At 37.4% G+C, this 275,066-nt stretch overlaps 39 protein-coding genes, 5 long non-coding RNA genes, 1 other non-coding gene and 1 pseudogene across 67 annotated transcripts in view; 22 read left to right on the top strand and 24 right to left on the bottom strand.

Annotated features, from left to right (window-relative positions):
- Window positions 1–3,245, bottom strand: part of LOC126603036 (sugar transporter ERD6-like 4) — a 4,344-nt gene extending 1,099 nt beyond the window's left edge. The window contains exons 1-15 of the mRNA XM_050269802.1: window positions 2,775–3,245; window positions 2,554–2,616; window positions 2,379–2,468; window positions 2,243–2,302; window positions 2,111–2,176; window positions 1,958–2,023; window positions 1,785–1,860; window positions 1,303–1,367; window positions 1,126–1,218; window positions 941–1,021; window positions 748–832; window positions 456–502; window positions 303–365; window positions 147–206; window positions 1–58 (exon numbers count right to left, since the gene is read on the bottom strand). The exon at window positions 1–58 is cut by the window's left edge and continues 8 nt beyond it. Of these exons, the coding sequence (XP_050125759.1) occupies window positions 1–58; window positions 147–206; window positions 303–365; window positions 456–502; window positions 748–832; window positions 941–1,021; window positions 1,126–1,218; window positions 1,303–1,367; window positions 1,785–1,860; window positions 1,958–2,023; window positions 2,111–2,176; window positions 2,243–2,302; window positions 2,379–2,468; window positions 2,554–2,616; window positions 2,775–2,969 (1,168 nt within the window). The 5' untranslated portion in view covers window positions 2,970–3,245. The remainder of the gene's footprint in view (window positions 59–146; window positions 207–302; window positions 366–455; window positions 503–747; window positions 833–940; window positions 1,022–1,125; window positions 1,219–1,302; window positions 1,368–1,784; window positions 1,861–1,957; window positions 2,024–2,110; window positions 2,177–2,242; window positions 2,303–2,378; window positions 2,469–2,553; window positions 2,617–2,774) is intronic.
- A 5,691-nt stretch (window positions 3,246–8,936) lies between these two features.
- LOC126604154 (alkylbase DNA glycosidase-like protein mag2) lies at window positions 8,937–12,284 on the top strand. 2 transcript variants are annotated; one of them, XM_050271294.1, is made up of 2 exons: window positions 8,937–10,402; window positions 12,067–12,284. In XM_050271294.1, exons 1-2 carry the CDS (start codon window positions 9,270–9,272, stop codon window positions 12,086–12,088), a joined length of 1,155 nt encoding a protein of 384 aa, XP_050127251.1. In that variant the 5' UTR covers window positions 8,937–9,269; the 3' UTR covers window positions 12,089–12,284. The 2 variants fall into 2 exon arrangements, with proteins under 2 accessions (XP_050127251.1, XP_050127250.1); XM_050271293.1 differs by having other exon boundaries at window positions 12,014–12,284.
- Window positions 12,285–14,392: 2,108 nt separating this feature from the next.
- Window positions 14,393–16,557, top strand: LOC126605891 (uncharacterized). Its single transcript, XM_050273340.1, has one exon. It carries the CDS (start codon window positions 14,536–14,538, stop codon window positions 16,555–16,557), a length of 2,022 nt encoding a protein of 673 aa, XP_050129297.1. The 5' UTR covers window positions 14,393–14,535.
- A 6,074-nt stretch (window positions 16,558–22,631) lies between these two features.
- On the top strand, window positions 22,632–24,659 carry LOC126605711 (zinc-finger homeodomain protein 2-like). Of its 5 annotated transcripts, none has more exons than XM_050273148.1 (3): window positions 22,632–22,977; window positions 23,252–23,300; window positions 23,381–24,659. In XM_050273148.1, the coding sequence occupies exon 3, from the start codon at window positions 23,396–23,398 to the stop codon at window positions 24,449–24,451; it is 1,056 nt and encodes a 351-aa protein (XP_050129105.1). In that variant the 5' UTR covers window positions 22,632–22,977; window positions 23,252–23,300; window positions 23,381–23,395; the 3' UTR covers window positions 24,452–24,659. The 5 variants fall into 5 exon arrangements, with proteins under 5 accessions (XP_050129105.1, XP_050129104.1, XP_050129103.1 ...); XM_050273147.1 differs by having other exon boundaries at window positions 22,632–22,983; window positions 23,257–23,300; XM_050273146.1 differs by having other exon boundaries at window positions 22,633–22,977; window positions 23,252–24,659.
- Window positions 24,660–29,013: 4,354 nt separating this feature from the next.
- LOC126605714 (uncharacterized) lies at window positions 29,014–29,592 on the top strand. Its single transcript, XR_007617031.1, has 2 exons — window positions 29,014–29,200; window positions 29,364–29,592. It is a non-coding gene; the product is annotated as an uncharacterized LOC126605714 (long non-coding RNA).
- A 1,122-nt stretch (window positions 29,593–30,714) lies between these two features.
- Window positions 30,715–30,787, top strand: TRNAA-AGC (transfer RNA alanine (anticodon AGC)). The gene has a single exon. It is a non-coding gene; the product is annotated as a tRNA-Ala (tRNA).
- Window positions 30,788–31,709: 922 nt separating this feature from the next.
- LOC126605713 (protein RADIALIS-like 6) lies at window positions 31,710–33,862 on the bottom strand. The gene is made up of 2 exons (XM_050273150.1): window positions 33,303–33,862; window positions 31,710–31,875 (listed from the first exon to the last, which is right to left on the bottom strand). The coding sequence occupies exons 1-2, from the start codon at window positions 33,587–33,589 to the stop codon at window positions 31,851–31,853; spliced, it is 312 nt and encodes a 103-aa protein (XP_050129107.1). The 5' UTR covers window positions 33,590–33,862; the 3' UTR covers window positions 31,710–31,850.
- Window positions 33,863–37,763: 3,901 nt separating this feature from the next.
- LOC126605878 (CBS domain-containing protein CBSX3, mitochondrial-like) lies at window positions 37,764–40,041 on the bottom strand (annotated as a pseudogene).
- Window positions 40,042–40,093: 52 nt separating this feature from the next.
- LOC126604734 (uncharacterized) lies at window positions 40,094–42,094 on the top strand. 2 transcript variants are annotated; one of them, XM_050272039.1, is made up of 3 exons: window positions 40,096–40,258; window positions 40,356–41,226; window positions 41,362–42,094. In XM_050272039.1, the coding sequence occupies exons 2-3, from the start codon at window positions 40,807–40,809 to the stop codon at window positions 41,815–41,817; spliced, it is 876 nt and encodes a 291-aa protein (XP_050127996.1). In that variant the 5' UTR covers window positions 40,096–40,258; window positions 40,356–40,806; the 3' UTR covers window positions 41,818–42,094. The 2 variants fall into 2 exon arrangements, with proteins under 2 accessions (XP_050127995.1, XP_050127996.1); XM_050272038.1 differs by having other exon boundaries at window positions 40,094–40,258; window positions 40,356–42,094.
- LOC126604733 (tubby-like F-box protein 5) lies at window positions 42,012–44,671 on the bottom strand. Of its 4 annotated transcripts, none has more exons than XM_050272034.1 (6): window positions 44,260–44,671; window positions 44,103–44,149; window positions 43,551–43,988; window positions 43,356–43,443; window positions 43,099–43,231; window positions 42,012–42,991 (listed from the first exon to the last, which is right to left on the bottom strand). In XM_050272034.1, exons 3-6 carry the CDS (start codon window positions 43,905–43,907, stop codon window positions 42,325–42,327), a joined length of 1,245 nt encoding a protein of 414 aa, XP_050127991.1. In that variant the 5' UTR covers window positions 43,908–43,988; window positions 44,103–44,149; window positions 44,260–44,671; the 3' UTR covers window positions 42,012–42,324. The 4 variants fall into 4 exon arrangements, with proteins under 4 accessions (XP_050127991.1, XP_050127994.1, XP_050127992.1 ...); XM_050272037.1 differs by having other exon boundaries at window positions 43,551–43,918; XM_050272035.1 differs by lacking the exon at window positions 44,103–44,149.
- A 5,964-nt stretch (window positions 44,672–50,635) lies between these two features.
- LOC126605872 (putative pectinesterase 11) lies at window positions 50,636–52,401 on the top strand. Its single transcript, XM_050273320.1, has 3 exons — window positions 50,636–51,232; window positions 51,308–51,546; window positions 51,663–52,401. The coding sequence occupies exons 1-3, from the start codon at window positions 50,636–50,638 to the stop codon at window positions 52,399–52,401; spliced, it is 1,575 nt and encodes a 524-aa protein (XP_050129277.1).
- Window positions 52,402–53,293: 892 nt separating this feature from the next.
- LOC126604970 (putative pectinesterase 11) lies at window positions 53,294–55,122 on the top strand. Its single transcript, XM_050272320.1, has 4 exons — window positions 53,294–53,771; window positions 53,883–54,071; window positions 54,370–54,608; window positions 54,798–55,122. The coding sequence occupies exons 1-4, from the start codon at window positions 53,373–53,375 to the stop codon at window positions 54,985–54,987; spliced, it is 1,017 nt and encodes a 338-aa protein (XP_050128277.1). The 5' UTR covers window positions 53,294–53,372; the 3' UTR covers window positions 54,988–55,122.
- Window positions 55,123–60,217: 5,095 nt separating this feature from the next.
- On the top strand, window positions 60,218–62,356 carry LOC126603775 (phenylcoumaran benzylic ether reductase Betv6). The gene is made up of 5 exons (XM_050270734.1): window positions 60,218–60,587; window positions 60,667–60,801; window positions 61,059–61,296; window positions 61,556–61,759; window positions 61,922–62,356. Exons 1-5 carry the CDS (start codon window positions 60,405–60,407, stop codon window positions 62,086–62,088), a joined length of 927 nt encoding a protein of 308 aa, XP_050126691.1. The 5' UTR covers window positions 60,218–60,404; the 3' UTR covers window positions 62,089–62,356.
- Window positions 62,357–63,070: 714 nt separating this feature from the next.
- LOC126603778 (uncharacterized) lies at window positions 63,071–64,159 on the bottom strand. The gene is made up of 2 exons (XM_050270736.1): window positions 63,718–64,159; window positions 63,071–63,624 (listed from the first exon to the last, which is right to left on the bottom strand). Exons 1-2 carry the CDS (start codon window positions 63,827–63,829, stop codon window positions 63,383–63,385), a joined length of 354 nt encoding a protein of 117 aa, XP_050126693.1. The 5' UTR covers window positions 63,830–64,159; the 3' UTR covers window positions 63,071–63,382.
- Window positions 64,160–64,307: 148 nt separating this feature from the next.
- On the bottom strand, window positions 64,308–66,264 carry LOC126603776 (protein RER1B-like). The gene is made up of 4 exons (XM_050270735.1): window positions 66,063–66,264; window positions 65,418–65,777; window positions 64,669–64,849; window positions 64,308–64,546 (listed from the first exon to the last, which is right to left on the bottom strand). Exons 2-4 carry the CDS (start codon window positions 65,765–65,767, stop codon window positions 64,505–64,507), a joined length of 573 nt encoding a protein of 190 aa, XP_050126692.1. The 5' UTR covers window positions 65,768–65,777; window positions 66,063–66,264; the 3' UTR covers window positions 64,308–64,504.
- A 453-nt stretch (window positions 66,265–66,717) lies between these two features.
- On the top strand, window positions 66,718–67,457 carry LOC126602620 (uncharacterized). The gene is made up of 2 exons (XR_007616172.1): window positions 66,718–67,131; window positions 67,229–67,457. It is a non-coding gene; the product is annotated as an uncharacterized LOC126602620 (long non-coding RNA).
- A 239-nt stretch (window positions 67,458–67,696) lies between these two features.
- Window positions 67,697–69,178, top strand: LOC126605850 (gamma carbonic anhydrase 2, mitochondrial-like). The gene is made up of 4 exons (XM_050273308.1): window positions 67,697–67,718; window positions 68,090–68,215; window positions 68,325–68,476; window positions 68,897–69,178. The coding sequence occupies exons 1-4, from the start codon at window positions 67,697–67,699 to the stop codon at window positions 69,176–69,178; spliced, it is 582 nt and encodes a 193-aa protein (XP_050129265.1).
- LOC126602618 (uncharacterized) lies at window positions 68,090–73,304 on the top strand. 2 transcript variants are annotated; one of them, XM_050269539.1, is made up of 11 exons: window positions 68,090–68,215; window positions 68,325–68,476; window positions 68,897–69,415; window positions 69,532–70,818; window positions 71,000–71,263; window positions 71,363–71,440; window positions 71,565–71,618; window positions 71,767–71,874; window positions 72,286–72,383; window positions 72,533–72,653; window positions 72,739–73,304. In XM_050269539.1, the coding sequence occupies exons 4-11, from the start codon at window positions 70,663–70,665 to the stop codon at window positions 72,985–72,987; spliced, it is 1,128 nt and encodes a 375-aa protein (XP_050125496.1). In that variant the 5' UTR covers window positions 68,090–68,215; window positions 68,325–68,476; window positions 68,897–69,415; window positions 69,532–70,662; the 3' UTR covers window positions 72,988–73,304. The 2 variants fall into 2 exon arrangements, with proteins under 2 accessions (XP_050125496.1, XP_050125497.1); XM_050269540.1 differs by having other exon boundaries at window positions 68,897–70,818; window positions 71,580–71,618.
- Window positions 73,305–73,612: 308 nt separating this feature from the next.
- On the bottom strand, window positions 73,613–76,527 carry LOC126602619 (proteasome subunit alpha type-1-A-like). The gene is made up of 2 exons (XM_050269541.1): window positions 76,011–76,527; window positions 73,613–74,369 (listed from the first exon to the last, which is right to left on the bottom strand). The coding sequence occupies exons 1-2, from the start codon at window positions 76,359–76,361 to the stop codon at window positions 73,872–73,874; spliced, it is 849 nt and encodes a 282-aa protein (XP_050125498.1). The 5' UTR covers window positions 76,362–76,527; the 3' UTR covers window positions 73,613–73,871.
- Window positions 76,528–80,912: 4,385 nt separating this feature from the next.
- LOC126603337 (auxilin-like protein 1) lies at window positions 80,913–87,948 on the top strand. The gene is made up of 8 exons (XM_050270146.1): window positions 80,913–81,416; window positions 81,829–86,464; window positions 86,559–86,604; window positions 86,751–86,848; window positions 86,971–87,036; window positions 87,116–87,205; window positions 87,384–87,560; window positions 87,713–87,948. The coding sequence occupies exons 1-8, from the start codon at window positions 81,076–81,078 to the stop codon at window positions 87,746–87,748; spliced, it is 5,490 nt and encodes a 1,829-aa protein (XP_050126103.1). The 5' UTR covers window positions 80,913–81,075; the 3' UTR covers window positions 87,749–87,948.
- A 1,623-nt stretch (window positions 87,949–89,571) lies between these two features.
- On the bottom strand, window positions 89,572–92,777 carry LOC126603338 (ornithine transcarbamylase, chloroplastic-like). Its single transcript, XM_050270147.1, has 5 exons — window positions 92,462–92,777; window positions 91,096–91,430; window positions 90,761–90,892; window positions 90,397–90,672; window positions 89,572–89,904 (listed from the first exon to the last, which is right to left on the bottom strand). Exons 1-5 carry the CDS (start codon window positions 92,679–92,681, stop codon window positions 89,722–89,724), a joined length of 1,146 nt encoding a protein of 381 aa, XP_050126104.1. The 5' UTR covers window positions 92,682–92,777; the 3' UTR covers window positions 89,572–89,721.
- Window positions 92,778–94,549: 1,772 nt separating this feature from the next.
- Window positions 94,550–97,167, bottom strand: LOC126604732 (bifunctional dihydroflavonol 4-reductase/flavanone 4-reductase). The gene is made up of 6 exons (XM_050272033.1): window positions 96,953–97,167; window positions 96,665–96,834; window positions 95,724–95,918; window positions 95,292–95,451; window positions 94,992–95,184; window positions 94,550–94,885 (listed from the first exon to the last, which is right to left on the bottom strand). The coding sequence occupies exons 1-6, from the start codon at window positions 97,068–97,070 to the stop codon at window positions 94,675–94,677; spliced, it is 1,047 nt and encodes a 348-aa protein (XP_050127990.1). The 5' UTR covers window positions 97,071–97,167; the 3' UTR covers window positions 94,550–94,674.
- Window positions 97,168–101,966: 4,799 nt separating this feature from the next.
- On the top strand, window positions 101,967–105,214 carry LOC126603413 (mannan endo-1,4-beta-mannosidase 7-like). Its single transcript, XM_050270244.1, has 5 exons — window positions 101,967–102,475; window positions 102,950–103,144; window positions 103,701–103,823; window positions 104,215–104,411; window positions 104,524–105,214. The coding sequence occupies exons 1-5, from the start codon at window positions 102,158–102,160 to the stop codon at window positions 104,978–104,980; spliced, it is 1,290 nt and encodes a 429-aa protein (XP_050126201.1). The 5' UTR covers window positions 101,967–102,157; the 3' UTR covers window positions 104,981–105,214.
- LOC126603412 (glucose-1-phosphate adenylyltransferase large subunit, chloroplastic/amyloplastic-like) lies at window positions 105,187–108,942 on the bottom strand. The gene is made up of 14 exons (XM_050270243.1): window positions 108,250–108,942; window positions 108,007–108,129; window positions 107,662–107,835; window positions 107,433–107,525; window positions 107,270–107,353; window positions 107,126–107,181; window positions 106,887–106,980; window positions 106,587–106,772; window positions 106,369–106,449; window positions 106,177–106,263; window positions 105,997–106,101; window positions 105,732–105,838; window positions 105,583–105,643; window positions 105,187–105,486 (listed from the first exon to the last, which is right to left on the bottom strand). Exons 1-14 carry the CDS (start codon window positions 108,433–108,435, stop codon window positions 105,385–105,387), a joined length of 1,539 nt encoding a protein of 512 aa, XP_050126200.1. The 5' UTR covers window positions 108,436–108,942; the 3' UTR covers window positions 105,187–105,384.
- Window positions 108,943–112,884: 3,942 nt separating this feature from the next.
- Window positions 112,885–113,589, top strand: LOC126605647 (50S ribosomal protein L31, chloroplastic-like). The gene is made up of 2 exons (XM_050273056.1): window positions 112,885–113,038; window positions 113,122–113,589. The coding sequence occupies exons 1-2, from the start codon at window positions 112,970–112,972 to the stop codon at window positions 113,470–113,472; spliced, it is 420 nt and encodes a 139-aa protein (XP_050129013.1). The 5' UTR covers window positions 112,885–112,969; the 3' UTR covers window positions 113,473–113,589.
- Window positions 113,590–146,842: 33,253 nt separating this feature from the next.
- Window positions 146,843–148,985, bottom strand: LOC126601894 (probable jasmonic acid carboxyl methyltransferase 2). Its single transcript, XM_050268657.1, has 3 exons — window positions 148,829–148,985; window positions 147,952–148,635; window positions 146,843–147,362 (listed from the first exon to the last, which is right to left on the bottom strand). The coding sequence occupies exons 1-3, from the start codon at window positions 148,901–148,903 to the stop codon at window positions 147,018–147,020; spliced, it is 1,104 nt and encodes a 367-aa protein (XP_050124614.1). The 5' UTR covers window positions 148,904–148,985; the 3' UTR covers window positions 146,843–147,017.
- A 5,514-nt stretch (window positions 148,986–154,499) lies between these two features.
- LOC126601895 (probable jasmonic acid carboxyl methyltransferase 2) lies at window positions 154,500–157,369 on the bottom strand. Its single transcript, XM_050268658.1, has 3 exons — window positions 157,174–157,369; window positions 155,586–156,269; window positions 154,500–155,017 (listed from the first exon to the last, which is right to left on the bottom strand). The coding sequence occupies exons 1-3, from the start codon at window positions 157,246–157,248 to the stop codon at window positions 154,673–154,675; spliced, it is 1,104 nt and encodes a 367-aa protein (XP_050124615.1). The 5' UTR covers window positions 157,249–157,369; the 3' UTR covers window positions 154,500–154,672.
- A 419-nt stretch (window positions 157,370–157,788) lies between these two features.
- Window positions 157,789–168,472, top strand: LOC126601893 (inositol-pentakisphosphate 2-kinase-like). Its single transcript, XM_050268656.1, has 9 exons — window positions 157,789–157,940; window positions 164,970–165,108; window positions 165,273–165,476; window positions 165,696–165,843; window positions 166,293–166,333; window positions 166,434–166,544; window positions 166,727–167,328; window positions 167,575–167,773; window positions 168,393–168,472. Exons 2-8 carry the CDS (start codon window positions 165,007–165,009, stop codon window positions 167,726–167,728), a joined length of 1,362 nt encoding a protein of 453 aa, XP_050124613.1. The 5' UTR covers window positions 157,789–157,940; window positions 164,970–165,006; the 3' UTR covers window positions 167,729–167,773; window positions 168,393–168,472.
- A 1,057-nt stretch (window positions 168,473–169,529) lies between these two features.
- Window positions 169,530–170,688, top strand: LOC126601897 (heavy metal-associated isoprenylated plant protein 2-like). The gene is made up of 2 exons (XM_050268661.1): window positions 169,530–170,039; window positions 170,248–170,688. The coding sequence occupies exons 1-2, from the start codon at window positions 170,031–170,033 to the stop codon at window positions 170,572–170,574; spliced, it is 336 nt and encodes a 111-aa protein (XP_050124618.1). The 5' UTR covers window positions 169,530–170,030; the 3' UTR covers window positions 170,575–170,688.
- A 1,074-nt stretch (window positions 170,689–171,762) lies between these two features.
- On the bottom strand, window positions 171,763–176,076 carry LOC126601892 (phosphatidylinositol/phosphatidylcholine transfer protein SFH8-like). The gene is made up of 14 exons (XM_050268655.1): window positions 175,804–176,076; window positions 175,293–175,608; window positions 175,082–175,181; window positions 174,691–174,957; window positions 174,504–174,581; window positions 174,286–174,390; window positions 174,150–174,199; window positions 173,956–174,055; window positions 173,756–173,854; window positions 173,551–173,664; window positions 173,231–173,363; window positions 172,662–173,065; window positions 172,394–172,468; window positions 171,763–172,271 (listed from the first exon to the last, which is right to left on the bottom strand). Exons 1-14 carry the CDS (start codon window positions 175,835–175,837, stop codon window positions 172,248–172,250), a joined length of 1,899 nt encoding a protein of 632 aa, XP_050124612.1. The 5' UTR covers window positions 175,838–176,076; the 3' UTR covers window positions 171,763–172,247.
- Window positions 176,077–176,900: 824 nt separating this feature from the next.
- Window positions 176,901–180,407, bottom strand: LOC126601896 (bifunctional nuclease 1-like). 2 transcript variants are annotated; one of them, XM_050268660.1, is made up of 11 exons: window positions 180,063–180,407; window positions 179,456–179,745; window positions 179,088–179,258; window positions 178,939–178,988; window positions 178,734–178,790; window positions 178,566–178,631; window positions 178,180–178,254; window positions 177,877–177,995; window positions 177,469–177,560; window positions 177,267–177,322; window positions 176,901–177,187 (listed from the first exon to the last, which is right to left on the bottom strand). In XM_050268660.1, the coding sequence occupies exons 2-10, from the start codon at window positions 179,739–179,741 to the stop codon at window positions 177,270–177,272; spliced, it is 969 nt and encodes a 322-aa protein (XP_050124617.1). In that variant the 5' UTR covers window positions 179,742–179,745; window positions 180,063–180,407; the 3' UTR covers window positions 176,901–177,187; window positions 177,267–177,269. The 2 variants fall into 2 exon arrangements, with proteins under 2 accessions (XP_050124617.1, XP_050124616.1); XM_050268659.1 differs by having other exon boundaries at window positions 176,901–177,176.
- Window positions 180,408–184,266: 3,859 nt separating this feature from the next.
- On the bottom strand, window positions 184,267–192,469 carry LOC126606017 (transcription factor bHLH110-like). Of its 4 annotated transcripts, none has more exons than XM_050273480.1 (8): window positions 191,757–192,467; window positions 190,532–191,267; window positions 189,820–189,948; window positions 189,653–189,718; window positions 189,487–189,552; window positions 187,856–187,918; window positions 184,724–184,917; window positions 184,267–184,627 (listed from the first exon to the last, which is right to left on the bottom strand). In XM_050273480.1, exons 1-7 carry the CDS (start codon window positions 191,891–191,893, stop codon window positions 184,747–184,749), a joined length of 1,368 nt encoding a protein of 455 aa, XP_050129437.1. In that variant the 5' UTR covers window positions 191,894–192,467; the 3' UTR covers window positions 184,267–184,627; window positions 184,724–184,746. The 4 variants fall into 4 exon arrangements, with proteins under 4 accessions (XP_050129437.1, XP_050129436.1, XP_050129435.1 ...); XM_050273479.1 differs by having other exon boundaries at window positions 184,739–184,917; XM_050273478.1 differs by lacking the exon at window positions 184,267–184,627 and having other exon boundaries at window positions 184,633–184,917.
- Window positions 185,414–185,789, top strand: LOC126606019 (uncharacterized). The gene is made up of 2 exons (XR_007617094.1): window positions 185,414–185,472; window positions 185,565–185,789. It is a non-coding gene; the product is annotated as an uncharacterized LOC126606019 (long non-coding RNA).
- Window positions 192,470–200,243: 7,774 nt separating the features above from the next.
- Window positions 200,244–208,298, bottom strand: LOC126602142 (uncharacterized). 2 transcript variants are annotated; one of them, XR_007615996.1, is made up of 3 exons: window positions 208,265–208,298; window positions 201,027–201,148; window positions 200,244–200,854 (listed from the first exon to the last, which is right to left on the bottom strand). It is a non-coding gene; the product is annotated as an uncharacterized LOC126602142 (long non-coding RNA). The 2 variants fall into 2 exon arrangements; XR_007615995.1 differs by lacking the exon at window positions 208,265–208,298 and having other exon boundaries at window positions 201,027–201,453.
- LOC126602141 (uncharacterized) lies at window positions 205,750–206,592 on the top strand. Its single transcript, XR_007615994.1, has 2 exons — window positions 205,750–206,170; window positions 206,259–206,592. It is a non-coding gene; the product is annotated as an uncharacterized LOC126602141 (long non-coding RNA).
- A 5,983-nt stretch (window positions 208,299–214,281) lies between the features above and the next one.
- Window positions 214,282–217,942, bottom strand: LOC126604523 (alcohol acyltransferase 9-like). The gene is made up of 2 exons (XM_050271804.1): window positions 217,281–217,942; window positions 214,282–215,368 (listed from the first exon to the last, which is right to left on the bottom strand). The coding sequence occupies exons 1-2, from the start codon at window positions 217,710–217,712 to the stop codon at window positions 214,439–214,441; spliced, it is 1,362 nt and encodes a 453-aa protein (XP_050127761.1). The 5' UTR covers window positions 217,713–217,942; the 3' UTR covers window positions 214,282–214,438.
- Window positions 217,943–220,871: 2,929 nt separating this feature from the next.
- On the bottom strand, window positions 220,872–224,712 carry LOC126604522 (AP-4 complex subunit mu-like). Of its 5 annotated transcripts, none has more exons than XM_050271800.1 (13): window positions 224,528–224,698; window positions 224,330–224,424; window positions 224,017–224,220; window positions 223,824–223,940; window positions 223,584–223,706; window positions 223,348–223,474; window positions 223,095–223,192; window positions 222,875–222,979; window positions 222,701–222,795; window positions 222,052–222,139; window positions 221,856–221,916; window positions 221,656–221,729; window positions 220,872–221,150 (listed from the first exon to the last, which is right to left on the bottom strand). In XM_050271800.1, exons 1-13 carry the CDS (start codon window positions 224,583–224,585, stop codon window positions 221,052–221,054), a joined length of 1,344 nt encoding a protein of 447 aa, XP_050127757.1. In that variant the 5' UTR covers window positions 224,586–224,698; the 3' UTR covers window positions 220,872–221,051. The 5 variants fall into 5 exon arrangements, 4 of the variants coding, with proteins under 4 accessions (XP_050127757.1, XP_050127760.1, XP_050127758.1 ...); XR_007616676.1 differs by having other exon boundaries at window positions 221,026–221,150; window positions 221,856–221,932; window positions 224,528–224,699; XM_050271803.1 differs by lacking the exon at window positions 224,017–224,220 and having other exon boundaries at window positions 224,528–224,712.
- A 1,133-nt stretch (window positions 224,713–225,845) lies between these two features.
- Window positions 225,846–228,207, top strand: LOC126604172 (mitogen-activated protein kinase homolog NTF3-like). The gene is made up of 3 exons (XM_050271316.1): window positions 225,846–226,181; window positions 226,268–226,692; window positions 227,270–228,207. The coding sequence occupies exons 2-3, from the start codon at window positions 226,273–226,275 to the stop codon at window positions 227,963–227,965; spliced, it is 1,116 nt and encodes a 371-aa protein (XP_050127273.1). The 5' UTR covers window positions 225,846–226,181; window positions 226,268–226,272; the 3' UTR covers window positions 227,966–228,207.
- Window positions 228,208–240,926: 12,719 nt separating this feature from the next.
- On the top strand, window positions 240,927–242,269 carry LOC126602556 (bZIP transcription factor 11-like). Its single transcript, XM_050269455.1, has 2 exons — window positions 240,927–241,315; window positions 241,450–242,269. The coding sequence occupies exons 1-2, from the start codon at window positions 241,209–241,211 to the stop codon at window positions 241,907–241,909; spliced, it is 567 nt and encodes a 188-aa protein (XP_050125412.1). The 5' UTR covers window positions 240,927–241,208; the 3' UTR covers window positions 241,910–242,269.
- A 6,344-nt stretch (window positions 242,270–248,613) lies between these two features.
- Window positions 248,614–250,210, bottom strand: LOC126602555 (protein TIC 20-I, chloroplastic-like). Its single transcript, XM_050269454.1, has 3 exons — window positions 250,043–250,210; window positions 249,652–249,791; window positions 248,614–249,477 (listed from the first exon to the last, which is right to left on the bottom strand). The coding sequence occupies exons 2-3, from the start codon at window positions 249,779–249,781 to the stop codon at window positions 248,840–248,842; spliced, it is 768 nt and encodes a 255-aa protein (XP_050125411.1). The 5' UTR covers window positions 249,782–249,791; window positions 250,043–250,210; the 3' UTR covers window positions 248,614–248,839.
- Window positions 250,211–250,626: 416 nt separating this feature from the next.
- Window positions 250,627–253,876, bottom strand: LOC126602554 (uncharacterized). 2 transcript variants are annotated; one of them, XR_007616152.1, is made up of 8 exons: window positions 253,392–253,876; window positions 253,123–253,265; window positions 252,077–252,348; window positions 251,824–251,978; window positions 251,413–251,675; window positions 251,269–251,331; window positions 250,795–251,110; window positions 250,627–250,756 (listed from the first exon to the last, which is right to left on the bottom strand). XR_007616152.1 is itself a non-coding variant. In XM_050269452.1 (7 exons), exons 1-7 carry the CDS (start codon window positions 253,672–253,674, stop codon window positions 250,853–250,855), a joined length of 1,437 nt encoding a protein of 478 aa, XP_050125409.1. In that variant the 5' UTR covers window positions 253,675–253,876; the 3' UTR covers window positions 250,627–250,852. The 2 variants fall into 2 exon arrangements, 1 of the variants encoding a protein (XP_050125409.1); XM_050269452.1 differs by having other exon boundaries at window positions 250,627–251,110.
- A 1,486-nt stretch (window positions 253,877–255,362) lies between these two features.
- On the bottom strand, window positions 255,363–257,423 carry LOC126602541 (peroxidase 9). The gene is made up of 4 exons (XM_050269443.1): window positions 256,984–257,423; window positions 256,708–256,899; window positions 256,408–256,573; window positions 255,363–255,937 (listed from the first exon to the last, which is right to left on the bottom strand). The coding sequence occupies exons 1-4, from the start codon at window positions 257,296–257,298 to the stop codon at window positions 255,525–255,527; spliced, it is 1,086 nt and encodes a 361-aa protein (XP_050125400.1). The 5' UTR covers window positions 257,299–257,423; the 3' UTR covers window positions 255,363–255,524.
- Window positions 257,424–258,181: 758 nt separating this feature from the next.
- On the bottom strand, window positions 258,182–262,785 carry LOC126602531 (uncharacterized). Its single transcript, XM_050269433.1, has 13 exons — window positions 262,303–262,785; window positions 261,927–262,069; window positions 261,678–261,794; window positions 260,920–261,034; window positions 260,615–260,752; window positions 260,352–260,447; window positions 260,141–260,254; window positions 259,665–259,733; window positions 259,431–259,501; window positions 259,256–259,349; window positions 258,793–258,921; window positions 258,615–258,704; window positions 258,182–258,523 (listed from the first exon to the last, which is right to left on the bottom strand). The coding sequence occupies exons 1-13, from the start codon at window positions 262,690–262,692 to the stop codon at window positions 258,431–258,433; spliced, it is 1,659 nt and encodes a 552-aa protein (XP_050125390.1). The 5' UTR covers window positions 262,693–262,785; the 3' UTR covers window positions 258,182–258,430.
- A 154-nt stretch (window positions 262,786–262,939) lies between these two features.
- LOC126602539 (uncharacterized) lies at window positions 262,940–265,983 on the top strand. Of its 2 annotated transcripts, none has more exons than XM_050269440.1 (10): window positions 262,940–263,544; window positions 263,668–263,826; window positions 263,940–264,023; window positions 264,372–264,467; window positions 264,658–264,750; window positions 264,832–264,975; window positions 265,114–265,221; window positions 265,300–265,393; window positions 265,492–265,557; window positions 265,630–265,983. In XM_050269440.1, the coding sequence occupies exons 1-9, from the start codon at window positions 263,188–263,190 to the stop codon at window positions 265,521–265,523; spliced, it is 1,167 nt and encodes a 388-aa protein (XP_050125397.1). In that variant the 5' UTR covers window positions 262,940–263,187; the 3' UTR covers window positions 265,524–265,557; window positions 265,630–265,983. The 2 variants fall into 2 exon arrangements, with proteins under 2 accessions (XP_050125397.1, XP_050125398.1); XM_050269441.1 differs by having other exon boundaries at window positions 262,943–263,544; window positions 265,342–265,393.
- LOC126602536 (BEL1-like homeodomain protein 11) lies at window positions 265,949–268,786 on the bottom strand. Its single transcript, XM_050269438.1, has 4 exons — window positions 267,098–268,786; window positions 266,539–266,918; window positions 266,398–266,458; window positions 265,949–266,308 (listed from the first exon to the last, which is right to left on the bottom strand). Exons 1-4 carry the CDS (start codon window positions 267,818–267,820, stop codon window positions 266,153–266,155), a joined length of 1,320 nt encoding a protein of 439 aa, XP_050125395.1. The 5' UTR covers window positions 267,821–268,786; the 3' UTR covers window positions 265,949–266,152.
- A 1,522-nt stretch (window positions 268,787–270,308) lies between these two features.
- Window positions 270,309–273,958, bottom strand: LOC126602530 (BEL1-like homeodomain protein 3). 2 transcript variants are annotated; one of them, XM_050269431.1, is made up of 5 exons: window positions 273,339–273,958; window positions 272,034–273,031; window positions 271,552–271,928; window positions 271,388–271,448; window positions 270,309–271,114 (listed from the first exon to the last, which is right to left on the bottom strand). In XM_050269431.1, the coding sequence occupies exons 2-5, from the start codon at window positions 272,886–272,888 to the stop codon at window positions 270,650–270,652; spliced, it is 1,758 nt and encodes a 585-aa protein (XP_050125388.1). In that variant the 5' UTR covers window positions 272,889–273,031; window positions 273,339–273,958; the 3' UTR covers window positions 270,309–270,649. The 2 variants fall into 2 exon arrangements, with proteins under 2 accessions (XP_050125388.1, XP_050125389.1); XM_050269432.1 differs by having other exon boundaries at window positions 272,034–273,024.
- Window positions 273,959–275,066: the final 1,108 nt, after the last annotated feature.

Here is a 275,066-nt window from a genome sequence, read left to right as displayed (position 1 = left end):
CAACCACTGATATGATGCCCAATATGCTATAAATATTTGAATCAACGTCCACAAGATCCTGTGATCAGGTGGAATTCCTTTTGAGAATATACACAAAAGAATAACATAGCCATAAGATATTTGTACAAACATGAGAGGTTTAATACCTTTATGTAGAATGATATCGCAACAATGAGGAGGAAAATCGTCATTCCAGCAGAAGAGATCTACAATGAAAAGTATAAATTTTCTCCATCTACTCCAAACAGATAATATACAAACGGCTCAATATTGACAAAAGAAAAAAAAGAAGTCAAACTCACAATAAGCAAAAGACGACGGCCTGCTTTGTCTGCCAACCATGTAGTCACCCCAGTCGCTATGACCTAAATGCATCAAGATTCTTGTTATGTTTGCAAATTGAGAATATTGAGTGCGAGAAGAAACAAATTCTGAAGTTGTCTTATTGCTTTTACCTGAACAACTCCGAGACCAACTGTGGCTACATTACCTGACGAAATCCCTGTTCAAACACTAAAACTAATAAGAGCCATTGCACATTAAATAAATCTGACTTCAGTCAGTTTTCCACTACGACATACATGTAATACAGGTATCTATGAGTGTACTATATACACAATAATAAGGTGGTACATGTACACACTTCATGTTGGGTCAAAGGAAACAAGTAGCAAATGATATCAAAGTATTCGTATGGTTCCGTAGAGCATCCCAACTATATTCTTTCATATGAGTGGGGAAACTTACCTGCAGATTCAAAAATGGTAGTGGAATAGAATAGAACACCGTTAATTCCACTTAGTTGTTGAAGAACAAGTAAACCAATTCCAATCTGCAAGGGAACAGTTTGTGAAAACAGTTAGTTTTTGACATATAGATCACATTTTGGATTAGAGGATACCAAACTAGAGAATCAACTCTTTTGGACTATAACTAATACCATTAGAGGAAGCCAATATCTTCTTTGTTTAAGCTGTGAAAACCGAATTGTTGTTCTTTTGGATGTTGATGCTACAGACCTCTGCCCATTACATATCAGGAAATTATTTACATAGGTGAATTTCCAAGAGTGATGTGGTCATAGCATAGTTCAAATGACATTATCAGGAAATTATGGCTTTGTACCTTGATTTCATTGACTTCAACCGAAATATCTGTATCAAATCCTCGGAGAACTTGCAGAGAAGCTTCAAAATCCTCTGTCATGCCCATTTTTGCCTGTTGAGGTCAAAACAAAAAAAAGACAACTGTGATATCATATTTAGCATTGTAACTGTGATCAAGAGGTTTCTGTGAACTTACCAGCCATCGAGGAGATTCTGGAATGAAAAAGAGCCCAGGTATCAATATCGTACAAGGCAATATTCCTGAAATTTTACCCGGGTATTAATCTTCTGTTAGTAGTGTACACTTGAATAATTAATTTCCTACCTTAAAGGAGGATAAGAAGTTGAAATTTCACTGAATGTAATTAAAGTCATTAAAGTTAGTAGCATGACTTGTCTTTGCTTATGGCTATAGAGAAGTTGTTATAGAAAACCAAATACCACTCCACGGATGCCAAAAGTTAATTGGCTTGGGAATGTAAGTGAGGCATTGGAGCCAAGTTTAAAGTGTTTGCTGAAATATCGTATAAGATGTCCTTTATGTACTCAAATTTCTAATTACCATTAGTAAGCAAATGAGTTCATAATTCTTTCAAGTAAATCAAGTTTAAGAAAATCCTACATCCATGACAGGTAAGAACAAGTGATGTGAACACAGTGACTTTTTAAGAAGATTACCCAGAACTGCAAGTATCCTCCATTGAACAAAAAGTCCAAGCAGATAAGCCAGCAGTATTCCAATCGTTACAGAGAGCTACAGAAGAAGGATTTTAAATAATCTGATTAGAGACAGATGTTAGTAACCACTAACAGCAACTCATGGTAAAAATACGCTACTAAACAAGGCCAACCTGATTGACTGAACCCAAAGCGCCTCTTAAGTTTTGAGGTGCTATCTCAGCTATATATACAGGCACCTAGTATGATCAAACCAAATCAGTACTCTCACAGTTCCAGACTACACATTTTCGACAACAGAAACGCTTGAAACAACTCGAATTTACCGTGTAGGAGATTATTCCCACGCCAAATCCTTCCAACAACCTTCCCATGTAGAGAAAAGAAGAATCCTGCAAAAAGAATGATATCAGACAGCATGTTCCCGGCTGCATTTTTCATAAGTTATGAAAACTCACTCTGGCAAATGATATGACAAGCCAACCGATAACATTAGGAATAGCCGCGATCATTAAAGACTGTAATTAACAAAACCCCGGATTAGAATTAATCAAGGCTGCTTAATAAGGAAAAGAACAAGTGACTGAATCCTACCCCTTTGCGTCCAATATACTCGGAAATCTGACCGCTGGCTATAGCTCCAACCATAGCTCCCACATTCGACAAAGAACCGAAAAGCGAATACTGACCCAGATGATAAAAAATAGTTAGAAACTCAAATTAAATAAGAAAAAACAAACCCAATACGCAAAAACACGGAGATTCAAACCTCTGATACTGTAAGCTTTAGATCCTTGATGATTGCTGCTTGGGTTGGAGAAGAATAGCCAGACTGCAAAACCCAAAAAAGTGATTCATAATTCAGCACAAATGAATACAAAAAAAAAAAAGCACAATTGAGGTCTCTGCAATCAGCTTTGCCTAAAACCCAATAGCCCAAGGTTATCTAATGGCGGAAAACGATTGAAGAAGAAGAAGAGCTGTGCTTACGGTGAAGCCGAATTGGATAGGACCCAGAGCGACAATCATGACACAAGCGACCACAGAGATGGAGCTATCTCGAATCACCTGCGACGAGCCCATCATGCTGGATTGCCTGGAACCCATGCGGTACCAACTCCCAGTGTGGAGGAAGGGCTTCCGCAGATCGCCCCTCCCCTCTTCACTGTCTTCCCGGAAACTCATTTTTTTCGCCTTCTCCGATCAGAGAAACAGAAAGTGACAGCGCTTTCTCGCCGCGCGCAGAAAGTGGTCGACGAAATCCACCAACGAAAAAAACACCGGAAAAATATAAAATAAAAAGATGGATAGCCTATGGGATGTGGGTATTCATTCTATATTCCATGATTATTGTGTCCAATCGTCTGTTTATCGCGTTGTGCGACTGCTGTGCTGTACTGTACGACTGCGGTCCTTGCCGTTACCTCCAGTCTCGTGGTATGACTGTACAACCGTGTTCTCCTTCTGCCACGTCTCCGCGTGTCAAACAAATCTCTTCCTGCATTCCTCATGGTCTCTGCATGGTTATAACAAAACTTGCAACTTTCCACTCTCGCAAGTGTGCCAATTTGCTTTTTATTTTATTTTATTTTTGTTGAATGAATTTAAATTTGGAATATGTAATTCAAAATTTTCAAAAGAAAAATGTTGCCAAAAAAAAAAAACGTGGGGATGCATCATTTTTTACTATTTTGCCCTTTTTTTTTAACAAACATATTATTTACACTAAGGAGGTGTGAGAGTAGACTAAACATCACAATAAACGAACCATAATAATATGGTTCAAAAAATAGAAAAGGGCATTTTTATTTTAAAAAGAGAAGGACATTTTTTGTATAAAAAAGGAGTCGAGAGTTACCAATTACTATCCTAATTTTTCGGTTTTAATTGATACGGCGTGTAATATAATATTTCTTACTTTTTCTAGTGAATAATAAGGTATAAGTGGGTTTGAATAAGATTAAACGAAATACATATATATCAGTTGGCGTGTCTAGTACTATGCCAAGTTAATTTCCATGCTGAGCATGTGTCTAATTGTTTATTTGGTGAAATTTGTTGAAATTGTAGCTTGATCAATTGGATGGTTGGATATAAGAGAATGTGTCATCTCTATTAGTACATTTTTTAGTTTCACGCATGTACCACTTACTACGTACATGATCTGATCGTTTGTAGGATTGATCTAAGCGAACACTTTTATAAAGGAATGTATCATCCGCCATTAGAGATTTTTCAAAATCAATCATGTACTTGCAACTTACTATGCACCAATCTCACTCCATGTAAGTCTAATCGGATCAATTGGCTGATCCAGGTTCTCAATTGAAATTTTTCTCTTCATTTAAATCATATTTTGTAAACTATATGACGTGGTTTTTAGTGATTGAATTATTATGTAAGTATTGATTAACGTATTTATTTTTTATTGACGACACGTCATATAATTTGTAAATATAATTTAAAAAAGTAATCATCTTGGCATTACTTTTTAAATTTTGTGGATAGGGATTATCTTTTCAAATGCTAATTAAATGAAAGCCATGTTAATTTGTTGATATTTGTAGTTGTAGGCCAGTGGTATCATCATTAGCCATTATCACATATCATTGTCCGTCCGTTCAATTTCTCATCAAGTTGCACGTATTTCTTTCACCTTCTGGATTCTTCTTCTCCTTCAATTATTATTTAACTATTTATTGTGTACCTACCAATTCAATCTAAAACAAACAAAAAACACGTGCTTTTCCACGCTTCTAAATTTATCTACTAATTTCGCCCTAATTCTTTTTGTTTAATCTTAAACGCACAACTTTTAACTTGTTAAAACACGTGATTATGGACCGTTTGGCCATATATTAACTGACATACGTAGGCTTTTACAATCTGTTCAGCAGTGGAAGTTCAGGGCCGGTCCAGAGATTTTTGAGATCCGAAGCAACGTAAAAAAAAAAGCCCTAAATTCATGTAAGAAAATTATTTATTTTCACACATAAGACATCGAAAAAATTATACTTAGAAACACACTTCAAACTCAATAATTTAAAAACACATAAAGACTAATTTATTTTGTATTGAAAGAGAGAAACAAAAAAACTTTGGGCTTACAAGTAGATAGATGATGAGTTTTGTTTTCCATCTGAAATTTGAATGTGTTTTTTAATAAATTGTGAGATGTTTTTTTCTTATTTACTAACTTTGTCAATATGGGACTAAAAAATAATGATGTTTTCGAGTCTTTAATTGATATGCATTATTAATGAATGGGCACTAAATTAAACATTTTGATGACACATCAAATAATTTGCAAATTTGGTCTACGTATTATTCTTTGTTAAAGATTAGACTTGAATTAAAACGAATATTTAAAAATAACAACTCACATAGCTACTAGATAGTAACTAAAAATAAATTAACAACCAAACAAAAATTTGTAAAAATTGAAAAAAATAAACATGCACATAGCATTTCGAACTTAGGACCTCTTGTTAATTTTAAACAACAAAAATCATTGTTTCTAATTAAATTTTTTGATCCTTTAACCAAATTTTATAAATTTATACTCTTATAAAAAGATATTTGTAAAAAATGGAAAGTAAATAAGCACACATGGTGTTTTGAACCCAAGACCTTCTCATTATTTTCAAATGACAAACCACCACTTCTCGTTAAATTTTTGTGTCTTTGAACCAAATTTTATAAATTTATACTCTCATAAAAATATATATATATATCACCCTAATAATTTTGGTGCCCTTAATTTTTTTGGGCCCTGGACGGTTGCCTTGCTTGCACTGGGCCTGGGCCAGCCCTGAGTGGAAGGCCAATTGTGTGCGACGTGATGCCAATGCAGTGGCTCACACGGTGTGGTCTCACTTTCGCACATCCAGTTTTTGGTTTGAAGAACCTCCCGATGTAATATCTGATCTTATTTTGAAGGATCACTTTAATTCTTAATTTAGTTGGTGCGAGACATTCTTTTTCCCTTCATTCGGGTTTATTCATCGGAAATGTTTTTATTGAGGCCTATTGTTAGCACTATTTCCCATTGATTGTACGTTGTTCCCTTATAAAATGAATATCGTACTTTATTTATAAAAAAAAACACCTGATTACAATATTGGGTTACTTACTGAATTGGATTTGTCAGTTCTAAACATATACCTAACAGTCCTTAGTTTTAGAGGCGCCCTTTCATAAGAGTCACAATCAATGTCTTGATCAAAACTTGAAGCTTACAAATGCCAACTTTCGTACGTTATCCGAGTAACGTGTTGTACATCGAAAATCGATGAGTCCTATGTAAAATAGATACTTTTTGTTGTCGTATTTTTCACGCCCTCAGTGTCTATTTCAACGTTTATTGTCTTTGTCTATTTATTTATATGATATTAGAACCGAAAAAATGAAGAGTACGAAAATCAATTGTTAATAAATTTACTTGCATGCATGGTGCACGTGGATACCAAACAAAACCATTCGTCGCTGTTTGTTGGTCCAATTCTACGACAAACGGAGTCATCATGTTTTGGTATATGCGGTATAGTTTTAGTGAGATTCTTTCAAACTTCATCTTATTCTTTTTTAGTACCAATATACATAGAGATCAACTTTATAATATGAAGGGTCGTTACTGTAACATTTTTGTGTCAATAATATGATTTTATATAAGAACAAATTATATATACATAACACGGCACTATCGTTATGCCAATCAAATATAATGAGTTTTTAACCCCCTTTTCTTTAGTTTTATACCAATGAGATGATATTTGAGATTAAAACTACCCTCTCTAATTACACCAGGTTACATGAGAATTACATGCGTAAAACTTTCTCCTTTGTGTGGAAATTTTCGTATGGCACTCACATCGCCACATAATATTATTAATCTTCACATGTTACAAAATGTGTATTTATTTGTTAATATTTACTTATGTCTATAATATATCAACTCTGTTATCCATTTATATTTTAATGCATCAATTAATTATACGAAGTTTTGAATGGAAATTGTTTTTGACGTGCATATTGATTTTCACGAATAAGATTTGATTAAATCTCAACCTTTTTTTATAGAAAAACTAATGAAAAAAACTTTAAAACTTAGAGTTTTAACGATAAGGACAAAATAAAGGGTAAAGTGAATAGTATCATGATTGATTTTTTAGTGTAAAAATATGATTTTTTGTTAAAGTAAATAGTACCGGAAGTTTTTTGTTAAAGTTTTTTTTTTTTTTTTTTTTTACCACCTTTTGTGTTGATATGCAGGAGAGGGGCCGGAAATTTAGTTCTGTTTATGACGAGATCTTTGGGTTTAAGCCTGTTAAATTGTGATGTTTAAGGCCCAATCTACAGTACATTTCCAAAGTTTTGTTTTGATAATGGGCCCTAATTGTCCAAAAGGCAGTCGAGTTCACTCTATAGTATTGTTGTACAACCGATCCATTAATATTTAATAGGCTTTACCGGATTAACAGTTCACATGGTAATAACGTAGTCGGAAGATAGTACTTATCGTAAAAAAAAAAACTTTATAAATAAAAATTTGACATCATTCATGTTAGGCCTAAAACATGACAAACTTAAACTCTTCGACGGAACATTCACTCTAAGCCTAAACCATGACGAACTTCGCCACAACAATTTAAGATCTAAACTTTTATCAATGAGGTATCTCAATCCCTATAGAGCGAAAGAGCTGCCTGGTGATCCCTAGGTTGCAGCACGTCCGGTCGTTAACTCCTCGCGCCGCTGCCGCCGTTTCTAGGACCGACCGACGCCTCACCTGCACAGGTACCTACGTAGTGTAGTGTCGATCGCACATTCAACATAGCGTTCGGACTCATGTGCCTTCCAGAACCAGGGGTCTTCAAGCCTGCTGCGTACGATTAGCCAGCCTTGCGGCGGCAAAAGGATTAGATGTCCCCCCTTGCTACAATTCACTATGGTCCGAACTCGGTGCCGCATTAGGTTAAGGTGCTGGGTGATAATAGCTCATCCGCATCCCAAAGTGCGCTACCCTCCTAGGTGCGCAACACTAAGGGCTCGTTTTGATGTACTTTTAAAATGTCTAAAAGCACTTTTGGTTAAATTGATTTTGAGTTCCAAAAATATTTTAAGTGTTTTTCCAAGATCCACTTGGATTTTTATAAGGATTGATATAAAAAACATTTTCACCAAAAACGCTTTCAATCATTTTAAAAACACATATATATGAGCCCTAAGTAATCCAAGCCAACCCACATTACTGACTAACGGTGGATAATCATATTTCTTAGAGGTACTAAATACAACTCCATGAATGAGCAAGGTCATTATTAATCAAATTAGGCATGTTTAATAAAATATAATAAAAAGAGCAATCAATTTGTACTGCAATTTTGCAAAGAACACAATGATTACTCACGTGCAACACGCGCTCAGAGGAGCGTCGCACACCAAAGCCCTAATTGGACTTCTTTGTTTATTAACTTTTCATTTGGTTAGATTGCAGAAATCCACCTTGTGGCATAGTTATATTTCACTTTTATCCCTGTAGATTATTTTATTTCATATTTGTCCTCATAGATTGGTTTCATTTCGACTATTGGTCCAATCCGTTAACTCCAACGTCTATTTTTATTCACGTATACTTTATGTACATCGAATTTTGGACCAAGATACCCACCAACCTCTATATGTGGCTGAATATGACTTGAATTTTAATTTGCACAAAACATAAGAAAAGACTTGGTAAATCAAATAAATATATACTATTAATTATTACATTCTACGACAAAAAAACCTATGTTCATGATACGACCATGCATTTTGGTTTAGAAGGCTTAGATCTTCAAAACACAGGTGAACCCTGAACATTTGAAATTGGGAGATTGTCTTACGCATGATCATAATAACTACGTCGGACGGGGAACACACCAATCATGCTCCACCATAACCAATATGTATAAAGAAGAAGACATAAGATGAAGTTAATGTGTTGGACTAATAGTGAAAATGGAACTAATCTACAAGGACAAAAGTAAAACAACATAATTATAAGGACGAAAGCAAAAACTGATTAAACTACAAGGTTCATTGCTGCAATTTATCCTTATTATTATAGGATGAACTTTTACTTGTCGGAGGAGAAAACGGACGCCACCTGTTGCTTTCTTAAAGGACTCTCGGATTCGCAGTGAGAGAGAGAGAGAGAGAGAGAGAGAGAGGAGAAATCAAAACATAAAAATACAAATCCGACTGAGTTAAGACTTCTGAGTTTGTCGCTTAAACTCGTTCGGAAACTCGTTACAGTCAATTCTTAAACTACATTCCCTTCTTTCTCTACACACAAACGCTCCCAATTTTTGATGTCTCCAATTCCATCCTCCAACTGAACCACCGCGCACTCCGCCACCTCCGCCGACACCGACACCGAAGCAGCCACCGCCGTACGTATTCTCAGTCAACCCATCCGTTGATTTTGAAACACACTCACCACATATGGGCGAGCAAACCCAGGTCCAAACCCAAGCCCAAGACCAGCCCCAGACTCCCACTCAGGCTCCGACTCCGGCTCAGCCGCCGCCGCAGCATGACTCCATCGACGACACCACAATCGCTCAAGTCGGCCCCACACCCACCGAACTGAGCAATGCTCCGTCCAAGACCTCTTCCCCCCCTTCCAAAATCCCGTTCCGCCCCCGAAAGATCCGGAAGCTCTCGCCCGACACCGCCGACCCCAATTCCTCCCATCAAATCGTCGCCGTATCCGAAACCCCCAAACCCGTCGCCGCCACCAAGGCCTCCAAGATCAAGACCGTCCCGCAGCGCGCCGTTGCGGCGCCCAAAATCGTAGCGCGGCCGCTTTCCTGCGAGGGAGAGATCGAGACGGCGATTCGCTATCTCCGAAACGCTGATCCGCTCCTAGCTCCGTTGATCGACCGCCACCCGCGGCCGACCTTCGACAACTTCCACACACCCTTCCTCGCCCTAACCCGCAGCATTCTCTACCAGCAACTCGCATACAAGGCCGGCACGTCGATCTACACGCGCTTCATCGCGCTGTGCGGCGGCGAGGCCTGCGTCGTACCCGAAACCGTGCTCGCCCAGACGCCACAGCAGCTCCGGCAAATCGGAATTTCGGGCCGGAAAGCGAGTTACCTCCACGACTTGGCTCGGAAGTACCAGAACGGCATTCTGTCGGACTCGGCGATTGTAAATATGGACGACAAGTCGTTGTTCACAATGCTGACGATGGTCAACGGGATCGGGTCTTGGTCTGTGCACATGTTCATGATTAACTCGCTGCACAGGCCCGACGTGCTTCCGATCAACGACCTCGGAATCCGAAAAGGCGTTCAGCTTCTGTACAATCTCGAGGAGTTGCCTCGGCCGTCGCAGATGGAGCAGCTGTGCGAAAAGTGGCGGCCATACCGGTCTGTAGCGACGATGTATATGTGGAGATTTTCCGAGTCAAATGGGGCTCCTTCCAGCGCAGCCGCCGTGGCAGCCGGTGCTTGTCTGCGACCACAGCAGCTTCAGCAGCAGCAGCCGCAACAGCAGCAGCAGCAGCACTCGCAGCATCCCCAGCAACAGCAGCTTATGGATTCCCTCAGCAGTCTTATTAACATTGGGTATAAATTTTAACCCCTTTCACTTTAATTAATCCCCAAATAAATCCATTTGCTTGATACTTGTGCATAGTGAGTGTATTTTAGGAGTGTTCACTCGAAATGCCGGGTCTTGTACTTATCGGAAGATTACTGAGTTTGCTTGAGAATATTACAATTTACAATTGTTGAAGTTGTGCTTCACTTTCTCTGAACTATGTCGTACTCTGTGGGAGTGTAACACTGCGTGTTCGTTGCTGAAGCATGTTTTTTTTATATCAACTTTTTATTCCTTGTAATTTTGTGTTCACTCGTAGAGTTTAGCTGTTGTTGAAGTTGTGCTTCCGTACTACTTTGTTATACGTTGCCTATTTTGTTATGTGCTTATAACATTGTCATAACGCAAAGTAAGTGGAACTTCTAAGATTCTATATACTTTGGACACTCATCTCTCATGTTCCCTCCATGGTTTTTGGACTGACAAACGACCTAGAGCTAAGGGCATTTAGTTAATGTTACAACGTGTGTCTCTTTATTGGCATAATGGAGAAGAGAAAGGAGATTTGGCCACTTTTACTTATGTTAAAAGAACTGTGTCAACAAGTTATGTGAAATTTACCTTCTTCCACTGAAACACAAGGTGAACATGTCCTAGTACATCATGCTAAATGTAAGAAGATAATAAGCACTCTTTCTTTTGGATTTAAATGGCAGACATAGGTTTTATAACATGTAGTGATGTAAACTGACTACATTGCTTTCTTCTTCTGTTACTGAACTCCCTATGCACCCTCTCTCCTCCATGGGTTCTTGCATCGTGTTTTACTAAGGAAATTAATGGGTACTCTTTCATCTGGACCACAACCAGCAACTTTTTCTTTCTACCTCTCCCATGGCAACGCTTGAATTTCACAACTTTAAGTATTTCCATTTCAACGCTTCGGCATTTATCCAAAATGCGAAAGTTATTTGGAATTTTTCTTCATTAGAACCCTTTAAAAGCGAGCGTAGGTTGTTTCCCAATTTATTCACGTCAGCTTAGTTGCTTGGTATTCTTCGAGGGCTATGAATTATGAAACATGCTTGTACTTTTCTCAGATGTAAATGTGTATAGTAGAACAAGGTAAGGCCATCACTTTTGTCAGCAGGTCTTTTCAATTCTTCTCTGTTGTTGATGGCTTTATGGTATTAGTTTTGTGGTTCTTCAGTTTTTGTTACTGTTGGCTTGTTGTGAAGAAATTTCTTAGAGACTGAGAGCCCTTAAGAGTTTTTTGGGTCGATATAATCTTTGAGGACCATGCACGATAGTAAGAACTATTGGTCTACCATTGCTTGTGGGTCTTGTTTTATTTATATTCTAGTCGTCTGCGAAAATCTCTTCTTATTGCCCCTGTATCTGGTTCAGCGGGTGGTAGTGGTAGATTTTCGTGAATGAATATTACATGATGCACCATGCATTTGCAGTTTTTCTTTGTTGCTTGTTATTTGATTGCGGTGACCATCGATTTCTGTAATTGTTATTTTGAGTATGAACTCTGGATTGGTTTAGATAGTTCAGTTTTCATCATATTTCGCTATTTGATGAAATAAATGTATATATGTAAGAGTTTTAATTGTTTTCACTTTCTATGGAAGGAATGGTGCATGCATTCATGGTGAACTATCCTTTTCCATGCCATGTGATGCAGGGCCTGTTCCTGGGCACCTTGAACGGGAATGGAATTGAGACGTTTGTCAGTCCATCCGCATCTTTTCTCAACTCAGCTTGGGCAGTGCAAGAATAGTTCGCGTGCGGAAATTTGGTGCTAAAAGCTATGTGACATTCAAGCCCTTCCAAGGATCAGAGTGTGTTGAACCCTATTCTGTACTTACGTTTTGGGATTGAATAAAAACTGTCTGTGCTCAAGTTTTATTGTCTTCAATTTAGAAAACATCGACTTTAAGTGGGCGACGAGACCTCTTGTAGGACTCGATAGAATGCTATGCTTCAACGTCTTTACCCCTGAAGGTTCAGTAGACGCAGAAAACACCCACCACCTGTGGATGTGGTCCGGCGCTCGGTGTGGGCGCGGTTTCAACATCTGAGACCATAACTTGGCTGATTTGGATTTTGCCCTGGTACTTAAAACAGCCCTGTGCATTTTTGTTCACAAGTAAATATCGAAGGACAAGACTTTAGCTTCCGTGAGGTGTATTTTCTGGATTCGGCTTCTCACTTAGCGGTTGATCGCTAGCGCTAAGGTACCCGTGCATTCACTATGTTTCAGTTTAATTCCTGCATTCAAAACTTTGAGGATGATGCTAACGATTTTCAGTGACTAGGAGGGATTGCTTTTCTTTCCCTTTTGAGTCTCTTCATGTTTTCCGCCCCCCCCCCCCCCCCCCCAAATGAGCCGGAAATTCAAGTAGTGATGATGATGCCCAAAGGGCCCCAAACCCATGGTTCATTTGGGCTAATATCCCATTAGTTAAAAATTGGGCAGGGCCGCAAGGCTTTTATAAACAAGGTTCTCATCTCTCACACTCCCTGAAATTCCTATGTCGCTTCCACGTAACCAGAATAGTACCGAATTTGGCGACCCCGACGCCGCCTTCTCGTTTTTTTTTTCCTTTCAACAAGCGTGATGCTCCTTGTGGTGTTTCGATCTGCACTGCAGTTAATGTGTTGGGGGAGAGAGAGAGGGAGAAGAGGCCGATCATGCTACTTATAACATAGGAAGGACATTGACACAAGTTAAAAATATATGCGGCTCGTGGATCAAATTAAAAGTTAAGAGGGCAAAGTAGAACACGGTCCGTAATAGCGGGGCCTTGAGCCCGCTGGTAGTGGCGACAGAGTCACCCCCGTGAGCGCAGCCCAGACCCTGATGGCTCGTTTTTCCACATGTCTCGGCCAACGGTAAAATAATGAAAATTTTTCTGTTGTGCCACGTGGTACAATCTGGCTCATCTAATTTTAAAAAATTTAGAAATCAACGGCTAGGACTAATCCAGCGATAAAAAATCCAAAAACATTTTTAAAAAATTTATAATTACCCAACCATCTTTTTCATTCCACGGAAGATCCATACACTCCAAGGGAAAACAGACTGAGCCACACTGATTTTATCCCCTAAGTTTAATTAATAATGCTTGTTGTAATGGTATGTTTTTGCCTTGTATTTGAAATCATTTATTGGAATCAGACAATCATTTTATTTTCCAAAAAAAAAAAACACCTACAAAATTCACATTTATTTCTAAAAAATTATTTTTGTGAATAGTAATCATTTTTGCCATATTCAAACGGATAGAACTGCACAAAGATAATTACTGCTCATAGTGAATAATAAGGACAATTCAAGTATTTTACCATTACCCTCACCCTCCCAAAATGGATGAACTTGCTCTAAGTGGACACATCATTCCTTCCACGTACAAAGTAACATAGGATCAAAATAAAACAAACCTCCTCATTGTAGTAATCGGCAGACCTTAAATAAACAAACATTATGTTTCACCATTCCCCATGCTTTTTAATCATGTCTCCCACACTCCAAATCTAATCCTTTGGTGATTTACCTGTCACGCAAGAAATAAAAAAGGTAGTTTCATACAAATATACGTATATTCTCTCCACGTACAATCAAAAAATTTAGGACGGCAAAATATACCGCGCACACACTTCACAGACAGCAGCTAGAAAACATGAAACTTCGACATCAACACAACAATGGTGATCTGCGACGCTTTCTTTTTCCAGTTGTTAGATTAGTGAGTGGGATATTCTCCTCGAATATCTCTTATTCTCTCCTTTCTTTTTCTGGTTTCATACACTATGGACAACGCCATATGTCTTTTTCTCTACATCTCTATGCCAATTTTGGAGGGAGAGTTCAGCTACTCGTTCGTGTATTTAATCCGAAGTTTCACTTTTGTTTATGTGGTTTTTTTTCTTACGTTTTCGTTGTGGTAGTTTTATTCTACTTTCACTTTGGTCCAATGTTCTTTATGTTTGTGTTTGTGTACATCATCTCACTCAAATGTAGGACACCTCTCACGCTATATCATGAGACTTCAGAATTGAAAATACAATAAAAATATTAATGGTTAAAAGTGAAAATCCATTTAAATTGTGAGGACTATTAATGCAATTTAGCCTATTTTGAAACTATAAAATGCACTCAAGTGATTGTATAAGCCACTTGAAAAAAAAAAACACAAAACAAACACACACCACCATGATGAACTATGAGAATTATGACCCTTCCTATCCTGACCAGCCTGTGGTGGATCTCTACCTTCCGGTATGGGCTAGCCTCCCTGCCTTCCGGTCCAAGCCGGCCTTCGTTTGGGTTGAAGATGGCTCAGCCAATGAGGCCACTTCAACCCTAACATATGGCCAGATGAATGACTCAGTGCAATGCATTGCTTCTCAACTGCTCATCCCACTCCAAAGAGGTGACGCCGTTGTCATCCTATGCTCGCCAGGCCTCGAGCTCGTTGAGACCATTTTCGGGTGCCAACGAGCCGGCCTTTTGAGCGTGCCTGTTTCCCCGCCCGACCCTTCTTTCACTAACCAGAACTTCCACCACCTTATAAGAGCCCTCTCCCAAACAAAGCCTAAAGCTACCCTAGCTCATTCTACTTACATCACAAGAATTCAGCATTACATATCTTTGCCATCCTCCGATAAAGATCTTGTCCAAAGATTGAAAAATCTTCGATGGATCGCCATAGACGACATCAAAACTAAAGATACAACGTTACAACATTCACCATACAATGGCTGCAGAGCAGAGGACTTGTATTTGGTTCAATACACTTCAGGTGCAACTGGGATCCCAAAGCCGGTGCTTGTCACGGCAGGATCAGCTGCACATAACGTTAGGACAGCGAGAAAGGCCTATGATCTTCACCCGAACAGCGTGATCGTGTCCTGGCTGCCGCAGTACCACGATTGCGGCCTAATGTTTCTGTTGCTAACAATTGTGTCCGGAGCCACATGTGTCTTGACATCGCCCGGCGCATTTGTTAACAGGCCACGGCTTTGGCTCGAGCTTATTTCGAACTTCAACGCCACTTGCACTCCAGTTCCGTCGTTCACATTGCCGCTCGTTGTCAAACGCGGAGGGGTTGACAAAGGAACTTCACCTATAAATCTATGGAGTATGAAAAATCTTATCATTATCAACGAGCCTATTTACCGCGACGCGGTCGAGCAATTTGTCGATGTGTTTAAGCCTTATGGATTAAACCCGTCATCAATTTCTCCATCATATGGCTTGGCAGAGAATTGCACGTTTGTTTCAACTGCGTGGCGATCAGACACGCCATTGCCATCCCACAACAAGCTCCTGCCGAGCGCAAGGCTCAACGAAAATGACGACCAGTTGGAGGACATGAACATTGTGGTAGTAAACGAAGAGACACACGAGGCAGTCGAGGATGGGATCGAAGGAGAGATTTGGGTTTCGTCTCCGAGCAATGCGTCTGGTTACTTAGCCCACCCAAATTTAACTCGTGAAGTTTATTACGGAAGACTTAAGAACAAGTTGAGTCGGCCATTTCTTCGAACTGGCGATAGGGGTGTCGTGAAAGGAGAAGATCGGTATCTTTTCGTGATGGGCCGATGCGTAGACGTGATCAGACTCCCAAACGACGACGTGGGGATGGAAATCCACCCTCATTACGTAGAGACGGCGGCGTATAACAGCAACCCGGGATTTCTGAGAGGTGGGTGTTTGGCGGCGTTTGACGTTTCGAACACCGTTGTGGTGGTTGCGGAGACGCAGAGGATGGAGAAAAACATTGGAGTTTTGAGGAAAATATGTGACGGAGTGAGAAACGGTGTGGTTATGGAAGAGGGAGTGGAAGTTGGGACGGTGGTTCTGGTGAGAAGTGGGTGTGTGCCTAAAACGACGTCGGGTAAAATACAGAGAAGGGCAGCTAAAGATAAGCTGGTTGGCGGGAAAATGGGAGTTTTGATGGAGGTGAGGTTTGGGGATTACGGTGGCTCTGTCTCAAGTTTGGGGGCTGGAGTTGGTGAGAGTGAGGGGAGAGGTGGCGAGAGAGGAGGAGGAGGAGGAGGAGGAGGGGAAGGGTGGGGAAAAGTAGTGGTGGGTGAAGAGAGAGAAGAGATCTTTCTTTCGTTCTCATCAAATGCTTCAATTCGTCCCCCGTTGCAATCTTTTCTGTGAGAGCATATCCTATAAATTAAACCAATAATTATATGTGATTGGAATAAGGTTGATGAGTTTTCTAATAATAATTACTTCATAGTTTTAATGAAATAGTCACACATATTATATTTTGGTCTCGACGTATTAGAATACAATAAATTTACTATACGGCATTGTTTAATAATAACGCAACACATACCTTTTTATTATAAAATTTCAACTAATCAAGATACAACTATTACCGTATTTATGAATAAATGATTCTATCATTTCTATATCATCAATTCAATATAGATCGCATAACATATATATTATAGTATAATATATATTTATTATACTTATATATGCCCCTATTTCTACCGTTCGACAAATACATTTTGGGATTCCTACCATAGCCATGTAAATAAATATATGACATTGAGTGTAATAAAGAAAACTCAAAATACAATTTTAGTGTTATGTGATGAAAGAAGTCCAAACTTCAAGTCCAATTTTTTTATATAATAAAATTTTAGGATACCGCTATATTTATTTTTTTGTTCAACGGGACAGAACTTCATTAAACAAAGTCCAAATGGACAAAGTACATTTTACATATTCCTAGAAAAGTATGACAAATAGAAAGAAAAAAAAAACTCCATCAAAGCATGAGTAATGGTTTTTATTTGCAGCATTTACAAAAATAATACATAAAGGAAACACATAAAAGGGCTTCAACCAAAAAATAAAAAGAAAAATTAATGAAAAATGTTTTAAAACTTTAAGTTTTAATGATAAAGACAAAATAAAAGATAAAGTAAATAATACCAGTATTGACTTTTTAATATAAAAATATGATTTTTCGTTAAAGTAAACAATATTAAAAACTTTTCGTTAAAATTTTCAAAATAAAAAACCTCAACAGTGATCCACCCAATAGAAGCTCAATAGTGGCTAGTAGAAAAAACCGTAGAAGTGTAGGCGATGGTGACAAGTCACAACTGCCTATAAACCAGAGGCGACCAACATCCCACACATCTAATTTCGCACCCTAAAATAACAATTGTTTACCCCTAGATTTAACCATATACAGACTTTAAAAGCCGCAAATAATAAAAAAAAGTTAAACCACAAACATACAATATTATAAAAAAAAGAAAAACTAATGAAAAATGTTTGAAAACTTTGAGTTTTAATGATAAGGACAAAATAAATGATAAAGTGAATAGTACCATGACTTTTTAGTGTAAAAATATGATTTTTCGTTAAAATAAACAGTACCGTGTTCTTTTCGTTAAAGTTCCTTATAAAAAAAACTACCATTCAATTGGAGCAGCCAACCCTCACAATTACATCCATCGCCCAGGGACCATCAAGAACACAGTCCTGACGCTGAAAAATAAGACATGAATTCATAACCAGAGAAAGAGGCGGGACAACGCTCTGTGGGGAAACCAAGGTCTTGGTTTCGCACACCTTCATACTAATAAGCGATGATCTGCTCTCGAGGTGGGTAGCAAACATAAGAGCTCGGTTCGGCTGTTCGGGCATTTTGACTGCAAAAAGAAAGTCTTGAGGACTAGATTTGTAGTATGGGTTAGGGATTTGTGGTTCAATTGGAGCTAAGGGAAATTTGGTGCACAATAACAAGAAATAGGGGTTGTGGCAAATTGAAACGTTACTCATACCTACATATACCGACAATCAGGGATTGTGGCAAACCACTATCTTTGGAGAGATGGGGCATGCCTTCATCTTTGGAGAGTTGGGGCAAGCTACCATCGTGGGAGAGATGGCGCGCAAAACAACACTTAAGGGGATGTGGGAAAGAGAGAGACGAAGAGAGAGGTAGAGGAGGAAACGGGAAAGACCGCCACCTACCAACCAGGCTCAAAGGGAAGAGGTGGCGGCTGGAGCTTTTCTTATTAGAGGGTGGAGAGTCGATGGGGATTGCGCTCACCGGAATGCATAGGCGTAGTGACGGAAAACGACATTTACTAGGATACAATTGAATTTAAAACCTTCTACCTACAAATGAAAGATAAATTATTAAAACTGTAGTGTTAAGTGATTACAAAATAGATAGGTTATTACCACAAATAAAATAGAGAATTTTAACAAAACATTCCGGTACTCTTCATTTTTAACGAAAAATTACATTTTTACCTTTAACTATCACTATTCATTATACATTTAAAAATGATTTTTCGTTAAAACAGAAATTTTTTAAACTTTTCGTTAGTTTTTCTGAGATCAATGGTTAATACTTTATGACCCAAATGCCCTTTTGGAAAAATACATCTCATTATCAATTGCATGGACCCCAAGAGGGACAATATCTGTAATTGGGCCTATCAATCTCCCAGGTTGATAGTGATTGGTGGCTATATCAACAATACAATATTATTAAAAATAGTGGGTCGTAGACCCAATAGAACCGTTGAAAAACTAGATGTTACAGCTTTCGTTTGACTGGACGAGTTGGGCTTTTGCGCTTTCCATATCTTTATGAATCTTTCTGGGCCCACAATTGTAGGACCTGTTGCCCCTTTTTTTGTAGGCACAAGACCCTCTTACCTATCGGTCAGTGATTCAGTGGAGAAACATGAAACGACGTCGTTGAACTCTCATGCACTTCCCTGTTTGATCAGTGATTCAGTGTCGAGAAACACGAAACGGCGTCGTTGATCTCTTATGTACTTCCCTGAGCTTGGATTATCATCACTTACCCTCACTTTCAGATGGTATTTCTACCTCTTTGTATGTAGAACAGTAGATGTTAGATTCGACTTCCATACCAAATAATCATGGCTAACTCTTTCTGTAATTTAAACTAAATCTCACTTCTCGAGTGCAAAGCATTAAGAGAAATTGACTGCAAAAATCACCCGTCAATTAATGAAGCTGACATCTACGAGAAGGTTTGGCACCTTGGTGTCGCCTCTTTGCCACCTGAGATTGTAGTAACTTCCAAATATTATGTTGTTCGCTTATTAGAACATTACGTGACATAGATTAAAAATGCCATGAGACGGTTTGGTCCATATTCGGTGTGGCCCGTCGCTCAACTTCTTTAAACTTCAAGCGAATGAAGAACTAAGTTTTAAAATGTCATATCTGGTTTTTCACAATCTGTTATTTATAACCTAAAATTCTGTATAATACCTTGCAGATAAATTGATGTGGAGTTATAATTTATGGAGTCACGCTTGCTTGCAGTATGCTTTCATTGGATCTTCTTTTGTCAGTTCGTATTTAAATAATCACACTCCTGACATGCCTAACATAATTGAGTAACGTCCCATTAAATTTGTGAGCCATGGAGGTTAGGTATCCTCAGGTAGTGAAGTAGATGTGTCATCCAAAATGCAGAATCCCAAAAATCTCCTAGTACAATAGTCATGATCAGACACGGTATTATATACATTTATATTATAACACGTGAATTTTAAATTTATTACATGTTAATTATGTCGAACACATGTATTAACATGTGAGTCGGTAATTTATTAAAAAAAAATTATCTCAAACCCGAAGGGTATTGTTTCCAAAAGGAAAAATAAATTACATTAAGACATGTAAGATTTCAATTAAACCGCACAATGAGTTAGTTATTATTTGATATCGAATTCGAGCTCAAGACTTTATACTTATAAAAACATAAGATTTGTGGAGGTACGTTCATAGTGGCTTAATTTACTGTATAATAGTAAAGTTACTGTTTTTACTGTTTAGTTTGATTAAGAAAGGAACATATCACTGAGCAGAAAAAGTAGAAGGAACAGATTCCGTGTACATTTTCTCCATTATTTCAGTTCCTTAAAACATATAAGTGCATTAAATTCAAGGTTGAAATTAATTTTTGAAAGGGAAAAAAAAACTTGAATATAATTGGTGGGAAGCTGGATTAAAAAAACAAAAAAAAAACTGATGATCAGTAAAAGCATGTATCTATTAAGTATTGATTAACGTACTTATTTTTCCATCGATAATACATTATTTAATTTAAAATTTTGGTCTCCCGCTTGTTTCTAATCAGTGGATTGCATCCGAGAAAGGAAAGGCAATGCTATTTGCCTTGGTTGGGGCAAGCGTGGTTGTATCAGATCAGAGCGTTGCAGAAGCCCGCACGTTAGCTCTTTTAATTCCTCAGCTCCTTGATGCTTATGAATATGAATCAGACTCACAGAGCTAGTGAGAGACAGTCTGAAATTAAGAGAGAGAGAGAGAGAGAGAGAGGGGAAAACGACAAGACCACTACTGTGGACCATTTTAACAGTACTTTTCACTTTCACCCACTCTCTGTTTAGTTATTCTTGCATGGAATCCTATAACACAATTAGTTAGACATGGAGCATGGTTGCAATTTAAATTAAAGTACTGGTTTGGTACTGAGATGTTTTTATAAAAAAAATAGGTATAAAAAAAAACTGAGCTCAAAAAAGTATTTGGGTATAAAAAAAAAGCTGAGCTTAAAAAAATGTTTGGGTATAAAAAAAACTGAGCTCAAAAACGTGTTTGGTAAACACTTAAAAAACAGCTTATTTTCATAGTTTTTTGTGAAAAAAAGCTGAAATCGTGAATCGACAAAAAAATGAGTTTATTCTCACAGCACAGCAGAAGTAGTTTTTTTTCAAAGCACATCAATACCAAACCAGTCCTAACTTATGTAATAATGATCTAATTTACAATTGAATGTGAAAATTTATTCGCGTTTGAACTGTCTTTTCGATCATTGTAATTATTTTAGGTAAGTTAATTGTCTGCTTTATAAATGAGCGTATGAAGATTTATTCGCTTCTAAGCTGCCCTTTTCAATTACCATGTTTGCTTGAGGTAACTAGTCAATTATACTGTTTGTATTGTAACAAGAGTATGAAGATTTATTCGCATTTGAGCTACCTTCTCTCGATCATTGTGATTGCTTTAGGTAAGTTATTTGTTTGTACAACATGCAAATAAAGATTTATACGTGTGTTAACTATCTTTTTCGATCACCGTAATTGCTTTAAGTAAGTCAGTTGTTTGTATTATAACAGGAGAACGAAGATTTATTCACATTTGAGCAATCTTTTCAATTACTGTGTTTGTTTTAATTAAATCAGATGTCTGTATTGAAACAGACATAGGAGGATTTATTGGCGTTTGCTTTGCCTTTTTTTATCACTGTGGTTTGTTGAGGTAAGTTAAATGTTCGTATTATAACATTTGTATGAAACTTAATTCACATTCGATATTTGCAATTGTTTCATGTAAGTTAATTGTCTGCACTATAATATATGTAGCTAATGTCTAATTTATCCTCACATTGTTACTTGCACGTTAATTATGTCCTGGAAAAAATGGTCAAGACTAAGTCTTTATCCTTAAATTCGAACGATTAGTAAACTACAAGCTTTAATTGTTTCAATTCAAGAAATAATGATTTAATTTCTTTACAATTTCAACAAATGTAGCACGTGAAGTGCACATCCCTGGTGTTTTCATCGTTTGAGTTATTTGTATGTTTTCAAACCTATTTTTTGTCTCATTGCTTAAATGTGAAGATCTATTCGTGTTTGAGCTGCTTTATCGATCACAGTAATTGTTTCAGATAAGTCATTTGTTTGTATTATAATCTATTCAATTGAAAAGAGATAACATTTAAACATCCCAAAATTCCAATTTACCCTCGCATTGTCAATCTTACGAAAACTACATAGACTACAAAGTATAACTTTGCTCAAACCATGCATTCAACAACTCAAAAGTCTCAAATTATGATTTGACTAATGAATAAGTAGTATCCTAATCCTTGTGGCCTACCAATGGTGTTGAACCTAATTAAGTAAAAGTTAATTAGTCTTCTTAGTATGTGTTTTATTAAGGAAACAATAAGCAAAAAGTGACGAATATCAAAGCCAAGTTTACGTCCCTTCAAGGGGTAGCTGGAAATGGGCAATTTTGGGTCATTTAAGAGGTGAAGTGTGTTGAGATAAGAAATGGAAAAAAAGGGGCAATAATGGAAGAGGGGGGAAGGGGTTGTGGTGTAAGGGTTAGGCCCCACTGTGGCAGGGCGTGGGGAGGTCTGAACATGACGTTGTCGGTTGTTTTGTAATCTGCAAACTTGCAAAGAGAGAGAGCCAGTGTGAGCAGTGTAGTACACTACGCACACCTCCTCCCTCTCACTCTCTCTCTCTCTCTCTCTCTCTCTCTCTCTATTTTTACTTGCTATACTAGTTGCTTTGGTTGTACTCTTATCCTTCCCGCTGGCCTCACCACAAGCAACCAACCTGTCTCTTGTTGGAAGCACAGAAGCACAAAAGCACCAACATCTCAACGGACCCAGCTCAAACCCAGCATATTCCCAGCTCTCTCTCTCTCTCTCTCTCTCTCTCTAAAACCATAGAGATGTTCAAGCAGTCATGCTGAAGATGCTGTTGCAGCTGTTTGTTTCTATCTCTCTTTTTCTTACAAACTGTGAGCGTTTCATCTCTCTCTCTCTCTCTCTCTCTCCATAAAAGCTGTGTTTTTGGCAAGAACTGTTGAAAATTACGACATGGCCAGGTTTTGGTGGGATTAGCACCCTAATATTTAGTCTAAGTTGGAGACGAGAAATATACATACTAGGAACACGATGGATATACATTTAGAGTTTCAGCTACATAGCTATATATATAGCTTCTAATTTTGTCATATATTTGAAACATTTTTCTTCCTTTTTGTGTTTTTGTTTTTGTTTATTTTCGAACAGCAGAGATTAACAGAAGGACTTGGAACCCCAAGAAAGTACACAAATACTGGTTTGAGATCAATGAGACGATGATGCTTTTGTGACAGCTTTTGGTATTAAATAATTGAAGATTGTGTGCTTTTGTGACAGAATATCAAACAATCCATGGATTTTAGAGCTCAAGATAACGAAATGAGGACGTCAGGCTCGCTAAGCTATGCTCATTTAAGTGCCAAAGAGTCATCGCCGTCGTCAGCGGCAGCAGCACCAGCAGCAGATCACCAGCAAAAGAGAAGACTTGGGATTCACAATGGCACTGGAAGTTACGGTTCTGCCACTGCTCCTCATCACCAGCACCAAACCCTAGACAACCACAACCCAGCTGCTCTCCCGTTGCAGCCGTTGATCCGCGACCCAGATCCGGATCGTGCCCTATCCGGGACCCCGGTGGCCCCACACGGAGCCAGACTCAGTGGCAGTGGTGGTGGTGGTGGTGGTGGGCCCAAGTCTTTGGGAAAAGTTGTTAGGTACAGAGAGTGCCTCAAGAACCACGCGGCGAACATTGGTGGTAATGTGTTCGACGGCTGCGGAGAATTCATGCCGAGCGGCGAAGAGGGGACGCTGGAGGCTTTGAAATGCGCCGCGTGCGACTGCCACCGCAACTTCCACCGCAAGGAGGTGGACGGGGAGACGGCGGCTTTCAGTCCCGGGTCGAGAAGGTCGAGCATAATGCTGACTCCACTTCAACTTCCGCCGCCGCTGCCTTCCCCTTCCTCGGCTTTGCACCATCATCATCACCACCACCAGAAGTACTCGATGCCTCCGATTGTTCAGCCGGTGAACATGGCGTTCGGTAGCGGCGGAGGAGGGACGGAGAGTTCGAGCGAGGATCTGAATGCTTTTGAGGGTGGAGCGGTGCCGCCGTTTGCTTTGTCGAAGAAGCGGTTTCGAACAAAGTTTACGGTGGAGCAGAAGGAGAGAATGATGGAGTTTGCGGAGAGGGTTGGTTGGAGAATTCAGAAGCAGGATGAGGAGGTGGAGAGGTTTTGTGCGGAGGTGGGAGTGAAGAGGCGGGTGCTTAGGGTTTGGATGCACAACAACAAAAACACCATTAAGAAGCAGGGTGACGTCACTGCTACTACTAATGCCATTGCTACAGGTCTGTCTTTTGACAATGTGGAGGGAGAAGGTGGGGAGGGAGCGGCAGCAGCTGAAGATTAAGTGGAGATTAAGAGTAGTGATTAAGATTATGAGAGTTAATTAAGTGAGATTTGTATAAACATGAGAGAGGCTTAGGCTCCTAGCTTTAGCTAGATCAGATATTTGCATGATTATGATTGTTTGTCAGTAGTGAAGGGAGGACTTTGTTATTGCTTTTATTATTCAGCTTTAATTTCTTATTTAGTAATATCTTGTATTAGTTTTGCCATGCCATGGAATTGTGATGGAGAAAAAGTTGGATAAAGGGTGCCAGGAACTCCTCTTAAAAAATGTGAAACATCTCCGTATTTTGATTCTACTTGACCTCACGCTGATTTCATTTCATGTGAGTTGATCTCACTTTGGTTTTGTATAATGCATGTGAAAGCTGCATTAATCGGTCAACTTTACCAAAAGTTTCTCTCCTTTAAATGAAGAAATTTTGTAGTTCTGGAATATCTTAAATTTTGGAGTTATCAACCGTAAAGACCGTATCTAAGAGTCAAAAACCTTAGAGCATAAGATACTCCATGACATAATAAAATTTGAGACTTTGAAGGAAGGAAAATGAAGTGTGTAAAACTTCATGTGAGTAAGCTACGAGTCTGTATACTTCGATTGGCCTCACACTAATTTTACATCTAATCTGACTTATTTCACGATAATTTCATCTAATGTGAAAATTGGCTTAACCAACCATTTTTACCAAAAGGTTTTCTCAACGTGATGAGGCTTTGAAGGGAAGGATATGAAGTGTGTAACTCGACATGAGTATTCTGACAAAAAAATGAAGAAATAAAAACATGACATGAGTATGTTCATGCCATGTTTTTGTTTTGTGGTCGAAGTCTCGAAGACATAAGTACGCTATGAGTCTACATTTTCTTGAAACTTTAGCATGTTGACCTTGACTTGGCTTAATTGGGCCTTCCATCGATTTCCATAAGTCCAAGTCCAATATGAGTTTAGAGATTGATGCCCAAAATGTGTAATCCTTCAAAATATTAACATTAAAATACATTCAAAATAGTTACATGTGAGAGAGATATTTTAGTGTGTGAGAAATATAGTCAGGTATACCAAGTATAATTGATTGGACGTAAAAAAAATTTCCGCATGTTCTTAGTCTTAGAACGAATACTATTACTATCACACACCAATCACAACATATGTCCAGGATCGACACATGGCGTCACCAAGTATCTGTATATCTAACATATCCCGTCTCCAGGATATGTACCAAATACACTCAAGCCTCGAATTGCGTATTGATTTTTCGTATACATTATGGCTACATCTAACCTCCTCGTTAGATTGCCTACGTACCCTTAATAGGGATCAAACTATTCGTAGTTCACCATTCATTACACTTCGACATTTATCACAGTACGTTCAAATCGAAAAACATAGTCTTCCTCAATCAATTATTAGAACTTAACAAGCATGAAATTACTAAGTTCAGGGCTACACAACAAACCCACATGACATTCAAGGTCTTCATTCCATCCATCATATAAATCACTATGTTTTCAACATGATACCTCCATCCACGATATGTAACACATCAAATAACCAATGAAGCACAATATTTTTCTCAAGCCACATTGATCAACTAAAATAATCATAATAATAACAATCATATCCAACGTCAATCCACAATCCCATCAATTAATCAATTCATGAATCAAAGATGCATGATTTTAGCATTTAACTACATTAATCAATCAATGCGATAACATATTATTTCACGAATTTAATTAAAAAAAACTCTATATAATTCCCTACTTGGATTATGAGTAACAACATGGTAAATCTAATTTATATTCACAAGGTCTATTGTGGATAATTCTCATTCCCTCGAATCTAGGGTTCTAGACTAACCTTTTGGAAATGTGCAAGAGTAAGGATTCCGGACCACTCAACGAAATCCAACCACATCGGGCTCCGGACTACTCAACAGAACCAAAATATCAAGCGGTTTCTCGTAATCTACCCATATCTGTCGCATGTAAAATCAGTGCCTACATCATGAGAAAGCTGCACTGGTCAAATCATAACTTGGTTAAGCTGTAAAACTCGGGTGAGTGACAATAATACAAGTATGTGATAATCAATAAAAAGAAAGATCATCAATCACAGTTTATAAACCTCAAATATAATTTTGTAATTATGAAAACATAATCAAGTCTCTAAAAACTCCAAAGGAGTCACCCAGACATCCAACGGCTTTTCCAATTCAAACCACAAAGATTCTCAAAAACTATCGTTCATAAATACACTAAAATCTAGGGCTAGAGGGATGCAATTCGGCCGAAGCCTACATAAGTAACCAAACAAGAAGTGGCCCCCCTATAGTGGATTAACCAAGCAAAGCCACCCCTAAGTAACCATGTAGGTAGTGACCCCTCATAGCATATTAACCAAGCAGAGTCACTCCTATGAATCTGTTAGGTAGTGATCACCCATCACGGATTAACCAAGCATGATCACCCCTAAGTATGTATGGCTATAAGGATCGCCCATCGCGAATTAACTAAGCACGATCCATAAATAATATGGTCCCCCATTGTGGATTAACCATGCAGAGTCACACCTACAAAACTGTTAGGCAGTAATCACCCATCGCGAATTAACCAAGCATGATCACTCCTAAGTATATATGGCCATAAGGATCGCTCATCGTGGATTAACCAAGCGCGATCCATAAATAGTATGGTCCCCTATCGCGGATTAACCAAGTAGGACAATCCATGTACCACTGCTACATGGTGCAGACTCGGTGTCACCTAACCTCGTGACACTAGGGTAACGGTCATCTACTAGCCCTCAGTTTAACAAGCATTTCAATATGCACTTCAAATCACTTTTTCACAAATGTTTCCAATCCATGAATCAAATCACATTTAATAAAAATAGATCGATGCCCAATTATAAAAATCATATTTTAACGGGAAACACATTTAAAAAACCAAGTCATATCCCCAAATGATACTAATATAAGAAAACAAGGTAATAACCATATCACATTTATTAAAGTCGCTCATTGAGATAAGTCAGCAAAGCCTTACTGAGTCTCTAGTAATACTAATTTTAGTAATTCAAATGATTCAAGACATATTGACCAAAAGTCAACTCTCAGTTAACGGTGGAGTCCACACCCTAGTAATTTAATTCGGAAGATCTGCACATCGTATTTCAGACCCGTAACTCCTTAGGGTGCACATTAAGCTCCTAGAACAACGTACTAAAATCTCATCACAATCAGACGGTCGAATCTCTGCCAATCACTAATTCAAGTGGCGGTTAACAATTAGTTTTACAAACTTAAAAATCCAATTCGGGAAGATCCGTACGTCGGATTCCCAATCCGTGAGTTCTTACCATCCTCAAATATTATGTAATATTACATATTTAAGTTTGGTGCTGATCAACGGTCGGGGTCAACCCGTAGCAGCCAACTAAGTAGTTAACTACGAAACTATATTAAAACATCAGAATTTCACTAGACAAATGTCAAATAAAGAATCAAGGTATCACAATTAGCCTAGGCTGGTCAGGTGGGGTCTCGGCCCACGCGCTGTCGCATGCGGCAGCCGATCGCTTCGATTCACTGGAAAATCCAACTAATTCCAAAAACTACCAAAATTCACAAAATTGTAGATCTCAATTATTAGAGCAAGTTTCATACATGTGATCAAGGCCAATTTGGCCGGGAAAAGCCCCAATTTCACTCAAACCGGCCGAAAACCCTTGAGTTTGGTTGTTCTTGATTCGACTCCAAAACAGCTCCGACGCCCCGACCAATGCGCGGGATTTGTTCATGAGGTTGATGTGAGTGTATTGGTGATGGTGGTTGTCGGAGTTAGCTTCTGGATTGACGGATCGCCACCATGGAACCATCGTACCCACCGGTGCGATTTTCACGAATTCAAGGCCAAATTGACCAATTTTTTGGGTGAAATTGGTAAAGGGAAGGTCGTAGAGTGTTTCCAAGGTGGTTTTTTGACGTGATTCACAGGAAAAATCTACGAAAAACCCTCGGAGAAGGCAAAGAAAATCGGGTCGGATTGCGGGTCGAATGGAGGGAACCGGGTCGGCCGGTTCTCCTTTCCCCTCATTTCCCTCATTTCCTCTCTTCCCATTGGATCGCCCTTTTCCCCTTTCATTCCTGATTGGTCCTGTCTCTCCTTTTGTCTCCCGCATCTCTTTTTTCTCCCATCTCTCTTGTTGCCATCTGGCAGCTTCTAATCTTTTTTTTTCTTTTTTTTTTCTTTTCTTTGTCTTTCTTTCTTTCTTTTATAATTGTTCCCCTTCCAAATTAATGGGAACCCCAACAATCTTAAATTCATATTTTATTTAAGAAACTTCTAACGTCCGTAACTTCTCCTTCCTCGTCTCGATTCACGAACGGCCTTCGCCTACGTGCTCGTAATGTCGGGCTAAATTAAAAAACATAAAGAGTGACCCTCGAAGGTCTACGGATTATAAATGATTATTTTTCAAAAGTTCAACTTTGTACTTAAGTAATTAAAATATAAAATTAATTTAAATCCTTGAAAAAATAGTATAAAATCTCAATAATACAAATACGTAGATTATAACAGTGAAATCTAAGAGCGGGATTTCACAATTACCTCAACTAATTGTCAATGTCATTGAAATTCCAAATCAAATTTTCAATGTAATGAGCCCCATAGCAAAAAAGTTTGTAACTAAATTGGTTAATAGTGGTACCCATATTATATTTGATTTTGCCAATTATTATTATCTGTTACATTAAAAACAAGGGAACTTTAACAAAAAACACCCGGTACTGTTCACTTTAACGAAAAACCACATTTTTACACTAAAAAGTCAATCCTGGTACTATTCACTTTACCCTTTATTTTGTCCTTATCATTAAAACTCAAAGTTTTCAAGCCTTTTTCATTAGTTTTCCTTAAAAACAAAGCTGGGTTCAAAAATTGTATAAATATGATTTAATTACAACATATTATTGAATCTCTTATTTTACAAAGAATATACAGAAATCTACCATTTCACTAGCAAAAGCCATCAGATATCCATGGGCCACATTTCTTATTTCTACGTATACAAACCATCGGATATTCCACCTCATCAATAAGATTAAACGAGGTAAATCTTGGTCCACAAAAAACAAAGTAATTACAACCGTAAAATTATGACAACCAGATTACCCTGATTCCGGTGTCTTTGAGCTGTGATCATGGTCGTCCGATCCCAAACCCACATCACTAGAAACTAAACATGAGTTAATACATAATCAATCTAATAAATTTGACAATGTAAATAAAAACAGTAAACCAAAAAAAAAAAAAAATGCGATGACTTACTGGAATTTGTCCTTAAACCAATCACCCCATGTTGATGTTGTCTCCTTTGCTTCCTTCAAGGCATCCGAAGCAGATTCAGACATGCTCTCGGCCGCACCCTTGGCAGTTTCCATGAAATTGTCATCACCCAACACCGCATGGACTGAAATAAGCAACACCAATGAGAGAATCAACACGAACGCGATCTTTGCCATTTTTTGTTTTGATGTTTTTTGTAGTTTCTCTAAGCAAATAGTTAAGAAAACACAATTTATTTATTTAGAACTTCAAATCAGGATTGAAATGGTGTTTTATTTATAGGCTAAGGGTGACGGATCCTGGGGCCTATATTTGGTCAATGCTTAGGGTGAAAATGATCAGGAATGCTATATATAGAGTCTAAAATTGAATTGCCGTTACTATATATAACAGAAAAGGTCCTTTATTAGGAGTAGCATGTAAGAAAACCGATAAGTTCGAGTGTGGTATGGTTAATTTGATTTGTGAACGAATTAAACGAGTGAAAGCGAACCGTATATTCATTGCAAGTAATTTATACGTGATGTTATTAATTCATTAAATTATAAATGTGCATTTACATTTAAATCATATTAAAACGGTTTAGCTAGGGAGACCGTTTGCTGAGAGAGATTTTTCATTGTGGTAGGAATACGATCTGCTACACCAAATATCATTATACAAGTCGTTGGATACTTGAAATAAAATTTCAACCCCTTATATTATGACATTTGTGTACTAGACCGTGTTCTCGATATACTAAAAAAATTATCTGTGTGGTGCTGATAGCCAGGTAAGATGATACGTGGGTCATACACAAAACATATATATCTTTGGGCCTAGCCCTCTCTGTCCCAACTAATGTGCTCAAATAAGTCCAACTACTTTTCACTTAGCTCCCAAAAATATTTAATTCGTCGCTATTAATCAACTGGGGATGTAGCTCAGATGGTAGAGCGCTCGCTTAGCATGCGAGAGGTACGGGGATCGATACCCCGCATCTCCATTTCCAATTTTTCAGCTTTTTAAACAAAGTATACGACAATAACAACGTTGTCGTTTCTTCGATATCATTTATTTAAAATTTTCAAGCCAAAGATACACGGCCTCGATCGCTTTATCTATTAACTAACAACCAAATCGACGGTGCATGTGCATATTTTCAGACTAGTCGTACGGATGGCGCCAATTGTTCTTATTTCCAAAACCAAAACGATAAATTTTCCCGCCTTCTTTGAACCGATCTGATCGTCTCTCTCTTAAAACGAAACAAGATCGAGTCGGTGATTTGGATCAAACTGCACTGTATATTGCATTTCGTCTTTGAAATTTCAAGATCGAGTTGGCGAGGTGGATCAAACAACTATGTGATCATGGTCGCCAGTCATCTGAGTCACTTCTTACATCATGCCGGAACAAATTCGATTTAATTTCTCGATCGCATGCGTTTCCGTCTCCAAAGTAGCAGAGGCCATTGGACAACACTTTGATATTGTTGCCGATCATGCATTTCATTAGTGATATGATTTACGTGATCTGTTATTTAGTCCATTTGTTAATTTGAGATTTTGAATCACCTACAATTTGATCGATGAATTGCTTCACCGGTAACATTGTTTGTGGATCTGTTAATTTTTGTTGTTTTAGTTGCCGATTATGCATTTCTTCATTGATATATTTCACTTTAATTTATATAATTTCTTAATTCACTTGTAATTTGCCTATAGTCTGATCGATGAATTGTTTGATCGATGCACTTTATGTTGAATTTATCTGTTAATTTTTCTTAGTCGTTTTGGTTTTTTTTTTTTTATCTTTTGTTTTTATAATTGTATTTCATATACAAGCAATGGTAGGGAGATAGATTCAAGACAAGATCTTGAGTGCTAAAATATGATTGCTACAAACTTGTTGATGTTAGATTGCGGTTTTAGTTCATGAAAACAGAAACACATAACATATATTTTCAAGCAGAAAATCATTACAAAAGATAGGAGAGGAAACACATAGGGTTATTTGTCACTGATAAAAGTAACACATTCACTCTTTAAGTCTTCTGGTCCCTCCCATCAGATCTTCAGATTTTTCATTAGCCTGAATAGATTAGAAGTAATTAGCGGTAGCATATAAGAATTCCATCTTCCAATTAAGCATAAAAAATCTTTGTAGATAATCTCAAACCTCGAAGTTGCATAATCAATTAATTAAGCATCTTTTGAGCCAAAAAATGTGATTATCCCAACACCCCAACTGGCATTATCTTACCAATCAGACACCCCCATACTTAATTAGCTTAACACACATAATTAGCATCTTTTTTCTGGGAGCTTCGTTTTGAAGTCAGATGTATCCTACTTTTAATACATATTCGCTGACGTAATGCATCGATTACTGCAGTGTGTATTTGTGTAGGTGTAGCTATATATTTATAAACATTTCATGAACTCGAAAAGCTGCCAAGAGGTTTAGCAAGATCCAACAGTGACTGTCACTAGCAAATCCTTGGGATTAATGAGAGAATCTGATAAGTAATTAAAAAGGGAAAGAGATCCTCTCCGGACCTTCTAAATTTCATTTAACAGCCTATTTGTTTTGAATCTTTAAAAACTGTGATAATTTTTTGTTGTTGAATAAAAGTTAGAAAGTTCGTATCATTTGATCCGGTGATCTTGGTGGAAGAGATCCGAAAAAGATCTCTTTCTATTAAAAAGAGTGTTTGGAGTCGCACAATGTTTCTCAATTACTTTAATCATAGGACCATGTGCGTATGCCATCTAAAACAAGTATGGATTAGATTTCATGTGGGATTTCTTTTCTTTCTTAGGAATTTTATTTGAATATAGTATGGGATATGGATGGATATACAAAAACAAAATTACACAAAACATATAAAATTTCTTTGGGAGGACTCAAGTTAGTGTCTTTGGTTTGAACTGTCCCTTCCAGAAGAGGAAAACATAGCGAATGACATTATGGAAAGGGATGCGTGAACAAGCTACAAACCCATACTACTCTTGAATCCCATGTCGAGAATGTGACTCTCATGTCGGAAAATTAAAACTGTATGTAATAGTTTAGATGATCTTTTTTTTCTTAGGCATTAACAATTAATTTTACTTTGAATGTTCAAATACTAAGATGGTATCGAAATCGGGATACGATTGACACTGTAGACACTAGAGAATCCTCTACAGCTCTAACACATTTTCTCTACTGGGATGTCTTAGTTTCCTACAGGAAAAACTTATTTTCATGCAATTTTACGTTGGTAGTGTGAATTGCACATTGAGGAATCAAAACCTAATCATTATCAATTTGTTTTGAGTTGGATGTTCAAATTATAATATGACATCAGAGACGAATTACGATTGACATTGTTACAGTACAAAATCTCTAACACCCTTTGTGCAGTAGGATGTCTGGCTACTTTCTAGAAGAAGAATATAGACGTGGATATTAGCTTTGAACGCTTAGAAACAACTAAGAGATTATATGAAAAATGAAAACATAGCTACTCTTACCTCTGCTCATCACCCAATCCTCTGTTGCTGCCGTTGCTGCTGCTGCTTCCGGTGGCCTTATAATTCGGTATAGGGACTTGGCCGGATTCTATGTGCATGAGATCATGCACCAGAATCTCATAGTGCCTCTTTACTTCCTCCACAGTTTTTCCCCCCACGGCCTTGGCCACATTGTGCCAGCGGTCCTGCGTGTCCTTGTCGTACACGGCCAGCGCCTTCTCGAACGACTTGTTCTGCTTCGGCGTCCACGAGGAGCTGTGATTCCTCGAGGAAGAAACCGATGCCATCAGTAATCTTAGGGGAATATATGAACACGAAAGTTGGAATGAATCGTACGGCGATTGTAGCGAGCTGGTAAGAGGAGTGATAGAGGAGAGTTAGGGTGCTAAAGAGTTAGGGTGCTAAAGTTAAAAGATGGTTTACAAAAGGGACTCAAAGAATGAAGAAGTCTAGGGAATGATGGTATGGGCAAGAGGTGGCCATGCTCCTTATAAGCAGGAGGAGGAGAGACTCGTGGGGCTGTGGCAAGTTGGGAGAACCTAAAATTATAGCATCACGTTGTTGGTTTGAGATACTGTTATAGTGATATATTTTCTGATAAATTAGAGAATATTTAAAATTTTAAGAACAAAGAAGATAGGATTCGCTTTGTTGAACAACGCTAATAAGGACAATAAGCAAAAAGGAGGTTATGTGATTTCATCAGGTCTATCTCTGTCTTCTCATTATATTATCTCATCAGCAAGTGGGATTTCTTGAGAATTTACAGCCTGGTGGGGATTAGATATTCCCAATTCGTGGTCTACCCTTATTGGACAACTTGTGACTCGTATTATAACGTCTAAGAAGGACTATTTGACTATTTTGTTAAGAGTATATCTCGTCGAAGAATGAGAGTCTATCATGCTTAAAAAGTTTTCTAATTTCTATTTTTATTGTGAATTGACTTTGATAGACACTCATAGTTTAACATGGTATCATAATCGGGTTATTCGTGTCATAGTTTAACAATTTCATGTATCCTCACGTTGCTCAATAAGAATTGATCATGTGTTAGGTTAAAAAGATGTTGCATGTAGAGGCTTGTTGTAAGCATGACACATAAGAACGTCTAGCGTTAGTACTTCAAAAATCTTAAAATTGTCCTCTTATTCTCAATTAATTTTATATATTTTTTATAAATAATTAATTTTTCGTTAGATGCTCACGTTTTAACATATATTTTTTCGTGATATTTATAGGTTAGTAATAATAAAGAGGGTAAGAGAGTATGCAGGCATGAGATCTAGAGAAGTGTGATAGTTAAGCTTCATCACAAGATAGAGACAACAAAAATGGTGATGATGGAGGAAACCAAATGAAAAATGATCAGATCATGCATGAAGGAAATTGACGATAATTTTTCCCTTAATTTGTGTGTGCGCGTGTGTGAATTGCTTGTCCCATTCATCCACCCTTCCACATCTTTTTAACATGTCAGAGTCGAAACACCAAGTTAAAAAAAAAAAAGCAGTACCTCACGACCTTGAGAAATTTTTGGTTATGATGGGAATATAAATGGTACATTACGTGTTTTCATGTAAGTGGTGAAAATTTTTATTTTTTAAGTTTTAACTTTTTAACTTTTTAACACACATATCCCACTATTTGTATAATAACACGTAAAATACTATCTCGTGTGTCGATCACACTGAAAAATCTTTCCACGACCTCACAGAGAGTGGGGCCTGCTATTAGATTAGGAGAGTGGGTTTTGTACGTAATTGATAGTGGAACTTGGAAATTTGAAAATGGTTGTTCAGCTACATTCGGAATGGACTTTTGCGGAATGGCCTTGCTGCTGGCTGAATCAGCAGGGGCAGTGAACAAAGTGGTGCTGTTCAGGTCCTGTGTCAGTTTTGGTATGCAGTTTACACATGCTGCAATAGTCGATGATCAGAATCCAATCTTTTGTATTTGCTTGAGAAGATTACTTTGCCCTTGCTAAAACACATGTAATTGTGGAAATCTTGGTCACAAGTAACAAACTTTTCCTTGCTAAATGATGCGTATTAGTCATAATGCAATACATATTCTCCATAATTCTAAATTTTTCAAATTTTTTTACATTTTCAGAATGGACGGAGAACTCAACAGTTAAGCGGTTTCAAATCGAGGATATGTGTTGTAGTATTATTGCTAGTGATTGAACCATATTGGCTAATTACATTGTATTGCAATTCAAATTTTAATCAGTTAAAATTAGTGATTCCTTTGACATTACTTGTTTTTATTTCTTCACCTCCTTTAACCTACCTTCGCCTAACTCCTTGGCCCTTACATAGAAACCAAATCTAGTATTTCAAATTTTTCTTAAGATTTTAGCATGACCTAAAGATTTTGTTGTTTTTCTACACTTCCTTTTGATTTTAGCATGACCTAAAGATTTTGTTTTGGTAAAAAAACATGACCTAAAGATTGTGTTTGTGGGAAGAGGTAGATCCACATACCACCGACATAAATTTGAGTAATCTTTGGTGTTTTTTTTTTCCTCAGCCGCACCAACACGGTGGACCCTGATGGCACGCACAGACACAGTCGTTCGATGCAAAGAGTCAAATCCAAGGACTTACATGTTTTTTCTGCTAACGTTGGTGGTCGCTTCTGTGTTTTGTGTTTGAATAATTTACATTGTGCAACATGTTTTTAATGAGCAGGAGATTGTCCGATGGGGTTTGTTCCGTTCAGACAAGTTGCTTGTTGGGATTCTCGCCTTTGGAGATGCTGCAGCAATGGAGGAGCAAGGAGATAACATAAATATTCAGGTAAATGTGCTTGAAATCTTTGTTTGAAAAATCCACTAAATGTCTTTGATTCTTTGAATTTTTAATATATTAAGTCCAGTTGTGGGAAAGTTGTGATAATGTTATAGATCCCTTTTAATTCTTGTGGAATCTCTGTTCTTAGTTATCCCACTAGAAGGTCTCTCCACCCCTCCAAATTGTTTGACTAGTCCTTAGCTTTTAGGTAGAACTTTTCTTCGATAAGAATGATATCTCAAATTAATACGGCAGTATTTTAGACTAATTACGTATTATCATAAGAAATCAGTTTCTCTTCCATTATCAATAGAGAGAAATTCTTAGATTTGAAAGATCGGACCACATTTTTATTTTACCTAAGAGACAAAACTCCGCACCTATTAATACTCCTCTTGAATTTCAGCCCCATCCAAAGCGGCTGATTAGACAACCACGTGGAGATGACGAATATGATGTTTCTTTCACAGTCCATGACTTTTGAGGACCCAAAACTTTTGACATATGTCCTTTAGATTAGAAATAGGCTAATTGGTCTGACCAAAAACCAATGACCAATGACTTTGGAGGAATCGGAGTCCAGCTTCCCCACCACAAAAGGTCCAATCCAATCATCTGCCACAGAAAAGCTTCAAGCTTTGGAGGAGGACCACTCTAAGAGGAGAACTTTTGCATAACATCTTGTGAGCTTCGAGAAATTTTTAGTTGTAACGAAAACATAAGTAATACATCACGTGTTTTAATAAGAATAGTAAGAAATTTTATTTTTTAAGTTATTAACTTTATAACACACATATCTCATCATTTGTATAATAACACGTGATGTACCATCTTGTGTACCGATCATACTGAAAAATCTCTCGTGAGCATCTGATTTTTGAATCTTACAAGGAGAGAGAACAATCCTGTGTCGATAGAATGTTCGAAAAGATAACAAGTTTCATTTGCCAGCCAATGGGAATTGTGCAATATTTGTGCTGAGATATATGCCTTGTAGTATGCGGAACTTACAAATTTAGAGGTCCTAAGAAATTGAAATTGAATCTGCAATTTCTAGATAGAGTATATATGTTGCGTTCGAAATTGGATGCAAATGGGATCGTGAATATTGTTCCTTGGCCCGACTTCTTGTCGAAAGACCATATTATCCCATTTTGTGTTTACAGAAAATGGTTGGTTGGTGTTCAAAAATGGATCAACGAGATCGACACTATGAAATCACTTACACGAGAGCATTAGGATTTTGGGTGTTCGGGTGATGTTTCATTATGGTAATGTAAAGCTACAGTTTACGTGATGGGTTCAGAGATTAGAGATAATATGAGAGTGAAAATAAACGGGTCCCTAAATGAAGAGAGTTGATCCTAAAATGACGGTGAGGGAACTTTTTTTTAAGAGATAACCCTCACCTATGCATAGGTGAGGCTAAGTGAAGCTCGAAACAGTCACTTGAACTACAAGTCTCTTGTCTTTTATTTTTATAAGAAGTACGAGGCACTAAAAGCTTATCACACAAGCACTTAATTTATGAGAACGCATGACATTTTTAGTAACCTCCCCGCTCTGAACTGTCTGAAAATATGAGTCTTAGCTTTCTGTTGGGAGGCATTTCTGAAATTTGATCTACAGTAATTTGATGGACATCAAACTGAGACGTGTTCTTCTAACAGTATTCTCCTTTAATGTACCCATTGAGTCGCTTCAGTTCCCCACTTTGCCGCTCACCTACTGCCCGGACTACATCTTTGATCGAAATCACGCCAACTAGCTTCCGGTCTATAACTTGAACATGCCTTATATGATACTCTGTTGACATAAAAAAATCATCACGTAATTGCTTCCACGAGTGTTTATAAACAACCAAAGATTGTTCACTCCAATATCTATGCTAGTTAAAGAATAGAAATCGCGGCCACGGCATACCTGTCATAAGTTGCATTGCTTGAAGAATGCTCATGTCGGATGTTACTGTTATTAATTTGTTAAATAGTTAAGTTCATAACAAAAATCGCGTGTTCAAAGTCAATTAGTATCTAAGAATGTGAACTTGAACTGACCTCATTAGTCATAATCTCTCCAACTCTTGTATAAATAGGCGATCTTTCCTGTGCAATTACTTGAGGTAGTCTGCTCGGTTTATGCCGCGGTCAATAGAATCAGAAAAACTTGTTGGGACTTTATTTTTTCATGCAGTTAGTTCTGTAAATAGTTTACCTCTTTCAGTGATGATTCCTGCAATATGTTGTTGCTCTCCTGGCTTAAGCAACACTAACCACCCCATATTGTTTTTCGCCATCTGCAATTTCATGCTCATATGAAACTTAAACATGAGTGTAGCATGAATATCATATTTACATATGCATGGTAAGATCGTACATTTTTATTACTGCACCAATGACAGCGTCGTTCGTGTTGCACCAGAGCCAGGGTCCGTTTTCTTCATTACCCTCTGTCGCCAGTACATCTGCCACAGTTGCAATTCTCTAGTCCGTTTTCCTGTGCAGGTGGCAGGGCTGGCCCAGGCCCAGTGCTGACAGGGCAATCATTCGGGGCTTAAAATAATTGGGGGTACCAAAATTATTAGGATAGTATATCTAAGTATGTTTTCATAAGAATATAAATTTATAAAATTTGATTCAATGACAAAGATATTTAACTAGAACTGATGGTTTTGTTGGTTTTGTTGTTTGAAATTAATGAGGATGTTTTGGGTTCAAAACACCATGTGTGCTTATATACCTTTCAATTTTTGCAAATTTCTTTTCATAAGAGTATAAATATATAAAATTTGGCTAAATGATCAAGACGGTTAATTAGAATCAATGGTTTTTATTGTTTAAAATTAATAAGAGGTCCTAAGTTTGAAATACTAAGTGCATGTTTCTTTTCAATTTTTACTAATTTTTGTTTGGTTGTTAATTTATTTTTAATTGTAGTTAGTAACTATGTGGGTTGTTATTTTTAAACATTTGTTCCAATTCAAGTCTAATCTTCAACAAAGAGTAATGCGTTGACCAAATTTACAAATCATATGACGTGTCATAAAAAAATTTGTCTCATCCATCCTCATTCCATAACCTCCCAAAACATTTCTTTTATTATGATAATTAGCCAATAAATATATTTATACCTAATTAATATATTAATTGCTAATTGAATCACCAAATAACACCCCAAAACACATTTAAAGGCCGGCCACACCCCATTCCCTATATATATAACCCTATTTCTTCTAAAAAGCTAAGTTCCATACTCTTGCAAAACTCCCAAAAACTCTCCAAATATTTTTCTCTCTAAATTCTAACTTTGGCATCAGAGGTTCTTCGGCCAAAGCCCCCCATTCATTGTGGGCGCGTGAATCTCTTGGCCTTGACCCGAATGTGTTAATTGTTTTGTAGGTGCAATTTTGTTCAAGAAGAAGAAGACGAAAATTTGCATCCACACAATTTATTACTTATACATATCAATTAAAGACTCAAAAACATCATTATTTTTTTAGTCCCATATTGACAAGATTAGTAAATAAGAAAAAATACCTCACGATTTATACAAAAACACTTTAAAAGTTCAGATGGAAAACAAAAATCTATCTACTTGTAAACACGAAGTTTTTTTGTTTCCTTCTCATGATACAAAATAAATTAGTTTTTCCGTATTTTTAAATTATTACGTTTGAAGTGTTTTTCTAAGTATGATTTTATCGATGTTTTACGTATGAAAACAAATAATTTTCTTATATAAAATGAGGACACATTTTTTTACGTCTTCCCGGGTGTCAAAAATCTCTAGACTGCCCCCGGCAGGTGGAGAGGTAAGGTAACCCATTATAAACGTGAAACTATCTTTTCTAACCCGGCAATTTCTCTCCTGCGCGAACGCTGTAAAATTGCGGACGTGAGTGTTTCCTGGCACGATCGCACAGCCCTCGAAATTCCTCGCATTTGTGTTCCTGTTTAAGGAAAAATCACGAAAGCTTCCGACAAGTTGTGGGTTGAACCAACTCAGAGAAAAGAAACAGATGAAACTATTGATACAGACCTTGGTGTGCAGATTCGAAACACTACCTCAGAACTCGATTGGAAGCTCCGTTAGGACGGAGAAGGTGTACGCTGCCTCATGTTTGGTAATTCGCTGTAGCAGCAGGAGCAAGATTCTGGTGTAAGTAATCTTTTACTTGACAATGTGCTTTCCTCTTATTCTTTTCTTACATGAAGGAAAGTTTACCTTGCTTCTACATTGTTTACTTTTTTGCCAGGTTACTTGCCCGGGTGGAAAATTAATTTGGAAAGCTAGCTCCGTTAGCGTTACCTAAATTCATCTCGACGAAACTTCAAAGCCACCGTGGAATCCCAGACGTTGGTAAGTTTCTCTCCCGAGAAGGCGTGATTGTGCTCTTAAGACGGCATCCGAGCAAAGTATATGTACTCAACATGCCTGTCGGGTCCTCCGAAAGACGAAATGAGAGATTCCAGAGCTGTTAGGGAAGGAAAACCTGCCTTCGGAAATTGCCGATTTCTCATGAATCATAAGTTTGTAAGAGAAGTGAGCATCCATGCCCAGAAAAGGTATAAAAAAATTGACAGAAATCCCGGAAAGTTTCCAAGGTATCTGATACAATTTCGATATATACACCAGACCTTTGATTAAGTGGTGTGCATCCTTCATCTTGTTCAACAAAGCCAATCCTTCTAGTTTCCAAACCATACATGGCAAACAAAAAGCACTTTCGGTTCCCTTGGCGTAGGCGTAGTTCTCAAGTAGAGCCCGACCCAAGTCCAGTGGCTAAAACCAAAAACCCTGCCCGGACTACCACCTCAGCCCCTGTTGAGCGACCACCATTTCGGCCTGCGGGGAAAGCCCCTGTGAAAGCCTCTCCTTCCCAAGCTCAGGCTCCATTGAAGATTGAACCTCCGCCACCATCACAGCCCCACACTCAAGAGGACTCTCAGCTTCCTTCCTTGTCTGCTGAATCTCCATCACCTGCCACTCAACCAGAACCAAGGGAGCCATATGCAGAAATCAGCACATCCGAAACTATTCCCAAAGCTCAGAATAATACTCCAACCGCAGAGCAAACTCATGCAGCTTCCACAGAAGCTGTAGAAACAGTTGCTTCACCCGAGAAGGCAGATCCTGATACCGTTGGCGGAGATCAAAAGCACCATGCCAAAACCCCAAAAGACAGAAGCACCTCAAGGGTGTCTAATCAGAAGATGGTTTCATTGACCGCGGAACAAGCTCCCCTGCATAAAGAAATCAAGGAAGATGCTTTGGAAATGAATAAGTTGGCCACTGAGGACCAAATGCTTGAAAAACCAGTTAGCGTCGTAACCCTATCTGGTGAAAACAGAGGAGCAACAATGCACAATAGCTCAGAACCAGAAAACGGAGAAGAATTCATGCCCATACACCGCAGTTATAAGACCAATCCAGATGACAGCCTGGAAGCTACTACTGATGGAGAGGAAAGCAGCGAGGGGGAAAATTTCGACCAGACGAGTAAAGATCATCAGAGGATAGCATATGTCAACAGCAATGTACAGGGTATCAATAATTCTGTCGTGTTCTATACTTCTGTCGCAGAAAGGAATCCAGGTGTTAAGTCGCTTTTTTCTCAAAAGCCAGCAGAATCCATCAAGCCAAACGGTAAATCAGAGCCCCTCGAAACACACAAGGCTGAAATAACCAAAACACCTGAGAAGCTTAGTCCACTGTGAGACGGAGGTGCCTTTGAGGGCTCTTCATGGAACCAAGTGACTCGGACTCAGGTAATCCTGATAAGCCTCGGCATCATGGCTGTCGCTATAGTTACGATATTGGGATTTTCTACTAAGATCTGCCAGCAGATATGTAAGAAAAATATACGGCGTGTATAACTGTAACCATACTTGTATAATACGAGAATCAGAAGTTAATACGAAATATGTACAAAATTGCATTTGAATATCAAGGTTCAATACAAGAGACCTTTACGAGAAAAGAGGGATTTTCGTACATCCTCCAGTTGCATACAACTGCGTTCACGTAAATAAATAAATTGGCAACTTACAGCATGCTTTATACGGGTTACTGCCATTACACAGACTACGGCAACTTCAGCAAAGGCACTTGCTGATGACCAAAAGCCATAGCTTAAAGTGCTCTGTTTCAAAAGTATATTTACAATTACAGTTCATTCTATGGGAAGACGAGCATGATGGTCATGTGATGCGAACGGACAGTAATCATTCGCAGGCTGGTTTCGTGTCAAAGCTGCTCAAGCAAATTGCGAAGGCTTGGAAAGCAGAGAGAGGGTAGCGATAGTCCATTGTGAAAATGTCTTTACCAATCTTCCCGAATTGCAGTATTACTTTCTCTTCTTCAGCCAATGGAACATTATGGCAAGGCTCTGCAGCGGCCACCAGCTGGAAATTCTTCACAGAGGCCACTGTAACGCGTCCCTTAAAATTCAGACACCAACACTGCAGCTGCTCGTGCCATCTAGGAGCTTTGTTTTTCAAAATGACCGGATCTTTTGTGCCTTGTTCCAAATCCGTTGTGGGGTCACTAGAGCAAAAGTTGGCAAGCTGCTTCGATCCCTTTGAAACTTGCAATGCACAGCATTTTGGAGGAAGGCAGGTCGCTAACTCTGTTGGAGTAGGAGCAACGCCCCCTTCTTGAACTGCTGACATGGGGATTGATTGCATGATGCATTGCATTCTCCTTGGTCCCCTTGTTCGGAGGATATTGAGCTCGTACGATACAGTAGCAACACTATAGCTACCAGCAGTCATCCTTGGAGATACCTTCTTTGGATTGATTTTTCGATGTGACTGATAATTTGTTTGGATTGCTGAGTCCTGTGGAGGCTGACTGTCATAAACGGTAAACTTGGATCCCAGAAAATTAGACCTGTTCATTTGCCAATGAATTGCACACAAAAAAGAATGAGTCGTGGTTGTAATGAGCACAAATTGAAAAAAATCGTGGCAACGATAAAGATACATAGTAAAGCTTGCCTCAATTGTCCAACATAAGTAATACTTGCTCGAGAGAATTCATCTGCGGCCAAGGACACAACAAAATGTGTGCTTGTTGCCCGTCTGACCTTCCTTGCTGCCAGCAATAACTTACTCACGTCCCCACACAGAGCTATAGATTTATAAGAAAGAATTAGTCACTGGCTTAAAAATCCACTCCAAAAGAATTTGAACACCGATATCTAACACGCACCCAAGTCATGATTCGTGAATAATAACGGGAGAAGCATGCTTACCAGGGCTAAGACCAAGATACAGTAGGAATGTTGAAGTTTCTCTTTCCCTCTTAATAAAGCACTGGATCGGATGATCTCTTGGTCCCGGCTAGTAAATATATGCAAGTAATGAGGAAAGTAAATATCTTCAGCAGGCAAGTGAAAGTCACATTCAGTAAGAATAACCTAAAGAAACCTCGTTTTATCGAAAATTACCTGCTTGAGTGAGACAGGGAAGGTAAGCCAGCCACATTGCTCTGGAGTCTTGACGATCCCTTTCGTAATCTCCCTCCACGACTTGCAAACCGAAGCGCAAGCAATCACATCCCTCCGAGCAGGCCAGGAAGTCTCACTCGCTTCAACGCGTTGGATTATGTCGAGAAGCAACTCCGGGGGCAAGTTTGCCCACTTGGTTTGCTCAACTGATGCAGGTGATGACAATGTATGTTCCGGGGCAATGTGAGATTTCGCACGGCGGCGCGTGTGCTTCCTCTCTTCCCCTCCTCTTCTTGATTTCTTCCCCTTGTCATCTCTCATCTCGAATACCTCGTGAAACACGTTTCTGAATTGCATCGCTCACTGGACTAGTATTTCCACAACAACTATGATCACAATTCAAATGTCGTAGATGATATTTTTCGTGATTTCGCAGATCTAATTGTACGAAAAGTTTCCATAAGAATCTATACGATCAAGTTCTAAGAACACAAACAATCAAATTAAATACTCAAAATTTACACTAAATATCAAAACTTTCACATTCCGAACCTGAAATCGCAAGAAAAATGTCACAAAAAATGCAAAAAGTTGAGATCCTATAAAAACACCGAAAATCTGGATCGCTTGAAGAAGCTCCAAAATGTACTCTACAGAAAGAGAGTGTGTGTGCGAGAGAGAGAGAGAGAGAGAGAGAGAGAGATTGTACCATATGCGTGAGGGGATTTCAGGAGGCTTCTAGGAAATCACCAATGTCGGGGACAAATACAAAAGCTTTAGAGAGAGAATGTGAGAGAGGAGAGAGAGAGAGAGGGTATATACTTATGCAATTGGCCAGATGGGCGAGGCAAAAAACGAACAACGCCAAAGAAGCTGATATTTCAATTTCTGAATAAAATATCCAAATGAAAATTGAAATTTAATTTAAGTTGAATTGCTGCGGAGATTTCGGTTGTTTACAGTTGGTTGCAGCAGCAGGCGCCGCGTCAGTGCCACCACAACCACCACCACCACTGCGCCGCCACTAACACCTGACCCTCTCGCTCTCTCCCTCAACCGAAAAGCTGTCTCTTTTGGAAGAGGAGGTTGGAATCCTCCTCCTCTATAAAGCACCACGGCACCTTTTTCCTAACCACCACCTATTTTTTGCCGGTTAAACTACTGGGGCCCCACTTCCACGTGTGCGCCCTCACGCTTGCTTCAGTGCGTCCTCCGTTGCGATGGGCCCCGCTTTGTTGGAAGATGTGTTTGTGGCCGCTCTTTTAACCGGGTACCCATCCTACGGTCGCATCGGTCTGATTTTCTCATGAGAACACAGTGTTGCATATGCATACGAGTCGGTTAGTGACCAATAGGATTCTTGAAAAATAGAAAAATACAGCAGTTTACAAGTATACATTGGTTGGCTAGTAGTTGCAAAAAAGGAGGAACATACAGCCCTATGACAAGATTTTCCACTATGGAAATCAGTCTTTTTCAGAAGATTAATTAAGGCAATATGTGGTAATTAAGTTTATTTATTGGCATTTCGTAGAATACTTGGTGGGCTTGTTGTTATCAGTCAAATCATGTTGTACACATGTCAACAGATATCGACATATGCCGAAACAATCTGATGAGGATATAGAGATAATTTGTCGAGTGTTGTCGATGCAACCTGTCGAGATATTCCTAGCAGACATTACATCAAACACTTAGTAGGCATAAAAAGGATTCGTACAAAACATTATGAGGGTTCTGAAAAGATCTTCACATATATGTTTTCTCGAACTCCGAGCGGTCCTTGGACCACCTTGGTCCTAATGTCCATCCGCCCTTGCAACCAAATTGAGACGTGAACTAGTCATACTATAATTGAAACAACTTTATTTTACGTATTTTCAATCCATGCGAAGCATGTGACAAGCAGCCGAAAGTACACCAATTCCTAGCAGACATTACATCAAACACTTAGTAGGCATAAAAAGGATTCGTACAAAACATTCGGAGGGTTCTGAAAAGATCTTCACATATATGTTTTCTCGAACTCCGAGCGGTCATTGGCCCACCTTGGTCCTAATGTCCATCCACCCTTGCAACCAAATAGAGACGTGAACTAGTCATAGTATAATTGAAACAACTTTATTTTACGTATTTCAATCCATGCGAAGCGTGTGACAAACAACCGAAAGTACACCAATTCTCAACACGTGCGAGTAGGAATCCTTCGCACTTAGTGAGGCATGGCCCATTGGGATGTCCTCATTAACTAATAATAGAATTATTATTGACACTTTAAAATTTTCATTGTGCACACTTCATAAATGTGTTTGCTTTATAAATACTAGCATATGGGCACACACAAAGTGGGTGAGAAAATTTTTTATTTTTGTTTTTGAAATAGAAGGAGAGAGGAAGAGAGTGATAGAGAATGTGGGAGTAGGAATTTTTTTTTTTTGTTTTAAATTAGAGATATGTTAGGATTACATGTAGGTGATGCTTTGAAAAAAAACAGCAAAATGTGGTTGTGTGAAATTACATTTCTGCCCCGTATTTCTTATTCATGTTCTATTTTAATTAGAGGGTTAAATTGGTAATTTCATAAGATTTTGGTTGACAATGAGTGTTTTATTAATTAGTAGAGATAAAAAATTTAGAGCACAAAATTAGATTTTTAGATTGCGAATAACAATTTCTTCTAAAAATATGAAGCTATAAATTAGATCTTAAATAATAAATTTTCATTGTGCACTCTTTCAAAGTATAGTTTATTTTTTATTTTTATATATATATAAAAAGTTTGAACTTATTTTTTAAGTCGTACCTCAAGGTTCTGAAAAGATCTTCACATATATGTTTTCTCGAACTCTGAGCAGTCCTTGGACCACCTTGGTCCTAATGTCCATCCGCCTCTGCAACCAAATAGAGACGTGAACTAGTCATACTATAATTGAAACAACTTTATTTTACGTATTTTCAATCCACGTGAAACGTGTGACAAGCAGCCGAAAGTACACCAATTCTCAATACATGCGAGTAGGAATCCTTCGCACTTGGTAAGGCATGGCCCATTGGGACTTCCTCGTTAATTAATAAGAAAATTATTATTGACACTTTAAAATTTTCATTGTGCACACTTCATAAATGTGTTTTCTTTATAAATACTAGCATATGGGCACACACAAAGTGTTTGAGAAATTTTTATTTTTTATTTTTTTTGAAATAGAAGGAGAGAGGAAGAGAGTGATAGAGAATGTGGGAGTAGGATTTTTTTATTTTTTTATTTATTTTTGTTTTAAATTAGAGATATGTTAGGATTACATATAGGTGATGCTTTGAAAAACAAAAACAAAAAAATTTGATTGTGTGAAATTACATTTCTGCCACATATTTCTTATTCATGTTCAATTTTATTTAGAGGGTTAAATTGGTAATTTCATAGGATTTTGGTTGACAATGAGTGTTTTATTAATTAGTAAAGGTAAAAAAATTAGAGCGCAAAATTAGATTTTTGGATTGCAAATAACAATTTCTTCTAAAAATATGAAGCTATAAATTAGATCTTAAATAATAAATTTTCATTGTGCACTCTTTCATAGTATAGTTTTTTTTTTTTTTTTTAATATAAAAAGTTTGAACTTATTTTTTAAGTCGTACCTAAAGGATCTACTTATTTGAAGCCTGACTTATTATATTATCTTGATATGTCGTCCCAGAAAAGATCCACAAGGTCCGAGACTCCGAAGCATGAAATGCATGCATGTGAAGTATAATTATATATTGATTCTTAGCTCGAACCCGCCAAAAGTTTTGCCTGGTGGTATCGGAGAAATATATAAATATGGGAATATTCTCGTAAATTAGTACGAGAGTGAGTTTTAGTGTTTGGAGTTGAAGCCCCGGGCGGGATACCCAGAAACTATTTGACGGACGAGTCGGTCTCAGCAAGGTCACCAGCAGCAGCCACACTTGCACGTGCTATTGCCTTTATCTACGTGCTTTTGTTCTTAATTATTCTAGGGTTTCGTTTTCATGCACCAGTTTTCTAAATACAGTGAATGGGCTGAAAGATGGATGCGTACGTGTTAGGCAAGTAATTTAATTGACCACTTAACATCAGGGCAATCATTGGATCGGATTGGTTTGGATTGGATTAGCTTTGTTGGGTGTTTTGGAGGAAATGGAAAGTAGAAACACAGGTCTTGTCTTTCAATCTCAGATGAGATTGTTCACCGGAAATATTAGAGCTACGTTTGGGACGAAGATTGTTATGAGACGGAATGTTATTGTATTTGTATCTCTAGTCAATCACGAATTGAAAAAAAATGAGTTAAAACGTGTCAAGCGCATGATTAACTTAAGATTATGCCACTTCAACATTCTAGTTGTAAACAAGTTTCTATCTTACAATACGAGCAAAAACAATTTCTCGGACTTAAGTGATTATCGACTAGATTTTTATTCATTAAGATGCATGTAAAACAGTTAACTCATATAAAAGATGTAAGTGAAAATCCCTCACTAATGTTAAGGATAATCGTGCATGTGTGCGTATTTCACTTGCAGATGAAATAATTATAGACAAATCCACGTGTGAGTGATTCTCGGTACCATTTAACAAATATTATTAAAGTATTGACAAAGATATTTATCCTCATAGTCATATATTCATAGAATGTTAATGAGATCTAACCTCTTGTTCTGTTGGTGGAAGACATGATTAGCCATGGTCCACTCAACCACCAATTTAATTATTTTAGTTCAAGTACTCAGATCATAACAAGCATAATTCATATATCATATTAAAAACAAACAAATAAGTCCTTCCAACTGGCAAGGTGAGAACAAGTGGGCGTGACCAAAACATTTAGCAAAAATTATTAAGCAGTGGCAGCCATGACTACTGCTGGACTTGGAGGTACTGCCAACGAGGATACACCAAAGCTTGTTTCCCACAAATTTAATTGATTGGTAACTTTCGCAAGAGAACCATTTTATTATTGAACATAGAAAATGTTTGGGTAGTGAAGAAAGTTGAGATTCCACAATCAAATCAATTGGCAATATAAAGAATAGTTCAATTACTAATAAGTATATGTAGGGTCCAACGTGGGATTGACACTCTCAACACGCCTCTTTATGTGTGGCGAATTTTCAAGCTTAGCACGTGGACAACACAAATTAAGTGACGTGAAGCACACTGGGGCGTTTACACGAAGGACAACCTGCTTTGATATCGTGAAGAAATTTGAGGTTCCACTATAAAATCAATTGACAATATGATTAGTAACATAATTACTTATAAGCACATGTGAGGTCTCATTTTTTCTCGATATGAAATTGATACTCCCAACAGGTAGCCATGCCCCCTCCTCCTTGTTTTTTTATAAATTACACTGCCACGGTTGAAATATCAGGAGAAATGCCAGCTGTTTCTGTGCAACATGGTATGTGGATTTTTCTGCTAATTGTATTATTTATTTATTAAGCTGGTGATTTCATGCAAGATCGGGGTTTTATGGACTAGGCCGGTTTTTCAAAGGAGTTGCCTCTTCTTTTTAGGTCTCGTATCGACATGTTTATTTTCGTGCGTGACATATGGACTGGACTAGAGGAATGGACAACAATGTGAGCCAGAAGATGGAATTAGAGCCCAAACGATAAAGGGATTTGGATCCTCTTTTGAGCCCAAGGAGAGGATCCTCCTAACCAAGAACTGTGAGCCGTTGGATGAAAATCTAACGGCTATAATTATTATAACTTTAAAGGAACTCCCTTGTTTGTAGCGCTTGGATAAAAATCCAACGGCCCAAAGTCCTTGGTCAGCAGGATCATCTCCTTGGGCTCAGGAGAGGATCCAAATCCGATATAAAGAACTACACGAAATCTTTGTCATTCAAAAAGGAAAAGTGATTTTGTACTACAATTTAGTGGTATTCTCTTTCACTCGTAAGTGAGAATTTTTTGATTCAATTATTGCCAAAGACGAATTTTAACCATATTATTACTAGCCAAGACTGTAGATACTATTGTTTGTTCAAAAAAAAAAAAAAAAGGAGAAGTGATTTTATTCAAACAAAAAAAAAGGGGGAAGTGATTTCCTGTTTCGATTTACTAGTTTATTAGTGTACGTACATGAGATCGATTAATTTGCATTAGAGATTTGTGATCAAAATATCATTTTTGTGTCTAAATAACGTTACTAATTAAATAATATGTCACAACGTGATGGTTACACACACTACTATATAGTTTTAAATTCACTTAAATAATAACACTAGTAATTATTAATAATCAAGAAATCACATGTCTATGACATATCAACCTTATCGTTCATCTATTATTTAAAACAAAATCAATAACGCTAGAAGACATATCAACTTTATCGTTCATCTGCTTGTCGGCTACAATAATACGTACCACTTAATTAGTGATACAAAACTAAACACATATCAACTTTATCGTTCATCTACTTGTCCGCTACAATAATACATACCACTCAATTAGCGATATAGGTTTTGTATAAAATTTAACTATTGCAAAAAGCTATTAAATTTTTATATACAAAATCTAACTGTTAATTTTATAGACTACTCAGTTGTACGTAAAAGAAGAAAACTTCTCTTGTTGACATGTTTATTTTCGTGAATGAAATGTGGACTGGACCGGAGGAATAGACTATTATGAGCCATGCATAAGATAGAAGTACAGTCCACAGGACAAAAAGAACTAGAAGAACCATTTGGCATTCAGAAAAGGATTGTAATTTCAGCACTTAAAAATCTTTCCCCAAAAATAAAGGAGTCCAAAGGCAAAGGCGGAATCCCAATTAAATCGGTAAAAACGTTTATTGTTATATATTAAAATCAAATTCAAATCGAGTAGAACTGAGTTGAAACGGGTAACTTCCTGAGCTTTTGCTGCCGATCGACTGCTTGAACCCCTACCTGAACATGGAGATATTACCATATACCAGTATTCCTACATCTACATAGCATGTATATGGGAGCAAACTACTATATATATTTACAAACATCTACATATCTCACAGAACATCTCTCTTTGTTTCTCTCTACGGATCCCAAGCCCCTGCATTTACGGGCATAATGGCTAAATTTCTGACCCGTATGATCAAGTGCTTCTTCTCCATGGCCTTATTACTTCCGACTTTTAGGCATGCGCTCTCCCAAGCAGCTCAAGTGAACATACCCCCGGCGCCCCCAACGGTTTTTATAACCGTCGACCAGTCTGGCAGCAACGATTACACTAAAATACAAGACGCCATCGATGCTGTACCGTCCAACAATGCCCTGCCTGTGTATATTTGGGTTAAACCTGGCATCTACTACGAAAAGATTAATGTACCTTCAGACAAACCGTTTATAACAATAAGTGGATCGACAAGTTATGCAAGCGACACCGTGATAACGTGGAAGGAATCCGGCGAGATAAATGAAACCGCAGTCTTCACTTTATGGGCATCTGATTTCGTAGGGCGCAACTTCACAGTTCAGAATACGTATGGGACCGGTGGCAAAGCAGTTGCACTGAGAGTCTCGGGAGACAGAGTAGCATTCTATGGTTGCAGCATTATGTCTCATCAAGATGCCTTATTTGCCGATATAGGCAAGCAATACTACAAAGACTGCTACATTGAAGGAGACACTGATTTTATATTTGGAAGCGCTTCTTCTTTATTTGAGGTATGTATGTGACAGCTATATATATTTACGATAAAATTATTTAGACATGCAAAACTAACATACCCACACTAGTAGAATTGTCACATGCATTCGCTTTCGGAACAAAACGGAGCTATAACAGCCCAAAAAAGGGCTTCACCATCACAAGATGCAGGGTTTTTGTTCTTGGGAGGCGAAATCACTGGCGTGGGAAGGGCAGTATTAGGAAGGCCATGGGGTCCCTATTCGACAGTCATCTTTGCCTATACTAAGATGTCAAATGCGATTCTCCCACAAGGTTGGGACAGTTGGGGCCGATCAACTGACTACTTAAGGTTTACATTTTCTCATGTTAATTTTTAATAATTAGGTTAATTATTTAATTTCATTACTCTATTTATTTATTTGTTTTAATCTCTTTCAATTTGGTTTCAACTTGATGGGTATGTAGTAAGGTTTACTATGGTGAGTACAAATGTATTGGAGCTGGAGCCGTGACAGCAGAAAGAGTTGCGTGGGAACACAACGTTACGCCAAAAGAATTTACATCCTTCATGAACAAGGTTAGGGGCTTTGGAATTGGAAGCTGGCAAGGTTCAGATGGAGGAGGTTGGAAATATGGAGCTCCCCCTCGTGTCGGAAGAGATGGAGAAGGAAACAATGGAGGACGGCAACAAGGACCTCCTACTCCTATTGGAGATGGAGGGAAACAAGGATATCCTACTCCTATTGGAGGTGGAGGGCAACATGGACCTCCTCCTCCCGCAACTAGAGAAGGAGGACAATATGGAGCTCCCGCTCCCTTTGCAGTAGGATGGCAACATGGACCTCCTCCTTCTGTTGCGGGAGGAGGACAATATGGAGCTCCCCCTCCATTTGCAGGAGGATGGCAACAAGGACCTCCTACTCCGGTTGGGGGAGGAGGGCAACATGGACCACCTCCTCCTGTAGGAGGAGAACGAGAAAGAAACAATGGAGGAGGATGGAAACATGCAGCACCCATTCCCAATGGTGGAGGAGGAGGAGTAAGAAACAATGCAGGAGTAGGGCAACATGGAGTTCCTAATGTAGGAGGAGCCTCCATCGAGGGGTGGGCTGATGTGCAATGGAGTGGTTGTGAAAAAGGTGCTGCCCATCCAGGCCTTTGGGGATTGTCTCTTGTTTTGCTTCCCTTAATCCACTTGTCATAATTTTATGAGGGGTAAAATTTTAGGGCAAAACTTGGATGGGGGCGAGTATAGTAGAAAACTTTGTAAATCTATTAGTTTACTTTCCTTTAGTAATCAAGTTGTAGACTCTTATAGTTGAGACTTCAATTTAGTGACAAATGTAACTTTTTAAATGCATGCATAGGACATGTATGAATCCAAACAATTACTCCTTACAGTGTTTATGTTTCCACATGTGCCACGAGAAAAACTGACAATAATCAATATTAGTTGCACGCAATGCACAAAATAAAGTGCGTAAAGGCCTTTTATTAGTAGCTAATAACTTCATTAGTTATTGATACGCCTTCCAAATTTTTGCTCATTTTATTTTATTTTATGTAGTGCAATGGCCTTAGACCTATGGCGATCGCCTTTTTTAATTCATTGTGAGAACAATTTGGACCAGTTCCAGGCTTCCAGATCTATTTTACACCGGTAGCAGCCAATGTCAAAACTCCAAATCCAAGCAACTGAGCTGCCTGCTCAAATAACGTAATGGGTGATAAACCCTAATATCACACAAATGACATACTAATTCTACTTCTTAAGCAACTTCAATACTTGTGTAACATCAATTATCCAATCAGGCCGCCATTACAACATTTCATATCAACATAATCTGATCTTAACCACCTCATATCACTCATTTTAATTTCAAACATTTGTTTCTTCAGTCTCAAGGTACAAATATCCTGCCGCCGGCTACCCTGGAAATTCCTTACAATTATCCTCCACACGTTTACGTAAAATAATTCTTCAAACTCTTTATTCTCAAGAAAACGGCCCCACCTCCCTTGGGATCCAGCTGTAACTACTATATAACAATCAACGTCCATCCATCTTCTTCAACATTCAAATTTCAATCCACGTTCTTCAATATTCATTTCAACTTACGCATATATTCATTGAATTTTTAAGAGTATTTGAGCCAAAAACTTCCAATTTCGACCATGGTGGCTGTTTGTGGTACTTCTATGAAGACCAAGTGCTTCTTTGTCATGGCTTCATTGTATGTTCTTCTGGCGCTTTCTCAAGCAGAAGCGGAAACAACTCAGGGGTCCACGGCAATTCTAATAACCGTGGATCAGTCTGGGAAAGGCGATTACGAGAAAATACAAGATGCCATCGACGCGGTGCCGTCGAATAACGTCGATCTTGTGTTCATTAGGGTTAAGCCTGGAGTCTACAAAGAAAAAATTACTGTCCCCGCGGACAAACCCTTTATTACAATAAGTGGCACAAAGGCAGTTGACACTATAATTACGTGGAACGACAGCGGAGATATATTTGAATCTGCAACTTTCTCTGTGTTGGCTTCGGATTTTATAGGGCGCTACCTCACAATTCAGGTACATATATTTATATGTGTGTGTGTGTGTGTACGTATAGTACGTTTCACATGCATGTCCATGCATATATACGCTTGAATCTAATAATTTTAATTGCTGAATTCATTGCAGAACACTTATGGAAGCGGTGGTAAAGCAGTGGCGCTGAGGGCCTCAGGGGATAGAGCAGCATTTTATGTGTGCAGAATTTTGTCTTACCAAGATACCCTACTTGACGATACCGGCAGGCACTACTACAACAACTGTTATATTGAAGGAGCCACTGATTTTATATGTGGAAATGGTGCTTCTTTTTTTGAGGTAACTTATAGAAGAAAACAATATTGTTAGCGTTTTGGTTTTTGAAAATTATTGATTTTATTGTTTCGGTCTAAACCATCACACTATCACGCATGTTGTTATCAATATGTTCATGTTGTTATCAATATGTTCATGATACACTTGATCTATCTATATATTATAATATGCGGATTAGTAGCTAGTAACATGCATGTGATGTTAGGACCATCAGCTCAATGATTTCTCGAGGATTAATTAGTATGGTGCTAATTCATATGTTTGGGCTTCAATTGATGAATAAATTAATTAAATTTTCCAGAAGTGCCATTTGCATTCGATTTCGAATGGAGGAGGAGCCATAACAGCCCAAAGGAGGATGTCACCTTCAGAGGACACTGGGTTCTTTTTCTTTGGGTGCAAGATCACTGGCGTCAAAACGGTAGTGTTAGGAAGACCATGGGGTGTCTATTCCAGAGTCATTTTTGCCTTCACTTACATGCCTAATATCATACTCCCTCAGGGTTGGAACGACTGGGGTAACTCAGCCGACCAATTAAGGTAACTCTAATGATAAATTTTATTAGTATTCCACAATTATGACCAGGTGCTCCTCCGTTTATATGATGACTATTTTCCATTGCTAATAATGGCTTCTTTTTTTGTCCTTAATTTTGTAATCTTTTTTATTTTATTTTTTTATTTACGTTGGCTCAATTTCTAATTTTGTTTAAATTGATGTATATGCAGTTCTGTTTACTATGGACAATACAAATGTTCTGGACCTGGAGCTGTGACATCAAAAAGAGTTGACTGGTCACGAGTCCTAACGAGTGAAGAAGCTGCACCTTTCATAACTAAGGACTCCATTGACGGCAAAGCTTGGATTAGGGCAGCGCCTACCAGTTTCAAGAAGAAAGCATTTCCCCCCAAGAATTGATTCTTTAATCTTCTTGTGTGGAAATATATGCATAGTTTTATAAATATTTGATTGCAAAGTTGTTGATCTCATGTATTAATTTAAACATTCTTTCATTGAGTGTACAAATATATATACATCAATTCAATTTCTTTCTCTTGATCTGGCCATGTTTCAAAGCAATCGATCACCACCTTTTATATAAATGTTTGTACAATATATTACAAATTGTTCGAGTTCGTTGCCCCAAATTAATCTCCAAAAACGTCTAGACTAATCAAGTAATAATCATGCCGTAAATTTCAAGAGTATCATGAACGGGTCCCCTTAAGATTTAAGATGGAAATAAATAAACTAAATGTTTTCAAATAATTTTTTGAGACAAATCAATAGGGATTTTATTCAAATAAATACAATTTATAGGGAGAGCTCTCTAGATTATATCTAAAGGCTCCTCAAATCAACTATAAAAGAAATTAAAATATAAAACCAACTTGGTCAATTTATGAGCCACAACATTGAACAATCGACGAAGATGACAAACTCGAGATGCGGAGAATCTTTGGAGCCCTGGTTTGATATCATCAGAAATCAGACCCAATGCATAAGAAAAGAAATAGCAATTAATGTAAAATACTTTAAAGAAAAAAAAAATTAAAATGAACGACAGCATGCATGATGCATGCACGTACTACGTTGAGACCTTCCAAAAGAAATGAAGCGCATTAATCTGGTTATGGCTTGCATCCTCCAGCTGATCAGCAGCTAGCTAATGAAGCTGATAACTCTGACAACTAATGGCTTTCTTGTACTAGGATTCTCTCCCCTCCTATTTTGTCTCTCCTTTTTTTTTTCTCTTTCTCTTTTTATATAAAGAAATGAGATAGGATCCTCGCCATATCCTTTTTGTGAGGATCTGGGGATCTTTTAATTCGGTCTATTTATCGTATATTGTGCGGTCAATTTTCGTTAAATATTGTTTGTGTTTAATTTTAAATAATATAATTTTAAATATTTTTTTACCGTATGATGTACGATGAAAAGACAAGATTAAAGGATCATCGGATCCTCACAAAGAAGATTTGGCGATGATCAAATCCATGTGATACATGTCCAAAATACTCGAGTATTGTATTGCTGGCTTATATCTAATTAGGGGTGGGCGCGGTGCGGTTTGGTGCGGTTTCGAGTGAAACCACAACCGAAATCGAAACTTTTTGCGGTGCGGTGCGGTGCGGTTTTGAAGCCAAAACCGAAATGAAACCAAACCGTTTAGTTCGGTTCGGTGCGGTTTCAAACGGTTTCAAACAATCATTTCATTAGTAAATGCGGACTTAACTATTGACATCCGGATATGAATCCCATATCTCATTTCATCAGCACTCTCTACATTACTTCGCATAGGATGCACCAACGTGCAAATTAAAGAAGTTCATCGTCTATTTGGCGACTACAAACCACACAACAATATGTACTTTAGTTGGTACATCAGTGTTTCAAAATCAATGACAAAATCACAATCCAACCGTCTCAGAACTCATGCCCCCATCTAAACCTTCACCACCCTCGATTAGAGGTATGTTCCTCACAATCTCTCTCTCCCCTCTGCTGCCGTCTCTCTCCCCTCTGCTGCCGTCTCTCTCATCCTTCTCTGTCATCTCTCAGTATTTCTCCCTTTCTTTCCTTTCTCCACTTGCGGATCAGATTTCAGTTTTTATTTGCAATCGATGCAGAATCATGGATCAAATCTCTATCTCTCTGTACAAAGTGACCTCAAGAAGAGGGAGAGACATATGAGGGATGTAGGTTGATTTGTGGGAAATCAACAATCAAATCCCACAAATCTCCATCTTCAGTGTTTGGTTGTTGAGAAATTGAGGGAAAACGAAGGAAAATTCTGAATTGGTGAGACTGTGAATCATTGTTCTTTTACTAAATTTCAGTCTATATATTTAACATTTTAATTTACTGATTATATTTTTTTATATTTTTCTAAACCTTGAGATGAAATCTCGGAGCCAAGAATTTTTATTTAAACAAAACAAATTTCAAATAAAAGGATTTGAAAACCAAATTCAAATCCAAATTTTAAATCCAAACAGACCATTAATGATAAAGAAATAATCAATCAACGAATTAGGGAGCTTCCCGTCAAAAGATACTCACCACACAGCAATGAGCAATCCTGCCAATTGCCTGGAGCCAACGCGCTCAAATGTCAAACCTTCATCCAATGTTTTTCCGATCATATCCAGCCACCACTGCCCAACAGAGCTGCCCTCAAGCCCTACCTACAGTCGCAGAAGCAGAAGCAGTCGCTCGCAGGCAGTCGCTCGCAGTCAGGTGACCAGGTCGCTCGCAAAGGCAGATGCGGAGATGCAAGGAGGCGCAAACCCAGAACCGCAAAACCAAATGTATAAGTATAACCTAGTTGAATGAACTAAATAAAAATAAAAAAGTGCGGTTTTGGTTTCGGTTTCGGTGCGGTTTTGAAAACCCAAAACCGAAACCAAACCGTTTTGTGTGCCGCGGTTCGGTTTTGAAACCGAAACCGTTTCAAAACCGCAAAACCAAACCGTTTGGTGCGGTTTGATTCGATTCGTGTTTCAGTTTCGGTTTTCGGTTCCAAGTGCCCACCCCTATATCTAATACTTGCGGGCTGCCGCCAGTATTACGTACAACATTCATCCGCAAAAGGTTAACTTAGTGAATAAATCAGTCTTATTAACGTAGCGTCTAGCTAGCTTGCAAGATATTACTTTTGCAATTTTTTTTTGGGGGGGGGGGGTAAGAACGAAGGAAAATATATGTAAGGCAACCATGTACCATGTATATATGTATGTATGTATGTATATATATATATATATATATATATATATATATATAAGATTAACTTGTCAATAAATTTACAGAAACTGAGGAACTGAACTGAAGATCGTATTTGTAGAGATATATGATCATCTATTCATTTGTGTTTAGTTAAAGCAATTTGAAGAGAAGTGGGTTCACTCATGGCAGTACGGGACTCACCTGTCCTAATAAAGTTCAAGCCACGTATTTAATCCTAATCCTAATCCTGTTGCTTGTATTAATGTGTAGCTTATTCTGGAATTATCCATGTGTTCGATTATATATTTCACTTAATTGTGGGTCGCAATAATCTTTAATTCTTCAGGAGATTACGTGTGCGCAAGAGGAATCAATCACTCATCAAGGAGGAGATTGAAGCTTACTGGAAAGCACACAAGAAGTCAAATTGCATCAGCCTGGCACTATATATATATATATATATATATATATGTGTGTGTGTGTGTATGTGTGTAATACTCTTTTTATGATGTTATTGTTGCGCGTATAAGCAACTTTTCTAGCACAACTCATATCGAGAAGAAAATTACAGAAATCCAGCTCTTTTCCGGTGACCAGAACAAAGGACGTCACAGGTACTGAAGTCTGAAACAAGCCCTAGGGCTCAGAATATCATAAACAGCAATGGCTGGTAACATGTTAATTAGCATAATAATTTTCTTCTCATTTTTTATTTGTAAAACATAAATAAATAATTAATAATATTATGGATGCATGTATGCAGGTGGACAGTGCGCAATTGGGCATTTCTGAATTAACCTCCAATATCAGAAGCCGAATCCAATACTACTATTGCGTCACAGTTTCATGTATCCACTAGCTCGGCCCCTAAATCAAACGGCCATGATCAAATCAGTCCCTGAGCTGTCCTTAAGGCCCAAGAATCCGGCCCATAAAAGTCGGTCCATATGCTTGACCCGTCAATCATGGGCTCCTATGCAAATTAATTTGATCCGTTACCTTTTCTTTTTTTTTTTTTATTTAATTTTTAAATTGTAAGGACCTTATGACTTGGGAGATCGAGTTTCTTGGCAGTCATAGTTGTGTTTCTATTTAAGGATCTTAAGACTTATGTAAGTAAGTCTTATTTAAGGAAGTTTCATTTTATTTCTAATGTCTTCCATTACGACAGTTAAGATGTTACATCACGATTTTAAATTAGAAGAAAAATTTTAAAAAATAACAGATCTATTCACTGGCTTTTAATAATCTTTCGAGCTGTTGCATAATTTGGTCGGCTAACCATTCAACATTACTTTTAAACAATCCACGTTCTTAGGATACTCTTTCACAATCGTAAGCCTTACAAACATTGCTTTAAGAGGCTTCAATAAAAAACGTAAAGAAAATAAAAAGAAAGAGATAAACACATTATTTTTATATTTTAGATGACTCGTGGAACTTGAGGATGGGTTGGGGCAGCTTCCTTGCATCTTCGTGTTTTTTTTTTTCTTTCCATGAAATGATTCCTTTTGTAAGTAGTTGAATGCAAACAAACATGGCGTGACCACGCTTTCTTAGCCTTCACTCAAAAATCATTGTGCCTTTTCTAAATTCTTGTAATTATTTTTGCTATTAATTATGATCTTTAATGAGTAAAATAGTTCTCTTAAATGGAATTAGGTCATGGGTCTTTTATACAAATGATATATTTATATTTAAGGGGTAGGAGAATAAATTGGTTGCAAAATTGTCATTCATGAAATTTGAATTTAAGACATCTCACCGATAAATAAAAAAGAATACTATTAGACCGTAGTACTAAGTAACAAACCATGATCTAATTTATATTGTCCTTTTTGAACGTATTTGTTGTATTTTCTTTTCAACTATACTTGTATTTATATTGTCCTTGAACTTTCTATATTTTTTTACTAATTCTTTAATTAGTGGTTACACAACGACAATAATGTCTTGATCACGTTAGGAGTAAAGTATGAATCTGGAATAACAAGTGCAATGGTCCGGTTTGCCCTTACCAACCCTTTTCTTGAACAGCTTTACGAGGGTAGTTATAACTTTTCACATAGTATTTTTTGCTTCTAAATTAAGCAAAATTATAAAGAAATTTTGATCCAATACCTTTGTAGCTGTTCCTGTCCCACGGTAGGTAAGCTCTCAACAATATTCTCATAAAGTCAAACAAACAAAGAAAAATGGAGGTGGATTGTTTGCCCTTCCATTTCCATACTCTTCTCATTCTCTCATGTTTTGTGTAATCACGATTAATCTACGTTAATATTTTATATTCCTATTACTTTTTGTTTTATTATTATTATAAAAAATAATATAAAATGTTGACGTGGCTTAACCGTGACCATATAAACAAAAAGAAATGGAAAGAGTATAGAAATTGGAGGGCAGATAATCCACCTCCAAGAAAAATAAGGTGAACAGTCAATCCCACCATTTTCTTTCCCATCTAGAAGCATGTGATATAATATTATATAATTTCGTCCATAAATTGTGCTCTTGCTACTTTTATTCACTTCACAACTTCAAAAGTACACGCACGAAAGAAAAAACAAGGGAAAAGAAGAAGAATTTGAGATTCTTTTTTCGAAATTCCAATGGCGGAAAAGAGTAAGATTTTGATCATCGGAGGCACTGGCTACATCGGAAAGTTTGTCGTCGAAGCGAGCGCAAAGGCCGGCCATCCAACCTTTGCTCTGGTTAGAGAGAGCACGGTCAAAGACCCTGCCAAGGCTAACCTCATTGAGAAGTTCAAGAACTTGGGTGTCACTTTGCTCTACGTACGCATATTCATATTAATCTCTCTTTGTGTTTAAGTTAATTATGTTATGGTAGTTAATTATGGTGATTAATATGCAGGGAGATCTTTATGACCATGAGAGTTTGGTGAAGGCGATCAAACAGGTGGATGTTGTGATATCGACGGTGGGTTTCATGCAAACTGCAGACCAAACCAAGATCATTGCTGCCATTAAAGAAGCTGGCAATATCAAGGTTGGTGTCTCTAATTAACCAGAGGATCTATCGGTCAGGTTGTCTGATCAAGTGACATATTCGACTATCTAATATTAATATGTCATAGTGTCAATATGCTTGTTAGTGATAATCCATGTGAAAATCATTTGACGACTTAAAATTATCAGACAGTCTGATCCAAGTTTTGTCGCCTTCTAATTTAGGGGTTTTTAGGTGAAAGATTTGCAAAACTATGGGGATTAATATAAATAGAACTTGTCCTGTATTTTATGCAGAGATTCTTCCCGTCGGAGTTCGGAAACGATGTGGATCGAGTGCATGCAGTTGAACCAGCCAAGTCTACGTTCGACCTCAAGGTCCAAATCCGGCGTGCTATTGAGGCCGAGGGCATCCCCTACACTTATGTCTCCAGCAACTGCTTTGCTGGCTACTTTCTGCCCTCATTGGCACAGCCAGGTGCCACTTCTCCACCCAGAGACAAAGTCACCATCTTAGGGGACGGAAACCCGAAAGGTAACAATGTCAACGAAAGTACTTCTGTTCGTAAGCGATTATATTCATAAGCAATTATGTTATAAGTACTTTTACTAAAGGCACTTGGGAGGTTGTTCATGAAGAAGTACTTGCTAGGTGCCTCTCTACAAAGTACACAAAAATAGTTTTACTACTCGGAAGCACTCTAATTTTTCTACCGAATAGTTCATAATCGCTTTTGTTTGTATGCAATTGATTTGATCTCAAATATGCTCTATATTTTTGGTTAATGTTGCAGCTGTGTTCAACAAGGAAGATGACATTGGAACCTATACGATCCGGGCCGTTGATGACCCAAGAACATTGAACAAGATCCTCTACCTGAAGCCTCCACAGAACATCTACTCCTTCAATGAGCTTGTTGCCCTGTGGGAGAAGAAGATTGGCAAAGTTCTTGAAAAAGTCTACGTCCCAGAGGACAAAATTCTCAAGGATATTGCAGGTCAGTAATTAATCATCCATTTTTTGACACAAACGACAGTGGAAGGGAAGGAATTCAAACTCGGATCTCGAGTGCATGAGCGATTGCTCTTAATCAACCGTGTTATAAGCCTCCTGCAGTAATTAATCATGGTTTAATTAATTAATGTTGTTGGTTTTGCAGAGGCCCCAATTCCAATCAATGTGATATTAGCAATCAACCACTCAGTGTTTGTGAAGGGAGATCATACCAACTTCGAAATCGAGCCGTCGTTCGGAGTTGAGGCTTATGAGCTCTACCCTGATGTGAAGTACACCACCGTGGATGAGTACCTTGATCAATTTGTTTGAAGAGATTAAGATCACAGGACTTCTGCTATTATGTGTGCTAAATATCTCAGAAAAAATAACGTTAAATGTCGTTAATGTTGTTTGAGCGGAAGAGTGTGTGCGACGAGAACAAAATTTACAGAGTTTTATTGTAATTTCCATGTTTTTCCTGCACATTTGTGGTTGGTTTTGATTTTTAGAGATGTCAAAACACTTTGAGAATTGCCTAGTGTATATCACGTCATGGTGATACGAAATATAAAAATAAGATGATATACTCTTGGCTGTATTTACAATTTATCTCTAGGTTAATCGTCATGAACTCACAAGTAACATAATCTTTTGAATATAGAACATACAACCCCCATATGTGCATTGTGTGTCTCATAGGTTACAAAATCTTCTCATATGACCCCCACATTGATCTCACTCAATAACCTAATCAAACAGACCTAGCGAAGCTTCTCTCATTTTTAATTTGCAACTATTATGAAATGCTTTGGAGCTAAACACACATCACTAAGTTACAAAATATTTTGAACATAGAATCCATGTATTAACACCGTTCATGGAGCATCTATCACAAGAACACGAGATCCTAAATATTTTATCTCATATGATCCCACACTAGTCTCACTCGGTGCGAGAACTGTCCTAATCAAGCAGCGTAGCGAATATCTTTGGTCCCCTTATACCTTTATAATCGTTACGAAAATGATGTTTGGTGGCCAAACGCACAACATAAGTTGAAGACGAACAGAAAACGCATGACTTTGACACACGAAAGGAAGCACTTGCACAGAGCAAGCAACCATCATCACAAGAACAGAACTAGTGGTGGTCATATTTCTATGATTGCACTATCGATCCTTACATTACAAGCCAATTTTACAATTGGTCCCTCAAATTGCAGCAAATTATGAAACCAACGCAATTAGTTGAACTTTGTCTTGCTTGCTTAGGAGATAACCCCCGTGTCACGAAGTCTCTTAACTTTATATGATGACAAGAAACCATCCATCATTCAATATCTTTGCTGACAGATAATGTTTCCTCAGCTTATGCGTTTCCTTTCTTTTTGGTACAACTAACATCAGTGAAAATCATGTATTAACATACATTTTTTCCGGAAAACGAAACAAACATACATTTTACAGGAAACCAGTGCAGTTCTCTTCCTTGTATTAACATGTCACACTTAAATTTTTCTTCCGAAGATGATCGGAGAGGCTCATACCGAAAAGCGAGAGCTTTGTCCCCGAAATGAAGAACGATCTAACCTAAATTGCTATAAGAATCCGACTCTGACTCCGACTTAATTTAACTTGAACTTAGTATTGTTGATCAGAAATCTCAATGACTCTAAAAAGACCTTTCCAAGACTGGTTTCTCCACGCTCCAAACCCGGTTTTAGTTCCGAAACTGGAGCTTGTGCTGGTGACGGTGATGGTGATGCTGCAGGGGCTTCTGTAGTCGGCAGAACTCTTGGTCGACGCTGTGCTTCATATCCTATGATTCCAATCAGTCTTCTACCTTTGGTTCCTTCAACTTTCTCACCTGCCAAACACGAAGCAAAATAGATTACAACAATTTCAAAGCACGAAGAAATCCGAGAGTACAATAAAATGTTCACAATCTCAGTTCTCTTACCATTCGAGTCCAAGTAGGGTTTGGTAGTCTCGGAAAGAAAAACAAGCGTCGGGGTGATGACAGTAAGAGCAGCCCAGAAGAAGAATATCACAACATAGATTCTCCCGCTCATTTGTTGCCCGTCGGGGGTGGAACAGAGAGAAAAGCCGGTCTAATTAGCGAGACAGAATATTATGCTTCGACTCCAGGGTTTTAAGAGAAGAAATGGAATACAAAAAGAGAGACAAGAGAGAAGAAATAAGAGAGAGGATGGAGAAGAGACCTTGAACACTATTAGCTGGCCGTTGCATAAATAATTATGTGATTATAAAAAACTAACTTAATTAGACATGAATTGTTTGTCAAATTATTAACAACTACACTTCGTGATTTTGCTGTTCAGTTGGTGGAGGGTTGTTATACCAATTAGGTGCATGATTTGGACATCTACCTGGCATCCCCAAATACACCTGCTAATCATAACCCCGCTTGCTTAATAACTCGATTTAATTAATACCACGACAATAATATATACCCGAAACTTGGCATTCAGTAATTCAGCAGCAAGTAAAGCGGAAGAAGAACGAAAGTACAGGTAAATATCGAACAGGTTAGTGACAAGTGAGAATTATCAATTTATGCAAGTTTTCACGGCTCATTAAGTACTAATAGTAAGCAAATTATCCTAATAGTGAGCAAAATTCAAACATATCTATGAACTTTGCAAGTATTAACATGATAAAGTGTTCAGAAAAACTAAAAACATTCGAACACTGCACTTCTTTCGTTCACTGATTCGACCAAAGCTTCAGTCTGAGTTCGCTGCAGCACGTCTCTGCCCTGTATACCTCTGTAATAATCAAAGGGAACAAATAAAAATGTTGACCTTAAGGAAACTCCCAACATAAACAATTGGTCCTGCTTTAGGGAAAAAAGGTAAATGGTGGCTGAACAACAATCTAGACCTCTCACCTGTTTTCCGATGCTGAACGGTACATATTTGTACTTAATCATGTGCATTATCTGGCGCTTCATTGTAAGAGCAAAAAGAACGATCCAATAACAGAGGAGAATGGGCCAGAAAACAGGGACGTCAAACGCGGAGAAGAAGGTCATCAGAAAGGCGATACAGAAAGCCTTTGTAATGGAATACCTAAAACCACACAAGCAAGAGCATAAATTACTGAGTCTCAGTTAGCAGTCATAAAAACCTACTGAACACATACAAGCACGCATTAATTGCAATTACGTATATGTTACGGTAAACAACATGTTGTCAATGACTATTTTCAAATCGAGAAAGAAGAATCTCGACTGCTGAAGTCATTCACACAATCCTAACTTCCATTCAGTGCGATCAAGAGCTGCTTCATAAGAACCCCACCATCCTCCATATATTTTTCACTCCTATTGTCGATGAGGTGCCATCAGCGGAACCATGTTAATGCTAAAAGATCCTGTTGAGTTATCAAGCTTCTTATTAAGTTCACACTTCTACCATCCATACAAGTGTACAAATTTTAAAGCATACATACAACTAGCCAGAACCCCGCCTTCCTAAGCCCGGGGTTTTTTGGTATGATCTAATGTAGCATTCATATAAGTGCTACTCAAACATTTAAATCAGCCACAACACCTACTTTAGAGCACACCCAAAAACCCATAGCAAGTACATATACGATGCAACTCTCACAATTCCACTAAGGAAGTTGTTCAATTACCAGAATTTGAACTCGGGAAGGCGGCGAATGAACGGCTTAAACTCATCGGAACCTCGGGTTGGCAGGGAAGCCCCGTCCGCTTCGAGCTCTGGATCAACCTTTGGTGACAGAAAACCAATCAACAGATTCAAGATATAGATTCCCAGGCCGTATGACACAATGTAGAACCCTTGAATATAGTAAACTCGGAGCACGTAAACCACCGCCACAGCAAGAGTCCCCAGCCACCTGTGAACCGGGTTCGGGGTCGACCGGTCCAAGTAGTACTGAAATGTCCTTGAAAATTCGTCTCTCCACTTCGCCAACGGCGCCACCGCCGACCCAGCATCGCCGCCCTCAACTCCTTCCATCAATATTTTCCTGAACATCCATCAAAAGCAATAGCCCAAATCAAAAGATTAGATTCTGTTTGGTTCCCGAGAAAATTAATCACCCGATTCACCTCTAGAGAACTATTAATTCGGTCCTAACAATTCACATTTCTGGGGAATCAAAACCTAATAGTTTCACAAACCCAGTTTGGAATCAAACATCTTTCTAAGGAAAATAAATTTAAAAAAAAAAAGGAATTTTTTTAATACTATATAATAAAAAAACCCAATAATTTAGTTCAGGAAAAATAGAAAAATAGGAAAAAATCTTTACCTTGAAAAAAATTGAAGTATGTTTTGGATCCGCTGAGAGAATCTAACTGTAATCCAAATTTCTAAGCGGATCTGTGTGAATTTCGTAAGCTTATTTACTAGTTAATGTCGGTGCGATTGTTCGTTTCTTATCTGTTTCCTTTTTCCAGGAAAATCGAAATGGGGAAGAACGTCGCACGCTAGACCTCAATTGCGTGCGCGCGATTAAAGGCATCGAAACGCACAGCTTCGTGTTTGGCAAATTAACCGCGTCCTTTAAATGGCCTTTCGGCTTAGCGGTTAATTAAAGCCTTTCAACATGATTATTATTATCTTATGTTCAATTATCATCAAACGCGAATTTAAATTACATTATTACTAATATTTTATGAGGTAGAATCTCTTTTTAATATAATTAATATCATCTATTAGAAAAAAAAATCATGGTTGATCCTTTTTATTATGAAGCATGAGGTATCCCACCACATTTCAAAGGGACTATTTCTTAGTGGGCCAATCCACGAGCCATCCATTCGCTTCATCTGCCCTTATGAATATGGATTTGAATTTCCCTCTAGTACATCTTTTCTACTGGGATATATGTCTTTCCGATCGGATTAATGAGACTCGAATGCTATTGACAATGAGTATACATAATTTTCATTACTAAAGAAATTTCTTTAGCCCACCTTAAATTAGGACACAAGTCAATCTAAACATTTGAATTATAGTTAATCAAGTTTGTTGGCTTCAATTAAATAGAAACAGGGGATGTTTTGGTAACTTCAGTCGCCGGGAAGGGAAAATTCTGTTATACCCTCGCATGGCTTTGGAATATGAGATATTCTACCCTACCCGGTCATTTGGGCCATTACCTTCGTTTTTCTCCGGCCTGCTTCAAATCACGTCAGAGAGTCGGAGAGGGTGGCAGTGAGCGGAGGAGCTGGTGGTAGCCGGCGGAGAAAGTGAGAAAAAGATGGGGACTTTAGGACGAGCAATATACACTGTCGGATTCTGGATTCGGGAGACGGGCCAGGCCATTGATCGCCTCGGCAGCAGCCTCTAGGGGAGCTACTACTTCAAAGAGCAGCGTAAGCCTAAGCCCTTTCTCTCGAACCCTAGATCCCATCTTTTTAGCTCAAGCTCTTAATTCGAATTTGACTTATTTTTTATGATTTGGTAATTTAGGGGCTGTTTGGTTCGCATTTCGTATTGATTTCGACATCGCAGCTGTTGAATTGGCATGAAGTCTAGGGCTTTGCTTTTCATTTGATTTGATGGGTAATTGTAGAATTAGATAGTGTGTTCTACTAGTAGATTATTATCAACCCAACATTAATTTGATAAATTTGTTATATGGGCGTTCCTGGAAATCGTTAATATTTATCATTTACGTGAAATGAAGATTTTTGGAGCATTTCTGAGTATTGGAAGCAATTGGATCTTCGTAAAGGTGGTAAATTGGTGGCCTTTCGGCGTGTTTGTAGTCGGTCGAGCCATAAGCTCAAAATTTTACGATTGAGGAGGGGGAGGAAATGAAGAAAACAAGAATGGAAAAATAAATATATGTCCACCCATTGGTAGTTTGGTTCACCTAATTTTGAAAAGCTAATACATTGCTCAGCAATCAGCATAGCACATTCTTAGTTTGCGTACATGGGCGATTCAGGATTTTTGGGTTTTGCTTTCTTTTTTCTGTGCATTAGGATATTAAATGCATGCGTTTCTCATAGCGTCAATCCATATTCGTTTTTATTGTTACTGATGCACTTTGCAAAAACATTGGATCTCTTTTAATATCAAATGATCTTCACACAAGTTGCGAGATAAAACTAGGAATAGTTATCACTTATCATATTTTCTCTTCCATTGTGTCCTGTTTCTCACTGTATATGGAGCTTAGCTTGATAAGAGTAGTGCCTGAGTACTTGTAGTAGATTAGTTATCTGTTGAAAATCCGGTTTATTGTCAATATAGGTGAATATGAGCTGTATTTGTTTATGGAATGGTGGATTTTGGTGATAATTTGTAAAACTGTATTTGTGCTAGGTGATGTGAACAACATCGTTGTTGGATCTGGAACTAACATACAGGACAACTCCCTTGTTCATGTGGCGAAGTCAAATTTAAGTGGGAAGGTGTTACCAACCATTATTGGAGATAATGTTACTGTAGGTGAGTAAATGTGATGTCAAAGATGTGTTTAATTGGAACTTGGAGTCAGTCTGATAGTAGTTCAGATTAATTTCCCACAAATTACGCAACAAAAATTTGCTTTGAGCAGGTCACAGTGCTGTTATACATGGCTGTACTGTTGAGGATGAGGCCTTTGTTGGCATGGGAGCCACACTTCTTGATGGCATCGTCGTTGAGAAACATGCCATGGTAGCTGCTGGATCCCTGGTGAGACAGAATACAAAAATCCCCAGTGGAGAGGTATGTCTAAAAGCCCACATGCTGACCCTCTTTATCCTTCTATTTGCAAAGGATATTGGAAGTCTTAACAAGCATGCAAAAAGTAGCCGAGAATTTGAATCTATTGATTCAGAATCCAGATCACTGACCTAAAACATATTCGACGTTGTATTCAACGAAATACATAATTGAAAAAAAAAACAGTTATTCCAAATATTTCTTATATCTCTATCTTCTTGATCTTTCTGGAAGTCAGAGAACTATATTAATGTGAATTCTATGGATTATGATTGTGCTTGGAATTGCATGTTATGGTTTCGGATTCAGCTTTATCTAGGCCAGCTAAGTGAATCTTTCATTTCTGCGGTCTGTGAACCATCAACTGTGGTTGAAAACTTTGTTTCATTTTAGAGTAAGCAGTAAAATACATTTGTGTTACAGGTATGGGCAGGAAACCCAGCAAAATTTCTGAGAAAGCTCACAGATGAAGAAATAGCCTTCATCTCCCAGTCAGCCACCAATTACACCAACCTTGCACAAGTCCATGCAGCTGAGAATGTGAAGTCGTTTGATGAGATTGAGTTTGAGAAGGCCCTCCGCAAGAAGTTTGCCCACAAGGATGAGGAGTATGACTCAATGCTAGGTGTCGTTCGTGAGATTCCCCCAGAACTTATTCTTCCCGATAATGTATTACCAGATAAAGCAGCAAAGGACCAAAAATGATTTCGTTAGTTGTTTAACTCAAATCTTGAGAGATTTGGGGCACCAAGAAATATTTTTTGTCAAGTACAAATACATGGAAAAGGTATCATTTCCTTTCCCAATAATAGCCGACTTTCTTTAAGGCAGAAGTATGAATCTTTTCTGGCCATCGGATCTCCTCTTTCTCGGCTTTTCAGAAACTACATTTTCTGCTTCGGCGGTTTGTATGTTTGATGAAGGGTTTTTTCGTATCCAAAGGTACCTAATTTCTCCATTTGTAGTTGATTTGTATATTCATCTGCCTATTCATACCAAGGTATAGCATGACACATCTCTCTTGTCTATTTTGTTTTGTCATTGCACTCAAATACAAGACGGGAAACATCGTATGCATCACGCTCTGTGGTCGATGGGGATGGTGATCGTCCATGTTTCCATGTGGGGTGGATTCAAGTTTGCACCTTAGATGATCTTCATCGTCAAGCACGAACCGTGCTGGGAAAATTCTACAGTCCGACCATCGGACCACGGATGCGGCCTGACATACACCGGCTGGGGATCCTGCATTGCTTTCTATCCGTCGCCCTGCTTATTGGGAGAGACGCCGTATGCGGCCGTATGTTAAAGACTTTTTCCATGTGCTGGGCAGCTGAAGCTCTAATCCCAGCCTACTGGCCTATGCATTAAATCAGGCATAGTAAAAGAAAGCTTTACGACAAAATACATGACATGGTTTTTTGCATGAATGGTGCACGGGCGAGATTTGAGCCGTTATATTTGCATAAACTTTGGTATCAACATGACACGGTGACAATGTAGAGAAATTTAAGGAAGTGATTTTTGCTCTTCTATCCCAATGTATTTTGATCTTTTTCTCTAGCATTTGGATGGAATAAGTCAAAGACCATCGAATGGGCATATTTTTTTAAATTCTTTTTTTGAACAAACGATATTATCTACATTAAAAAAGTGATTTACGCAAAGAGTCGTTTCTATTTTCTTTTTAGAAACTTGGAAACGTGAAATCCAACTGTTACAGTGCAGAAGGAGAAAATGAAATATAAAACCTAGCATCTTAAAATTTTTAGCATTTTATGAACACGATAGAATCTTTTCCAAAACAATTATTGGCCAATCGGAATCTTAGAAAGCTGAAATCTCCGTGATTTCAGCAGGAAAACATAGAAAAAGCAGTCCCACCAATCATTCAAAGAATCAAACCCTACCCTATAGACCTCTCCTCTACATGCCCTACCATTTATTTTCCTCCAATTAATTTTCGCCTTTAATCATCGAAAGTGCAGTTTGTTTCTTCATATTTTTTGTTTGTGATAAAGTTGATTATAACATAATTATTTGATGAGGATCTGCAACTTGCAAGTTGCAACTGCGCCTCCTGCTCTCTTTGCAGTGTATATAAATACACGACACACCACAAGCCGAAGCGTGCAGACGGTGAGAGGGAGCAGAGTCCCAATTCCCAAAGAGCCAGAGGCGCCAGGAAAATGGGTGCAGAAGCCTTGACCGCCACCGGCAACTCCACCGCGCGAGAGGCTCCTCTGGTACTGGGACTACAGGCTTCCGCCCTCGTCGACCATGTTGCCCGCGTCGACTGGTCCCTGCTCGATCAACTCCCCGGCGAGCGTGGTGGCTCCATTCCTGTAAACCCCTTTTGACTTCATAGCTTCTTCTTGCTTTTTCCTGTTTTTTGCTACTTGGGTTTCGTAAATTTTGGTGCTTTTGATTGATTTATGCAATTTGGAATCATGGGTTTTGTTATTGTTGCTCAATTCAATCAGAATGTTGAAGACTTCAGCTTTTGGGACATATTTTCTGGTGTAGGTTGCAATTGAAGAGCTTGAGCATATATTGAGTGAGGTGAAACCCCATGTAATTTCATATCCTGATGATTCCTTGCCAATGAAAACCATAGCCGGCGGCAGTGTGGCCAATACAATCAGAGGGCTGAGTTCCGGTTTCGGAGTCTCCTGTGGGATAATTGGTGCCTGTGGAGATGATGAGCAAGGCCAGTTATTTGTCAGTAACATGAGCTCTCATGCTGTGAACCTCTCTAGATTGAGGATGAAGAAGGGACCCACAGCTCAGGTGATTACTTAGCTTCATTTCCTTTTTTTGGGGGGGTTTTCAGATTGAGTTTGTAGATGCTGAGTGCTGAAGCTTTGTTGGTAATTTGGTGTGGTGCAGTGTGTTTGCTTGGTGGATGCGTTGGGCAACCGGACAATGCGTCCTTGTCTCTCAAGTGCTGTGAAACTTCAGTCTCAGGTGCATGCCTCTGTTTAGATGCCCATATGCATACGTATCTGCGTGTCTGTGTGCATGTGTGTGTGTTGTGTGCTTGAGCTGTCAGTGTTTTGCTAACTTCTTCGATTGAGCTTACAAAGAATAGAATTATGTTATCCAGGCCGATGACTTGACGAGAGCAGACTTTAAGGGCTCTAAGGTAAGTGTCTTCTATACTTTCTCCAACAAAGTGTAGTGTCATAATGCGCTTTAGGCGGTACCATGTGTGAAACTTAGACGCAGACGGTATGATTTAAATAGTTGAAAGGGTTTTGTAGATGTAAATGCTGATATCTCTTTTCTTTCAGTGGCTGTTGTTGAGGTATGGTATCATCAATTTGGAAGTGATTCAAGCAGCTATATCAATTGCGAAACAAGAGGGTCTTTTTGTGTCCTTAGACTTGGCCAGTTTTGAGGTACAAGAATTTTTCTTCAGAATCTTTCATTTGGAGGATGGGATTTGTCCAAATTTTCTGTCAAAGCAGGTTGATATCCTACTCATGACTTATTTATGGGGTGAGAGCGTTACGACACAAGATAATGCCGTCTCCAGAATGAGTGACAAAAATTTCATTAGAGTGTAGCAACCCCCATACAATTTTCAACTGAAAGGCTAATCCCTTTCCAACTCCCACTGCATTTCTCTGCATGTAACTAAAGAAAACTAATAAGGCTGCAAGTGCTTTGGTGTAGAATCTTGAGTTTTTATTTGCAAGCAAAGTGAAAATACATAGTTCTGTTTCTTATCTTTGTTTTCTTATTTCGGCTTTTGATATCAAGTTTCAGATCTCTATATATTATCTTATATAGTCTTAAACATTACTCAGATGGTTCGCAACTTTAGATCGCCTCTTCTACAGCTGCTGGAGTCAGGGGACATAGACCTCTGCTTCGCCAATGAGGATGAAGCAACAGAGTTGCTAAGGTGACTTTCATTTGGTTGGAATTGTAACATGTTAAAACTGTTAACCCCAATTTTGATGAAATAAAGTTGACTCTTCTTTTCTACCATTTCGGTAGATTTTTCCTTCTTTTTCTACCAGACTGGTAATGTGGTGTTAAATTCTCTTGTAGAGGTTCCGAGGGTGAACAGAAGGCTGATCCCGATGTTGCACTTGAGTTTCTGGCAAAACACTGCCTCTGGGCTGTGGTGACGTTAGGCTCCAACGGATGTATAGCAAAGCACGGAAAAGAGGTCGGAACCTTAGTAAGATTCAACCCCGTGTTACTTGATCTTGATCATCGATGTATCTTCTGAATTTTTTGTTTTGATATGTCAGATTGTGCGAGTTCCAGCCATAGGGAAAGCCAATGCAGTAGACGCCACAGGAGCAGGAGACTTGTTTGCGAGTGGGTTTTTGTATGGACTGGTGAAGGGATTATCTCTGGAGGAGTGCTGCAAAGTAGGATCTTGCAGTGGCGGATCTGTTATTCGATCTCTCGGGGGTGAAGTCACCCCCGAGAACTGGCAATGGATGTATAAGCAGATGCAGACTAGAGGCCTCACTCTTCCTCATATCCCCAAATGATTTTTTGTGTTACTATGTTATCAGAACAGCGATTGTTTCGAAGTCCATGGCTACTAGCCTACTATACATCTTTTCGAAAGCGAAGGGTAAGGGTATCTATGGTTGCACTTGAAGCTGACTTAACGACGGCATACGATTACGATGGAAGAACATCAGGAAGAGGAACCTGAACAGTTTTTTAGGCTTTTCTTGTAACTCTTGTTTTTGCTTTTGGTTTAAACCTGCAATCCTGAATAATTATGTGTTGATTTACTACATGTTTTTGCAAGATTTTACTTGTTATTATGGAAGTTGTAGTGTCGTTGTCATTCTTTCAATTCGATCAATGTCGTCCTCATTCTATTACGCTGCACATCAATGTTGTTTCCGATGCGTCTCGTTTTCCATTAAAATTGAACCAACTGTTTAAATAGGGATGGTAATTTTAACCGTTAAACAGATTAAGCAACCACATAACGACTAAACTCCCTCTACGATGTGACGCAAGTGGTAATAAAAAACAGAACTTCGCTCTAAAAGCTTGTGGATGCACAAAATATATGAAGTCCATCGTTTTCCACTTAAGTTGCATAACTTGCAAGATTTTATCCACTTTCTAACGTTAAAATATCACAAGCACAACACAGACAGTAAACGATTCAATAAAAATGGAGTTTTCCGACAGCAATTGGGTTCAATAACTGTATCGTAACGGTAAACATTGAATGTAAAGTCGATCTAACCAGAAGCCACTTTCAAAATGTTTATAAGAGAAGAAAAAGAAACGGCAAATGTTCACCAGAAGATTGTAATCTTCTCCAATACCATCCATACTCTTAAGAACCACATACTGCAAGAAAACCTCATTGAAGGGATGGAAAGACAACTGCTTCTATCTATCATCCTCAGATATCCATGGGAGCTACATCCGGTTCGGGAACTGCTGCCTGGTCAGCGCCAGCGCCAGAGCCCTCACCCTCTTCTGCAGCTGCAGCAGGCTCAGCACCAGCATCGGGTTCAGCAGCAGGAGCCTCATCCTGCACAATCTCAAATGCATCGATCAACTTCTGGACGGTGTCCTGATCCAATATATGGAATGGCTCCCCAACTCCAACCACAGCAATTGTGCATATGGAACTTCTCAGTTTTTCTCCCTGCAAGGTTTCCCTTGTTGCAATGAGGGCATCCTTGATCAGATCCTCCCTTGTAGAGCCTGTGAAATTCTCAAACCTGCGTTCCAAGTATGTCTTTGCAGCTTGTGAGCGAGACCCTATTGCAAAAGCCTGGTATTCGAAGTAGTTTCCACTTGGGCAGTTGTAATACAGGTGAGCTCCAGACTCATCCAACCCACCTACTAATAGTCCAACTCCATACGGTCGCTTCCATGAGCGTTGGGTACAGACCTGTCATCCACAGGGTAAATAATTAAAATAACAAAAAGGTCTCTCCAAATGGATGTTCAACAGACACTGGTAGTTGTATACACGGAGGAGGATAACTGATAAGAGAGACCAAATATAAATACTGAAGAGGCATCAGTAAGTTTGTTTGCTTTTTTGTGGCAGTTTTGCAAAGTTTAGCTTCTACGAAACGGTAGAATTCAGGAGACAGACAGATTCAACATCTAATAATACCAAAAGCCCATCCTTAATCTAGAGTCCATCACTCCAACTCACTTCTACAGTCACTGAAATCATATTGTGATGAACTACACATGATATGATTGGTAAGAATGAACTCCTTAATCACAACAAGAAACATCACCATTCTACTGAATCCATACACTAGTATTTCCACAAAATTGTGAAATGAAGGAATAAGAATATGCAGATATTCTCATCTTTTAGGGAAAGAGAAACCTCTGTATATCAAGTCGAAAACAAATTCAACTACGAGATTGAAAGATAAATGAATATGCACAGGTGAGTGTATGCACAAAGAGAGGGGGGAGGAGAAATTTCTTATCTCAGAATTCAGTCTGCAATGCAAATAAAATACATTTGTTATAAATTGTATTATACATAAATTCGTTCACGATACACAGAAGAATAAAACTCTGAATGTTTATGCAACTACCTACAGACAGTAGCTATTAGCGTAAAACAACAAGCCAACTACTAATTACACAAGCAATGGGTTCCAGAAACAAATACGAAAATATGAGACCCTGTTCAATCCAATCACTTTCATACTTTCCTTTCCTACGCAAGTCCTTTCTACATGGTGCCAACATTTTATTGAAGCGCATAATGTACATGTATACCAAATATATCTGAGGTCTCAATTGCAAATCCTGATTTTCTTTTTCAGTTCTCACTCATTAGTTTAGTCAGCTTGGTTATTTAGAGACGAAAACAGAAAAAGTGCATGCCAATTGTTTCAAGATGATTCTGAAATACCATGATTCAGCATGACATATATTCAAAGAATAGTTTCATTCTTCACAAGTCAAATTTTGCATTAATTTCCCAAACCAAACAACACACTTTCGAATAAAAGGTCAAAGTTCTTCATGGTCACAAGAATTCCTACACTACCGGTTATACAAAAGTCCAACCCAATCCAAACCCAAATAGCTTATCTTATCACGCTCGAAAACTTGACCATATGCTACTCAGATAAACTTAAAAAGCAAACGAAATAATAAAATGTGATCCTTGAGTTGTTTGATATGCATTGAGAACTTCGACAGAAGGGAACCCTAAGCAGCTAACTCTGGTTAAAACCCTAGTTGTTGAGTCTTAACAACCCAATTTCTTTCCCAGGGGATCTAATTTTGGTTTCCAGTAAGATAACAACAATCCTACCACTTGATTGAGTTGAAGGAAGTCTACAATTCTACTAGAACAGGTAAAACACCGAAATCGAACACCAATTTTGCATCTTTAACCGTCAATTTTCTCAGAAACCTCCAGAAAATTAAGAATTTCCAACTACCACCTCCAGCAAAACCCTAAATCCCCAATTCCCCGATCCAATACGCACAAGTCACAAAACCCACTCACAAAAAATAAAAAAAATAGGGGTACTGCTACGCGACGCACCTGAGCCTTATCGGCGAGCTGAACCACGAGTCGCCCGACGGGGAGCGGGGACTCATAGGTGTAATTGTAGTTAATGGCCTCCGATCGCATGTACCGGGAGAGGACACGGCCGTCGGCTGTAAGCCCAGCAATGGCGACGCCGATGTGGTCGTCTACCTTGAAGATCTTCTTCTGGTGGGAAGAGAGCTCGGAGTTGGCCTTGTTAACGCAGGCGAGGACAACGTGGGTTTTGGATCGGAGCCCAATGGCGGCGGAGCCTTGCTTGACGGCCTCCATCGCGTACTCCACCTGGAAGAGCCGCCCGGCGGGGCTCCACGTCGTCACGTCGGTGTCGTATTGGTTCCTGAACATCTTTACAGCGTCGTTTTTTGTTTCTCTCTCTAAGAAGAAATCACAGCCCTCTCTCTCGGTGAAGCTGTGAGGATTTTTGTTGGGGTTTTCTTTTTGTTCAAGCAAGTGAGACACTGACGCTCTCTCTCTCTCTGACGAACCGGGAGAGGGTTTTTTTTTGTGCTTTCCTTTTCTCCTTGCAAGTAATTGGTAAATTAATTGGTAAATAATGAAAAGAAAAGAAGATGATTTTTTTTAACAAGTTTTAACAAAATATTTTCGATATTATTTATTTTTATTGAAAAAAATATTTTTACTCTAAAAAATCACTTCTGACACTATTTACATGCAACATATTTTTGTCATTTTGATTAAAACTCAAAATTTTCAAATTATTTCTATTAATTTTCTTTTTTTTATCGAGAATTAAAATGTTTAGGTCTGAGTCCAGGTGGCTTATTGGGCCTATGACCCAATATTTGGTCTATGGATTGTTGCGTTGACTATAAATCTAAGAAAAAGTCTAGTCCATGGAATTGGACTTTGAGCCCAAAATGTAATTGAACATGGTCTACCAGTCCATTATATATGGTAAGTAGTGGTTGGAACATAGCACTAGTCGGCTGCATAGGCTCTAGGCGGTGGCTAACAACCGCAATTTTGTCATAGGCGAGAATCGAAAAAGGACTAGACGGGGTTAGGTGGGAATAGCTGGGGCTAGATTGGAGTAGGCGGAAATGGGCTGGCTTATGTGGAGAACTGAATTTGAAAAACTTTTAGTTGCAGAGCTAATGACAGACTAGCGAAGAAGATAATGATTTGCCTTGATATTATCTAAACCTAGACGGCGTCATTTCTCTCTCAGACTTATCGTTTTGTATCCTTTTTTCCTCTCTAGATGAACCCTACCATCTACCTCTTTGTCGACCTTTTGTTTTTTATACTTTTTCTTAATTATTTAACGTTTTATCTTCTTTTAGTTGAAAATCAGAGTACGCAATGAACTAACATAATATAAAACTTTATACAACAAAAGAACTACATAATTGTCAAGAATACTACACAAACCGAAAAGACTACTTCTTGATTGAATAGTTCTCAATTGATTAACAAGCATCCCATTTATATATAGGGAGCTTTAACGAAAAGCACCCGGTACTGTTCACTTTAACGAAAAACCACATTTTTACACTAAAAAGTCAATCCTGGTACTATTCACTTTACCCTTTATTTTGTCCTTATCATTAAAACTCAAAGTTTTCAAATCATTTTCATTAGTTTTCCTTTATATAAAACTCACTCTAATCTCTAAACGAAAAATCTAATTTTAGCGGGATGGGTCCAGGCCTAGGCCTCCCCGTCTAGACCTCTAGGCACTAGGCTCCTTCCCGCCATTCGACTACCGCCTAATGACTCTTAAAACATTGTGTTAATGTTTTATTTCATTTTTTTCGGAAATATGAGAAAAACTTTCATGCAACAAAAGAATTTTTTTATTAAGGCTGAGTGTGCCACCCTCACACGTCCGTTCAAGACCCTCACCACATGTTCTAACTTTGTCATATTAAGTTGCATACAAATTCCTCCATCGTAAGAGAATAACTTATATTTAATTAGTGTATATCCGAATATTTTTACATGATGCATGATAAACAAAGGTCGAAATATAGAGCCGATGCTAGCCAAGTTATTCTCCCAGTTAGGGCATTTGTGAAATTCCATCGACAGAATAAAGCATGTTCAACGACGCTGTTCGTAGACAGACACTAAGCTAAAGAGAAAAGCGAAAGAGGAGAAGGGGGGGGAATCTTTTTTTCTCTTTCTATATACCAATTTGCCTCGTGATCATCACATTATATATGATCTTTATGCTTATTTCATGTTATCGTTGAGCCTCTAAGATATTCCATAGATTCCCCCCAAAAGGCATGTCTCCTCAGTCACTCAGTTCAAGGCTGATTATGTTACTTTACTTGTCGTCCTCGCATAAATGTTACTTGTAACTTTTGCACATGGAACTGCATGTGTGAGCAATGGGCATATATAGATGAATGATGTGCCTTTGCTCCTCAGGTAATCCTCTTTCTATTTCGAGAAGCTTGGGGTAATGTTTTCTTAACTTTAACCTAATTGGAGCATTGATCATTCAACTACAAGTTTGTGATCATTGGTCTCATAACTGATCAAAACGTGTAGTTATGATTATTTTCATCAACTCTGTTAAAACTTTCGTCAAAATGAGTTATGGTGGATTGATCATTGCTACAATTGAGTTAAAGTTGAGGGATCATAGCTCCAATGGGTTAAGTTGAGGAGTTGTTGCTCCGATTGGGTTTAAATTGAGGGATTGTTGCTCTAATTGGGTTTAAATTGAGGAATCATTGCTACAATTAAGTTAAAATTAATGGACCATTGCTCCAATGTAGGGACTACTACTCCAATCGTGTGGCACGTGACTCATTTTGATGAAGTTTTGACAGAGTTGACGAAAACGACTATAGTTGCACTTTTTTATCGGTTAAGGGACCAATGGTCACATATTTTTAATTGAGGGATCATTACGCCAATTGGATTAAAGTTGATGGACAATTGTTACAATTTCCTCTTCTATTTCTCCTGCATTTGATTCATTTTGCGTATTTTACACACTATGTTCTTTTTTCAATTTGCGCACTTGTCTCTTACAGTGTTTGTTTTGGATATCAAAAGTATGTAGATAAATCAGACTTACAATAAATAAAAATTAGTTTTTGAAATGAAAAATTAAAAGGGCGTCATTTTAGTTACTTGAAAACAGCTTTAGATAATAATAAAATGCAACTCAAAATACTCAAAGCAATTGTTCATAGTACAACTTTGCTTATTGAAGCAACAAAACGCGTAAATCGGTTAGATCACACGTTCGACATTAGTCACATTTCAGCCTTCCTTTGGTCATAAGTTTGGTTTCCACACTAGCAGCTGGTTTCGAATCCGTGATCTTCAATTTTTAGTTTGAAAGAAGTCTCGCAATTCATCTTTTACCACTGGACTACTAGCTCGTGGTTTGTTAATCGTGTATTTCATGCAAGGCTTTGGAAGAAAAAAAAACGACCGTAAGGTTGCAGTCACATTAAAAAAATGGCGTGTACTTCTTCAACTACAACAAGAACATAGCAACTGTTGGGTTATAGTCACATTCAAATAAATACAATCCAGCTTATGGACCCATTTTCCCATTCCTCTTGTAGTATAATTGCTTTCAGAATAAGTGCTCTTTATGCTCAATTGTGGAGAACTTGTGGACCTAAAACAATATTATTTATTTCATTTCAATATTTGAATTATTGAGAGTTTTTTCTTTTCCTTTTCGACTGATATTATTGGGAGCTGTATCGAATTATAGGTACTCAAATGTGAATAATTATGAATTTGAATAAAAAATGGAAGTACTAATCACATATCCATTTTTACTTTTTATATATTCTTGTTAATTTTTGTGCATTTATCCTCTTCAGTTCACTCGATCAGACAATTGAAAATTAAGAAGAGTGTGTGCTAGAGGTAAAATGAGTTTGTGGTTTAATTTATAGTTTTTATATTTATTTTTCAAGTAATTAAGTGTAGGGGTAAATTGCCACTTAGTATTAAGGTCTGATAATATTCCTCTTCACTTATAAATGAGAGGTCTTAGTTCGAGTCTTGCCATATTATTGCTAGCTCATTGTAAGACTTAGCCCATCCTCCCTTAGTAAAAAAAAATTGTAGGGGTAAGTACATTATTAAGGAGTGGAGTGAAAGCAAATTATAATTTCGGAGGGTCCCTATGTTATTTATCAAATTATAATGTTTGAATTTCCTAAATTAGCCTTTATTATTGTTTTTTTTATTTTTATAAATTTAGGAACTAAATAAGTGTCAATGTGCCAAAAATTAACTACGTCCTTTGAAAGCATGCAATATCTAAGATGTCGAGTTTAATTTTTCTCCTATATAATCTCAAGTATAATTCTCCCTCCCGCCTCTCGCTTTTGTTAGAAAAACGAATAATAGTTTTTATTTATTTTTACTATATACAAGCAAATGTCACCATTTATGTTCCTGTTCTTTTCGCTGAGAACGTTTCTTCGCGTTTAATTGCTCAATTTTATGTGCCACTTGCCATTCATCAGAGCTCGTGTCACGCAGTTGTCTGTCACCTTCCAAAACCACCCTGGATTTTATCATATTCCCAAATTGGAAATAGATCTTCTTAGGATCTCTTTTACTAAGATTCCATCAGATCAAGTGATCTGGACTTTTTAAATTTTATTGAACTGTGCATTTGTTTTGATTTTTTAAAAATTATGATAATTTTTTGTCCTTAGATAAAATTTAAAAGGTCTACATCACTTGATCCGGTGACCTTGACGAAGATCACTGACTGGGGCAGATTTTACACTGACGCGTCGGATTTGGAAGAGCTTACCACGCAACACGACAGCACAAACAGCCAGTCGATAAAAAAGCAGAGTCAAGCTCACAGTCCTCACTCACCGGCTACCGCCGGTCACCTTCCCCGATATTTTGCTCAAAAAATCGGCGATTTATTCATTTTCCGTACTCTGACAGTTAGACCGCATAACAATGTTTTCCCGGAAAATCCTCTCTCATAGTTTCATCTCTCTCACGGTCTTACTGTAGACTTTGCTCCAAACACTGAGAGCAGGAGGAAGAAGAAGCAAAACGCAGCGCAGCGCGTACTTCCAGTCCATCAATGGAGTTCCAAGCTTCATCCGTGGCGCTTTCTCAGAAGCTCTCCAGCGGTCACTCCATATACGACGGCGTTTTCTCCTCTGCAGCTGCATCCAAGTTCAATGTCTCGACTTTCTCCTCCCGAGTCGACGATTACAGCGAGATTTTCGGCGGTTCCGGAGCTTCCCGCGGCGGCTCTTCGATTCCGGTGCTTGAGGTTCCGGAGCTCCATGAGCGGAAGGCTTCGGTGGATGTTCGGAGCTCGAAGCTGGATTACTCTAACGTCTTCGGTGGATTTGGAGATTCGAATTTCGCAGTTTCGTATGAGGAGCTCTTTGCGGAGCCAAAGAAGAAGGAAAGAAGGTACATTTACACTGCACTCCCTGAGAATGCACAATTTTACTTGTTTTTTGAGTATGCAAGTTCGTATTTTATAAGCTGGCATGGGAAATTAGTAATTTTTGATAATTTAGATAGATCGTTCTTTGCAATTTCAGTTCGATTTTTATAATTTTGAGTAGTACTATCTGTTGCTGGGTAGTAAATTGCAGTTGAAATTCAACCGTTAAAAATTTCATTCTTTGTTTGGATTACGAGAAATTGTCTAGATGTTAAAATTCGAGCACGAATCGAGTGCTTTTCTTAATTCGTTTCGAAATCTATGATTACATCAACTGGAAATAACAGACATTTCACACGAAAAGGTAAAGAATCAAACTTTTACAGCTACAGAGATTGACATTGTGGTGTGTGTGTATTCCTTTGTTTTGAATAGGACACCGGCTGAAAAGCGGTCGCCTTCGAAAGAGGCCGATCCTTTGAGTACCGTGGAGAATCGTGTTTTGTCACAGGAAGCATCTTATCAATCATTTGATGGTGCCAAGAAGTTCAACATGTCATACCATAAAACCAACCACAGAAGCAAAAGTTTTACAGGCAGAACAATGCTTCATGCTGTTCCAACGTATACGTGTTTGATTGATGAAGTCAGTCCCATACGCACGACTGAAGATGATAAACCGGTATCTTCCAAAGAAAATGGTGCTTCCCCTGACAATAATTTATGTGAAAGAATGACGGAGGGCAACCATCTGAAGTCCGCGAGAGACCTCCCAGCTGGTGATGATAGGAAGCAAACTTCTGCGGGAGGTGCTAAGGTTCAGAATAATTATGATCGGAAAAGATCCAGTTTGCATGATGAGTTATTCAATGCATGTGAAACTCATCCTTCAAGCAGTCCATCAATTTCAAGCCCACTGTCTGAGGGCAAGGTTGCATTTGAGAAACCAATGGCTTCTATTTTTGGCGTTTCTAGAAGTGATAATTTAGAAGGTTCTGGCCGTGTTTCTTCACCACCGTACTTTGATGAGGAAGTGGACACAAATTCTACTGCGGCTGCCTCTGCGGCTGCTTTGATAAAGGCAATAGAGGAAGCTCAAGCAAGGATAAAAATGGCAAAAGAGTCTAAGGAAAGAAAGAAGACTGGTTCGCAAGATCGTGTCAAACAGAGCATTAACATTGGCAAGAAGTTTGAGGTGAAGGGGGAAAAATTTGCAGATAAAGTAAGCATACCAAAAGAGAGGAAGACTCGGGAGTTGCATGAAGAAGGGGCTGTTCCGGTTCATGTTTCTACTGGTAAGAAACTTGAGGTGAAAGGGGATAAATATGCAGAAAAAGTAAGCATACCCAAAGAGAGAGAGACTCAGGAGTTGCATGAAGAAGTGGCTGTTCGTGTTCATGATTCTACTAGTACAAAACTTGAGGTGAAGGGGGATAAATATGCAGACAACGTAAGCATACCCAAAGAGAGAAAGACCCGGGAGTTACATGAAGAAGTGGCTGTTCTTGTTCGTGGTTCTACTAGTATGATACTTGAGATGAAGGGGGATAAATATGCAGACAACATAAGCATACCCAAAGAGAGGAAGACTCGAGAGTTGCATGAAGAAGTGGCTGTTCTTGTTCATGATTCTACTAGTACAAAACTTGAGGTGAAGGGGGATAAATATGCAGACAAAGTAAGCATACCCAAAGAGAGAAAGACTCAGGAGTTGCTTGAAGAAGTGGCTGTTCCTGTTCGTTTTTCAATTTTTTCTACTGGGCCAGAACAAGTAACTGCAGCATTTGGAGATGCGAATAAACTTTTTGGTGCGAAGGAAGCTGGAGGGAAAACAGAGGAGAAGGAATCTATATCAACTCACATGGGTCGTACGCAGGAACAAGCTGATGTTCCAGAAGTGGCAGAACAATTTTATGAAGTTTCTGACACAGACGAACCTGATTTCTCAGAAGCAGCAGACCAGTTCTATGAATTTCCTGACACAGGCGAACCTGATCTATCAGAACCAGCAGAATTATTTTATGAGCTTTCGGACTCAAGTGAACACCAGGCTACAATGGTAGAGGATGAAGAAGCCAACCCTGCGATAATAATGTTACAAATTGTTGACGAAGATGAACAGAAAAGGAAGAAGACAGCCATGGAAGCTTTTGAATATCCAGAACTAGGTGGCGAGAGATTACAAGCAGCTAAATATGAAGAATACAGAGAGTTAGAGAAGATAGTCAATGCGGATGGAGGGCTGTCTAAACATGAAGATCATGCAAGTGAATTGGAAACAGTTAAAGATGCTTTTGAACAGGAAGAAAATGAGAATAGACTGGAAGCTTCCAGAGAGCTTGAAGAAACTTGGAAGCTTCAAGCTTCCCATGTAAAGGAAATTCTTGAAGAGAAGCAAGGGGAGGTTGAGAAACAAAAAGGAGACAACAACAGGCATGAAACTCAAGAGCTACAGGAAACCAGACATGTGAAAAGGATATTGATGCCTCAGGAGTGCGTTAACTATCAGAAGATAGGCGATGAGGCTTACAAGCGGGAAGAACTTGAGAAGGAACAAAAAGATGTCCACAGGGAAGAAGACACTGAGAGGAGGCTCAATAAAGATAGCAGGCAAGACATCACTGAGGACTCACTTAATGACACCAATGATGAGGAATGTTTTGAGAATAGAAATGAGAGCAAATCTGAAGGACATGAGACGCTTGGCGACACGACAGTGAATGAGATGATACTCGAAGGGGCAGGTTGTGAGGAGATAGAATGTGAGAAGAGACAAAAAGAGAGTTTTCAGCATGTAGATGATGGGAGAATGGAAATACTGATTGATCAGAGTACAGAAGATGAGAAAGTGACAGTGGCTCGAGAGGATCTAAAGAAACCAGACTGCAACTTTGAGGCAACTAATAACCTATTTGAGGAGGGTGAAAATGAGGACCTATATGAAAAAGAGGGGTCCACTGGACATGCAGAGTATGACAAGGATGTAGAAGAAACTCTGGAGGGGGATAAATATGAGGAGATAGAATGTGAGAGGAGACAAAAAGAGAGTTTTCGGTGTGTAGAAGATGGGAGAATGGAAATACAGATTGATCAGAGTACAGAAGATGAGAAGGTGGCAGTGGATTGTGAGGATCTAAGGAAACCAGACTGCAACTTTGAGGCAACTAATAACCTATGTGAGGAGGGTGAAAATGAAGACCTATATGAAAAAGAGGGGCCCACTGGACATGCAGAGTATGACAAGGATGTAGAAGAAACTCTGGAGGGGGATAAATATGAGGAGATAGCATGTGAGAAGAGACAAAAAGAGAGTTTTCAGTGTGTAGAAGATGGGATAACGGAAATACGGATTGATCAGAGTACAGAAGATGAGAAGGTGACAGTGGATTCTGAGGATCTAAAGAAACCAGACTGCAATGTTAAGGCAACTAATAACCTATGTGAAGAGGGTGAAATTGAGGACCCAAATGAAAAAGAGGGGTCCACTGGACGTGCAGAGTATGACAAGAATGTAGAAGAAACTTTGGAGGTACCTGCACATGAAGAGGGTGGGGATAGAATAGAAGTTACTGAAACTTTGGATGAACTCAAAGAGAGTGTGAACCAGTCAGAATCAGTTGAAGAGGATAATGGCACAGTAGAGAAAGATGTGCTCAAAACATATGGCTTAGCTCCAGATGTCAAACTTGTTGAGATACCAATAATAGATGCAACAGAGATCCATTCTTCTGACACAAATGGAACAACTCTAAGGAGAAATGATACGAGATTTGGGCAAAAGCAAGAAGACCAGCTTGCCAGAGAGCCCGAAGTAGTCTGCAATTTTGGAAAACAGGTTGAAGAATTGGGAGCTATGAATAAGGACATGATGGAAGGTGAAGTTGCTGTCAAGCAGGAAGAAAACAAGAATAATTCCAGGTCTTCACATAGGAAAAGATGGTTTGATAAACTCAACTTTTCTGAAACTCTTTTTAAGCTCAAGGAGAATTGGAACCAATCAGAGTCAGTTGAAGAAGAGAATGGCATGGAGGAGAAAGAAATATGTGAAGCTGATGGCTTGGCTTCGGGTGTCAAACTTGCTGAGATATTGAAGCAAATCGAAGATCCAATCGAGACCCATCCTTCTGAAGAAAATGGGTTAAATGTGGATATAAATGCCTTGAACTGTGGGCAAAACCAAGATGTCACTTTAGAAACGCATGTTGAAGAAGTGGAAGAAATCAATGAGGATGTGAGAGAAGTTGAAGTTGCCGTGAATCAGGAAGAGAATAAGAATAATTCCAAATCTTCTCATAGGAAAAGGTGGTTTGATGATGGGACCAGTACAGAAGTAGCTCAACTTTCTCATATGTTAAGAAGAAAGGGGGGAAATGTGCTACTGGATTATGAGATGGAGACAAGTCCATGTACAGAGGAAAATATGGATAATCATCGAGCAACCACGACAAAAGAGAGTGTAACCACTCATAGTTCGCTGCAAGAATTGGAACAAGAAAAAGGTGAGAATCGTCAAACAACCTTCACTGCAGAGGAGAGTGAAAAACATTATACTTCAAATACAGTAGTGGAACAAGAAAAAATGGAAAATCAACAAGAAACCTCAATTGCAGAAGAGAGTGAAATTAGTGCGAGATTGCAAAAGGAAGTGGAGATAGAGAAGGAACTCCTGAAACAAAAACAGAATGCAAAAGGGAAGGAAAGGGAAAGAGTAAAGGAGAAAAAAGCTGTTGAAAGGGTAATTCGTGAAGCTCGTGAAAGGGCATTTGCTGAAGCTCGAGAAAGAGCTGCTGAAACTCGTCAAAAGGCAATGGCTGAGGCCCAAGAAAGGTCGGGAAAGACTTCTGTAAAGGCTAATGATATTTCCTTAGCTGAGAAGGCTTCAAGGGAAGCTAAACTAAAATTGGAACGTGCTGCTGTGGAAAGAGCAACTGAAGAGGCTTGGGAGCGTGCCTTAGAAAAATCATTATCCGGGAAGGCTTACGAGGCAGGAAAGCAGGCTAAGAGGTCTGTTTCTGAGAAATCTTCTAGTGCCTCTAGAGATGATGGAATGAAGCTGGGTGTTTCGCCCTCTGTGAGTATTTGTTTTAATGCTTTACTCTTACCAAGTATCAAGATGCTTATCCTCTGGCAACATAAATTAATGGACATAACAACAATTCTTGCAGGACCCAGAGTCTAAATCAAGATACCCAAATTCTTCAAATCACAGTGGTATGTGATATCTAACAGTACCATTATAGCATTCCATTCTATGCCTTGATTTCATATTTTTACAGTGCTGTCTTAGCTTTTAATTATAGGATATTTTACTATGTTATTCTCTGCTACTTCTGAAGATTTTTTTCCCCTTAATGAAGATCCTTACCCTGCTGAAAGGAGTGGTGGAAGTAATGGTGAATCAGCTCAAAGGTGCAAAGCTGAGTTGGAGAGGAATCAACGGACAGCAGAACGTGCAGTATGTTTCCTGATCTTGCTTGGTTTTTAGATCTTCTTGATCTTTGCTTGGTTCTGGATACACAGTGGTGACCTATAACAAGCTTGCTTCATGTTTTTTTTAACTTTTCCAATCTCTTTCAGGCTAAAGCTCTTGCAGAGAAGAATATGCGGGATCTTCTTGTACAGAAAGAGCAAGCCGAGAGAAACGTAATTTCTCACTCTTGTGAATAAACTTTTGCAAACACACCAAACGTTTTCTCACTCTTGTGAATATAATTTTGTGCAGAGATTAGCAGAAGGTCTTGATGCCGAGGTCAAAAGGTGGTCGAGTGGGAAAGAGAGAAATTTGCGGGCTTTGCTTTCAACGCTACAATATGTATGTGCTAGCCTGATTCATGATTCTTTTGCGATTTAGTATGATACCTCCTGCTTTGTGTCTGTTTCTTCTTCAGTGTTCAATGATGATTGTACGCAAAGCTGATTAAATTTTCAATTAGGATTTGGCTTAAAGTTCTATCATTAGCTGGTTTTGACTTGATGTTTGCAACTCGCAGATCCTCGGGCCAGATAGTGGTTGGCAGCCAATTCCTCTAACAGAAATAGTTACAACTGTGGCTGTAAAGAAAGCTTACCGTAAAGCTGCTCTCTTTGTTCATCCTGACAAGTTACAGCAACGGGGTGCAAGCATACAGCAGAAGTACACTTGCGAGAAGGTGTTTGATCTTCTAAAGGTGCGTTGCTGATCTTCTGTCCTCGATATATATATCAAGTTTAAGAAACATGTTTACGTTGGTAAAAATGTTGAAGCCGAGAGATGCTAGTCTTCGGGTTGGAGAATATTTAGCTCACTTGTGTTGTTTCTGGTTTGTGTTCAACTATCCAGGAGGCTTGGAATAGATTCAATGTGGAAGAGCGATAGACGATTTTCTTTCGTACGTCCAGACAGGGAACAGATAAAGCATATTTCATCTCACTGTGTTAGTTTCCTCATGGAATATATGATATACCAGTATTAGGTAGATTGTAGGCATTCTTTGTTAGAAACTGGCAGTGTAATCTTGTCATCCTCTTCTACCCAGAAATAAGAAAAATAGAAAAGGAAAAATCCGTCCTCGTCCTCGTCCTCGTTTTGGTTCGTCCTTTTATCGTTTTTCGTTGTGTAACTAGCGAAAGTGCCCCCGCACGATGCTGCGGGTTTTAGAACCATATAAAACATGTAAAAAGTTATAAAAATATATACATCCAACTCCTAACCGAAATATGCACGCAACATTAAGAAAGTTTGAAATTAATATTATTTGTATTCTTGTCAATCTTCTCATAGTAAACCTTCATTCTGAACACATAAATTATTAGGAAGCACAACCCAAGAATGTTCAGTGGATTTAAGTTTATTTGTATTCTTGTCAATCTTCACGTAGCAAACCTTTAGGACAAAATCAGCTCTAATTATATAAGTTAGAGTTTCTATGTGAGTTAGGAATATGCTGGTGTGTAGAAGATGAAGGCAAACGACAATCCAATTAACATCAAAACAAAGGAAATTAATATTTAAAAAGTGGAACCAACAGATGAGTAAAAACTTTTGAATTTGCAATGTTATGGCAGGTGAGTGAAAACTTGTGCAGCAACTCTACATGGTTGGAGGGTAGTGAAAACTTGATCTAAAATGCTGCTAAGGATGAGGACTCTTCCAAGAGAGAGATGGACTTTTAGAGAGAGGGAGTGGGCATTTGAGAAAGAGAAGAGAAACCAGAGTGCATCGAGAAGGAAGAGAGAAAACGAAGAAAAAATAAATAAAAATATTCAGCAAGGACACAACCGGGATTATCGTAAAAGTGTGAGGGTAAAATTGGAACAACATTGTGCTTATGAACAGTATTTCAGTTATTTTTGGGTTTTAGTATATATTAAATTAAATTTTCTTTTTGTGATCCTCATACGAAGGGGGAAACACGTTAAGACCTAAGGAGTTGTGATGAGAGCAGTGTTTAAAATCATCGTATTGGTAGAAATATCGATATGTAAATTTGTAAAAATATCTACTGATATATCGAATATCGATATCAGTTGTTTTTAATTGAAATAATGGAAATTTAGAATGAATATTAGGAATTGCCGAACATTGGTTTAGACAAAATTTAAAAGTTTCTTCGATATTTAATAGATGTATCTGAAATATCGATTATACCTGTTAATTTTAGCCTAAACTTAAGAGTTTCTCCCATATGAGATGAAATTTAGACTTCACCCCTCATTTTCATATATTTCTCTAATTTTTTGGATATTCCATAAAAATATCGACCATATCGAAGAAATTTTAAATGTTGGATGAGAGAGTTACAAGGATATTATGAAGAAATTTAAAAAATATCAACCATATCTTTCTCTAATTTTTTGGATATTCCATAAAAATATCGACCATATTATGACGGTTACACCTAAAATTTGGCTGAACCAAATGGTTGGGCAAATTCTTGGGTGTTACCAAGGTATTATAAATGCAACCACCCTAATTAGAAAATGGCATCCCTAGTTTCCCCGTTACTTTTTTTTTAATTTTTAATAAACGATATTATTTACAGGAAGAGAGGGGTGGTCTTAACCTCATAATGAGTTAACAATAATATGGTTCAAATTCACATTTAACAAGAATTGAACCTAAGACCCCTCACTTACAGGTAAAAAAGAATACCGCATACCGTAGTACTAACAGGCAGTTTCTCCAAATACTTTAACTAGTTTTGACTCGAAAACTTCATGCATTAAGTTTGCATTTGAACCGGCTCCATAGATGATAACAAGCAAACAACATAACGAGTACAAATCTGAAAGCACAAAATTCTTCACCTATTTTAGGCTAAAAAGTCTCTTAAGTTGAAACGTATGTGACTAAACTCCGAGCAGATGAAGCATGACAGCATTCTGTGCATGCATCCGATTCTCAGCTTGTGGAAAGACGATAGAATTTGGAGCCTCGACCACCCCGTCAGTCACTTCCACCCCTCTTTCCGCTGGCAAACAATGCATGAAATAGGCTTTCGGGCCTGCTATCTTCATGAGATTTTCATCAACCTGTAGTAACAGCGCAAAATACAAGTCAAATAGATAATCAACATCGGCCACCCGATTGGACAAAGATAATAAACACCACCTATTCCATATTTTCCGCCAAATAAGGAGTAAAATGACGTCACCTAAAAAACAATGAAAAATCGAGATCTCATGACAGGTGCCAAACTCAGGCCAAAGCACTGCATGTGCTACTGCTCAAATGAATAAACTCTTTACATAGCGAGCTCACTAGCACATAACTCGTAACGAAGTTTTTGTACACATCAACTAAAAGTTTCATCTAAACACATTAGAATTATCCAACTTCATTCTAACCACATTAGAATCTCTGTTATTCAACCTCGTTTTACTACTTCAAATGTATCGACTCCCTTATGCGGATTCATGCATGTAGTTGAAATAATGCCAAATTCATACAAGGGTTTACTGTGTTGAAATCGCATGCTTTTAATACAATGTCATTGAAAAGTTTTAGACAAATATAGCATGTACCTGAAATCCTTGGAAAATTTTACGGCGAGAATCAGCCTCCTCCTTTTGCCCCATGCTAGCCCACACATCTGAGTACACAACATCGGCTCCTTTGACTGCTTCCTTTGGATCATTTGTAATCTCAATCTTGCTGATACCTGCCTGCTGTGCCTTCTCAACTGTTTTCTTATCTGGTTCAAAACCTTTTGGACAGGCACAAACGAAGTGGAAAGGAATAACAGCAGCCATCAACAACCAAGAGTGGACAACGTTGTTTCCATCTCCAACATAGACAACCTGAAATTTGCGGAGAATTTAGTCACAAACTATGTTCTGAATCTAGCAGAATAAAAACTGTATTTAGCAAGCAAAACAATGGACCGACCTTAGTTCCTTCTATCCGACCAATGTGTTCGATGATGGTGAGGACATCAGCCATAATTTGACAGGGATGGTTGTAGTCTGTCAAGCCATTGACAACAGGTACAGTTGCATATTTAGCCAAATCAAGGATATCCTGCAATAAAACAGGTGGAAAAAAAAAAGAGGCTTTTCTAAGTACATTGCTCAAGGGGAAAAATGCACAAGTTTCCATGATAAAACTCTTAACACATGGACATAACTGCTGCCATAACAATACTCTAACCAGCCCAAAACCGAATTTAATTACACAAGCTTATCACCTTTAGTAAATTACAAACTAAGAACTCACCAGCATACCTGATGAGCAAAGACACGTGCCATAATAATGTCATTATAGCGAGACAGAACACGTGCGACATCCCGCGTTTCCTCCCGCTTACCCATTTGGATGTCATTAGGACCCAAGTATATGGCATGACCACCTAGCAAGAAAAACCCAGTCTCAAATGAAACACGTGTTCTCATGGAAGGCTTTGCAAAGATCATAGCCATTGTCTTCCCCTTAAATGGTTGAAATGACCTGTCTCCTGATTTGAGAAGTGCCTTGACCTCTGCAGCTCGATCTAACATCTTCAGAATGGTGGCTTTGTCAAAATCACTTATGTGCACGAAATCCTTCAGTTCTGATTTTGCTGGAAAAAGAAGAAACATTAAAAGGGACAAGTCAGAAGATAAATGATTTCACCAGCCATAAGATATTGTGGCAACAATTCACCAAAATCATAAACTCTTCTCAAAATTCACCACCGTCGTCTAAGACGAAAGAATTATCCAGTTATAGTTAGGTTCTTTTTAAAGCTCCGAGATTTGAAAAATCAGTTTTCGAGAAAACCATATACAGCGAATACACTGAGACGTTTGCCTCTTTGATTAATACAATTCAACATTAGCAAAGCTCTAATCATCAACACGGTTCTAATTGCCCGATATCTAATTTTCAATCAAAAACCCTAATTTCCACAACAGCCAAATCTTCCAAACCGAAATGATATTCACTCACCAACACGCTCACATGCCTGCATTATTCAAGAACATCGCCATTTCATTACCTCCAAGAATTTCAGAAACCCTAGAATCTACTCAAGCACTTCACCATTGCAATTTGGAATTACACAAAAACAAATTCAACACACTGCCTAAACCCCGAATCCAAACGTATTAAGCGAAATAACAGAAATTAACTTCCAGCTAAGCTAGTAAACAATCAGATTAGGGGGTGTATTCAATTAGGATTTTGAGGGATTTTAATTCTTTTAATGAATCTAGAGGTATTCAATCAGGAATTTAAGTGATTCTTTGAAATTCAATGCGTATTCAATCAAGATTTTAAGATAGTTTATCAAAATCCTTAGAAATTCGGGTGTATTCAATGAGAATTTTAAAGAAGTTTATAACATTCCAGGTATATTCAATTAGAATTTGATTTTAAAAAATTTGAGAAAGTTGAGGAATTAGAGGGAATTTGAGAGATTTCGTAGTGTATTTTGAGTATCCACAAATCTCATATCCTCCAAGAGATTTCGAGGGAATTAAATCAAAATTTTACATGAAATCTCTACAAATCAATTAAACTCCATAAAAATCCACAGATTTATAAAACCATTAAAATATCTCAAATTCTCAATTGAATACACCCTCCTAGGAATCAGAGGCGAGCAGTGACCTGTTACGTTGGCGACGGACGAAGGCGAAGAAGTGACGGAGGAGGTCTGGCACGAGATTCGTCGGAGTCTCGCCGGAGAAGGCAGGGAAATGCCGCTGACCACGGCGGCGGAGCATCGAGGCGATCGGCGGAGACTCTGGCCGGAGAAAGAGGAAAGTGAAGAGGAGAGAGAGGGTTTGTCTGATAGGAACGCGAGGTGAGAAGAAATCGCCGCCGCCATTAAGTTTAGTGGGAACAGTCGAGCTCAGCTAAGCGTATGTGTGGGTTTTCAGTGCTCAGGGGTTTTTCGTACAATCCGAACGGCGGAGGCCCGAAACAATCACGGGTTTTTATAGCAGGGGATTGTTATCCTACGTGTCAATTAGTGGAAGGTTTATAGCAAATTACAATTTGCCCCATAATTTGGTCTCGTATTTTAAAAATTGACCTCAACCAAACCAAGTCACCTTTTTTTTTGGGTATACTGGGAAATCTATTCCAGGGCAAAGGTGCCCGAACGAACAAAAAGAGCCTACAACGAAGCAAGCACAAAGCTAAGAAAGCAATAAACTGAACAATGCAGGGGGTACGCTAACGTGGATCCTGCAACAATGCTAAAGCGTCGCCCCCTACATTGTCGATACAAAAACTTAATGAGGACAAGGTAAACCATCATTGTTCATAACATGCACCAATAATGATGGGGTCAAATGACCCAAATAACATCGCACATCTTCGGATTACTTGCCGACGCTAGAGAATCCGCCACCATATTGGCTAATCTTAGAATTCAATACTAGCGACAGTCCTGGAAGGACTTCCCCAAGTCTTTGACTTTCACCAAGATAGAGAAGGCCTTCCAACTGCCATTTTCTAATGAGTCTGATCTTGGTGTGCCATTTGTCTCATGGTGTGCTGTGTAGGTTGACTTGTTCACACATATGTGTACGATGAATAAACAGTAGAAGCCTTCCTTATGAGAAAATTTTTAGTTGTGACGGTACTTGTATATGTATCACAGCAAATGCTGTTGGTTGAAGGTACCTGTGTCTAGTGGAAATTAAATTTCTAGAGCTTTTAATTATTGATCCGCAGGTACTTGCGTCCGTTTTTCCCACGTTTATTGCCGGAGTCGTTGGGGAATTTATTCCCCTACTTTTTGGTGGGTCTTGCAGGTCTACAGCTCTCCATTACGTCGCTTTCCACACTGGGGTAGCTACCAGAGTTATACCCCAAGGATCTGGCTTACTCGATTCAGATTTGAGAATTATTTCTGATGGGTAGGGATTTATGGTGGGTGGTAGGAAGAAATTCAACCTGGTGGAGGTATTGTTTGGTATGCATAAGGGACGGGATGGGATAGGACATGACGGTACGGAACGGAGATGGAGCAAAGATGCTCTCGGATGGAAACAAGGAAGAAGAAGAAGGAGACAGAGAGGTTATAATTTTATGTTCCACTGATGTGGAACGAGTCGTTCCAGGAGGTGAGGTGGAACAAAAATTCACCCAAAACTCGTCCCGTGGAACAGCACGTTCCACCCGTTTTAGGCGCACCAAACGTAGGACGGAACGCTTCGTCTCACTTCATTCCATCCCGTTCCACGTACCAAACGGTACCTAAAGTAGGGGTTGGGCCCTTGGGGGGAGTTATGAGACCTGTATACACAGGGCCGGGTCAAATCCATCTGATATGAGGGTTTGAAAGAGGATTGATTGCATGTAGGACATATTTAGCTACGAAGGAAGATGGGAATCCACGTGTTCAGATGGATGAGTTGAGGACTCGACGTTTGGAATCCTCAAATTTTGTCAAATCATTTTGGATCATTATTTATTAAATTGATAGTATTTTTATCATTTGATCCTTATTTGACTGATATTTTTAGAGACTAATTGAAATGATTGATAGTAAACAAATTTAGAGATCACTTTTATCGAATTCAAATATCACGAACCTAAATGATGAATTATGACAATCTCAAATATCGTGTGCCTAAAAACCTTTTTTTAATAATAATTTGAGTCACACACTTTCTTATATTAATAGTTAATTGGAGTAACTTATTTTTGCATACACATAGCCACATTAACATTAACTCTCATACATAAATCGAAACAGCATTTTATTTGAAGCTTTTTAACCAAATAGATCAAATCCAAGCTGGTAAATGTAAAACAATAGAGAGGTAAGCCTCGACATAAAATGCAAACATTAATCACTCATCAATATTTTAACCAACTTTGACATCAACGAGGTTGCTCTCCTCAGCAGCCTCAGTTTTCTCTGCCGGAATCGGAATCGGAATCAAGCCCTTTGCCCGGCACGCATCGACAGCCCCCACAAACATGTCCTCCAAGCTGTACTTGAACTCAAACCCTATCTCCCTCAATTTCTTTGAAGAAAAATGAACAGGTTCTAAGTTGTCGTCGATGCCCTTGAACCTGCGTTGCATTAGAGTTTAGTTAGCTAACAATTATGATGTGTAACAGTGAATTGATTAGTTAATCAATTCATCTGAAGGGTTAGGCGGGCTTAATTAATAATTACTTTGTGGGTATATTGTATTCGGGGTATTTTTCTCTGAGCATTTTTACAAGTTCGTGAATTGTAGCATCATGTGACGAACAAATGTAACGGCCTTCGGCTTTCGGATGCTCGTAAAGATAAATGTGAGAAAGGCAGAGGTCGTCCAAGTGAACATACTGGCCCTGCTTGATGATGCCATAATGTGATTCATTTCCTGCAACAATTAAGCAATTTGATGTTAATTACCCGATATGAATAATATAATTAACAACAAAATTACACAATAGTTATTTATTTTATTCGAGCGATATTCTAACTTACTTAAGATCGGCGAAAGTCCAGTGATGAGGCTTGGTGGCATGGATGGCATGAGAAATGGCCCAATCACAAGAGTTGGGATAATGGTGACGAAATCAATGTTGTTTTCTTTGGCGTATTTCCATGCAGCTTGCTCAGCTAGAGTCTTGGAGACGAAGTACATCTGAACAATTAGTAGATTAAACGTAGAATCAGTATTGTGTGTGATCGTTTTTTTAAAGGAAAACTAATAAAAAAAAGTTTGAAAACTTTGAGTTTTAAAGATAAGGACAAAATAAAAGGTAAAATAAATAGTACTAGGATTGACTTTTTAAAATTTTAATGTATAAATGTGATTTTTCGTTAAAATGAATAGTACCGAAAATTTTTCGTTAACTATTTTTTTTTTAAAGCGCTAATAACAAGTTTTTTAATAATTTGATTACGTCGACTTACCCAACCAGTCATCTTGACGGAGCGGCAAAATTCAACGTCACTCCAGTTGGACTCGTCGTAGACCGGCTTTTGGTGCTCCTCCACATTCACAGTTCCTGCTGAGGATGTGAACACAAGCTTTCGAACTGTTTTTGCTTTCTGGCATGCCTTCAGGATGTCCAACAGTCCATTGATTGTGGGCTTGATCACTTCATTCTGTCAAACCATACGCAATTTAGTTTTTTTTTTTTTTTAAATTTTATTCTTGTTTTAACGATAACTTTTCAATTAATTTATCTTTTAATACAAGTGACATTGTGCGACGTAGAATTAAAAAATTGTAGAATAAACATTCTACATAAGTAACACAGTTTGTAAAATATACATATTAAAACAAAAAAGTCTAGTGCTTCTAATATTTAATTTTCAATTATTTGCTCTAAAATGACCTCATACTTATTTAAAACAATTTTTTATTTTTTAAAATGACCTATCACATTTTATAATTTGTACGATGTGCTCTTGCAAGGAAAACTACCAACCATTTGGGTCCCATTACTATGTCGTTTCGTGTTAATAAGCATGAAATAACAAATTATGTCCATTAACTTAGACGCGAGCATAACCACACTAATTAGAGTGGATTTGCTCCTCTTATATACCCTAATTTAAATCTTCCTAATTGCATTTGTTCAAAATCTTCCTTACTGCAATTTTAAAAGTGTTTGACCACTAACTTGTTTTGTCTAAGCCAAAATAAAATTTCCAAAAGGGACTTGGTCTGCTGCCTGATTGAATTTATTTTCTAATGCTCTAAGCCTAATACCAGCTCCCAGCTACCATGGGCAATCTAACACCGCCATCGGCACCACCACCAGTATCACCGATTTATAATTGCAACTGTGACGAGGACAACGCTTATTCGAATACGACAATAGTTTAGAACATGTATCGTTTTTTACCTCGGGGTCCTTGGATTCAAAGTCCATAGGTGTAGCAACATGGAACACTCCGCTGCAGCCTTGTATGGCTTCATCAAAGCTTCCCTCATCCGCCAAGTCCGCCTTCCACAGCGTCAGGTGCGTCTCCGCCTTCGGCAAGTCCAACAGATGCTTCACCTTCTTCTGATTCGCTGTAATCCATTCATAATTAACCACAAAGCATTAACTCCAAATTATATAATTCGAATACTTATGAAAACCGAAAAGTTAACAGAAATATAAAAAAAACATGGGGAGGGAGGGACGTACTGGGGTCACGCACGGTGGCGCGGACGGTGTACCCGTGCTCTAGGAGTCTCATGACGAGCCAAGAGCCGATGAAACCGGACGCCCCGGTGACACAAACGGATTCGGACTCGGATCCCATATCTTGTGTGTATGTGCTTACCGAAGTATATCTCTTGAAAAATCGATGGAAAATAGGTACTTGGAATGGTTGCTCCCTGAAGGACTGGGGAAGCTTATAAAATATTTATAGTGGGGGACTGGTGGAGGGCTGCGGCCCCAGCTAACACTGGTGGCCTAACCTGCTCACGCCTGCTTTCTCTGTTTATCTCAGCTTCCGGGGCATCACGTGCTTTCCTAACGGTCGACGCACGTGCGTGGTAGTTGATTTCCTAGTTCTTGACTTCATTCGTTACCTGCTCAACTTTCTAGTTCGTGAAAACAAATTCACCCCAAAAAACAAAAGTCGTCGAACATAAAATGACACCCAAAGTCCCCCGGCATTTTGTAAATAACGCCCAAAGTCACCGGCACTTTAAAAGTAACGCCCGAAGTCCCCGGCATTTTTCAAGTCATGCAATCAAGAGTGATACTTTTGTCTAACGACAATGGGCTCGAAAACCTAATCGTTCAAGTTCAACACTAACTTAACTAAGTTAAAAATAGGAGATTTTCTACTTTATCTTAAATCAAAGTTTGATATATTTTAACTGGTCTTTTCAGCATTATGCTAATAGTATTTGTGTCATTTATAAAGTCACGCCAAGCAACGAACATCAACTATTGTGCGTGTGGCATTAGAATTCTTGAGTGTTTTTGTCAGCAATTATCCTATTGGGTGGTACCTAACCAATTCAACACAGGTACAGTCGATGGTCCCCCACCACTTCAATCAAAGTCAAAGCCCTTCATTTTCCTTCAACAACCAGTTTGGCATGCCGATTCCCGAGCAGAGAAATAGTAATGGTTATAGATAATAATAATTGTGCGCGGCGAAGATAATAGCAATAAATATATAATCATAATTTATCCAGAAATATTAATGAGATTCTCTTAAATGTGGGACTTTCTTTATGAACTCTCTCTATCATTTCACAGTTTAACGTCAATTTATGTGACAACATTATAAAATATTGTGTCAGAAACATGATGTGGCTGAGAGTCAATGAAGAGTCCCCATTTTGAGAGAGTACTTTAGCATTTCTCTAATTTAAAATACATATTTACAGCCACTTAGTACTACGGTTCAGTGATATTCCTCTTCACTTATAAGTGAGAGGTCTTATGTTCAATTCTCGCCAAAAGCGAATTCGAATCACATTATTGCTAACACATTATAAGATTAAGCCCACCCCTTTTCCCTTATTGTAAATAATATCGTTTGTTCAATTTTTTTTATTTTTTTATTTTTACAAACCATAAGAATATCTATATTAAATTGAACTAGAGGCACACTAAGTTTTTTTTTTTTAGTACATCGATATTTTTACACTAAGGAAAGAGGGAGTTCGGCTAAGTCACATAATGGACAACCTAATTTGGTGTCATATTCGTCATTCCCGAGATTAAAACCTAAAACTTCTTACTTCAAGTAAAGAAAAATATCATCAAACTATAATACTGAGTGGTTCGTGGCATTCTGATTGAACTCTAAAGATTAAGGCCTATCCACCAGTAGAACTGGTTTATCTAGGGAGTTTTAGTGAAAATTTTGTTGCCTAAGGGCCCATGGCGATGGACTTGGTTATTGGGCTGGACTATGTTCTCAATGAAAATATGAAACAAAACTCATACAAAATCAATCGAAGTATTATGGGCTGGCCGATCCATATAAGTAAACAGAACAGAACCATGTCCATGGGCCCAAAACTTGTATATAGAGAGGTATGCCTACGTCTTTGTCCTTGCTCTTCAGTGCTCACACACAAGATAGGCTTCTCAAATTCCAAAAATCGTAGAGCGCATATTGCTGAATTAAACGGTTGAGTGTTTCGTTTGATAATTCAAAGAAATTTAATGACCAAATGTGAACTCGAGAATCAACACGAGTATATTTTTTTAGGAAGTTTTAACGAAACACTCTCGTTACTGTTCACTTTTAACTAAAAATCACATTTTTACCTTTCCCTGATACTATTCATTACATCTTTATTTGTCATTTTTCATTAAAACTAAATTTTTTTTTAATTTTTCGTTAATTTTTATTATTTTTTAATATCACCGTCACAGTGATGCCATTACAAACGAACAACTGAATTTGAGTTTCAGAATCAACATACATAATCCAACAATCACAAATGGGTCCTACAAAATCTTCAGAAATAATTCATCCCACAAAAACCTACTAAAATGACTTGAGCTCCACCGATTATCCTCTTCTTACCAATTGATCTATTAAACACAAAATTCCAGATACAAAAATAATCGTCTTTAACTATTTCCGCTCTATTTAATAAAAATATATAAATAAATAAATTGTATTTTTTTACGTGGCTACAAAAAAAAGAAAAAAAATGCAAAAAGAAAGAGTATTTCTTAGGTTCACATGCAGTGCAAACAAAATATATGGCAGAAAAATATAAGAAAAGGGCAGGTTTTCACATGTATATCACAACTTCTAAGCTCTATGTTCCAACCGTGTTGTGACTTTTGTGAGTACCTATGCAATTTACTAATAAAACAAAAGAATATATATATTTTCAAGATCGTTTGGTTTACTGCATGCATTACTTGTAGCATATATGTAACGTTAATTTGTCGGTTGAGAGCGACTTGATTTCTACAAGTTTTGTATTTTTTCTCTGTATAACTCGGTGCATGTATGTTTTACGGACTGTTTGGTATTGCTGTGTTTTGAAAAAAAAAACGGTTTCTGTTATGCTGTGACAATAATCTCATTTTTGCTGCTTCACATTTTCAGTTTTTTTTTACCCAAAACTGTGAAAATAAACTGTTTTTAAGTATTTACCAAACACCTTTTTGAGTTGAATTTTTTTTGATACCCACTTTTTATAAAATCATCTCAGCATCAAACCAGTTCTGCATCTTGTGACTAAGCGAAATCTGTTTTTGACGCCATTGCATAAAAAAAACACGAGAGAACGGAGAAAGAACGAAGTGGCAAACACGAAAGATCGAGTAAGATCCCGTCGAAAGGAAAAGCAACGGACCAAATTTTCAATTTTTCTTCTCCCTTTTTGCTTTATTCTTTGCTTTGCATTTGCTCATACCTGCATTCCCAATCAAAATATGCTTTTTGAATCTATGTTTTGTCTCTATTTACAAAGCAGACATAAAGTTTAGCTAATTCCTAACACAATGCACCGTTATTTACACTCAAATCCGAATTTTTTTTTCCGCTACAAAAATATCTAAAATCTTATGTGATTTGCTCCGAATGAGAAGCTTCCTCGTATCGTATCGGACCCTCATCGTTTGACTGGAGGTTGAATTTCCAAAATTAAAAATCATTTCTGTCACCAATGAGGAGACACACGTGTCAGAACCTCATACAATTGACGGAGCAGGAAAGCACTTCATAGTCCTCCGTCAACAACGGTTATAGCGACGAAACGCCGCCGTGATGTCCGCTAAGTGATTTTCGAGCTTTACTGTTTTTTGGTACTGATATTTTCGCTTTTGCTTTTGGCAGGGCACCTTTAATTTTTCCATTTTTTTGTTTCCTTCATCATCACCATGATGTACGCATGAAAGGCATGGATTGTCTGCCCTTCCCCATTCTATATCATTCTATCTTCTCCTATTTCTGTTATCACGATTATATAAAGTCAACATTTTATATTTTCATTATTTTTTGTCTTATTATTTTTATAAAAAAAAATCAATATAAAATGTTGACGTGGCCTAACCGTGACCACATAAATAGAATGGGATAGGAAGTGTATGGGATGGGGAGGACATACAATCCAGGTCCAAAAATGTAACCAAACATTAATTATAAACAAGAATTATTAGGTGTTTTAACCGTTTAAAGTATTGAAGAAATTTTCGATAACCATTACTTGAAATCAAGGTTTTAAAAGACGTTAGACGCTAGTAGGGTTGCAGGCTGGGGCGTAGCACCTAGGCGGATTAAGCGTATTTAAGTAAATCTATTATATTTCGTTTAAATAAATGTCTGTTTATAATTAAAAAATATATAATTTCATCATAAATTATAATATAGAATAACATATATAATGAAGCATTGGAACATAATGAAAACATGGGGACAAACATATAATGTGCGTTCATTTAAGTATGCAACAAGCCTTTTGCAATTTATTGAAGAAAAAAAATGTAAAATGAAAGTTGTCTATTTTATGTCTAAGTGAGTCAAGACCTAAGCGGGTGCCTATACTGTTTTGGGCGGGTTAGGTGGGTGCCTAGGTGTTCTAGGCAGGCGCCTCAATATGTCTAAGCACCATTTCTTAATCTTCAAACGCCTAGGCATTAATCGAGGCGGTGGCCACCCATCTAGTGCCTAGGGCGGCGCTATGCGGAAATTTTTAGAACAGAGCTTGAAACTTAACCTATTAGTTTTGAGATTATCGATTTCTTTTGGTATAACGATATTCGAAAAGTCGAACTCCAGACTTTAAATGTAAAACTGAATGTCCTTAACTAATTGAACTATAAATATCTTGCAAGACTATTGATTTGAAACATAAATGATCTTTTGCCAGACGTGCGCCAAGAAGATTTTCCTCGACAAACTAATTTAAGCGGTCAATCCAATTTGATGAGAAAAAATTCGCACAAGAGTGCATAGGCATCACATGATTACTTTCCGACATTGCAATACAAACTCTATTCGTGAAAAAGTGGTTCAATCTATACCCACATGTGTTGTTGTGTTTCTTTCAGGCAAAGGGACAAGTGAAAGTGAGTGCCTCTCCATTTTTTCAAGGGTCACATTGTCACTTTTTATTCATTACAAATTCACACCCCATAGTACTATTTCAGCTAAATAATCATCAACCGTGGACATACCTTTATTTCATCCTGGAAAAACATTTAATGCATTTTTTTGTACTAACTCGGCCCCTTAATTTCAGTCGAAAAATACAGGCAGTGCTAAATTACTAATAAACCCAAACGGGAAACGAAGTCACTACACTACTATAAACCGCCAACAAAATTATCATAAATTCCTAAAAAGTTCCTTCCTTCCACACTGTATTTATTACAGAGAGCGAAACAGAGGAGGAGGAAAAACAAAGAAGAAAGATGAAGCATTTGGGTGTGATTTTCTTTGGGGCTCTGTTGTTCATCTTCCTGAACCATGGAGTTATAGCGGAAGATGGGTTTGTGAAGACCAGAGGAGTGCAGCTTGTTTTGAACGGAGTTCCGTACTACGGAAACGGATTCAATGCGTACTGGTTGATGTACATGGCGACTGACCCTTCTGAGAGGGAGAAAGTTTCGTCTGCCTTTCAAGAGGCTACGAAAAATGGGCTCACGATTGCAAGGACCTGGGCTTTCGCCGATGGCGGATACAGAGCTCTGCAGACCTCTCCGGGCTCCTACGATGAGAGAACTTTTCAGGTAAGCGCTTTTGATACAAGTGCTTTTATTAAAAAGCACGTCACTCCAAAGTGCTATCGGAAGCACTCCGAAGATAATCCATAAACAGTTTAATTTTTCTTCAGCCAAACATTTTCAGAAGCGTTTTTAGTTTTTAATTATCTGAAAGCGATTTTAATCAGTCTAAGAGATTTGTCTGGGACTACTTTCTCTGGGAAACACTTTTGCTCATATGTGTCACGCTGAATGTTTTAATAAAAATTGAAGCGCTACTTGAAACTACACTAGAAAGTCGAAGTACTTTCTGAAGAAATAGTTGACAAGTGCTTCTCCAAATAGCGCTTCTAATGATCCATAAGCATTTTTTACCATTTTTTACAAACACAGTCAGAAGCGTTTTTTTATTGTCAGAAACGATTTTAGTTCTTTCAAAAGTAATTTATGGTTATAGTTTTGGTCCGAATTTCTTTTGCTGTGTTGTTTCGGGGTTGGAAGGGGTTGGATTTTGTGATAGCTGAGGCGAAGAAGAATGGGATCAAAGTAATGCTGAGTCTGGTTAACAACTATGACGACTTTGGAGGCAAGAAACAGTACGTGGAATGGGCAAGAAGCCAAGGCCAGTCTCTATCTTCTGAAGATGATTTCTTTACCAACTCTGTTGTTAAGGGATTTTACAAAAATCATATCAAGGTGAATCAATTTGCTTAATTTGGTTTTATTTTTGGGTATTTTATATGTAAGTGCTTTTGAAAAAAGCAGTGGTTGGGTTGACTATAAATGCAAGTTAAAGATAAGATCATCAATTTATTGGTATTAGTTGGTTTGTTTTCATCTTCTCTAGTGTCGTTACCTTGATAGTGAGTAACATTTCATATTAACAATTTTACCACTTTGGCTAAGAGTAGAAAATAGTTTTCCGCATACATGAGTTCGGCCAAGTTGGTCAATACAGTGCGTCCGTTCTCTCCCTTTAGTCTCTCCCTTTTGTCTCTAAGGAGAGGGAGAGAGTTTAAACTTGAGACACAATGAGTAGAAAAAAATAATTAGTTTATCAGGGCAATCCACCACTTGTGTGGCGGCCCTTCTTGTTAGATTACACTAGTTTAGAATAAGTCGTCTTTGTCACAAAGATAAAAATTTTCAAAAAGTGTGTAGTTTGTAGTTGGTTGAAATTAGGTCATAAGTCACGTTTGTTGAAATAGTAATATATTGATATGGAGGTTTTGGGATTTTTGTGTAAATATAGACTGTTCTTACGAGGATTAACACTTTGACTGGAGTTGCTTACAAAGATGAACCAACCATAATGGCTTGGGAGCTGATGAATGAGCCAAGATGCACTTCAGATCCATCTGGAAAAACCATTCAGGTATATCAAACCATCTCTTTCTTTCAATTTGTTTCTGTCTTTCTTAAGATTATGTTCCGAAGCGACGGACACTGTAGACCCGACGTTCTGTATTCGACTCCTCCTTTCCCAAGTATCGGAAAAGATTATCTCTTCAAATCTTACGTAGCTCAGTTTGTCAAGAACATGTCGCACATGTTATTTTTAAATATTGTTGTCTAAGAACTAATATCATGGTAGACCCCACGTTCATTTATTGAGCTAGTCTCTAGAGTAAAGTGGGGCCAGCCATTGATGAGGCCAAGTTTTTGGCTAAATTGACGGCGAGCGGAGGATTGCGTAAGGAGAAATGAGAGTGAAAAGCACTAGTGTAGCTTGGGGGAAATGCTTGACCTTTGCGTTTGTTTGACAGGCTTGGATAACGGAGATGGCGTCTTACTTGAAATCCATGGATGGAAATCACTTGCTAGAAGTTGGCCTTGAAGGGTTTTATGGACCATCAAATCCGAAAACGAATCCGAACTACTATCAAATCGGAACTGATTTCTTGGCGAATAATCAGATCCCTGGCATTGATTTTGCCACTGTACACTCATATCCTGATCAATGGTAAGGATCATAACACAAGTTTCTCCGAAAACTGAACATTTGAATCCCGCAATTAGTATAGTTTAAAGTAGAATATCGCTTGAAAAGCTGAGTTATATTGAATGATGTGCAGGTTAAATGGGTCAAGTTATGAAGATCAGGTCTCTTTCTTGAACAGTTGGGTCAATGATCACATCCATGATGCACAAAACATCCTTAAGAAGCCAGTCCTCTTTGCTGAGTTTGGAAGGTCTTTGAAAGAGTCAGGTTATACCATAAACCAGCGTGACCGGATTTTCACTACAGTTTACTCGGGCATCTACTCTTCGGCTAGGGGTGGAGGTCCTGCTGTTGGCGGATTGTTCTGGCAACTTCTGGCTCAAGGAATGGACTCTTTCCAAGACGGGTACGGGGTAGTGTTGAGTGAAAGCTCCTCGACAGTTGGTTTGATCGCTGAGGAATCTCAGAAGCTTATTAAGATTCGGAAGATGTATGCCAGGCTTAGAAACATCGAGAAGTGGAAGCGAGCCAGGGAAATTCGAAGGGATCAGTTCTGGTCCGGGAATAAGGTGAATGGTACAGGAAACTGAGAAAAGGGTTTACACAGGAAACTGAGAAAAGGGTTTATGTTTTAAATCTGTCTGAGTTTCCCTCTTAGAGATGAGGTTTGTTCATCCAAGAGAGCAGGATGATAGTAAGAGTTTATTTCTTAATCTGTTTCGATATATCCCAAATATATTTCTCTAAGTTTGATTTATTAATCTGTATCGATAACCAATGACTGCAATGTAGTTCGTTAGAGATAAATGAAAGAGCTTTATTGATCTTATTGAGTAACTAGAATGTTTAGTTACATACATCAAAGAAACTCGTTAATTTACAGAAGCAAGCATTTCCAGCTGCAACATCAAGTTAAAGCCACATACAAAGTTCATCAAGGTACCATTCACTGTGGCTCGATCTGAACAAGTACCTTGCAGTCCAATCAATAGATTTAGATGACAGTTCCATCTTTAATCGTCGCGTTCTTCAATACGACAGTGATTCCCGACCTTATGTAAAATCCTTCGTCTGCCCTCTCTGCTTCTTGGACTCCCTGAGAAGTCAAAGCAATTTCATCAACGTTGAAATCAGAAAGAATGCAATGATGATCAGATCTTTTCGATTCCTTACAAGTTTCAAAAGTACTTACATCGCCATTTGTGATCACCACATTTCTTCCTATCTTGGCGTTCTTGTCGATTATGCAATTCCTTCAAGAGATATGGCATGAAAGATCAGCATAAAGAGCAAGAATTCTATTCAGAACTAAACAGAAATCTGTAACTAAGAGTATTTCACCAGATTTTGGTATTCTCTCCCACACCAACTGGAACCTTTCCTTGAGCTAGCAGAGATGCAATCTCGGATTCAGTTTGGTAGTAGTCTGCACCCATCATCATAGTATCCTGAAAATCGATTTAAAATAACCAGATGTGATCAGAGCTCGTAACACCAGCATGCTTATGTTTTCAAGTGCATTCTAAATGCCGCTTGAAATATTTCATGATTGACACATTGGAATCTGGTAGCCTGTTGTTACCAATGCGTAGAAAGGGTAGCTCACCTTAAGTTCGACTCCGGACTCTAGACGTGAGCGCACACCCACAATGGAGTGTTGAACGCTACATTCTCGCAAGAAGCAACCATGAGAAATAATTGCATCCATAATCTGCAAAATTCATTTGGCCACGAGATCAGAAAAATACAGCCAATGTCACATGGTAATTTAAGCTTGCAATCATACCCTGCATTTTTCAACTTTTGTAGGTGGCAAGAATCTAGGAGAGGTGTAGAAAGGTGTCTTTGGATCATTGAATTCAAACTTCGGAGGCTGCACGAAAGAAAGTATGTAATCAGTAACCGTTACCACATATGCACGTAGGGAAAAGAAAATCTAATCGAAAAGTAGGAACGATTCAGTGCAAGTATTACCAACCTGTTCTGTGAGGGCCAAGTTTGCATCGAAGAAAGACTTTACAGTTCCAATATCCTCCCAGTAGTCATTGAATAGATATGCCTGATCATGTAAGGGCATTCCGTAACTCAGTGACTCAATTACCAAATCCAAACCAAACTTTGGGGAATTGCTTATATATTTATATTCGAAGATGAACTATAAGAAAAAAATAACTATTATCGAAAGAGCTATCTCACCTGGACGTTGTGCTCCTTCACAGCTGATGGAATAATCTCGGAGCCAAAATCATTGCAAGAAGGATAGCTCCACCTTAATAGCTTAAGTAGGACATCAGTTCTGAACACATAAACACCCATCGATGCAATATAAGGAGATTTCATAGCCTCCAGATCAGAAAGCCCCAGAACAGTGGTGTCAACTTGCTGCAGTGTGTAAACAAGACATAGACAAAAAATGAAAATAGGGGAAGGCACAAAAATACAGTAAAAAAGGGAAGAAAGCACAAAAATACAATCAAAATACGCAGTTTTAACTACCATTGCTTCTAGGTCAGGGCCTTTTGGTTTTTCAGCAAATTGGATTATACGCCCTGACTGGTCTATTTTCATGAGTCCGTAATCTGATGCCCGGCTGCAAGACAAATAAGATCCACGACAAACACAAGCACCTGTCAGTCATATTTCCAAGGTGGAACAAAAGAAGCAGAGTTTATTTTGAACATATGTCAATCTGCAAGGGACGCTTGAAACATTAGTATTAGGAAACGAAGATGTACCTTTCATCCATGGGTATACATGAAACTGTAATGTCGGCATTTGTATCAATATGTTTCTGTAAGAATTACGACCATTGATGAGACGGATTTGTGGATTTTAAAAGGTTAATAGATTAAAATTTTCCACGAGCATCAAATAAGCACCTGTATAAAGTCCAGATAGTCCATCCTATAAAGATGATCGCCGGATAATATCAGTATATGCTCCACATTTTTGTTCTTTGCATCCTGCATAGATCATCCAAAAGCAACTTCAGTCTATTTCCACCTAATATTCGAGAAATACTTGTAAATCAAAGGCACCCACCTCAAAGACCCATATAAATTGCCTGACAGCATCAGCAGTTCCTTGGAACCATCTCTTTCCAGCTTCTCCCGGTGTTTGCGTGGCAGCCAAAACCTATTGCGATTCATTGAGTATTATCATCATTAATTGCAACAATCAAACAATGTAAGTCAACATACAAATTGTAAACTGCGGAATGACAGCATCAAATATATCTATGCAGCCTTCGCGTATTGCAAAATTATCTTACCTCCACAAATCCATCTCCGAAATTCATACCATCCCCGAAATTGTAAGTACGAGCAAGGTGACGATTGAGGGAAAACGAGTTATATTGCGTTAATATGAATATCTTTTGAATGCCACTGTTAATGCAATTGCTCATTGGGATATCAATCAGCCTGTAACACCCTCCAATCGGAACCTGCAAATCACATAACGTTGCAAAATTCAACTCCAAATTCTATGCAGTACCATTCAATAACAACAATTCCTACTCGATGCACAAAATTTCCATCGTTTTGTTTCTTTTCCAAGAAACCACTTTTCGATATGATGAACTGAAACGAATGACAAACAAATACTGATCTCTTACCGCCGGCTTGGCTCTCTTGCTGGTGAGAGGAAAGAGGCGAGTTCCGGCACCTCCACCCAAAATTATAGAAGCCACATTTTTGGGGTCAGCTTTTGGAGTCTCAAACAGTGGTGCCTGAAACGTCTGAAATCAAAAGCACAAATGCCAAAAGTGATTACTCAAAAAACCCAAAACATCAAAATCCCACAGATTTCGGTTTCGAAAACAAGAACAACAATTGCACACACAGGATCAGAGACTCACCACATTCTCATTGTCGACGTCTGTAAGAATGGAGTAAGCCACACCAGCAGGCTTAAGCTTCCTACCTCTGGTTTCAAATTTAGAGCTTTTCAGAAACTGGGCACTCAAATCTCTGCTCTTTGAACCCAACCTCACACCCTCCCCCAAGAACCCATTGGTCCTCAATGTCGCACAGCAGGAATCCATAGCACAGAAACGAAAAAGCTCACAACTTTCCAGAGATTCTAGTATTGTATGACCCCAAGGGTTTTTAACGCAACAGGAAAGAAAAGCACTTTTCAGATAAGCCCCACAAACATGCACAGGATCAAAAACGGAAAAGCACCAAGAAGATCAGAGGCAAAATTAGGAATTCCCGGATCGGGAAACTCGTAAATTAGAAAGAATGAGAAAACCCCAGATGCCAAACATATGAAAACTTGAATGTAACCCTGGTCTAACGAAGGCGTGACCAAATGAGAGGTGATAAACAATGGCAAGTGGAAGAGAGTGAATGCCGGTGGCTGATGAAGGTACGTGATTTTGGTGAGTGAATGCGTGAGGGTCGTCACGGAAAAATTAAATTAAATCAAGGGATTAAATTAATGGATTTTTAGAAGTGTGGACTAGTTGGCAACTGGAAATGGTGAGTGAGAGATGCAAGTGTGATCGAGGGCGTAGGATTTCCATCTCTGTCGGCTTTTTGAAACAGTCCTCGTATCATTTGTTTATTTATGTTACATTTTGGGTTTTTTTTTTTAAGAAAACTAATGAAAATGATTTGAAAACTTTGAGTTTTAATGATAAGGACAAAATAAAGGGTAAAGTGAATAGTATCATGATTGACTTTTTAGTGTAAAAATATGATTTTTCGTTAAAGTGAACAGTACCGGGTGTTTTTCGTTAAAGTTCCCTTTCTTTTTCCCAACAAAGAAAATATCTCCTTAATTATGCAAGTCATACAAAGCCTACATCACTTATAGAAAAGTTTTTTCGTATGCCCGACAATTCGGTAAAACAAGTATCATAATATAATTAGTTTGAAATTTATTTTTAAGTTTTTAACTAATTGTATTATAACATTTGATATATCGAATCATGTTCTTAGCACATTAAAAAAATTTCCTTTCCATAAATGATGAAGTGGCCTTTGTTAATTGGTTCGATTTATTTTGTTTCTTTTTACAAAACAATACTTTCCAAAAAAATTGTTTAAAAAATAAAAAAATAAAAAAGGGTTTAAAATCGAATTTGGAACTCAAGTACCGAAGACAGACACACTTCACACGCAACTGAGTTTGATTTTTCATTGTATTAACGTGGTCACGTAGGACTGATGCTAACAGGAAGCTACCATGTATGGCATTGTCATCGTCTTCTACAACTTCTCAACGGTGAGTCTGCGCATTTGTATGTTGCAGTTAATGGAATCTCCGATAAGAAAACTAATGAAAATAATTTGAAAATTTTGAATGTTAACGATAATGATAAAATTAAGGATAAAATGAATAGTATCATTATTGACTTTTTAGTATAAAAATGTAGTTTTCGTTAATATTTTTTTTTTATTCAAAAATATTCTAATGTTTAAGGAATATTATTATATTTGTTAGTAGAGAGACAGGGACCGTCCATTGTAGGTGTCGTGTAAAGGGTAGAAAGCGACGCAAAACGTGGGAGAAATGGAAGAGATTTTTTAATGTGATCGGAATATGAGATGGTATATTACAATACAAAATGTGGAATATGTGTGTTAAAAAATTAATAACTTAAAAAAATATAATTTTCTACCATTTATATAAAAACACTTAGGCCTAATCGGATAAATGGTCCCCGTGGTCATAAGGTATTCGGATGATAGCCCCTGTGGTAAAAAAATTCAGATTTAAACCCCTGTGGTCTAAGTCTGTTAGGATTTATGCCCTTCTGTTAAATAATGTTGACGTGGCTGCCACATATATGTCACGTGGCTGCCAAATGTCTGCCACCTGGCAATAATAATAATTTTTTTTTAAACCTGAATTTTTACAAAAAAAAACCCAGAAGCTCCCCCCGCCCTCCGCCCGTCCCCCCCCCCCCGCCGGACTTCTTCTTCTTCTTCTTCTTCCCGCCGGAGCCCTCTCCCCGCGCGACCCTCCTCCCTTTCCTTCTTCCTTCTTCTTCTTCTTCTTCTTCTTCTTCTTCTTCTTCTTCTTCTTCTTCTTCCCCCCGCCGGAGACCAGCTCCCCTCCTCGCCAGAGCCCTCTCCTCGCCAGAGCCCTCTCCCCGCGCGACCCTCCTCCCTCTCCCTTTTCCTTCTTCTTCTTCTTCTTCTTCTTGCAGATCTGGTTTTTTTTTTTTTTGTAAAAATTCAGGTTTTTTTTAAAAAAAAATAAAAATTATTTTTTTTTGCTAAGTGGCAGACATTTGGCAGCCACGTGGCATATATGTGGCAGCCACATCAACATTATTTAACAGAAGGGCATAAATCCTAACAGATTTAGACCACAGGGGTTTAAATCCGAATTTTTTTACCACATGGGCTATCATCCGAATACCTTATGACCACGGGGACCATTTATCCGATTAGGCCAAACACTTAATGTATTATTCGTGTTCCAATCAGAATGAAAAATTTCTCGAGAAATGGACGGCTGATATTTGTGAGATAGGGAACCAACTGAGCAGTGGCACCCACCACATCCATGTGCTTGTCATTTACAACAGTATCTCCATTTTTGTCTCCTACCTCCTCCCCACCCGATATGATAAAGTGAAAGGGAACGTAAGCAGCACATGGGGTTTGTAATTGGTTGCAGAAATTTCGACTTCTGGGAACTCATCCGCCCAATTGCTTGGGTTGTTTTCAATCAAAATTTAATTGCAAAGACGGAAACACATGTCATTTAACTTAGTAACGTTAATAGAGTGTATTCAATTAGGATTTTAAAGAATTTTAATTTTTTTAATGAATCTAAAAGTATTTAATCAGAATTTTAAGTGATTTTCTGCAAATGAAAGTGTATTCAATTATAGTTTTAAGATAGTTTATTAAAATTCTTAGGAATCTGGATGTATTCAATTAATAATTTAAAGAAGTTTATAACATTTAAAGTGTATTCAATTAGAAATTGATTTTAAAGAATTTGATAAAGTTGATGAATTAGAGGGAATTGAAGAGATTTTGTAGTGTATTTTAAGCATCTACAATTCTCACATTTTCCTATGAGATTTCTAGAGAATTAAATCAAAATTTTATATGAAATCTCTAAAAATCAATTAAACTTCATAAAAATTCATGAATTTATAAATCCATTAAAACTCTCAAATTATCAATTGAATACATCCCCTAAAATTTGCATAAACTCTTAAACTTTCAGAGAATTCACGTGTTTCCTTTTTATTTTAACAAACGATAATGGAACATATTTACAAGGTGTTTTACAATGCCCGTGCAGTGAGCAATGCCCCCCAACAAAAATATTCCAGAGCTCGTTACAAAGTACACATTCTCGTCATTCATATAATTCGGCAACTAAAATCCATCGTCACACAACAATAATTGAGCAGGCACTTGGAACTTGTACATTTTACATACAAGGTAGATACAAATAGAACAATACAGAATTTGCATGGGAAATGAAAGGGGACACCCGGCACAACCTCATTGCCCGATCAAATCACTCTTTCAAGCTTATCATAATTTTGTGAATTGTGATTCATTCACATGGTGGCACGTGATGTCATTCCCATTAATTTGTCCAGTAGACTAAGAAGAGGTAGGTCATGACTAATGGCTACGAATCCAAATCCTTGCCGGATCTTCTTTATGAGGAGTTTGGAGATCGTGTTTATATATCGTACATCTTACAATAAGAAATTATTTTAAATATATTTATTTAAAATTAAATACAAACAGTACCTGATAAAAACTGATCATATGATTTACAATTAACAAACACAATTCTTGAATTCTTATGATCTTCACCAAAAAGATTCGGAGAGGATGTCTTTGCTTTGGAATGGATACTAGTACATTATTATCTGTAGCTTTGTGAACCGTACACGTAGCAGCTGAGCTTAGTCGTACGTCGTTGTTGTCGGGGTACCGTCGCTTTTGAAGTTGGCCGGATTGCGATCGTTTGAGGGGAATTTTGTGGGCCACGAGTCACTGCATGCTCTGCATCATGTCGATTTGTTAGTCTTTGATTTGTTCCATCTACCCCACCACACTGTACACGTGTATTCGGTACGTGCGGTGCGTAGGCCGTAAAAGGTTGAAATAAGGCGTTGTTTTAAGATACGTATCAGATTATGATTTTCCGATAAGATATAATTGTTATTTTACTTTCAAAACTAAACGGTGTCCTTCAAGCTTTAGTAGTGAAAAATTAATTAGTAACCAAATTTATTCAACACAAACGAGTCATGAATGAAAATTAACGAATTTATATGTGAACGTAAATTCTTCATTTCGAACGTCAGGATCACGTGGCTGTCCGGCCGAGACTCGTGCACTCATTTGTGGTGACCTGCTGGGCTTCAAGGGTTTACACTCGGTGGGCCGATGAGCCAAATTTGTCAACTTGGTCTTGGATCAAAGATGGCTAAATCCAGTTGACTTTATAGCCCAAATCAAAGCCCATAGGTCCTTACTGTTTATTCACCAGAAAGTAGGGGCATTTCAGTAAATTCGCTTCAGATAACCGCACAAACCTCATCTTCTTCATCATCCGCTCCGTCGTTTCCCAGACACACAGAAATGGCGCTCAATCTAACCACCTCGTTCCTCCGAGGAACACCCTGCTCCCCTCTCCTCCCGCCCAAGAAGGTAAATTACCCAAATACCCTCGCATACATCTTTCCCTCTATCACCGATTGAATTTGTTAATTGATTATTTCGGTCTTTTCCAGGTCTGCGGCGGTGGTGGGTCGTCGGCGGGGAATTGCCGCTCTGTGGTGACGTGCAGGAAGAAGGACGTACACCCGCAGTTTTATGAGGACGCGAAGGTGTACTGCAAGGGGGAGCTGGTGATGACGACGGGTGGGACCCAGAAGGAGTACGTGGTGGACGTGTGGTCGGGCAACCACCCATTCTATCTCGGAAACCGGTCGGGCATGCTTGTCGACGACGACCAGGTCGAGAAGTTCAGGAAGAAGTACGGCGAGCTGAGTCAGATCATGGAGATCCCTGTCCTCAAGGGAGAGATTATTCTGCCCTCCCGCCGCAAAGCCGCCGCCGGCAAAGGCGGCAAGAAGAAGTAGAACAATGGTTTTCTTATTCCATGTAAGATTTTAGGTAAAGCAAAAAAATAGCTTGGAAGCATGTGATTTATGAAAAATGAGTAGAATTCAATGCATATTATGTGTTTATTATGTTAATATCTGTCTTTTTTTGCTAATTTAATTTACATTTTTACATTGTGGAGCTGTGTAATGTTGAGAAAATTAGTCATCAAATTGTGCGTTAAGCCAGTTGGTCGGGGCAGTGTGCCCGCAGCCTTGCACTCCGAGTTTGAACTGCACTTCGTAGTTTAAAGTTTCACGTTGTTAGGGAAAAAATTGAAGCCAAACGAATGCCAGTTCCCCTGTGCGGTGACTTTAGGTGATAGGAAACGAGCAAGTGTGCTCCGGTGCAGTTAACTGCACAGTTTTGTGATGCAAATATGTTGTCGATGTTCTTCATACTGCTGATACTTCGAACTTGCATTTGTTGACATGCGATCCATATGTATACGTTTCTTGATTTTTTTTGTCTAATACTTGACTGCAGTTTTTGAGAAGTGAACTTGCATTTGCAATTATAGTTATACTGTGGATCCCACATGTCATAGTAAGCTCGAGGTTGAAGATACTGCTGCCTGCTGCTGTTTGTTGATCATGAATCAACATCTGAAGTAGCAGAAGCAAGCAACTCCTGGGAATTGAGTGTGACAAGCTCTGTGCAAAGCACCTTCCCAGTTTGTGCATTGACGGTTGCAGTTTCCTCTGTTTGCGCAAAACCCTGACCATGTTTTGGTACGCCTTTGGCAGATTCTTTCTTCCAGCATTGTCACCTCTACATCTCACAGGTCACAAACAAAATTTTATCATACATAGAATTTGAGCACAAATCGTATAACACACGCACTCACACAAACAAGCACAAGCTTAACGAAAGAAATGAATAACTATATACATGTGAATTTGGAATTGGATGCATACGGCATACCGGTGGATGCGAGAAGGATAAGAAGGAAGATGAAGACGATGAGAGGAATCGATAAACGACTGACTAGCTTACCCATTTTTGACTATCTTGTTCTGGAAGTGAAAGATGTGGTTTGAATTGCAGGTACTCTGATTTGGTGTTATTTATATTCTGAGTAATGTAGATTAGATCCGCTTGAGCATGTCTTTGAAGTCCATCTTCGATGTGATAAACATGGACATAGGATTGCGTAGCGATTCGGCTGCATCTGGTTGAATTCAAATCTTGTTTGTCATTGTTTTGGCAATGTTCATTTATTTCGACTGGTTGATGTTATTTAGAGGTTGAATAATGTAGATTATGTCAGCTTGAGCATGTCTTTGAGTTCCATCTTGGATATGATAAACATGGGCAGAGGATTGCGTTACGAATTCGGCTGCATCTGGTCGAGTTAAAATTTTGTTTGTCATTGTCTTGGATGCTTTGCAGGATCTATTGGCATTGCTATTGCCTTGGAGGCAGAACTTAAAGCTATTATTTAGGCTGTTTATATGGCTTTAGAGAGGGGTTGGCATTCTCTTTGGTTTGAGTGTGATTATTGTTTGGGCATTGTATTTTCTGTTGCGGATTGTTTGGCAAACTATGGTGTTGATCACGTTGGGGCTCATTGGTGGGATTCTTGTCCTTGCTCATAATATTTCGGGCCTTCCAAATTTTCATTTCTCTTAGGAGGTGTCTGAACTGATTTTTGTTTCTCTAGTTTTCTACTTCTAGTTAGGGTTTGACTTCATGTCCTCTCAAACCATGAGAGTTCGACTTCTGGTTAGAGTTTGTTTCTATAGTTTTTTTATTCTATGAGTGTTCTAACCGTGAGATTTAATTTTCAGAACCGTTTAGATCTTTTATTTTCAATCTCAGTCATACATTTTCAGTATCATTCAATGTTAATCGATCTTCAACCTTTTTGTGAAAGATCAAGTGTCAATATTTGATCCCAGAAAATTTCATGAAAAGAGAGTGACCATTTGTCTTTGCGCGTTGCGCACTACTTCAACAATGTCCTCAACCAACTGAGAAGTGAACTATCACGTTATTCTAGCTACAATTTGGTGATAGCATAAGTTAGATAATTGCACCAATAGCAGGGGAATATGGCAATTCAAGAGATGAGTTACGGACCTAGTCCAATTATACATAATATTAATACGGAAAAAATATGTTCAACGATGAGCGTGAATAAGAAGGTGCACTCTTTGGCTAGACGCTTGTGTTGTCCAATAAGCATATAAACAAAAATAATAATTTACATGCAACCTATATGTCAACCGATATGTAGGATTTATCACGTCATATTATGTGAACAATGAAAATACATAATATTTTGTGATGAGCTTGGTGTATTACCACATTGGATCCGTTACATACTTTCATGGTAAGTTGCTCCCGTGCACAAGAGTAGTAAACATACTAGTACGTATAGTGTACTTTGTCACACAAAATAAGAAAGAAGGCACGTACTAATACACTTATAAGTGAGGAAAGACGTCTATTTTTCTTCTTAGTATGACGGTAAAATCACCACTGGAACACTTCCATGTTTGACAAAGATTTGTAACATGATGTGACATTCTAACAAGAACAAATGTAACATCATCACACCAATAACTTATCGTTTTGACATACAGACGTACCTAGCTTCCCTTTCGATATCGGAAAAGGCAGAAATGAACAAAGATTTGACGATTTTTCAAATAGGAAACATGAATAAATATGCTAAACTTTATAAAAGTTGGCAACTCTTTTATGCATCACAATACTCTACTTATTACCGTTAGATAAGTTTAAAATTTGAGTTTTATATATGCAATAATGATAAATAGGGCGGTGAGTATTAATATCACTTGAGCAGTGGTGAGAAAAAGAAAACCATTGCTCTGTAGAAGTACCGCGCTCTCCTCTGCGTTGACTCCGGTGGCCACCAAAATGTTACGGGGAGATATTTCACGCGAACTCCAAGCCGTCTTCCGCAACCGCTTGTACGTTTCCTCGATTGTCATGTTGCTCCTTGTCGCCATGCACCTCCGCGCTTTGTTTGCCCAAAGGAACGACAACTCCGTCGGAGTCACCCGATCGCTGGATATCTCTCTGGTGTTTGCCATCAACAGCGTATATTGCTATTACCCGAGTCCGAGTGTCGTATACCCGAGTGCCTTACAGAACAGAGCTGTGCATCAGGAAACCGAGGCAATGGTGGAGGAGAAGGAGTCCGATTATGAGTATCCGGAAAGAGAGGCAACGACGGAGGAGAAGCCATACAAGGATGAGTATCCAGTAAGAGAAATGATCCGATGGAGGAAGACTCGTTTGAAGATGAGCATCCGGAAGCCGAGACAACGGCGGAGGAAAAGTCTGAAGATGAGTATCTGAAAACAGAGAAGGCGGAGGCGTCAAAGTTTTGGGATTTCAAACACGAGAAGGATTTGTTTCCGTACAGTATTGCGGAGGAGGAGGAGATGGTGGAGTACGACGAAGAAAAAGGTCGACTGCTCAGAATATTGCAGCAGCAACAGCTGAATTATTTCATATGGTTAATGACGACAAATCTGAAACAGATATTGAAGGTTGGGTGCCGGTCCCGCCACTAAAACCATCGGACATAGATAAAGTGGTAGTCAGCGACGACAAGTTTGAGAGATATTCATATTGCTGCGAAAAATCCGTTTGCTTGTGCTGCTGCATGCTGGTTAGTACGTACATGTACTGTACTAGGGTTAGCATTATATGCATGGCAGCAAATATCCGTTAGTACTACAGCCAATATGAATTTACCACAGAACAGTACTGCTAATTGGTATAGTCCCAGTGTTTTAATGTTTCTGTTCCGTTAATTACGATCGAGATCCAGTGTAATCTTTATCAACAAAGGAAATAATACACGGATTTTACAAGGATATATCTACTGCATAATTTAAGGATGTAAATCTTCAAAGTTTGATGATCAAATCCTTTGGTCCTCCCTAATATTTCTCACCTCTTCAAGCTGAAATGGCTGCAGCTTGTAGGGCCATTATTTTTGTGCTCGAAGTCTGTCCAAGCTACAGTGGCATTGTGTTTGTAGGGGATTCTATTCTCCACTTGGCTGCAACGAGGAATAGCGGAGAGGACACATCAGTGTCGGCCTGTTGGGCCCCATCATCAATGACCTTTGTACTTATTTGTTGGAGCTTGACCCAGTCAAATTCAATCATGTTCGAAAGGAAGCAATTTCAACAGCACACAGGCTGGCTCGATTGGGAATTGGACGTGGAGATGCAATGGAGAGGGGATCCGCCAGTGTTATTGTCTGATACTCTTATAGTTGATCATTGTTAAAGGGTGGTTTGAGAGTGAGGTGCTTAAAAAAAAACAATCATGAAAAAAAGTTGTGAGGGTTTTAGGTGTTTGGTAAACTGAAAAAAAAAGGCTTATTTTGGAAGCTGCTGTGAGAATAAGCTGAAATCAAAAAAAAATGTTGAAGCTGTTATTTGTAGCTTTGGAAAACTGGTTTTTTTTCAAAGCACACGGAGTTACAGTGCTTCTTTAATTAAAAGACCCACTATCAGACTGTTTTTTTTCTTTCCAAAAGCACTTTTACAAAAAAGTTTACCAAACACTTTGCTGATTTATTTCACAGCCGCTTATTTTCACAGCACATCCGCTTATTCTCACAACAGCTTTTTTTCAAAGCACAGCAATATCAGACCAGCCCTTATTGACTTCTTTTGTTTATTGATGTATTGTAGTGAGGACAGCTAACCTTTAGGTTGCTCGTGCCGAACACTCTTTAATTTTTCTTTTGACCAGGATGAAAGCACTTATGAAGTTTTTATTGAGGTTCATTTGTGCATAATATCCTCAGTCATTTTGTATGTATTATTATCGTTCAATGGATATTGTACTTTTTATCAAAAAAAAAAAATTATAGACAAAATTTTGTAAACTAAATTATAGAGTTGCCTATAAATTTATAAAGTGGCCTAGAAATTTAAGTAATAAATACAACGTAATTGTATCACTTTTAATAACACGTGTGACGTGTCAATATGATTAATAGTTAATTACTGAGTCGTTTCTCTGATATCTTGAACATTTAGTATATTAATTGGGGATATTATGTAAACTTATTCAATGTAACTTTTTACAACAAGAGCCTTTATAAAGATTAGTGTTCATGGCCTGCTTTGCATACTGTAAATTTTGTAGAAACCTCTGTCACGATGTTCATGTAATACATTTACGTCGTGCATATATTTCATTCACGACATACATATTTAGGAGCCGTAAATGTCTTGTACTTTTTACGACATGAGTATTTACAGCATTTTTCTTGTGTCGTAAATTCTATTTATGACGCATAAAGCGAGCCATAAAAGAGCAATTTTGGTGTAGTGATATAGAGGGCCTAAATGTTAAAATGCATAATAATTTACTGCCGAACATCAAGCAACTCGACACCGTTCAATTTGTTCTTAGAAGTAAGGCGAGTTAATAAAGATAGGAGCATCTTTCCGAACCTGGTTATTTGTTGGGCCGTTAAAGCCATCGAGTCTTATAGAATTGATCAAACCAGTGCAAGAGGATTCATCAAAGCCTTCAGATCTCTTTACCGTGATTCACTTGGGGTCAATTACAACTTTACATCCGAAGCCATTGCGAGGAAATTAACTAGGTGGGTGAGTGCCTTTTTAATTCATTTGGTTCTTTTTGGTGAAAGTTCATGGGGCAAAATATGGAACCACGAAAAGTTTCATAAAAAGAGAGAACCATCTTGTTAGGCATGCATGCTGATGTTGTGTCCCGTGGCATTTGATGAAAAGCGCACAACTTCAACCAAGTTCTCATGAACCAGTTCAGCTGCCACATTATTTTTATGGTTGGAAAGAATAGAATAAAGCTTGGATGCTGAAAGTAAAGTAGCAAGTCTGGTTAAAAATACTAGTTGAAAATGAACAAGTAGGTGTCTATTTGTTTAGAGTAGTGTTGGTTCAAGTTTTAAATTATTTAATTGTTTGCCTACGTGTTCATTTGTGGTTAAGAACTTATTTATTTTAGCAGGAATTGCTGCTATTCTTTCAGCGGCCAAACATTGTTAGGAAAAATATGGTTGAAACTTTCCAAATTAAGAAAGCACATATAATTAATAAGAATATGAACCAGTTTTATGTGTTTTCTTCATTAGGATCATCACTACTACAAATTTGAGGTATTGAACATAAAAAATAAAAAGTGTATATACATATATTTACTAAAAAGTGCCACGCATGAGACAGAGACCTCTTCATGGTCGACGTGGCCGGTTTTGGATTGCAAAACGTTAATCATTGCCTACTGCTTCATATTTTGGATACTTACCTTCCTCCTAATCTACCAAGTTCGAAGATCCGAACCGTTGAAATTTGATCCAAATGCTACAAACATAGACCCACTTTAAAAGTTATAATAATTTTAGCCGTTTGATCAAATTTCAATACCCTAATCCTCGAACTTGGTGAATTAGAAATAAGGGATCTGGAGAAGATCCATTTCCCTTACCTTAAACTCCATTATTGTTTTCACATATTGTTGAACAGTTTGAGTAGTTGTATGTCCTTTCATTTTGATCTTTATTTTCTTCTTTTTTTTGTGAGTAGTTTGTAATTTTGTAGGTATTCAACGAAGAAAAATTTACAATTTGTGGAATGTAGAATGATTTCAAAGAAGATAAATCAAAGAAAAATTTACAAGTTGTATGTCCTTTCATTTTGAGCTCCACTCCGGCTGTCTTAACAAGTCCATGATCAATCAAAGTAGAACAGAAAATCACCCCAAAAAACATGAGATATTACGGAAAAATATCAATTAAGAATCCTACTTTTCTCCAAATCGTATTACGCAAGTAGTTATCTTCGAGAGTCCTCCCCACACCTTCAAACATCGACAACGTTGTCTTCACTGAGAACCCAGAACCCCTCAAACATCTATTTTGTAATTATTTTAGTCAAGAAAGGGCATTGTAGTATTTTCATGTTAATTTTTTGTTAAATAAGAAATTATAATGATTGGTTAAAATTCTATACATAATCTAAAATCATGCTATTTTTCCAAATTTCCCCAAAAACGACGTCTTGGAATTTATAATGTAAAGCAACATGAAATTGAAAGATGTAGAAAGGAAAATGTTAGGGAGACCACATTTTATAAACCACATGTAAATCATTTTTTAATAGAGGTGGAACCTACTTGTATTTTAAATTTTACATCTATAAAAGAAAAAATTTAAATATAATTTATAAAATATGGTCTACCTAGCATTCTCTAATCAAGCAAATTAATTATTTCCGAGCTAAGTAAGTAATTAATATATTAGCATTTTAACGATTTTCTCAATAATAACTTCAATTAAACTTCAAGTATTAAAAAAGGACAAATAAATTTAACTATTCAAAAAGGATCTAAACCTGCCACTTAGTATTACATTCCAGTAGTATTTATCTTCACTTGTAAGTGAGATGTCTTAGGTTCGATTCTCGCCAAAAACGAATTTAAATGACATTATTGCTAACATATTATGAGGCTAAGTCTACATTATCTTCCTTAGTGTAGATAGTATTATTTATTTAAAAAAAAAGACCTAAACCTTTTTTTTTTTAAATAAAGGGTAAAATGCATATGGATTTAGCTAATTAAGTTTTTTAAACCAGTGTGTTTTATCGTCGGCCCTTAGGTTCAAATTTCTTTTGAATGGATTTAATGTAATTATTTTTTATTGTTTATAAATAAATAAATAAAAACAACCAAACAAAAGGAAAACAACAAGAGGAGGAGGTGCCTCAATGTGGATTCCAGTCGGTCCAAGAGTCCCTTTCAATGTCCCATCCTAAAATTTTACATCTTAAGCTTAAGCTTGATCATCACAATTATTTCTAAGCATGCATCTCATCATTGGACCGAAATTAATACCAATTATTAGGCTACAATGTTACATTATATTATCGGAACTCGGAAGGGAAGAATCCATGAATGTCACATAATTATTTGCTTCACAAACAAAAATCCGACTGAAATTATTTAAACATTAAGAAACGCCACGTCGGCAGCTGTTGGTATCACCAACCGGAGAGATTTTTCAGTGCTAAAAAATAAAATTTCGCACCACTCCTATTAAAACAGTGTATCACTTGTATTCCCGTCGCAACTAAAAAGTTCTCTACCAACTAGACCATGGCCCATGTGTCATTTGCGGGGTCCAGTCGTCGTTGGCTCACAGCTCTACTGCAGTGGATTCTACTTACCCATCCATAGAAAATAGGCAAGCAAATACCATGTGAAAAACAAAAACACATATAAAAAGAAGAATTTAAAAATTTAAAGAAATTATCACTTAATACTCCGGTCTAAGGGTATTTTTTTCTTACCTGTAAGTGAGTAGTTTAGGTTTGATTCTTACCAAAAACGAATTTGAACCACATTATTGCTAGCCGTCTACCCTTCTTAACGTTGATAATATCATTTGTTCAAAAAACAATAATAATAACTAAGAAAATTATAAGCTGAGAATATGGATATTCCGAGCTCTATAAAATGGGCAGCAACAGATCAGTCTCTCATAGTCTAACTTTAAAGTTTCCCTTTCAAACATTTCTACGAAGTCCAATTGAAGAAGAAAAACGGAGCCACAAGATTCTCTCATGCTTTCTCTGTCTCACTAATATCTCCCAGAAAATCTTGCATTTTCTCAGTCCGTAATTCCTTGGCTAAGTTATCTTTTCAGCCACCCAAACCCCCTATAAAAACACCCTCTTTATGCTCTTAACTCTCATCTCCTCCGCGGTCTCCTCCGCCGAGATTTCGCACAAAACGCAAAACGCACAACGCACAATTCCCCGCACAATTCCCTAGATCATTTCATTTTTTTTATCTGTCCCCAAAATATGGATAATTACAAAGCGGCGTTCGATTACGTGGCGGCGGAGAAAGCCATTGCCATGCGTAAGTACCGCTGCCACCAGAACTTCAAGTCCGTTCTGACGGTGTGCGCCGCCGTCTCTCCTCTCATCTTCGCTCTCTCCCACTCTCTTCCGTCCGCATCCAAATTCTCCAGCGTCATTTCCAGCCAAGTCCACGCAGTCTTTGACAACCAGTTGTACGTTTTCACGCTTGTCATGGCGCTCCTCGCAGCCATCTACGCTCTGGCCCGCCAACATGACGAAGAATCCGCCCGATCACCGGATATCTACGAGGAGTTCGCCGTCAACAGAGTGTATTGCCAGAGCGTCGTGGTTAACGACGAAGATAACGGCGGTGTGTGTTCAGAAACAGAGAAGAAGCCTTCTTTTCCAGAAACAGAGTCGAAGGCAGATGAGGAGTCTAAGAATGCAGTGGTGCCATTTCCGCCGGTTAACGGCCGCGAAACGGTTACAGAAACGGAGAGTGCTGACGTGGCATTGGTGGAGAAGGAGAAGCGGTACATGAGAACACAATCGGAGGGTTTTGGGAAGAAGAAGATAAGTAGTACTACAAGAGTTATGCGACGTTCAGAGACGGAGATTGACCGGAAAAATAAGAGTTGCGGCGAGGAAGAGGTGGCGAGGCGGTCGGGGTCCGTGGAGGTACTGGACAACGAGGAGTTCAACCGGAAAATACAGAAGTTCATTGAAGATATGAAGCAGATTCAGAAGGAAGAGAAAAGGCAAGAGGAAGAAGATGAAAGGAGAAGGAGAAGAACAGAGGGAAATTACGTTCGCATGGCTTCTTTGACCTCTGCAGTAATTCACTGAGGTCTGAGGCTACTTTTACCTTAGCAGTAATTAGTATTTCAATGTTTAACAAGGTTTAGCTTCCAAGAGTATTTAGTACGCGGATGCACATTATTTATTATCCCAATAATTACTATTAAATAAAATTGAAATCGAGTTTGGGCGTTTTGAGATAAGCTTGATATTTAATTTTGTTATGTTTTACTGTTTCAGGGTTATCTTTCATATTCGTGCTCTTTTTTAAGAAAAACGTCATCAAATGTCTGACTAAATTCAACAATGTCAAATAATTATGTGCGTCTTTTATACGATGTGAATTAAGAAATGAAATGAATGGAAAGGTGAAATAGTGGTTGGGTTGGATTGGGGTGTTTGTAATTTTTTTGTTAACTAGCCCAAGGTATATGCTATATAATCGTCACATGGATCAAGTTTCGTGATTTATCCAAAAATTACACCGGGATAAGTTTAAGGAGAACATGTTGAATTGTTGATTGTCTGTAACGATCAAGATCATGCCACTTGATAGTATTATTATTTTTTTGTTTCTGTTAATATTTTTTTACGAAAGAATTAAGGCAACTTGAGCAAAATTTGGCTCAGTTTGTGGTGAATAATGTATTTTGCGGGTTTTATAGAAAAAGAAAGAAACAAAGTGGGCACTTGGAAATCCCTATGGATTGACGAGGTTGCGTCTGTTGTGTTATATTGTGTTGGTATTTGCTTGATGAGGTGATGAGGAGGGAGGTTTTGTCATTTTTCCGCGTGCTTGGAATGTAAGATTGATGTTTTGCTTCACCTAAACTAAAGGATCGGTAGTCAACTCTTGTGCATGCTTTGTGGCTTCTTGTCCACCATTTTTTGTCTTACTGCTGTAAGCTATTTTCTAGGGCAACGATGGTATTTCATTCATGAGAAAATATCTTGAGACAATACAACAAGGAAACTGCGGAAAAAGTCCAGTTCAAGCATTACATTTTCTAACTAAAGGTCCAAGGTCCGAGATTTGGAGGTTCCTCAAACCACAAACGAACACCTTCATCATGAAGGAAAATATTTGGTTACCATTGGCATTAACGGCAATGTTTTATGGGATTTACTAACATGATTCATTTTGCGCAATTTATGATTTTAACTTTGAAACCCAATTATTCCATGGCTTTTTTTTCCAGCTTATAAGTGCATGGCATTAATCAATAATCACCCAACAATATAGGAATTGATGTATCATTCCATTTTTTAGGAGACCAAATTTGCAAATCATGTGATGTCTGACTTATTGAAAATAAAACACGTTAATCAAGTTATGCTAGATAAATAATCTAGTATTACCCATTGTTCTTATGAAAAAACTCACTTTTTCTCATCTACTTTTAGCCTTTTAGGTATTCTATAAATTAGACTATGGATTGCCTCATGTCTTCCATTTAGGTCTCTCATGATTACGTTTTCACTAATTGTTTTTGCAAAGTTACACACAGTTTTGCGATTATAATTTCTAAAGCACGCCTTATACATGTAGGCAAGGTTGCCACTATCTAAATATCTTAATTGTCTTTCCATTTTACAAGCGTTTTTATTCTATAAATACAATTTCTAATTTCCATTATCCAAATTCCTTTTTCTCACGTCATTGCTTTTTTTTTTTCCTCTCATTTATTTTGAGTGGTTTAGAAGAACCATTGTACAAGAAATAAACAAAAGGGAGGTGAAGGAGGAAAACATTTTCAGTGTGCAAAGAACACGATCCCGTACACAAGTGTTATAATATTACAACTTAGTTCTCGAGAAAGAAGACTTTGTTATTTAGTGGTGGTTGCACAAAATAAATTATTGCTTTTGTGTGGAGTTGTGGAAGGATTAGTACAATTCGTATTTGTGAGGACTTATTATTGAGGGGAGGCTTCTTTACAATGAAGCAGTTTCCTCTTATCCACTTGACAATTGCCTTCTGGGACAACAAAAGCCAAAAGCATTAAGCAGCTTTTCTCGTGCACTATTAGCACGTAACACCAAATTTCCTTTCTCTTTTAAGACTTTTTAAAGTTGTTTTTATTTATTCGTTAGGCACTAGCAAGTCTACCCTCTAGCACCACCTACACTCGTGGTGCTATACATTTATATTTTTAGTAAAAACCTCTCCAATCATTTTGTTTGGCCGACCCACTCCATCCGAACAAATGGCACTAACCCGATGAATTTAAACTCGACAAGAAAAACATCCATGAAATTAAAGTATTTTTTCTATATACTATGTGATTGGAAGGAATACAGGATACATGTGTAACATATTGGACAATCCAGTTTTCATCTTCAAAACACGATTTATATGTCTCTTTATTAGTTGAAGACAGCCACAAAAACGTTAAAAAAAAAAAAAACAACATTGTTGATCTGAAACCGATAAGTTTGGCTCTATAAACTCGTATAAAAGATTTGATTTGTATAATGTAGTTGTCTCTATATTTTGTTGGAGCAATACTACCCTTGTCCTGGGTTTTTGTTATTGCTTCTCTTCATAACCATCTTATGAAAGTAAAATGAGGCCATGTTTACTCGAGAAATATACGAGAGAAGGAAAGAATGACACAACATAGAAATATGGGTAGTAATAAAATGAAACTAGATCAACAAGTCATCTCTTGTTGATTTGATTCTTGATTTTTAAGCATTTGATTACGAATTTTACGAGGAAATTCACTGTTCCAATTCTATACATGTTAGTACATACATAGAAAAGTTAAGAAGTGAAGGATTTGGTTTAGTAAACGAAATGAACTTGAAATCAAAATGATTTAAATTCCTGTTATATGTAAGTAAACATGCCCTACATTTTTTTCTTTCAAATTTTTATTACTTAATTATCAAATAATTAATCCTCTCAAATTCTTGGTGAAGTAGCCGGTTTATACCTATTTATTCTGTCTCATATATTTCATACAGAACAGGGATAAAAGTTGGTGCTAAAAGAAAATTTAGGATTTTAATTAGAAGGCCACACCACACACTAGATTGCATTAAGTTGGTGGCAAGTCACAATTAAACGGTGCTTTTCTTTAAACAAATGGAGAGGCATATGCAGTGATTGGCTAAGTCAACATCATAAACAGCAGAATGCATCCTAAAGAGAAGATATATAATCCATGTTGCAACCCTAAAATGAAACAACTCACACACTTAAAACAAAATTCTGGCCCCAGCTAATTAAAATTTGCGATTAAGAAATCAAACCCAAATGCCGAGTCTTTATACTAAGCATTTTCAAGTGTCTATGTTACAGATCATGTACATGAATTGTTTTATTAGGTTGTGCTTGTTGAATGAGAAATTAGTTTGATGACTTTCAATGTCATTGTCTGAATTTTAAATAACAATTGGATTCTTTAATTTATTAGAGCTGAAAAATGAAAAGAAAAAAGTACAACAATACATAGTGAAGTAGATGTTGAATTGATGGAAGAGTTTTTCAGAGTATTTGTTTAACGTTTCTTTAAATGATAATTAGGTAGAACTAAAGATTGAAATTAATAATCCAAGAAATTTTGGCTAGTTTGGAATGTGCTTTTAGTGCAAATATTTTTAGGTGTAAAAAACATTTGCATTTTTACTAACGATTAGTTTTAGAAACATTTTTCACAAAAAAAAAAAACACATTCAGTCATTTTAAAAGCATTTCCAACGAGTCCTTAGTGGGGCCTTTCCGAATCAGGGACCCTATGTGGTGGCATCTTCTGCACATTCTCAGGGGTGGCTCTTGTTACTTGTGAGTGAAAAAAAAAAGTATCCATGCATAATTGAAATATGGAAAACTGAGATTAATTAATTAATTAATTAAATACAAAGTGGTATGTTTTTTTTTGGTTTTGCTTTTCTTATTTCAAACCAATGCACATGAAATTTTAAAAATTAATTACTTGTGAAGGGTAGAGTATGTATATTAAAACAGAGAGGGTAATAGTGATTGAGATAATAAAAAGGAGATGAAAGAAGTGATGTAGAAAGTTGATTTATTAGTGGAACGTGGATTGTCTCTATCCATAGATTTCAAAACAAAAAAAGTGAAGTAGTAATTAAACTAGTCTTTATAACCTTTTTTTCGACATTATCTGAAAATGACCTACGATGGTACAATTCATGTAATTTTATTTCATAATATCGTCTTTAAAAAAAATCTCATGAGGGAAAAGAACAGGAATAAATTCTAAAAAAAAAGTGAGTGAAATAGAAAGGAAAATGATCCAAAAAAGGTATATGGTATTACCCACTGATCATTCCCTTTATAGGCGACAAAATGGTTGTAAGTTGGGGGTGTCATGGTGCGTTTTAATTAATTAAGGCACATTGGCCTTTTCAATTGCAAAAAATGTATATTGCTCCTAATTAACAAAATCAAAAGTAGGTTTGAGTTTATTTAAGTTAGTTAAAACAATATGTTATTTCTTCGCACTTGAATTTGGATGTTCTTTCTGTAGTTTAAATTAATTTAGTATATATTATTGTTTGTATAGAAAAAAATGGAGACAGTTTGGCGCCATCTCCCGGGAAGCTTGGCTGGTATTTTTGGCACCTTAATTAATTTGGAATTGCTCAGGCTACCTTCTATTATATTAAGTTGAATGATCCCGAAATGGAAGACAGATAAGAGATTCTAACTTTGTAGTCAATCTTTTTCTGGCACGAATTCTAGGGTCAAATTTGGTGTACTTGTCGTTTTCGCCATAGTAGAGGGTTTTATATTGTGTTCAATTCCAAAGCGGGTGAGCAGTTCCAAAGATATTTTCATCAAAATTGATTTGAGACATTTTAAAAATATTTTTAAACAAGTTCCTAATTGAATGAAAAGATAGACAATGAAACGATGCCTTCGTCTTATGAATATTCCTATCCATAACAAAGCTGATTTAATATGTTCCTAATTGTGATTTTAAATACAGTGTTAAGCTAACTACCCATATTCAACAAGTAGGAGTGTGGACCTTGTACGTAATGATGAGACGGTGGAGAAAGACCAAGATCATGGCCTTTGGCCATGACCATCCCCAGGCATGTCCTCCCTCCCATCCCAAAACCTGAGAAGCTGTACGGTGCTTTTGACTCATATACATCCTGCATGCATGCATGCAGTTAAGTTTATCAAAAAGTCGAATTCAGTGAGTTGTAAGCTGTAATTTTTAATCGCGTACAGTACATATTTTAACTTAATTTTAACAAGAAATTAATTGAATGAGGTGAATTTGATCCATTCATACGTACGTCAAACCTTGACGGATTGAACTTGTGAGTCTGAGGATCACTGAAAAGGAGATTGATGAGAGAGAGAGAGAGAGAGAGAGAGTAAATGAAACAAACATATTTAATTTGTTCAGAGCTCAAACCTTCCATCTCGCAGCAAGTATTGGAAACCATGGCATCGATGGAAGCCAACCTTAGGGATTCTCACCACCTAATTGACACACACCACTCATTTGTTCAATCAATTATACGAAGTATGTCAAGAACAATCGTTTTTAATACTTGCAACTTGCAAGTCTTCAAGAACGATCGAGCATGTGACCATGTGATCAATTGCCATCAGTCCACACTACTGAGAGAAGTCCGCATGTGTAATCTCAACCTTGTAGACGATAATAGGTTTGTCAAATAACACAAATGTCAAAAGTAAAGTGATATTGTATATTATAGTACATAAGAAGCATACGTCATGTCGGTAATGCTCCACTGTAAGAATGAAATGACTTCGAAGAAGTTTTTCTCGCCAAGTTGTTCTTTCCTTTTCAATCAAACAAAACAAGTAGCATACTATTCACTAATACAGCTATAAAAAAATAATAAGAGAAAGTGACGCCTGAACTTTGACTGAGTGTGAAGTACTTCCAGATTCTCGTTATAGAGATTTTTACCACCTACAAAAAGTAAGGATAAAAATACTTAAAAATACTTGCAATAGTACAAGGTTATTGTAGTATAACAGCTCAAGCAAGGTCATTCTCCACTGGGATTGAAATTGAATGAATAATTTATGTTAAAACCAAATCTTAATTAATTATTTGAAAACAAATTTTGGAAAATGTTGATTTTATGACCTAAAATATTAAAAACTAATTTAATTAAAAATAATTAAATAAGTTGAGAAAGTAAAGAAAACAAAAGAAAATAATTTTGAAAATAAATTTAAGCACTAGGATTCCGTCGTCACCTTAACAATCTTATGTAATTCTCCAATTACTTATGACTTACTGTTGACCCTAAAAACTATCAAGCCTACGTGGCGCGCATGCCGAGTAACTAATGAGCTAACTACGTCATTCGGTTGATGTGGAGCGTGCCAACTCGTCGGCCAAGCTCGACCGAAGAGTAAAATATGTTGATGTTGCGTCGGATGCACTACTGACTTCTCGATCTTGCAATTGCAACCGAGGAAGGAACACATCTCGACCTTCAGGTTATAGAGCTTGAAGACAAGGCTACTAGTTCTACGAAGTTCACAAATCGTCGATGTCGGATTTGATCACGGTGATTATATTCGTAAGAGTATAAGCATGCCGAATCGACACCAAACTATATGGACACAAATATTCAAAGCAGATGTACGTCTTAATCGTAAATGTGGTTCGGCAGTCAGAATGCCAAACTCTAAACTCAACTTGTGAGTATCCAATCATAAAACAACTTGGTGTTCAATACGCCGAGTCTAGTGATTCGTAACATTTCACTTCACTAAGAAGGCTCGTGAAATGACCTCTGGCAATAGGGATTCGAAAACCCTTCTCGACCGAGACTTGGATAGATAACCAGTCGGCCTTGACGCAATGCTGTTTATCCAAACTGAAGATGTTTCGAGGTTGGCTGATTCTACGACGGCAATGCTGTTTATCCAAATTGAAGATGTTCGCTGGTTGCCTTCACAGTGTTGTTTATCCAAACTGAAGATGTGTTGGTGAAAAAGAAAATAAAAATCTCAAGGTTGATGAGAGGTTTCGCGTAGAGCGAGGTTTGCGCAAGGCAGCTTGTGTGTTGAATTGGAAGAGTCTTCTTGTTGTCACTGCCTCTGTATTTATAAGTTTCAGTTCTTGCTTGGCACGACCTGGTAACTTTGTTGAGTTCAATCGGGATTCTGCCACCTTCTCCACATAATATGCGATATCCAAAATCCCTGATGTAGATCACGTGCATTTGTGATAATGGCCCCAGGGAACAATTCTGATATTTGATGGTATCGTACCCTGCAGATCTTTCCCCCAATGCCACGTGCTCCTTCCTTATCTTTTGCATGGCACCATTCTAAACCAAAGATTGGTTTTGATGATGTTGGTTTTGATGATGTTTGAATGCCTCGCAAGCCGTGAATCTCTATGGTCCAACTTCCATGCACCAATGACATTCCAATTTGTATGACTTCATCATTATCCCAAACCACGCATCCTGACTTTTCAAACCCAATCTACCATGCTGCTCCAATCTGATAACAGGAATCCCAAGTCCACTTGAATTGTACTTGTTCGAAGATATAATGCTAAAATGATTCAAATTAAAAGATAATTATTATGATAAAAACCATAATATTATCCTTTAATAGTAACCAAATTATCTTCATTTTTCATCCAACGGTTAAGAGCTATGCTCATTCAACGGTCTAGATTACTCGGACTAATAGTGTAAAATCGGGTCCAAACACTTACACATGCATATTTTGAAGGTTAGGTTTTCCTAAAGTATGCCCTACTTGGAACCTCCAACATAGAATGTATATCTAACATGCAACTCGTCCGTGGTGTCCAGATTGAATGTGAACATGCAAGACTCATTAAGTTTTGTGAAATCCTTTTGAAAAACCATATAACCCTTAAGACGTGTCGTCTATCCTAAGAAGTTACACATATTAACCATAAGAAGCCAGCGCCAATTCCAGGGACAGTCATCTGTCAAAATTGCATCAAATTACTTTCTAAATATCGTAATGGTGGTCAATCATCAAGACAATTAGATAGTTTCAACACAGTGATTAATAATTCAAAATTTGCTTGCATAATTTCATAAGCAAATTGAAAAGAAACTACATATTCTTGCTAAGGCTAACGAAACTAGTTACTAACAATCATAAAATAAAATATTATTAAGAAAATTGATAGAAAACACCTTGAAAATAAACTTGAATCGTCAAAAGCTCTCTAAAGCCAAATTGCGTGCATTCTCCTCCTTATCTCCCTCTTAAACCCTAATGGCTAAAAAGCCTTATTTATACTACTACAAAATAAAACCCTAACTACTAAAGGTCTTAGAATAAGACTAGGAAACCAAATAAATTGAAATAAATTAGGAAATATAATCCTAAATTAACTTGAAAATTCACCCAAAATCCTTCACAGCCATGTTTTGGACCTATATCAGCTCCAAAATCGGCCCAAAAATAGCTGGATTTAAAGCTTGGACTATTCTGAACACTTATCCAGAAAGCCACGAACTCATCTGAGATCATCTTGGGCTCCAAAAACTGCACTAAAGCCCAAAAACGTTACTTTCCAGCAACGCGCACTGCTTATTTATTTAATCGCCAGAAAATAACCGTTTGGTAGAAATTGCTGAAATTTTGACATAAACAAGTTGAGAGACATATGAACGTCCTCCAATTTGAATCACTCCAAAATTCTTCCGTTTCATTACTTTTTGCTTCAGAGGAAGTCGAATATCCTACATTGAAATACATAACAAAGTATCAAAATTCTACCAAAATAACCAATAAATTAATACTAAAAATAGGATAAAGTATATAGTATAATACCGCCTCATCACTCGTCTAAGAATTTGACCATCGATCCATGTTGTTGATGCACAAAACCGGATGGTCTTGGTACAACGTAAATCCGACCGTGAATCTGCACAAACGCTCAAGAACACGAAGAACACAAAGAACACAAGGATTTTATCGTGGTTCACCCCAATGTTTGGGCTACGTCCACACTGTATATGTATTTATCTGAGAGTATTTGTGAGAGAAGGAACTCTGTGAGTGAAGAGCTTTGAGAGGGGGTGAGAGGCTTAGGAATTGGCCTCCCAGAGTGAGAGTGAGGCCTCCTTCAGAATGAGGGTAGGAGTCCCCTTTTATAGAATAAGGGGCTCCTCCTCTTTTACAAAGTATGGGCTTTAGTGTGAGGCCCAAATACAAGGCCCAAGGCCCAAATATACGAGGCCCTAAATATGGTATAAACAGTAGTCCCCCAAGTCTTCAGTCAAGAGAGTCTTTTGGCTGGAGACTTGAAATTCAGTCCATGTGTGGGCCGAAGTAACTGATGCTCGATATGAGGCGGTGCCCAATCTGAAATGATGCTCAACTAGAAGTAGCACATGTTGTGAGGCCGCTTTGCTTGTAGCTTATGTTGCCTTGGTTGGCTTGGCTTGTGGCGTTTGAAGGTGAGGGAGTCCCTTTTATAGAATAAGGGTTCACTCCTCAGTACATGAATAATGGGCTAGAGTCCCCCAAGTATTTTTCATGAGGCCCAGTTGAGGCCCAATATATGGTACATAATGTAGTCCCCCAAGTCTTCGGTCAATAGAGTCTGTTGGCTGGAGACTTCAAATTGAATCCATGTATGGGCCGAAGTGGTGGTTGTTCGGAGGCGGTATTTGTATACCCTGCACTGAAGCTTTGTAGGTGAAGCTTTGCAAGTGAAGCTTTGAAGCTAGAGCTCTGTAAATTAAGCTTTTGAAGCTAAAGCTCTGTAAATTAAGCTTTTGAAGCTGATTGACATGAGTGATTCTCATGAATGTTTATGTTGATTGACATGAGTGATGCTCATGAATGTTAGCATGAGTGATGCTCATGAATGTTGACATGAATGATGGTCATGAATGTTTATGTATGATTGTCATGAGTGATGTTCATGAATGTTTATGTATGAATGACATGAGTAGTGCTCATGTATGATTTGAAGTACTGGGCGTACTTTTGATAGCTTGATTGGAGCGATTTTGGGCTTATGGGCCTTCGCCCTCCACAACATTCCAGTCCAACCCATTTATTTTGGGCTTGTCGTTGTTCTTTTTTTTTTTCTTTTTTTTTTTTTTTTTTTTTTTTTTTTTTTTTAACCCTCTGATGGGGTTTATACATATTACCCTCGGATGGGGTTTATACATATGTCTCCGAAAGATAATAAATTACATCATTCTGGTAGAATGTTTATTCCTTACTTTTGTTTTTCTCTTTCTTTTCTACTTTTCTTTTGTAATTATCTCAGTGGGTAGCCATATTTTCTGCTTTGCTCTTTTCCACCGCAAATCTCATGTTGAAAGGGTAGCCATGCTTTCTGCTTTGCTCTTTTACTTTGCTTTGCTTGTGCTTTCCACTGCACCTTCCTCTCTGTCTCTGTCTCTGCTGTCCACGTGTAAAAAGCATCTTTGGAGGTCATCACTCATGAGCTCCGCGACCACTTTCTTTGGAGGTCATCAACCCATATGTGCTTGCATGCACCTGATCCATTTAATCATAGAGAATTAATGGAAAGCATCGCCGGGCAAAAGTAAAAGCATACCAATTTCAGTCTCCCTTTTTCTTTTCTTTTTTTATTCTTTAGTAACATCATGATCTTTTTCTTTTTCTTTTTCTATTATGTTCCCACTGCCTTTCTCTCTGTCTCTTCACCTGGTAGACAGAAGAAATCATAATAATAGAAAAATCTTTTGCTTTTCTCTTTTGCTTTCTGCTTTTGTTTTCTCTTTAGTCTAAAATGACAGCTGCTTTGGACAGCCTTTCCGACATCGTCCATTCGCTTTTCTCTGGCTTTTAAAAAAAATAGGAACATGCATCCGTCGACAAAAGCAAAATATAATCTTTCTCTTTTAGCTTTTGCTTTTACTTTGCAGAGTGCAGATGGCACTCAAGTTCTCTATTTCCTCCAATTGCAGATGCGCACTCCTATCTGATTTCAGGTCACGCCCCATGGTAGCCTAGGCTTGTAATGCCCAATCAGCGAGAACCCCTGCTCCTTCACCGTCGTGGATCTGCAGTCCCTGAACGAGATCGAGTCGCACGATAACAATTGCATCAGGACCGTTGACGCCTTCATCTTCCTAGTTGGACAGATCTTAGCCGTCTGGTTCACTGTCTCCTTCTTGTTCGCCCCGTTCGTGCAGACCCATCCGTCTTCATCAGCGACTCGAACGTTTAGGGGCTCGACTCTGACTCTGAATCTGAATTACCTTGCGCTAACTTTGACCTTGACCTTTTTCCTCGTGCTCATCTCGAACAACACGACGTCGGTGCTGTTTTTCGTCGGTCTGAGTCGACGCGTCGGCGGTCACTTTCCTGGCGGACTTACCGACTGACTCGGTCTTGTACACTTTGTACTCGTTCAAATCGATCGAACTCCACAACTAGTTTCGCTGGCATGAAATCACTAGAGATTCGAAATCTTCGGTGGACTTCAGAGCCTCTGGCGGCGGTCTCAGAAGCCTCGACGACGCTGTCTCGAGAGCCAAATGGTTCAGCGGTAGGTCAAGAAACACAGCGGACGATGAGTGACAGAGGGAAGATGGATCTTCGCTGGTTGGATCTGACGGTGACGGTCACCTATGGATCTGACGAGCAGCAGCAGCTGAAGATGAGGTTTCAACGAGGAATTCAAGGCCTCCAGCGATTCTGTTATCGGAGAGGATAAGCTTCTGGAGATTTTGAAGCCTCGGGAACTGCTCCAGGGATGAAACATCGATGCTCGCCATTGACAGTTGCTGCTCCGGCGTCTTCCACCTCGCCTACCCCCTCTGAGCCTTCTAGAGAAGTTCCAGAACCTTCAGCACCTCTCGATCTCAAACATAACTACTGAGGTAGTTAGAAAGCCCGGCTTCTTCATCAGCGGAGAAGGTGGGTATTCGCTAGCTGGATACTTGGATGGTTGGACCTGGAGAGCCTGATCCAAGCTTTTACTTTCTGCTGCTGCTGCTCAATCGAATGAGCCACCCTCTTGGACTTCGAACGACTATTTAAGTTTTAGCACCATGGTTTGCCAAGTTTAGAGAGCTGGTGGTGTTTGCGGATCAGATTTGAAAAAATTTCAAAGAAGCAGAGTTGGATGTCGGAGTCGGGTAAGGTCGGCTGGGTCAGGAGGTCCGAGTGGGTCTCATTTGTTGAAGAGGCGGAGCTCCACACTTACCTCTCTGCCCTCGTTACGGTTCTCTTAGCTTATTGCATCCGCCTTGATTGGTGAAAGCTTGAGCCTGAGCTCCTCCTTTGCTCTGAGCTTCTCGAGCCGCTCTAACTCGTGCTTCTCCACGACGGGGCCGCGACAGCCGCTTGATCTGATCCAGCCCCAAAATCACCAGCTTCCTGGAGGGGGTATTGAACAGAAACGCCAGTATCATAAGCATTTCTGATAAAATCACTACAAACAGCAGCAGAATCATCTTTCTGGTGTTTTTGTTTTGGTGGGTTGTGGGGAAAGGCGTGAGTTCAGAGGCAGAGAGAGAGAGAGAGAGGGCTCTATGTCTGTTTGAGATTTTGATCTTTTCTGTTTCTTTCTCTCACTAGAAAATGGAAAACGAAATGGGTTTTTGGGTTTCTTGCAGATTTTTACAGATTCAAGGTGGAGTGTGGTGAGGTCTCACGGTGGTGAGATGAAAAAATGAAAGAGAACCGACATAGCTTTTTGTATCGATTCCCACAGACGGCGCCAAATGTTGATGCACAAAACCGGATGGTCTTGGTACAACGTAAATCCGACCGTGAATCTGCACAAACGCTCAAGAACACGAAGAACACAAAGAACACAAGGATTTTATCGTGGTTCACCCCAATGTTTGGGCTACGTCCACACTGTATATGTATTTATCTGAGAGTATTTGTGAGAGAAGGAACTCTGTGAGTGAAGAGCTTTGAGAGGGGGTGAGAGGCTTAGGAATTGGCCTCCCAGAGTGAGAGTGAGGCCTCCTCCAGAATGAGGGTAGGAGTCCCCTTTTATAGAATAAGGGGCTCCTCCTCTTTTACAAAGTATGGGCTTTAGTGTGAGGCCCAAATACAAGGCCCAAGGCCCAAATATACGAGGCCCTAAATATGGTATAAACACATGTCATTGCGCTGGCTGTTCTATCTGACCTGCAATGATCATGGTTAATATATTATCTTTGATCTCTTCATCCGCTAACACCGCGCAGTAGTGCGCGCCTGTTAACCCTTATATCCTTCCATCCCCAATTATTCCCATGATTTTCATTCTGGCCTGAATCATACAGTTTGAGCCTGTTAGGTTTTGAAAATTTAGGCCTGCAAGCCCATAAGGATGAATACAATGTTGAAATATCTCACATCAATTATATATCTGAAATAAAAATAAATAAAATAAAAATAAATGAATATCATAATCTCACCCCAACTAATATCAAGACTTGTTGTGAGAAAACCCCACACCTAACGGATTGTGCAAGTAGAACTATACCGGTTTTGTTGGAAGTGCGCCTTTGACCCGTCTTTTTGATAATTTCGACATGGTAGTAGAGCCAGGAAGCGGGCCCGTACTACCACATGATGGGTGGGTCCCCTTAGCCCCGGGCTATGATGGTGGGTCTCTTGGTCTCGCTTGTAGGGTTCCACATCGACTGTATCTCTGAGAAAAGAAGAGTTTAAATATTCTAACCCCACACTTAACGGATTGTGCAGATAGTAATTACCAAATTGAGAACAATATCGGTATTCTTAGAAATAGACATTTGTTATGTTTCCTTGATAATTTTGACGTACAAAGCCCATTTATGAGACATTTTGGGCCTCTTTATATAGGATCCGAAGGCGGAATAGTATTTTACCTGAAGTCCTTTGTAAAATCTAGTCCCGGGTTTTTAAACACTAGTTCGTATCCGCTTTCCGCGCTTATCAACATCTTGCACATAGCTTTGCAAGTTATCTGCTCCAAAAAGGAAATATACAAAACACCATACAAATAGGTCACAAAAACTAACCACCCAAGATCTGTTTGAAATGCTCTCTGAATATATTAAAGCACTTTTAGATATCCAAAAATTCAATGATTTTTCAAAAAACAGTTTAAACTTTTATTATAAAATTTGGCATGCTTTTTAAGAAAGGCGCTCGTGATTTGTGAACATTAGTTATTTCGTAGGAAGTATTTTTAAATAAGAACCGGTAGTGACATTCAGTTCTTCGTTATGTCAAAGGAGTTTATGAGTTGATTTTAATATTATATATTTTATCATATTTTTCGTATATTTTGATAATTATTTTGGTGAAATTTTGATATTTTAATTTATATTTCTAACATATGACATACGAAACTCTTATGAGCAAAAAGTAAACCAACGAACGAATTTTTGAGTGATTCCAATTAAAAGACATTCACAAGCCATTCAACTTGTTCCTGTCAAAGTTTTTTATTTTTTTGACGAGCAGTTGCGTAGCTCAACGATAGATTTCAAGCATCTCTTGCTGAATCTCCCAAAGTCATTGTTTAAGACCGCCTTTGCTGAAGCCTGACTCCGTGCTCGAAACGAAAACCCTCGTCTCTCCAAATATGTTGGTCCTAAAGCAATTTCCTGCCTGCACTCACAGAAGTTACGGTGCTGCAGAAGAATATAAGAATCTGATGCTGACAATTTAACAAAATTGAATATAAAATATTAAGTGGTTTCACTTATATTTATATTTACACTAAGACATTTTGTGATAAAACCTCACATCTACAGTACAAGTGACAAGTTATAAATTGGATAACACTATTAGGGCAGTTGGTGGTGGACTGTTGGCCCGTCTATTTGACAGAAAAATTATAAAGGTAGATCATGAAACCAAAGAGAGGTACTACCGGAGGAAGATGAACAAACTCGTAAAACCCCTTTCCACGGTTAATGGCAGCCATGAAGTTCAGGGTTTCTCCAATGAATGGTGATCCTTCCTAGAGGAATATCATCCGTTGATATATCTTGGTTTGAGTAGTTCACTGACTTGATTATTTGATAAATCAGACATGAAAAGGCACCTAATACTACTACCATTGCGTAACAACCAAAAGAATAATAAGCTTCGTGTGGCAAACGGAAGGCATGTTATTCTTATGCTACCGAGTTGTTCTCTGCAGATTTTGAGTAACTTGGTGGGTGGAACGATCAGAAAAATTTATAAAGAATTTAAATCCTGAATTTATATTAGTTAGACATCAACGGATGAGGAAAATTGATTTCTAATGAATACTTGAATGCACTGAGTGTTATTGGAAGGCTACCCTCTCAGAGCATCAACAATGGGGCAAGATGGCAAAATGTGGGATTGGAAATTTGAACTTCGGACTTATTTAATAGCATTTTCAACTATTTGGTGGATTTGGGTCTTAGACGGTCTTGAAGGAGTTACTATATCACTTGACTTCTTGAACAATGAACTGCTTTAACAAAAATCAATGTCTCCAACCATTATGAACAGTAATAGACGTGTTAGTTACTAAATTGAAAAGGACATGTGTTGCAGTATTATTGCTAGAGATCGAACCATATTGGTCAATTATATTGTCTAACAATTCAAATTTTAATCAGTTACAATTAGTGATTCCTTTGACATTACTTGTTTTCATTTCTTCAACACTTTTTACCTACCTTCTCCTAACTCCTTAGTCCTTGCATAGAAACCAAATCTAGTATAACTTTTTCTTAAGATTATGTTGTTTTTCTACACTTCCTTTTGGATTTAGCATGACCTAAAGATTTTGTTTTGGTAAAAAAACATGACCTAAAGATTGTGTTAGTGGGAAGAGGTAGATCCACATACCACTGACATAAATTTGAGTGATCTTTGGTAGGTACAGACACAATCGTTTGATGCATGACCTAAAGATTTTGTTTCCTTAGCCGCACCAACACGGTGGACCCTAATGGCAGGCACAGACACACAGTCATTTGATGCAAATAGTCAATCCTAGTGTCACGGGCCGCATGTTAAAAACAAAGAAAATGCCCAAGACATCATATATCTAAGCCCATGAAGCCATGTCTTCATGGAAGCTTCTGGAACGTCCCGGAGAAATCAAGAACGTGGCGGAGCATTCAAGATAATCTAGGGCATTCCGGAACATTCCACACAAGTGTACATATCTAAGCCTCACCTAGAATAATCTAGATTAGGCAAGTTGTATCTAGAACTATGCTAGATATTTTTGGATGTAAGTAGGGGATTCTAGAACCCTCCATTGAGGAGGTGACTTAGGCCTATAAATAGGAGGTAAGGCCATTTGGCCAAACCATCCAAGAATTGTAAGCAATTGTAAAGTTCTCTTAACTTTCAATACAAAGCTTCCTTTCTCCCATCTTCTAAGTGATTTTAGCATTCTCCAAGCTATCTTAGCTTTCTTTGTGATTCGATCCGGGGAAGCGAGGCTTCGAAGGCTTACTTAGCTTGTTCATCGAGGTATTCAAGTCTAAGTGCCGCACGGGCGGAAGGCTTAAAGAGTCATCCCGTGACAGCTGGTATCAGAGCCAAGCTCGTGAATCACTTGAAGGAAAGTAGGATATGGCAAGTGGAGAGATGGTGTCCGGAGTCTCCGACCTAAGGGAGCGTACTGCCGAGGTCCAAGACGTTGCCAAGAGCAAGCCAAAGTTAAAGGACTTGCAAGCATCGATGGAGACCATGGAAGAGCGACTCGAGAAGGTGGAACGAACCATACTCGAGTTCAATACTCGACTTGATGAGGACGTTGTCGACAAGGAGGAAATCCAAACCATGGTGGACAATGGTAAGGATGAACTGCGTGGCTTGGTGGAAGGGCTACGAGATGAGCTCCTTGGCGCTCTCAACACCATGGCAGACAAGATGCGGAGGGAAGTCCAGGTTCACCTTGACAACATAGAGGCAAGGTTTGTGGCGCTTCAAGAAGAGATAAAGGACACAAGGGAACTTAAGGGAGATGTGGCGTTTTGTAAAGAAGCAGTTGTGAAGCAATTCGTGCAAGGGCCGAGGGAAATCAAGGCGTTGGACTCCAAGGTAATCGACTCCTTTAAACCCAAATCCTATAATGGGAAGAGGGAAGCAAAGGAGCTCGACACATTCGTGTGGAACGTGGAGCGATACTTCAAGTACCTAAAGCTTGAAGATGACGAGTCCAAAATCTCAACGGCAACCATGTTCTTAGCTGACAATGCCCTTATGTGGTGGCGTCGCCGAAGCATGGAGATTGAGCAAGGTACGTTCTCTCTCACCACTTGGGATGAATTTAAGAAAGATCTTATGTTGCACTTCTATCCCCAAAATGCCAAGTACGAAGCCAAGGAGAAACTAAGGTGGCTCAAGCAAACGGGGAGCGTCAAAGACTATGTCAACGCCTTCGTGAGCTTGTTATTCGAGGTGCCCAACATGTTAGAGGAAGACAAGCTCATGTACTTCATGAGTGGACTGCAAAATTGGGCAAAACTCGAACTACAAAGGAGGCACGTGCAAACATTGTCTGATGCCATTGCCGCCGCTGAATCCTTGATTGAGTTTAAATCAAGCCACCAAGGTGATTCCAAGTCCACGGGGAAGAGGGGTAACCATGAGAGAAGTGGGGGAGAACACAAGCCGAAGGACAAGGCCGAGACAAGCAAACCGAAGGAGAAGAAAGCCGATAAGCATGACAAAGGCAAAGGTAAGCCTTGGCAACCCACTTGTTACCTATGCGACGGCCCTCACATGATGCGAGATTGCCCACAAAAGAAGGCCCTTAAGGCCATGGCCTTCAAGGAGGATAAGGCCGAGGAGAGTAACGATGCAACGATGGGATGCATCCGTCTACTGAATGCCATCCAGACAACCCTCCCACAACCTAAGGCTGAAGTTGGGGGAGGATCATTGTTCGTCGACGTCAAGACTGGTGACAAGACGACGCGTGTGTTGGTGGACACGGGAGCAACACACAACTTCATGACGTCGGAGGAAGCCACAAGGCTTGGCCTCCGAGTCACCAAGGAGCCCGGTAGCGTGAAGACGGTAAATTCCGCTGCCACCCCCATTGTTGGAGTTGCGCACAATGTGCACGTAGACATTGGCACATGGAAGGGAACGATCGACTTCACCGTAGTCAAGATGGACGACTATGGCGTAGTCATTGGGTTAGAGTTCATGGACAAGGTACGAGCCTTTCCCATTCCCTTCTACAATATTTTCTGTATCCTGGCCGACGGAAGACAACCTTGCCTGGTGCCATTGGAAAGGCAAGCCAAGAAGTGTACCCAGCACTTGTCGGCAATTCAATTTGCCAAGTCTTGGAAGAAAGGCGAGGCCACATTTCTTGCAACCCTAATGTTGAATGAAGGGGAGGAGAAGCACGGGCCTTTGCCGAAACAAGTGGAAGACGTCCTTGTGGAGTTTGCGGACGTGATGCCTAAGGAACTGCCAAAGAAGTTGCCACCAAGGAGAGAGGTCGACCATGCAATTGAGTTGGAGCCTGGTGCTAAGCCTCCCTCCAAATCACCTTATAGGATGTCGCCACCCGAGTTGGAGGAATTGAGGAAGCAACTCAACGAGCTGCTTGATGCTGGCTACATCCAACCCTCCAAGTCCCCATATGGTGCACCCGTCTTGTTCCAACGCAAGAAAGAAGGTAGCCTAAGGTTGTGCATCGACTATAGAGCATTGAACAAGATTACCATCAAGAACAAGTACCCACTTCCGTTGATCGCCGACTTATTCGATCAACTTGGTGAAGCAAGGTACTTCACAAAATTAGATCTTCGATCGGGATACTACCAAGTGAGGATAGCCCCTGGAGACGAATCGAAGACGGCGATGGTGACCAGATATGGAGCTGCACGCTTGTTTTTAAAGCACATGGTGAAGTATTGGGGAGTTCCGAGAAGCATAGTCAGTGATCGAGATGCTCGCTTCACGGGTAGATTTTGGAAGGAGCTCTTCAAACTACTTGGCTCGAAGTTAGACTTCTCCACAGCTTTTCATCCCCAAACTGATGGACAAACGGAGCGGGTTAATGCATTGTTGGAGACTTATTTGCGGCTCTATGTTAGTGCCAATCAACGAGATTGGGCTAAGTTACTTGATGTTGCCCAATTCTCTTATAACTTGCAACGTTCGGAGTCGACGGGGAAAAGTCCGTTCGAGTTGGCTATAGGGCAACAACCCTTGACCCCGAACACGGTCGTGACTGGCTACACGGGGAATAGTCCAGCCGCTTTCAAAACCGCGAAGGAGTGGCAATTAGCCCACGAACTTGCTCGAGCTCATTTGGAGAAGGCTTCAAAGAAGATGAAGAAATGGGCGGATCGCAAGCGAAGGAATGTGGAGTTCCAAACTGGCGACCAAGTCTTTGTGAAGCTCAATGCGTCTCAGCACAAGAGTACTCGTGGCTTGCACAAGAGCTTGTTGCGGAAATACGAGGGACCATTCCCTATCATCAAGAAGGTTGGCAAAGCCGCGTATGTTGTGGAACTCCCACCCCGCCTCAAGTTTCACCCGGTGTTCCATGTAAGCAACTTGAAGCCTTATCATGCAGACAATGAGGAACCAAGCCGAGGTGAGTCTCATCGAGCACCCCCTTTGATGACGGAGGCATTTGACAAAGAAGTGGAGAGCATTGAAGCCAAGCGTGTCGTGGTGCGACCAAGACAACCAAAGCATGTGGAGTACTTTGTCAAATGGAAGGGGCTACCATACTCCGAAGCAACATGGGAGAAGGAGACGTCCTTATGGCAATATAAGGACTTGATTCAGACATTCGAGAGGCAAGAGTCGACGAGGACGTCGACGGCTTAAGTGGGGGAGGATGTCACGGGCCGCATGTTAAAAACAAAGAAAATGCCCAAGACATCATATATCTAAGCCCATGAAGCCATGTCTTCATGGAAGCTTCTGGAACGTCCCGGAGAAATCAAGAACGTGGCGGAGCATTCAAGATAATCTAGGGCATTCCGGAACATTCCACACAAGTGTACATATCTAAGCCTCACCTAGAATAATCTAGATTAGGCAAGTTGTATCTAGAACTATGCTAGATATTTTTGGATGTAAGTAGGGGATTCTAGAACCCTCCATTGAGGAGGTGACTTAGGCCTATAAATAGGAGGTAAGGCCATTTGGCCAAACCATCCAAGAATTGTAAGCAATTGTAAAGTTCTCTTAACTTTCAATACAAAGCTTCCTTTCTCCCATCTTCTAAGTGATTTTAGCATTCTCCAAGCTATCTTAGCTTTCTTTGTGATTCGATCCGGGGAAGCGAGGCTTCGAAGGCTTACTTAGCTTGTTCATCGAGGTATTCAAGTCTAAGTGCCGCACGGGCGGAAGGCTTAAAGAGTCATCCCGTGACACTAGGACTTACATGTTTTTTCTGCTAACGTTGATGGTCGCTTATGTGTTTTGTGTTTGAATAATTTACATTGTGAAACATGTTTTTAATGAGCGAATGTCCGATGCGGTTTGTTCCGTTCAGACAAGTTGCTTGCTGGGATTCTTGCCCTTGGAGATGCTGCAGCAATGGAGGAGCAAGGAGAGAACATATATATTCAGGTAAATGTGCTTGAAATCTTTGTTTAAAAAATCCACTAAATGTCTTTGATTCTTTGAATTTTTAATATATTAAGTCCAGTTGTGGGAAAGTTGTGATAATTTTATGGATCCCTTGTTTGAATAGTCCCTTGCTTTTAGGATAAATTTTTATCCGATAAAAATGATATTGCGGCGATGTCTCAAATTAATATGGCGGTATTTTAAACCAATTACGTATTGTCATAAGAGATCAGTTTCTCTTCCACTATCAATAGAGAGAAATTCTTAGGATTGGACGATCGGACCATGTGGATGTTTGACCTAAAAGACTAAACTATGCACATATTAAGGTCATCTCCAACCGAAAGGGCCAAAATAGCGCGAAAATCGTCTCCAACCGAGGGCCAGGCCAAAGGGCTCGTGGGCCCCACAGAACAAAAAAGGCCAAAGGGCCAATTGGCTGGCCCAACCCAGCCAGCCTCGCACCGGGCTAGAAAATTTGAATGCAAAGGCTAGTTGACGTTAACTAGCCATTATATTTGAATTTTTTTTACAGTTTTTTTTTTTACAAAATTAAAACATAAAAATAAAAATTCTATTTTTTTTATAACTTCCTAAGCCATTAAATAACATTAAGTTACATGAAACAATATTACACAATGTTAAACAACATTAAATAACATTAAACAACATAAAAATTATACAATATAAAAAAACATTTAACAACATGAAACTTAAACAACAGTTTTAAAAACATTTAACAACATAAAACTTAAACGTTTACTCCATGCTTCTTTTGACCCAAAGATGTTGTAGTAGTTTTTAAATTTAAGTTGTTGTAGTTTTTAAATTTAAACAATAAATTATGTTTGGCCATGTGACCCTCAGTTGGAGATGGTTTTTTGTCACATGGCTATATTTGGCCATATGGTCATTTGGCCCTCAATTGGAGATGGTAAGAAATGTGGTCCTGCACTATTCATTAAAATATTAATTTCTTGGAGGATCAAAAGGCTAAAACAAGCCCTCTGAGCCTCCTTCGATTGGAGATGGCCTAATACCCCTCTTAAATTTCAGCCCCATCCAATGCGTTTGATTAGACAAACACGTGGTCTATTCGTTTTTACCAATGAATTCCTCCTCATAATGGCCTAAAAGGAAGTATAGGATTAGGATTCTCTTCCTTCCTCTTTACATCTCATTTCATCTTCTCCTCTTACAGTCTTTATTTTGTCTTTCTCTTTCTATAAAAAAATTAATATAAGATGTTAGCGTGACTTAATCATAACCATTCAAATAAAAAAGAAGAGAAAGAGGGAGAGGGAGAGAAAAAGGAGAGGGGAGATAATCATTCTCCTTCACAATTAGATAGCGAAGAAAATGACGAATAAGATGTTTCTTTCACCGTCCATGACTTTTGAGGACCCAAAACTTTTGAGCTTTGGAGGAGGACCAATCATCTGCCACAGAAAAGGTCCAATCATCTTATTTAAATAGCTTTGGAGTCCAGCTTCCCCGCCACACACAAGGTCCAATCATCTGTCACAGAAAAGCTTCCAGCTTGGGAGGAGGACCACTCTAAGAGGAGGACTTTTGCACTAAAACGCCATCTTGATGCTGGCACTAAAACGCCAACATTGTCCTGCCATCAAAAGCTGCTTATTTAAAATGAATTGTTATTAGCACTTTAAAATTATAATTATACACTTCTAATTTTCTATATTTAAAAATAAAAATACATTTGTGAGAAATGTAGAATAAAATTTTTAAAATGTCAATAACACTTTCTTATTTAAATAGCAACAAAATATCTATTCATAGCCCCACCATACCTTGTACGGAAAGGCACATACTTGATATATCTAGAGTCTTTGCCAAGGAAAAACTTTGCAACAAAATTTCTATTCATAGTCCCACCATACCTTGTACGGAAAGGCACAGACTTGATGTACCTAGAATCTTTGCCAAGGAAAAACTTTGCGTAAGAGCATTTTTAACGAAGGGCGTATAAGAGGTTGAAAAAGCGATGGATATAATTTGTTTTAGAGCTCCAAATAATCTTTGGGACTTTATAAAAGAATTTTTCTTAATGAGGGGTTATATATTTTGAGCTCTATATGAGGCTATATATATTTATTTATATAGTAATTTGATAAAACAATGATCTTTTTTTTTGTGTTAGCTTTTCTTAAGTTGATTTTTGGACGTGCTATCTTAATTTTTTTTTATGAACCCTTCAACCTAAAAAGTTCAAATTGTGACAAAGTTATATTTCATCACTTATAAATTGTTCGTTGGATTAGATTCTCTTATCGCAATCTCATTCGTTTAAAGAAACAAATTCCCACTTCACCTTCTGAAATAATTTGATTTTCACGTATTACACAACAATTTACTTAACACCAATTGGTAAATTTACTTCATACAATTTTGAAAAAAAAAAATTATTTGAAAATTTCACCCATCAATGCCCATGAACGTTAAATCAATTTGAAATTTTAATTCTTATGAAATTTAAAACAATCATTAATTAGCCAAATTGCAAGAAAAATAAGTAAGAAAAAATAACTAAAAATTATAATAAAAGGAGAGTATAAGTGTATTTGCAATTGGAGGGAGAGTGATAGAATTTTTGCTCACATGGGTTGCTACTTTTTTTGTGGAACCCACTGTTTTTTAAAGCTAGATGTAGTCCGCTTTTATGCTACCCAAGAAAGGAAGATGCTAGCCCCAGTGATGGATGTAGCCTCATTTTTCGGCTCATTGGGGATAAAATATCCCGCTAAGGTTGGAAATATAGTAGCCTCATGGAGGATAAAGTTCTCATTGGGGATGCTCTAATGATTGTGAATATTTGATTTGTATGAGATTTAAAAATTAATTTCATCTAGTATTTAAATTTGGCAATCAATTTTGTTGTTGTTGTATTGTTTTAATTTGGGGTGTAATATTCACACACCCCATTTTACTTCTCACATACCTTTTTAATTTTCGACCGTCGGATCGGATGAATTGAAGAAGATCAACGGACATAAATTATCAAGGGGTGTGTGGATAACACATCCCTTTTAATTTAGAAGGATAAAAATATAAGGTTATGTTGACAACCATATAAGGGCCACATGAGTATGTTATAATTAGTTGTGTGATTAATTAGTTGATTAAATAACTAACTACTTATGTATTATTTAACTTATCATAATAAACAGACTCATGTTTCCTTCATACGGTTATCAAATATATATTGTCACTAAAACCCTCTTTAATAATTGACCACATTCATACAACTAATTAAAAGCAATAATAGATGGCAAGTATAGGCAAACCAATAACCTAAGAAAGTGACAATGAGACTCGATTTTTAATTTGTGAACGAAAAAAGAAAGAAAACTCAGTTCTTTCTAATGACCGACAAAACCAAATTGATGTACTTGGTTCTAGATTTTGATAAGTGATCCGCGACGAGCTCGGCGTACCGACGAAATAGATCATCCATGATATCTTTTCCGAAATGAGATTCGATCATCGACTCAACCACAGCTCTTATGGTCTTGGCCACTCGCTGTCCACTGGTTACAACGGATATCTCTGCACCACCATCCCAATCAATTTCAAAGGCTTCAAGGCGGTCCACCGTAAATGATCCTTCATTTTCTAACTCCAATTTCAGTTGCTCTTCACTTGGGGCATAGTATGGAGCGTTGAAGGAATCAACCTTTTCCTCTTCAATGAGGCCCTATACCATTGCATATACAAAATGTTACTAGGCAATAAATTAAGCTCGTGTTTGCACCCGCTAAAAACTCATATGCTTATGAAAAATAAGAAAATTATTTGGATACATAGAACTGATGACAATTTATTTATATACTATTTAATATGTGTTGGCTTATTGTGTGCGAGTCTCATCTATATTAAAAAATGTGACTTGTTATGTCCAAATAGCATTACTTATGGAAAAATAAAGAAAAACAGGTTTCTTCATAAATTAGTGTGTAAAACTCCATTCATAATAAAATCAAACACTTGAATATCATTTTAAAGAAGAAGAAAGAGCGTAAACTCAATTGTACATTATACAATCAACTAGTATTGTGCCCAACGTTAACAGTTGATAGGTCTGAAGTTTTTCTTCTACGGGATCTTGAAGTATTGTTTCTCAATAACGGTAAAAATTGTTAGGAAAAACGGTTGAATTAGGTACTAAGAAAATTATTCTTATGAGAGATGAAGAGAACTACCTCTAAGAAAATTATTCTTATGAGAGATGAAGAGAACTACCGGAAACTTAAAACTAAATATTGCATATTTATCTCTGTTGGTACCTCTAAAACCATGCTCATTAATGCATGAGCTAGGAGTTCCCACTGGTAGCAGCTCTCTTGAGTTGATGGGTCAGAGGACGACCTGCCCATGAGTGACAGTACCATTCGTCCTCCACCAACTATTTCTTCGGCTCGGGACTTGAGAAATAACGAAAAGTCCTTGTGAAATTGAAGTGAATATGCATCCAAAACGCATTGGGGGCTGGTCTTAGATATGTAGATCTTTCCTTTGTTCAACGCTTTGCCACCTGCCTGGCAATCCAGGCCAGGAGGGACCTGAGAGAGCCAATGAAGACTAGAAGAGGAGTGCACGAAATGCAGACTCTTGGCCGGAAACAATCTGCCGTAAAACGAGCCCGGCACAGCGGAGATAAAGAAAGACTCGAATCTGTCACCTTTTTCTTTCTTCAGTTGGTTGTAGAATGCCGGGAGTGACATAAAAATGGTGTTGAAGTCGTTGCTAAAGAGGTCGTTTAGAAACACTCTAAACTCTGTGGATGATGATGAGCTGCTATGTGTGGCATGTATGGCATCAATTATCTCAGAGATAACTAGGAAGGCGTTTGGTCCAGATGAGCAACCCAAATCGGCTATTCCCATGCTCCCAATTGCTGCTATATTTGAGCACAACAATTTTTGTACAGCTTCATCAATGATTGGCTTTGCTATAGATAATATTTTTCCCTACAAAAGACAAATAATTAGATTAACTAAAGGAGATCTATGCAATAATAATAAAATAATAAAAGACATATAGTTAACGAAAGACAATATTAATGAGTTAATTTTGGCCCTGATTTGTAGTTGGACACGATTAATATCCTTCGTACATTATCCTCGCGCATTCTTGTCGTTAAAATAAAAAATTAATTTGTACCTGAACTGTAGAGTTTTGAGCATAACTAGTCTCGCCGTTCCCTTGGTTCATGTGAAGTACTTGCAGCACCTCCATCTCAGTCTCCCCTAGTCAAGTCAGCCCCGTCTTCTCCACAGATGGAGTCACACAAAACCCTATGAAACCTTAAAATGATGCTGCTGTGAATATATAGACCCCATGTCAGACCATGCGGGAGCACTGCAACCACAAACGTCCCAACTTATTACTGCGTGTACTATGTTCCATCTCCCATGCGGGAGTACTGCAACCACACATGTCGTCATTGATCACTGCGTACCATGTTGTGTGCCATGTGTCACGTGCAGGACCACATACATGCAAAAGTTTATAACGCAACTCTTACTGCGTACTATGCTGTGTGCAATGTGTCACGTGCAGGACGACATACATTAAGTTAAGTTGGCCAATTATGTCACGTGCAGGACCACATACATCAAGTTAAGTTGGCCATTTTTTTTTCGTGTCCTTGTGATGAAAAAACTTTTAATTAAACTCTCGTGGTAAGCTTTATTAACAATTGAGATTCAAATCAAAATTTTCGTTAGTCTTCCGTTAAATAAACTCAAATGATTATCACATGAAGGGTCAAATTCGTCATTTTAATTCAAATTACATCCCATTTCATAGACATCTAGTATGAGTTAGGGTTTAACGGAATTATATTTCATAGAAAAAAGCTTGAATGTAAAGAGTGAAACTAAACCTGTAAAACCACGTCAATGGCTAGGAGAAAAGGTGAAAGTGAAGCCGCGTATAATTTCTTAGGTATGATTTAATTTCGTTTGGAAATCATAATACTTCTAATAAACTATTGTTTTTTTTTTCAATGCCAACATGTCTTTGATCATGAGTTAGAATCTTAGTCTTAGTTGAATTTTCATTCTTGTATCAATTTGTACCAATCCGAATGCATATATGTCTTTCAATTTTGTCTTCAATTGGTAGTGTGGTTTGATGCACGCTGTAGTTGGCCAGTACACAACCTTTCAATTTTTTTCTTAATCTTCTTTGAATTTAAATTATTTACGTTTCTTTCTCTCTTGAAGTTCATATGAAGAGGGCAGACGTGAAAATTGAATTTTCTGCACTGCCTTTCACCCATTGTCTTCAATTCTTTAATTCTACAATGCCTTTCACTCGTCTGAATGCAGAAACTGCAACGTCGTTCACTTGTTGTCTTTTATTCTTTAAGCTATTCTTGTAAATTATCTCTCATTTTCACTTGTTTCAATTTGCTTGTGCATTGGAATCATATTGCAACTTTTTAACTCACAAGAAAAACAAGTGTTTGTCATAACTCACGCAAAAAGAACAAGCGTATACCTAAGTCATACTAGATGTCCATGGAATATGATGTAATTTGGATTGAAATGATGTATTTGACCGATCCATATGATAGTCACATGAGTTTATATAATGAAAGACTAACAGAAGTTTGGATTTGGATCTCAATTGCTAATAGGGTTCACCACGATAATTTAATTAACAACTTTTTCATCACAAGGGTGACATTGAAAGTGGTGTGTCACCACAGGAACCACAAAAAAAATTTGGCCTTGTAAGTTTACAATGTAACCCTAACATGACCTAAGGCCAAAATACAACATCCAGACAAAATCCCACTTTTCTACATGGCTAATGCTTGAGGGACCAAACTTCTAAATTAAATTTTGTAAATCAAATTATGTGGATATTGATGATTAGATTATTAAGTGTGTTGATTAATGTTTTTATTTTTTATTGGTACCACATTATTTGATGGGTTTTTTTACTAACACCTCACAATCTTATGAATACACCCCATTTTTTGAATTCTTGTTGAACTACCTCTTTTACCCTTATTTAAATTTGAGAAAGAAAAAAAAAACAAACTCAGCAACCACAAATGCACCACGTATTCCCTTCGCGACAACCAAATAACATGCACCACCATTAACGAATTCCATTGATCTCAATAATTCAATTGTTACAAGAAGATGGTCCTAACAACTTCATTTACCCAAACATATGCCGACCTTATATTACATAAGCACTTTCCATATGTTTTCCTACCCATAGTCATCAAGTAGACATCCTTGAGTATGGCGTCTGAAATTGCAGTTTCTACAAACTGCTAAAGGCCTCGCAGAACGACGGGGAGGGAAGGGGGAAGAGAAGGTGAGGGAATGGAGTGCTTAGCATGGATCGACGAAGTGGCGGAGGGTGAGCGAGATGTCAATTAGGTGAAATGTTATTGTTGTTTTGAACAGGTGGGGTGGCTTCAGTAGAAGTAGGCTTAAAATTGAAATTTAAAAGAACAATTTTAAGTGTGGGGTGTATTTATAAGATTGTGGGATGCCAATAAAACATCCCTTATTTGATTTGTAAATTTAGTTTAAAATTTTGGTCTCCCTAGCATTATGTTTTCTACATATACCTCTTTCAAGTCCCAAAAATAGTGGAAGTTTTTAATTATCTATTTCTGTATGCCTGATTTGCCTCTATTATTAGCATGACGCCTATTTAAATTACTTTTTTGAAGATTAGTTCTAATACGTGAAAAGTTAAATCCAATTAATTCTGAGCAGAATTGCTTGTACTCGTTTTGCACGCGGTCCAACCATTTGTTATAAGTTCTTCGATGAGAGAGATATTAAAGTGTTTTTTTATAGGTGTAGTTAATTTAGATTTCAAAAGATTTTAATAGATTTTTTTAAATGATAGGTTTTAAAAGATTTTAATAGATAATAAACGCACTCTATAATTCTTTATGTTCCTATGGTACAGATAAGAGAGTAAAGCTATGCATTTAGTAAAGAGCTTGCCTAATTCTTTTTTTCCCGAAATGTATGTTAGCTCCGGTTTTTTCTCCATCCTTATGAATTGGATGAGTTTTTCAATAATATATACTATTTTCTTAAATAATAAAAAAAAAAACTCAACAATCAACATAGAGAAGCAACAATTTAACTAATTAAACAAAGAACAATGAAGCTTGGGTTTTGAATTTTATTTTTCTTCAACGTTAGACTTCCAATCCCTAATTGTAAATACGAGAATCTCTGTCAAGGGCCAATCAATACAATGTATAAATAAAAAAATAAACTCAGTTATTGCTCCACATAATATTCAACATGCTTAATTAAAAGTTACAAGAAAAAAGTCAATGCTGATTTTTAAATGAGTGGAAACAGGAATCCAAAAAAATCAAAGGAAAACTAATGAAAAGAGTTTGAAAACTTTGAGTTTTAACGATAAAGACAAAATAAAGGGTAAAGTGAATAGTACCATGATTAACTTTTTAGTGTAAAAATGTAATTTTTCGTTAAAGTGAATAGTATCGGAATTTTTTCGTTAAAGTTCCCAAAAATCAACTGATGTCAGTGACCACATTTTTTTTTATCCCTGCACGCATGTATTCTCGCAGCACCAGGGAGCATATACACATTCGAAATATGTGCTTAAATTCTTTGCAATTTGCATGTTAATCACTTAATTTAAACGTGTTGGTCTTCCACATATATCTGACAAATGCCAAATATTCGAAACATGTGCTTAAATCCTTTGCAATTTGCATGTTAATCACCTAATTTAATCGTGTTGGTCTATCCACATTTATCTGACAACTGTCAAATGTTCCCACCAATTTGGAAACGCGACTCCACCAATTGATTACATAGACTTATAATGCAACGATAATTTGAAGAAATAAAGGTGATGTTATTAAGATATCATATTTGTTAGACGATATTTATACTACTTGTTTAACAGAAGTATACCTACCGATTGATACCTTCAAGCAGGTTTTACATTTATTAGAGCGGTGATACAAATATAGTCTCTAAATGTAATATTCTCCTAACATTTTGTAAAACAAAATTCAACAATAAAACTATTTGGACACAAAAAATCACCAATAAAACTATTTAATCTTTTAACACTATTATTTGAAATCTTGTTTTCAGATAGACAAACTTTCTTGCGGATGCTATTACAAGTTTTGTTGATGTTTTTAAAATTGTCATATTTATGATCATTCCTTACCATCGAAAGTTTAGAATATTTTCCTCTTTGATTGTACTGAACTCGGTTGTACTCGAGTTTTCTCTACATGTATATATTTTCTTGAGAGAAAAAAAGTCGTGATCTGCAAGCTTTCACCAAGAGAACTTAACAATCGCAATAGGTGGCCAAACGGAAACCCAGGGCCTAGCTATTGTTCATTTTAGTAGAGATTTGTGTAATCCACGATTCCAAGCAGGGGACCAGGTCCATGCAGGTTGTTGGGAGTACGAACAATATTCTAAATATCATGTTTTAAAATTTTCACCACCGTGCAATTGCCACCTAATGACGCATGCAAAAGTTTCGGCCTTAAATTATTTGATGAAAAAAGGATGACAGATTTCAGAGAATTGGAAAAGATAGGCAAGTGCAAAGCGCATATAATTTATTAATCTCAGCCAAATACAACGCTCCAAAGAATATCCTTAATGTGTCAACTTCAAGTCTTCAAATTTGAGAATCGGGAATCCTTTACTGTGTATATAAATGGAGAATATGGGTTCTTTATTAGTCTTTGTATGGGTCTAATCTTAGAAAGAAAAAGGAACCAAATTTCTGTTGTTGGTGGATTGATTAGGATTCTTTTCCATCTAAATCTCGCTTGCTTCTCTCTCATTTTTCTCTGTCTTTCTCTTTTCATAAAGAAATCAAAATAAGATATTGATGTGGCTCAATCGTAAACGTTCAAATAAGAGGAGACTGAAAGGGAGAGAAAATGGGAGATGAAGAATCAAGGTCCCTAATTTCCATGTGTTGTGTGCACATGAGACGAAATACAATTGTTGATAGGCTAGCTAACAAAATTAGGACAATCTATTCTCAGATTGTTACTAAATAATGATATTGTATTTGTGGGGTGTAATATTTTCGAATGATTGTGATGTATATATAACTTTTTTTATACAAAATTAGTGTGTGGTATATATACCAAAACACAACCACCTGGTATAACTAGCAATGGGGGTGAAAGCCAATTTTGATATTTCTCTCATTCAATGCACTAGCCACAAGTCAACTCCGTAGTATCCCACATTCATGGTTTCGGTCCTCGTTTGCATGACCCGAACTATTATGCTATTAGCCTTAGAAAAATTCTGTGGTGCTTCAAAGCATAGAATAATTAATAACAAATAGATTTTAGTTTTTGTGTGATTTGATCAGAGATCTAACGGTTAAAAAATATAAAATACTTTAGAATACCATATAAAATTGAATATTGCTATCTACACACATCTACACACCTCTTTTTATTTTCCATACTCTTTTTAATTTTCAGCCTTTGAGTGGAATACATTGAAAATAATAAAATGACAAATTAATAGAAAATGTGCGAATCCGCTTTTTGCTTATGCAGTTTTTTCGAAAAAGTACGGTTGTGTAACTCAACCATTTTGCAAGAGGTCCGCACAGCAAACAAGTCGATTGGGCTTCTTTCACCAAAAAGAAAAAACAATCCATTCAGTTTCTGAGTGCTCAACGTGATCTGGATGAATAATGGGGCCAAGCCCGTAATTATATTACATCCTAAAACGAATCAAGTAGGGTCCTTCCAAGTAGATATCACGTCTAATTTTTAATAGAAGTAGAACCGCCGATACAAATAAGGTTCTTCAAGTAGGTTTTACATTTATTAGAGAAGTGGTACAAACATAATTTATTAAATACGATCTCCCCTTAACATTTTCTAAAACAAAATCCAACAACATAACTGAGAAAATGACAATGAGACCAGATCTTTAATCTGTTGACGAAAAATTTGATTGGGAAGTTTAAGAAAACTCAGTCCTTTCTAATGACCGACAAAACCAAATTGAGCAACTTGGTTCTAGATTTTGAAAAGTGATCCGCGACGAGCTCGGCGTACCGACGAAATAGATCATCCATGATATCTTTTCCGAAATGAGATTCGATCATCGACTCAACCACAGCTCTTATGGTCTTGGCCACTCGCTGTCCACTGGCTACAACGGATATCTCTGCACCACCATCCCAATCAATTTCAAAGGCTTGAAGGCGGTCTATTATAAATGATCCTTCCTTTTCTAACTCCATCTTCAGTTCCTCTTCACTTGGGACATAGTACGGAAGGTTGAAGGAATCAACCTTTTCCTCTTCGATAAGACCCTATACCATTGCATATACTAAATGTTACTAGGCAATAAATTAAGTTTGTATTTGTACACGCTAAAATATATATGCTTATGAAAGATAAGAAAATAATTTGGACACATATGATAAAGCTGACAAATTTACTCATATACTATTTAATAAATGTGGGCATAATGTGTGAGTCTCGCCTGTATTAAGTAATGTGTCTTGTGTGTGTCCAAATAACATTACTTGTGAAAAATAGAGAAAAATGGGTTCTTCATAAAGCAGTCTATAAAACTCCATTCTTAGTAAAAAAAAATAAAAATAAAAAATAAAAAACTTGAATATCATTTTAAAAAAGAAGAAAAAAAGGTAAACTCAAATGTTATTACCCACTCAACTATTATTTCGCTCAACGTTAACAGTTGATAGGTCAGAGGTTTTCTTCTATGGTTTGATTCTTGAATTATTGTTCCTCAATAACAAAAAAATAATAATTTTTCATAAAAAGAAGTTAAATTATTAAGAAAATTCTTCTTAGGAGATGAAGAGAATTGCTAGGAACTTAAAACTAAATATTGGATATTTTCTATGTAGGTACCTCTGAAACCATGGTCATTAATGCATGAGCTAGGAGATCCCACTGGTAGCAGCACTCTGGAGTTGATGGGTCAGAGGATGACCTGCCTGGGAGTGACAACACCATCCGTCCCCCACCAATTATTTCTTCAGCCCGGGACTTGAGAAATAACGAAAAATCCTTGTGAAATTGAAATGAATATGCATCCAAAACGCATTGAGGGCTGGTCTTAGAAATCCAAATCTTTCCTTTGTTCAACGCTTTGCCAGCTGCCTGGAGATCCAGGCCATAAGGGACCTGAGAAAGCCAATGAAGACTAGAAGAAGAGTGCACGAAGTGCAAACTCTTGGCTGGAAACAACCTGCCGTAAAACGAGCCCGGCGTGGCGGAGACAAAGAAAGACCCGAGTCCAGCACCATGTTCTTCCTTTAGTTGGTTGTAGAACGCCGGGAGTGACATAAAAACGGTGTTGAAGTCGTTGCTAAAGAGGTCGTTTAGAAACACTCTAAATTCTGTGAATGATGACGAGCTGCTACGTGTGGCACGTATGGCATCAATTATTTCGGAGATGAGAAGGAAGGTGTTTGGTCCAGATGAGCAACCCAAATCGGCTATTCCCATGCTCCCAATTGGTGCTATATTTGAGCACAACAATTTTTGTACAGCTTCATCAACAATTGGCTTTGCGATGGATAATATTTTTTCCTACAAAAAATAATTAGATTAATCAAACGAGATCCATGCAATAATAATTAGGGACACTTTGGATGCGGTCCCTAGCTATCAATATCCTTTGATTGAAACCTTGTTAGTTTTTAGTTTTTGATTGAGGTCCCTGATATTAATGTAATAATGTAAGTTACTATATTTTTTTAATTAAAAATTAAAAATTGAAATTTGTAATTGTTTATATTAATGAGATTTTAAATAAAACCCATAATTATGGGATTAAAAATAATAAAATATAAATTATTCTCTCTATATATTGTGTGTGTGTACATATATGTATGGGTACATTAACCAAAATTAACAAAAAAAGTTATTGTACCAAAACATGGATACATTCTCAAATCAACGAAAAAGAATGTACCCATATAAGTTTAAACATGGATTAAAAAATTTGAATGGATTTTATATTAAAAAAGGGTACATTTTACATATAACAAATTGATATATTTGAGAATGGGTACATTTAAGATTAAAAAAATTGAAAAATTATATGAATGGGTACATTTAAGATTAAAAAAATTGAGAATCTTTTTATATATAAAAAAAAACTAATAGGTACAAACTTAATTTAATTTAATTTTTTATTATTTTGGAAATGTTTGAATTGAAAATTAATTAGAAGTTTAATAGAGGTGTGAGTATTAAACCCTAAATTAATTACTAATTTTTATATTAAAAAAATTATATAATAAACATGTAAATTCATTATCACATTAATGCTAGGGACTTGAATCAAAATTTGAGAACTAATAAGGTGTTAGTCAATGAACAGTAAAAACTAGGGACCGGATACTAATTTTTCCTAATAATTAAGAACTACTCGACTAATATCCTTCGTTATCCTCGCGCGCTGTTGTTAAAATTAGAAATTAAATTGTACCTGAAATTTAGAGTTTTGAGCATAACTAGTCTCGCCGTTCCCTTTGTTCATGTGAAGTATTTGCAGCACCTCCATCTCTCTCTCTCTCTCTCTCTCTTCCCTAGTCAGGCCCTTGTCTTCCGCACAGATCGACTCACATAAAACTTATGAAACCTTGAAGTGATGCTGGTGTGATATATAGACCCCGGGAGAGGTTTTTTAATATGTTGTTATACAAATAGAAATATTTTTTTTCAAATTTTACTTTACTTGTATAATGACATATAATATTTTTCTTGTGTTCCGAGCACATTGAAATTTTTTTCCTATGTCGAACCATGCAGAAACTGCAACCACACGTCGTGATTATGAGAAGTTTATAACCTAACGTTCAGAAGAAAAAAACCCTGAACTAGTACGTACTATATTGTGTGCCATGTGTCACGTGCAAGACCACATATATCCATGCACGCACTATAAGTCTATAACCTAACGTTGGAAAATCCTAAGGCCAAAATACAACAGCTAGACAACACCCTAAGAGCAACTCCACCCTTGAAGCCCTCCTCCCAGGCAATCTACTATTCAATCCACCCTGTGAACAGTAAAGGTGGAAGGAAGCGAGTGACCAAGTGATCAGAGATTCCCCCATTGCAACTTCGTCGTCGCTTTATCTCTATAAAATCGTCTCTTTGCGAGCTGGGTGGGTGTAGTTCGTGTCAGCTGATTCCTGCAAGGTGGAAGAAAACTCAGAAACGCAAAAACGCAAATCTTATCTCATCGATCAGGTACATGCAAATTTTCGACTTTTTTTCTTCAGAATTTTGGTTTTGGGTATTTGAAGAAATGGGAAAGATGGGATTTTTGGTTGGGACCATCGAATAGTCATGATGGGAAAAAATGGAACTATAAGCAAAATCCAACCTAATTGGTTGGGACCATCGAATAGTCATGATTGGCCAGCTGTCACCAAGAGAACTTGACTGTCGCAATCGGTGGCCCAACCGATCCCCAGAGTGATAAACCAAGTTCAAATTCAAAGGTTCCCGCCACAACATTCACTGAAGATCACAACCAAATCAGTCAAAAGGAAGGCTGAGATAAACCTTATATGTTGCAAGTGTTATCTTTTGTATTATCTGTGAATAGGTTATTTATCTTTTGTATTATCTGTGAATTATCCTTGGTTTGAAGAGTTTGTTCTTCATCCAAATACTTCTTGTAATCTCTATAAAAACATCAAATGGAATACGCTCAGTCTCAGATCATTGAGCACATTTACTTATATGGTATCAGAGCGTCAGATCATTGAGCACATTTACTTATACAGCGCCTAACTATGATTCCATGCAATTGCCATCTAGTGATGCGTGCAGAAGTTTCGACCTTGAATTATTTGATGAGAAAAGGATGACAGATTTCAGAGAGTTGGAAAAGTTGGGCAGGTGCAAAAAGCCAAATGTAGCATATGACTTCAGACTTGAGAGAGTTGACAACGATAGGCAACTTCAAGTCTTCAAATTTGGGAATCGGGAAGCCTTTGCTCAAAATCTATTGATGGATGATTCTAGCTGACCAAATTAGAAATATCTCCTCTCAATTTGTTACGAGATGATGATATTGTACTGGATGCTATGTTTCGAGTGATTGTGATGTATATTAATATCTTTTTATACAAAATTATTAGGGCAAAAGACTGTTTACTACCCTTGTGTTTCGTGGTTTTCAACATTTAGTACATCAAGTTTTTTTCGTCCCAGAGTCATACCTAAAGTGTAAATTTTGGGACAGTCTCATACATCCGTTAGTCAAACTGTTAAGTCTTCCATTAACTGATGACGTGGCGCCCACATGGACAATGACTAGAAGTCATGTGCCAATAAGGTCCCACGTGCATATTAAATTTTTTTTTTTAAAAGGCAAACAAAATTCTCCTCCACCCTTCACAGTGGACGAGCTTCTCCCTCTCCAACCCCCCGACCCACCTTTACAGACGCCCCCACTTCTTCCTCTCCAACTCCCCGACCCACCTCTTCCTCTCCTCCATCCTCTTCACCTCCCCTCCCTTCTCTCTCCCCAGATCAATCTCCAAGTCCTCGAAACGGGAAAATGGAATTGGAGCAGTTAATCTCAGGGGCAGATCCTGCTACCTCCAAATGCGATCGGAGTCGGCGATGTCGCCCTCCTCCTTTCTCTGCCGTCTGTCGTCCTTCAAGCCCGCTCAGATTTTTTAGGAGTTGTCGAGCGCCACCATCGTCTCTATCTCCCGTCCCGACGCCAGCAATACCAACCCCTCACCACCACCTCCCAACCCGACCCATCTCCCTCCACTAATCCTCCATACATGACCCGGATCCCAACCAGATTCCCTATTCGAATTATCCATCCACAAATCTTTCGAACCTTCCTCCACCTGCTTTGAGGATTGGGATGAAGGCGAGATCAAATGCCCCTCGATGACCCATCAAGTCCGACTAGGCCTGGCAAACAGGTCGTGTTTGTCGTGTTCGTGTAACACCTGTTATCTTAACGGGTCGTGTCGTGTCACACCTGTTATCTTAACAGGTCGGGTCACTTTATCCTGTTATAACTCGTTATGACCCGTGAAGAAAAATATATTTTTTTCTTAAATTTGCACATACCACACTTTGCCACATAAATATTACTTCAAAACATTAAAACACATAATTTACTATATATATATATAATTATTTTAGTTTTTAGGGGTATAAAATTGTTAAATTAATGTATATAATTATTATAGTTTATTCATACTCATTAAGTCTAACATAAGATTTTGTGGTATCCACTAGTGTAATTTTTTAAATTGAAGATTGAACTCATTCATTGTATTCATATAGGGTCAAGGAGTATAGCTGTAAAAAATCATCAAAATCGGAGTTAAAATAACTGTTAAATCATGATTTTTCTTTTTATAACCGTCGAAAAGTTTTGTCCCGTTACTTGATCTTTGAATGTTTGTTTTTTGCAATTTTTGGCGTATGCGATCTCGAATTATATATAAACATGTTTGACGGTTGGATCATTGAAACTAGTTTCGTAGACTACGTATCCCATCAAAACAATAGATTCACTAACACTTAAGAGTTTATTTATACTTTCATTAAGTATAACATAAGATTTTGTGGTATCCACTAGTGTAAATATTTTAAATTGAAGATAGAATTCATTCATTGTATTCATATAGGGTCAAGGAGTATAGCTATAAAGAATCATCAAAATTGGAGTTAAAATAACCGTTAAATCGTGATATTTTTTTTTATAACCGTCAAAATTTTTTGTCTCGTTACTTGATCTTTAAATGTTTGTTTTTTGCAATTTTTGGCGTATGCGATCTTGAAGTATATACAAACATGTTTGACGGTTGGATCGTTGAAACTAGTTTCGTAGAATGTGTATCCCATCAAAACAATAGATTCACTAACATTTAAAGAGTTTATTCATACTTTCATTAAGTATAACATAAGATTTTGTGGTATCCACTAGTGTAAATATTTTAAATTGAAGATTGAATTCATTCATTGTATTGTATTCATATAGGGTCAAGGAGTGTAGTTGTAAAGAATCATCAAAATCGGAGTTAAAATAACCGTTAAATCGTGATTTTTCTTTTTATAACCGTCGAAAGGTTTTATCCCGTTACTTGATCTCTGAATGTTAATTTTTTGCAATTTTTTGCGTATGTGATCTCGAAGTATATACAAACATGTTTGACGGTTGGACCGTTGAAACTAGTTTTGTAGAATGCGTATCCCATCAAAACAATAAATTCAGTAACATTTAAGAGTTTATTCATACTTTCATTAAGTATAACATAATATTTTGTGGTATCCACTAGTGTAAATAATTTAAATTGAAGATCGAATTCATTCATTGTATTCATATAGGGTCAAGGAGTGTAGCTGTAAAAAAATCATAAAAATCGGAGTTAAAATAACAGTTAAATCGTGATTTTTCGTTTTATAACAGTTGAAAAGTTTTGTTCAGTTACTTGATCTCTGAATGTTTGTTTTTTGTGATTTTTTAATGATGCAATCTCGAAGCATATACAAACAAGTTTGCCGGTTAGATCGTTGAAATTAGTTTCGTATAATTCATATCCCATCAAGTTCAATGGTATATATATATTTATTAAGTAGATTTAAATCTATTTATTATGTACGTATAATTATTATAGTTTTTGGGGTTATAAAATTTAATTTAAAATTATATATATATATATATAATTATTATAGTTAATATTTTGGGGGTATAATTATTATAATTATTATAGTTAATCTAATATATATATATATATAATTATAGTATTTTTTAGGGTTATAAAATTATTAAATTAATATTCTGCTTATCGTGTATCGTGTTACCCACGTGTATACCTGAATCAACCCGTTAGGTGCTTATCGGGTTACCCGATAACGACCCAATTCGTTATCGACTCGACCTGAACACCTGTTAATTTCGTGTCGTGTCGTATCGGGTTATCGGGTCGTGTCAGGAATTGCATTGCCTAAGTCTGACGACCCGCAATTCCAGATTTTTAATTTTAAATTTTTAAAGTTTTTTTTAAATTTTTTTTTATAGCAGATTGAGGTTAGGGTTAGGGATTAGAGGGAGGGGTGTGAGAGCTCTGTGTGAACTGCAGAGGAGAGAAGAGAGGGAGAATGAGGGGAATGGGTGGGTGTGCAGGATGATGGGTGCAGGGAAGAGAAGGGAGGGAGAAGGGGAGGGGTCGAGAGGGATAGAGGGGGTGAAGAAGAAGAAAAAAAAAAAAAACGAATCTGGGAAGAAGAAGAAGAAGAAGGAAAAAAAAACGAATATGGAAGAAGGAAACCCGAAAGAAGAAGAAAAAAAAAAGGAATCTGGGAAGAGAGAGAGGGAAAAAAAAAGCTAGGGAGGGTGCGGGAAGAAGAAGAAGAAGAATAAGAAGAAAAAAAAAGGAATTTGGGAAGAGAGAGGGAAAAATAGAAGAAGCCAGGGAGGGTGCGGGAAGAAGAAGAAGAAGAAGAAGAAGACTGGGAAGAAGATGAAGAAAAAAAAAAGGAATCTGGGAAGAGAGGGAAAAAAAAACCACACGTGGTGCCCAGTCATTGTCCACGTGGGCGCCACGTTATCAGTTAACGGAAAACTTAACAGTTTGACTAACGGATGTATGAGACTGTCCCAAAATTTACACTTTAGGTATGACTCTGGGATGAAAAAAATTTGATTTACTAAATGTTGAAAACCACGAAACATGAGGGTAGTAAGCAGTCTTTTACCCAAATTATTATGTGGAATGTATACCAGAATACGATCACCTGTATAACTAACAGTGTGGGTGAAAAGCCAATTTTTATACTGATCTCACTCAATGTGTTGTTCCCCCCTAAATAGAAAACAACTTAACTAGTAGGGACAAGGATTGTCTGCCCTCCTAGTTGTGGTGTCCTTCCATGCCCTCCTATTTTGTGCGGTCACGGTTAAGCCACGTCAATATTTTATATTTTTATTATTTTTTATCTTATTATCTCATTAAAAAATTAATATAAAATATTGACGTGGCTTAACCGTGACCGCACAGAATAGGAGAGCATGAAAGGACACCACAACTAGGAGGGCAGACAATCCAATTCCAACTAGAAGTCCTAAAAGCAGAAGTCTAATGCCCTAGCTACAAGTCAACCTGTATTAGGCCACGTTTTATGGTTTCGAAAAAAGTAGGGTTGTGTAACTGAACCATTTGAAGAGGAGACGTAGTTGCAAGAAGTCCGGACAGCACACAAGTCGATTGGGCTTCGTTCACCAAACGGAAAAGAAAAGTCTATTGGGCTATGATTGCTCAATGTGATCTGAATGAGTAATGGGCCAAGCTCGTAATTAAATCACACCCCAAACGAATCCAAATTCAGATATCTTGTAGCCGAATGATGCCACTTCTCCCAAAATGATACTTTTGGCTCATTTTCTGTCGCCATAAACTCCTTGCTACTCACTTGGACAGTTTTTCCAATTCCAATGCATACAATCGATGCTTCCAATCATGCAAGGTCCATTGTCCTGGGTTTCCGGAGGTAGTCATAGGTGTAGAGGGCTTCAATTGCGAAGCAAAACCTCATTATGAACTCTAAAACAATTGATTTTCCCATCCTTGCTATCTTATCCACTTGATATTTAGATACTCCGTATGCATGCATTGGCAAGGCAGTAGTACCTTTTTGCTCAGGAAGAAGACCTAGAACATGAAAATCATCTTTTTTTTTTTTTGCACAAAGTATGGATCATGGTTGCAAATAGCAATCATGATTTTGTTGAACAAATTTTGTTGCATTCTAAAACGATGTCTAAAAAAATGATCAGGGAATACACTATTGGGGATAAAATAATCTTCCAAGAGATCATTACCTCGTCTTTCCCTTTTTCTATCAAAGTTTGCGACACGTTTGGGTTTGGAGATATGACCCACAACTTGCATGACAATACGAGAATGTGAGGCTTTCTGCCTTCTATGTTCATCATCATCTTCCTCTTCCATTACAAACGCCTCATCTTCACCATCCTCGAAATTGAACAATTCTTCATGTTCTGCCAACAATTTTTTCTCTTGCTTATTGATTTCATATAATCTCCTTGAAGAATACATTGTAAGAACTCAAGATTTAAAAACGATGAAGAATGATTTTGAGTTAGTTTGAGTTTGGTGTACGAATTAGGATGGATATAGGGTTTATATGGACAAAAAAGAATGGATGGGGTTGTGGATAATGCCACATGGCACTACGTAATTGGTTGAAAATCTTATAGAAATATATTATAAAGGATTATAAATAGTGACACGTGGCGTGAAGGGATTGGTTCAAAATCTTATCGGAAATCTATCCACAAAAATAGTACTTTCGGATAATGACACGTTAAAAATCATATCCGAAATTAAAAATAAATTATTTTTAGTATTTTATAAAAAAAAATTAATAATATTTTAATACGAATTGACTAGCCAACTCATCTTATAGGTAGACCTGTAAACGGGTCGGGTTGATTAGGTTTGGGTCGACCCGTTAAGTTAACGGGTCACCCGAACTTGACCCGTTAAGCTAACGGGTCACCCATTTCACCCGTTAAGCTAACGGGTTAACAATTATTATTATTATTTTTTTGCATAAAGTTTATATTTTGTTGTTAAGACTTTATTGAAATTACTCAAAAATCCTCAACTAAAAGGTGCTAACGGGTTGACCCAAAGTGACCCGTTATTTAACGGGTTGTTAATGGGTTGACCCGTTAGCGACCCGACCCGTTAAGCATCCACCCAAATACTAATATTGACGGGTCGGGTCCAAAATGTCAGGTCTACTTATAGGGATAGAAATGTACTTAGCCAATTACTGTTTATTAGAGTAAATTACTATTTATTTGGGTGGATTAAATAGACTTTGGGAACAGCTCATTTTTTAAGGGTAGAGTTGATCTTTCGAATTCTTTATCTATTTTTTTTATATATATTTAATTTAGTGGGTTTTGGGTTTAGGTTGCTTCCTAAGCTTTCAGTAAAGGTGGAAGGAAGCGAGTGACCAAGTGATCAGAGATTCCCCCACTGCGACTTCGTCGTCGCCTTATCTCTATAAAATCGTCTCTTTGCGAGCTGGGTGGGTGTAGTTCGTGTCAGACGATTCCTGCAAGGTGGAAGAAAACCCAGAAACGCAAAAACCCAAATCTTATCTCATCGATCAGGTACATGCAAAATTTCGATTTTTTTTCTTCAGAATTTTGGTTTTGGGTATTTGAAGAAATGGGAAAGATGGGATTTTTGGAATGTGTAGTGACGGAAAGCAGCTGAAACGCGGCCAACGGCGAGATATGGAGGTCGTTTTGGAGAAGAAAGACGCTGGTGATTGGGCTTACAGAGGCGAAGGGGCTGCTAATCTTGTTCTCGCTTACACCGGATCCTCCCCCACTTTTGTATGTTTCACTCTACCCTGAGCTTCAATCCTGCATTTTAATATTTTATTTTATTTTTTAAGGAAAAAGTTGAAAATTTGTAGTAGTTTGTGAAGGGAGTTGGAATTGGGTAATGATTGTTCTTATTGTCAAGCTTGGGAAATTTTGTGTTTTTCTGTATGTAGATTGGTAAAGTAATGCGGTTGCAGAAAGCTCGAATTAATGGGTCAAGGGCCTCGAACAGTCCCACGGCATTAACCCCCCACGAACTTCTTTTGTGGAAAGACATGGACGACATTGTAGCTACCTCTAACAAAGAACTTGCCAGCCAACTCTATGTGAAGCACATCATGAGCCCTTTATTGGGTTCTGCGTACGTTGATGCTGGGGTATGTGAAAATCTGAGTTTATACATGTACAAATGAATAATGTTTGTTGAACGGAAGCTATGTCAATGTTTTGTCTTTCTTTCCTGGATAATTATGCATGAAGGTTTTAAAACTGTGTCAATATAGTTTGTATGTTTAGTTTTTCTTTGAACTTGTGCATGAATGGTTTAAGAGTTACATATTGTATTGTTCTATAACCGTCAAGTTGAATTTTGGCAGATGCGTGTCCCTGTTTCCAGGGAATTCTTGGAGTCAGTTGAGAAGAACGTTATTAGTCAGCGTCCTGCTTCTCGAGTTGATGCCACTAAAGTTGGTACACAAAGTGATACCGTGCTTCTCATGTCTGATCATTCTCTTTTTTCTCGTGGTAATTAGCATCTCTCTGTGATTTACAACTTTTACATTTAGAACTCACTGTTCTGCACTTGTCTGTCAATCTTAGCAATTCAAGTTAACAGGGTATTCTGTGTGATGGTTTAATTTAGCTCCAAAGTCGGATGGCTTATTTAGCCTATTATCCAGGTTTTCTTTTGCATGCCGGTTTTCCTTGCTTCCACTTGAAATTATCACTTTACTTTTACATTTCGCGGATAAAGTATGGGTTAATATAACACCTGGCACCTACACTACTACTCAGAAAAGCAGGAAGAGAAACCTGGAGATAGCCTTCTGCTTAGCATCATAGGAGATTTGTATCTTATTCAATGTAGGCACATCCATCTATTTAAATATTGTCTTGTGGCATATATGATAAGAAATTTGCGTTTTTTTATTGTTTGTTTTAAGTGATAGCTTATTCTGCTTTGTTCTTTTCAGTTACTCAAGAAGTTGAACCCTCTATATCTGTAGAGATAAAGGTACTTGTCGTGTAAATTTTTGTCTCTTTTATTCACTGGAGGAATACCCTTGAATTATAATTGACAATTCCCTTTTCATTTCAATTGTTTCCAAAAATAGCCAAAATGTGGATTTCTCCCATCTTCAAGGTTCATTGATGAAGGAAATTCCATTAAACGAAGCATTACTCGTTTTAGGATGCACCAAGCCCTGAAATTTCATGATGGAGAGGTACTCTTTTAATATGTTATTCTCTTGGTTAACTTCTTTACTAAACCGGAATGTATTCATATGCCCAATGGGAATGCCATCTTATCTGATTCTTAGAACTTCTGTGCACAAATTTCCGCAAAGCGAGTCCGGTTATAGTAATGTTCAATTCTGACTTGGATGCTTCTAAATGTATGTTGCAGATATCAGAATATAGTGAATATGATCCACTCGATCTATTCTCTGGATCCAAGGACAGGATACATAAAGCAATCAAGGATCTCTTCTCAACCCCACAGAATAACTTCCGTGTATTCTTGAATGGTTCTCTAATATTTGGGGGCTTAGGCGGTGGTGCACACAGCACCAATTTGGCAATTGGGGGAGCATTTGAAGATGCACTTAAGGGTGTCATTCAGGGAGGTGATGGCTTGCGCACAAAGAGTTTTTTACAGCTTATTGCTGAAACAGTTCATAAATCTGGAGTGTTGGATTGGCTCCTTGAGGTCCAGAAACTTGATAATCTTGACATCGATGGAGCTATCCATGCGTATTATGACATAATTTCTGAGCCTTGCATGGTATGCAGAGAATTGGGTAAAGAAGAAGTGTCACAGAAATATTTGTCATTGCATTCCATGTCTTTGGATGAAAGCTTGAAGATTGTGAAGGACTTCTTGATTGCTACTAGTGCAAAGGACTGCAGTTTGATGATTAGTTTTAGACCAAGGAAAGATGGGAATCCAGGATCTCCTTATAATAACTTGCATCTAAAATCAACCAACCAATCTTTTGATTACAAGGTAAATATCCCTTTACTACTTTATTCTGTCTATTACCATAACACGTTCTGTCCTCATTTGGAAGCTTAATTGGTTTTAGTTTTTAGTTTTCATTCTTGAAAGGTTTCCTCTAGTAATCTATCCATTTCTTAACGGCTAGAGCACATAAAAATTGTAATCACTACTTTCTCTAAGTTGAAAAGTGAAATTCCATGCGAAAAATCATTCATTATGACACTAATATCTTATTGAGCTGCATTTTTCTGGGTGAATTTCATTGACCTGGATTTGAAACATTTGGGGAAGATGGAAGAATATTATGAGTTGGACAAAAAGATTGTAAGCTGCTACAATCAAATGGTAGAAACTGAGGAGAGACAAAAGAAAACTACAAGCACAGTGGCTCTTAAAACCGCCAATTGAGATTAGTTACAATGCCATGGAGGATACTTTACTTAAAGATTATGAGTAAGTACCAAGTCTTTTTTTCTGTAAATTATGGCCATTATTTCTGTATTTCCTTTGTACGCAGTTACTTTAGATTGAGTTATGCATATATAATGCAACTTTGTAATTGTTTAAACATAAACATGGCATGTGGGTTTTGTACTTACATATTGTCACACTGCACTGATAAAGTTAATAGAGATTAATGAGGGAAGAAGAGACGTGATAAAAAACCTTGTTGTAAGATGGATGGAAGTTTAATTGGATATTAGGAAAAACTGATGAAATAATTTCTGGGCCCTGCAGGGAAAGTGATGTATCAACTAACTTCAGTGTTTCATCAAAGCCCACATGGCATATTAACTACCCCAGCTAGATTTTCATATTGTGGTACTGAAACAGGAAACCATGCTGTTTCTCTGAATTTTCAAACCAATGGTCTAAGTTCAATTATGCAATTTTTTCGCATAAGCTGTAATCTAATTTCCTTATGTTTTACGTATCAGAGTTTTTTACGACTCTTGCTTCCTGATAGTTTTTATTTTATATACAACAACAACAAAGCCTTTTCCCACTAAGTGGGGTCGGCTATGATAGTTTTTATTTTATGTATTTATCAAAATTTTCATTATTTGTGCAGATATATTCTTTGATATCCTACAGTTGTGAACAATGGAACCAAACTAATTTATCTCGAATATAAACCGTGGGTTTGCTAAATCATGAGCTGAACAATGAGCTCGTCGGCAGCCTATAGGTCTCTCTCTCTCTCTCTCTCTCTCTCTCTCTCTCTCTCTCTCACTCTCACTTGTGTGTGTCTGTCTGCTTGCGTGTGTGGATCTAAACCTGTTAAAGTTGATGATTCGAGTACGAACAAGAAGGAATAAGTAGGGTTTGAGAAGTGGGTAAAGTTTGCCTATTTAACTGACCCCACTAAAGGTGAATTGAGAAACTGATTGCCGGAATACCTACTAATGAGGTTTTAGCTAAGGATGTCTCCAGAAAATTGATGAAGACCTTGATGAAATTGAGGGTCCACCATAAAACCAATTGGTAATATAGGGAGTAGCCCAAGACCATATAAGCACATAGCAAACTTTGTCCCTCGCCGATGTGGGACAACTCTCACATTGGTGAGGGACAAGGTTTACTATGTGCTTATATGATCTTGGGTTACTCCCTATATTGCCAATTGGTTTTATGGTGGACCTTCAATTTCATCATGGTATCAGAGCAAGGTTGTCCACGTGTGAAGCCCAATGGCCACACGCGCTCCACGTCACCCAGTTGTTGTCCACGTGTAGGCTTGAAAATCCACCACACGTGCGGGGGTGTGTTGAGAGTTGTCCCACATTGGTGAGGGACAAGGTTTGCTATGTGCTTATATGATATTGGGCTACTCTCCATATTGCCAATTGGTTTTATGGTGGAACCCCAATTTCATCATGGTATCAGAGCAAGGTTGTTCACGTGTGAAGCCCAACGGCCACACGCGCTCTATGTCACCCAGTTGTTGTCCACGTGTAGGCTTGAAAATCCGCGTTGTTGTCCACATGTAGGCTTGAAAATCCGCCACACGTGCGGGAGCGTGTTGAGAGTTGTCCCACATTGGTGAGGGATAAGGTTTACTATGTGCTTATATGATCTTGGGCTACTCCCCATATTGGCTACTCCCCATATTGCGAGTTGTCCCACATTGGTGAGGGACAAGGTTTACTATGTGCTTATATGATCTTGGGCTACTTCCCATATTGGCTACTCCCCATATTGCCAATTGGTTTTATGGTGGATTCTCAATTTCATCAGACCTGACATTACATAATTTCTTGGGATATAGAAACGGCAATCAGTTTCTCAATTCACCTTCAATGGGGTCAGTTGAATGGGCAAAGCTTGTTAGATTTTATCCGAAATTGTGGTACATTTGCATCATTTAACTTTGATTTCTTTGGAGATAACCTGGCTGGAGATGGTGTTTTTGCCTAGCAAGGGATGTGCGTGTGGCCCCGCACATGTAAATTCTGCACTGATTGCATTTTGGAGGGCGGATGCGACCCAATTAAACACCTCTCTGATCGGCATTTACTTCTAGCCAACTACTGACAGAGTCATTTTGTACCCGAGGCCCTCAGTGCTGAAAGCATACTCATACTAAATATATAGAGGGCTTAAGAGAACATTTTATATATAGCATCTTTCTGTTCAGTCATTCTTTCGCTATTAGCTTTTTCTAGTTTTGATCTCGATCATTATAGCTTGTAGATTCTTAATCAAGATCATGTCGAAGGTTTTTTTTATCTCTCATCCTCCATATATCCAGTCGATTATCTTATTTGCATCATCTGTTTTTGTTTTATCGTCTGCTATTAGTTAGTTGTTGACCTACCATTTTGGTGGAGTCCTTCACTGACACCCTGCAGTAGTTCAGAACTTATCATTTCTGAGCACAGAAGTAGGAATCAAATGTGACCGTTACTTTTTGTTTCTTGCTGCAGAAAACTGTGGTGTCAGTGGAACTGATGTGTCCAAAGTGCAGGAAAAAGGTGATGAAGTTAATTGCAACCGTAGAAGGGGTAGCTTCCATTGTCCTCGACCCGTCAAAAAATACGGTGACGGTAACTGGGGAAGCCGATCCGGTAAAGATTATCAAGAAGGTGAGGAAATTAAGAAAAAATGCTGCGGTTGTGAGTATCGGTCCTCCGCAGGCTGAGAAGAAGGATGAGAAGAAGGACATTGTTCCATACAACCCAACGCCATGTCAAAGATGTGATGTTTGGTACGTGATTCCTGAACATGGTTACGGTTACTGTTCCGTAATGTAATTACTGTCCCGTGTTGTGCCATTAAATATTACTAATAATATTTGTATTAATTTCATATTAATACAAATGTTAATTTGGTATTCGGAATAGTTTATGCGGAAGATTGTTGCTTAACTAAGCTGTTTACGTGAACAAATCTTGATTACAAGTTCAGCGGGTGAAAATTTCAAGGTTACAGGGTCGGGCTAGTAGCGTACTATCACACTGACACCGTCTTTTAATTTGAAGATTTTAGAACAAAATGTCGTGGTGGAAGTGGAACTAGGTGTTTTTCTGACATAGATTTCACATTTTTTTTTTCCACAAAAATCACTAGGCTATTATTATTCCCCTGGCAGAGGGGGATTGATTGTCGGCTTGACTTAGGGTATGTAGTAGGTGTTGATGGATGTCGGTCAGAATTAACTCGGCCATATGAAAACCCAATTGTGTTTTGCTGCATTTGACAAAACGATAGTTACCACAAAAAGTCCACCTAACATATTCATCGTAGTGCCTTATGCTCGAGATTCTTAGAAACAATTATGGATGCGGATATACAATACAATAACAACCAAGTTTTATTTCAATACGTGCTTTGAATGATACTTCTATTTTTTGTATGTACTTAATTGTATAAAAACATGTATTTTAACGACTATGTATAATACATTTCTCATCAAATTTGGAGACACATTTTTGACACACTTTGACCTATGTTTTTGTGGGGTCCACTCTATAATGTATTTCAACAATACGAGCCGTCTATCTTTTAGGACTTTACTCAAAGATCATGTCTACCAAAAATCACCCAAATCCAAAATCATATGATCGTTTAGATTAAATTTGGTATTCTTTGCAGAATAGTATTTGTCAATTTTCTTCGCTACAAATGAATATCTTAATGGTTTGGATTGTCTAATTTTTTGCACGGATAATCTATGAATGATAACTTAAAATATTGACTATTCAAATCGTTAAAATACGTTACGAAATTAACTCTACGAAATTGGTGTCAAAAGCGTGTCTTTGAACCTACCTACCTACCTACCTACATACATACATACATAATGGAAGTATATAAAAATCAAATCAAAGGTAAGCATCCGTCTTGTCCACAAAATCAATCCCATATGTATATGAAACGAAAGCTCCTTATTTCCTAGGTTTTGGAGGAAAAAGACTGAAATAAATAAATACATCGTCACGTTTTCAATGAAATAAATGAACCTTCCTTTTTCATATTTTTAAATTACACATCCATCCTCTAGCATCTCAATACAATAGGCTATAAAACTTGGGCCTTAAACCACCGGTGATATTTTTGAATCATTTGGATCTCAAGGCCCAATAATTCAAAGCAATACCTAAGGTTGCGAAATACGGCTACGTGGTATACCAATCTACGTGGAGTATTCCCTTGTAGTGCGGAAATACGGTCACGTGGCGTAATTAACACTCTGATAGACAAAACAAATGGCATATTAAAATAATAATGCACAAACAAAAAGTTCGATACAGAAGACCTTAGAGGACGAACTTGGCATGTCGAACTCTGATAGACAATACTTTATACAAACAGAAACAGCAGCACCACTGGACGACGAACTTGGCATGTCGAATGTATCTCAAATAAACAAGGAAAGCAAGACGAAATATACCACGCGCGACTACTCTTGAAGCAGTGATTGTCTTCACCAGCAGCATGACCGGTTTTTCTGTTTCAGGGAACAAGCACAATTCAGTTTCAAGCGCAAAAGAAAATAAAAATAGAAAAGCCGGCATTGATTAAATGTTTCAATTTCAGATGATTCAATTTACGAGCAAATCGTTCGCTAACCTGAAGCTTGGCCTGTTCTTGCCTGTCTATATATTCAAGAAGTTCTTCCTGCCTCATTAATGCCTCGTGCAGAGCCTAATCAGGAAGAAACATACAATCACAATCGAATCATCAAATGATCGAAAATGCAAGGACAAACATAGATGAATTTTGCTTTTGCTTATCGAGTAATGTATATCTACATTTTCAAGGGTAAAGGCCAAGCAGCATATCCCTACTGTTGCAAAATTGGCACAACGACGTGACTATCAAATGAGGGAAAAATTACCTTTTTTGTTGCAATTAACTCTGATTCTAACGCATCTACACGATAAACAGCAGCATTCAGTAGCTCCACTTTCTCGTAAGGCATCTCCAGAGGCTTTGCTTGCAGCATATCTACCTTCTCCTCAAGCTCACCAAGCTTCTTCAAAGCAGATGAGAGAAGGTTTTCCCTGGATAACCCCGGTGCGGGTGATGGGGGCCGGAATTCCTCCACGGCAGTTGACTCATCGGTTAGGTCAGGAATGTTGTGGGCAGAATCAGAAACAGAGTTTTGGAGTTTCTTAGTTGCCCGCAGTGAAAAAGATTGGATTAGCGAAACGAGGGTTACAAAGAATGCCACAAGCATAGTCCAGATATTAGCAAGCATTGCATCTGTTGTTTTCCCCACATATTGTGGAGAAGATGCCCCTGCGATGTATTCCAATTGATCAATTAAATCAACTATGATTTTGTAACAAAATAATATTAACTTTAACTCTAGTAGTAGCATGGGGTTTGTAAACATTATCTCTGCTAACTATAAAACAAGTTGTAATTACACGGTAAGGTAGAAGTGTAACTAGACTTTCCAACCTCCAGAAGCAAGCAGTGCCTGTTGTAATGCTGGTTTCTTCCATCCCATATCGACAGCCTTGTCAACCATGGGAACCTGTTCATCGTACTCCAACAAGGCAGTAGCACTGCTTGCTTTACCAACTACCCTAGCCTATAACAGCATTGAAGCATATCAACTATGAGTTCAAAATGTCAATGAACTGAGATGACAATTTATAGCAGAATATATGTGTGTTCAGTAAGGCCAATGCCATACAAAAATAGAAAGATTGGTTCTTCAGTTGCATATGTTGCTAATCATTCTCAAATAACAGAAGTTTGTCAAACACAACACTTACTTCTTCACAAACAGGAGTCAACTTAGGTTGTAAGTAGTTCCTAGTTGCTTTAGGTGAACCCATTTCTTCCACTTCAGATCCAGACTCTGCGGTAGAAGTATCACTACTTCTGATCTGAGAAAAACTTTGATTTAATTCCAAAAATACTATACACAAAAAAAGGGCTTCTTATGTAGACACAGCATGATGGTCTAACAGTCCATACCATAGGATTGTGTGGCTTATCAAAAGCAATTATCCCCCCTTCACTGTTTGAAACTGTAACTATTTGTCTGAAACATTGTGTTTCACCATTAAGTACCATCTGCAAGCAAAGAACATAATTTTCAAGCCATACAATAGTACGGTTGCAAGCAGAACAAAGAAGAGGAAGTTGTGCAAAAATAACAACCCATCTAACACAACCTTCAGTATGTTTGGGTCATTCCATGGCCCTTTATCAGAGGAAATACAACCTCCCTGATCGGAACAGGTACAGCTACCGCCCATAAATTCTGGCAACTCACTGAATAAACCAAAATGTTTCCACAGTTAATAGTTATGAAAACAGAATGATAACCAACTCATGGACCCACCAAAAAATAGAGAGCATCAATCACCTTGCATCGATTATTTCAAGCAATTTGCTCTGGTACTTGTTACCCAGAACCTGCAAAAATATAACAATATCAGTTGACCCCATTGATATCTTCAGTCAATGGTAACATCAAACCTTGGGTGTATCATTAACCATACATGAATTTTGCTGGTTGTTCTGGCATCGAGGAATGCTTTAACTGTAGGCCAGAGCACCTTCCTAAAAGCATAACTAGCATTGATTATTAACATTCGGCAAAGCGTCTGCACAGATGAAATTTAATATTAGAAGATATGCTTCATATGGATTTAAATAGAATCGCCACACACACTGAAAGTGATCAATTATTGAAAGGATATATAAAGAGTCCTCATGCCTCAGGATAGTTGTCACTATCAATCTTCTGCAGCCGCTCTGTGAGATCTCGTGCAGACTTAGTAAAGTTTTTAAGACCCTGAAAGAAGCAACACGGAAATGTTAAAGTAGCATTTTTATATTTTTTGCAAAACAATAAAAATTCAACAAACACTTGAGAAGGAGTATCATGTCAAGTGAAAGCATACCACGCCTTGAACATCTAAAATTGTTGTACTTGAATCTATATGTCTCTTTGCAGCAATAGAGCAGGCAGGAAACTTAATGGCAAAACTCCTTTCATACTCCTGCACATGGTATCTCACATACCGTTCCAAAGAAGTCACTTGCATAAGCCTGTTGGGATCAACTTTCCCCAACCTTTCAAAGTAAACAGGTCTTCCATCCTTGTCAACACCATGATAAAACTGAGGGTAGTGCTTTCGAACTTCATTCAACTCACTGAACTCAAAATCCTAGAAGAAACAAGGATGTGAGTTTTATTTCAGCCGATGGGTGGCATATCAACAACATTAATCATTTTTCTAAATATGCATTGCAGGGCAAGAAAATGTAAGCAGAATTGTTCGGTAAATTTACCTCCAAAATTGTATCAGTACCAAAATCTTTCCTCCACTGAATCATATTGGCCCACATGTGCTTTGATTTCTCGATATCGAACTTCCTTGCTGTCAAAAATCTGCAACAAATAACTTCTCATTAAATCTCAAAAGGAAACAGCAAAATCAAACTTGCCATATCGAATCTTGTTCGCAAGAAAATAAAAAAGATTTCTGGGAAAATTAGCAACCTCAACAACATATGATAGTCATCATGTCTTGGAGGCAGCAAGTCTTCCGAGATAAGGGCCTGCCGAAATGCGTCAACAGCTCGTAGCTCCTCGGCGTCCCTTACATCCTCAATCGAAACAGAAGTGGACAGCCTACAACTACTACCACCACCACTCTTCCTCCTCTTCTTCTTGAGGGAACGTCTGAATTTGGTAGACGCATTAAGTGCTTTCTTCTTCAAATTCCTACCAATTCCAGACCTCCTCTCCTCCTCCGAGTTCTCAAAATCCGACTTCCTTTCCCTCCTTTCGTCGTGGCCAGAGAACCCCTCAAAACCTAATCAAACGTCAACAAAACTACCATCGTCAAGCCCTAATGCTATCATCAAAGATAAAATTTCAAACGCCCCAATCCAAAACTCTAGAACCAGCACAATTAGCACAATCTAAATTTCATAAAATTAAAGAAAATAGGAAGCAATTAACGAACAGAAGAAGAGATAGGAGTCCGTCAAAGAAGGCGGGAACTCACAAGGCCTGGCGAATCGATCGAGAGGTCCGGACATGGCGGCGTTCCGAGAGCTGCCGAAACCGGCGGCCGACGCAGACGAGAGACTTCCTCTTCCGAATTTCCGATTCTTGAAGTGAGAAGGGGTCTCCGAGCTAGACGAAGGTTCGGAGTGAGACAGAGGAGTCTGGAGCCACTGGAGGAGGCTAATTTAAGATAGAATTTCTGTAATCATGATTAACGTGGGATTTAATTTTAATCAGGTTATAATCTGGTTTGATTAAATGACGGCGATTGGAGAACGCCTCACGGCCACGGGAAAACGTCGGTAACGGATAAACTATCTGGTAGAGTGTGCCGTTTCGGAAGTCTTAAATACGCGCCACTTTAATCCAAATGGAGGAGACTGCCACGTCGGCATAAAGCGCGCCGGACTTGGCGGGAATTTAACAACGGCGTTACGACCGTCTCTTTCTTTTGGCGGTTTAGGTGTTGTTTGGGAAACAGCAATAATTTTACCGTGGAGAAAATGGTCATGATGAGTCATGAGATTGGTAAATTTGGTAGAGAAAACAGCAGAAATCATGACGCGTGTTGCTGAATAAAAGAATATGGTCTTCCATTTTTAGGCCAAAATCATCCCCAATTAAATTTCTTGCGTTTTACGTTTCCTTTTTGGTAAAGTGATATTCGGAGCAACTTTAATTTACGATCGATGACAGTAATTGAACCCACCACTCGGCCGAACTAGCCTGCCGACACTGTTATATGGATGCATGACGTGATTACATGATTTTTGATAACTTGACATGAACGGATTTACCACCAAGCGACATTCTAGTTCAATAATACAATATCATATGTAAGTTTATCTCTGCATTACATTGTTTATTAGCCTGAAACCCATATCGTAGCAAAATCCGTTACCATAGCATGAAATATTGACAAGTTCACTACCGTATAGCGTCTCGATGCAATATAAAGCAACATGAATAACCGTGTATTAGTGAAATCGTTCAATGCAACTCCTTGCATGCATCTGCATTGCAGAAATCAAGCCATACGTTGGATGGTCTAGAACTTTTAAGTGAGAAACATTACAAGCGCTTGGACCAAAATGGTTTAAGTTGGCATGGAATCACACATGCCATCATCAATAAGGATTCTAAATTAAGTGGCAGAATAATTTGCAGAAACCAACAAGACCCATTACATTGCGAGTAAGTTTATCTATAGTCTACATATAATACATATAATTATTTACTATATTCACAAGCTTTTTACATCATATATATATAAGAAGAGCAGAGATGCATGGCGGATTGCGGGTGCAGCCGATGAGCTTATCAAACTTCCAAGAATGCTGTCTGTACAATTTTAAATCCCTACGGGCGATTCTGAAACAAAACTGAAGACGTCAATTCGGCTTGCAGTTACAGTTGCACTCAAAATTTCGACTAGTTTGGGGACAATGGCAGGCGTCTTACCTGTCATGCCAAGTTCTTTCTAGCACGAAGTTGGAGGAGCTTGTCCCTCCACTGAGCTGGAAGTGAGCATGAAAATGTATATGTAAGATTCAAAAGCTCCAACAGCTTTGATACAAACACAAACAACAACAAATGAAAGAGCACCAACAATCACAGAACTTTGATGGGCGAAAAAAATACTATACGGACGAAACATATTTACCAGCATCTCTATAGCGTTCCTCAACTGCAGCAATAAGCATGTTGCGCACGAGATTAAACTCCTTCGTTTCAACACATGGTTGACCATTTGGCCTGAAACCATATAAGTTTCAATTAACTCTATTTTACCGAATGACAAATTTAGAGGTAGGTTCTACCTTGCTCAGATTGAAATACGCATAAATTCAAACACCTATCTACATGAATTTCTGAAAGACTGAACATGCATTTAAGTTCAACTTATACAACCGATTACATCATCTGATCAGAGTCAGATTTCATTCCCTGAACAACTCACCTGCTCCAAGACCAACCGTTACATTATCTGATCAGTCGGCTTACATTCAACTCAGGAACAATCTCTTCGAGATTGAAAATAAGACCCACGTCTAAGAGATTCAATACTTACCGATCCAGTTCAGTAAATAATAATCCATCTGAAGCAGGGCCCTGAGTTGAGAACTTTCCAGATTCGATAACTCTCATTCCATCACTGTATGCCAGGTACTTGTTGACCTGTATGGGAACCTGCACAGAACGTGGAAAGCATACAGTTGATCACAAAACAGGTATTAAGCATTTAAGCCCGTCTACCCTTGTAGATTACTATATATATTCCCACATTTCTAAAAGTTCAAAGAGTTTTAGCAGGAATTTTAAGCAATCTACTTCTATGGATTCAGAAAGTAGATCTTAAGAGCATAGTTTGTACCTTGCATCGTACAGCAATGTTGATGGCATCTGAAGGCCGAAGGTCGAAGCTGACACATTCTGTCTCACTACCTGCCTGTGATCACTTCTAACACAGTGTCACTATACACTAACCAAGCAACTTTCAGAATTTGATTTTCCAGAAGTAATTCAGTCCCTCCCCGCTTTCCCCCACCCCAAATGACAATAAAAGAATGGTAACAATAAAATTAGGGAAGTGTTATTGGCACTCCAAAAATCTCATTCTACACTCCTCACAAGTGTATTTTTCTTTCCAAATATAGAAAGTTTGGAGTGTAGAATGAGATTTTTAGAGTGTCAATAACAATTCCCTAAAATTAACTATAATAACAAAAATTAAGCCTTATGAAGTGTGAAGGTATATGCCTTTCTGAGGTATAACTGAGCAAAATATGCCTCATGCACTCTCTTGGTGACTCTGACAAGTCGGACCTGCAGGGATCGAAAACAAACAAAAACAATCAAAGATCACGAAGAATGTACATTAATGAACAAGCATTGTCATATTGTACAAGGAGGAGGACACAGACATACCTCATAACCCATCTTGTCAATCATCTCCCTCACCACTTGATACATAGTTGGCCTAGCCTGCAAACCAAATACCAAAAATTTATAGATTTTTAGAATATTCCTACATTAACAAATATATTGGCAAGGCCTAATTTTGCCCACCCGACGACCGCAGAAAAACAAAATCTTAATTCAAATGGAAGGACAATGTAGAAAGAAACCATACAATAGGAACATTGCGGACCGCTGCCATGAGCAACACACTAGGCATCTCCACTGCAATCAAAGGCAAACCCGAATTCAAATAACTTTCTAAGGTAAATTTCAAAATAGAAAACTTGTAATGTTGGAAATTATTAGTTCAGGATAACATACAAACAATTATTGGGAGAAGAAGACCGGTCCCGTCTTCCATCTTCAATACAATTGCAGGATGCGGAGCATAATCGGGGAGATGGCCCCCCTGAGGATTGTTATGGACACACCTCATGTGCCTACCATCCCGCATTTTGATCATGAATCCATCAATTCCGCTCTTCACCTCGACTACACCAAAAACCAAACGCAGAGACTTATTACTCAACCGTTCACAGCATACATCAAATATACAAGTAGTTTTACAAAACTGTAATCATTCAGTCAGGTGCTTCAGATCATTGGCATTTCACTTATAAAGATTCATAATTCAACCGTAAGACGGAGTTAAAGGTTTACATAAATGAGGAAACTGATCAATAGCGTACCGGCTTCGAGTACGCTAGAGTTAACATAATCTTCATCATTTTCATTGAAATTCTCCGCCATGCTTCCGTTGCCATCCGACGACGAACTGAAAATGCAATGCACTCTTGACCATTTTCTAGCATTTCGAGAGCGAGAAGAAAAACCCGCCTTCGTGATGCTGCCGCTGATCCCTCTGAATCCAAGCCTAGCCTTCACCAAAGGGCCTACCACAGGCAGAGTGTCAAACCCCGATTGTTTTGCGCGAACGGTGGGGCAAATTACCGGCCCTTGCAAAGTCGCCATCATATACCTTCTCCAAAATCCAACACAACAAACAAATTAAAGATATGCTGTTTGGTTGCTGAGAAAATATATAAAAATATTGGAAATTTTACGTTTGATTAGTGTATGATTTCATAATTAGATCATGTTTTCGTAATTAAATCATGATTTAGTAAAGTAAAATGGTAAAAACTAAATTAAAAATCCAGTCTCTCACTCACTCTATTTTAAATTTCTAACACCTCGTAGTCAGCTCGAAGTGTTAGAGATAATTATCAATCACAAATAACCAGACCAGAACAAAAAAATCAGACCTTTTTTTTTTGTAAATAAAAAAGATCAGACCTTTTTAATCACCGATCAAAGCTTTCTTAGCCGTCCGTTTTCCGGAACTCGTCTTCACCGATTCTCCACGGAGTTTCAAGGATTCCGAAATCCAGAAATTAAACTCCTGAAATTAACAAAGATCTGAATCCAGAAAAAAAAAATTGCGATCGAATGATCCGGAGAAAAACAGAGAAATGATCAGTGGAGTGAGAGGAAGGCTTGTGGATGAAGAAATTGGAGATTATTAGGGTTGCAGAACATAGGAGGAATAATTGGAGAAAAAATAGGGAGAAGGAGGATCGCAGAAAAAGGAAGGGCGAGAAAGATAAGAGATTTTTCTTCCTCCGTATAATAATTGTCTTTATGAAGAAGAAAAGTACTTGTAGTGCTTGAGGACAACATGAATCAAGTATGTTTTTTTAAATTACGGTTCTGTCCTTGTGGGTTTGAGCTGGTTTATCAACTCTAACGCAATGTTGGCAACATTTTCATCTAAAGAGAAATTTTTATTATGCTTCAGTGTACCGAAAAAATAGTTAATTTACAACAAGAAACCAAATCTAACGAGTTAAAGCATATCAAGAAATTCATAAATAAAATAAAATAAAATTTTAACGATAAAAGATTCATCATCAAATATATTTAACACACTGATGCATTTTAAAAACTTCTTCTTAAACTTTTTCCTCCTACTTTCTTATGATCGTTTTTATAATTTTGGTTTTGTCGAGTCATGATCCAAATTGTCACTTTTGTAGGTCATCTCTAGAGGTTAATTTTGCAAAATATTGATGATGTTTAACAATTTAATTAATTGTTGTAGCTTCAATTTTAATTAATAAGTTGGTAGCGGTTTACTAAATGAGGAAAGGGTATTTACGACTTTCGAGCGGAGTGGATAATACCTGTCTGACTGAAAGTAGCGGCTGCGCGCGTAGAAAGACATAAATGCATGGTCTGAGGTGCAACACTGCCGGCGGTCGACGAGATCAAGATTCCTGCATGACTGCCACGTGTGTTCATTCTTCAGGGGTGATCTGGATAAGGCTCTTTGTTTTGAGAATTTTTTCAATGTGATCAAAACACGTGTGGTGCATCACATGTTTTTATAGAAGTGGCTAGAAATTTTATTTTTTAGGTTATTAATTTTTTAACACATATCTCCTTATTTGTATAATAACACCTAATATACCACTCTATGTATTGATCAAACTGAAAAATCTCCCCTTTATCATACTCTATTTCTCCCTCAAAAATATCAAATTCTGTTTTCTTTTTCCCCGAAAATATCAGTTATATTTCCTTTTTCTTTTTCCCTTTTTACGTAATACTGATACGATTTTCCTTTTTTGGATATAAAAATGGCAACAAATGTCACATACCAAATATTTGATGAGACCACTAACATAATAGAAAATGTGATGTTCCTAATTAATTATTCCATATAAACGGTGGTTTTGTCATCCTAGAGTTGCAACAAATGGCAAAAGTAATAGCAAAATTATAATGTGTTATCATAAATGATTCGACCATATCAAATTCTTTCATCACCATCAAGCAGTGGAGAAATTTTTTCAATGTGTTGAGACAAGGTTTGGTATACTAAATATTAAAATATAAGATCATCTTCAAATGAGATGTCAAATAGGATTAAAAGATATTTAAGTGTTCTTCAATGGATATGCCATATATGATGTGGCACGTGAGACATTTGATTCCTTACTTTCTAGCTTCATTTTTTTACAATGAACAAAGAAAGAGTCAAATATATTTAATTTAATTTTTAGTGCATGGGTTCAAATATATTTAATTTAATTTTTACTGCATGGGTCCCATTAACAACCAATAGAATAAAAACTAAAACTAATTTTGATTATTTTTTAATAATTAATGTAACTCTAGGTCCAATAAAATAATAAAATAAATATTTGACACATCCATTAGAAAAGAAGAGAATTCAGCACTTGTATTTAATTTGCCACATCAGCCATCAAATAAAATTTTGACATACTATATTTGACATCTCCTTTGGAGATGCTCTATGTGGTTAAATTTTTTTTTCAAGTATTTAACCACTTAACTATGACGCTGGTTTACCAAGCTGTGCTCTATACACTTTGAAAAATATCTCCAAGTGATGATAATATTGACTATCCTACTTATTATTATGGAATGAATTAAATTTTAATATTTGTATCTATCTACAACACTAATTTAAAATTTAAATTTATCTAATAATAATGAATATAATGGTGAGCAAAAAATTTCATGTGGTTTATTTTATTGAGTTTGTTTGAATGGTTTAAGATTTTTTTTTTAATATTATGAGAATATTTTCGTCGCCGACAAGGGGATCAAATATGAATAAAGGCATGTTAAAATTGTTGGAATTGATTGACGTTTAAAAGTTTCGGTAGCTTATTGTGAAACCAAATTCACTTATATTTTTTAGTGTAAATAATGTTTTTTTTTTAAAACTGATGGTATATAAATAACAAGAAGAAAAAAAAATTGGCATAGTCAATAAAAGCTGGCAGTTCGTTTTGACGTGGCGTCATGGCAAAAACCCTTTAATTAATTACAGTGTGCTGCTGGTGTGCTCATGGTTTTTATCATATAATTATATTAAAATCTTTGTCCGTGTCAATGGAATCGGGTGGGCTTCACCTTCTAGTTTCAAAACAAAGCTATTATAATAAATAAAGAAATAAATAATAACAAAAACCCATTTTAATATTGGCAGAATTGCAGGAGTCGCATATTTTAAATATGAAAATGTTATTAAATTAGGAAATTGTTATTAGAACTCCAAAATTTTCATTATACCCTCCTAACTTTCTATATTTGGAAAGAAAAATACACTTGTGAGGAGTGTATAATAAGATTTTTGAAGTACCAATAACATTTCCCTTAAATTAATAGGGAATAAAAGAGACAACTTACCAGGAAAATATTGTTGTACACTAGTATTAGTTTAATAATAACGATTAATTAAGAGGCAACTTACGCCATTAAATAATTGATCCGCTAAAACGTATGAATTGTGTTTTCTTTTTGTTCACGACAAGACAGAAAACCTTAAAAAAAAAAAAATTACGTCATAATATGACAAGTAGAGATGGCGAATCAACCCATGAGATTGTTAATAGATTAATTTGATTTCATATTACACTATTATCACTTCTATGAATCTCAAATCTATATTATAGTAATATTAAATTAAACAAATTCTAAGAAGTTCATATTAACAACTCAATAAATTAATTTGTCACTCTAATCACAAGAATTAGGAACTCCAACTATATCAGCAACCGTAAGACGTTCGCAGATGGAGAAACTTTTTATTATGACCGGAACACGGATGGTATATCATGTATTTTTTAAGTTATTAACTTTTTAACACATATATCTCACTATTTATATAATAACACATGATGTACCACTTTATGTTCTGATCACATTGAAAAATCTCTCTCATAGATGAAGCGATTGCTCAAAAAGTATTGGACCTAAATTGTGTGGCTTTTTTCAATATCTGAAAACTAACAGATAAATATTTGTATGAAATGTTAAAATGTCCAACGTCCATTGGAATTTGGATATCGTAAAATAATAGAAGGCTAGCTGGAATTGATTGAAGAGGCTGCTCGCAAACTGACAAACTAGCGGCCTCTCATTTGAAAGTAGATTTGTTTTCTTCTTAGAATTCAAATATGACAACCAATATATACTCCTACCACAATCTTACTAGTGTTGCGAGTCCGTAGATAATAAGTTTGATATTAATTATTATAGTGCTAATAAGAATTTTGAGAGAAAAACCAAATATTAAGAGAAAATGCTACAGTGATCATCACTTACTATTATGATATAGTAATATTTATCTCCACTTGTAAATAAAAGTTTTTAGGTTTGATTCTTACCAAATACGAATTTAAGCCAAATTATGATGAATAGCCTTTTATGAAGTATAACCCAATTCGCCAACCGAAGTATTAAAAAAATGCTATAAAGATAATCTACTTGAATCATTATAGACCATAATATCGTTTACTAAAAAAAATATAGTAAATGATTTATGCATCACATATATCAAGAATATTAAAATTGGGTAAAGAGGTGGAAACATATAAAATGGGTTGGGCGGCTTTGATGGACAAACCTGGAGCCCGAAACCTGAACGAAGCTTTGGGGCCTAATTGATGCTACCAAGTACCGAGGATTGAAGTAGAATATTAACTTTTATTATTTTATTAATGAAACTGAAATAAAATATTATTTTGAGCATCAATAAATTGCATACATAAATTATGTGAAACAAGGTCCCCTAAGGCCGAGGAGGCATGATCTATAAATGGTACACATAAATTGTCAATGGATCAAACTTGGTCCATCCATGAAAGCTTAAGGCGAGGACCAAATTTGCTCCATAAAACTAAGAAGGGATCGAAGATTTTATTTTTATCCGGCTTCAAGGAGGATAATGACTTCCGCACACTTTTTCTTCTCTTCTGCATGCCTTTGTTTTATTCCTTTATTCTTTTTTGGTTTATGGAATCCGTTGCCACAAATAAACGAAGGTACTGTGTAAGGAAAAAAATGCGCGTAAATCACTTATCGAAAAGAATAGCCAAGTATTTAGTTGACCAAGACTTTTAACTTGATTATATGATATTGACCATATGTAATCATACGCATTAATTTAAGTCCCTCCACCAAAGTTAGGAGTTGGCCAAAGGCTACCACCGCCATTGCCGCCACCACCGCCGACGTCACCAGTCACATAAGACATGCATGACAGTGGCACGAGGCAGAGCCCTCTACTTATGAGATCTCGCTTTGTCTCTCCATTTCCATTGATCTCCGCCATGCCCTAATCATCATTACTAATTAGTAGGATGTCATATAATATCTAAACTAAATTATGAACACAAATATACAATTATCTAGCACTGAAATATATTGTACAACAATTTTTCACAAAAAAAATGCGTGTACGGCAAAAGACTAAAAGTCTAAAGAAAAACAAAAAAATCTTCTAAAACAAGAATTAAAACTAGTTTCCAACCATTTTTAGGCATTTTAATCAGGGTTGGTGTATGGGATTAATCATGAGATTATACTCACATGAACTCCAAATTATAAAGAAAACAATAATGCTATTCTTACTATATTTTTGTACCACAATTGTATACCACCTTATGTGGTATCTGATATGGACAGCCACATCATCTAAATTAATTCGCATTTAATTTCAAAATGTTAATCAATAATCAATAAAAAGATTGTTAATTAAATGATGATTGTGGTATACGAGAAGTCTCCTTCTTCCACCTAAGATTATTTAAGTGTTTTTGTCACAGCCCGTCCCAGAATTACTAAATACCGAGGACGTGAAATTACAAAAACGCCCTTAAACGGGATTAAGGTGCGTAAATTTGGTATTTGTTTTACACTAAGATCTTAAACTAGGGTTTAGATTTACATTTGTTTGGTCTAATAATTTTGTATTGGACTTAGGTGGGATCCCCACCTCCTGAAATCCTTCCCCAAAACCCGTAGGTTGTCTCTCTCCCTCTTTCTTCCTCATCTCTCCCTCAGAAACACTCTCTCTCTCTTACTCTCGAACTCTCTCAAGCTCTCGGACAAACACCAAGAACAACCACAAACGTGCACCAACGTCCAATCTAAGATCATCTTCGTGATCTTGGGAACTTCACGAGCACGGGGGTATAAGTTTCAGGTAAGTTTCATTTCTGAAATCCTAGTTTCAAAACACCCCGTGAATTGACACTGTTCACGAACTTAAAATTGGTTGTGTTTTAGGCTAAAGCAAGATCACCACGAGTCTTAGGAAGTCCTAAGGAGGCTCGGAGTGCCTCGTTTGAACAAAATGGACGTCGGGATCGTCGGGTTCGAGTTTGGCCGAAATTGAGGAATTTTGGAAGGTATGATCTAGTTGTTTTTAGGCCCTAAAACCCTTCCAACGTGATAGTACATGTTAAATGCTTCATTTTGGTATAAAATGCGAAGAAATTGGTTGAAAAACGAAGGAGAATAGTGGATTTGAAATTTTTCCAGAAACCGGCGAACAGTCGCCGGCGACCGGCGATTCGCCGGAGAAGACAGGGAATCTTCCGTCAAGTTTGACGGAATATTCCGACGCCGTTAGTTAACTTTAACGGAAACCGTTAGTTTTTAACGGAATATACTAGGATTTGACGGAATATTCCCTAACGCCGTTCACTGTAGCCGTCAGTGTGCATGTCACGTGGCCGCGCGTGGGCCGCGCGTAGGTCCGTGCCACGTCAGGCGCGTGGGGGCGCGTGAGGACTCCAAAAATTATTTTAAAAATTTGGGGATGATCCTGAGGTTGTGTAGGTCACTGTGGTATATTCATATACCCAATTTGAGCATCGTATGAAGAATTAATTACCTAGTTTGGTTTAGGTGCGTTAAATGTGCGTTAAATGATTGTTTTAAGTTATTTCACTTCTAGGGGAACTTTTAACGAGGACGAGCACATCCAGGGGCGTCAAGGGGGTTACGACCCGGCGACATACCAGTGAGTGGGCATTTGTTTTTATATATACCTATATACTCGATTTCCCCAGAAATCAAATTTAAATGAAAAGTATATTGAAATGAAATGAAATATGATGTGATTGCCATGCATAGAATATTATGGATATTATGAACTGTCGTATGATGCATATATGTATGATGGTGCTGTGGAAGCACAGGTAAGTATTTAATTAATATTATGATGATGATGATGATATATTGAGCTCATATCCTGCACCATGGTTTAGTGCTTATAGTATTCACCGCATCGCACGCTCGCCTTGGATCCAAGTAGATGCTGGTCGTACAGTCCACGCGGAGTGGGTACGACGGGCCAGTCGTAGAGTGTTAGTGAGATTATGACTGGTGGGTGACCTTAGGTTATTGTATACAGATGATTGATGAGAGAAGCACTAGAGCGAATATTACCATGAGTCGTTCAGACTACATTAGGTAGTTCCGACTTATGTGCAGAAGGCCGGACAGGTCACGCGGAGTGACTCCGGCAGAGAGTGAGATTGATAGATGTTGAGCTCTAGGTTCAATCGTTCAGGGCTATTAGAGGGCCTACGATTGATTATTTCTTTTACCTGATTATATTATGTTAATGCATTCATACTAAACTGTTGAAATTGGCATGGTACATTCTTTATTGAATCTGTTATAAGATTGATGATTGAGACAGTTGAGATATATATGCTATATACTATTTTTCTGGGAAAGTATACAGGTTTTCCAAAAAGGGGTTATAATTGTGGATTTATGAAATGATTTGGAAAAGCTTATTTTCGCCCACTCACGTTTTCTGTTTTTCGCCCCTCCAGGTTCTAGTTGATAGTTGAGGCGTTGGTGGCCTACGAGGACTGCTTCGGCGTTCTGACAGACTAAATAAATGTAGGATTCACCCGAGGGTGTTGTAAAATAGTTATGTTCCTACTTGACTGCACCTAGATGCTTATGCTCTGTTTATGTGTGTTTAGTACACTCTTATGCACATAGAATGCTAGGTTGTAAATAACTGAAATTAGTGGTTTTCGTTGACTCGTATTTTATTATTAAATCGTTTCCGCTTGCGTTATGGTTACGTCACACTTACGTGACGGCCAGCACGTCCTAGTCTTCGGGTTAGGGTGTGTCAGTTTTAATTAATAAAAAAATTGAAATTAAATGATGTAGCATGATAAATAAATATAGTATAAAATTATGGTAAGAATAGCATTGCTTTAAAGAAAACCCTAACTACTTACCCCTTGTAATATTGTTTTAGAGGTCTTATTGCGTGATGACTTCATGTATGGGACGCTTAATGTCTGCACAAAACGTGTAAAATTAAAAGAAAGAAACATTACAAATAGGAATTAATTTGTTTCAATAATCGCACTTTCTTTCCTTTCCTTTCCCTTTCTTTATCATGATTCAATCCGTGACATATACCAATCAGGCATGCAGAGTAATACTGTGAATGTCGTGATTAGTGAATGACAAAACATGATCTTTAATTAGATCCTAAATCCAAATTAAGATAAGATTAAGTCAGACACGAAAGGAGGAATATATTTCGAGTGACTAAAAGTTGTTTCATTTTTTGTTCTTTTAGAAGATTGATGAGACCCATTTATTTTCTTCTTGATATCATGTTTAGTTCAATCCAAGTAGCCACATGGGCATGAAAAAGACCAGACCAGAGACAAGACCATTTGTGTACTGCTACTGCATGATTAATTTGCAAGACAATATGGATCGCTCATACATACATACATATACATATACATATACATACACGCGCGCGCGCACACACACACACATACAGGTCCTTTATGCAAAAGGATTTCTATTTTTTGAAAAAACTGGGATTAGGTGTAGGGTCTACTTCACATCGAATTTCAAAGATCTGAACCATCTATTTTGTAGTCTCGATCCATAAATCATCCTTGCAAAAATTCAATTCAATCCGGGACCATTTGCCTATTTAATCATCAAGATCAAATTTCATTATTTGTTATTTAACAAAGTATTCGTTCCTTTATTTGAATCCAATTAGATGTCTTAAATATTTCCAATTTGGCTAATATTTTGTAAGGATGATCTATAATGTACAACTTGAAAAATAGACGGTTCGGATCATTAAAGTTTGATATAATCTGGACCCCACAACTAATCCTCATTTTTATAAAAAAAAAAAAAAAAAGGGATCCCTTCCCTTAAAGGCTCTTTCTCTCTCTCTCTCTCTCTCTACGTGTGTGTGTGTGTATATATATATCTATATATGTATGTGTATGTATATGTATGTATGTATGTATGTAGAGAACTTCCAAGAAGAAGAGCCAATTTTACATATCCTATGTATATTCTTCTTGATATGTTTATATGTATCGATCTATATATACTACCTATGAATAGAACACTATGTCACTCAAAAATCAAGGAAAATGTTATTATACTTTTCATGCATAATTGAATGAAAACATTAAAAAAGAAAAATCTTAGGTATTAAAGTAATTTCGCCCAATTTTTTTTTTGATGTTTTTTCTCTTTCCACACTCACATGTCATCAAAACATGTCATTGTAGTATAGTGGTAAATATTATAGTTTTTCTTTTCTTTTTAAAATCTTTATGTTACACACACATAATATATATATGAGCTCCATCTAGTATTATATAAGATACGTCTCGGAAAAGTTCACTTAAAGAAGAGAGATCATAAAGCTTCAACTTTCAAAAGAATGCCAAAAATTAAGAAACCCTAGCGGCTAGGGTTATACATGCATGTACCATACGTACGAAGAACTTAAACGTATATACTTAGTACAGTTGGGATAATTAAAGCATATTAATCAAACCTTAATTAAGATTAAATAAAACACACAAGTACGTACCTCGACCTGGTTTTGAAGGAATTTGATGTATCCGATAGCCTCCATTAGTACAGATGCTGTGTCTGTCTGCAGTAAAATGGTATAGATTTGCTAATTAAGTCCTGTACTTATATAAACAGAGAAAACAAAGGTTTTTCTTTTTCATTGTATTTACAGAATAAATTACCTTGCCGAAAGGTGCTACCAATTGCTGAAGAGCTGCGATTCTATCTCCTAATTTTTCCTTCCTAACCTGTATTATAAAGCAAATAATTTCCAGGTTTTGTTTGTTTTTCGCAAAAAAAAATAATCTCAGCTTTAGAAGTTGGCTACCATAACGATGAATAATATTACCTTAAAGGGTGGGCATGAATTGCGCGACTCTAATCGCGATTTCTTTGGTGCAGCTGCTTGAGTTGCTTTTGTCTCAATCAAACTGCCGGGTCTCTTCACTTCTGTCATTTCATTGTCGAAAGACGATACCTAATTTGAAAATTTTAAATTAATTAAGAGTAAAGACTGTTATAATCAGATGTTAGTTGATCACCAAAACCAGTCTCTGAAAGAAAGAAAGAAAAGCCTTCTGATAAAGAAGATGCACACACTGTATAAAGTTGAAGCTACCCCCCAATGTTACAAAAAGGAGAGGTGCTTAAATGTTCTTTTGGTGCCATAAGAAAATAAAGATGTTTAGAAAAAAAGTGTTTTAACTTTTGGATTCTGCTTTATTTGTTTAGCAAATTATTACAAGGTTGCTTCACTACATGTATAACAATCCCATAAGACTAACATATCAGTTTTAAGGTTTTAACTTAGGGTAACAGTTAATGTCTCACTAGCATAATAACAACTATTTTAATAATATAAGGAAAGACAAGATAGAATGTTACGTGTGAACGTTATTACATTACAAAAACAACATTTGATTAAAGGGTACTATTAGTACCTTTGTTTTTAATATTACTGTAGATTAACAATAAAAAATATCCTTAATTATCGAATTAGCTGGGAAGGTTTAAGTAGGGTAATAGTTAGTCGCTGCTAAAAAGAATTAGAAGAAGAATACCTTTCCTTGGTGCATCTGTTCAAGAGTACCAAACGAGTTATGCCTTCCATTGTATAAGCCAAGAGTATCATGTGAATTAGTAGGCGTAGTACTAAAACTACTACCATCCCCAGTACTAAATCCTGCAGAAGCACCTAAGAGATCCATGGCCTGCAATTTCATGTCCAAGCTAGAGCTCGAGAGTGTAGACGAAGATAACGACCGGTTCAAGTTGGAAACGTTGATGCTCGGATAGATTTGGCTGAAGTGCCCGGCTGATCTGCTAGGCATCGCCAACGGCACACCTCCCATTAGATTAGAGTTGTGGAGTAGATGATGATGATCATTTGAGTAAAATTGCTGGTGATCTCTAGCTGATGGTGGAATTTGATGATGATGAGAATTAATAGTACTATTCATTTGGCATCTAGAAGACAATGTCTTGAGCAAGAGCTTGTCACTGAGATCATTCATGATCATTTGATCTTTTTGCTCATTTTTCATGAATTGGAAATATTGGTCATGATCAATGCTACTGCTCGACGTGGCCGCGGTTAGCATTTCTGTTAATTTTGGGAAGGAACTGTGATGATCTAATGAGGATGATGATGAGAGCTCTTCTTTAATTTTAACAAGGTCATGGGCAGATTGATGATCACTAGTAATATTAGTAAGCCAGTGAAAACCCAAGTCCGGAACCAGGGAACTGTTGAGGGTGTCCAAGCTTGAATTTGGTAATGAGTTACCACTACTGCTCCTGCAACATTTAATTAACGTTATCATGAGAAACTTAAGTAAAACGAAAAGGAAAAATCCCGAAATTAAGTTTCTTCTGCATTTGTTAACTGATGTAGTACGATGAATTTATAATTATAGAGGCCGAACATAAAGTTTTCCATAAAATATATTGGTGCAAGAGCGATGAGATCAATTAATGTGTACATTTCATCTATAGTAAATAGGTTTTTTGAGAATTAAAATCAAATATTCCATGGTAGAAAAAGCTTCATAAAGAACCTATAAACTAAGCAAGCAAATTCGAGTTCTAACCATGTACTTCCTCACTGATATGAACATCAAATACCAAAAAAGGAAAAGGATGAAAAGAAAGATTCCAGCTTCTCAAAAAATTTCCTTTACTAATATGGTACTACGTATGAGGTATATATGAAAAAACAGATGTTCATTAACTAAATATTTAAATTTCTGAGAGAGAGAGAGAGAGAGAGAGGAAAGAGAGACTTACAAAGTGGTAGTAGGGGTCCAAGCAGGCTTGGTTCCAACTGCATAGCAAGATGGGGTAGTAGCTGCTAAAGAAGAAGACCTAACAAGATTCTCTTGGAGCTGATGATGTTGTTGGTGATGGAAATTTGCAGACTCCATAGTTAATGATATAATTGTTTTTTTGTTTTTTTTTGAAAAAGCTTGAAAATCCCAAGATAAGCAGTAATAAATTAAACCTAATTATAGCTAATTAGCTCCAAGAATCTATCACTCAATTCGAAGAAAGAAAACCCAGTTATTCAGGTGTGACACCCACATACCTTGCTCGGTTTGCTTTTAGCTAAGCCAAGCCACTTTTCTGAGTTTTCCTCTTTACTCTTTCAAGTTTACATCCTCATGTGTTGATTAAAGTAGCCTTGAAAAGAAAGAAAGAGCGTGTAGTTATATCATCTCCTTACCTCTCTCTCTCACTTTTTTTATTTTTTTTTTATTTTTTTAAATTCAATCCTCTCTCTCTCTCACTCTCTCTCTCTCTCTCTCTCTCTCTCTCTCTCTCTCTCTGTAGCTAGGCTATATGTTATTTTGCACTCTCTCTGCAATTACAGGCGGATGATTGTATATTTGTATACTTCTTCTATGCCATGATGAAAATCTCTGCCTTCGATCCCAAGGCTGTCAACCAGTTCTGAGAAGAGAAATCATATTAACCACGCTCTCTTTCTCTCTCTCAACCCCACATGTCAATGGATGATGGATATTTATACACACACACACACACACACACATACACTCACATATACCCCATTTGGCACGGTCGGCATAATCAACAAATAGGAGTTCTCTGCAGTGAACCACTCTTCAATGTCCAATGAATGCTATTTAGGTAGGGGTGGGCACGGTTTGGTTTGGTGCGGTTTTGAGTGAAACCGAAATCGAAACCGAATTTTTTTGCGGTTCGGTTTGGTGCGGTTTTGAAGCCAAAACCAAAATGAAACCAAACCGTTTGGTTCAGTTCGGTGTGGTTTCAAATGGTTTCGGTTTGGTTTTTAAGAAAAAATGTACAATTTGCAATTTAACATATTAATAAGCATTTCCCAATAGCAATAAGAAAAAGACATTTGTTATGTAAACAATTAACATGTTGCATGCAGTTGTGATGTTAAAACATGTTTGTGCAACAAAAAGGTGTCCCTCACCATGTTTATCATAAAACAAGTTGAATAAATTTAAATTCATTAAACGTGAGCGAAATTTTGATACTAGAATATGTGATATCATGCTTCAAATAAGTGGACTTCATTAGATCATTGTTCAACTCTTGATAACAAGATTAGTCCACCCTTGTACATATATGTGTGTGTCATGGTATAAAATAACAAAGGTCCTTCAAGTTAATGAACGAAAGAAAGTGATGAATGATGATATTCTAGTGTGGTTGAGTCTCATACTAAGTGTATGGATTCTAACAAACAACCAATTAAAACATGAAATATAATATGGACATTTAATTAAATGTTTATTAATATTTGCGGTGCGGTTCGGTTTCGGTGCGGTTTTTAAAAGCCAAAACCGAAACCAAACCGTTTTCTATGTTGCGGTTTGGTTTCAAAACCGCAAAACCAAACCGTTCGGTACGGTTCGATTTGGTTTGTGTTTCGGTTTTGGTTTTCAGTTCTAAGTGCCCACCCCTATATTTAGGCTCAAATTTCCTATCATTAGTTATAAAAAAAATAAGTTTAAGGACCATATGTATCAATTCTATAAAAAAAAATATTGAATTTGACAATAGAAAGCTACTCTTATCACAGTTTGACAACATATAGTCCATACATCTTCAATTATGAGTATGTGTCTAAGCAATGTAAGTCAAGATTAGCATATTATTGTGTATCTTGCGATATCAATTGCTTAAACATATGAAAATTATTAATTGTATGTAACTTATACATTGCGAAAATCATCACAAGATGTAAAATCGGAAAGCGATTATAATGTAATGTGAGGGTGTGAAGGCAAAAGAAAGTCACACGTTGGTGAAAGGAGAAACCTTGTAAGGGCTTATAAGAGGACTAGTCTCTGCGTATTTTCAATTGGTTTTATAGTGGGACCTCAACCTTTATGGTATTAGAGCAGGATGACCCACATGTAAAGCCTAATGGTCACACGTGCTCCACATCACCCTGTTTGTGTTATCCACGTGTTTGACTTGAAATTTGCCACACATGAGGGGGCATGTGAGGATGTGAAGGTATAAGAGTCCCACATTGGTGAAATGAGAAACCTTGCAAAGGATTATAAGAGGTTGGGCTACTCCATGTATTGTCAATTAGTTTTATGATGGAATCTCAACTTTCTTAAGATAATTCCTCTAGAAATTTTATGCATATGGTGATGGCGGATTGAGGATTAATTATTTAGAGTCGTTCTCATATTTTGTGTGTTCATGTTGTGAACAAAGAAGTGAAGATGCAAGAATCAAATATAATTAATTGGGAATTTCATGAACCAACAATAGTAAGAAGAAGGTACCAATTACTGAATGTTCATATGGATTATGAGTTTGTATGTTATAGGAACAATTAAAATAGCTCATGATTGTCGAGGCAATCAATGTTGCTTAATAATAATTTTGCCTTTTGGTAAAACTATGTCTTTTGGGTTTTGAGTAATGCTAGGGAGATTAAATTTGTAAACACAATTTGCAAACTAAATGATGTGTCATCAATAGGAATGAACGCATTTATTAACTCTTAAGTACTAAATCAATTATCAACTTCCCATGTCCTTTAGTTTCTAAAATTTTATCAACTAATTTAGTCTCCCTAACATTACCCTTGGAATTTTGGTGGTAAACATCACTTCCATTAATTAACGTGCATATCTTGGCGGATGGTAATCTTCAAGAGGGACAAGAGAGGTCGATGATTGCAACCTTCCCTCTTTCTTTTTGGTGTTTGAGACGCACACGCAGACACAAATCTAGTATTTTGATTAGAAACATTGTGTGATCAACTAGCTAGCCTTTAGCTACGTTGAACGCAGATTTCTATCACAAGTAGTCCTAGCAAAGCCAAAGACATAGCTAGTGATGGCTTTCCACACTTTTGAATGAAATAGCTAAGATTTCTTTTTATCTTGACAACACTGATAGAACCGCACGTTGCATGTGGCCCTTTTGTGTTTATACGAATCAAATTAATTACAATTATAATCCTTAGATTATCCCCTTGGAATTAGCGTTAGATCAAGTAAAGAGGGAGTTCTGCCCCCGAGAATCCCTTCTTCAGAATAACTATGCGAATTTAGTTACTTTCTCAGTTCAACATTCTTGTTCTACCTTCTCGGATCTTCTTATAATTTTATAATGTTGCACAATGATATGAACCATATAGTTTCAAGGCCAATCTGTAAAGATCAACTCTGCTAATTAAATCAAATGTGAAATTCTCTAATCATCTAGCGGTTATGCAATAATAAACGAACCATGTTATTCAGTTAAACTTTAAAATTTTGACAAAATGGTAAAAAAAATTCTGATTAATTTTTTGCAAAAGTGATGTTTAATAAAAGGTCAAATAGAAAATAGCAGTTTAAATTATCGTGTAGCATGGAAAAATAAGAATAATAGTATATCAGTAGCATATACCGTATATAGTTTATGGTTAGTCAAATGTGTACTGATGCTTGTCCCAAAAAGAGAATTCCATTTATGTGCAAGTTCAACGACAGTACAGTTGCTTCTAAGTTGTGGTCAATACGATTGGTCTCTACTTTTTAGCTTTTGTTCTTAGATTTTTTAAAGCAACTTTGTGTTGCATATGTATTGGAAGCTGAGTAGGTTAGACGAACATTGACGATCGATCACATCAGTTACAATTCAATGATTTGTGCAGTTCTCTACAGATTGATATTAATTAGGATATCTATATGTATATAACTTCAGTGTGTATATACATAGAACGACAGAAGCTTGTCAATGTAATGAGCCAAAATTGGATACAGGTTAAATGCCACATTTAACTGGTAGATGCTAAATTGAATAAATATTATTTTCGCCATTCTCCGGCCCAAATCTTAGGTAGACGAAGCAAATGTGAGGTAGGCAGGGGCAGGCAATTCATTCATTATTCAAGAGCAGAACATTATCAAACTTCAAAATATATATACATGTGTATGTTATATATTCAAAATACTTGTTTATGATGGTTGATCTAGATCAGCATATAAAAAAAGTGTAATCTAATTAATTGTTCAATCATATCTCCTAGCTGCTAGTGGCAAACAATTTCTCTAACCCAAAAAACTCTTGCCAGACAAAATATAAATATTTGATGTACATGACTAATTGTCTGCTACTTTTCAAAATAACAATAAATTTGAGGTTATATCTCTGTACATGTAAGTGTGAACAGATGCAATATTAGATATGTGTGTGTGTGTACTATCCGCAAGTGCATGTATGTGCAATGGGAAGAAAGAAAGCTAGCTGCTACTTCTTGTATCTGGACCGAGCTAATTATTCAAGTACTGCAATGGGAGCTAGGTTTACACTAGATTAGCCTCACTAATTAACCCAGAAAAAGGTGGGAAATGTTAACTATATATATGTGAACATGGATTATATTCTCCAACAATATTCAATATTTGTTTGAGCAGCTGACAGAGACATATAGCTGAAGAATTAAAGAACAATTAAAGTATGATTAAGCTGTCATTCTCCTCCATCAAAGAAGTGGCTATATATTAATTAATAATTTAAGTGGTATTTGAAAAAAGAGTTATAAATATTAACAATTTTGATCAGCCCAACAAAAGTTCACATCAGACGAAAAAGGCGAATGTGAGATCAGAGAGCATGGGCAAGCTTAACTTTTCTTTTAGCCTTCCAGCAAGCATGCCCACCCATCTTACAAACTACATTAATTCAATTTATTTATTTCTCCAAAGTTCAAACTATTTTTTTCTTTCTTTAAAGCTTTTCTTCTTTATCAAGAGCTTTTTCTTTCCCTCTTTCTTTCACTTGCTTGTCACCTTTTTTTTCTTCCCCAATTTCCTACTCTCACTATCTTCCAAGATTCATTTCGCTAAAGCTGCTTCTGCATCTGGTTTAAAATATAAATTTCAATTATTATTTTCACTTTCTTGATTCTTCAAAGATTCGTGCATCTTAATTATGATTAGGATTTTCATTCAAAGAACTATAATAAACACAATTCCTAAAAAGGTGATTCAAAACTTGTTCTGCTCTTATTAGGAATAGTACTTGTTAATCTTTCAACCATGCATTCAAATAAGAATCCAACTAAACAACAATTTATTTAATTTTTTGGGAAAGAGGATATATAACATGTAATGCAATTTGGTATGAAAATATATATAACATAGAGGATTTCCATGCATGGAAATGTCAGTGTGTTGATATAGTAGTATCTCAAACTAATTATGATTTATTTGTGAAAGTTAAAACACATAACAATATATGATTGGTTTAAAATACTACTATAATCGTGTCCTTTCATGAAAGTTTCTCTCTAGAATGAATACCCATACATATTGTTTTACAAATATTTAGAAATTCAATAATCTTAGTAATCATTTTCTCATCAACCCTAGTAATCATTCTCCAGCTTGAGGAAGATAATGCACATGTGGGAGAAGAAAAGCCACCGCCAAGAGCTAGTAAAATAAATTAACCAAACTATTGAAGTTAGCTTCGGTTGAAAGGTCTCTTCTCTACTTTCTTTAATGCATGTGCAAAGGAGTGAAGTTAATTATAACCACATCTGAAAAAGAACTGAAGGAAATTATAACCTCATCTGAAAAAGAAGAATTGAAGGAAACAGACTTCCTCAGTGGGTAAGGATGTGGACTACAATTTAAAAATGACAACAAGTATCTCCTTGTTACACTCATCCAAAATCCATTGTGTTCCATCCACAGATATAATTCGCAGCGTAAAAGGTTTGTATATTAGTTGATTAAGAGTATTATCCTTTGTAATTGAAATACTAAGTTCGAACTTTCTTCTTATTTTATCCACAAATATAATTCTAAGTAACTATACCAATAACTGGATGCCCTCTCTACGCAGTACTGATATTTAAATCAAATTATCATATAAACAAAAAAAAATGTCCATACTCCATAGCCTACTAAAAAACAAGTTGTTATATAATTAATAACTTTAGGGTTAGGGTCTATCAGGACCATCACCATCATTAATTAAACTAATTAAGCAGAAATAACAGGTCTTTTTGGAGTCCTTGCCAGTCAACGGAGTCACACACCACAGACCTTATCCAGTTGCCTTATATATTACAACCCTAGCTAAGTTATCGTAAGCTTTTCCAAATATCAATAATTTTTGTCTAATTACTTTAGTATAATTGGAACGTACACATAACACTGCTTTTAATTGTGTTCAATTAGTTCCACTGTATTGTTTAATGTTTTATGGGACGAATATTAGAACCTTCTTAATTCAATCCTAATCACTAATTAATATCGAAGTCGTCAGCTTTACATTTCATTAAATTAGACCTATATATAATTGTTGAAATTACTGCCAAACCATAAAGGGTTCGATCTGCAATCTTTTGAAGAATTTTCTTGGTCTGGTTTACTAGCTGTGAAGATGGTAAAAGAACTCTTCGTAGCTCCAAAGTTCCAAACAAGAACACATTTGATTGGGAAATAAAGTCTCTCTTGACGTGAACGTAAACATCAAATATATATACGTGTGAATAAAGTTGAAGAACAAGTATATTTTTTCTCTTTGCCCTTCACAAAAGAAGAAGATACATGATGAAACTTTCTTTTTATTTTTATATGTAGGAAACGATGCATTAGATAAATTTTAATCGTACATTAGAGACGTCTACGAGACATGAAGGATACTAACAAATTTAAGCATAACTCAAAATTAAGCTTATACAATCCACAATATCCAAACCATAAATTAACCTTAAACATATATATATAACTGCCAGTCTGTCATCACGAATCAAAGTTACATGCATAAAACTCACTGTATCCTGCTACGAGACATGAAGGGAATTAACAAATTTAATCATAACTCAAAACCAAGCTGATATACAATTCACAATATCCACGCTCTAAATTAACCCAAAACATAAACCGCCAGTATAACACCATGAATATTACATGCCCGGAAAACTCATTGTATCTCGCTATGAGGAAATTGTAACAATTGACGAGTCTTACGTGTTGATATTTTGCCACATATATAATATACAACACTTGCATGTTTAGACACACTTTACAGCAAACTAGGGATTAATTAACAAGTCGTAATAATTAAGATAATTTTCGCTCTCTTTAATTTGCTCCAATTCTTTAACATGATCATTATTTGGTGATGCTATTTCCACTCGATTATAAAATGAACTTTTCAAGTCAAATATATGGCAAAAACCCTAAAAGTGGGTCTAAAGTTGCAGGATTTTAAAGGCGTGTCTTGAAAGATGACAAATAACTGGAACAGAAGAATATATGCTTGTCAAACTTAAATCCAACACTCAGGGGCCATCACTTTTATTTTAATTTCTCTGTCATTTGCTTTCTATCCCCACTGAACCCTAAATAATATTTCCTCATCAATTAATAAATCATTAATAAGGGTTTTGTTTTTTGCCACAAATCTCTATCTGTCACTAAAGGTTATTTTTGCTACCGACGATTAGACGGTTTTCTCTATCAATCTGAAAGGTTAGAACGTATTTGGTTTAACGTCAATAGAAAGTGATAATGAATCTCTCACTCACTTAACTTAAACTCCATACAGCCAAACTATTCCTCACAAATGTCCTTTGACTTTAGCCCCTTTTGCATCCACTATACCTAATCAACCACGTTCGAAATGGTTTTAACTTAATTTGGTACTTAACATGTTCTTTCAATTACTAGATTCAATTGCCACATAAGAACATACCAAGTTGATCAGTGCCCATGCTTTTTCCAAAGTTGCACGTGTATATGAATGAACCTCAACATCTGCAAAAGAGACTGTGACCATGAAGTGATCAGTGATCACACCTGTACTTATCTACGAAAATATAAATAAACAGAAGTGTACATAAAAAAAATACATGTGCAAAAATCTTATCCATCAAGTAAAAGGATATGTCTTTCAATTATTTGTGACCACAGAATAACCTCATTGGTCCCATTTGATTGCCACGTACTTACTTTGGGCATTTGCCTTTAAAGTAGCTGAAAAAAGAAGTAGAAAGTCTAATTCGAAAATGAAAAAACAAGAAAAAGTATAATTCGAAGAGAAATGAGCAGTCATTGTTCCAAAACTAAAACGGGCCGAACTTCAAAAGGAGATATCGGGCTTTTATTTCCTCTCTCGGAAGGCTCAATAATTACCACATCTTCGAAGCCTAATTTCTCGATAAAACCGTGTTATTTACTTATTTTTGTTAATTACAAGAGAGAGAGGATCCGATCCCGCTGTACGATTATAGCATCAGATAGAAGATAATAATTATTGAATTTAAAATTAAGTACTAGAATAATCATCTTTTTTTACAAACGACAGCATTAACGGATTAAATAGTTAGTTGTGAGGGAGTACGAGAGTCAGTGGAGTCGAACCCATACAATGGTGCATATGCACCATTGCTTTCCGCCACTACGGTAAATGTAGATACAAAATTTTGACAAAAAATTACTTACAAAAAAAAGAAAAATCGAATTTCTAACCAAAGAAGTACACTCTCAAATATTAGCACCATACACAAAAGAAGATGCCTGTAATGGCATGAAAAAAACTCACCACCTTTGTTTCTTCCTTGCGGACGTACCTTTTAGCTCCACTCCATTTTCAAGCTCATTTTCTATCCAGGCTTCAGGATCTTTCTCATCATCTATGGCATGCACATTCTTATTTACATCTTTATCGCGCCTTCTCCTCTTCATAGCATCTCTAATCCGGTCAATATCAATCTTACTTCCGTTAGTTTGCGCAGAACAATGTCGTTCCCACCTCCCTCGTCAATACTACTTGCCTTTCTAGGCAGTGTTTCAGCTGCAATGACTCTTCCATTCTCTGGCGGTAGATTTTTTTGTCTGGCCCCATCATCCGCAGAATGACCTCTGAGAAATTGAATATAAGTTGCAGACATTTCCCCAAAAAGGAAACCATATAAGATTTCAAGCAACGATGTATAAATAGAATGGAGGCACTGAGAGGGAAACTAACACTATATCCAACAACCATGTATATTTGTTGAGGAAATACAATAAACTCATTAATCAAAATACGAACCATACGCAAAGCATACTATGTGAAGATATCAGCAAATGACTTTAGTACAAACATCAAAGTACTTGCAACGCATCATTCAACTGCTTTGGCGAAACATCGAACTCCAGCCACCGTACTTTTCCCTGTTGTGTAGATAGTTGTAAAACTTAGGAACTCAGGTGTTTCATTTTAGTTGCATACCCAAACAATTGTGGGTTGCATGTATTTATAATACTTTGAAGATTACATCGTGGGTTTGAAAACCCAAATTAGGAACTTTGAATTTGAAAAATACAAACAGAAAGATGAAAAGATTACAAACAAATTACAAATAAAATACATTTGAAAAAACAGATCCTACAAACATGGAAAAACCAACGGGATAAGAGTTTGAAGTAGACCCACACTCCTCAAGTTGCACAGAGATTAGCTAAGTGTTGACTTTGTCTAACAGCCCCCCCGCAAGCTAACAGGCGATGGAACGACAGAAAGCTTAGAAACCAGCAATTTAAAACGAGATGAAGACAACCCTTTGGTAAACACATCAGCAATCTGATCCTAGGAACACATTTAATTAACCAACAATTGACCACGCACCACCTTCTCTCTCACATAGTGATAGTCAACCTCTAAATGTTTAGTGCGTGAATGAAAAACTGGATTCGAAGCTAGGGCTATGAAGGAAATATTATCACACTAAATAGTTGGTTGTGCAAGATGCAAGTGCAGATCCTTGAAGAGAGACCGTAACCAAGATATTTCAGCTGCAGTATAAGACAATTGCCTATACTCAGCTTCCGCACTCGACCTTGAAACTATTTTTTGCTTCTTCGAACTCCAAGACACAAGATTAGAACCCAAGTAAATACAAAAATCACCTGTGGAATGTCGTGTGTCTGGATTGCCAGCATAATCTGCGTCTGAGAACGCTATTAACCGTGAACTTCCAAATTTGTATACAAGTCCATGATCATGCGTGACCTTCAAGTAACGAAGAATCCTCTTCACAACCATCCAGTGAGTAGTTTTAGGGGAGTGCATAAATTGGCAAACTTGATTAACAGCATAAGACAAGTCTGGTCAAGTAATAGTGATGTACTGTAGGGTGCCAACAACGCTCCGATACAATTCTAGTTTGTCAAATGGATCACCCACATATGCACTCAATTTCTGTCCAGAGGCAACTAGAGTGGAGATGGGTTTGGCCTCTGTAAATTTAGTACGTGTGAGTAAATCGAGGGCATACTTGGATTGACTTAGATGCATACAATTACCATCATATTTCACTTCAACACCCAGGAAATAATTAAGCAGTCCCAAATCTTTCATAGAGAACATTGTGCCCAGTTTCTTAACCAGCCGTGTCATTTGATAAGAGTTGTTCCTTGTGACCAATATATCATCTACATATATTAACAGAATAAGATACACTCCTTTATGATTGTAGACAAACAAACTGTACTCACAAGTAGATTCTTGAAAACCAAGCTGAAGCAAAAAATCTGAGAACCGTCGAAACCAAGCCCGCGAGGCTTGTTTCAAACCATAAATGGAGCGTTGCAACTTACAAACATGATTTGGAAATTGTTTGTCAATGAACCTAAATGGTTAGCGCATATATACGTCTTCATTTAAATAACCATGCAGAAACGCATTCTGGACATCGAGTTGCCTAACATGCCACTTCTTGGAGACTGCAAGACTGAGAACAAGTCGTATGGTGCCGTGCTTGACAACGGGACTGAATGTCTCGTTGAAATCCACTCTAGATTTTTGATGAAAACCATTAGCTACTAGGCGAGCTTTATGTCTCTCTATTGTACCGTCCCCATTTATTTGGCAGCAAGTTCATCTTGGGATTATATGGGACTAAACTCCACATTCCACATCTTTGCAAAGCATTAAATTCCAGAACCATTGCGTTCCTCCATTCTTCGTGCTTGACTGCCTGACTAAAACAGGTAGGTTCAACAGGAAAATGATCAACATTTACATGCATAGCATACTTAGGGTTTGGTTTTTGAATCCCTGATTTGGAACATGTCATCATACGATGTTCAGGCGCATTGGAAGGCATTGATTGCACTGGCACAGATTCTAGTAGCGATAACACTTGCTCATTTGATGGTGTAAGGGATCCTAAAGGTTGGGTAGGTTCTAAAGTCAATGTGGGTATAGGATTGGTAGATTCTACATGGGTGGAATTGGTGGGAACAATAGGATAATGATGACAAGCGGTGGAATCAATGGGAGTAGGAGGTGATGTGGTTGGATTAGAAAAGGTTTCTTGGATCACGGGCAAAATGGGGTGATTAATTGATGGAGGCAAATTTGGAGAGTGAGAGAAGGGAAATGTGAACAATATGTCAGGGGAGGAAAATGTACCTTGTGTGACAACATTTTCCGAAGAAGATGTGAGTCCCTTAAAAGGGAAATTGTCCTCGTCGAATAGGACGTGGTGAGACAAATATATACGTCTCGTGGTCAAGTCCATGCATTTGTAACCTTGATGGTTCAAAGAATACCCAAGAAAAGCATAAGATTTTGACTTTGGTTGAAGCTTATTTTGGGTGTATGGCATTAACCAAGGAAAACATTGACAACCAAACACTTTCAACATTTCATATTTGGGTTTTCGATGGAAAAATCTCTCATATGGTGACATATTGGACAAAACACGAGTTGGCATGCGGTTTATCAAATATGTGGCAGTCAGGCATGCATCAAACCAAAATTTTGTTGGCACGTGAGATTGTGAAAGCAAAACAATACTTGTTTCAATTATATGTCGATGCTTTCGTTCCGCAATTCCATTTTGTTTAGGATGTTTGGGACATGAAAATCGTTGAGAAATGCCATTGAGTGCAAGAAAGTTTTTGAAAGCATGACTTTTATAAGACCAGAGTAGATAAACAAGCAATCTCGTACCAAGAAATTCCTAGGTTTCCTGGGGTTTTGACAAAAACGAGGAAACAGCGACGGCGAAAAGAGGGAAGGTGGAAAGCTCACTGCAGTCTGCCGCGTCGGTGCGTGTTACCAAAGGAGGAAATCGGAAACGCAGGAATTGATGTGTCCCCTCCCGTTAACTATTTCGGTCTACGTCGACCTTCTTTCTTTGCAAGCACGCATCGCGTGTTCACCCGCGCGCTTAACTGGCACGTGGTTTCTACCGTCCGCGGACTTGGATCTTGCGAAGTCAACTCAAATTTTAGCATGATAATTACTGGTTCGTTTGGAAGTGTTTTTTGTTGAAGTATAAATTTTTTAGAATAAAAGGTCATAGGGGTGAGTTCGGTTCAAATCGGTTCGGTTTTTTGCCAAAACCGAAACCAAACCAAAATTTCGGTTTGGTTCGGTTCGGTTCAATTTTTTTTCGGTTTTTTTCGGTTCGGTTTCGGTTTTTTTTCAAAAAATGAAAATTTCTGAAATCTTAAATTTTAACATATCCAACACAATCATAACATAAATATTCCGACTAGACTTAAAGATAATGAAAATAAACATTTAAAGTTCAACTAGAATTATAACATAAAGGTTTTTTTAAATATTTTGGGTTTAAAGTTTAACTGTAAATAGATTTCTTTTTAGACGATGATGATGGAGTATGACCTTATTCATTCCTCTCTTTCTCTCAATCTCTCTCTCTCTCTCTCTCTCTCTCTCTCTCTCTCTCTCTCTCTCTCTCTCTCTCTCTCTCTATATATATATATATATATATATACATGTATTCTTCACTAGCAATAAGATAAACATTCTATAATATACTATTTATTTTCGTTATTGTCTAGGTAACAATTTTTTATATTTACTTTATCTTTATGGTTTATCCATATATGTGGTTACATAATATAATTTCTACATTCTGTGTTCAGCTTCTACCACCAGCAAATTTTGAAGAGGTGTTCATCAATATTTTTGAATATATTGATATACTTTTCAAAATTGTTAGGCCAAGGAAGCTACTATACTTGGCCATAGGTGAGAAAGTTTGAATTTTGTTTTTGATCTCGTAGTGTTTAATAAACCCATGAGACTTTTATACGCTGTTTGCTTTCCCTAATCAACTGCAGTGCAGTTGAGATATGTGTTCTTATATATGTGTTGCACTTAATGATATAAACTAGAAATATTGCATGTAATGGTATAAGTTCTAATTTTTGTTGTAGATGGAGAAGCTAAGAAGAGAATTTGAATTGGAAAGCAAACAAGTGTTACCAAAGCAGCAATCTGAAGTATCATATTCTAATATAATAAAGTCAAATAATTAAATAAATAAAATTAAAAAAATATTAATTTAATTATTTCGGTTCGGTTCGGTTTTTTCGGTTTTGGTTCGGTTTGGTTTTCGGTTTTTTGAACCCACCCCTCATCCCAAGGTCTGATGGTCATACAAGCCATCAGTCAAACTTAAATACGTGCAAATGTGCATAATTGAGAAATATTCACAATCATGTCACGCTATAATAAATGAACCAGACGTTTGTACAACTCACACTATGCCCATGCACATTCATCGTGCCAAGCTCTATCACGCTAACTACTATTCGCGTTAAGATATGGGAGCTAATTTTGCAAATAATTACTTTGCTTATAATGACTTTTTAATTGGATTGGAGAAGTGGGGGCATATTGTACGCCCTAATACACACCCCCTCCTGCTAGCTTTAAGCCCCTCACCAAACCCACCCCACCCCCACAAGCAAGTGGCCTGAAAATTCCGTGTCTCTTCCTAACTTCAGCTATATATGCGTGTGCTGAAACTCAGAGTTGCAAGCATAACATTCTCAGTTTTTCATCAAACTGTTATTTTACATTCTCTCCCTAAATTCATTGGAAACGGCATTTGAAATGCTATTTGATGCTGTAAAATCAGTGCAGGAGGAGACTACAATGTTCAAGCACCTCTTCGGAGACATTAAATCTGCACTGGACTCTCTACAGCCACCCATCAAAGACATCGAAAAATATAACTCGAAAGAGGGACTGGAATATTTTGCAATACAAATAGAGGGAGCAAATCTTGTTCAATAGTGCCGCAAAGTTGGCGTGTGGAGAAAATACAAATACACCAACAAGCTTCGTCAACTGGAGCTTCAAATCTCTTCGAAGAGTTTTTGATGCGCTCAAAGTGCAGGGCATAAGGGATGCGAGGCTCAAAGTGCAGGGTATAAGTGCGTAATTAATTGTCTCAACTTTTAATTTGTATTTGTTAAAACTGAAAAAAACTAATGTCGTGTTCTTTGTTTTTTTAAGGTCCAGTTGATGAAGCTTCTTGGCGTATTTGTATTTTCTCCACACGCCAACTTCGCTGCACTATCGAACAAGATTTGCTCCCTCCTCCATTTGTATTGCAAAATATTCTAGTCCCTCTTTCGAGTTATATTTTTCGATATCTTTGATGAGTGCCTGTAGAGAGTGATTTTATAGCATCAAACAACATTTGAAATGCCGTTCTCAGAGACTCAAAACTTAATTTTCTCGTACCTAATCTTAATTTTCTCTTATGTAATCTGTTATTGGCTGATGAAAGAACAACAGAAATTTCAATGAGAAATATTGATAACTGCCACTTTTTTACCACAAGAAATTTAGTCTACCTTTTACAATTCTTGCATATCTAACCAAATGTCTCTTTGAAGTTTCAAAAATACCCTTGCATTACTAATTACCCTCTCTTACTCCTCCCTTTTCTTTTCAAAAATACCCTAATCAAATTTCATCGAACTGATATTATTTCGATAGATTACCATCATGAGAAAGACGATGGACCATGTAGAGTCAAGAAGAACAAGAGAAACATCATCGTAGGACATGTAAATAGAAATGTATATATACGTTTCTACTATTTCGGAGGTGGACTCCGTTGGTCGTAAAGAGACAAAAAATAAATGAGATCTCAAATTTACATCCCGAAAATGCTCTTATTAAAAATATACTAGAAAAAAAAATATTAGTGAACTACTCGAAAATTACAAAATTATCACTAAAAATACTAGCGCTAATCATGAGATTAAAATCATACTTCAGACCGATATTACACGCAAAACCTCTTTTAGTCTCGTTACTAATTGTTATATGCTATAACTCTTTCTTAATTTTCACTTATGCTTTATTTAATATAAAGCTTATAATTCACTATGTTTATTGTTTTTTAGCGCAATACCAAACAAACATGCGTATTTAGCGTTGGTGTAGTAAACTCACTTAAATTATACCCTTTTGGAATGGTGGCAACAAACATTGCAAGTGTCCATGGAAATTATTACCACATAATATTCCTCTTTTGGAGTCTTTGTAATAATTAAGCCAAGCTTAGATTAATATTAGATGTTTCGAGATTTAATTAAACAAGATTTACACTGACCTAAAGTTAGGGGTTCAAAGACAATGGGTTGGTCGCACATCTCCATTCCATATTTGACCCAAATCAAAGGCATACCTTTAACCTTTTGACCTTTTTGCCTTCCACTTGCATATTATTATAGGAACGACAAGTGTTCGTAGTTAGAATTTGCAGAGAAATTTCGGTAAAGCCATATAATTAGGGTACCTTACACATTATGGAACCATCACCATGAATCCATGATAAGTTAAAAGTGAGATTAAAAGACAGAATATTTTATGATGATGTGAGAATTGAGAAGTGTCATACAAGCAACATAAACGGTCCAGTAAAATGTAGGTAGTCTTAATGTAACACTATTGGTATTGTTCACTTTTAACGTTAAGAATATTTTTACTCGAAAAATCACTTATAGTACTATTCACTTACAATATTTTTTTGTCCCTTTGAATTTTGATTAAAACTCAAAATTTTCAAGTTCTTTTATTTAGTTTTCCTTAAAATGCACTATTGGGGAAATATTACATAAAAGTTACCAGGGGGCCCCCATTCACTCAAACTAGGTCCTTTTCAGTGGGAGATTTTTCAGTGTAACGGTACACGGGATGGTATACTACGTGTCACAATAAAAATAGTGAGATATGTGTGTTAAAAATTTAATAACTTAAAAAAAATAAAATTTTCTACTACTTCTATTAAAATACATGATGTACCACTTGTATTCCCGTCAGAATGAAAAATTTCTCCTTCTCAGCCGCAAATTCAGACCCTTCTCAGCCAATCTCGGGTGTTTCCACCGTTTCATGCCAATAAAATGATTAATCACAGTAAAGATTACACCTTTACTGGAAAAGCAGCATTCAGAAACAATGCAAATTTAAAAAAAAATTGAAAATTTGAAAAAGCCAACACTAACCCGAAAACCACGATTTGAAACATCGCAGTCGAACAGGGAAAAAAATAAAAATAAAATCATAAAACTTCGAGAGACCAAAGTAGATAAACAGGCAATCTAGATTGGGCTTAATGTTGGGCTTCCAACTTTTCTGGGTCTTTGGGCCTCTAGATTAAAACGCATGTCAAATGAAAATGAAAATGAATCAACTGACAAATTTTAGTGTGACAATTACGATGACGTGTGATGTTAAAAAATTCAAGTTAATAATGGTGAATAACACGATTATTCGAAATCTTTTAGCACGTAACTTGTAGAAATTTTCGATAGACTTTTAATAAGTAGATACATGTGTAGTGATAAAAGTAGTTTTTTTTTTAAAGGGTATTAGTTGATAGTTTTGTCACAATAATTTACTTTTTTTAAAATCGAAAAGACTCATAGATGCATTTCAACTTTTTATCAATGAACTCGCTCAAATATGGTTGATCCCTTACTTGTCGTTGTCATGAAATTTCATGTTGTTGTTAGTTATATATAAAAATAAAAAAATTACATCTATATATACACACACATGTAGATATATATGTCACCTCACAACCATTGCACACTCATAACTACCACTCACCTCCAATTATTTATGAAAAGTTTTAGATTAAGACTTTGAAATTTTGGTTCATACCAAACAGGTTGACAGTTATCAAATGTTAATTTTTTTCATTGCATTGATTAGATTCGAGCTTTATACATAATTGGATGAAAATCCTTTAATTATATAACAAACGAAGTGCAAAGTAAGTGCAAAGTGCACCTAATAATTAAAGGGAAAAATGGCTTCAAATTTTATCATCCTTGGGAGTGCATGTCTAGAAGAATTGAAGTGACGGCAGTCGGGAAATGTATATATTTCTTTAGGGTATGGTTGAGTGCGAAACTTCTAAATTCTTAGGGAATTAAGCATATTGATGAATAAATAGATTACAAAATGTCAGATAAAAGGGATTAAAAATGCACAACATGATTATTAGAAAAGGCATATGAGATGAATTTGCAAAATTTGTTTACAAATTCCGTTTAAACCTTTATAATGCTCATGTAGTGTTTTTTTTAAGTTCTCTTATCTACTTTTTGTGATTAAAATTTACAGTTAATTAGAATTAGATGCCTCATTTTAGATTTTTTTTTTAAATTAAACATCTATTACTTTTGAACTTTTGATTAAAGTGCTTTTATTTTTAATTAAACTTTATATTCCAGGTATATTCTTAATTTAAGTATTTTATAAATTCTTTTAAATCCATTTCTATGTAAAAAAAATGTACTCCATAATATTCATTAATTTATTGCTATTTTTATGGAATCTCATCCCTTCCTCAATTTAAGGATTCAATTATATCTACTGGGGTTCAAGATTAATTGGATGAAATATAGTTTTTCCAATTTCCAATAGATTATAAAAAAACAAGAGTTCGTTTATAATTAAAATTGAGATGTACACTAGACTGCCTAATTTCATGCAACTGAAAATAAATTTGAATTTTTCAACAACTACTTATAGTAGAAACGTGAACTAATATCGCGTTTACTAATCCGTAATTAAATTGAGAGGAATTGAAATGAGGTGGAATCAGAATCAGATTCCTGTTGAATTTGTTTACTAAAACTGTCCGAAATCGAAATACAATTCCATAAAGCTGTTTACTAATTCAGCAGAATCGGAATATAAACCAGTATGATTACTAAAATGCCCTTGTCTCAAATCAAATATTTTATATACTTTTTTTTAATAAAATTTGATATAGTATATAATAGTAAGAAAAAATTAAATTGCTTTTTTATTTCATAGACATACTAAAATGATTTTGTTTATTTTTTTTTATAAATTTAAGTATTGACTTTAATAACTAAATTTTCTCGCTCAAGTTGTAATTTTTTCTCTTCGGCAATGTATGGAGTTTGTGCATAATGTGAATGAGCATAGAATTATGCTTAATGAGCTAGAAGGACATGGGTTGGGTGAAAAGAAATGAGCTGGGTGAAGATAGAAAATGAGTTGGGTGAAAGAAAAATAAGTCTAGGGTTAAAAGGATAATCTTGGAAATAATGAAAGTAAGTGAGGGCATAAAGGGAAAAAATTATCATTCCGATTGCTTGGGCAATCCGGAATCCAAATACCTTGTATATGTTAGAAATCCAAATCCTCCAATTTAAGGAATTGAATTCCATTTTTTGTGTGGGCCCTTCACACTTTTGATTCCTCCCAATTTTAGTAAACACATGTATAATCCGAAATTGGAATTGGATTCCTTATTCTCATTCCGATTACGGGTTAGTAAACGCGCTATAAGAGTTTTCACATTTTTATTTATATTTAAAATGAGTCCTTATTCCAATAATTAATTATTAAGAGTTGACAAAATATTTTTTAGTGCAATGTTTTAATGTGAAAAGTTATCTTTTTTTTGGGTTACACAACTTACACATAACGTACCATAAGTTTTGTACGTACCAAAATAAGGATAACACAACGTACTAATAACTTGGTACGTACTAAATAAAGAATTACATAACGTACCGAAAGCAGTATTTATAACGTACCAAAATACTAATACGTACCTAGATTAAATTTATATAACGTACCAATAACGTACCAAATGATTGGTACGTTATATTTAATATATCTGTTTGGTACGTTATATTTAATATATGTGCATGTTATATTTCATAATTGTATGTTAATAGGATGTTTATGTGTTTTTAGAATTTAAAACAACAAATTATTTGAATAAGAAAAATTCATTTTGAACGAATTATGATAAGATAAGATAGGAAGTTTGTGGTGATTTTAGAATATTTGTGATATTATTTTCTGAACTACTTGGTTAATTAAATACAATAAAAATCATAATTTTTAATTAAAAATCAGTAGAAGAATGTTTGATCAAAAGTTTAAAAGTTATAGATGTTTGATTAAAAAAATTCAAATTTAAAGCATCTATATCAAAATGCCCCTTAATTTATTATCTGTTTTTCCTAAATTCCTTAGAATACGGAAGTTCCTAATTTCTTTTATCTAATTTCTCCTATTGGCACTATTGTTATGTGTTTTGAATTTATGAAAATACAAAATAAAATAAAATTATATATAAGTGTGCATGATGATGGTTTTAGAATTTTGCTATCAATATCCATTAAGCCTATAATATACATATAATTTTTTTTTTAAAAAAAAAAGGGAATGATCAGTTGGTGATTTCGTCACGAAGGTCCATCATTATGAGGGTCAGGAAAACTTACAGAGGCATTTTAGCCTCCCTTGACTACCATTGTATGATTCACCAGCGTCAGGAATCGAATCTGGAACGTGCCATATGAAATACGAGTTTGAAATTCGTCTCCTATCATTGGGTCATCCGGTCATGGCTAAGCCTATAATAAAATTGACTTCTATCACTAAAATAACAAAAGAAAGCAACTAAATTCCAACTATAGAACTTGAACTTAAATGGACAATATATATACATATTTTTTTTGCGTGGAGACAATATATATATATCTAAGTGCATGCTTTAAAAGGGTCACGTTGGGATCCTAGATTTGTTTTCATGTGGGTCTATGAAGATTACTTTGCTAACCTAGTAGTGCCGTAGTGGCCTTCAATAATCATTACTAACTTACATGTTTACTATGTATCGTATTCATATTTGATGGAATAAAATACCCACTACATGTTGCTACTAGTGAAGCATTTGTCTATTCAATATTATATATATATATATATATATATATGAATTTGTGACATCATTTTTTTATATAAGTTTTTGCATTTTTTGTTGGGTTCAATTTGTAATGTATTTCAAGATTTGAACCATCAATCTTTTAAGTATTTTCTAAAAATCATATATACGGAAAATCATTCAAATTTAAAATCATATATAAATGTGTTGAATGGTGGTGGATTTTATATTATATCTTCCAAGAGTGCGATTGTAAACGTGGAAATTGACACATTTGATCAATTGTTTTAAATCATATAACTTGTACGAAATAGGTGAAGTGCACACTTCAGTTCAGATTCCTCCAAAAAGGTAACATGCACCGATCTAACAGATGGGGTAGATGAGATGAATTGAGATCGATCACACCACCATCATTCACTTTATGAATAAATTAAAGTGGAATGGAAGGCTCTATTTGTTTGATATTATGTTGCTATTTATAGTACGAGCTAGGGAAGTGTTAAATGTTAAATTCTTATTTGGTTTACAACTCTTTAGCTTATCTTATTTACGGAGCCACGCACACTGTTTATATATAAACGTCCGATGCAGGATAGTTTTTCAGATTTTCACATTTTTCAGTCAGCATTTTCATATTTTTGACATGAGAAAGTCAGAATGCTTATATAATTTGATCTCTCAACTGTGAGGTGCCTAAAACAAACATTTTAATTGCTTTAGTTTGAAATAAAGGTGACTCAATTGAGGGCAAATCATGATTTGGACGGCTTGGATGCTCATTATATATAAGCCGATATATATTCCTACCTAACTATATATATAAGCTCTTTAAGTGAAGGAATCTCTATTTTTTTTAAATGACGATTAGTTGTGAAACTTATTTAATTGTCACGATAAAATTTTGATGTTTCTTAAAACATAGTGTTTGTCAATTTTTTTGAACTCAGTTAGATGTCTCAAGCATTTCCGATATGGATAATATTTTGCAAAAAATTATCTATGAGGTGCAACTTAAAAAATAAAATGGTTTAGATCTTTGAAGTTCGATATGGTTTGGGCTCCACAACTAATCCTTTAAAAAAAAAAAATAATAAGAATCTCTTCCCTGCTCTGTATAGGCATTTATACATGTCACTTAATCTTAATGTAACTAGAGTAAACTGCCGATTTGCCCCCTGAACTATCACCCAACTTTCGATTTGCCCCCTGAACTTTTTAATTGGAAAATTAAGGACTTAAACTAATTTTTTTGGCCGATTTGCCCCCTGATGTTAATTTTTCATTCATTCCATCCAAATTTCTGTTAAATGGAAGCATATGCACAACATGTGTGGGTAGTTCGGTCACTTCATTCTTTAAAATAATTGAAAACCTTAGATTTCTAAAATATAAACCTATGCAAATATGTGTGATTCTATAGCTTTTCTGTCTGAAGGTCTAGTGAAATGACGCTTTTGTCCACAAATGAGAGTTACGTGGTTTGCACATGATAAGAGTTAACGTTAATTTGGATGAAATTTATGAAAAACTAACGGTAGGGGGGAAATCGGCCAAAAAAATTAGTTTAAGTCCTTAATTTTCCAATTAAAAAGTTCAGGGGGCAAATCGAAAGTTGGGTGATAGTTCAGGGGGCAAATTGACAGTTTACTCATGTAACTATATGCTTCTTTATATTAAGTTATCTTTAGAACACGCATGCTAAATACTAGAGGATCCATAGACCAAAAACCAAAGGAGATATATGATTGTAACATAATGCTCAAACGTTATTCTCCTATGAATTGATGAGAAATAGAATGCTCGAGCTATTGGAGGAGTGACACGAGTCCCATTGTCCCATTTTATTTTTATCAAAAAATTGAAAAACTTTATATTGAAAGAGATGGTATATGAGTATGATTAATTTCCAACATCTTTGCCTCTCGAATGTTTTGATATGATCGTAATGAAAACTTAAGTGGAATCTACTTATGACTTTCCCAACATTTATGTGGAAATTAAAGTAAAACAATATTGACAACTAAATGATGTTCACTTTTCCACTACCTATTAATATCTTATTGTTGATTAATGTGGGATTTAAGATACTTAAAGTAAACCAAATATAAGCTTAATTGTGTTTGAGATGTGTCACTATACGGAGAAAAACCTCCAAATCTTATCATATGAGAAGAAAAATAAGATACAATTCATTACATGCAAGTTCGATCATCTCAATAATGCATGTACTGCATATGATATATCATATATAGTTCTAATAACATTTATATGGTCGCACAAAACCAAAACACACCTGACTACATTTTATTTTCTTTGATATTAATTCCATTCAAAAACATATTTCTCAGTCGGTTTAACTTTTCAAACAAATTAAAAACTTGTCAGTCGGCCGTTTACAGTTAATTATCAATACTCATGTTACAGTAGTGAGCTGCTCCCTTAATCAAATATCTAATTAATATTCCATTGGATCTTCTGCATGGAATCCATTAGCACGATGATCTCCATTTATTTCTTCAGCAGTAAAAAATTCTGTCATGTAATATTCAAATTTCTCAACCAAGCTTTCGGGCACGGACACAAGAACTCTCACAGCGTCGAAATCTCCAACAACTGGTAAAAACAAGCAGTAAACATCACTCGTGAGAGGCCCCATATGCAATGGCTTCCCTTCTCCAAAATCCAACTCCTCTAACCCTAACTTCGCCCACTGTGATATAACCAAACTCGCGCCCAGATCCATCTTCAATGTTTTCTCCTCCAATAAGTCAATCATCGACCTCACATACTCATCATTAAGATCTTGTTTAGCTTGTTGAACCAACTTAACACCGTGGCGCAAGTTAGCACCGACTAGATCCTTCACGGTGGTTTCGGCGCATGCTAGCACGAACCCGTTGCCGTAGTAGCCCTGTGGGATTTGAGGGTTTAACGTTTTTCGTATGTTCACTGAGAAGAGGAGCTTGATGTTGAGAGAGGGTGGCAGATTCAATGATTTAATCCAGGAGCGCCACGTGTGAGATGCTAGGGTTTCGAAGGTGCTGCATTTTAGCGATGGTGTGCATTGTCTCTTGAGGTGCAGGATATCCGAGTGGGTGAAGGTTAAGGATGTGGGGATGAGCGGCTGCGATTGGAGCAGCCTCATGATATCCACGTGGCCGTTGTTGCTTGTTAGGGTAAATTGAGGATGAGGGAAGGTTGCCTTTGGGGGACTCCGGGATTTTAACACGTGGCGAGAGTGGATCGGTTGGATTGGTGGATCGAGATCTGGCTTGCCTGTTATGTGGGCCCACGCGTGTAAGAACTGAGATGTGCCGATGCCATCGCTTAAACAGTGATTGATTGCTGTACACATGATCATTCCACCACAACGGAGATTTGTAACCTGTAAAAGTGGAATTTCATTTTATATGAAAAATACAGACAATTTTGGGTATATGAAAAAAAAAAAGGGGAAGCTTGATATAACTCTAATTTTTTTGAGCTAATAGTAGGAATAGTCCAGTTTATTAAAACAATTTCAATTCTTTAAATTTAATTATTTAATTATCAATAATTATCTCTTAAAAGAAAAAACTTATTGTAAAAATCAAATTTCTTCCTAATTATCTCTTTGATTATTTATTTTTATTTATTTATTTGTTATTTCTAGTTCTTCCTCCTGCTTTAACCCATTTATAGATTTTTTTTTTTAATTTTTATAATCAACCTATATCACAAGTTAATTGTATTTATCTACCTATATGACATATTCTTTTTCATAGTCAACCTGTCACAGATTAATGTGTCTTACTTGTAGGTATATTATGTTTTTTTCTACCTTTTAGTTAGGTTTCATATCTCACTTATAGGTATAATATACATTCATATATTTGCTACTTGAGTTAGGGTAGAATGTTTTGCAGATAGATTTATGTTAGTATATTAATTTTTTTTGTTTATAAGATATTAATTAGATATTTTGGAGTTGAAAAATGCATAATATTAAAAGATTTTAATTGATTTTTAATATTTTTAGAAAATATAAAAGGAGTATAAAAGAAATAAAAACATATAATTAGATAACTGGAGTCACTCCTAAAAACATTCTATGTTTTTGGACCTGGATCTAAAAGCCCCAAAAAAAAATTAGAAAACTGTTTACCTCCTGAACTATCATACTATTTAAAATGCACCTCCTTAATTATTTGTTTGGTAAATTAAGGAACTAAATTTCCAACAATCACCAATTTACCCCAAGTTGTTGGATTCCATTCCATCCAATTTTGTTTATCACAACCCTCATGATTATCTTTCTTTTAAGTAATAAACAAGTTTTTTAGGCGTAAATTAGGATTGTTAGTCATGAATCATGATAATTTAGAGTAATTTTATAATAGTTTTATAAAAAAGTAAGAAACAAGTTTTAAAGTGAAAAAGGAGTGAGGGTGCAAAAACGGGAGAAAAAAAGCATAAAGAAGACAATGGATGTAATGAAAGCACGAAAAAAAACAAAAAGAAGCATGGAATGAAAATCACCTAACCCTATCGTCTTGAACTAGATAGTACGATGAGATATGAATAGGGTTGCTCACACTTTTTATTTTTTATTTTTAATTTTTTATAAAGGAGGGTTGATCGTTTTCTTTTCTTACTTGGAAGCGAATCGAACAATAAACTTATTATACTCACAAGATTCTTAAACTATTAATTTCTTTTCACTTAATTAGGACTAGAATTTCTACCAAAGATGTAGTTTGAAAATTTGAAAATTTTGGCGTCACCTTAAGTGAGAAGACAAAAGTAACCCTGCTTCTGGTGGACAAAGGGTACATATTGGCCACATTTCATTTTCCCAATTTTTTTGTTCTGTTGGGTGAAATGCGACTTGTTTGTCCCGAGCCTAGGATTGTGCAGTGGAACTTCGTTTCCTCTATTTCCTCAGATAAATGATTGAAAAGGAAAGTCCATATATTGGTATGTTAGTGGCAATACCACAAGATATTGGAGCACCAAAGCCAATTGAGAAAATACCAAACTTCCCATATTTAATATCAAAAGTATTTTCAAAATTTTAATTTCAAGCGATATTATGTATTATATATCAAACTAAAAAATATAAAAAATGTAAACTTAAAACGTAATGTGTTCAAAAGGAAGATCTATTCACCAAGACAATATAGTAACAAAATTAATTATTCTTATTAGAACAATGGTGTAGCTTCTTTTTTTTTTCTTCCAATTTTCACGGGAAAGTTTACTTGTTTAATTAAGAAAAAGAAAGGAGAAAAGAAAAAAAAATACAAAATCGGACTAACCTGAATAACAAGAGGAGGGATATCCAAGAAACTGAGGGCTTCCACCCTGTATAAGAGTTTCCTCCAAGACCTGTTTGGTTTGCTGGAAAGTTCAAGAAAATCCTGAGCAGTGATGTCCATGAAAGCCTCGGCAAATACAGCACCTTCTCCATTGCAGTCAACCTCGAGCTTCTGATCATGGTCAGCGCTCGTCCTCAACCTCCCAGCCAATGGGTAGTAGCCAACGAGGACTTTAGAGAGGGCATGTTTTAGGGTTTCTAAGCTGACAGATTTTTTGAAAAGGTAGAGATATTTGATGGAGAATCTGAGAAACTTTTGGTCGTCGAGATTTGAGAGGTGGAGGCAATGCTTTGGGGTTGGGGAGTTTGGGCGGATTAATATTGGCTGAGTTGGGTAGTAACAATTTGGAAGTTGTTCTTGAGATTTTAACATCTTGTTTATTTGCAGTAGTTGCTGATGGCTGAAGAGAGAGAGAGAGAGATAGAGGGAGAGAGAGAGAGAGAGAGATGATCCAAGACAAGGTAAGTGACAGGGGAGGTCGCTAGTTAAGTAGTAGAGTGGAGAAACAATATCTACGGTTGGATATGAGGGATGGTACGATTGATTCCTTTGGAGTAAAGCTAGCAAGAGGGGGCGTGTATTAGGGCGTACAATATACCCCCGCGTCTCAAATCTAATTAAAAAGTCATTAGCAAAGTTGTTATTTGCAAAATTCACCACCTAGTGATAGACAAAATCTTAAGCGTAGCCAGAAATATATCTTAATTTTTCTATATCTCTCGATAAGTAATTTGAGGTCCCACACAACATCTTAAGAAATTTGCTAGCGCTAATCATGGAATTAAGGTCATACTTCTTCAGTGCTACATGCAAAGCTTCTTTCAGCCTAGTTACTAGTCAATATATGTCAATTATGCTCTATAACTCTTTCTTAATTTTCACCTATACTTTATTTAGTATAAGATATAAAATTTATTATGATCATTGCTTTTGACTGCAATACCAAACACCGATTCAATACTAGTGTTACAAATTCATTCAAATTATAACATGATGATTTTCACTGTTATATACCCAATAAGAAATTTTATTTTACTCAAAATCAGTATATTCCTTTGAAATGGTGGCAACAAACGTGCTAGTGTCCATGAAATTATTACACATAATATTCCTCCTTTGGATTCTAATAATTAAGCCAAGCTTAGATTAATATTTGATGCTTCGAGATTAATTAAACTAGATTAATTAGCATTAGATTGATGGGACTACGCAAAAGGAAATGGGAACAAGAAAAAGGGACAAAGACAATGGGTTGGCCACACATCTCCATTCCATATTCATCCCAAACCAAAGGCATATCTTTCCTTTTAAAGGAAACAAAGACGCCCACCCTTGAAGATGCCAAGATGGAAAGGATAATGTTTCACCTTTTTACCTTTTACCTCCATTTTATTATACGACTGAGGTAAAAGTAAAACGACAACTGATCAGAGCCACGAATTTGTAGAGAAACCTCGGTAAGACTGCATGATTACGGTACCTTTTTCACACCGAGTCGAATCATGATAAGTTGGAACTCATCTTGCAGGTATGTGAGTAGACCTCCTCCATTTTCATCCATTTCCATGTTAACGGGGAGTTACATTTCTTGAAGAGGGTTCCTAATTAGGAATTTTTTTAGTACGTCGTGAAGTATATAAAGCACAGAAGTTTTTAGCTGTTAGATTTTTGGTGAAAGATTCAATAATGAAAATTTACGGTCAAAATCCTTAGTGTATAATATACCGAATCAAAATAAAATTCTCATTCTAATTATTAATCCTTATCGTTTTCAAATGAGCAAGTGTTTGCCGGTTAAAATGAGCAAGGGAAAACTTACATCTGAAAGAGACAGGTCATAGCTTGTTGCATTATTTACCAGTATTAGAATTTCTCCCCTCCAAATCCTCACCCTACCCTCACTTTCCTCTTTGCCTTTCTCTTTATAAAAAAAGTTAACATAAGATGTTGACGTGACTTAATCTTGAGCGTTCAAATAAGAGGGGACTAAAGGAGAGGAAAAATGGGAGCAGAGAAAATCTAGATCCGCCTCACAGATGGTCAATTGTAAAAGCAGTCCATAATTTGTGGCAGAGAAATCTCAATAGTCCCAATGACACAAAATCTCGAGGATGATTTAATCTCCCTAGTATTACCCTTTTCTTATACTCAATACGTAGAGTATCATAAACTCGGGACTATAGGACCTTGAATGCGAGGTGAATCCTCTTAATCAACTGAGTTACAAACTCGTATTTTATTTCCGCTAACATGGTTATGTTCTGAAGCCATAATAATTAATAAGTAATTACGCATCAAATTAAGAAATTATAAGATGTTCGATTCCCAGGTCGCATGAATGTTTATTACTTCAAGGGATGGACGAACAAAACATGTTCTAATCCATCCAATTTCAGACTCGACAACCTTTATGCTCTAAGAATATCGTCATGCTCATAAAGTTTCCTCTTTCTTCCACTGCGTTGAATGAGAATTCATTCCAGATTACGCGCTTATACTGTTACTAAATCCAAAGTACAATCCTGCTTTAGGCTAAAGATTAATTGATTTCCCCAGACAGAAAAAGCAACGACACTAAGCATCAAATTCCGAAAGCAAATGTATCCAGATTAGGTGAATTTCGAATTAGCACTCGATCTGGACGGCATTTCGCCATCGCTATCGGCTATTACTAAACATAAGACCCATCTTCCAAGTTTCATTCTTTTCACCACTTCTGTTCAGAGTTTCAGAGATGGTGAAATGGAATCAAGTTCCCCCTACAAGCCATCAAAACTTGGCAGTATATATCCCCTAATAATAATCTTGTTGGAACCCATTGTCCCACATCGGCCAGAGGGCCAAAGAGAAAGCAGTTTAAATAGAAATACCCATCTCTAACTAACACCGAAGTCTTTTGATATAAAACCCCACACCTGATGGATTGAGCATGTGGTAAAGTGGGGACAGTATTGGTGTTGTTGGAGTGGGCCCTCGGCCCGTCCATCTGAAAAATTCTACAAATCTCAAGGCACACAACCATCAAAAGGAATTTGACTTTGGCATTTTTTGTTTCTTGACGCGAGTCAATCGAAACATTCTATACCAAAACTGGAAGCAACAATCAGCTGTCAAACACAAATAACTCAACCAGTCAGCTGACTAGCCTGATTATGACTCATGCATCGTATCGATGGGCTTTCAACATATTTCACGATCAGCATCACTTGCTGATGTACCAAAGTCCACACCATATTGCCATCATGTCATTATAATTTAAATCAACTAAGCAGAAAACATCCCTCAAAGAAGAGGACAAATTCCTCCATACAGACTTCTGTATACGGCAGCACTCACACAACCCCGGGAAACTTTTGTGTGAGTGCTCCTGTATATGGCAGTTAGCACGGAAGATTGTCACCAAAGAACTCCAAAGAAGAGATGACCAGACTCTCTAGACCTTCTGATTTCGGAGTTATAGTCTAAAAAGGAAACCTGAAAAGCACTAATTCAGATATGGATGGGAACTTTAGTTGTTCAAGGATGTTCGAGTTCTACCAAATTTCAGAGAGTGTGCTTTATTGAGTCAATCATGATGGTACACAGAACAAAATAAAATCTGACTTGGTACATTTTTTTTTTTTTTGGTCAAGGAATCTGACTTGGTACATGTAAGCAAAAGCACCGTGATAGAGAAGGAAAAACAGAACAACATACTAGGGCGATGAGACATTACAACCGGGCGACGTAGGAATTTGAGTGTGTAACATATCTCACCCATCGATATGGGTTGTAGCTCTTCGACTTCTTTGTTATATGCAAGTATTTTACCTGCATCAAGACAGATGAAGAAACGGGTGTCTTAGAATAACTTAGAACACATGATTATAGATGTATGAAAAGCAGAAAAAGAAAAAATAAGTAAAGCTCATGTTTTACAATACAGATCTGGTTCATGTTGTGTGTTTGATTCACAAATTTAGGTCAGCCAACTCAACTAGGTAGCTAATTTGGAAACTCATTTTAATTTACACAGCATTCACTAGTACGATTCCAGTTAGTTTTTTCTTTAGGTAGCAAGTATAATAAACATGTTCCCAGCTGACTGCTGCCGTGAGAGGCATCAACCCAACAATTGGATTCGATCAGAAGGCAAGGGAGTCAGGGCCTTCCTAAGTATGAAATGAAGATACAACTGCTTATGTAGACTCCCAGCAGTGTAATGTCTACACAATCTCATAGCATTAATCTAACTTAGAGCTCTGAGTTTGTACCATAGGTCCACAGCAATGGCCTCATCCGATTAGGTCCTTACAAGGTCAAGAGAAAATCTTACCTGAAGCCTTGAAGAATTGAACATGGGTATTGTGAAGGTCATGCTAACAGGTCCAGCTTCTTTGGTAATATTTCCTGCATTAGTACAAGTACACAATAAAGTAGCATTCACACATCGGTTTCTTTGTTTCTCTCTGACACATAAACAACAACGAAGATTATATAGCATTACAGACTCCCAAGTATAAAATAATGTATTACCATGTGATTCTTGTGAAAATGTCAGCTTTGCATGTAATGTATGTTCAGATCCACCAACAATCTACAATGCAAGGCACCTATTACTAATTTCAGACATTCAAGCAGGCTCATAGCAGAAGTAATATGCAACTCTTAATAAATCTTCCAAAGAAGAAGAATGAGAAAGATATTTATTGAGAGCAAAGGAAATCCTTGCCTTCTTTAAACCCCATTCAATTCTTTTGTTTGCTTCCTTAAAATCAGTTGTGTTTCCAACTGCTCCAGGTTCCAACTCAAAACTAACCCTAATGTATCCCAGAGCAGACAAGAAGAGGATTAGTAATGCAGACATGGAACCGGTATTGAAAGTAAGTTTTTCCCCCATCATGTCTGTGGTTACCTGCTGAGTAAAATAACACACAAAAATACACGACATCGAGGCTAGTTTCTAAGAAGTTCGTCCAAATTTTCTAAAAGCTGTCACAAGTATGAACTGAAACGTAATAACTAGTGTGTAACATACAAGAGCCAATTCCCCGCAATATATTATATTAAGGCGGAGAAAAGAAAAAAAGGAATAATTCAGGAAATGGATTGTCTGCCTAACTGCAATTGCTCAACTGTTGTTTATCCTGTGTATAATAATGAACCCTACTTGAAAAAGTATCAATGTTTACTCGTTGAGTATAGTATAGGTCAAATACCTACAAACAAAAGTTAACCCAATAACAACCAAGTCTATGCTCTTCAGTCAACCAGAAAAAAAAAATATACGACAGCTGACCAGAAGTAACATTAATTTTGCTCTAAGGTATGCAAATGCACCATGTTTTCACCAGCAGAAAGTTACAAGATAAACAAATTACCTAGTTGTATATGGTGGCAGCGGAATCTGCACAAGGATTTTATCTGCAATAATGCTTGAGGGGAAATCAGCACGCACTTTAGTAATCACTTCAGCCTAACAGAACATAACTTGATTTAGATGGAATCAGATGTTACTATTTTAAGATAGGAGGAATTTTTTACTTTTTTCTCACCTTAAGCGGTCCTGCTTCTTCAATTAACGAATTAATACGAAAGGGAGGCTTGAACTCCTGAGTGATGCGGTAATTCATGACTGGAAACTCACCATCTGTTGGTACCTATTAAACAGTGGAGCAATCTATTAACTTTAGCACTAACAGAACAGTAGTTTTATCTCCATCCTCAACAAGTACTGCACACGATTATAAAGTACAATGTCTCAATCAGACTCACCAATGAAAGTGTTCTGTCAACATCGAAACTATCGAGATGTACAGATTCATGGAAATTACAATCGTCCAGTATAACAGCCCCTGTTCCTAAACCATAATCTGTTGGAAAAGGCAGCATAATCAGATTAAGAGGACAATGCTGACCGTACCGATATCCTAACCTCACATATCTCACTCAAACCCAGCAAACTATAAAAGAAAGTTAACGAAGACTACCGACATCTTAAAAGCATTTTCTATAGTGGAAAGATTACCATAGGCTGACCCTCCACCTCTTCCAATACTCACTTCCTCATTAAGAGCCAGTCGAATTTCTGGATTGCCTGTGAGATAACTCTTCAATTGGATGGTACCATCAATCTCAGAAGTAAGTATATATCCCTGCAAGAACAACATAATAGTAATAAAAAAAGCTCAAAATTGATTACCACCTGGGAGCTGTGACTAACAAGAAATTAAAAATGGCGACCGAAACACAAGAGGTACTTACACTGGAACTGAATGTAACACTCATTTTTTCAATTACGTCCACAAAAATTTCCTCTCTCTTTCTACCTCCACGCTCATTTGCAACAACAGATTTTGCGATTGTAGTTACTGGCATTCTTTTGGCCTGATACCAACAAGCAAGTTTAGCAAGTCAATCAAACCATACGGATCAATCAGAAACAGATCAATCAGAACAAATGAAATACTGCCACCAGAAAGCAAATTATCATATAAATAATACCGTAAAAATTCCAGCAGAACCCAGAGGCAGAAACTGCGCAGGATCAACCACAACCGGCTCATTGAACACATATGACTTCAAAAGCTCAGTCGAAGTAGTTTGCACATAACCGAAATCCTGCCATAATTGACAACAGGTAAGCCATATTACATACACATAAAGTCATAAAATGCAGGACTTTGAAGACACTCACAATGATTTGGTCCAGCAACTCGTACACAAGCACAAAGTTTTTTCGCAGCGATTCTTCGCTAAGGACCCCGAGGTAATCTTTAACGACTCTAGAAATCCTTCTCAAAAGTTCCAAAACAAGAGAAGGCGACAGATTCACTCTCGTCGTTGCAACAAATAACAACCCAGCATCTTTCACATGAAAGTAATTTACACCGTCCGCGTTCTAGAACGAATTAATTAAAGAAAGGTAATCATGCAAAATTGATTAACATCTCACAAATGCATTAATATAAATTATTCCAAATAAAGAAAAAAAAATTGAAAATACCTACAAAGACAGGTGGCGCGTCGCCGTCGCCGTCGTCCTTCCAGAAATTCACTTTCCGGAAGAAAATCTCGGCGCTTCCCTTCGGCACTTCGCCGCGATCTGCATCAATTTTTGAAATTTTTGAAAATTGAAGCCTGAAACCCTAGAAATTCAAAACTTTGAAGAGTCGGATGAAATGCGAGCGAGCGAGAGTGAGACTTACAGTCGCGGAAGACGATGTTGTCGCCTCTCTGCGAGAGAACGAAGAACTGAGAGATCATCGCTGTGAAAGCTCGAAGCTTCTTCTTCCCTTTCGGACTCGTGAAATTTGATCGCTTCGCTCAGTCTCCTCTGCGTCTCTCTGTGTCCGCGTGGAAAGCGGTTGGACCTTTACGGGTGCCGAGTCGTAACGGAAACCAACGTTTGGCGCCGCGGCTATCGATTTTGCGCCACGTTTTAAAAGTCACGAGTCAATCACGTGACTCTGAATTTTTATTTTGTATTGGCTTTCGATAAACATTTCATTTTTATTTTTTCATACCTGCATAAGATTAAGGAATAAAACAAAAGAAAACTAATAAAAAGAGTTTGAAAATTTTGAGTTTTAACAATAATGACAAAATAAAGAGTAAAGTGAATAGTACCAGGATTAACTTTTTAGTGTAAATATGTGATTTTTCCTTAAGGTGAACAGTACCGAGTGCCTTTAGTTGAAGTTTCTATAAAACAATTTGAAAAATTAAAATTATTAAAATTTGTTTTGCTTTCATAATTTTTGTTTAATTACCTCTTCCACTTACCCTCTCCCCGTTCCTTGTCTTCGTCTCTCAATTTTTCTCAGGTTCTTTTCTCATATCAAATATGAAATTTTTATGGTTGCATTGAGTGACATTTGTAATCGATTGCATAAAAAAGAGGTTGTCAATCTAACTAATGTGACTATACCACATTTACTAATGCTTACTTTTGTTTAGGAGATCTTGAATGGTTGTGCGAACTTTTATCATAATTGCATTGTTGATATGAGAAGAAAAATGAAGTAACGTGTCACTTCAATTAAAAGATACTTAAAATTCACCATTTGCATTTAGACCAACTAATTTTTCCACCAACAATGAAGCACCAACGATGCACATGACATTTCTTGAGTAAGGCCAGTTTTGTAATTTGACTACGGTACACGCATTTTCATACATTCATTATGTAGCAATCAAATGTGATACTCATTTTTTTCTAGTTGCGTATTTGACCGTTAAATAAGAAATATACTAAGTAATTGCATGTAGAACAAGAAGTTCCAAATTCTAAGGTGTTTTGACAAGATTCCTGATTGAGCTAAAGTTTGACAAAACATTTCCTCGTGTGAAATTTTCGTTGTGATCGAATTGAACGACGACGTAGCAAGCCGTTGAATGCCCGCCCTGCAAAAAAATGGGTCCCGCCCATAAAAATATCCGTTGCTCTTCTCGCTAGCGTTACACGAGCGAAATCCGGTGAGAGAAGCTGCGATCCATCATCCATTAGACAAAAACAAGAAAATAATAAATAATAAAATTAAAATAATAGTCCAAGTAAATAAAATCCGCATAATTGTCACGTGCTTATTCCCCTCTCTGCTCTGATCGCGTTGAGATAACGAATCTACAGCTCTTCAATCGCCCCTATTTCTACACACCCAGATCGGAAACCGAATTCCCAATTCCCGATGACTTGATTCGGTAAATTCTGGCGCGAAATTGGAAACTAGGGTTTGTGCCGATGAAATTGGGGCTAATTTGCGGGTAAGTGCGAAATGGTCGGGGTTTGCGGTGGATTGGATGAGAATTGGGACTAATTCGGACGTGGGTTAGCGGATTGGATGGGACTGGACTAAAAAGGTAAAATCTTTGTTTGTTTGCTGCGAAAATTCGATGGCTTTTTGCAGAAAAAGAAGCAGAAATTAATCGAATTTATTAATGTGAAGGAACAATGGCGACGCAAGTGGAGCCGAACGGGATCGGGTCGCAAGGGAAGCATTACTACTCGATGTGGCAGACGCTGTTTGAGATCGACACCAAGTACGTGCCGATCAAGCCGATCGGGCGGGGAGCGTACGGCATCGTTTGCTCGTCGGTGAACAGGGAGACGAACGAGAAGGTGGCGATCAAGAAGATCAACAATGCGTTCGAGAACCGAATCGACGCACTGCGGACGCTGCGGGAGCTGAAGCTGCTGCAGCACCTCCGGCACGAGAATGTGATTGCTTTGAAGGATGTGATGATGCCGATTCAGAGGAAGAGCTTTAAAGATGTTTACTTGGTGTATGAGCTCATGGATACGGATCTCCACCAGATTATTAAGTCTTCGCAACCGCTTTCGAATGATCACTGCCAGTATTTCCTCTTTCAGGTAACATAAATTGAATGTTTTCGGATTGTCTTTCGCTTTGTTTCGTTAGTGAAATTGTTAGTAATTTTGGTGATTTAATCCGGTATGAACTCGTACTCTCGTCCCTATATTGTCGAATTTACTTTTGCTATCTTGTCCATTGTTGGCTACTTGGAAAATGAAACATCATACATTGTAAATGAGACATCTTTACATTTTAGAATGCTTCATAGAAACTGATTCTGCAGAATACTTTAACAATTCTCGTTCGGTTTTATGAAAATTCGGAGACTAGACTGCTGCACTAAATTGTTGCATTGTGGAATTTACATAACCGTGCTAGACTGATAAGTAGTGCTAACATTTCTATCATCAATTTGAATGTCAATCATTGATTTGGTTTGGCGTAGGGCTTTTAAGAGAAGAGTATGATGGATTGATTGAACCGCTAGATTTGCTTTTACTGTGCTTCCTTATGCCTTTCATCCTTTTTCTTTTTTTCGGAAAAGACCCTTTTTTGTACTTCTTCTTGAAAAGGATATATTCACAGTTGTCTTTTGTTTTTACTTATTCTAAAGAAAATAGAATGTCCTTGCAGCTGCTTCGAGGCCTAAAGTATCTTCATTCTGCAAACATTCTCCATCGTGATTTGAAGCCTGGGAACCTTCTTGTCAATGCAAACTGTGACTTAAAAATATGTGATTTTGGGCTAGCTCGTACCAGCACAGGAAAGGGGCAGTTTATGACTGAGTATGTTGTCACTCGTTGGTACCGTGCCCCTGAGCTCCTGCTCTGCTGTGACAACTATGGAACGTCGATTGATGTGTGGTCTGTTGGGTGCATCTTTGCTGAGCTTCTTGGCCGGAAACCTATCTTCCCTGGTACAGAATGCCTCAACCAGCTCAAACTCATAATTAACATCCTTGGAAGCCAGAGGGAGGAGGATCTCCAATTTATAGACAATCTGAAGGCGAAGAAATACATAAAATCGTTGCCATATTCTATGGGGACCCCCTTTACCCGCCTTTACCCTGATGCTCATCCTCTGGCAATTGATCTACTGCAAAAGATGCTTGTCTTTGATCCATCAAAGAGGATTAGCGTCGCTGAAGCACTCCAACACCCCTACATGTCCCCATTGTATGATCCCAATAATAACCCTTCAGCCGAGGTACCTATTGATCTTGACATAGACGAGGATTTAGGAGAAGAGACGATAAGGGAGATGATGTGGAGGGAAATGCTTCTTTACCATCCAGAAGCTGCTACAGGCAATGCCGCAGTGTTTTCTTGATCATCTTCTTTCTAGCTTCTTCTATGTAGACTTTGAAATGCGTCTCCATTCCAATAATCTTGATGCAGCATGCGTCAGCAGGTCTCTCTCGCCTTCAATAACTTCGTTAATTATAAGTTATGATCAGCTATGAGCCTGAGATTGGTGGCGTTTTAAGTTTGTATATATGTGTGTCTTTGTACGTCTATGGAGTCTGGAACTGGTTTCCTTTTGTAGTTAATGAAGATACTATTTTATGTCCACGTAATTTTGTATGATCGCCTGAAATTTTACCATGGAGACATGCTACGGAGATATTGATGAAGTGATACTTCTTTCTCTGTTCGATAAGTTTCGCAGTTTAAAAACTGTATACACAACAAGACACCTCTATATACACAGGAAGACACCTAGAGAGAAGACTAGTCATGGTGACGAGCCTTGGGGGGTGATGCGTATACCTCAAGTACTCAGCACTTTCGGCATCATTTCTCCTTGTGAAGAATGAGATCGACCTAATGCACTTACCTTCGGCACCACCTTTAATGCCCCCGCATTTGGGTCACAAGCCCGCGTTACTGAGCTCGGCAATTAACATCCGAAGACGTCAATTATATGAAGGAAGTAACCATGGCGCAAACACAGTCAAGTACCCTTTTAAAGGCCCGAGTTGGGTTTGGGTTGGAGTGTCCCCTTCTTCTTCTAGAAGGCTTGGGCCAATGTCCAAGAAAAGGTCCAGTGCTTTTTTTTTTCTCAGAACAAACGATATTATTGCCCATCTTAAAAGAATGAGTGAGTGAGCTAAACTTATCTAAGACTTCTCATTTACAAGTGAAAAAGAATACCACTAGACCGTAGTACAAAGTAATAAGGTCCAGTGCGTTTTAAAAATTAAAACTTATGGTCTACAACTACATGCATGCTCACATAAATTTAATTTTTATTAATTTATTTTAATAGTTAGCCATATCAAATGTTTTCGGTACCCATATCAGTTTCGCATCCCCCTAATTAAATGCATGCAAAGTCGTCGTCCTTCACGTGGCGGTTTTCCCCTAAACTGAAAAAATTGCAATATATGAGAAAGGGACGATCAGAGAAAGAAGATCTACGAGAATTTTTTTTTTCTTTTGTATTTTTTGTGGAACTCTTTTCTCCTTTTGCCCTTTTCAGATTTCTCCTTTTTTCCCTTTCAGATAATTGAGTGTTTTAACTGGATGAGAATGGGTGCCGTCCTTCTTTGACACACAATTTCTTTGAGTTATTGGTCTCAAAACATCCATGCAAAATTAGGCAGCACCGATACTGTACCCTTTGATCTGTCTCCGTCTCCCACCAAAATTTTTTGGCCAATTCCTTTCGGCTCTGGACGTTCGCCCAACCAACCAACCAACCAACCAACCAACTTATTGGGCACCTTTCAAGTTTCAACCACCAAACTAACCTAGCTATCTAAAGCATCGTGCTCATATGTGTAGAGATTACATAAATAGTTGTCACCTATTTGACACTAGGAAAACAGTTGAGGTTTCACCACAAAATCAATTAGCAGTATAGAAAATTTCGTAAAGACGCGCAAGGTCTGTCCTTTAATTCCCTAACATAGAATTTACAGTTTTAACACATTTATCATTTTCGTAACATGACCAGTCATGTAATAAAAGAGATAGATAAACAAAATAATTACATTAGAGATTTTGTTATAGACATGGGCGCTAGACATGTTGGTCAATATAGTGTGTGCATCTGTAGAGAATAAAGAGAGATACGTAGACGCAAGTTCTAAAATAAAATCACCTTTTATTCATGATTTAATAACGTTTTTGGGCTTTGAATTTTTTTTGTTTATACAGATTTTGGAAAAACCCACTAGTTATTGGCAAACATTGGAAGACTGAATGGGAAGGTTCATGCGCATGCATGACTACATCAGTTTGGCAGACATTGGAAGGCTGCACGGGAAGGTTCTTTGCGCATGCATGACTTGATCAGTAAGTGTTTTCAAGCATGCATGCATATATTATAATTATATACATAAATAGGATATTATATCTGAAGTGCATTGGATGATTTTATCAGCTTGACTTTTACACACACACACATATATATCACGTCCATCGCTTTGATCGACTGATTGCACGCAAAGGGGAATGTAAAAACCCTTCATTTCCCTGTTATCATTGTTGGAAATTCTATATTATAATATGAAATATTGTAATATATAATTTTAATAATTGAATGTGTTGATGCATAAAATCAGTGAGAATTTTGGTACAACAGAAAGTGTTAAGTTTGTGACATTCGCTAGATTGCTTTGGTCACTAGTGTGGATAAGTATGTAAATGGATAGAGATAGGGAAGTAAACACAAGATGTATGTGGTTCACCCAGATTGGCTACGTTCACGGAGTAGAGGAGTTCTTATTAATTGTGAAGGGTTTACACAAGTACATAGGTTCAAGCTCTCATTTAGTGAGTACAAGTGAATGATTTAGTATAAATGACATTTGAAAATATTGTGAGAGAATGATCTCTATTTATAGAAGAGAGTTTCTAGTTTCATTCTGACATTGACACGTGTCGTGTTGTGATTGGCTTCTGATGTTGACACGTGTCACGCTATGATTGGCTTCTGATGTCGACATGTGTCGCGCTGTGATTGGCTTCCTGGTTGGAAGGAAACTCTTCTGGGTCCTTGACGGTATAACGTTGACCGGTGCTCAGTAGTTTCGGGATTGGTCAAGTATGGTACAAACAGAATGAAAAATAGTGTTAATCAATTTCTTAGAAAGGTTATGTTGTTTAGGTGTATTCTCTTGATAAGTAATATATACTTATAGATGAAAAGTTACATCTCCTTAACAAGAAGTACGTGGGTTCTATATAAACTCATGAAACCATTATCATTAAGATGTAGAAAATTAGAGTTAATTTTTACTCTTGAGAAATAGGGTTTCCCCACTTTGTTTCTCTCATGCTTCGTATGTCAAATTCCGAGTTGTGTCTTGAGACTACGGAATATATAAAGTTCGCCAGAATCCAAAGATTGTTTGTCAAATTTTTCTAACTTTATCTCTAGTTGTTTATATTAATCTCATATATAATTGATGTTGTGAAATTTCTTTATGATTATTATTATTAGAATTCTTTTATATTTCTTATATTTTCTAATATTGCTCCAACAATCACTAGCTCCTTCCACTTCCCAGCATATCAACTAGGGATTTTGTGTCGAACCCTAGCTAGTTGCAGAACCAGAATATTAGACAATCTTATTTAATTGATTAAAAATAGAAATGATAACAACACATATTCAATTTCGTTGGTTGTTTTCTTTTGATTTATTCATTTTTTTCTTTCTTTCAAACAAACAGTATTATCTACACTAAAGGGGGTTGGGCTTAGTCTCACACTACGCTAGCAATAATGTGGTTCAAATTCGACTTTGACGATAATTAAACCTAAGACCTCTCACTTACAAGTAAAGAAGAATATTATTAAATCGTGGTACTAAGTGGCTTGATTTATTCAATTAGATGACTAAAAATCAAGAGAGTACGTAATAGATGAGAAAAACAGTGTGCGGTTATTATTTCTGATTAAAAACTATGATCGAATAGGATTCTACCATCTGATGAACCAAAAAAATCTTATTCTGCAAATAATAAACTCAACATCTGGAGACGTGATTACTTGCAAGCAAGAGCATATACCTACATGATTTAATTGCCTTCACGACGAAGGCAGATGCAAGAATATTTTAAGGACAATTAAGTAACCCTAGTCTAAGGTCGGTAAGAGGAGTGAGAATTGAGAAAGGTGAGACGACAGCACTACATATACATTAGCTTACATTTTACTTTAAAAAATCACTACTTTAACGTACACAATTGATCTTCCGTACTTGATCTTGGATACATGATATTCAAGTGTAGGAAACCCTAGCTAGAAGCTTCTAATGATAAGCAAAACTAAAGGAAAGAGCCTTGAAGAGCATAAAGCTGTAGCTTCACGAATACATATTAATTTAGTACGTCAGTCCAAATGATTTATAATCACTACTAATGGTTTTGTGCAAGACTATCAATTATACATTACAGTTAACTGCACTTGTGGACACAAAAAACAATAAACCAACAACCATATCAACTACATTCTAACCAATGTAACTTCACCATATCAACAATATCAATAATTACAACGACATTTGAATGATATATCGACCGCATCTGCATGTCCATGTTTTCCTTAAAGCAGGAGTAACGCATAGAAAGAAAGTCATGGTTAAGTACTAGATGATTGATAAGTCCCAACTTTTTTCATAGAGACTATATAATGAAAAAAAGCACAAGCACCTACAACCTCAAAAGCTAAAGAAAGTCAGAAAAACCCCACAAATAGAAAAGATGCACGAATCAAGACTGTTTCCATGTTTTAATTATTTTATTTCCATTTTTTTTTAAACAGTTTAAGCAGAAGAAAAGAAAAATGAAAATGAAAATCATGGCTACAGAGAAAAAAAAAACAAATAAAATCTGTTTTGGGGACCCCCTTGCAAAAGGCTGAATTACTGGACCCTACGAACCAACTTGATCTCTCTCGAGATATCTTGATCGATACCTAACAATAAAAACAAAAAAAGAACCAAGTATGGTACTTGGAGAGTACTAATGCTGTTTGGAGAATCACGACTCAAACGATGCTCTGATTGGCCTTTTTAAAATTTGTATTGGCATCCCTACCAAACCTTTTCTTCAATTTGCTCCATCACGTAATTGTTTTTGGAGAAAATGTTGGAAGTTTGAGTAGAAATTTTCTTGTCCCACATTAGCCATTCTCAAAAGAGTTTATCACTTTATAAGGCTTTGTCCTTTAAAGAAAGTAATTGGAGTAATAGGCCTGGAGACTAAAATTGGGCTCACCCTTGGGATTGGGCTTTGGGGTGTATTAATTATTTGGTAATTAATATATAATTAATTATAATTAATATATAATTAATATATATTTAATTGTCAAAAGATGGGCCTTGGGCCTTGGGGCTCTAATAATTAAATTAATTAATTATTTTTAATTTCGAATTTAAATTAATTATTTATTTATTTTTTCCAACAGACTCATCTTTTCAGATGAAGTCTGAAGTGTGAAAACGCAGAAACAAAAACACCCATTTCAGCAGATGTCTCCCAACAGTTGCATCCCTTCCTTATACCTGTTGCGAACAGGTACAATCACATTATATATACATCCATCTGCATGACATTTACAATATAGAAAAATCATAAATCTCCTCCTGCAATCTTAAACATCCTTACTGAGAGAACCACATTAATATTCGCCAGAAGTCTATTTTCCGGTGCTGGAATTTCTGACTTAGATCGTTGAATCCTGGTGGAACAGACGTCCGTAGAACTACAAGCACAGAGTAGGGACGAAATTTCTGTTTCAAGGACATTGCGGTACGCAAGCCTCGATCTTCAAGTTGTCTGTTTTATAATTCATATTCTAGTTTATATTCTGTTAGTTTCTATTGCATTTATTATTTATTAGCATATATAAATTATCACAGATTGTTGACTTAAATCCAACAGAAACGACAGTTTGTATTATTATTATTTGTATTGTTTGGATTTCTGGCAACGAAAACTGAAAATTTAGGTCCACTTGATGAGATAGCATACGACAGAAGAAAATGATGGACAACAGAAGGCAAGAGTAAACAAGGAATTTAATTGCATATTTGCTTTATACTGATTAACTTTCTTTATAAAAAAAGGATAGTGTTAAAGTAAAAAACGAACACCAGAGGTCGAGTTCGAAGATGAATATTCGTAATCAACAAAACTACAATGCCACCAACTATTTGTACACAGACTACACTTTTATTTGCACTTACTCTGTTTTTTGTGTGCGCAGAAACTTTGTAAGATTCACTACGACAATGGTCTGGTCTATGATTTTGTTCTCATGAATCGTGATTCACTTACTTTCGTCCTCGAACTCGATTTTTATGTTTTGTAATTATCCAAAGATGTCGCGCTTAACAAACTTGAGCGGTAAAACAGTCGAAAGTAATCGGAGAATAAACTTTTATTTGCACCAGAAGAGTCTTGACATGTCTTCCTCGAGAAAACGTTTTGTTAATAATTTCCCTCTCTTACTTTCTCTCTCTCTCTAAAATGTTCTTGACGTATCCAAAATCTCTCTTTTCTTTTTGCTTCTGATCATTTTTCTTTTCCTCATGAATGCTCTGGCATTTTCACGAGAAAGAATTCCATAGTACGAGTGCGTTGTCTTGAGTACTAATGATACAATGATCTATGAATTTTTTTTATACATATTTTATTATTAGCATAAAACCCTACTGTAGCAGTTCATTAATTCAATTTTTTTTTTTTTTGAAAGGAGAGAGAATACAACGAAATGTTCAAGTTGTAATTGTGTGTCTCTATCTGGCTACAATATTTCAACTTTTACAAGTTTTTAAACAGTGGAAATTATACTTTCTTCTTTGTTCATGGTCATGTCTTAAAGCTAGAGGGGCCCCAATGTCATTTCAGAATATCGCAATGAACATAGAGTTCCTATCAACACTCACAACGCTTTAAGCTCCAACAACTATGATTTATTCTCACCTGCAAGATTTTAATCTGTATATCGCATTATCTTAAACTGGATTATGTGGATCGTGGTATCACTTTCGGATCAATTTGTCACTGTCCGGAACAATTGCCAGCTTCGCAGAAATGTAATAGAATAGCAAAAGATACACAAGTTGAAGGGTTAAAATAGAAGATAACCTTATCATTAACGAAGACTGCAAAGAGGGATCATTGTAAGATCAGAATAAAATTTTCCATCGGATTGTTGTCCTTCTCCCTTTTCCTTTTTGTTCCTTTTTATATCTTTCAGTGTGGATTACTATCACACTTTTCTTTCGTTGCAAGTGAAGAAAGAAATGTGTCGATTAATTTGTAATAAATTTAAAAAGTTAGGTCTTCACTCTGAATCAGAATAAAGCGTGAGAGACGTCAACTACATAAGCCAATAAGATTATTTGGTGCTCGATCTCTTTGCTCCCAAGGGCCACAACGAGCAGGTTAACTTTTTCCTGAAAACCTAATTTATGTTCCCCTCTCTGGTGCAAACTCGTGGAGAGGAACCCAGCTCTCCCCCCACCATGCACCCCACTTTGTTCCTTTTTTCCTTTTCCGTGCCTCAAACTCATAGGCGCTGTACTCTCTCTCGTCTCCTGCACTATTATTGTTACTATCATTTGGTGCCCACCAGAAGCAGTACACCATTATTGTCTGCAACTGCAAGCTCTCGAATATCAACCTCACCATGCATTTGTAATATTTTATCATATTTGTTGTTTTTGCATCTTCCTGTGGGTAGAAAGATAAGGGTTCTTTGCGTGTGTGCACAAAACACATAATCTCTGCTAATTAATAAAATCATATTTGTCAACCAAAAGAGGGTGAAAAGACAAATTAATCTTCTATCACACAAAAAAATGATGGGCAATAATGTAATTTCATAGATTCAAATTTTACTGTTTTTTATTGAAGCCTCACTTACATGTGATGTTAAAATACCTCCAATATTTATAAAAAAATAAAAATAAATAAAAAACAAAAACCTCCCACTCCTCCATGTTCTCTTTCTCTCCCTCTCTCCTCATTTTCTAAAAAAATGTGTTTATACACACAAAGTGTGTAGGCAAATGTTATTATTTATCCAGAAAACCCACTAATGTGGTAGGGTTAGTCTATCGCCGACGAATTTTCTGATGTTTGGAACCTAAAACAAATTGAATTTATTATAATCCAAAACCATAACCCAAACAAATATAGTTTGATCCCATGCATACATTCATTAAGCATTGTCCTAGCTAGTGACAAATAATTCACTCATAATCTTAAGATAGAGAAAAGAAAAAGAAAAAAAAAACTATTTTCGGATTACATCCAAGAAATTGCCCTTTGATCAATACCTAGAGGCACTGCAGACTGCACTAGATCGATCTTGTAAACATTATTATGTTACATTCAAGATTTTGGGGACCCCAGTCTAGGAATTAATAAACAAAGTCAAAGGAGATTATTGTCGAATATTGTAGAGGAAGCATTGAGATTACTGTGTTTGTTTGTAAAATAATGATTAATTAGTAGTTAAACACACATAAGTATACTCTACGAAAAGCACTAATATCTATTAACATTTGAGCCGACTTCTATTTTCTAATGAAGGCGGCTCCAATGGTAGAAACGATGCACTAGCAGAAAAATTCGTAAAGACATTAAGAATGGTTTAGTGAATCGATGGTATGCCTAATGACAAAAGTTGAATGTGGTATTGAGCTTTGATTAACTTGTTTATTTACTACTGATGTGGTTGTTGGGTAAGTTAGGAAGACCAAATTTTAAATTACATTTTATAAAATTAAATGATGCGGTTGTTGATGATTAAATTATTACTTAAATGGTGATTAATGTGCTTATTTTCTAAGAAAAACTAATGAAAAATGTTTGAAAACTTTGAGTTTTAACGATAAGGACAAAATAAAGGGTAAAGTGAATAGTACTAGGATTGCCTTTTTAGTGTAAGAATGTGGTTTTTCGTTAAAGTGAACAGTACTTTGAGCTTTTCGTTAAAGTTCCCTATTTTCTAATGATGACACATTATTTTGTTTGCAAAATTTTTGTACCTATGCATTCCCTGAAGTTGTTGGACACAAACTTGGACACAAATCACAAAAGAATATCCATTCTATATTGGACACAAATTAAGGAATATCCATTCAAACTTGGACACCTAGTTACTTTTGCAAGCAAGTAATACTATGTTGTGTGGTATATGAGAAAATATGTGCCTCGTTGTATGCGCGTAAGCGAGTAGTAATTTCTCAGATTATAGTGTATATGCCTCGTTGTATGCGCGTATTCACTCAAACTTGGACACAAAAACACAATGTTAATGTTCCCGTAGAATGCCGCGAATTGTTGTGGTATGCTCTCACTATATCTCATTTAGATCATTGCTCAAAGCATGCCGGATGCTTTTAATGATCTAGCAAAGGTGACGACAAGATCACATATACCCGCTGCAAACACACATGCAAGGATAAATGTACCCCCGTGTACATCAACAACCTGTCTGGGAAGGCTGTACCGTCTTCAAATATGAGGAGGCTGCACCCTCCACGCGGTTAGCCAATCATCTACTTCGAGCCTTCGACCCTGAAGTGTGGCAGACCCCTTGGTTCAAAGGATTCACAACCCTGGACGAGGAAAATGGCACCAACTAGTGACCCTAGTTTGAATTCGACTATCACTCACTCATCCGTTCCAACGTATGAGGTTATTCTAGATTACGGTGATGCTTCAGATGAAACATGTCAGCTTTCCGAGAATCGTGAGATTTTGGTCCACTACACAGTATTAGATGAGGTTTGGAATAGGAATGAGATGATCGTCGACGATGCACTCGAGTACTCAGTAGCTACTGACATCATGTTCAGCGATGACATTGAACCACGTTCCGTCGATGAATGCCGACTTAGAACCGATTGATCAAACTGGAAACAAGCAATCTAGTTCAAACTCGATTCGCTCGCGAAACTTAAGGTATTTGGACCTATCGTTCCTACACCACCACACGTGAAGCCCGTTGGCTACAAGTGGGTTTTCGTGAAGAAACATAATGAGAAGAATGAAATAGTACGATACAAAGCACGCCTCGTAGCGCAAGGCTTCTCTCAGCGCCTAAGGATTGATTACGAGGAGACGTATTCCCCCGTAATGGACGTTATAACGTTCCGTTACCTAATCAGTTTTGTAGTTTCTGAAAAAACTGAATATGCAGCTTATGAACGTGGTAACCACGTATCTCTATGGGGATCTAGATACGGAAATTTATATGAAAGTTCCAGAAGGACTTCCATTAATTGGTTCAAATAGTTCTAAACCACGAAACACTCTCTCAATTAGGTTAAGGAAGTCACTCTATGGATTAAAACAATCCGGGCGGATGTGGTATAACCGTCTGAGTGAATATTTGACAAGTCAGGGTTATGTGAACAGCAAACTATGCCCATGCGTGTTCATAAAGAAGTCACATTCCGGATTTGCAATCGTTGCAGTTTATGTCGATGACATGAACCTCATTATGACTCCTACAGAGATTGAGGAAATTGCTACACACTTGAAATCAGAATTTGAAATGAAAGATCTTGGGAAAACTCGATATTGTCTCGGCCTGAAGATCAAACATTGTTCGGATGGAATCCTAGTACATTAATTGAACTACAACCAAAAGGTGTTACGACATTTTAATGAAGATAAAGCTAAGCCTTCGAGTACACACATAGTTGTTCGAACTCTAGATGCTAAACGAGATCCCTTTCGTCCAAAGAAGGATGAGGAAAATATTTTGGAACCCGAAGTAACTTACCTAAGTGCAGTTGGGGCTTTATTGTTGACGTACACGGGATATAGCAATGCGCCCACACTCAAGCACTGGAATAGTGTTAAAGACATTTTCCGCTACCTTAAAGGTACTACGGATTTGGGTTTGTTCTATACCCGCGAATCTCTAAGTGTTGCCTCCCCCTATGGCCCTTGGATTGATTATCACCTTGTTGGTTACGCAGATGCTGGATATCTGTCTGATTCACATAGAGCACATTCTCAAACGGATTATGTCTTTACCGTTGGAGACACCGCTATATCTTGGAGGTCTACCAAGCAAACTCTAGTTGCGACTTCGTCTAACCATGCTGAGATTCTCCCCTTACATGAAGCATCGCGTGAGTGCTTTTGGTTGAGATAAGTTATGGAACATATTCGAAGCATTAGTGGTCTTACATCAATCGTTGACCTTCCTACGATGTTCTTTGAAGACAATGCAGCATGTATCGAGCAACTGAATAAGGGATACATCAAGGGAGACAACACCAAGCACATAGCGCCAAAGTTCTTTTACTCACACCAACAGCAGCAGCATTAGAATATTGAAGTCAAGCAAATCCGTTCTCAGGACAACATGGCCGATCTCTTTACCAAGTCATTGCCTAAGTCTACATTTCAGAAGCTCATCCAAGGAATCTGTATGCGTAAATTATATGAGTTGAATCGCTTATAGTTTTCTTATTTAGAAGTTTTGTCTAACTCAGGGGGAGTATCTAGAAGCATACTTACATGATCTTAATGTACTATTTTTCCTATGATTAGGAGCATTTTTTCCCACTGGGTTTTTGCTACCTAACGAGGTTTTAATGAGACACTCATCCTGGGATGATCATACTCCGTTGAGTTTACTACCTTTGTCCAGTTTGACGTTCGTTTTAGACATTATGCATACTTCTCACTTTTCTCCTTAGTCTATGAGTTTTCCACATGCCTTGGGTTTTACTATAACGAGGTTTTGTGAGTTTTACTACAAATGCATACTTCATTTAAATTTGAGACTCGCGATCACCTGTTGTGCCGATGACTTCATCAACTATTCTACCTTATTTGCTAAAGATCTGATGCGATAGTTTGTTGAGTATTTACACACTCAAGAGGGAGTGTTGCATGCATATTTAGAATACGAATGTGATTGTGTAAATCCTAGGGAATCTGGGAAAATATCTTATATTTCTATTAGGATTAGATTAACTATTAAATATTGTAATCCTAAAGGGAAAAGTTTTACCCTTTCTACTACTATAAATAAAGGCACAATGGGGTGAATCAAACACACATCACAATTAAATCAATCTCTCTTCTCTCTAATTGTGGCTGGCCTCCTTTCTCTCTCTAAACCCTAGATCGCTCAATCAAATAGGCCTACAACAGAAACAAAATTTTCCGTGGTTGAAATGTTAGTGGAATAAGGGATCAACTATTAAAATGAATTAAAAATAAATTTAATATTCATGTCAAATTTGACTCTAAATCACAAAGTCTTCAAATTCAGTTAGCAAATAACACTTCAGTTGGATAGATTTTTGACATCAAATATGCACAGTAACATTGCATCTAGAATTTTTGAGATCTCTTTTAAAAATGGTCTTAGAGGTTTTAAGTTTTAATAAATGTCTTATTCATAAAAGAAAATATCAGATTTGCATCCAACATAAAATATTTTGAATGACGGTATTGTCCTTACCCTACTACTTTTATACCACCTTGATCCCTGGGATTCCTTCTGCTACATTCAGGCGTCACGTTCCATTCTATATCAATAAAAAGGGGCACAACTTGCCATGCTCACTAACTGTTAGCGAAACGGTTAAATTTGGTGGTACTTAATGGTGAAAGAGAGGTAAAAATCATCGTTTATTTTCTTATATCAATAAGCGTTATCTCCAAAAATAAATTATTCGAGTTGAAAATCTTCTCGTTAATAAAGAATGACATAAAATTAATGGTTCAACACACAAAATATCTCTAAATTAAATAATATTTTATAAACTAATCTTTAAAATTTTAACTACATTAATAAAAAAAAGTTTGTCAACCAAAAGAGGATAAAAAGATAATTTTATCTTCTATCACAAAACAAAGTCATGGGCAGTTCACACACAAAATATGAGGCATATGCTAATGTTGATAAAAATAATTAATCGTAACGATTTTGCCGCTTATAAGTAAAATACTGTCATATACGGGGTATTTTTCTGAAGTACTCAACAAAAAAAATTGAAAAAAAAGAAAAAGAAAAAGGAAAACCGGTCAGTAAAATTCATAAAATAAATTATGGTGTCACTGCCCACCAGCTGGAATTGGACGGTTGTGGAAATTTCTTACACACTTCACATGCCTTATCAGTCTCCCCACCAACCCCTCCATCTGTAGAAGAATGGTTGGAGGAGATTCCTAAGCCCTTTACTTTTTCAACTTTTTTTCCTTATTTTCTTCATTTTTTTTTATCTAATTTCCAATTTCTTTCGGTTTTCTTTTGGGATTTTTTATTGCATTTTCCTTCTATAAATTGACCCCTCCATCCCTTCACTAACCTCTTCCTCATTCCTTCTCTCCCTCCTCTTTATTTTACGTTTCGTAGTCTAAGGCCCTGAGATTAAATTCTCCTTCTGTGTTCTTTGTTTTTCTTAAGGGCCGAGGCTCTGTCGGTTTTTTTTTTCAGCAATTTCTGGGTTTTTTTGCTTTATTTTGGGTGTTGAGTTCTGGGTTTTTGCTGTTATATCTTGGGTCTTTGTGTTTCTGCTGAAAATCTGGAAATATAAATGCTGAAGATCTGGATCTTGATGTTTGAGATTAATGTCGCCAGTTCTCAGTGAAATCCTCCGTTCCGGGTTTATGGTAGATTCCTCCCTCCGGCGCAGAACCCACCTTGTCCAATCTTTCTCCGTCGTCTTCCTCTACTGGTTTTATGTTTTCTCAGAAATTAGCTCCCTAAGATATACCTAGATTATATATATTCGTGTATAATTATCGAATAATTTAGTATTTAATCTAAGTTTTTATATAAATCTTCATATATTTCTATGGCTTCTTCAAGCGGAAATTCCTCTGGTTCCGCTCAGCTTCAGAACTATGCCTCTGAAGGGGATCTGCATCGTCCGGTGGATCAAAGAAAGAGAAAACGGATGCAATCGAACCGCGAATCGGCGCGGCGGTCGCGGATGCGGAAGCAGCAGCACCTGGACGATCTGATGGCGCAGGTCGCCCAGCTGCGGAAGGAGAACAACCAAATCCTGACCAGCATAAACATCACCACCCAGCACTTCATGAATGTCGAGTCGGAAAACTCGGTATTGAAAGCGCAGATGGGGGAGCTCAGCCAGAGACTGGAGTCCCTCGACGAGATCCTCGGTTACATCAACGGCGGCGTCGGCCACGGCGGAGGCCTTGAAACCACCCCTGTTGCCGATCAGAACAGTTTCATAAACCCTTGGAATATGCTTCATGTGAACCAACCAATCATGGCCACTGCTGACATGCTTCACCAATACTATTAATTAATCAATGGCCACGATGACAACAGAAAATTTTATCCGATAATATCACTGCCGCGGTATTCTGAAACCATTAACGTATAGTTATGTGTTTTAATTATTTTATTTAGTACGATGTTGCTGGTTGGTTTTGAATACCGTCACAGTAACGTTATTACTGGTTGGTGGTGTTTGGAATTGCATCATAGTCTCACATGAGTGGAGAGCAACAGAACAACTTGTTTGTGTTTTTGTAATCAGATATTAATATTAGAAGCCAAAATATGATCACTATGATGGAGAAGGGCAAAAGTGAGAGGGACCACGGAGAAATGGGTTCTGGAATATTTGTAAATTTCTATATTAATATTAAATGAGTTGCCACCTGTTTGTGTACTATTTTTATTTTTATTTTCTTGTTTTTGTTTTAATATTTGTGGTACTTTTGACCTGTTAATCAGCACTCAAAATGTTTTACAATAAATTGAAGGATCATGCCTTAGTGTTGGTTGCTTTCAGAAAGTTGGTTGCAAGTTGAAACAAGTAATTATTACAATTCCACAAGTTATTTGGTTTATCCGGCGGATCATTTTCCTAGGGATCTTCACCGTATTTTTTTCTTAAGGATTTTAGGAATCCTGTAATCTCATCTGTTTATTGTATATCGTATGGTCAGTTTTCGTTAAGTACTATTCATATTTAATTTTAAATTTTAAATTTTAAAATGATTTCTAACCGAACGATATACGATGGACGGGTGAGATCACGGGATCCCTAGAAAAAGGATCTTCCGGATCCTTTTCCGGTGTATCCAATAAGAGTAGATGACGCTTTATGGCAGTTGGTGCAACGGCGAAATGTAATTACGCTCCTCTCACCAATTTTCTTCTTCCTCTAATAACTAATTATTTAAACTAATAACGCTATCGTTTATGTAAGAAAAATTGATTACTTGAATTTTCAATAAATCTCCAATAATCAATTAGTTTTCTTTGACACAAATTAACTCAATTAGGTTAGTCCTCCAACAATTGATAATGTTATTATGTTAATGTGAATAATATAATGTAGGGAGACTTCGACCTTAGACCATCTTTACTATCTAATATAGTACCTTTCTCCACAATTTGGTTAAAGACTAATACCATAAAATAGGGTTTTTTTAAAAGCCTTATTTATACGGTAGCTTTTACAAAAATTCATTCAAATTGATATTTGGTTGGTCACGATTTATCCACAACATTGTATTAGTTTATTTATTTAGGTCACAGTTAAAAAATTAAACTTTTTTTATATTATTATTCTAACTGAATTTCATAGGAAACGTTTTTCAATTAATTGTGAGATGGTCCCAAATAATTGATTAGAATCGTGTTAAGTTGCTAATTGTGCGCATGTGAGCACTCCTGCATATATGCATGTATATAAGTATAAGAGTTAGATTTGATACATTTTCGTATTAACGTTTCAAACTGTTCGCATAAAACTTGAGTTTTTTTGTAGTATCTTTCATTGCAAGTATACGTATAAAAGATTCCAAAAGGGAAAGCAAAGGAAAAATTTTTTTGGAGAACTTGTGGTTCTCGGGCCCCCTACGCCATGTTAACTTCCTTAAGACAAGAAGAAAGATATGCTTTGCTTCGTATTAAATGAATTTTCATATTTATTTGGGGAGGCAGATTGTGTACCCTCGCATTATCATGTTCTTTTCATCCCCTTCTATATTGTGCGGTTACGGTTAAATCACGTCAATATTTTATATTAATTTTTTTATAGAGATAATAAAATATGTTGACATGACTTAATCGTGACCGCATAAATAAAAAAAGATGAAAAGAGCATGGTAAAGGGAGGGCAGACAATCTGCCTCCTTTATTTGGTCCCTCGTTGGTGTCCTGTCCATCATTTTATAAACCATCAAATTCCTCCAACGTTCAAATACTTGCGGTGGAGATTCAAATAAATGTTTTCATTTGGCTTGTTTTGAATTATTTATTTGGTATTTCTAAATATTTTTATGAATTTCTCATATGTATTTTACTGCTTTGTTCTCGGTAATATATATGTTAATAATATGATAAATAATATATCATAGGAGACAAAATGTCCTCTTTTCCATGTTTGGATGTTGTGCCAATCGGTGCTTGCTATTAGCTCCAATTTGATTATTTGACCAGAGAAGAGAAGGTCATTGGATCAAGTAATTTAGACATTCGAAATATCATTCAATGGTTAAAAATTATTATAATTTTAAAAGGTCAAAACAAGTGAACCGTTGGATGAAATTTCAAAAATTCGAATTACTGATTCGGTGACTTTGGTGGAAGAAATCCGAAGATGATCTCTTTTCATTTGACCAATGATGTTGCCTTGATTCATTGCATTTTGTCTTGGTTCATTGTATTTTGTGATTTAGATTTCTGCTAAAAGATCTAAACACTTGCATGTCAATATTGCTTCCACCCAATCAGGAATCTAGATTTGAATAAATGAAAGAGAACTTTAACGAAAATCTCATAGTACTATTCAATTTAATGAAAAATCATATTTTTACATTAAAAAGTCAATTCTGATATTATTCACTTCACTCTTTATTTTGTTCTTATCATTAAAACAAAAAATTATCAAGTCATTTTTATTAGTTTTCATTAAATGAAATTATCAGACAAAAAATTATATAATTTTTACGTGTTAAAAAAATAAGTAAACGACATAGAATTGGTAGATTAATAACACTAGATAAGAGTGTGATCTTGATACTAATGATACATAGCATGAATGAACTATTACTTTACTATCTAGGTAATTAGATCACATTGATGACGGTATTACCTAGAATATTAGATAATTAATCAATGCTATATTCTAGCTGTATAACATTTTAACTTTGATGTTCAGCCGTATATACTATAAATTTTGAACGGATAACACCCGCGTAATTTACCTACACTTTTCCACTAAAAAATTCCTCGTATTCATGGTGCACTAATAACCTCAACAAAGCGTGATTGGAGCAAAATATAAAACAGAGGGACAAAATTGGAATTGGAGGTAGGCAAAGTAAGAACTTCAAACTCTAGCATATGCTAGATTTTTCGGAAGCAAGAAGGAAAACCCAGATTCTTTTCTTTCTTCTCGATTCACATGGGGTTGACATGGAATGTCCCTCTTGTTTTATTTTGATTTATTAGACACTTAATTATCCACGTAATTTCTACATATATCAAAATATCTAAACAGCGTGTGCGATGCAACTTCTTTTCCTTGATCCTTCTCCTTCCATTAATTATTTTTATAGAAAAAGATAACAAGAAAAGTAAGACAACGAGAGGGAAGGAGCTTTCATCCCTTCGATTTAACCAAGATAAAACCAGTAGTCATTAACTTTAATTTTAAGCTCTATATATGTATATAGTATTGCAATTTCACAAGCATATAGCTACAGTTTAACGATATTTTTTTTCACTTAATTAGGAGGGTTAGTTTGAATATCATAGATAATGAGTTCGATACTAAATTTTGTGACTGATCATAGTATAACTGAATAAAAGTTCTCACTTAATGTAAATTATCGTAGTATTGAAAAGAAAGAAAAAAATCATATTAGTAAATAGTAATGAAATTACGTAGGGTCATTGAAGGAAGTTGGTCAATTAGGTGGACAATATATTTAACAATGGTGGAATATTATCTTAGAAAAAGAGGAAGTAAAAAAGGATGATGAAATCATTTGTCACGCCTTTGCTGTATAATATTGTAATTAATTAAGTTTAAACAATGGATGAAGAAGATGACGAAGGCATCTTTTTATTAGCAGCCATTAATTAAAAGCCACGGGTGATTATAATTTTCTCCATCATATTAGAAGACTTTTGGTGTAGTGGGAAGCCATTTATTTATATAAATAAATGGCTTATTGTTTGTGAACAAAGGTTAGTGATCATCTAATTGTAAGCAAAGGGTTTTGGGTCGTTGTTTACATTTTAAAGTAAATAGTCAATTACAACAAGAAACAAGCTAGGGCGGATAATAATAAATAATCTACATTACATAGATTTCCTCCAGAAAGAAATCCTTAGTTGGGTATGATGGTCTAAAATATCCATAATATCCCGATATTTCCATCGAAATTTTCGTGTTTTTGAGCTACCGATATTTTTTTGGACTACCGATATTTCCGATATCATCGATATTTTAGACCTTGCTAAGTCACTCATGTATCTTACCATGCAATGTATAAAGTGTAAAATATTGTACTAATTCATTATATATAAATGATTATGGTGTGTTTAAACTTCTTTCATTAATTACTACATATTTTATACACTCACAATGTTTGTCAGCTCGTTATATAATCAACTTAAATCAGTTATATCTATCATGCAATGCATTTCCTTCCAGTTTTTTGTGATAAACCAATAGATAATTGACTAAATAAACATTCTGCAAAGTTTCAATAAAAATTTCCAAGTTTTTCTTACAATTTCCGTGGTTTTTATTCAATTTTTATCGATATCGATAATATCCCGATATTTCCATTGAAATTTCCGTGTTTTCGGACTACCGATATTTCCGATATCATCGATATTTTATACCTTGGATGATGAATATAAGGAGCCCTTTTTAACATTCGAAACAGTCAAGCTTTACCTTATGTATTGAGAGACAATGTGAACGACTAAACTTATTATATTTCATAAATAAAAACGTGCTGCTCACGTAATGAGATGATCGTAAATGTAAAAGAAAAAACATGCATACATGTTTTAAGATTTCTCTAGTGTAGCCAATATTCAAACAATCATGGTCCAGTAGTAAAAGGCGGATTGCAAAGCTTCATTCAAACTAAAAACTGAAAGTCACGGGTTCGAAACCCGCTGCTGATGTGGAAGCCAAACTTGTGGTCAAATGGAGGCTAAAATGTCTCTGTGAGCCTTCCTAGCCTCAAAAAATAGTAGATAACCATGACTTGCCATTAGTTGTTCCCCTTTTGAAAAAAAAAAAAAATTAAATAAATAACTAGAGTGGCTTATGTAAATTGAGTTTATCGAAGTTAAGCTTTAGTACAATATGTGATATAAAATCCACCCATACTTTTCCAAACCAACCCTTAGGAACTTCCATTCCATTCGATATTTTTAAGGGAATTTTAACGAAATACTCTCGATATTGTTCATTTTAACGAAAAAACCACATTTTTACCTTTCCCTAATACTATTTACTACACATTTATTTGTCATTTTTCATTAAAATTAAAAAAAAATTGGACTTTTCGTTAGTTTTCTTTATTTTTAACCCATTAAATTAATGGTGGTGTCTAGAAAATTTTGATCATTGGATCGAATGGATCGAAAAATATCAATTGATAAAAATTAACAAAAGTGTGTAAGAAGTAAAAAAAAGTGTATGAATAACACAATCCAAACTAATTTGATGACAACGAAGTAGGGGCCACCTCTCCAAAGTAAGATTTGGTTTTATTGTTTTTTTTTTTCAGTTTATATGCTTTTTGGAAAGGGAATGTTTCTACTCATCATGCTTACCATTACTGTTATATGAGTTTAAACTACATAAATTTTAAAATTTAAATTCATATAATGGTGATAAATAAGACGATGAGTATTACTACCAATTGAGAGTAGTGAATAAAAAATGCAGTATGTTGAAATTGGATTGGAGCTTGCAAGCATGAAAGGCAACACAAAAACACGGTGTGCTGTGATGTGAGATTAATAACGACATGCATCTTATCTTAGGGAGTCAGGGACAATGTTAATTCAACAAAATTTTAATAGGTTGATGTTTACATCTTTGAAGTCATCGACACTGTTCTATGAAAGTGTGTAGAGTTTTCTTATCTACAATGTAGAAAGATCGTTTTAGGTTGGAATATCGCGCATGATACTTTGTTTTCCTGTTGTGGAGAGGACGACAATGGAACCTTCATCATCCATTTGCTGGCCCTAACCATGACAAGAAATTATATTCACACAAGATGTTACGGATACATTATCTTAAGTTGATTCATAATTTCTGTACGTGAAAGTTAAAAGCACAAAGTAATGAATGATCGGGTTGAGATACATGACTTATATAATATGAGGTGGGTCATGTAATGGTTTTTTTTTAGCCAAAATGGTCATGAGATTAGCATAACTCCTCACCTTGGTCACTAAGATTTAAAAATCGATAAAAGTGTCCACCGTTAATCATTTGTCAAATCAAACCCTTCACTTGAACTAGTGATTTAAATTAACGTTTTTTTTTTTTTTTTTCACAGAAGGGTCAAAATGATTGACAGTCGATAATCTCAGAGGCCATATCTATTGATTTTAATACTCATAAAAGGAAAGTGAGAAATTACACCAATTTCATAGACCATTTCGGCTAAAATGTGGTTATGTAATATGTGCAAAAAGTGAGACACAACCTCAAGATAGAAATTGAGTTATATTTGAATGGCTTGGGGAGGTAAAGCTAGCTAGGTCATCCCAACCCTACCCTAATTAAAAAAATAAAATTAAGGTCAGGTTGGGTTCAGACGGGTTTTAAGTTCATTCTAACTCACCCGATCAATTTAAAATATCGGATTGAGCATGGACGAATTCAGGTTGTCTCAACCCAAGTTGTACCCTTGTCATTGCATCCCAGGTGCAAATGAATTTCTCTGCCTCAACCAAACCGCTAGGTATGAAATTTACAATGAGGCCTACTACAGCAATGGAAAGGAAAAGGAAATCCAAATGGGCATAAAATTATAATCCAGATGGGCACAAACCCTTTACCCAGCTGATTCAATTCCAACACTTACACAAATGCTGCTTGAACAAAAACTAATTTCGGCTTTTCGAAAATAATTACTTCGGCTAACAAGTTTTCACCTCGTACAACAAATTCCAAACAATGCAAAGACAACATTCTTTGTGAGTTTCTCTTCTGCTTTCGTTCGCTCTATTAGTCATATGGAATTTGAATATACGCAGCATCGCAGACGAAGGGGATATCAGCGTACATGCCAGCAAGAGCACAACGTATGGCTTCCAACACGGTAAAAAGGTAAGCAAATGCAATGGCCGTCCAGAAGTGCATCCCAACCTTACCCCAGTAGACAGCAAGCGGCATCCAACGACTCACAGTCCCTATCACCTGCAAGGCAATCTCCAACAGCATGCCCATCACCACATGAAATCTGAAGAAATGAGGCCATTCCTTTCTCCTCACAACTCCCAGATATGCAACGAAAAAGTATGCCATCAAGAACCAGCTGGGCAACCTCCCAATGGCTCCGAGGAAAGGGTATGTTAAGAATTCAAAGTCCTCCAGGAAAGGGTGTAGATGATACGCTGTCTCAGCATACATCCATGTCTCGTGTAGGGGCATCAAATAGGGGAGACAGGCTAACGTCCTCCACCACCACTTTGGCTTCTTAGTCATTGGAGGGAACCGAAAACTGTATGGAACATCCTTAGATGCTTGAGGGGCCATACGAGATTTGTATCTTCTTTGCAACGCGGGGATTGTGCGTAACAAGCTACCATGATCCCCACTTAAAAATCGGCTTGATGCAGCACAAGGGTTCAGAGGTGGCATAACTACGACAAAAACAATGTCGAATCAAAACCATCACTCGACTCATCATATGGATTGGCAAATGGTCCGTCAAATGCTCTTTGAGCAGATAAACAGATAGGATTGAGGACTACATAATCGCATACCGGAATTAAACAATCAGTACATTCACAATGCAATATACAACCGGAACTTACCTTCCTGCCGAGCTCTCCATGAACTGACGCATGGAAACGCAGACGCCTGAGTTCGAAAACAGGGAGCACACGACACCCCGAAATTCACAGAACTGCACCCGGCGGGCATGGCGCATCCATTCGGAATCATTGCCAAGTACCTGATTACATAAAACCCAATTTCACAAGTGGAAAACGTAGTCCAGATAAAGGGATATGATTTGTCTCCAACTTCTCCAGTTACTAACTTACAATGCAGCCCAGTAAACGAAAAACGTGCAGAAATCTATCAGCTTGTAAAATGGAATAAGAAATGAACCCTAAATCTTAGTTCCAGGAAAAAACAGAGAAATGAAATTATGTGCAACCCAAAAGCCCTAATTTCATATGATAAATGAGGAAAAGAGATTACCTTGGACAGGGAAGCTGGGGAACCAGAGCCGCAGCACCCACTTACGATTGCGCAACTTCAATCGAATTTTTTAGGGTTTTCCGATTAATTTCTTGTTGCTGTTGGAAGAGATGAGACACTGTATCTTGTTCTGAAGGGTGAAGATTGATGAGAGAGAGAGAAAGCAACGAGCCAGATAGAGAGACAAACACTGAGGCTGACGGTCTGGGCTACGGGTGAGGACAAACCCGGCCCGTTTGGGGATGATGCGGGTTATTCATAAGCCGTATGTTTACTTGGGCCAGTTGGGCTCATTTAGCCCAAACGCTCATTCACTTGTGAGTGACGACTTTTGTGCTTATCAGCTAACACGTGGACAATTCTCATTGGGTGATGTGAGAGCACATGCACAGTTAGATTCTTTTTAGGCAATAAGAAAACTAACGAAAAGTTCAAAAAAAACTTTAATTTTAATGAAAACTAACAAATAAAGGTGTAATAAATAATACCAGAGAAATGTAAAAATGTGATTTTTCGTTTAAAATAAACAGTACCGGAAGTATTTCGTTAATTTTTTTTTTTAACGTCTAATGTTTCAAACACAATGAAAAATGACTCCATCATCACTTTCATCATAACATTTCATCCGCAAACAAATTTACATTATACAAAATTATATGTATATACCATTGATGAATTCGAATTCAATGTCCAAGATCCTCTCTTGATTTTGATCTCCTGGTATCCATATCACTTTCTCTTGTTAAATTTACCTAATCTGCCACATATGATACAAAACGAATCACAAAAAGTGTCCTGCAACTCTGCAAGTTAAGAATCGGAGCGGCTCTTTGCTTTCTGCAACACCTCCCTTAGAACCGAAGCCATCCTCTGTGCCATGTGCGGTTCCAAAAATCTTTCCTTCACTCTCTCGTAACCTTTCTTGCCCATTGTCAACCTCCTCTCTACGTGCGTTGCCAATTTCACAATGTTACTTGTCAGTGATGCCGTACCTTCTTTACCCACAGGATGCAGCAGTCCTGTCGTGCCATTCACTACAATCTCCATGGTTCCCCCAGCTGCTGTGCCCTGCAGCCGCTCAAATGAATTCGAGAACCCGATTAATTGGAAGGTAAGATCCGAGAAACTAAGATAAAGATATAGATGACAGAAATATCAAGCAGATCTACATGACTGGTAAATGATCCATCGGAAAATGAAGTACAATTGTGTAGTAAGGGAAATACCAGCACAGGCAGCTGAAAAGCCATTGCTTCAATAGTTATCCTTCCAAAACACTCCCCTCGGGCCTGCACATGATTACGGAGTTAAAGCTTCTTATGTGATGATGCACAAACCAAAACCTGAATAGAACACTTATTCTATTGTACCTGAGAATTCTGAACAAGAACATCAATGGATGCCAGATAAGGAGCTACAGTAAGGGTTTTATTCACGAAGTGAACACGATCCTGAATTTTTTTCTCTATCACAAAGTTGCGCAGTTCTGATTCATATTTTGTCTGCTTACTCGTATCACTTCCCACTACTACTGCATGCATAGATGGCACCTGCAATTTCTTCTCCTTGATAATTTGCAGACTTTCATAAAACGAACGAAGAAATAGATCCTGACCTTTTCCACGCGAAACACCTGCAGGTATACCACGCATGGTCCTTTAGATTTGCAAAGATAACAAAGAACAAAACTGGAAACGTATTACACAGGTTTAGTTGCAGGAATTCAAAATTCAAAATACAGAGGTTTAGTTGCAGGAATTCAAATAACAAAGAAAGCATACTATTAACGATGGCAAAGAGTAGATCTTCATTTCGTACTCCAAGAGACTCTCGGACATGCTCACGAAGAACCCTCCTGGATACACTATCTTCAGCGATTTCCATTAGCTCCTTGCTATTTCCAAGGTGAACAACATAGGTTTCAGGCATTTTGATCCTACAGAACTCAAACGAAACATATCATGCACAAATGGTAACACAGTTTTCCAGAATAAGAATGATAGAATATGGTGCATGCGATTTTATGCTTCTTACCCTAAACGTTCCCGAGTCCTATTCTTCCAATATTCCGCGGTTGTATGTGAATCAATCATGGCACCTGCAACGAAAGGGAGGTGCTTAACATACTCCACTTTGAAATAATGCCCTCGCATTTCATGAATCCACCACAACACCTTTGGAAGAACACGAGGAACATTTTCCTTCAGAACAGCATCCAACCATTTTCCAGCAACAGCAGTATTTAAAACAACCAAATCAGCCTTAAGAGCTGTGTCTATAGATTTTTTACCCTTTGCGGGGAAGACCTAACAAGCATTGGAAAACACAAAATTAGAAAGGCACCAGTACAGGGACACCCAAGAAACAAAGAACTATATTCATAGTAATATATTACATAAACTCGACACCTCAGGAACTTAAAATGTACGGACGCTTCTCCCTGAATACACAACAATAGTAGAAAAGACAGAAAATGAGATCAAGAGGAGTGGGCAGTTAAGATTTTGCAAGCACAGACTCATATAGGAAATTTTGATTCCAAACGTTCAACCCCAGATGGAGGCATCAACTCTTTTTAATTGACATACCGGCTCCATTGCACATCAGAGGGCAAAGAACATGACTTTTGAGCAACTTGACCCGTTAGCAAAAATTTTACACCTGACGGTCCAATTTTCCAGCCACATTTCTTATGATCAATCGAAAAACTACCGTCTTAGTGACAGCAGAACTACAGCTGCACAATCCAGTATGCACAACTTGTACTCATTCGTTTACGAGTAACAACATCCCCCACCCAAAACAAAAACAAAAGATAAAAGTTTATTGTTTGAAAAATTTCGGTCACTCAAACTCGAATGCCAACAAAAAACCGTAACATAAATGCAATATATATTCTTAATTCCAAATTGCAAAACTCCTATGAAACCTAATACATATTTTTCGTATCGTATCCGTAGACCAATTTTGAGCAGCCAAGCAATGTCAGAACATAAAGCACAAGTGAGCATATATTCGCAATGTAATGTTCGAACAAAAATTGATTAGAAATTGAAGTAATGTAGAGAAAGAGATGTCACCTGTACTCCCCGGTCCAGCATTTTGTTCTCCAAACTGTAAACCACCTCGCCGTCCTCCTCCGCCTTCTGGTTCGTTATCCAAACAACCTCCGCCCCCACTCCTCTCAGCAAGAACGCCAGCTCCATCAGCAACAATGGACCTCCTGTTCCATTTTTTTTACAGTTAAAAAAAGAGGGAAAATAAAATAAAATTGAAAAGATTGAAGCTTTTTCAATTTCCCATTTTTACTTTTTGCTTTCCGATTTTCCGAGAAAATTAAAGTTTTTACCGGAAAGGGAGAGCTCGTGGGAGACCAAGAGAACCAGCTTGGACTTCATAAAGTCCAGAGGGTTCGGTTCGCCGGTCCCCGCGGCTCGACCGGCGGCGGAGTGGACCACCTCGGCGGTTCTATCACCTCCATCACCGAAAAGACCACCAGTGTTCGCGCTGCACGAATCGAACGCAGTTCTCATAAAGAAAACCATGGCGGTGGAGAGTGAAAACAGTGCCAGAACCAGCAAGGACCATTTCTTCTTCTGCACTCCCATCCATGGATTCGCCGGCTTCCCCATCAGTCTCTTACGATTGCATGAATGAATTTCATATGCTGCGAGTTTCGGATTCGGGGATTTGCAGGCTCCGATCTGGAACGGCAAGAACAACAATACCGAAGAATCGAAGAATCGAAGAAGATTAAATCTGAGAAATTTTTTATTGCAGCAGTGGTTGAATTTTGATAATAATTTAGTGGCGGGTCGGCGGGTGGGCTCGACACGGCGTCAGAGCCCCACAGGGCTTTTGGGAGTCGGATTTATACGACATTTTTTTGGACTTAAAAGTTACGCCCGCATCTTTATTGCTTCTTTTGGGCTAACCATTTCTTGGGCTTCCCGTTCACGCTCATGTTTTTTTCTTTCTTTCTTTTTTTTTGGGGGTCAAATAATAGGGTTGTAGAATGTTATTTGACGGTATAAATCGTTTGAAAGTGTTTTTAAAACAAAGAAAAAGGTTTTTAAAAATAATTTTTAGATCAATTCTTAGTAAAAATCTAATTGAGGCTTGGAAAAGTGCTTTTAGAACACAAAATGAATTGCACCAAAAACGTTTTCGGTTATTTTAAAAACACATCCAAACGAGCTCTAAAATGAATTGATGCTACAATACTCTGAAGTAGTGAATATTGTCCTCCTTTAAAATTGAATCGAAGGGTTCTTAGCGGCGGATTATTTGATAATGATTTAAGTTGAATGCTCTTACGAAACTCTATTTTTAAAACAAGAATAAAATACAAAGTTATAAAATATTTTCAGAAGTCTCAAAATATCATATTTGACCATTTCTTCAAAATAACGCATCATACATGGTTTCTTCATATTTCTAAAAACCTGTTTCTGTTGATTTTACGCTTGTTTAACTGCCCCATAATTTGGATCACTAGTTGTTCTACATCATGTATTGCCACCTTTTCTCATCACTTAAGCTCATTCTAAGAACTTCGCCTTGAAACTTTAGGATTTTAAGCGGTTGTTATCAACACTTAGAAAATGATATTTTTGAAATGTCAAAAACAATTTTTTTACCAAAGTCATATTGCAAATTAGGGATTAATGCATATTTTCAAAGTTTTAGAACTTGATGGATAAGTTTTTTTTTCTTAATTTAATATGTTTAAGAGGAATTAGAGAAAGAGTAGGAACAAAAGAAAAGAAGAAAGAGGAAGCAAAGGTAATTAGCAAAAAGAACTTTAGCATTTCACCGTACCACGTGAAAAGTTGTCCATTGTGAATGGACAAAGAATCATACTTTGGTTTTTGTTTAAACAAGAATATGTATGTTCCTGGGAAAGGCATCAACCATCAAGAAAGAAAAGTACAAATGATTAAGATATGTGTTTTACTTTGCGTTTATCTGGAAACTTTGCGGCATTAAAGCTAAAAAGCCCTTAAGAAATTAAAAAGGGCAATTAAGAAAGTGCTTAATACTAGGAAACTCTTCATAATTTGTTTCCAAAAACATTAAAAAGCTACAAACCAAAAAGTCTTTAATTAGTTTAAGCACACAGAAATCGACTTAGCTAGTTAATTACTTGATTAATGCGCGGCGCAGTTCTTTCTACTGAGCTCGTTGTTTCTATGCACCATGTTTACGTGATATATGATCCTGATTTTGATTTTTTCTAAGAACCCTACGTGTTTAGGGTTTAGTTCGTGATTAGGGTTTCATCAATTTAATTATGTATGATTTTTGGAAAAAGAAAATGTTTAATACTGGATAATTGGCCCTTGTTTCATCATGCTTATTTATTAAAAAGTACCACACAAGTTTAGTTTACAAGAATTGAAGGTTACAACTTGCAAACAAACAGTCCTTAATTAATTAGTTCAAACACACTGAAATCAACTTTAATTAGCTAGTTAATTACTTAATTAACGCGACGACAGTTCTTTCGGACTTCGCCCTTTAATCCAGTGAGAGGATTAATGTTCCCCATCTTAACCATGGACTGAGCAAACTGCTGAAAGAATAAGCGCTCATTGTCTGCATAGGTTTTCACCAGCTCAGCTGCCTTCCTTCCATTTCCAGTTAGAAGCACTTGGTCTGAAGTGAGAAGTCCTTTTCCCATAAGTAGAAGCTGGAAGTAGGTGTTGTCGAACCTTGCAGGGGAAGCAAAGTCCAAGGGAGTGATGTTGTTGTCGCCACCTCTGCTAGGGCAAACTGATTTCAGACCAAAGTAGTAACTTCTCTCTAAAGTCGAGTCCGGTTGGTCGTTCCCGTTTTGGTTGTACAGCCTCCTCTTGAACGTGGAACACTTTGCAACCCCAATTGTATGCCCTCCTGCATTGATATAAAAAAAAAAGAATACCTAAGTGTTCAACTTGAAGTTGTGCCGCGTTTACACCATCGTGATTCGTGAAATAAGTTAGTTTTATTCTACGAATGATGGTATCACATCGTAACAAAAAAACAAAATGTTTCACTTTCTCATAACCACCTTTCAATTTGCCCCTCAACTTTCAGTTTATTTCCGATCCCCTTTAGGCTTGAATTTGTGCCTAATCGTCGAATTTTGAATTTGTGCCTAATCGTCAAATTCGTCAAATTTTCTATTAATTGGATAAAAATAACCCTCAATTTGATGGAAAATTTAACATATTTGACGACATGGGACAAATTAACATGTTTAAAAAGAATAGAAAGCTCAAAACTAACTTGAAAGTTGGAAGGGAAAATCAGAATATGTCCCAAGTTGAGAGATCCCTTAAATAATATGATTACAAAAGCGAAAATTGAGTATTATTGGGTACCTGAGAGGGCAACTAAGTCAGTTTCATCAAGACCTTGACGCTTGAAGGCGGTTATTAGGGTTGAGAGATTGGATCTTGGTGATGGAATGTTGCTGTTTGAGCTTTTTACACTTGCAGTTTTGGAGTCCCTTCTTCCTAGTGGCAACACCCAATTAGGTCCATCGCTCTGTAATTCCATTCCACCAGATAAACCAACCAAATTGATCACTTATTAGTAAATTAAGTAATAGTCCAGCTATGCAATATACGTTCGTTCTTTATTTATAAACCGACGTTTGAGGGTGTAATTAGTTTGCTTACTAGTACAGTGGATGCCCTAGCAGCAAGAGCGACAATGTCAGCACATGACACAGTCCGGGGACATGCTTCTTCTAGCTCGGCTTTGATCTCATCGATCACTTCAAACCCTCTAAGAGAATTCACGTTTGGACCTGCCCCCTTTTCGCTTAATATTGTCGTGCTGTTGTCTAGTAGCACCGAGGCGTCACAACCCTGTCGTCCAATCATATCGTATATTCAGCCTTAGCCATGCATATTTTATTACACATATCAAAGTAAGTTTTGATCAAAACGAACCTGAGCAAAGCAGTCATGGAAGTGAAGCCTTAGCAAAGAGGCTGCCACCCGGGGGTCCTTCCCGATGGCTCGCTGTAGCACGGAGATGACAATATCGTTAACCTGAGGGCACGACGAGTGGTAGAATTGTGGGAAAAGACCGTGAGACCCAACCGCCGGAGCATGCCCGCCACCATGATGATCAGTACTAGGTTTACTTCCCCATCGGGATCCCCACCCGAAGTTGAACCCTTCTGGGTGAGCGGTGGAGAGTGTGGCTGAGACCACCAATGTCACAACTACAAGACCTAAGAAAGTTCCTCTGAAGACTGCCATTGATAATTCAAGTCCAAGGCTTTGAGTGTATGGCTTACTCTCACTGCATGGTGACTAGTTAATATATACAGGTGAATTAATGGAAGAAATGGAACCACTCCCCTACCAAATCCTCACTGGACCACCTACTACTCTGGATAACGAGCTATTGACATTGTCAAATTTGATATCTCTACGTGCTCGACAGTGTTTCTGGTGTCACCTGCTCCAAGGAAGAATATTTCCACGTACTTTTTTATTTTTCTCTCCTTTTGGCTAAGAGTTTGCACCACTTTAATCAGTCAATATGTATTATTCCCTCAAAATGGGAAAAAGTTGGGGCAGGAGTGCTGCACTACGTCATTTGTAGGCCTCACTGACAAAAGCATGTGATTGGTGAATTTTGATTCCATCAAACCTCACGATTTTTCACACGGTATGAGACCTACAATAGCAGTATTCCAAATCAATCATGCACCACTATGAGAAAGTTAGAACACTTTAGTAATGCATGATAGGCTTAAAATACCAACGACTGGGGCAAAAATCCCAACGCGGTTTAAATATTGGGTGTAGGGTATAGATGAAGGTGATGTATTAATTTCTTTGTGAGAATGCCATTGCAGCTAAACATACTAAAACTGGAAAAAGTTTCAACTTTGAACCGTATACCACTGGAGTTTCAATTTTGCAGTACGTGAACAACTTGACAAGATGACACCACAACAACTCGAAAATGGCGTATAAGGTTGGTACGTATATTGATTTCACATTTCTGATTTCAGTTACAGTGTGACTGATTCAATTGCGTTGAATAGATTCGACTTCTATATGCAGAAAACCTATGTTTTGACAGTGTCTTCTGCCAGCTACGATTTGCAGGTACATCTGACAACCCACGCGGTAACTCGTGTGAATTCGAAGAACTTAAAACAATAAGATGGATATGAAGTCAGTTACATCTGTGGTCTGTCTAGTTTCGAAGGATTTTACACCGACAGAAAACATGATACGATACATATGTACATAATAATTACAAATTTCTCTGTGCGCGATCGTGAACTGATTTTTACCCGTCAAATTAACGAGGGGACTCGTATGATGAGGAACGAGCTCCCACATAACAGTGGATCGTCGATGAAGAAAATTGCGATCATGATATGCATAGTTGCCTCATTGGTGTTAGTAGCCTTGCATACCGCAGTGGTACGTGTGCCTTTACCAGCGTTCCTTTGTCCGTATATTCCTGTAAATATACAAAATGTTGAGAACGATTATGAAACTGAGACGCACATAGCAAAATGTCAAGTAAAAATCAACATCCACTGCATACTTACCGTTCTCTCCACCATTCCAACCTTATGTATGGTACTAAGAAGCTCCCCTTTCTCGAACGGGATCAAGGCTTCCACCCATACCATAGAGTCCTGTTAAGCAAAAGATTGCTTTCACTTTATAGATGTACAAACTCCACTATTGAGTATCAAAAGGAAACAATGAAACAAGCACTCGTACCTTCAATTTTTCCTGAACTGCACTGCAGAATTCATTTATGCCCTCACCACTAAGAGCAGATATGCAAATCACATCATCTCTCTTTTCTGCTTCCAACTTTATGCTTTCAGGATCGCTAACCTTATCAACCTGCACAAAAGCAGCAGTGCATCATCACTCGTGAGTATACATTACTAGAACGAAACCTAGGACATGCCAAAATATCCCATAATAAAACATCGGTATTAATCTAAGAAGACCCATGCGCACAGCACGCAAATAGAACAAACACCACCAATGTGAAAAAGAAATTCCCTAAGGTGATGGGGGATCCTGTGCTTTACAAAGAATTTAACAGGAAACAAGAAAACGAAAAAAACTCTTTAACCACAAAATTCCCAGATATGATGAATCAGAGTTTCTTATCTCCCCACATTGCATTGATAACTTAGACATAAAATATAAATAAAAAGATTCATCGTACCTTGTTCCACACCATCAACTTTGGAATTGCAGACACGTCTAGTTCTGACAAAACTTTGTCTACAGCCTCTATCTGTTGCTCAGCCAGTGGATGACTGAAGTTGATATCAACATCTAATAAGATAACAATGTCCGCCATCACAAATGCATCATTTTAAAGGTTTCCCAACTTGTACCTGATATCCACCACATGCACCAACAATGATGACTCTGATATCTCCTCCAGTGTCGCTCTGAAGGCAGCAACCTGTATGATGCAGTTTAGAGGACAGAAGTGAAAGACATTATCAGCTGGACTGATACTGAATTTTCATCCATAAAAACATTTTCCTTGCAGTAAAGTTGAAAATGAAAAATGGAAGAGAGAGAGAAATGGTAGCAGATTCATGAATATTGTGCAAGCATCTTACCACTGTAGTTGGTAACTTCTGAATGAAACCAACAGTATCTGTGAGAAGAAACTCTTTCCCATTCTTCGTCTGGAAGAAAATGAAAGTCTTACAACCAAATGGAAGTAAAGAAGCACAAAATGATAGTACAAGACTATAAAATTTCCAGCATAAGACTAGCACATCTACTAGAAAAAGACTAAATCATGCTACATAGACCTGATGCAAAAGTACCGATGAACAGATTCGCTAATAACATATTGCATGAAGTCCAAATTCTGAATTATAGGACCTAAAGTTGCTCATTGTCAGTGGAAGAATCAAAGATGGTATAGCATGTCAATCAAACTTTCATGCAACCTGAAGCCTGTTCGGTACTACATCAAAAAAAAAAGTTTGCAGAAAAATAATGTTTGCTTCTCTGACTATTCAGTTGTTTATATCATAGATAACTCATAATCATGAAATAAGAAATTTGCTGAGTACAATCAAGCTACCTGAACCCTTCTTGTGGTTGGATCTAGGGTTGCAAATAATCGATCCTCAGCAAGGACATTGGCTCCAGTCAATTGATTTAAAAGAGTACTCTTTCCAGCATTGGTGTACCCAACCTAGTTGCCCAAAGCCGTACATGCACAACATCAATAACAGAAAGAAAGAATCATCCTTATAATTGTGAATTCAAAAATATCTATGCTATTTACTTACCAAAGATACTACGGGGACAGGTACAGAAAGCCGCTGGTTCCGGTACTGCTTTCTATGCTTTCGAACAGATTCTAGCTCCTTCTTGAGAACACCAATCTAAGCATCACAGACATGTTTACAAGTAAATTAATTCCCAGATACAAATCTTATTTTACCAAAAAGAAAAAGAAGAAACAATTAGCCTCAACTGGAATCTGTAGTTTGTAATCTACAATTCATGCAACGAATTAGTGAAATATTGACGATTCATTCAACAGGCTTACTTGAGTACGTAAGATACGCTTATCCACTTCAATTTGTTTCTCACCCATCCCCTTAACCTGTCCTCCGGCCTGACGCTCAAGATGGGTCCACATTTTTGTTAGCCGAGGTAACTGGTATTCCATTTGTGCCAACGCAACCTAGAAACATCACAATCGAAAATTGTCAGCATGAAAATTGTGGAAAATATTATTTTGTTATTAAGTTATTACTAGTTAACATAACTGTGCCAAGTAAGATTTTGGCGTATTTTAAAATAAAATAAAACACATTATTACTAATAACTAAAAGCACAATGATTAATTGCCTGCAAAGCTGCTTCATGTGTTGCAGCCCGCTGGTTGAAAATATCCAGAATGAGGGCAGTGCGGTCACAAACTCTAACCTCCCCACCAAAAGCCTTTTCCAAGTTGCGCAATTGCCTAAAATAAGCATTTGAATAAAATTTAAAAAAAAAAATTGCCTAAACCCAAAATCTAACATTCAAAAATTGCATCAATAGGTATCTTCACCGAGAATAATGAGTTTTCGAAGCTTTTCAGAATAACACAATGCTGAAAGTGTGTGGAGACATGCATACGATAAACAGTCATATTTGTAAGGTTTTACTGAGAATTAAGCAGAAAAAAAAAAAAAAAATTCTCCATATTTCTCAAATCAATGCTAAAGCGAAGACAATTGAATTCTGGTCCAAATCATCTGGTAGGCATAGCAAATTGGTAGATACCGCAGACAGGGAGTAAGTATTGGAAAAAATAAAACTGTCCAACTCATAGAAGTCAGGAAATCCTAGCTATCCATAGCATGATATTGGGGAATCTCATTGCTATTACTCGAACAAGCATGAAACCTATGCTTGCGTATTCGTCCATAGGTCAAATTGGATATGTAATATTAGAATAATTGTTGGAGACTCAAATGGTGGATATGCAAGCATGATAACTTATATGTTGTTCTATATCTCCATTAATATAGGAACTTTTGCTTGCATTGTATCATTTGCTTCTATTCTCTATAGAAGCATAAACATGCATGAAATAACTATAATATCATTATGTTTCATACCCTGCTGATAGCTCATCATCGAATATCACAGTCTCCACACCCAATGCGTTAATTGCACTCTTGATTTCTGCAACCTTGCCAGACCCAATATACGTCCTCGAGTTTGGAGAAACAAGTCTGCATTACATATAGGCATTAGCGATTGAACACAGGTGACCAAGAAGAAACAATTTAACATATGTACTAGCAAGTAGCAACTAGGTTAAAAATCAACTATACTAGCAAAGAAGCACGTCGAAAACTACCTACTTTTGATATGTGGAACCAACAACCATAAGTCCAGCAGTATCAGCTAGCTGGGTCAATTCCTTGAGTGATTCCTCCACACCAAACGAATCCGCTGTACCGCGTTTGTGCTCAACACCCACAATGTAAGCTTTTTCTTCAAAAACCTGCAGAAAAAATGGCAATGAACAAACACAAAAGAGATTGCTCAGCCTCCCCAACACCTATCAAAACAAGGAATTTCATCCCAATTTATCATATATAATTTTCCCCCAAACTACTCCCTTTCAATTTCGCCATAATGTAACTCTTCCCAAATCAAAATTTCTATCTTTTTCTCGAGAAACAACACACAATCTCAAAACAAAACAGTAAAAAAGCAAAAAGGAGTCCGACCGACCTCCCTTCCGTTCCTAAGCTTGAACCGATTATCATCGCCGCTCTCCTCCTCCTTCTTCTTCCTAACCCTAGTCGCCGGAGCTAGGGGTTTATGATCCTCCAATTTGGCGTCCGCCACTCCACCAACGACTCCGAGAACCTCTCCATTTCCGGTCTCTACAACATCAATCGACGTCGGGTCGTGCACCGAAACGTCTCCCGGTTCCACAACGCCGAGTCCGGGCTGGACGGCTCTTACGACGACGAATCTAGGAGCAGCAGCATCGGAATATTGTTTTCTGAGCGAGAGAGAGAAAATCGGACGACTGAGTTTCGCAAGAGGGCGGGAAATGGGATGGTCGTGGCTGAGAGGGGAGGAGCGAATCAGAGAGCAGCAGGAGCATGCGCTCATGATCGGAAATTTGGTCTCAGAGAGAGAGAGAGACTCTTTCAGCTTTCCACTTCCGAAGGGTATCTGTTTATCGTTGGCTTGCAGAGTGTTCTCTCGCGCCTCCTTTCCTTTAGGCCGCAAATTGCATAGACGACTTGTCGTTCTTTCTAATTTTGGGATATTTTCCGAATTGCCAAATTTTTCTTGAATTTGCAATTTGAAGGACTTTTTTGGTCTGTTAAGTTTGTGATGAAATTTCTTTTCGGGTGGTAAACTGTAATTCTAGCAAAAGTTTATGTGGCCAATTGAAAAGTTTTTAATCTCCCTTTCCAAACAGAGACGACGTCGTAACGTCGTGCACAGGCCTGCCTCAGATTGTACTGCAAGGGTTTAGCCCGCCGGAAAACCCACCCAAAAGCCCGCACCACTTTCGCTCGCTCTCCTCTCCCTGCGAGGCTGAAGACCTCCGCATTTCCGCCGTTTTCTTCCAGAGGCCCCGTCGTGCAACGCCGTGTGATGAACTGCTTGTCGCAGGTCTCCTCTTACGCAGCGGCCATTTTCCGAACGACAGGTCGTGCCGTCGGAACGAGCTCTCTCTGCGGACCTTCTTCCTGGAAGAAAAGACTCGACCTTTGCGCCGGGATTAAGCCGATCAGCATAGAATCAGCGGTAACGACATTTCGTATTCAGCCGTACTCGTCGGCTCGAAGCAGCGGCGGAAGTAAAACGACGCCGTCCCGGTCTCGGCGGAGGAAGGCCGATTCCGAACCGGTTATGGAACCGGAAAAGGAGGGATTCTATGTGGTACGGAAGGGAGATGTCGTCGGCGTTTATCGTAGTTTCAGTGATTGTCAGGCTCAGCTGGGTTCTTCGGTAAAATTTAATTTAATTTAATTTAATTTCCCTTTTTTTTTTTGCTTAATTCGTTAAATGTGATTGCATTGAGTTTAAAACATAATCAAGAATGTTAATTCGGTGTTTTTTGGATTTAATTAGATATGTGATCCTCCTGTTAGTGTTTACAAAGGGGACTCAATGCCTAAGAGCACTCAACAATATCTTGCTTCCCGTGGACTTAGGAATGCCCTTTACACTATAAGAGCTGCAGATTTGAAAGATGATCTTTTTGGCAAGCTTGTGCTTTGCCCACTTGGAGTAAGATTTAAAGCTTTTCGCTTTTTCGTCTAGTTAAATTTTGTATCTTGTTCTTTCTAGTTGTACAGTTGTGCACTTTCGGGATTATGATTTTATGTTGTGTTACAATTTAGGATCCAACATCTTCCGAAGGCGGAACATCCGTTATGGATGAATCGAAAAAGAGACCCCGTCAAGTGTCTGGAACAGAAAATGTGGTAACTTTTGGGATCACAACAATCTTTGAACAATAAAGAACTATGGTTATCTTTGAGGTTCTGTTATTGGAGTTTCTTTGTATCTAGCAAGTTTTCGTCTTAAAATTTATCGTGTTTATTTATATCTGTGATAAGGATAGGAATTTTAATAGTTTCGTGCACATTTTTCTGCTATGTATATGTTGTGTTTCTATTATATATGTATATATTGTTTACAACACTACCATCCCTATTCAATTGTTAAGCGAACTGTTGTAGGTTGATTATAGTCTTTGCCCCGGAGGTTCTGTTTTAGATGAACTTTGTTTTGCCTGTTTTTAGTTTACACCTTTGTTCAATGCTTTGTAGGAAGAATATGGCTCAACTTCCATATCAGATGATCCGTCTGGAAAGCTTGCCAAGATATATGAGTCTGCTGTGGCTGAATTACCCCCTTTGGACCGTGTAAGTTGCCCTTGTCTTTATTTTCATTATATCACATTATGAAGCAGATGCAGCAATATGGCAGAAGACGAGGGCTGAATTTATTTACTTTCTAGTTAATGAATAACCTTGACCACTGTGGAGTTCTCAGTTAACCATTTTTTTTATATTTCTGTGTGTTAATTGTGATAATGCTTTTTTGAATCGGTAGGGTGCTTGTATTCTTCATTTTGATGGTGCATCAAAGGGAAACCCTGGAATAGCTGGTGCAGGAGCTGTGCTGCGAGCAGATGATGGAACGTTGGTATACGTTTTACCTTGAGGATTATCTTTTCTTATAATTATTCGTCTTCTGAAGACTCTAACCATGCTTTTCCTCCTGTAGATCTGTAAAATACGTGAAGGTCTGGGTGTTGTGACCAATAATGTTGCCGAGTACCAAGCTGTTATTTTAGGGTTAAAATGTGCTCTTAAAAAAGGTTTTACAAGGATTACTGTCCAAGGCGACTCCAAACTCGTGTGTATGCAGGTTCGTTAGTATTGTGATTACTTCTCCTGCTTAAGGTGGTTTACGTTATCTCTGGTTGTTTGATACTTCAGCAGTTTTGCGGTTTTCCTTTTCCTTTTATTCCTTGTTCTGTGTTAACTGAGAAAGATAACTGGACAGGTTCAGGGTTTATGGAAGGTGAAAAACCAGAACTTGTCTGACTTTTACGAAGAGGTGAAGAGACTGAAGGATAAATTTCTCTCCTTCAAAATCAGCCATGTCCTAAGGGTGAGCCAAGACGATTCCATTTGCCTTTTGTGATACATGATACTTTTGTGGGTTTGTATAATAATACCACGTCAGCAGGCCGCTTATGAAGTTCTAACATGTTTATGTATACCTTCAAAGGAAAGAAACTCTGAGGCAGATGCTCAAGCAAACTTGGCAATCACTCTTGCTGGTGAGACTTCAAATCTGTTTTTTCATTTATGCTTTCAGTGGATTCTGCGTATTTTCAATTGAGCTAATTGTTTTATGTCGCCGTGTTTGCTTTTGCAGATGGTCAGGTCCAGGAGGAGTGCGGGAAGTAGTTTATACGATAGTCTACCGCTGGTTATGTTTTGGGTTTGTATCAAAACTTATAAGATATCACGCAAAATTTTGTACTCTTTGGATTAATGTTCAACCTTGATGCAGGTGACTTATGTTTCGAAGATTAGACCCTGATGAGACGAGGGTGTTCAGGCTTCCAGCTCTGCGTAACAATTTACAATGTAAAGCATGATATCGGCCTCAAAACTGAAGCTTCTGTTTACATGCAATTTTGGAGACGGATTATTTCTGAAATTCAAGCCTCGGATCAAATTACACGCAATACAAAGATTCAGTTTGACAAACCACAGCCGAGAGAGGAGGTGCGAGCAGAATATGAAAATTTCTTACTAGCATTGATATTGAATTGTTTTGTTTTGCCTGGATTTTCTTTCCGGGTTTCTGTATTTCTCGACGCTATGAGTTTCGGAATCAAAGGTGAATTTTCGAATATCAAAATCTCTGCTTTCACCATTACAAAGAGAAATTATAAGACCTGATTTCCAGTTACCCTGACAAAACCAAAATCAACAGTTGCATATACTTGAGAAATTGAAAATCATTCAACTTCAGTCATTAAACTTCAACTGGTAATTTTTACCATCAAACATATCAGATTTCTACCCCATTAATTCCCTGTCTGATCCGTGTTGCCTTCGCCGGTCAGGGAACCGCCGGCTAAAGAGTTTGAGTCCTCTGAAGACTCCCCAAACTCTTCATTGTACATCTCTTCAATCATAGGTTTCCACAGCCGGACACGCGCGTTTATGAACCAATTCGAGACCTGAAACAGAGACAACATTGATCATCACAAAATCCGACCAAAGTTTCATATGAAACTTATTAGGACATAATCAAGTTGTTGGAACCTACTTGGTTCTTGGACAGCCCTGTTTGTGATGCCAACAGCAGCTTTTCGTTGTCATTGGGGTAACTGCACGATCAAAACCAAGTTAATTACAACTAATTCGGATTAATTCCAATGAAGGGTTGATTAGTTTTTGGATTGCTTACGGGTGGAGGAAGTGTTCGAAAAGCCAATTGCGAAGAATCGCAACAGAGGTCTCTGGCAATCCACGAATCGGTCTGAAAGCTTGGCGCTGGCTCTGAAAAATGCCGAGCTGTTGAAGGGACATTCTCTTGTGCCTGCACTCTCTGTCAAACAAGTTCAGTTGTGATAACCCGCTGCTGATTTTCGGAACATCTTGCAGCAGCTTTTGCTTCTCGGCGTAGATATGAGAAACTATGCCATCTCTCAAGCTGCAAAAATGCCTGGACATGGCCTTGAGAGCCAGAGCTGTGTAGGACTTGGCTGCTCCTTCCCCTACCACCATCTCAAATGATGACATCACTTGTTCCATTTGATGGTAGTACTTCTCACATCTGTCCTCAACCTTAAAAACATCAAACAAATTAATTCTCTGAGCAAAAATGATCCATGAGATCAAAAACCTAAACCGTAAGGCAGTGTGTCCGACCTCTTACACCTAAGGTCAAAACCCCCATTCCCGTAAATTACACTAGTTTGGAATATCGTCTTGTCAAAAACTTAAACTAAGCATCAAGATTGTACCTGTTCCAACAATGTGATAAGGTTTGCAAGCCTAGCCTGCATTTCGTGTTTGTCGGCATTCATGAGCCCACCATTGCAAGAAAGCTCTGCTCTCAGTTCAGAGGAGAGCCCCATACCGCCTCGCCGCCCTTCTCCATACAATTTCCCCACATGTTTCTCATTGCTAATGTCAACCAATTGTCCGCCAACATTAACAATCTCTTCCAAGAGGGACTGAGCTGGTTTAAGATATTTCGAATTCGCAATGACAGCAGCTAGAGATTCTGCTCCATAAGAAGTGGAGCAAGATCGATTCAGCGCACTTGAATGCAAAGCAAGCATGCCTCCCATGAAGCAGTACTCGTCGCCTACGTGCTCAACTCCCCGGTTGCAAGCCTCCCCGGATTCCTCCCCAGTGTCGAAGTTGTGGTGCCGGTACTGGCCTGAAGGAACAAGCATATGGGAACCGAGGGAGAGCGAAAGCCGCTGCGCTTGGTTCTCCATTGCTGCGCCGGTAGGAGCTTGAACAAGTCCTACTGATTGGGACATTCTTTCGCCAAGGGAGTGAATGCTGGGGAGAACTCCGAGAGCTTGTGGAAATGTGGTGCTAGTTTGAAATGAAGGCGGATAAGCGTCAAGGTGCTGGCTTTCGAGATGATGGTTGTGAGCAGAAATGGAGTCTGAGATTATGAACTGGTGGAAAATGCTTGAGGAGGGATTTGGAGGTGAGTCTTGTGACACCATTGCAAACCAGAAGTTGAAAGCTCAAAACTTTCAAAGGGGAGAAAACCCAATTGAAAGTTTTAATTCATGATCAAAAAAGAGAGGGGAGAGAGAGAGAGAGAGATGTGCTTGTCAAGGAAGAAAGCAATGCAAGTATAGATTGATCAGCCCAGAAATAAATAGTACTTGGCTCATAAGGTAGAAGGCCATCTCAAAATATTTGGTGAATTTGTTGTTATAAAAAGGCTTAAAAGAAAAGCACTTTTGACAAAAGGAAGAAAACTCCAATTTGGTGAATGTAAATCTGAGAAATTGAGCTGTGAGAGCAGAGAAATTATGACCCTTTGAAAATTTAATTCATGATCAACACAGAAGAGAGACAGAAAGCAAAACAAATAGCAAGAACCAATCTGTGATTTGGGTTTGAAAGCATAACTTTAATGAAGAAATGATTCTCTCTCTCTCTCTCTCTCTCTCTCTCTCTCCTCTGCGTGTCTGTGTGTGTGTGTCAAGAGAGAACAGGCCTAATCTAAATATAAGCAGAAGCAGCAGCAGAAAGCTAGAAACATAGACGTGTGCTAGATCCTTAAAGAAGGCAGGTTAATTGGGCAAGTAAAAACAGAGAAAATGACAAGAGAAAAGAAGATGGTCCCAATTTCCCTGACTTACAAAAAACCAACAACCAAAAAGCATCAAAGCCTCCAGCTTTAGTGTCTGCACTCACATTTCCTTGGGAGCCTCAAATCTACTCTCCTTCATTTCTCTCTCTAAACAGTGTATGCTGTGTCTTTTTCTCTCTCCTCACTTTCTCTCCCTTGTTGTGAAAGCCAGAAGGACAAGAGCTGCTCTCAGCTAGCTTAGCATGTTAAATTGTTCCGTTCATATACAGTGCTGCTGGGATGGGTTTGCTGTGGAGGACTGTAATAAAAGGAAGGAGAGGAGAGGAGGAGAGAAAAAGTGGGGTGTCTTTTGCACACTCCCAGTTCTAGGATTGTCAGCTTCTGAGCCTCTAAACACATGGAATATCTACTTTTTCCTGTCAAGCGTCGTATTCATGCTTCATACACAATACACATTACATAGAGGGAGAGATGTTGAAATGACACTGATTTCACAATCTTTCAAATCAATGAATAATAAAGATGGGTTCTTTTGCTTATACTAAGCGGAATTCTAGATGTCATTGCAGCGATAACAAAGCTAATTACAAAGTCTTATTCGAGTTAGTAGCATTTTTGTTGTAAATAAGTTTCTCATTGTGTTAAGAAGAGCAAAACTTATATAGAATTGACTAACTAAAACAGAACTCTTATTGAACATAATAATAAACTTGTGGTGAGAGGAGTCAAAATGCATCGACTCCCATCGTTTTTGATAGATTATCTTCACATGAAGTGATTTGGATGCTCCTATAGAGAGATTAGTAAAACTGACTAGTAAAAATAATTTTCTTGTCTAATCTAATCAACATAGAATCAAATGAAACTAAAATACAGATAAGTTGACAAGAATGCATGTGCTACACAAGGTTTTTTTTTAGAGCGAGAAAGAGGGGGAGGGGGGGGGGGGCCGTGAGTTAAGGCATTATTAATTGAGGGTGAGGTAGGGTTTGGTGTGCTGATGAGACTAATTCTAGTTTTTCTGAGTGTGCGTTACTATTTTGGGGGGTCTGATCGGATGCTTTAGTAATGATTGCCATATTTGTTCCTTTGGCCTCCTCCACTTGTCACTCTCTTAATTCTTTCCAACTTTGTTCTTTATAAAAGTAATAGGACCCCCCCTCCCCGTAAACTCTCGGCCCCACCACCCTATAGATTAAAGGTGTCTCTGCCCTATCTGCACAAAACCTGTACACCCCTCCCTTCCCCTCCCAGTAAATTTCAAATGCCAACAGTCTTCCGCCAGAAAAAATTGTTCCCGTGATCATATTTCTTTGGGATATCCACCCTCCAATCCGATCTCCTCCAAATCCATCAGAAAAATCGATGCTTGGATATGTATGCTTCTGCATAGTCCCATGAGACAGACTAACATGCAATCGTGTGTATACCTCATTGTATTTGTTTCTCTCCTGACATAGATTAACAAAAGACACAAAAATTAAAGACACTCGATTTTACAAAATTTTGTAAAAAAAGGAGACTGGCATGTAATTGCATAAATCTTCTTATATCGTACTCTCTTTTGATTGATTATGTATTGAGAGAGACAGATACTGAGAGTACACAACGAATTTCACGGCCCTCACGGCCCTCGTTAAGAAGACATTCTTGTGTACAACCGAACATGTGCAACATTCCTCTTGGGGATAAACATGGGTGATATAAAACTACAAAGAGTTGCAATTTTGATTTGTAGTTGCACAGACATGTGATCCAATGCTCTGTACACCATATTTTCATTTCATAAAGAGGTACATCTTTCTCCCGATAAGTCACGCGAGAATAGAGACAAATACTTTGGGTAATACACTCGATTTCATGTAAATTTCCAAATGATGCAAACCAAATTTGTAAACAAAAATCAGGCAATTCTTGTATCAGACTTATTTCCAAATGAGATTATACATTTTGATGTCACACATACAGTTTCCAAGTTCCTTAATTCAATGAATGCACAAGGTATTCCTTCACCTTTTATCTTTACAAAACTAGTTTACAAACATGCCTAAGGCTTCTTCTTCTTCCACCAAGCTCTGTTATATTACACGTTGGTACCAGTATCATCCACACATCTACATCTACACCCGCTTGCAGAGCAGCAAAACAAGCATTCTGTTTCTCGATGATCATTGCCTGAGGCCGCTTACCGCCCAATATTTGGAGGCGATAATCCTCTCGGACTACAAAATCAAGTAACGGGTGGGAATTGCCATACCTGTATTAAATGTTGCTGCTCCGGATCCTCATAGTGACAATCCAAAGAAGTTACCGCATCGTTAACTCTTACATGGGATCCGGTAGACGGAGGAAATCCATCGTGTTCTTCGCAATGCCGTAACTCCAACGCAAGTGACACATCGCTGCCAACTGTGAAATGATCCAACCTTGGCATGTCACATGTGGAATTGTGACCCGACTTGGAGTCATGCAATTTCCCTGGTTCAATACTATCAGCAGTTGCGGATATCAGGCTTTCGTGCAACTCCTCTTTCCTGTCCTCAGATGCTGAGAAATCAACTCTTGCTTCTTCCTTGAGTGCATTTTCAGGTGAAGATTTCGAATCCATGTCCAGATCACCGAATTCTTCTTTGTATATATCCTCAATCATGGGTTTCCAAAGGCGTACCCTTGCATTGATAAACCAGTTGGCAACCTGATAACGTACAATGTTAGTTACGACACTACGCAAACAAAACAAGGGTGTGATGAAATATTTCAAGGTAAGCTGCGATATTCAAGTGATACGAAGAAATTACAACATTGAGTCAAACATTTTGATGGCATTGAAAAGGAAAGAGCAAGGATTAAAGTTCACATTTTCAACCGACTGAAAGTTGAATCCCAATTCAAAACCATGCACGTTTAAGAAACCATAACGGAAAGAATAAATGGTGTCCCATAGGAAGAAAGCTAGAAGTCATCTTACCTGGTTTCTGGTTAATCCAGTCTGCCTTGCAAGCATAATCTTTTCTGAATCCTTCGGGTAACTGGAGGGACACCAAAAACCACAAAAGAATCAGTGACCAAAGTTCTTAAGAGATTGGCATGTATCATTTTCAATTAGGGCGAAAAAGGTGCTCAAGTACATACGGAAGAAGGAAATGTTCAAACAGCCAAGCACGAAGGATTGTAACAGAGCTTTCCGGGAGTCCTCTCTGAGGCCTCCAAGCATGCTGCAATCCACCAAGCTGCTGAAATGCCCTCTGCTGTCTGAGCTGTTGGTCCACATAGCGGAGGCGGGGTATTACTGATCCTTGACCATCAGATGAATTATCTTGCTCTCCCAGCCTTTTCCGCGTCACTTGAATTTGGCCCTTGATTGCATCACGCAAACTGCGAAAGTGACATGAAATTGCTTGGAGAGCAAGGGCAGTGTATGGTCCAGCAGCCCCGTTCCCAGCCACCTTGTCAAAATATGACACCACGGCTTGCATTTGATGGTAATATTGTTTGTATCTTTGATCTACCTGCAATACGGCATATCAATTAATGACCTTGCAAAATCAGTAACATAAACAGGATTTAAAGACCCAATATGAAACAAAAAATTCTTACGAATTGTGGTTATTTACCTCATTCAACATGGACAAAAGTTTAGTCTTATTGTTCTGCAAATCCTGCCGTTCTGATGGTGATAACTCGATAGAAGAGACAGCGCTTGATTTGCTAGGATCTGATGATCTCCGTAAATGTTGATCACTCCCATTAGTCTCTTTGGAACCGCCTAATCCACTCCGCTTAAAGCTCTGGTTCTTGTTCAATCGAGACTGCTTCAGAGCCTTTCGGACATTTACCACTTCATCAAGCAACTGTTGTGCTGCCTTGAGGTACTTGGAGCTTAACGTAGTGTTTGCTGAACCTAATGATTCACACAAGTATGCTTCAGAGCGCATTTCTTTGGATTCAGATGAACACAAAGGATTGTAGAAAGCCTGTGTCTTGACAGCTTCATGGCCACCTCCATATAACCCCGATGCCAAGCTTTCGAAGTTTCTAAACTCCTCACTTTGATTGTACTCGTCGCCCTTCCCTAGCACCGGAGCATTGCTCAAAACCGAAGAGAGACTTGTATTCGGATACTGGTACTGAAACGACGGCAGAGATACTGTTTGCGGAATTTGGGTGGAAAGGCTGAGAGACAATCCATGATCCTGAATACCATGTTTCCCAATCAAGGAATTGCCGCCAATGTCACAATCCCTGACTTGATCACTCGTTGGCGGAATAAACATCATTTCATTCCTAACCCCCTCAGAGTCAGCATACTTCTGAGGGGGCAAATTGCCGCCAGACAAGACCTCGGAGTAGGATCCGGCGGCATAGGAAGCCTGATTCAGATACATCATCATGTTTCCGGGCGGTTCGGGGTCCCCTTGATAAGGGTTCAGTAAGTTCTGGTTACCCAAATTCTGGAAATAGGTAGCCATAGCTCAATAGCCTAGTATCTTCTTCCTCTGTCTCCAAATCTTTGAGTAAAATTCGGGGATCCAATCCAAATTACCGATCTTTCTCACAAATTAAATGATAACCAATCGAATTGGCAATACCCATTTAATCAAATTACTGATTCCTACCAAAAAAAAAAAAATCATCAAATTTACCAAACGTAAAAACCCAGCAAAATTACCAAAAGCAAAAACCCAATTCAGAAGATATGCAGACAGAGTTATCAAACTAGAAGACAAGAAAAATCTACTAACCCAAATTTCAAATAATCCAAGGTGAACTAAACCAGTGGAGATTAGTGCTAATAATCCAATATTAATACTGATTTCATAACCAAAATACTAACATAATCAGCATAATTAATCAAAAATGGCAAACAAAGAAAAGGGACAAGAACTGAAGCATCAGGGGAAGTGAAAAATCGAAATTACCTGAACGAAAAAAAAATGGAGAAACTTTGAAGGATTGGAGTTGAAGGAGTGGAAGAAGAAGAAGAAGAAGAAGAAGAAAACTGTAGCTATCTTCTTCCGCTCTCCAGAATCGGAGACAGACACGAATCCCGAGAGAGAAAAATGAGAATTCCCGAACAAGAACAACCTCCTTATGATTGGAACAACGGCACCTACTTCGACCCAGTTTAAATATATTTTATTAATGCCCAATTAAATATCAACACCAACTCGAACGAATTTAAGAATTCAAATACTCTGTTTTTTTATATTACGACAGAAAAACCATTAATTTTAACCGCTACTACATTCCTTCTTAAACGAGAGAGAGAGAGAGAGAGAGAGAGCGTTCGCAAGTGTTCTCGTTGATTAAATTAATAATTAAGGTATTTTTTCCATGACACATCACATAATTTATAAATGTGAAATTTAACAAATTTGTAACAGCATTGTTATTTTAAATGGAAATATTGGTTTGGCCATATGTATACGCTAGCACAAGAAGAAAAAAAAACAGAGGAAGAAAGTTCTTGAAGAAGACAGAGTAGAGAGAGAGAGAGAGAGAGAGAGAGTTGGGGAGTGGAATGTGGGTGGTGGTGGCGGGTGAGGGGTGGCGGGTGGTGGTGGTTTGCTTAAGAGGGTTCAATCAAACGTCGTTACGCTAATGCCTAACTGGTAACCACCGTTTGGTAAATTGCAAGTATAGGACTTTTTCTTCTTTTTTTTTTTTTTGGGTGAAATTTTCACCTGAGTATATATATTTTTATTTTACTTTAATCACCTAAACTTAGGTTGTGTGACAATCGTAGTGTAGCCGATGTCGGAAACTTGACGAAACAAATACAATATATAATTGATATTTAAATATCATTACGAGAATGAGAAGAGTTTGAAACTGTTACATAAATTTAGGGAGGTGAAGTTTCAAACTCATAACGCTTGAGTTAATAATGAGATGGTTACACTAGTAACTGTACAAAGATGTTTTTTTTTTAATAATAAAACATCACACATGTTGTGCATACAGGTGGTTAAATGCAAGTCACAAACAATTTCAATGTGAGTAGTGAGTCGATGATCTAATGATCCAACTCAAGGCTTGGTTGTGGCCATTTTTTATCTTTCAACTCCAACCAATGTGACTTTTTACGTTTACGTCTTTTTTTGACATGTGGGAGGTTTGCTTCACACTCTTCGCGTATCAATCTGTCCCTGACTCAACACTTACCCCGACCTAACATTAAAATCAAACTTTTTAGCCCCCTAAAATTCATGTATTAGAGAAAGTGTAGGGACAAGATTTTAACTTTTTGAGTTTGTGAACTCCTTGAAGATAGCCTTAATAATTCTCATACCTTTACACGCATGATAAATGTCGTGGATGTTTTTTGAAAAAGGGCCATCTTGAACGTGATATGATCATTATTTGATAAAAATATGAACATCAGAGGAAGGTGCCAAATTGTCAAGGGGCATGAAGTACAAGTGGTTGATTGTGAATATATTTTAGAGTTTGTTGATGTACAAAATTAATAAGAACTTTGGTACAACCGAAAGTGTTAAGTTTGTGATCTTCGCTAGATTGCTCCGGTCACTAGTACGAATAAGTATGTAAATGGATAGAGACAGGGAAGCAAACACAAGATGTATGTGGTTCACCCAGATTGGCTACATCCACGGAGTAGAGGAGTTCTCATTAATTGTGAAGGG

The sequence above is a fragment of the Malus sylvestris genome, chromosome 15, assembly GCF_916048215.2.
Source record: "Malus sylvestris chromosome 15, drMalSylv7.2, whole genome shotgun sequence".
Classification (NCBI taxonomy): domain Eukaryota; kingdom Viridiplantae; phylum Streptophyta; class Magnoliopsida; order Rosales; family Rosaceae; genus Malus; species Malus sylvestris.
This window is presented reverse-complemented; position numbering and strand designations above follow the sequence as displayed.

Bases quoted from the DNA above. Each gene is read 5' to 3' on its own strand.
- LOC126605711 (XM_050273148.1), top strand. From the start codon at position 23,396: ATGGATTTTAGAGCTCAAGATAACGAAATGAGGACGTCAGGCTCGCTA.
- LOC126603412 (XM_050270243.1), bottom strand. From the start codon at position 108,435: ATGGATTCCTGCTGTGCGACATTGAGGACCAATGGGTTCTTGGGGGAG. The intron at 108,130-108,249 runs GTGAGTCTCTGA...TTTTGATTTCAG, and splicing joins ACGTCGACAATGAGAATGTG to ACGTTTCAGGCACCACTGTT. The intron at 106,264-106,368 runs GTTGGTAATACT...TCTTTCGTGCAG, and splicing joins ACTTGGCCCTCACAGAACAG to CCTCCGAAGTTTGAATTCAA.
- LOC126602618 (XM_050269539.1), top strand. From the start codon at position 70,663: ATGGGTGCAGAAGCCTTGACCGCCACCGGCAACTCCACCGCGCGAGAG. The intron at 71,441-71,564 runs GTGCATGCCTCT...TACAAAGAATAG, and splicing joins CTGTGAAACTTCAGTCTCAG to AATTATGTTATCCAGGCCGA. The intron at 72,384-72,532 runs GTGACTTTCATT...ATTCTCTTGTAG, and splicing joins GAAGCAACAGAGTTGCTAAG to AGGTTCCGAGGGTGAACAGA.
- LOC126603337 (XM_050270146.1), top strand. From the start codon at position 81,076: ATGGAGTTCCAAGCTTCATCCGTGGCGCTTTCTCAGAAGCTCTCCAGC. The intron at 86,605-86,750 runs GTATGTGATATC...CCCTTAATGAAG, and splicing joins AAATTCTTCAAATCACAGTG to ATCCTTACCCTGCTGAAAGG. The intron at 87,561-87,712 runs GTGCGTTGCTGA...TCAACTATCCAG, and splicing joins AGGTGTTTGATCTTCTAAAG to GAGGCTTGGAATAGATTCAA.
- LOC126602531 (XM_050269433.1), bottom strand. From the start codon at position 262,692: ATGAGCGCATGCTCCTGCTGCTCTCTGATTCGCTCCTCCCCTCTCAGC. The intron at 262,070-262,302 runs GTCGGTCGGACT...TTTTTTCTGCAG, and splicing joins AGCTTAGGAACGGAAGGGAG to GTTTTTGAAGAAAAAGCTTA. The intron at 258,705-258,792 runs GTACGAGTGCTT...TTTGCTTAACAG, and splicing joins CAGTTCAGGAAAAATTGAAG to GACTCTATGGTATGGGTGGA.
- LOC126603776 (XM_050270735.1), bottom strand. From the start codon at position 65,767: ATGGAAGGAGTTGAGGGCGGCGATGCTGGGTCGGCGGTGGCGCCGTTG. The intron at 64,850-65,417 runs GTAATTGAACAA...GTGTGGTTTTAG, and splicing joins CTTCCCGAGTTCAAATTCTG to GTATTCCATTACAAAGGCTT. The intron at 64,547-64,668 runs GTGAGAGGTCTA...TGATTATTACAG, and splicing joins CGTTCAGCATCGGAAAACAG to AGGTATACAGGGCAGAGACG.
- LOC126604733 (XM_050272034.1), bottom strand. From the start codon at position 43,907: ATGCAATTCAGAAACGTGTTTCACGAGGTATTCGAGATGAGAGATGAC. The intron at 43,232-43,355 runs GTAAGCATGCTT...ATAAATCTATAG, and splicing joins GTATCTTGGTCTTAGCCCTG to CTCTGTGTGGGGACGTGAGT. The intron at 42,992-43,098 runs GCAAGCTTTACT...GCAAATGAACAG, and splicing joins ACTTATGTTGGACAATTGAG to GTCTAATTTTCTGGGATCCA.
- LOC126605647 (XM_050273056.1), top strand. From the start codon at position 112,970: ATGGCGCTCAATCTAACCACCTCGTTCCTCCGAGGAACACCCTGCTCC. The intron at 113,039-113,121 runs GTAAATTACCCA...GGTCTTTTCCAG, and splicing joins CTCTCCTCCCGCCCAAGAAG to GTCTGCGGCGGTGGTGGGTC.
- LOC126602541 (XM_050269443.1), bottom strand. From the start codon at position 257,298: ATGGCAGTCTTCAGAGGAACTTTCTTAGGTCTTGTAGTTGTGACATTG. The intron at 256,574-256,707 runs GTAAGCAAACTA...ATGGAATTACAG, and splicing joins CTAGGGCATCCACTGTACTA to AGCGATGGACCTAATTGGGT. The intron at 255,938-256,407 runs GTACCCAATAAT...ATATCAATGCAG, and splicing joins TGACTTAGTTGCCCTCTCAG to GAGGGCATACAATTGGGGTT.
- LOC126604732 (XM_050272033.1), bottom strand. From the start codon at position 97,070: ATGGGATCCGAGTCCGAATCCGTTTGTGTCACCGGGGCGTCCGGTTTC. The intron at 95,919-96,664 runs GTAAAAAACGAT...ATGGTTTGACAG, and splicing joins TTGAATCCAAGGACCCCGAG to AATGAAGTGATCAAGCCCAC. The intron at 94,886-94,991 runs GTAATTATTAAT...AATGCAACGCAG, and splicing joins GAATACAATATACCCACAAA to GTTCAAGGGCATCGACGACA.
- LOC126604522 (XM_050271800.1), bottom strand. From the start codon at position 224,585: ATGATCTCTCAGTTCTTCGTTCTCTCGCAGAGAGGCGACAACATCGTC. The intron at 224,425-224,527 runs GTAAGTCTCACT...AAATTGATGCAG, and splicing joins CAACATCGTCTTCCGCGACT to ATCGCGGCGAAGTGCCGAAG. The intron at 223,941-224,016 runs GTGAGTGTCTTC...CAATTATGGCAG, and splicing joins AGTTGCTGGACCAAATCATT to GATTTCGGTTATGTGCAAAC.
- LOC126606017 (XM_050273480.1), bottom strand. From the start codon at position 191,893: ATGGAGTCTGCAAATTTCCATCACCAACAACATCATCAGCTCCAAGAG. The intron at 189,553-189,652 runs GTAATTTATTCT...ATTTTACTGCAG, and splicing joins TGGTAGCACCTTTCGGCAAG to ACAGACACAGCATCTGTACT. The intron at 184,918-187,855 runs GTAAGTAGTTAG...AATGATGATTAG, and splicing joins CTAAAACAATATTACAAGGG to GGCATGGCGGAGATCAATGG.
- LOC126603775 (XM_050270734.1), top strand. From the start codon at position 60,405: ATGGCGGAAAAGAGTAAGATTTTGATCATCGGAGGCACTGGCTACATC. The intron at 60,802-61,058 runs GTTGGTGTCTCT...TATTTTATGCAG, and splicing joins AAGAAGCTGGCAATATCAAG to AGATTCTTCCCGTCGGAGTT. The intron at 61,760-61,921 runs GTCAGTAATTAA...TTGGTTTTGCAG, and splicing joins AATTCTCAAGGATATTGCAG to AGGCCCCAATTCCAATCAAT.
- LOC126601893 (XM_050268656.1), top strand. From the start codon at position 165,007: ATGGAGGTCGTTTTGGAGAAGAAAGACGCTGGTGATTGGGCTTACAGA. The intron at 165,477-165,695 runs GTATGTGAAAAT...GAATTTTGGCAG, and splicing joins CTGCGTACGTTGATGCTGGG to ATGCGTGTCCCTGTTTCCAG. The intron at 165,844-166,292 runs GTAATTAGCATC...TGTTCTTTTCAG, and splicing joins TCATTCTCTTTTTTCTCGTG to TTACTCAAGAAGTTGAACCC.
- LOC126602555 (XM_050269454.1), bottom strand. From the start codon at position 249,781: ATGATTCCGAATGGATGCGCCATGCCCGCCGGGTGCAGTTCTGTGAAT. The intron at 249,478-249,651 runs GTAAGTTCCGGT...TTTTTGTCGTAG, and splicing joins ATGGAGAGCTCGGCAGGAAG to TTATGCCACCTCTGAACCCT.
- LOC126601895 (XM_050268658.1), bottom strand. From the start codon at position 157,248: ATGGAGGTGCTGCAAATACTTCACATGAACAAAGGGAACGGCGAGACT. The intron at 156,270-157,173 runs GTACAATTTAAT...TATTTTTTGTAG, and splicing joins CTCAAAACTCTAAATTTCAG to GAAAAAATATTATCCATCGC. The intron at 155,018-155,585 runs GTACCTACATAG...GCAATGGTATAG, and splicing joins TAATGACCATGGTTTCAGAG to GGTCTTATCGAAGAGGAAAA.
- LOC126601894 (XM_050268657.1), bottom strand. From the start codon at position 148,903: ATGGAGGTGCTGCAAGTACTTCACATGAACCAAGGGAACGGCGAGACT. The intron at 148,636-148,828 runs GTACAAATTAAT...TGTCTTTTGTAG, and splicing joins CTCAAAACTCTACAGTTCAG to GGAAAAATATTATCTATAGC. The intron at 147,363-147,951 runs GTACCAACAGAG...GCAATGGTATAG, and splicing joins TAATGAGCATGGTTTTAGAG to GGCCTCATTGAAGAGGAAAA.
- LOC126602539 (XM_050269440.1), top strand. From the start codon at position 263,188: ATGAACTGCTTGTCGCAGGTCTCCTCTTACGCAGCGGCCATTTTCCGA. The intron at 263,545-263,667 runs GTAAAATTTAAT...GGATTTAATTAG, and splicing joins AGGCTCAGCTGGGTTCTTCG to ATATGTGATCCTCCTGTTAG. The intron at 264,751-264,831 runs GTATACGTTTTA...TTCCTCCTGTAG, and splicing joins GAGCAGATGATGGAACGTTG to ATCTGTAAAATACGTGAAGG.
- LOC126602556 (XM_050269455.1), top strand. From the start codon at position 241,209: ATGTCGCCAGTTCTCAGTGAAATCCTCCGTTCCGGGTTTATGGTAGAT. The intron at 241,316-241,449 runs GTTTTATGTTTT...GGCTTCTTCAAG, and splicing joins TCCGTCGTCTTCCTCTACTG to CGGAAATTCCTCTGGTTCCG.
- LOC126605713 (XM_050273150.1), bottom strand. From the start codon at position 33,589: ATGGCATCGGTTTCTTCCTCGAGGAATCACAGCTCCTCGTGGACGCCG. The intron at 31,876-33,302 runs GTAAGAGTAGCT...TAATCTATTCAG, and splicing joins GGATTGGGTGATGAGCAGAG to GCTAATGAAAAATCTGAAGA.
- LOC126601892 (XM_050268655.1), bottom strand. From the start codon at position 175,837: ATGTCCGGACCTCTCGATCGATTCGCCAGGCCTT. The intron at 174,200-174,285 runs GTATGGTTAATG...ATATTTTTGCAG, and splicing joins GAACAACCAGCAAAATTCAT to GTTCTGGGTAACAAGTACCA. The intron at 173,066-173,230 runs GTTGGAAAGTCT...AATACATCGCAG, and splicing joins GGCACTGCTTGCTTCTGGAG to GGGCATCTTCTCCACAATAT.
- LOC126604734 (XM_050272038.1), top strand. From the start codon at position 40,807: ATGGCAAACAAAAAGCACTTTCGGTTCCCTTGGCGTAGGCGTAGTTCT.
- LOC126604154 (XM_050271293.1), top strand. From the start codon at position 9,270: ATGGGCGAGCAAACCCAGGTCCAAACCCAAGCCCAAGACCAGCCCCAG. The intron at 10,403-12,013 runs GTATAAATTTTA...TTTCTATGGAAG, and splicing joins AGCAGTCTTATTAACATTGG to GAATGGTGCATGCATTCATG.
- LOC126604523 (XM_050271804.1), bottom strand. From the start codon at position 217,712: ATGTTAAAATCTCAAGAACAACTTCCAAATTGTTACTACCCAACTCAG. The intron at 215,369-217,280 runs GTTAGTCCGATT...CCACTTTTACAG, and splicing joins TCCCTCCTCTTGTTATTCAG to GTTACAAATCTCCGTTGTGG.
- LOC126605850 (XM_050273308.1), top strand. From the start codon at position 67,697: ATGGGCGATTCAGGATTTTTGG. The intron at 68,216-68,324 runs GTGAGTAAATGT...TGCTTTGAGCAG, and splicing joins TGGAGATAATGTTACTGTAG to GTCACAGTGCTGTTATACAT. The intron at 68,477-68,896 runs GTATGTCTAAAA...TTTGTGTTACAG, and splicing joins CAAAAATCCCCAGTGGAGAG to GTATGGGCAGGAAACCCAGC.
- LOC126602536 (XM_050269438.1), bottom strand. From the start codon at position 267,820: ATGGTGTCACAAGACTCACCTCCAAATCCCTCCTCAAGCATTTTCCAC. The intron at 266,919-267,097 runs GTACAATCTTGA...GATGTTTTTAAG, and splicing joins TTATCACATTGTTGGAACAG to GTTGAGGACAGATGTGAGAA. The intron at 266,309-266,397 runs GTAGGTTCCAAC...TCTCTGTTTCAG, and splicing joins CAGGGCTGTCCAAGAACCAA to GTCTCGAATTGGTTCATAAA.
- LOC126602530 (XM_050269431.1), bottom strand. From the start codon at position 272,888: ATGGCTACCTATTTCCAGAATTTGGGTAACCAGAACTTACTGAACCCT. The intron at 271,929-272,033 runs GTAAATAACCAC...GCCGTATTGCAG, and splicing joins TTTTGTCCATGTTGAATGAG to GTAGATCAAAGATACAAACA. The intron at 271,449-271,551 runs GTATGTACTTGA...GTGTCCCTCCAG, and splicing joins TTTGAACATTTCCTTCTTCC to TTACCCGAAGGATTCAGAAA.
- LOC126602554 (XM_050269452.1), bottom strand. From the start codon at position 253,674: ATGGGGAAGCCGGCGAATCCATGGATGGGAGTGCAGAAGAAGAAATGG. The intron at 253,266-253,391 runs GTAAAAACTTTA...AAAATGGAACAG, and splicing joins CCACGAGCTCTCCCTTTCCG to GAGGTCCATTGTTGCTGATG. The intron at 251,979-252,076 runs GTAAGAAGCATA...TGAGTTCTGTAG, and splicing joins AGGACTCGGGAACGTTTAGG to GATCAAAATGCCTGAAACCT.
- LOC126603338 (XM_050270147.1), bottom strand. From the start codon at position 92,681: ATGGCGGCGGCGATTTCTTCTCACCTCGCGTTCCTATCAGACAAACCC. The intron at 91,431-92,461 runs GTCACTGCTCGC...TTCTTTTTCCAG, and splicing joins GTCCGTCGCCAACGTAACAG to CAAAATCAGAACTGAAGGAT. The intron at 90,893-91,095 runs GTATGCTGGTGA...GTTTTATTGCAG, and splicing joins CACGTGTCTTTGCTCATCAG to GATATCCTTGATTTGGCTAA.
- LOC126605891 (XM_050273340.1), top strand. From the start codon at position 14,536: ATGCACTCAAGTGATTGTATAAGCCACTTGAAAAAAAAAAACACAAAA.
- LOC126602619 (XM_050269541.1), bottom strand. From the start codon at position 76,361: ATGTTCAGGAACCAATACGACACCGACGTGACGACGTGGAGCCCCGCC. The intron at 74,370-76,010 runs GTGCGTCGCGTA...TGTGGATGACAG, and splicing joins AGCTCGCCGATAAGGCTCAG to GTCTGTACCCAACGCTCATG.
- LOC126605872 (XM_050273320.1), top strand. From the start codon at position 50,636: ATGGCTAAATTTCTGACCCGTATGATCAAGTGCTTCTTCTCCATGGCC. The intron at 51,233-51,307 runs GTATGTATGTGA...CCACACTAGTAG, and splicing joins GCGCTTCTTCTTTATTTGAG to AATTGTCACATGCATTCGCT. The intron at 51,547-51,662 runs GTTTACATTTTC...ATGGGTATGTAG, and splicing joins CGATCAACTGACTACTTAAG to TAAGGTTTACTATGGTGAGT.
- LOC126604970 (XM_050272320.1), top strand. From the start codon at position 53,373: ATGGTGGCTGTTTGTGGTACTTCTATGAAGACCAAGTGCTTCTTTGTC. The intron at 53,772-53,882 runs GTACATATATTT...AATTCATTGCAG, and splicing joins GGCGCTACCTCACAATTCAG to AACACTTATGGAAGCGGTGG. The intron at 54,072-54,369 runs GTAACTTATAGA...TAAATTTTCCAG, and splicing joins ATGGTGCTTCTTTTTTTGAG to AAGTGCCATTTGCATTCGAT.
- LOC126603413 (XM_050270244.1), top strand. From the start codon at position 102,158: ATGAAGCATTTGGGTGTGATTTTCTTTGGGGCTCTGTTGTTCATCTTC. The intron at 102,476-102,949 runs GTAAGCGCTTTT...CGGGGTTGGAAG, and splicing joins ACGATGAGAGAACTTTTCAG to GGGTTGGATTTTGTGATAGC. The intron at 103,824-104,214 runs GTATATCAAACC...TTTGTTTGACAG, and splicing joins CATCTGGAAAAACCATTCAG to GCTTGGATAACGGAGATGGC.
- LOC126604172 (XM_050271316.1), top strand. From the start codon at position 226,273: ATGGCGACGCAAGTGGAGCCGAACGGGATCGGGTCGCAAGGGAAGCAT. The intron at 226,693-227,269 runs GTAACATAAATT...ATGTCCTTGCAG, and splicing joins GCCAGTATTTCCTCTTTCAG to CTGCTTCGAGGCCTAAAGTA.
- LOC126601896 (XM_050268660.1), bottom strand. From the start codon at position 179,741: ATGATGGCGACTTTGCAAGGGCCGGTAATTTGCCCCACCGTTCGCGCA. The intron at 178,791-178,938 runs GTATGGTTTCTT...TTTGGTTTGCAG, and splicing joins CGGTCCGCAATGTTCCTATT to GCTAGGCCAACTATGTATCA. The intron at 178,632-178,733 runs GTATGTCTGTGT...CGATCCCTGCAG, and splicing joins TTGACAAGATGGGTTATGAG to GTCCGACTTGTCAGAGTCAC.
- LOC126603778 (XM_050270736.1), bottom strand. From the start codon at position 63,829: ATGAGCGGGAGAATCTATGTTGTGATATTCTTCTTCTGGGCTGCTCTT. The intron at 63,625-63,717 runs GTAAGAGAACTG...CGTGTTTGGCAG, and splicing joins ACCCTACTTGGACTCGAATG to GTGAGAAAGTTGAAGGAACC.